General features: G+C 47.7%; 3 protein-coding genes across 4 annotated transcripts; 1 reads left to right on the top strand and 2 right to left on the bottom strand.

Annotated features, from left to right (window-relative positions):
* Positions 1-85,802: 85,802 nt before the first annotated feature.
* KRTCAP3 (keratinocyte associated protein 3) lies at positions 85,803-96,640 on the bottom strand. Its single transcript, XM_068142924.1, is given in 8 exon segments — positions 85,803-85,896; positions 86,074-86,165; positions 86,497-86,563; positions 86,565-86,617; positions 86,840-87,040; positions 96,069-96,128; positions 96,214-96,511; positions 96,600-96,640. Coding segments are annotated over 7 exon segments (804 nt in total). The 3' UTR covers positions 85,803-85,896; positions 86,074-86,081.
* On the bottom strand, positions 96,513-187,652 carry NRBP1 (nuclear receptor binding protein 1). Of its 2 annotated transcripts, XM_068143098.1 has the most exons (19): positions 187,582-187,652; positions 187,119-187,335; positions 155,070-155,192; positions 154,017-154,118; positions 153,834-153,923; positions 151,997-152,037; positions 151,204-151,298; positions 134,314-134,337; positions 103,360-103,443; positions 103,039-103,097; positions 101,569-101,667; positions 101,354-101,486; positions 100,974-101,076; positions 98,692-98,742; positions 98,475-98,610; positions 98,342-98,395; positions 97,876-97,939; positions 97,735-97,790; positions 96,513-97,434 (listed from the first exon to the last, which is right to left on the bottom strand). In XM_068143098.1, exons 2-19 carry the CDS (start codon positions 187,317-187,319, stop codon positions 97,336-97,338), a joined length of 1,614 nt encoding a protein of 537 aa, XP_067999199.1. In that variant the 5' UTR covers positions 187,320-187,335; positions 187,582-187,652; the 3' UTR covers positions 96,513-97,335. The 2 variants fall into 2 exon arrangements, with proteins under 2 accessions (XP_067999199.1, XP_067999201.1); XM_068143100.1 differs by lacking the exon at positions 134,314-134,337.
* Positions 187,653-188,401: 749 nt separating this feature from the next.
* PPM1G (protein phosphatase, Mg2+/Mn2+ dependent 1G) lies at positions 188,402-246,119 on the top strand. The gene is made up of 10 exons (XM_068143097.1): positions 188,402-188,703; positions 204,147-204,216; positions 237,740-237,825; positions 238,863-238,992; positions 240,213-240,682; positions 241,101-241,229; positions 241,989-242,223; positions 243,768-243,897; positions 244,049-244,151; positions 245,407-246,119. The coding sequence occupies exons 1-10, from the start codon at positions 188,584-188,586 to the stop codon at positions 245,608-245,610; spliced, it is 1,677 nt and encodes a 558-aa protein (XP_067999198.1). The 5' UTR covers positions 188,402-188,583; the 3' UTR covers positions 245,611-246,119.
* Positions 246,120-246,385: the final 266 nt, after the last annotated feature.

The following is a 246,385-nucleotide window of genomic DNA, read 5'->3' as shown; positions in this document are numbered from 1 at the left end:
TCAGGATTCAGAGTTTCATGTTCACCATAGAGTATCTCTCTAACAGCAAATTCTCTCAAGCGCTTAATTCCCTCATCTATGGTAGTCCAGGGTTTAGGATTCCATGGAAGATCATCTCGGGAAGGGTATCTCAGGGCAACCGCCATTAAAAGGCGTATCCACAGATTAACCTTACCGAGAACCCTGCCTAGATGTCTATCTATTCCATTATCCCTTGAGAGAGTTCCTAACTGAGCTGCTGACTTGTCTCCAACTATTAGAGCTGGAGCACCTGTATCATAACACCTACTAAGCCAAGCTAGAACTGGCTCCTTATCTGCCCTGGTGTAATCTTTACGGGCATTTCGTAACTCTTCCCTTGGTGAGGAACAGACGGAAATGTCATCTGACTCCTCCTTTGCCTCCTCTTCCTCAACTTGTTGTCCCCATAATCCTGCTGCCACTCTCTTAAGGATCTCTTTAAGCTGGGAACCACCACTGCTGCCTCCTGTCCTAGCTGCATCTCTATCCTGTTTCGATCTCACTAACTCAGCTATATCTTTAAAACAAACCTTCTCTTCCTCCTCAGCAGGATTTTTCTAGTAGAGGGTCCCTCACCAGGATCAGTCTCCTGCTCTTCTCCATTAGCTCCTGGATCATCTTTGGTCTTTCCACTTCTAGTCTTTAAAACAGGCACTTTAATTGGAGCTGTGTTTGAATTTACATCCACCTTAACAGAAGCTGACAGGTTCTGAGACAAATCAGCTGCTGGGGCAGTGGCTTCCAGTCCCGCCGAGAGAGTGGGCGGAAATGACCTTGCTCCGTTAATGGCCGAAGAAGATGCAGGGGGAGGAGAAGGAGGAGACGCCATATTGGCAGTTGCTGCCACCCCTGGCAGCTTGCCAGAATCAGCGGCAAAACCGTTCAAAGCAGCTTTTCCAATAGACTTTTTAGCCTTCTTTTTAACTGACACAGATTCTTCACACTCCTCATTACTAGATGTCTCTGGGACTGACCCAGAGGTACGCCACCTTCTCTTTGATCTAGGCTTAATAACAAAACACACTCTGGATACCTTCCTCTCCTGACACCAAAAATACAGCGAATATACATTAGTTATCACCAGCAGCAGGATTACACACATCAAATAAATCACCTTCGCATCGCAGCCATCACTTAATGTTACTCTTTCTCCTACTGGGATCTTAAACTCTTTTATCTCAATCGGGAGAGTGCTAGAGGTCACATTCCTGTATCTCACTGGCCAGAAAAAATTTACGCAGCGTGCATACAGAAGTCTGACTCGATACATACCCCACAAATAAATTGTCTGCATCAAATATTTACCCAGGTAATCCAGAATCAAACCCAAGCAATATCTGTAGACCAGAGCCCCAAAAATTGAAAAAAAAACCCACGCTCCAAAATCCACAGCACCTTCATGTTTTGCTAATCCAGCTATAAAGCAATAAATCAATAAAGGAATAAAGAAATAAATCAAGCTAATTATCGAGCCCCATGTTGGGCGCCACGAAAAATTTGAGTGGAAGGCCTCAGCCTTCTCCCCCCCACAAAGTGAAGGAAAAACAAAATTGAAAGAAAACCACAGCCGGATAAGCAAAGGAATGTGCTATATTTACAAGCGGTTTTTAGGGGCTGCAGAATATATATATATATATACACAATTTACAGTATTTACAATATATACACAGAAATATACAACAAAGTAACACAGAAATGAGATTCCCCTCCCCCACCAGGAGGAGGGTTCCCCCTGTACCCCCTTCTCTCTCCTTTTTCCCCACAGAGGGTTAGAAAGAGAGAAAAGGAACAATTGTTGATTAAAAGCAGTTATAATTAGAGCAAAAATGTTAGTAGGTGGGTTTTTTTTGCAGGCCTCACGCTTATCAGTTCCAAGGTCAGTCTGGCAGAAAGCCCAGAAGCCACAAGCGCGAAAGGAGGAAAAAGTGCAAACTGAGAGAAGTCTCTGCTGGATGCAGAGTTCAAAGCTGTAATCTACCAATCCACCAATGAAATTAGTTTAGACCTGTCTTTTGTTTATAAAACATTCAGTCACAGTGTCCCTTTCTTAAAGGCGCAGCTTCAAACGGTCACATCTGGCCATCAGTGAAGCAAAACATTGGTCAGGCTGGGTTGCTGTGCACAGCACACAGATAGCTTCTTGTGTTTTTACTGCAGTGCTGAATTTCTCTGTTCTCTCCTTCCCTGTGCCTTTTCTGCCATTTCTGTCATAATAAATCCTTCTTTTTTTCTAAGGCTGTATGTGTGGTTTCTTACTGCTGTGCCTGGTTTTCTCCTATAACTATATACTGGTATATACACATTTTTGGTGTGTTCAGTTGATATGAGAGATCATTTATTGAGCCCTTACCATGTCTGGCCGTTGGCAAAACCTCTTAGACCTCTTGTGAACACAGTGGCACTGTTCAGCTCTTATGAAGCAAGGTGTCCTGCCTGGGTTCACAATGAATGTGTGCACTTTTGGCTTCTGTGCACCAGTAGCCAAGCACACCACCCTGTTGTGAGGCTGTGAGGCTTGTTTCTTTTAAAATACCTATGGTTTTGTACATTCAACAGCAGCATATGTGGAAAACCACATATCTGATCAAAAAGTAATCCTCTCAGAAGAGCATCCACGCTGAACACAACTAGTATAGCACTGATGCTTTGCTTCAGCCCTTCCGAGCCTGTGCTCTACCCCAGCTCACTCTGACCTAGTTTAAGCTTTAGCCTCAATCCTACTTTAAAGTCTGTCCAAATGCCCCCATCTCTTCTTCTTCTTGCTTTGAGTGGTCTTACTGTTCATGAGCTGTCTTATGTAGCAATGGGGCAAGAGCTAAGCAGGGTGGAGCTCTTACCTCTTTTTTTTTACCTCCTTCTCGGCAGAGTGCTGTGACCTGCTTGTCGTGGCCAGCAGAGAATGTCATTGTCTTTGGTCTTGCTGAAGGAAAGGTAGAGAAGTTTGTTATATGCCTGGTTTTGTTTTCTATGTAGGGGCTTTTTCAAGCACCTGGGCTGCAGGGTAGAATAGAATAGAATAAACCAGGTTGGAAGAGACCTTCAAGATCATCGCATCCAACCTATCATCCAACACCACCTAATCAACTAACCCATGCAACCAAGCACCCTGTCAAGTCTCCTCCTGAACACCTCCAGTGATGGCGATTCCACCACCTCCCCAGGAAGCCAATTCCAATGGGCAATCACTCTCTCTGTGTAAAACTTCCTCCTGACCTCCAGCCTGAACCTCTCCTGGCGCAGCCTGAGACTGTGTCCTCTTGTTCTGGTGCTGGCTGCCTGGGAGAAGAGACCAACCTCTGCCTGTCTACAACCCCCCTTCAGGTAGTTGTAGACAGCAATAAGGTCACCCCTGAGTCTCCTCCTCTCCAGGCTAAGCAGCCCCAGCTCCCTCAGTCTCTCCTCATAGGGCTTGTGTTCCAAGCCCCTCACCAACTTCGTTGCCCTTCTCTGGACTTGTTCCAGCAAGTCAACGTCCTTCCTAAACTGAGGGGCCCAGAACTGGACACAGTACTCGAGGTGTGGCCTAACCAGTGCAGTGTACAGGGGCAGAATGACCTCCCTGCTCCTGCTGGCCACACTGTTCTTAATGCAGGCCAGGATGCCATTGGCCCTTTTGGATGTCTGGGCACACTGCAGGCTCATGTTCATCCTACCATCAACCAGCACCCCCAGGTCCCTCTCTGCCTGGCTGCTCTCCAGCCACTCTGACCCTAGCCTGTAGCACTGCATGGGGTTGTTGTGGCCGATGTGCAGAACCCGGCACTTGGATGTGTTAAATCTCATGCCGTTGGACTCTGCCCATCTGTCCAGCCTGTCGAGGTCTCTGCAGAGCCTCTCTACCCTCTAGCAGATCAACTCCTGCCCCCAGCTTGGTTTCATCAGCAAATTTACTGATGATGGACTCAATGCCCTCATCCAGATCATCAATAAAGATGTTAAAGAGGATGGGGCCCAGCACTGATCCCTGGGGGACTCCACTACTGACTGGCCGCCAGCTGGATGTGGCACCATTCACCACCACTCTCTGGGCTCGGCCATCCAGCCAGTTCCTAACCCAGCTGTAGGAGCTGTTACTGTGTGTAGCAACGAAGGGATAACACCACTGACTTGAATTTCCTGGGTTTGGTTCCCTGTTAGTGCTTGGGGGTTCTACTGGACCATTTGGTCCTTTTCCTGAGCCTTTCTAGAAATGGGGAAATGGTATGACTCCAACTTTTCCACTTCTTCTCCAACCCATCAGAAAGCAATGAGCTTCCTGTGGCCATGGACTGGGAAACCTCTGGGGATGTGACATGGGGGTAAACCCACATTTTGCAGGCAGAAGCACCATTGATCAGATTCTCTTTATCAGGTTCGTTTAACTAACACAAAGAACAACAAGTCTTCCACCATTTATGGGACAGATTCATATGTGGTCTCACTAACTTCCAAGTGAGTATGGCATTGCTGTGGCTTACACTGGCTTACACTGTGGCTTAGTCTCAGGAGACTAAGTGGGCAGGCCACTGTGGGCCTTGACATACCTGGTGCTGCTGTGGGAGGGTGCCACAGTGTCCTTCTGCTGTTGAGATAATAAAATTCCTTGCTTCCTTGAAGGATTCCTTTCTAAAATCTGATACCTCTCTGTGCCACACTGGCCCATGGAGTGTGATGGTTCCTCAAACACATTTCAGGCTGTGTTGATTTGTTTGAGTCCATGACTTCATAAAGATTAATTTTGTTAGCTTCATCTGGCTAATTGCTAACACTAGTCAAGTTTAAGGGCTACCAAAAAGAAGTTAAAAAATTCTGCCAGGTAAAACCATGAGAAAAATAAAGTGTGATTTAAAATTATTTTAATTAAGATTTCATTTTAACTACTTTAGTATCCTTCACCTAAAAAAATGTAAGCTATGTCCTGGTCCTGGCAGTGGGATTTTCACTGTATGATATCATTATGGTTTTTGAGTGATAAAAAAATTAATCCTCCCTGAAATTAGCCTAGGAGTCTGACTTCCTGCTGCTGTGAAGTCCTTTCAACGTCTGCCTGCCTTTGCCTCTGTTGCAGAAGGTTTCTATTCCCTTGCTCTCCTCCTCTCTTCCCCATTTTCTTTCCTCTCCCTCTCCCCTAATCCTCCTCCCAACTTGCTTTCCCTCTTCTTCTGTTTTTAAACACAGATCACACTGTTACTGTCATGGTATCCATGACAAGGCTGGGGTTGCAGTCATCAGTGGACAGGTATATGATCCCTGGGTTGTTTTGGAGTTTAGATTCTGTAATTGAGTCATCACTATATATGGTTGGTTTTTTTCTGGGTATGCTACATTAGGTCTGTTTCTTCTTACCTGCTCTCTTCTCCCTGCTTGTGTCAAGAGGTGCACAAGACATTTATGCTACAAATAATGGACTTAGGCCTGACACATTTGTCCAGGTGTTTCTTCTCTAAACTGTATTACATTCAAGGATTCCTGAAGTCACACTACCCAGTGTCAGTTCTGGAAGAATTCCAGTGCAAGGGTTGTTTGATTTGCCTTCCTATAAGAAATTGTGCCCATAGTAATTGTTTTATTTAAGGTTACTTAGCCCCCCCCGGTTTAATAATACAGGAAGTTTGGTATAGTGATTTTACATGGTGAAGACATTGAACTGGCCACTCTCCTCTCTGCTCCCCAAGCTTGTGTCTGCTTTGTTTTTACAGACACTGATGAAGATACTAGATACTCTTATGTTCATCACCCAGGTCATATTTGGTGAAGGTTTCCTTGATGAGAAACATCAACAATGACCCTGGGAGCAGCTCCTTTGGGCCAGGATATGATAATAAAGCTGCAAATAGTACTGCAATATTGCATCATCCTGTCTGTGTTTCTTTGCAGTGTGTCAGGGAAGGGAATCCTGTCTGGCCATGCAGATGGAACCATAGTACACTTCTTCTTTGATGATGAGGGCTCAGGTGAATCACAGATATCAAAGATCCTTCTTCAAGGGGCAAAACTCCTCTTTGCACAGTCTCCTCCACAGCTCAAGAGTTCTGGAAAGGGATCAGGCCATCGAGGGAGGTCTGGAGAGAAGCTGCAGTCAGCATTCAGCAGAATAAGGTTTTTTTGAGTATTGATGAAGAGACTAGATGCTTTGAAATGCACTGAGTGCAGTGATAAGAGGGGGAAATGAGGGTTTTGTATATGAAACATGAGGTTTTTCAAGTGTCTGGAAAGACCTGATGTTAGAGTGTCCAGAAGAATGATGCTCAACAGGACAGAGTTCCAGGGAACAGCTCTTGTCACCTTCTCCTAAGGCAATATATAATTATCCCAGTTAACCCTCATCTCAAGCTCACACTCTGTCTTTGGACAGGGTACTCAAGACACTCAACATTTCTCCTGAGCCTCCTGCTCCTCCACAAAAGGATTCTCTGTGCCTCAAGCTCTTTTCTCTCCAGCTTGTCTGTCCTCTACCAGGATACACTGAAAGCCCATAGACAAACTGCTGTTAAGAGTGCAGCCTAGGCTGGTTAATGATGCTGGCCTTCCTACTGCCATCAGGAATCTTCTCTCCCAGTTAAATAAATGGAGTAGTGGCACAGTCCTGGTTTCTGCCTACCTTCCTATGGCCTGTGGCAGGCAGACAAAGCAATCTACATGAACTGGACTCTATAGAAGGCCTCATACTGGTCTCACTGTGATAACTGAATGCAGAAGCCGGTTTGGGGCTAGAGCCATTCACATTTTCAGGATGTCCTTTCTTGTCTGTTGAAGGGTAAATTTGTGGTGCACCCATCCTCCTTATGCCCTTGCATGGGCTTCCAACAGCATTGTGGCTGCAGGCTGTGATAAGAAGATTGTAACTTATGGGAAGGAGGGCAATATGATCCAAACCTTTGACTACAGCCGGGACTCGTCAGAGAAGGAGTTCACCACAGCAGCTGCCAGTCCTGGTGGCCAGTCTGCCATCATTGGCAGCTATGACAGGTATGGTGCCTGATGGTAAGGTCTCTCCATTGCAAAGCAGCATTCTTCAGCTGTACACAGTTCTTCATGTCCTGCACTTGGGTCACAACAATCCCATGCAACACTCTGGAATGGGGGAATTGTTGATGGGGTTGTTGGTTGATAGGCACTGAATACGGGTCAGCAGTATACCTGGGTGGCCAAGAAGGCTCCCTACAACTTCCTGAAATGAGGTTGGAGCAAGGTGAGGATCGGTCTCTTCTGCCAAGGAGCAAGAGACATGACAGGAGGAGACAGTCTCCTGTAGTGCCAGAGGAAGTTTAGGTTGGACATGAGGAACAACTTTTTCTCTGAAAGGGTTGTCAGTCCCTGATGGAGTTCTCATCCCTGGAGGGGTTTAAAAGTTGTGTAGTTGTGGTGCTGAGGAACATGGTTTAAAGGTGACCTGGTGTGGTGGGTTTGAGAGAAAGGCTTAGCCTGCTCTCCCGCACAAACAGGAAGGAAACAAAAACCACAGCTAGCCCAACCGGAGAAGCAAAGGGAAAAATGCTATATTTACAAGCAATTTCGGGGAATGCAGGATATATACACAATTTACAGTATTTACAACATATATACAGAAATATACAGCAAAGTAAAATAAAACAATAATACAGGAACGAAATTCCCTCCTCTGGAGGAGGGTTCCCCCCCTGTACTCCCTTCTCTCCCCTTTTTCCTCAAAGAGGGTTAGAAAGAGATAAAAAGAGCAGTTATTAATAAAGCAGAATATTAGTAGGCCTTAGTTGCTTATCTGTTCAAGGTCACTCTGGCAGGGAGCCCAGAAGCAGACGAGCTGGACTCACCACTCATGGGTACCATCCTGTCCCAGCCAACTTACATTCTCATTGTCAAAGAAGAACTTCTCATTTCCTCCAGATCCTTGCCAGGCCACCTGCAAAGAAATGGCATGCAATGAGCAAATGCCAGGCTGGAGTTCCTGCAGGGACCATCCTGCAGGCTTTGTGTGCAGATCCCTACTCCCACAATAGGCAGAAGGAATTAAAACACTGCAGAAGAGACCATGTTTCAGCTCCTAAGCTGTCAGTGCTGGTGTTCAGTTGTTCCCAGCCTTCAACTTCTTCACTTCCCTTTCTCTTTTTTTAACTTCTGCTTCAGACTCCTTCTCTCTTTGTGTCACCTCTTATTGTCTTCTGGACAAGAGGCCTTGGTGTGACCAATGTACTCCCTCCAGCCTATGCTTTCACAGACATTTCTCCACATTCCTCAGACTAATTTTATTACAAACAGCATCCCAATAGACCCTTTGCCTCCAGTTATCGCCACAGGATCAGTGCTACCATTTGTGGGATAGGAATCTCCACACTACATGTAGTTGAAACACTTCTTTTTTGGGGTCGTGTTGGCAATGACTGATAAGCATAGTGCCAGTGAGGAACCAACTGATATGTAATTTGAGAAGAGTACTGGGTAACACAACAGTTACTGTGATGACGACAGGCAAGTGGTCGGGGGGGTGTTGAGGGTTGAGGGGAAGGCCCCAGCCTTCTCCCCCCCGTAAGTGAAGGGAAAAAAAAACCACAGGTAATCACAGCCGGATGAGCAAAGGAATGTGCTATATTTACAAGCGGTTTTTAGGGGCTGCAGGATATATATACACACACACAATTTACAGTATTTACAACATATACACAGAAATATACAACAAAGTAACACAGGAATGAGATTCCCCTCCCCCACCAGGAGGAGGGCTCCCCCCCTGTACCCCCTTCTCTCCCCTTTTTCCCCAGAGAGGGTTAGAAAGAGAGAAAAGGAGCAGTTGTTAAAAGCAGTTGTATGGTTAGAGCAAAATGTTAGTAGATTTTTGCAGGCCTCACGCTTATCAGTCCAAGGTCAGTCTGGCAGAAAGCCTAGAAGCCGCAAGCTGCGAAAGGAGGAGGGAAAAGTTCAAGACTGTGAAAAGTCTCTGCGGGAATCAAAACTTAAGGCAGTACTCTACCAATCCACCAATGAAATTAGTTTAGACCTGTCCTTTGTTTATAAAACATTCAGTCACAGTGTCCCTTTCTTAAAGGCATAGCCTCAAACGGTCACAGGGGGAGAAAACACCTGTGTTCAGTATGATGTAGAGAAACCCAAGAGATTTAGTCTGGCCAGATTTTCAGATGGATTGCCAAATACAGTAACTTCCAACTCAGATCTGTAGCCAGGAACTCCTGCTCCTAGCTAGATTGAATAGCACACCACTGGACTCATTAGAAGTATATGATACCCCTGTGAACAAAGTAAATGCATCATGAAGCCTGTTTAGTGTTTTCGTCAGACACTAACCTACCACCTAGGCTTAGCATATGGCTCAGCACTCAGCACTGGAAGGCTGAGGGCATGAGCTGTTTGACACCAGAGATGACATAAGCTGTGGCACTTCAGTCATGAATGGGGCTTGAAAACACACTAATATTCATACCTTCGCATCTGGAATGCACAGATGTATAACATCTAGTTTTGGACCCCCTAGTAAAGGAATGACATGGATAGACTGAAGCAAGTTCAGCAGAGGGCCATCAAGATGATTGGGGATGAAGCCCTTGCACTGTGAAGTGAAGCTGAAGGAACTAGGCTTCTTCAGCCTTGAGAAGGGGAGATTTAAGAGACCTTTAGTAAGGAGATGCCAGGGGTTTTTTTTGGCAGATGCACAGCAAAAGGGTGAGAAACAGCCATAAATTAAAACAGTGATTCCAACAAGGCTTAGGAATAAAGCTTTCCCCTAAGAGGACAGTAAAGACTGGGGACCAGAGAAACTGGGGGATCAGAGCAACAACTGAATTTAATATCTTCCTTTGAGTAGGAAGCTTGATAAGAGACCTCCCAAGGTCCCTTCCATCCTGAATTATTCTAGGACCCTTTGAAAATAGATGCATTGTTCCCACACAGAAAACACATTCTTAGTTACAAAGTTAAGCATCTGACATGCAGGGAATGTCACAGATTTTGCAGTACCTCACTGAGCTTGTTGGAGCTGATGTCACCCAGCAATAAGGTGTCTGAGGTATGAGCCACCAGATATCTGTCTTTCCCCAAGATCTTCACCTCATCAATCTCATAACCACACTGGGATTTCAACACGACTCCAGTTCCTGTTGAGAGGTTCTTCACAATGACCTGCAGAAAGTGGGGGGGAAACAATGAGGCCTTGCACAGAGGAAGAACAGACTCCTTGCCTCATGGAAGACTGTGCAACAGATGATACTAGGGGTATTTAGATTTTCCTCACATCACTTCACTCTGCTTTTTTAAAGTAATCTCATTATTCCTGTTGTATGGGATGACAGCTGCAGTAGAAGTGCAGGATTCTCACTTTTGCCATTTAGAAACTACTAGTTTAATTGGAGGACTTCTCAGGCTACTGAGGACAAGAGTCCTGCCCTCTCTGCAGGGTGCCTCCACTGCTAGCTCATCTTATCACCTGATTTTGAATGAGGTAGAGCTGGGCTGAAATTAAACCACTTAAGGAACCTGCACTTGGCATGGAGGTACCCACACAGATAACTCCACTCTCTTTGCTTCCAGTCAAGTTCCACCCAGCTGTGACCCTGTACCTGGAATATCCCCTATGCCTGTCCTGACAAGGTGCTATGAAGAAACCATAGGTGCAGAACTCCAAAATCACCTACTTTCAGTAAGCATCTCTTTTTCATCATGAAACTCTTAACCTGGTTTGGTCCCACATAGGTCATTTCAAATTTATTTTTGTAAATGCTCCTGCGAAGGCAGCAGTCAAATTGTTCAACTGCCCCACACAGAGTGCGGTGGGGAAACAAACATTGCACACAGTCAGAGAATTCTGCTGAGGAGAGACATTCCAGACCACACGTAAATGGAGAAGATCAGAGGTGAGAGCGAAATCCATGAGTCCTGGCTGTCTAGGGAACAAAGCTCAAGCCCCCTGATGCATGAAGGGCAGTCCATCTTGAGGACAGCAAGACTGAGAAATTCTCAGAGAAACAGCTTACCCAATATTGGCATGTACATGGCAGAGGAAGAGGAGAGGTTACAAAATCATCTTTATCCTCATATTCCCCATGATCCTTCTGTTTCCCACTTCTCCTCAAAGTTTCCCAATCTCCTCCCTTCCAGCAGAATCACAGAATCATGAAATGGTTCTGTGGAAGAGATCATAGGATCATAGTATCAGTCAGGGTTGGAAGGGACCACAAGGATCATCTAGTTCCAACCCCCCTTGCCATGGGCAGGGACACCCCACACTAGATCAGGCGGGCCAGAGCCTCATCCAGCCTGGTCTTAAACACCTCCAGGGACGGGGCCTCAACCACCTCCCTGGACAACCCATTCCAGGGCTTCACCACTCTCTTGGCGAAGAACTTCCTCCTCACCTGAACCAGCCTGAATCTCCCCACCTCCAGCTTCATTCCATTCCCCCTAGTCCTATCACTACCTGATATCCTGAGAAGTCCCTCCCCAGCTGTGGTGGTTTGGAGAGAACGGCCTAGCCTCCTCTCCCCCATAAAGAGGAAAAATAACCACGGCTAACTCAACTGGAGAAGCAAAAGGGAAATGCTATATTTTACAAGCAATGTGGAAAATGCAGGATATGTACACAATTTACGGTATTTACAACATATATACAGAAATATACAGCAAAGTAAAAAAAACAATAATACAGGAATGAAAATTCCCTCCTCCGTGGCAGAGGAGGGTTCTCCCGTGTACCCCCTTCTCTCCCCCTACCTCCCTTTTTTCCCAAAGAGGGTTAGAAAGAGAGAAAAGGTAATTATTAATAAAGCAGAATATTAGTAGGCCTTAGTTGCTTATCTGTTCAGGGTCGCTCTGGCAGGGAGCCCAGAAGCAGATGAGCTGGAAAGGGAGAAGGAAAGGAGAGAACTGAGAAAAGTTTCAACTGAACTCAAAACTTAAAGTTGCATTCTACCAATCTACCAATGAAATGAGTTTAGAATATCTGATTGTTTTCATTAATATTCCAAAACATTCAGCCATAGTGGCCCAGCACTGTCCCTTTTCTTAAAGGCACAGCCTCAAGTGGTCACACCAGCCTTCTTGTAGGCCCCCTTCAGATACAGGAAGGCCACAATTAGGTCACCTCAGAGCCTTCTCTTTTCCAGACTGAACAGCCCCAACTCTTTCAGTCTGTCCTCATAGGAGAGGTGCTCCAGCCCTCTGATCATCCTCGTGGCCCTTCTCTGGACACCTTCCAGCACCTCCATATCCCTCTTGCAATAGGGGCTCCAGAACTGGACACAGTACTCCAGGTGTGGTCTCACCAGAGCTGAGTAGAGGGGGAGAATCACCTCCCTTGACCTGCTGGTCACACTTCTCTTGATGCAGCATCTACAAAGGTCATCTAATCCAACCTCCTCTGCAGTAAGCAGGGACATCCTCAAGTAGATCAGGTTGCCCAGAGCCCTGTCAAGCCTCACCTTGAATATGTCCAGATATGGGTCCTCAACACATCCCTGTTCCAGTGCTCTACCACCCTCATAGCAAAGAACTTGCTCCTAACATGTAATCTAAATCTACTCTCGTCTAGTTAGAAACCACTGCCCCTCGTCCTATCACTACAGACCTCTATAAATAGTTTCTTTCCATCCTTCTTGTAGAATCATAGAATCAATAAGGTTGGAAAAGACCTCAAAGATCATCAAGTCCAACCTGTCAGGAAGACCTCATGACTACTAAACCATGGCACCAAGTGCCACGTCCAATCCCCTCTTAAACAGCTGTTGCAGTTTGAGCTGGGTGCCCCCTGCAATGTTTACTTCCTGTGTCCAGAAGTCCAGCCCAGAGGGGTGGACACAGGAAATTATGTAGTATTTCCTACCACAATTCTTTGCAACACTATAAGATCCAGTGCGGAGTCTAGCAATTCCTCTTTCTCTTCCTCCTCCGTCAGCCGGTAACTGGGGGAGATGCCTCCTGGCTTTGGGCCTGGCTAGGCCCAAGGCCACGGGGGGATGGGCAGTCTCAGACCTGGCCAGCTGAGACTAGCCTATCAGTGGGGGGGGAAGAAGGAGCCCTGAGGGTTTTGGGTGTACCCTCAGGTGGGGATGGGATCTCTCTGGGTTTGTTTTGGGATCTTTCTTTGTCACTGTGCTTTTGGCTTTCTGTAAATGTTCACTGCTTTCTATTTAAACTTTCCATCACTTTTGCAATCCGTTTGTCTGAGTGTTTATTGTTGCCAGGGGTGGGGAAGGGGGCTGCCTCAACCCAGCACAACAGCTCCAGGGATGGTGACTCCACCACTTTGTGCCCTTCAGGTGCTGGAAGGTCATTATTAGGTCTCCCCAGAGCATTTTCCTCTCCAGGCTGAACAACCCCAGCTCCCTCATCCTGTCTTTGTAGCAGAGGTGCTCCAACCCCTTGATAATTTTTGTGGCCTTCCTCTGGACCTGCTCCATCAGCTCCATGTCCTTCCTGTATTGTGGGCTCCAGAGCTGGATGCAGTACTACAGGTGAAGTCTTACCAGAGCAAAGTGGCAGAATTACCTCTCTCAATCTGCTGGCCACACTTCTTTTGATGCAGCCCAAGATGCAATTTGCCTTCTGGGCCTTTTTATCTTTCGTTATAACACCCCCAATCCTTTCATCAGTCTCCTATCCCTTAGCCCCTTCCCCTTTTCTGCAAGATTTTTTCCACATGTTCTATTAATTCTCTGAAAATATTTCAGGGATTTTTGATTGCTGAACAGAGAGAGATGCAAAAAAATCTTAGAGTTTATAAAAAGCAACCTTCCTAAATAATTTAAAGTGCTTTAGGAGTTATCAACAGAATACTGGAGGATTTGCAGAAAGACTAAAATACTTTCAAGAATTATTTAACTGAACAGAGAAAGACCCAGATCAAGTCCCAACGGCTGAAAGTAGAAGAGAACTCTGAAATAAACAGAGTATAAGATAAACAGAGCATAAGAAACAGATTAATTTCCATTCTGCTTCCCACAAGTGCTCAGAGGAAAGAATGATCATCCAAGTGCCGGGTTCTGCACATCGGCCAAAACAACCCTATGCAGTGCTACAGGCTGGGGTCAGAGTGGCTGGAGAGCAGCTAGGTGGAGAGGGACCTGGGGGTACTGGTTGATGGTAGGCTGAACATGAGCCTGCAGTGTGCCCAGGTGGCCAAGAGGGCAAATGGCATCCTGGCCTGTATCAGGAACAGTGTGGCCAGCAGGAGCAGGGAAGTCATTCTGCCCCTGGACTCAGCACTGGTTAGGCCACACCTTGAGTCCTGTGTCCAGTTCTGGGCCTTCAGTTTAGGAAAGATGTTGACTTGCTGGAAGGTGTCCAGAGAAGGGCAACAAAGCTGGGGAGGGGTTTGGAGCACAAGCCCTATGAGGAGAGGCTGAGGGAGCTGGGGTTGCTTAGCCTGGAGAAGAGAAGGCTCAGGGGAGACCTTATTGCTGTCTACAACTACCTGAAGGGAGGTTGTAGCCAGGTGGGGGTTGGTCTCTTCTCCCAGGCAACCAGCACCAGAACAAGAGGACACAGTCTCAAGCTGCACCAGGGGAGGTTTAGGCTGGATGTTAGGAAGAAGTTCTTCACAGAAAGAGAGACTGGCCATTGGAATGGGATGCCCAGGGAGTTGGTGGAGTTACCATCACTGGAGGTGTTTAGGAAGAGACTGGATGGGGTGCTTGGTGCCATGGTTTAGTTGATTAGATGGTGTTGGATGATGGGTTGGACGCAATGATCTTGAAGGTCTCTTCCAACCTGGTTAATTCTATTCTATTCCATTCCATTCCATTCCATTCCATTCCATTCCATTCCATTCTATCACGGGAGTGCTCTACAGAAGCTGTGCTGGCTTAATTATGCTTCTGTGATAAAAAGAGGACTGCTGCCACCCAAGAGACATCACATGTCACCCAAGATACTTTACAGCTTTACACTCTGCACACCTGACTGCAGCAGTGTCCCTCACAAAAGGTCTCAACCTGGGCACTGTGCACCGCACACCCAGGCCATGGCGTGACCAATCTCAAAAGCTCTCCCTGGTAAGCTATGTGTAAGTGTCAGGAGCCTGTGTAAGTGTCCCGGGTGAGGCTACTGGGCTCAGGGCTGCTGATACAAACCGCACAGATGCGTGAACCATCCCTCTTCCAGGCTAAAGCAGTGATGGTGTAAAGATGAGGTATTTCTTTGGGTTTGCCTTCTTCCCATGCACTGCGGCATGGGCTCCAGTTCAAAGCCCTCAACCTGTGAGAAAAGGTAAGAAAGTAAAGACAGAATCATGGGAAAAGACCTTCAAGATCATCGAGTCCACCCATTACCCAGTGCTGCCAGGTGTGACCGTTTGAGGCTGTGCCTTTAAGAAAAGAGACAGTGCTGGGACACTATGGCTGAATGTTTTGGAATATTAACGAAAACAATCAGATATTCTAAACTAATTTCATTGGTGGATTGCTGGAATGCAGTTTTAAGTTTAGGTGCAGCTGGAACTTTCCTCAGTTCACTCCTTTCCTTCTACCTTTCCAGCTCATCTGCTTCTGGGCTCCTTGCCAGAGTGACCTTGAACAGATAAGCAACTAAGGCCTACTAATATTCTGCTTTATTAATAACTGCTCTTTTTATCTCTTTCTAACCCTCTTTGGGGAAAAATGGGAGAGAAGGGGGTACAGAGGGGGAACCCTCCTCCAGAGGAGGGAATTTCGTTCCTGTATTATTGTTTTATTTTACTTTGCTGTATATTTCTGTATATATGTTGTAAATACTGTAAATTGTGTACACATCCTGCAATCCCTAAAATTGCTTGTCAATATACCATTTTTCCCTTTGCTTCTCCAGTTGGGCTAGCTGTGGTTTTTTTTTCCTTCCTCTTTGTGGGGGAGAGAAGGCTAAGCCCTTCTCTCAAACCCACGACATTTCTTTATTTTGGCGCCCAACATGGGGCAGATAATTAGCTTGATTTATTGCTTGCTTGACTCGGAGAAGCAAACATGAAGGTGCTTCGAATTTTTAAGCAATTGATATTCTCAATATGCTCGGTTCTGATCTACAAGTATTGTCTGGGCCTCCTTATCAATCACCTGGGTAAATATTTGATGCAGAAGTTATATTTGTGGTTTATGTATAAAATCCAGCTTTTATATGATCGCTGTCTGGAATTCTTCTGGCCTACCAGATACAGGAATGTGACCTCTAGCACTCTCCCGATTGAGATAACGGAGTTTAAGATGCCAGTAGGTGAAAGAGTAGTTTTAAGTTATGGCTGGGAACCAAAGGTGATTTATTTGATGTATGTAATCCTGCTGCTGGTGATAACTAATGTGTATCTGCTGTTTTCCTTGCGCCAGGAGAAAAAGGTGTCCAGAGCATGGTTCATTATTAAGCCTAGATAAAAGAGAAGGAGGCGTACCTCTGAAATTCGTCAGCAAAACTCATTCACCTTTCAACAGTCCAGTGTGGCCTGTGCGGAAGCAGACTGGAGACGGGCGTCTGACAGTGGACTACCGAGCCCTGAATGAAGTAACTCCGCCTATGAGTGCAGCAGTACCGGACATGATGGAACTCCAGTATGAGCTGGAATCCAAAGAGGCCAAATGGTATGCTACCATAGACATTGCTAATGCGTTTTTCTCTATTCCCATAGCAGAGGAATGCAAGCCTCAGTTTGCTTTCACCTGGAGAGGAATCCAGTACACTTTCAACAGACTGCCAATGGGCCGGATCCACAGCTCAAGCATCTGTCATGCAGTAATCCACGATGCTCTGGAGAAAGGCACTGCTCCAGAACACATCCAGTTCATCGATGATATCATTGTCTGGGGTAAAACTGCTGAAGAAGTCTTTGAGAAAGGTAACAAAATCATTGACATTCTTCTGAATGCAGGTTTTGCCATCAAGCGAGACAAGGTGAAAGGACCTACCACAGAAATTCAGTTTCTGGGAGTGTGGTGGCAGGATGGACGCCGACACATTCCAGTGGATGTGGTAAATAGAGTCTCTACTATGGCAAATCCCACAAACAAGCAAGAGACCCTACGTTTCTTGGAGATAGTGGGATTTTGGAGACTGCACATTCCTGGATACAGTCAGATTGTGAAACCTCTGTATGATGTGACTCGAAAGAGAAACAATTTCCACTGGGGACCTGAACAACAAGCAGCCTTTGACCAGATAAAGCAAGAGGTAGTTCAAGCAGTGGGTCTGGGATCTGTCCAAGATGGTCCAGACATTAAGAACATTTTGTACACGGCTGCAAGTGACAATGGTCCAACCTGGTGCTTGTGGCAAAAAGCTCCAGGTGAGACACGTGGACGACCTCTTGGTTTCTGGAGTCGAGGTTACAGAGGTTCAGAGGCAAATTATACTCCAACAGAGAAAGAGATTCTATCTGCCTATGAAGGAGTAAAACCAGCTTCTGAAGTAATTGGAACTGAATCACAACTTCTCTTAGCTCCCAGATTACCAGTTTTGAATTGGATGTTCAAAGGCAAAGGCTCCGCACCACATCATGCCACAGACTCAACCTGGTCCAGTGGAAGGCTCTGATAACACAGAGAGCTCGAATGGGAAATCTTGAAAGACCTGGTCTAGTGGAGGTGATCTCAAGTTGGCCTGAAGGTACCAACTGTGCTAAAACTCCAGAGGAGAAAGTAACTCGTGCTGAGAAGGCTCCTCCTTACAATGACCTTTCGGATGATGAGAAGAAGTATGCTTTGTTCACAGACAGTTCCTGTCGTCTTATCGGAAACAAGTGAAGGTGGAAGTCTGCAGTGTGGAGTCCAACACGCCGAGTTGCAGAAGCGAAAGATGGAGAAGGAGAATCCAGTCAGTTCGCAGAGGTAAAAGCTGTCCAGCTAGCTCTCGACATAGCTGAACATGAGAGATGGCCAAAGCTTCATCTCTACACCGACACATGGATGGTAGCCAATGCTCTATGGGGTTGGCTAAAGAACTGGAAAAAGAATGGTTGGAAGAGGAAAGGAAAACCCATTTGAGCAGCTGACCTGTGGCAGGACATTGCTGTTTGAGTCCAGAGAATTCCAGTGAAGGTGAGACACATCGATGCTCACATTCCTAAGAGCAAAGCTACTGAGGAACATCAACACAACCATCAGGCAGATCTAGCTGCAAGAGTTTCTCAAGTAGACATGGACTCTGATCTTGATCTCGACTGGAAACACCGAGGTGAGATATTCTTAACTCGGTGGGCTCATGATTCGTCAGGACATAAAGGCAGTGATGCAACATACCAGTGGGCTCGTGACAGATCCATAGACACAAGTCATCCAGGACTGTGACATTTGTGCTGCTATTAAGCAGGCAAAATTAATTAAGCCCTTGTGGTATGGTGACAGATGGTCCAAGTACAAGTATGGTGAAGCTTGGCAGATTGACTACATCACTCTACCACGTTCTCGTTCTGGTAAGCAATACGTGCTTACTATGGTAGAGGCAAACACTGGATGGTTGGAAACTTATCCAGTTCCACATGCAACTGTACGCAATACCATTCTCGGTCTGGAGAGACAAATCCTGCGGAGACACAGAACTCCAGAGAGGATTGAGTCAGACAACGGAACTCATTTCAAGAACAACCTTGTAAAGAACTGTGCAAAAGAGCATGGCATTGAGTGGATTTTCCATTCCATATTCCCTACTATGCACCAGCTTCAGGGAAGATTGAATGTTACAACGATTTGTTGAAGACCACTCTTATAAGCCATGGGGGGTGGATCTTTGAAAAACTGGGAAAAACATTTAGCACAAGCAACCTGGCAGGCAAAGAGTAGAGGTTCAGCGAACTGAGCTGGACCTGCGCATTCAGATTTGCTACAGAAAGTAGAAGGTGATAGAGTTCCTGTTGTTAGAGAAAAGAATCTGTTAGGTAAAGCTGTTTGGGTATTTTCTCCCTCAGGAGAGGCTAAACCTGTCCGAGGGGTGGTTTCAGCTGAAGGTCCGGGTCACACTTATTGGGTATCACAGTATCACAGTATCACAGTATCACTTAGGTTGGAAAGGACCTCGAGGATCATCGAGTCCAACCTGACACCACAGACCCCATGACTAGACCATGGCACCAAGTGCCACGTCCAATCTCCCCTTGAACGCCTCCAGGGTCGATGACTCAACCACCTCCCTGGGCAACCCATTCCAATGCCGAATGACTCGCTCGGTGAAGAACTTCCTCCTCACCTCGAGTCTGAACCTCCCCTGGCGCAGCTTGAGACTGTGTCCCCTTGTTCTGGTGCTGGTTGCCTGGGAGAAGAGGCCAACTCCCTCCTGGCTACAACCACCCTTCAGGTAGTTGTAGAGGGCAATAAGGTCACCCCTGAGCCTCCTCTTCTCCAGGCTAAACAATCCCAGCTCCCTCAGCCTCTCCTCATAGGGCTTGTGTTCAAGGCCTCTCACCAGCCTTGTTGCCCTTCTCTGGACACGCTCAAGTGTCTCAATGTCCTTCTTAAACTGAGGAGCCCAGAACTGGACACAGTACTCAAGGTGCGGCCTAACCAGAGCAGAGTACAGGGGCACTATGACCTCCCTGCTCCTGCTGGCCACACTATTCCTAATGCAGGCCAGAATGCTATTGGCCCTCCTGGCCACCTGAGCACACTGCTGGCTCATATTCAGGTGGCTGTCGATCAGTACCCCCAGGTCCCTCTCTGTCTGGGAGCTCTCCAGCCACTCCGACCCCAGCCTATAGCTCTGCATGGGATTGCCGTAGCCAAAGTGCAGCACTCGGCACTTGGACTTGTTGAAAGCCATCCCATTGGACTCTGCCCATCTTTCCAGTCGGTCGAGGTCCCTCTGCAGAGCCTTTCTACCCTCTAATTGACTAACATCTGCCCCTAACTTTGTGTCATCTGCAAACTTGCTGATGACTGACTCTACCCCTTCATCCAGATCATCAACGAATATGTTGAAGAGGACAGGGCCCAGCACTGATCCCTGGGGGACACCACTGGTGACTGGCCTCCAGCTGGATGTGGCACCGTTCACGACCACTCTCTGGGCCCGGCCCTCCAGCCAGTTCCTAACCCAGCACAGAGTGTAGTGGTCCAAGCCACGGGCTGACAGCTTAGTCAGCAGTTTGCTGTGGGGGACGGTGTCAAAGGCCTTGCTGAAGTCTAGGTAGACCACATCCACAGGCCTCCCCACATCCACCAGGCGGGTCACCTGATCATAGAAAGAGATCAGGTTGGAGAGGCAGGATCTGCCCTTCCTGAATCCATGTTGGCTGGACCTGAGCCCTTGGCCATCCTTCAGGGTAATTCAGTGTATTCCACAAAGAAATTTAACTTGAGCTGAAAGAGTTTAATTTCAAACTGTTGTACAGCTACATCGCATCCAAAGGAAGAATCTACGAGGAATCTATGGTGCATGAACCCTGAGAGCCCTGAGTCAACTAAGACACCCTGAGAATCCCTGTTTCCTTTTCTTCGCTTCGTCAGCAAAGAGACAAACTGTTTTCCATTTTTCTTCATTTCCTGATTTTCTTGGACTTTTGAATCATCTATGTCTGAGTATAGCCAAAATGAACTATGAACTTTACTTACAAGCTGTAAATATTGTTTTGGATTTGATGGACAGTATGAACAGTCAATGAAATTGTTTAGAAGGGGTGGACTGTGATCGTTTGAGGGGAAGGGGGAGGGGAATCTCATTCCTGTGTTACTTTGTTGTATATTTCTGTGTATATGTTGTAAATACTGTAAATTGTGTGTGTATATATATATCCTGCAGCCCCTAAAAACCGCTTGTAAATATAGCACATTCCTTTGCTCATCCGGCTGTGATTACCTGTGGTTTTTTTTTCCCTTCACTTACGGGGGGGAGAAGGCTGGGGCCTTCCCCTCAACACCCCCCCTGACCACTTGCCTGTCGTCATCACAGTAACTGTTGTGTTACCCAGTGCTCTTCTCAAATTACATATCAGTTGGTTCCTCACTGGCACTATGCTTATCAGTCATTGCCAACATGACCCCAAAAAAGAAGTGTTTCAACTACATGTAGTGTGGAGATTCCTATCCCACAAATGGTAGCACTGATCCTGTGGTGATAACTGGAGGCAAAGGGTCTATTGGGATGCTGTTTGTAATAAAATTAGTCTGAGGAATGTGGAGAAATGTCTGTGAAAGCATAGGCTGGAGGGAGTACATTGGTCACACCAAGGCCTCTTGTCCAGAAGACAATAAGAGGTGACACAAAGAGAGAAGGAGTCTGAAGCAGAAGTTAAAAAAAGAGAAAGGGAAGTGAAGAAGTTGAAGGCTGGGAACAACTGAACACCAGCACTGACAGCTTAGGAGCTGAAACATGGTCTCTTCTGCAGTGTTTTAATTCCTTCTGCCTATTGTGGGAGTAGGGATCTGCACACAAAGCCTGCAGGATGGTCCCTGCAGGAACTCCAGCCTGGCATTTGCTCATTGCATGCCATTTCTTTGCAGGTGGCCTGGCAAGGATCTGGAGGAAATGAGAAGTTCTTCTTTGACAATGAGAATGTAAGTTGGCTGGGACAGGATGGTACCCATGAGTGGTGAGTCCAGCTGCATGTGCACCAGCAGAAAAAGTGCCAAATGTACATTTGGAAAACCCTGTTTCTCAGCAGTTTCCTGGACTTACCCTCTCAATTCAAATCCTGATCTACTTTCTCCCTATACTTGCCTTTTCCATGTGCCAGAGACAGAACAAACTCAGTGTGTGGACCACCATAACCCTAAAGGAGAGAGGAGCAATAAAAAGCAAAAGCCAGAGAGGGCGTTAGAGGTGCACAATACAGCTGTCAGAGTGACAGGTTGGCTCCTCAGAACCAATAAGCTCAGAACTGTAACCCTCAGCCCTAAGGAAAAGCTGGCAGTCACGATGGAAAGCCAAGGAGAATTCCTTACTCATCCCAGAGGATTTAATTTAGACCTGTGTGCAGCAGAGTTCTTTTCTGCACACCTTGCTGTGGGTATGTGTGCTCACCTGACTCCTCTGTAAAAGTGTATTCCCTTCTGCCCTTCAGGTCTGCATGATCTTTAAGGCAGGAGAGCTGACACTGGTGGAATATGGAAGCAATGTGTGGTGGGTGGAAGGGTAAGGCCAAGAAGCCTCCTCCCTTCCCCCTTGTAAGGTAAAAGGGAAAAAAAAATTGAAGGGAAAGGGAAAAAAAACTCACAAGCTGAATTAGCAAGGCAGTGGAGCTATATTTACAAAGCAATGTAGGGTATGCAGGGGAATATTTACAAATTTACAATATCTACAATATATACAAAGATATACAACAGAGTAACACAGAAATGAGAGTAACCCCCCTCAGCAGAGAGGGGGGTTCCCAACCTCCGCTCTTCCCTCTCTCCCCCCCCTTTCCCCAGAGTGGGATAGAAAGAGAAAGAAAAGAGAGGAAAAAAAAATGTTAGAAGCAGTTCGTGTTAATTGGAAGGGAGTTAATACCGGCCCTTATCTGGTCTTCAAGGCCGAGGCCTTGGCAGAAAGCCCAGCACAAAACAGAGCTGCTGCACGAAGAAGAGGCGGAAGCAAGACTGAAAATAAAGTGCTGGAAAAACCCAGTATACCCTCCTGCTGTCCCAGTTCAGAAGGTGCTTCCTCCCACTCTTCCAATGAAATTAGTTTAGATTATTCCTTCCGTTTACCAACTTCCGTCCACCATATTCCCTTTCTTAAGGGGGCAACGTCAACCTGTCACAGTCCACCCCTTCTAAACAATTTCATTGGCTGTTCATACTGTCCATCCAATCCAAAATGATATTTACAGTTCGTGAGCAAAGTTCATAGTCCATTCCGGCTATGCTCAGATGTAGATGATTCAAAAGTCCAAGAAAATCAGAAAATGAGAAAAATGGAAAACAGTTCATTTCTTCACTGATGAAGCGAAGAAAAGGGAAACAGGGAATCTCAGGGTCTCTTAGTTCACTCAGGGCTCTCAGGGATCTCAGGGTTCGTGCACTGTAGATTCCTCGTTGATTCTTCCTTTGGACGCGATGTAGCTGTACAACAGTTCAAAGTTAACCTCTTTCAGCTAAAGTTAAGTTTCTTTGTGGAATACACTGAATTTCACCATTCTCTTGCATTACCCAATAAGTGTGACCCGGACCTACAGCTGAAACCACCCCTCGGATAGGCTTAGCCTCTCCTGAGGGCGAAAATACCCAAACAATTTTACCTAACAGATTCTTTTCTCTAACAACAGGAACTCTATCACCTTCTACTTTCCGTATCAAATCTGAATGTGCAGGTCCAGCTCGGTTCACTGAACCTCTACTATTTACCAGCCAGGTTGCTTGTGCTAAATGTTTTTCCCAGTTTTCAAAGATCCACCTCCCATGGCTTTGAGAGTGGTCTTCAACAAACCGTTGTAGCGTTCAATCTTCCCTGAAGCTGGTGCATAGTAGGGAATGTGGAATATCCACTCAATACCGTGCTCTTTTGCCCAGCTCTTTACAAGGTTGTTCTTGAAATGAGTTCCATTGTCTGACTCAATCCTCTCTGGAGTTCCGTGTCTCCACAGGATTTGTCTCTCCAGACCGAGAATGGTGTTGCGTGCAGTTGCATGTGGAACTGGATAAGTTTCCAACCATCCACTGTTTGCCTCTACCATAGTAAGCACGTATTGCTTACCAGAACGAGAATGTGGTAGAGTGATGTAGTCAATCTGCCAAGCTTCACCATACTTGTACTTGGACCATCTGTCACCATACCACAAGGGCTTAAGTCGTTTTGCCTGCTTAATAGCAGCACAAATGTCACAGTCCTGGATGACTTGTGTGATAGCATCCATGGAAATGTCTATGGATCTGTCACGAGCCCATTGGTATGTTGCATCTCTGCCTTGATGTCCTGACGAATCATGAGCCCACCGAGCTAAGAATATCTCACCTCGGTGTTTCCAGTCGAGATCAAGATTCGAGTCCATGTCTACTTGAGAAACTCTTGCAGCTAGATCTGCCTGATGGTTGTGTTGTTGTTCCTCAGTAGCTTTGCTCTTAGGAATGTGAGCATCGATGTATCTCACTTTCACTGGAATTCTCTCGACTCGATCAGCAATGTCCTGCCACAGGTTGGCTGCCCAAATGGGTTTTCCTTTCCTCTGCCAACCACTCTTCTTCCAGTTCTTTAGCCAACCCCATAGAGCATTGGCTACCATCCATGAGTCGGTGTAGAGATAAAGCTTTGGCCATCTCTCACGTTCAGCTACGTCGAGAGCTAGCTGGACAGCTTTTACCTCTGCGAACTGACTGGATTCTCCTTCTCCATCTTTCGCTTCTGCAACTCGGCGTGTTGGACTCCACACTGCAGACTTCCACCTTCGCTTGTTTCCAACAAGACGACAGGAACCGTCTGTGAACAAAGCATATTTCTTTTCATCATCAGAAAGGTCATTGTAAGGAGGAGCTTCCTCAGCACGAGTTACTTTCTCCTCTGGAGGTTTAGCACAGTTGATGCCTTCAGGCCAACTTGAGATCACCTCCACTAGACCAGGTCTTTCAAGATTTCCCATTCGAGCTCTCTGTGTTATCTGAGCCGTCCACTTAGACCAGGTTGAGTCTGTGGCATGATGTGGTGTGGATCCTTTGCCTTTGAACATCCAATTCAAAACTGGTAATCTGGGAGCTAAGAGAAGTTGTGATTCAGTTCCAATCACTTCAGAAGATGCTTTTACTCCTTCATAGGCAGCTAAAATTTCTTTCTCTGTTGGAGTATAGTTAGCCTCTGAACCTCTGTAACCTCGACTCCAGAAACCAAGAGGTCGTCCACGTGTCTCACCTGGAGCTTTTTGCCACAAGCACCAGGTTGGACCATTGTCACTTGCAGCTGTGTACAAAATGTTCTTAATGTCTGGACCATCTCGGACAGGTCCCAGACCCATTGCTTGAATCACCTCTTGCTTTATCTGGTCAAAGGCTGCTTGTTTTTCGGACCCACAGTGGAAATGGTTTCTCTTTCGAGTCACATCATACAGAGGTTTCACAATCTGACTGTATCCAGGAATGTGCAGTCTCCAAAATCCCACTATCCCCAAGAAACATAGGGTCTCTTGCTTGTTTGTGGGACTTGCCATGGTAGAGACTCTATTTACCACATCCACTGGAATGTGTCGGCGTCCATCCTGCACCGCACTCCCAGAAACTGAATCTCTGTGGTAGGTCCTTTCACCTTGTCTCGCTTGATGGCAAAACCTGCATTCAGAAGAATGTCAATGATTTTGTTACCTTTCTCGAAGACTTCCTCAGCAGTTTTACCCCAGACGATGATATCATTGATGAACTGGATGTGTTCTGGAGCGCCGCCTTTCTCCAGAGCATCATGGATCACTGCATGACAGATGCTTGAGCTATGGATCCAGCCCATTGGCAGCCTGTTGAAAGTGTACTGGATTCCTCTCCAGGTGAAAGCAAACTGAGGCCTGCATTCCTCTGCTATGGGAATAGAGAAAAATGCATTAGCAATGTCTATGGTAGCATACCATTTGGCCTCTTTGGATTCCAGCTCATACTGAAGCTCCATCATGTCTGGTACTGCTGCACTCATAGGTGGTGTTACTTCATTCAGGGCTCGGTAGTCTACTGTCAGACGCCAGTCTCCATTCTGCTTCCGCACAGGCCACACTGGACTGTTGAAAGGTGAATGAGTTTTGCTGACGACTTTCTGACTTTCCAACTGACGAATCAGATTCTGAATGGGCAACAAAGAGTCACGGTTGGTTCTGTATTGTCTGTGGTGCACAGTCTGAGAAACAACCGGCAATTTAATGTCCTGTATCTTATGTTGTCCCACAACTGCAGATTCATCAGAAAGCTCAGGTCTGGCAGATAGCTTCAATTTTTGTCCATCAATTTCTACAGAAGCTACTCCAAAAGCCCATTTGTAACCTCTAGGGTCTTTGAAACACGCTTCTCTCTCAGAAAATCAATTCCCAAAATACAAGGTGCGTCAGGTCCGGTCACAACTGTATGCTTCCTCCATTGTTTACCAGTCAGACTTATATTAAACTCTACCTTACTTAACTCTTGAGATCCACCAGTGACTCCCAGAATAGTTATAGACTCTGATCCCTGATAATTTGATGGTATTATGGTGCACTGAGCTCCTGTGTCAACCAAGGCCCTGTACTTCCGAAATTGTGAAGTGCCAGGCCACTGGATGTACACATCCCAATAGATTCTATTATCTCTGTTATCCCTCTCCTCCCCCTGGCGGGAGGCAGGGCACCCCTAGTTATGGGGAACATGCCCACATGTGCATTGCACATAGTTTGCAGGGTTATAACTTTGCATGTTATAACTGGAGCCACTGTTGGAGCCATAAGAGTCGTTCTGGGGAACTGTGGAAGTAACAGCTACCCTTCTGGTATTGCTACCTCGGGTTCTGCCACTTTGCAATTCCCTCAGTCTCCTGAAAAGATTAGAAGTTGGTTGGCCATCCCAGCGGTTCATGTTCTCACCAAACTGATCACGCAGAGTTATCCAAATAGTCCTACGTGATTGCCTTGGTGGTCTGTTTTGGAATGACCTGTTTTGGAATGACCTGTTTTGGAATGACCTCCTTGGAGGATGTGTATTCCTCACAGATGAGACTTGTACCCACCTGGAGGAAGAATTGAAATTATCCTTCTGTGCCAATTGGTATATGGAATCATTTAACTCTCTTATGCAATTCTGAATATCACCAGACATAGTTTTGATGGCCAAAACCAAAGAACCACGTGTCATGCTATCCTCCAATTGTCTCATTTGATCACTGAATTGGCCAACCGTAGGAGAAGCTCCACCATAACTTCTTGACACAATTCTGCTTGCCAGAATGTTTGCATAATTAGAGGGAGCAAGTTTGATGATCTTTTTAGCAAGACCAATACCCACAGGAATGTCATCAGGATTCAGAGTTTCATGTTCACCATAGAGTAGCTCTCTAACAGCAAATTCTCTCAAGTGCTTAATTCCCTCATCTATGGTAGTCCAGGGTTTAGGATTCCAGGGAAGATCATCTCGGGAAGGGTATCTCAGGGCAACCGCCATTAAAACGCGCATCCACAGATTAACCTTACCGGGAGCTTCGCCTAGATGTCTATCTATTCCATTGTCCCTTGAGAGAGTTCCTAACTGAGCTGCTGACTTGTCTCCAACTGTTAGAGCTGAAGCACCTGTATCATAACACCTACTAAGCCAAGCTAGAACTGGCTCCTTATCTGCCCTGGTGGAGTCCCTCAGGGATCAGTCCTGGGACCTGTCTTATTCAACATCTTTGTGGGGGACATGGACAGTGGCATTGAGTGCACCCTCAGCAAGTTTGCTGATGACACCAAGCTGTGTGGTGCAGCAGACACGCTGGAGGGAAGGGAGGCCATCCAGAGGGACCTTGACAGGCTGGAGAGGTGGGCACAGGCCAACCTCATGAAGTTCAATAAGAGCAAGTGCAGGGTCCTGCATCTGGGTCGAGGCAATCCCAGGCACAAATACAGGCTGGGCAGTGACTGGCTGGAGGATAGCCCTGAGGAGAGAGACTTGGGGGTGCTGGTGGACAAAAAGCTCAACATGAGCTCTCAGTGTGCACTTGCAGCCCGCAAAGCCAATCAGATCCTGGGCTGCATCAGGAGAAGTGTGGCTAGCAGGTCGAGGGAGGTGATCCTCCCCCTCTACTCAGCCCTGGTGAGACCCCACCTGGAGTACTGTGTCCAGTTCTGGAGCCCCTATTACAAGAGGGATGTGGAGGTGCTGGAACGTGTCCAGAGAAGGGCCACGAGGATGATCAGAGGGCTGGAGCACCTCTCCTATGAGGACAGACTGAAGGAGTTGGGGCTGTTCAGTCTGCAGAAGAGAAGGCTCCGAGGTGACCTAATTGTCGCCTTCCAGTATCTGAAGGGGGCCTACAGGAAGGCTGGGGAAGGACTTCTCAGGATATCAGGTAGTGATAGGACTAGGGGGAATGGAATGAAGCTGGAGGTGGGGAGATTCAGGCTGGATGTGAGGAGGAGGTTCTTCACCATGAGAGTGGTGAAACCCTGGAATGGGTTGTCCAGGGAGGTGGTCGAGGCCCCGTCCCTGGGGGTGTTTAAGAGCAGGCTGGATGAGGCTCTGTCCAGCCTGATCTAGTGTGGGGTGTCCCTGCCCATGGCAGGGGGGTTGGAACTAGATGATCCTTGTGGTCCCTTCCAACCCTGAATGAAACTATGAAACTATGAAACTATGAAATCTTTACGGACATTTCGCAATTCCTCCCGTGGAGAAGAACACTCCAAAATATCATCTTCATCTTCATCTCCCTGAATTCTTTGCCCATATAATCCTGCTGTCATTCTCCTAAGGATCTCTTTAAGCTGAGAACCACCTTTGCCAGCTGCTTTCCTAACTTCATCTCTATCCTGCTTTGATCTCACTAGGTTAGCTAGATCTTTAAAACAAACCTTCTCTTCCTCCTGAGCAGGATCTTTTAGAGCAGAGGGCCCCTCACCAGGATCAGTCTCCACCTCTTCTTCTCCATCTTGGGCCTTTCCACTTCTAGTCTTTAAAGGAGCCATCTTGACTGGAGCTGTGTTTGAATTTACAGCCACCTTAATGGAAGCTGACAGGTCCTGAGATAAATCAGCTGCTGGGGCAGTGACTTCCGGTCCCACCGAGGGAGTGGGTGGAAGTGACGTTGCTCCGTTAATGGCCGATGGAGAAGAAGAAGAAGGAGAAGGAGTAGGAGAAGGAGTAGGCGCCATGTTGATACCAGCCGATGCCCTTGGCTGCTTGCTAGAATCAGCAAAGTCATTTAGAGCTGCTTTACCAATTAACTTTTTAGCCTTCTTTTTAATTGACACGGATTCTGCACAGTCCTCGTCACTAGATGACTCTGGGACTGATCGAGAGCCACGGCGTTTTCTTTTTGATCTAGTTTTAATAACAAAACAAGCTCTGGATATCTTTCTCTCTCGCCGCAGAGAGAACAGTAAATATGCAATTACCATCGCCAGCAACAGATTTATACACATCACATAAATCACCTTTGGATCCCAGGCATCACTTAAAGTTACTCTCTCCTCCGGTGGAATCTTAAAACCCTTTATCTCAATTGGGAGAGTGGTGGAGGTAACATTCCTGTATCTCACTGGCCATAATAAATTAATACATTTTCCATACCATAATTTAACTCTATACATAACCCACATATAAATTGTCCGCACCAAATATTTACCCAGGTAATCCAAAATCAAACCCAAACAATACCTGTAAACCAGAGCCCCAAAAATTGAAAAGAATAATCGCTCCACAAACCACAATACCTTCATGTTTGCTAATTCAGATGGAAAACACTAAATCAATCAAGTGATAAATTAAACTAATTATCTGCCGCACGTTGGGTACGCCAATAAAAAAAATGTGGTGGGTGGAAGGGTAAGGCCAAGAAGCCTCCTCCCTTCCCCCTTGTAAGGTAAAAGGGAAAAAAAAATTGAAGGGAAAGGGAAAAAAAACTCACAAGCTGAATTAGCAAAGCAGTGGAGCTATATTTACAAAGCAATGTAGGGTATGCAGGGGAATATTTACAAATTTACAATATCTACAATATATACAAAGATATACAACAGAGTAACACAGAAATGAGAGTAACCCCCCTCGGCAGAGAGGGGGGTTCCCCACCTCCGCTCTTCCCTCTCTCCCCCCCCTTTCCCCAGAGTGGGATAGAAAGAGAAAGAAAAGAGAGGAAAAAAAAATGTTAGAAGCAGTTCGTGTTAATTGGAAGGGAGTTAATACCGGCCCTTATCTGGTCTTCAAGGCCAAGGCCTTGGCAGAAAGCCCAGCACAAAACAGAGCTGCTGCACGAAGAAGAGGCGGAAGCAAGACTGAAAATAAAGTGCTGGAAAAACCCAGTATACCCTCCTGCTGTCCCAGTTCAGAAGGTGCTTCCTCCCACTCTTCCAATGAAATTAGTTTAGATTATTCCTTCCGTTTACCAACTTCCATCCACCATATTCCCTTTCTTAAGGGGGCAACGTCAACCGGTCACACAATGACATCCTGGGGTCTGTCCGCACAGAGTTCATGAACCCTCATCTTGTCAGGTAAGTGCCACACAGGCCTGTTGGCCACAGTAGCTGTTTTGTGGAAGTAACCTTTGTGGTGGGTTAACGCCTTTTTCTGAAAACAAAAGAAGAAAGCAGGGTGGAGGGCTTGCGGGTACTTTACACTCCCTGAGGGGCGTTTCCCCCCCTGGGAAAGCTGAGTCTGTTCCACTCCCCCCTCCCTGCCCAGCTAGGGTATAAAAAGCAGGATATCATAGCTGTTGGAGCTCCTTTTTGGCTCCTGCCTCTGCTGGATGAGAGCTACTGCAGCTGCCCTCCTGATCCTCAGCCACGTTGCCGGACCTGATCCTTTTGCTTGTTGCCTCTGCACCTCCTCAGAGAAAGACTGGTTTTGTATTATTCTTTTCTGTCCCCTTCCCATCCATTCTTGATCCTTGCCCTTGTGAACCTTTTTTTTTTTTTTTCCCCTGTTATTGTTATATATATAATTTGAAGAAAAAAAATATTTGCCTCTCTACTTCCAAGCTGACTCCAGATTGTTGCTTAGTGGATTTGCTCCTTACCCTTTTTTTTTTCCTTGTCTCCCTGTTTGGAGGGAGGAGGTGGGGGGGAGTGGGGAAGAGATTCTCAGCCTTTTCCCCATTTGAGCTTTTAACTCCCAGTTAAGGCTCAACCCACTACAATTTTTTGCACCTCCAACATGGGGCTTGGAAATTAATCTTGTATTGGGAAAGCAATACTTTTTTCTGAAAAAGGAGCTAGAAGTAGAAATGGCAATTTTAAAGAACCTGATGGTCCAAGCCTTTGCATGGGCTTTTGGCTGGATCTTTTGGACCCACATCTACAAATTAATAACTTACCATGTGGTGTGGTTAATGATAGAGATGCTGATCAACTGGATAAAAACTTTACCAATTAAGTTAGGCATGTATCTCTTGAATTCATTGAATTTCACTGTCAGTGGTAACTTTTATAACATAGGAAACTTTCCTGAAGCAAGTTATGAAACCAATGGTGTAGATAAAAGTGCCTGTGATGGAAAATTGCTCTACGTTGCGATATGCTCCATCTGCCTAAATGTAATCCTTATAGTGGCATTTCCTGGGACCGTGTTGGGTGGAGGACTAGCTAACCCATTAAGAGCTGTTTGGAGGGTGATAACACACTCCTTTGTGCTCTTTAATGACTGGGGGCGTGTCTGCTGTGGGCATTGTAAGCACTCTGTAGACACAAAGAGGGAGGGGTCGGGTTGTAATGACTGTGCCAGCTCTCAGCCTGAGCCCCAGGCACAAGGGTTTGCCCCACCACCAGCAGTTCCACAGTTGACCCCTGATGCTCCTGCCAATGCAATCTCTCTAGCACCAGTCACCACACGCAGGAAAAGAAATCAAAAATCATCGCCAAGCACGGATGGTGAGGAAGAAACCTCAGCAGGCCCCAGCACCTCACAGAACCCAGCGGTGGATGAAGATGATTCAGACCAGGAAATAACTGTTACATCGCTGCCCAGAAAGGAACTAAGGCAAACTTGTCTGGACTACGCAAGGAAAGAGGGTGAGACAATAATAAGTTGGGCCCTGAGATGCTGGGACGAGGGGGTGGACACAGTGGACCTGGATAAGAGGGAGGCGAAGCTTTTAGGCTCCCTGACCAGTAATGTTGGTCTGGGCCCGGATTCTGAACGCCATCAAGAGCCGGTACCACTCAAGAGATGACCTGCCCTGGGCCCCAGTTAGATGGACAACTATGGAACAGGGCATTCGGTATCTGAGGCAGATGGCCATGATTGAAATAATTTATGGGGATGGCCAGCTCCCTTTGGACCCAAATGAGGTGCCCATGAGACGGCCCTTTGTAAAGAAACTCACCCAGGGTGCTCCTCAGAAATATGCTCACACATTAGGAGGGATACTCTTGACTGGACAGGATGGAAGTCCTAAAACTGTCTGTAAGTTTGCCAGTGATTTAAGGGAATATGAGGACAGCGTAAATCAGAAACCCCTGATCTCAGCCATAGAAACTATGGCTAAAGACATTGTCAAAGATATCAAGACCTCCATGTCTGAACTGAAAAAGGGGAGCGATGCCTCCTTTTCCCCTTCTCCTTCAGAATGGGTCCAGGTTTCGGCAATCAGGAACAGGCGACCTTCCCCTAGGAGATCACCCCAAGCCAATCGGGGAATGTCAAGGGGGTCTCTGTGGAGGTTCCTCTGTGACCATGGAGAGGACATGGACACCTGGCATGGCCAACCCACCTCTGCCCTCTGGAACAGGGTGCGGGAACTGCAAGGTGGGCACCACGGGGATAACTCATCCAGGAGAAGGGCTGCCCCAGTTTCCCGGAGTGGTCCCTCTCGCTCAAGAGACCTTTCCCCTAGTAACACAGGACCATGTGACAAGTGTGGACATTGCCGCCAGCATTAGAGGTGCCCTACCTCCAGCCAGGTGGAGGCCAGGGACAACAGAGTATACTGGGATGTGTACGTGAAATGGCCTGGCACTTCAGAAGCCCTGAAGTACTGAGCTCTGGTGGACACAGGGGCCCAATGCACCCTGATACCATCGGGGTTCTACAAGCAACTGGAGGCTGTCTCAAGATCATCTGATCTTGTCCTTGTTGGTGACTTCAACCTCCCAGATATCTGCTGGGAACTTAATTCAGCAGGGAGGAGGCAGTCCAGAAGATTCCTGGAGCGAATGGAGGACTGCTTCCTGACACAGCTGTTAAGCGAGCCTACCAGGGGACAGGCTCTGCTTGACCTGCTGTTCTGCAATAGGGAAGGGCTGGTGGGAGATGTGATCGTGGGAGGCTGCCTAGGGTGCAGTGACCACGAGATAGTGAAGTTTTCAATATGCAGGGAGATTGGGAGGAGCACCAACAGAACCTCCACCTTGGACTTCCGAAGGGCGAACTTCAGCCTATTTAAAAAACTTGTCTGCAAAGTCCCCTGGGTACCAGCCCTCATGAACCAAGGGGTTCAGGAGGGTTGGACCTACTTCAAACAGGAGCTCTTGAAGGCACAGGAATTGGCGGTTCCCATGTGCCGGAAGGCAAGCCGGCGGGGAAGGCGACCAGCCTGGATGAGCAAGCAGCTCCTGGAGGATTTAAGGGGGAAGAGGAGGCTGTATCACCTTTGGAAGGAGGGGAAGGCTTCTCGAGGTATGTTCAAGGAAGCTGTTAGATTATGTAGGAATAAAATTAGGGAGGCTAAGGCCCAGCTGGAACTGAAGCTGGCCACCTCAGTCAAAGATAATAAAAAGCATTTTTATAAATATATTAACAATAAGAAGAAGGGCAGGAAGAACCTGAACTCCCTAGTGGACCTGGAGGGGAACACAGTTACTGAGGATGAGGATAAAGCTGAGGTCCTGAACACCTTCTTTACCTCAATGTTTAACAGCAAGGCAGGAGTTCAGGACGAGTGGTCTCCGGAGCTGGGCGTTGGGGTCGGGGAGCAGAGTAATACCCTGGAAATCCATGAGGAGTTAGTTCGGGACCTGCTGAGCCACTTGGATATCCACAAGTCCATGGGACCAGATGGGATCCATCCTAGGGTGCTGAGAGAGCTGGCGGATGTGCTAGCTAGGCCACTCTCCATCATTTTCCTCCAGTCCTGGCTCACTGGTGAGGTCCCAGATGACTGGAAACTGGCCAACGTGGTCCCCATCCACAAGAAGGGTCGGATGGAGGAACCTGGAAACTACAGGCCAGTCAGCCTGACCTCAGTGCCAGGGAAAGTGATGGAGCAGATTATCCTGGCAGCAATAACTGCGCACCTGAAGGATGGCCAAGGGCTCAGGTCCAGCCAACATGGATTCAGGAAGGGCAGATCCTGCCTCTCCAACCTGATCTCTTTCTATGATCAGGTGACCCGTCTGGTGGATGTGGGGAGGCCTGTGGATGTGGTCTACCTAGACTTCAGCAAGGCCTTTGACACCGTCCCCCACAGCAAACTGCTGACTAAGCTGTCAGCCTGTGGATTGGACCACTACACTCTGTGCTGGGTTAGGAACTGGCTGGAGGGCCGGGCCCAGAGAGTGGTCGTGAACGGTGCCGCATCCAGCTGGAGGCCAGTCACCAGTGGTGTCCCCCAGGGATCAGTGCTGGGCCCTGTCCTCTTCAACATATTCGTTGATGATCTGGATGAAGGGGTAGAGTCAGTCATCAGCAAGTTTGCAGATGACACAAAGTTAGGGGCAGATGTTAGTCAATTAGAGGGTAGAAAGGCTCTGCAGAGGGACCTCGACCGACTGGAAAGATGGGCAGAGTCCAATGGGATGGCTTTCAACAAGTCCAAGTGCCGAGTGCTGCACTTTGGCTATGGCAATCCCATGCAGAGCTATAGGCTGGGGTCGGAGTGGCTGGAGAGCTCCCAGACAGAGAGGGACCTGGGTGTGCTGATCGACAGCCACCTGAATATGAGCCAGCAGTGTGCTCAGGTGGCCAGGAGGGCCAATAGCATTCTGGCCTGCATTAGGAATAGTGTGGCCAGCAGGAGCAGGGAGGTCATAGTGCCCCTGTACTCTGCTCTGGTTAGGCCGCACCTTGAGTACTGTGTCCAGTTCTGGGCTCCTCAGTTTAAGAAAGACATTGAGACACTTGAGCGTGTCCAGAGAAGGGCAACAAGGCTGGTGAGAGGCCTTGAACACAAGTCCTATGAGGAGAGGCTGAGGGAGCTGGGATTGTTTAGCCTGGAGAAGAGGAGGCTCAGGGGTGACCTTATTGCCCTCTACAACTACCTGAAGGGTGGTTGTAGCCAGGAGGGAGTTGGCCTCTTCTCCCAGGCAACCAGCACCAGAACGAGGGGACACAGTCTCAAGCTGCGCCAGGGGAGGTTCAGACTCGAGGTGAGGAGGAAGTTCTTCACCGAGCGAGTCATTCGGCATTGGAATGGGTTGCCCGGGGAGGTGGTTGAGTCATCGACCCTGGAGGCGTTCAAGGGGAGATTGGACGTGGCCCTTGGTGCCATGGTCTAGTCATGGGGTCTGCGGTGTCAGGTTGGACTCGATGATCCTCGAGGTCCTTTCCAACCTAAGTGATACTGTGATACTGTGATACTGTGGGGTACAAAGGGGCTGAGTCCATAAGCATTCAAGGAGTCACAGGAGGCTCACAAGACTTGACTGTACTGCAAGCTGAGATAAGCTTGACCGGGAATGAATGGGGAAAGCATGACATAGTGACTGGTCCAGATGCACCTTGCATTCTTCTTTTTTTTTTCCCTGTTATTGTTATATATATAATTTGAAGAAAAAAAATATTTGCCTCTCTACTTCCAAGCTGACTCCAGATTGTTGCTTAGTGGATTTGCTCCTTACCCTTTTTTTTTTCTTGTCTCCCTGTTTGGAGGGAGGAGGTGGGGGGGAGTGGGGAAGAGATTCTCAGCCTTTTCCCCATTTGAGCTTTTAACTCTCAGTTAAGGCTCAAACCACTACACCTTACACTTGAAAGTGTCCCACTCCACAGCCTCAGACATGGGATCTGCATCATCTGCTTCTGACAGAGACCAATGATAGGGTTCAACTGCTCAGTTACACTTCATGGTTTTAAAGCTGAGAAGCACAAGAGCCCATTTTCCTCTGATTACTGAAACCTGGCTCAGCCATTACTGAGGAGGAACCTCCTGTGCCTGTTCTCAGGCATCTCTACATCCAGCTGGTCCTCATACAGCATTACCAGGGACTCTAGCTGCCAGCAGGACCTCTTCTGTTCCTCTGAAATACCATAATGGAGAGAAGGGAGGATCATGGGCTGCTTGGAGGTGTAAGCAGCATATCTAATTTGCTGTCAGGGACCCCAGTTCTGGATGGGCAGCTTCAAGAATGAAGCCATGAACCAGGAAGGTTTGTTCTCTCTTGAGGCAGTTTTATGTACTGTACAAGAGTCACAGGTCAGAACTGCAGGAAGTTCCATGTGGAGTTTGAAGAAAGTGCAGGGACTGTGTGATTGAGTGCTGTGAATGCAGAGTATGAAGCTAACAGTCACCATTCCCTTCAAACAACAGTGTGTGCATCAACGAGAGGCAGCAGAGGGGCATGGGGGAGAACAAGAGACTGGCCTACCTGGTAGACATCAAGACTTTAGCAACAGGTGAATGTAAACCTCCTCCCCAGCCTTCCTCATTCATTTGCCTTTTCTGTGCAAGGCACCAGGCTCCTGAGGGTCCTCTTGGACTCTGTCTGGCAGCAGACCACTGCAGAGCAGACTGTCCTGCCTGATGTGGACACAGCTGTGGCATGGCTGTGACTATGGTCTGGACCTGAGGTTCTATGCAGTTCAGTGTGATGATACTGCTGCCTGCACTGCCTGTGATCTGTTTGTGCCCACAGAAGGGTGGAGGGACTTACTGCTGTTGATAAGGCATTGAGATAAAATGTGACTGAAGTCAAACGGATTGCAAAAGTGATAGAAAGTTTCAATAGAAAGCAGTGAACATTTACAGAAAACCAGAAAACTATCGCCACGATACAGAATCAAAATCGCCTCCACCCCTCAGGCATTCAAACGGCTCCTCCAGCGAAAGCCATAAGCGCGTCCTCAGGGCCCTTGAGAACGGTTTTCCAGCTGGAGTCCCCGTTCGCCCTTCTTGGGTTTCAGGAGCCGAGCTCGCCCGCTCGCCGTGGCTGGCCCTACCCCGCAGCGAGAACGGACCTGACTTTGATCTGCTCGCTGCTGCCCCTCCCCCACTTCACTCCCCACCGCTTCTGCCGCTCCATAAAGAATAAAGGTGGAGGAAGGGCAGGTCCCGCATTCTCAAGCGGTGCCCCAATTCCGATGGTTAAGAACCACCCCTGCTTGAAACAGCGGGAGGGGCTTCTTGCCACCGGCCATGCACCAGGTGTCCCCCTGCAATCCACAAGAACTCACACAATCGCCCCAACAACAACACTTGAGCCCCAACTGCCAAAAAAACAGAACAATGCCCAGAACTAAATTTAAACTCTCTTATATTTTGCAATCTGATCTGCAGAGTAACCACAATAACAATCAATTCCAACTCCTGCCTGGCTAGGCCAGGAATGTAAGGGGTTGGGGGCAGACCCCCTCCTCACAATAACCATCCTCTGCTACCAAGAATGTGCTGGGTTGAGGCAGCCCCCTTCCCCACCCCTGGCAACAATAAACACTCAGACAAATGGATTGCAAAAGTGATGGAAAGTTTAAATAGAAAGCAGTGAACATTTACAGAAAACCAAAAGCGCAGTGACAAAGAAAAATCCCAAAACAGACCCAGAGAGATCCCATCCCCACCTGAGGGTACACCCAAAACCCTCAGGGCTCCTTCTTCCCCCCCCACTGATAGGCTAGTCTCAGCTGGCCAGGTCTGAGACTGCCCATCCCCCCATGGCCTTGGGCCTAGCCAGGCCCAAAGCCAGGAGGCATCTCCCCCAGTTACCGGCTGACGGAGGAGGAAGAGAAGAGGAAGTGCTGGACTCCGCACTGGATCTTATAGTGTTGCAAAGAATTGTGGTAAGAAATAGAATAGAATAGAATAGAATAGAATAGAATAGAATAGAATAGAATAGAATAGAATAGAATAGAATAGACCAGGTTGGAAGAGACCTTCAAGATCATCGCGTCCAACCTATCATCCAACACCACCTAATCAACTAACCCATGTAACCAAGCACCCTGTCAAGTCTCCTCCTGAACACCTCCAATGATGGCGATTCCACCACCTCCCCAGGCAGTCAAACACTACATAATTTCTTGTGTCCACCCCTCTGGGCTGGACTTCTGGACACAGGAAGTAAACATTGCAGGGGGCACCCAGCTCAAACTGCAACAAAGTGGGTTAATCTCAGGCTGAGGACACTAATGGTGCACTTAATGTAAATCTAAAAATGTGTTCTCTTGCAACAGCTTGGCTTATGTCTGCAAGATCATAGACTCACAGAATGGTTTGGGTGGGAAGGGACTTTTAAAGCTCATCTAGTCCAAGCCCCAGTGAGCAGGGACATCTGCTGCACTGGTTAGGCCATACCTCGAGTCCTGTGTCCAGTTCTGGGCCCCTCAGTTTAGGAAGGATGTTGACTTGCTGGAGCGTTTCTAGAGAAGGGCAACAAAGTTGGTGAGGGGCTTGGAACACAAGCCCTATGAGGAGAGGCTGAGGGAGCTGGGGTTGCTTAGCCTGGAGAAGAGGAGACTCAGGGGTGACCTTATTGCTGTCTACAACTACCTGAAGGGGGGTTGTAGACAGGCAGAGGTTGGTCTCTTCTCCCAGGCAGCCAGTACCAGAACAAGAGGACACAGTCTCAGGCTGTGCCAGGGGAAGTTCAGGCTGGAGGTCAGGAGGAAGTTTTACACAGAGTGAGTGATTGCCCATTGGAATGGGCTGCCCAGGGAGGTGGTGGAGTCACCATCATTGGAGGTGTTCAGGAGGAGACTTGACAGGGTGCTTGGTTGCATGGTTTAGTTGGTTGGGTGGTGTTGGATGATAGGTTGGACGCGATGATCTTGAAGGTCTCTTCCAACCTGGTCTATTCTATTCTATTCTATTCTATTCTATTCTATTCTATTCTATTCTATTCTATTCTATTCTATTCTATTCTATTCTATTCTATCTGCATCTACAGCAGGTTGCTCAGAGTCTTGTCCAACCTGGACTGAAATGTCTCCAGGGATGCAGCATCTGCCACCTCTCTGGACAACCTGTGCCAGGGTCTCACCACCCTCAGTGTAAACAATTTCTTCCTTCTCTCTTGTCTGAATCTCCTCTCTTTTGGTTTAAAACTGTCACCCTTTGTCCTGTCACAACAGGCCCTGCTAAAAGTTTGTCCTCATCTTTCTTCTCAACCCCTTTAAGTACTGAAAGGCCACAAGAAGGTCTCCCCCACAGCCTTCCCTTCTCCCAGCTGAACAACTCCAGCTCTCTCAGCCTGGCCTCATAGCAGTGATACTTGCTTTTCCACAGAGCTATGTGTGTCCTGTCATGTGAGAGGAGAGAACTTTCCTAGCCATGTAGCTTTTTGTATTTAGTTCTGCAGTGTTGTTCAGTTTATATTTGGGTCCTCCAATTTACTGTCTCAACCAGACACAGGCATTATCAAGACTGCTGTTACCTCTTCTGGATCCTCCTTTTGAGGACTTTCAAGATTCTACATAGACAGCTTCTTCATTATATCAGCTACCAGCCTAAATCAGACAGTACCATGATTCTTCTGAGTTATTTCTCATACTTCAGAACAACATGGGAGTCTTGCTAGCTGGCGTTCTTTCCAGAGGGATACTGTAGACTTGGATAGGAAGTCTGAAGTGATGGTATCAGAAGGCATGAACACTGTGTCTTGCACCCTGGATGTAGGCTCCATGAAGTTTGGAAATAGAGTTCTCTTACCTATTTCTCTAACCAGTTTGGTACAGACCAAAACAGGGACTTTCTTGTTCTCTTTTGGCTGGTATGTCATGAGACTAGCACAATTCTCTCTTCTTTTTCTCATCTTTGCTAGGTGAGGACAGTTACAACAAGGAGCAGAGACAGCCTAGGACTTTGAAGTTACAGGGCATCATACATCCTTGTTATGCCAGGTGTCAAACACTCTCTCTCACTTTGTTGGCAACAGGTCTTGTAGTAGGACTCTACATGGGATGGACGGCTTGGGCTAGAACTGCAGAAGAAGGCCTTTTGTGGTCCCCCAGTTTGGTTGCATGAGGGACTTAAGAGACCGTACTCCTGTTCCAGCTCAGCAACTGGGAGGGAGCTGAAGTATCACAAGGCGTGTTCTGGTTTATATGCATGTGTGTCTGGCAGTAGGGAAGGCAGGACATGATCATGCTGCTTAACACACTGCAAAGGTTATAGAAGGTCTCCAGTCTTGGATAGGAACATGGGAGCTTGGGCTACATAACTTGTACAGGTCTGATTCCTGGTTGGTAATACCTTTCACAAAGTGCTTGCTCAGATGCTCCTGCCATGTTCCTGTGAGCTAGCAGCCCGGCCAGGAGCCCAGCTGAGCCTTTTTCTCCTCTTCCCCACTCTAGTTGCAGCTCTATGACATCGAAAGCATCACCAAGACTACCATTTTGAATTACTGCTCCTATGTGCAGTGGGTCCCAGGCAGTGATGTGGTGGTGGCTCAGAACAGAAACAGCCTCTGCATTTGGTATAACATTGATGCCCCAGAGCAAGTCACCATGTTTCCTCTCAAGGTAAAGCTCAAGACCTGGGTTGCTTCCAGCAGCTGCTGCTACTTTGTTGGCCATGTATATGGAAATAGGCAGGGTGGTGTTGCAGAAGACAGAAAGGAACTGTTCATCTGTCAGCTCTGTGGCAGGCATTTCTGGCAGATGATGGAGATAGTTAACATAACAAGGAACTGCTCAGTGGCTTTTTCCTTCCCTCTGGTGAGATAAGAGCAGTGCCTGCTCAATGTGAGCTCATTCCACAGAATTTTGATGACCAGAGCTGTTGGAGTGCTGTCCTCACACCCCTGCTACCCCTCATACTTCAGAAGAACCTGGGAGTGTTGATAACTGGTGCTCTTTCCAGGGGGATATTGTAGACCTGGAATGGAATGATGGGAAGACTGAAGTGATAGTCTCTGAGGGGGTGAACACTGTGTCCTACACCCTGGATGAAGGCCTCATAGAGTTTGGAACTGCCATTGATGATGGGGATTATCACAGGTAAGAATTGGATACACCAGATGATGATGACAGGTGGCCCACTTCACTTATAGATATCTGGGAGTCAGTAACCCCTGAGCTTTCCATACAGAGTTGAGTTCAGGCTCTGAGCATGATGTTGATGCCAGGTCTGGCTATAATGTGCAGTAGAGCCCTTTAGAAGTGAATATTCAGCTTTTTAATCCTCACAGTTCTGTGGTTTCACACTTAGGGGCACAAGAAAGTGGCCAGCTTGGTCACAGTGACACTGACAGGTATTCACTGAACACTATTTTAGCCAAACTGCTGTGTGTCCTCTGTAGAAGCCAGATGTGAAATGGCACTCAGGTGATTTTGCTGCTGCCCCACCAGGGATGGTGACAGTGTCATGGAGACACTGAGGATCTGTGCAGAGCAAAAACTGACTGCCTGAAGCAGCTGCAGTAGCCCCTTGGGCACTGCTGACATTGTTACAGGGCTTTAAAATTGACCAGGAAAGAAAATTTCACATGCTCATAGCACTGTTGCCACTTGAAAGAGATTTCTTTGCACTGGGGACTTGCTTCAGTGTGACCGTTTGAGGCTGTGCCTTTAAGAAAGAGACAGTGCTGGGACACTATGGCTGAATGTTTTGGAATATTAACAAAAACAATCAGATATTCTAAACTAATTTCATTAGTGGATTGGTAAAAATGTAGTTTTAAGCTTAGGGGCAGCTGGGACTTTTCTCAGTTCGCTCCTTTCCTTTCCCCTTTCCAGCTCGTCTGCTTCTGGGCTCCCTGCCAGACTGACCTGGGACAGATAAGCAACTAAGGCCTACTAATATATTTTGCTTTAATTAATAACTGCTCTTTTTCTCTCTTTCTAACCCTCTTTGGGGAAAAAGGGGAGAGAAGGGGGTACAGGGAGGGAACCCTCCTCCAGAGGAGGGAATTTCGTTCCTGTATGTCAAGGGTCGAGGGGAAGGCTGCAAAGCCTTCTTCCCCCCCCCGTAAGTAAAGGGAAGAAAAAATTGAAAGGAAAAAAAAACACAGCCGGATTAGCAAAGGGATTGTGTGCTGTATTTACAAAGCAGTTTAGGGAATGCAGGTTTATATACAGAATTTACAATATTTACAATATATACACAGAAATATACAACAAAGTCACACAGGAACGAGATTCCCTCCTCCGCTGAGGAGGGTTCCCCACCCCTGTACCCCCTTCTCTCCCCTTTTTCCCCAAAGAGGGTTAGAAAGAGAGAAAAAAGAGCAAATGTTAATTAAAAGCAGTTATGTGTTAGAAGAGGCCTTATCTGCTCCAAGGTCAGTCTGGCCGAAAGCCCAAAAGCTGTGAGCTGCGAAAGGAGAAAGTGCAAGACTGAGACTAGTCTCACAGGGAATCAAAGTTGCTTTCTACCAATCCACCAATGAAATTAGTTTATACCTGTCTTGTTTATTGTGGTGGGTTTGGAAGGGTAAGGCTGAGAAGCCTCCTCCCTTCCCCCTTGTAAGGTAAAAGGGAAAAAAAAATTGAAGGGAAAGGAAAAAAAAACCTCACAAGCTGAATTAGCAAAGCAGTGGAGCTATATTTACAAAGCAATGTAGGGAATGCAGGGGAATATTTACAAATTTACAATATCTACAATATATACAAAGATATACAACAGAGCAACACAGAAATGAGAGTAAGCCCCCTCGGCAGAGGGGTCCCCCACCTCCGCTCTCCCCTCTCTTCCCCCCCTTTCCCCAGAATGGGATAGAAAGAGAAAGAAAAGAGAGGAAAAAAAAAAAAAAATGTTAGAAGCAGTTTGTGTTAATTGGAAAGGAGTCAATACAGGCCTGGTATCTTATCGGCCTCAAGGCCGAAGCCTTGGCAGAAAGCCCAGCACAGAAAGCTGTTGCCTGAAGAAGAGGCGGAAGCAAGACTGAAGATAAAGAGCTGGAAAAACCCAGTATAGTCCCAGCTCAGAAGGTGCTTCCTCCCACTTTACCAATGAAATTAGTTTAGACTATTCCTTCCGTTTACCAACTTCCGTCCACCATATTCCCTTTCTTAAGGGGGCAACGTCAACCGGCCACATTTATAAAACATTCTGCCATGGTGTCCCTTTGTTAAAGGCACCGCCTCAAACGGTCACACTGTATTATTGTTTCTTTTTTACCTTGTTGTATATTTCTGTGTATATATTGTAAATACTGTAAATTGTGTATATATATCCTGCATTCCCCAAAATTGCTTGTAAATATAGCATTTTTTTCCCTTTTGCTTCTCCGGCTGGCTAGCTGTGCTTTCTTTCTTCCTCTTTGTGGGGGGGGAGAAGGCCGAGCCCTTCTCTCAAACCCACCACATTTCTTTTTGGTGCCCAACGTGGGGCTTGAGGATAATTAGCTTGATTTATTGCTTGCTCGAGCCAGACTAGCAAACATGAAGGTGCTTTGGATTTTGGAGCATCTGTTTTTCTCAATTTTTGGAGTTCTGATCCACAGATATTGTTTGGGTATGATTCTGGATTACCTAGGTAAATATTTGATGCAGAAAATTTATTTGTGGTTTCGGTATAAAATACGGGTTCTGTATGAGCGCTGTCTGGGATTCTTCTGGCCTGCCAGATACAGGAATGTGACCTCTAGCACTCTCCCGATTGAGATAAAGGAGTTTAAGATCCCAATACGTGAAAGGGTAATTTTAAGTGATGGCTGGAATTCAAAGGTGATTTATTTGATGTGTGTAATCCTGCTCTCGTGATAATTAATGTGTATCTGCTGTTTTCCTTGCGCCAAGAGAGAAAGATGTCCAGAGCATGTTTTATTATTAAGCATAGATCAAAGAGAAGGTGGCCTACCTCTGGGTCAGCCCCAGAGAGGTCCAGTGATTAAGAGAGTGGAGAATCTGTATCAGTTAAAGATAAAGTTAAAAAGTCTATTGGAAAAGCTGCTTTGAACGGTTCTGTTGCTGATTCTGGCAAGCAGCCAGGGGCGGCGGCAGCTCCCAACATGGCAGCTCCCTCGACTCCGGCTGTAGCCACCATTAACGAGGCACAGTCACTTCCGCCCACCCTCTCAGCAGGACCGGAAGCCACTACCACAGCAGCTGATCTGTCTCAAAACCTGTCAGCTTCTGTCAAGCTGGCTGTAAATTCAAACACAGCTCCAATTAAGCAAGTAGCAGTTTTAAAGACTAGAAGTGGAAAGACCAAAGTTGATCCAGGAGCTAATGAAGGAGAAGAGCAGGAGACTGATCCTGGTGAAGGACCCTCTACTAGAAAAGATCCTGCTGAGGAGGAAGAGAAGGTTTGTTTTAAAGATCTAGTTGAATTAGTGAGACCAACACAGGATGGAGATGCAGCTAGGACAGCAGCTAAGGGTTCTTCTAAGCTTAAAGAGATCCTTATGAGAGTGATAGCAGGATTATGGGGACAACATGTTCAGGAAGATGTGGTAGATGGAGAGGAAGATGACCTTTCTGGGTGTTCTTCTCCTTGCGAATAGATTAGAAACGTCCGTAAAGATTACACCAGAGCAGATAAGGAGCCAGTTCTAGCTTGGCTTAGTAGGTGTTATGATACAGGTGCACCAACTCTAATAGTTGGAGACAAGTCAGCAGCTCAGCTAGGAACTCTCTCGAAGGATAATGGAATAGATAGATATCTAGCCAAGATTCTCGGTAAGGTTAATCTGTGGATACGCCTTTTAATGGCAGTTTTCCTGAGATACCCTTCCCGAGATGATCTTCCATGGAATCCTAAACCCTGGACTACCATAGATGAGGGAATTAAGTGCTTGAGAGAATTTGCTGTTAGAGAGATACTCTATGGTGAACATGAAACTCTGAATCCTGATGACATTCCGGTGGGTAATGGTCTTGCTAAAAAGCTCATCAAGTTTGCTCCTTCTAATTATGCAAACATTCTGGAAGGCAGGATTGTGTCAAGAAATTATGGTGGAGCTCCTCCTACGGTTGGCCAATTCAGTGATCAAATGAGACAACTGGAGGATAGCATGACACGTGTTTCCTTGGTTTCAGCCATTGAAACTCTGTCTGGAAAAATTGAGAATTGCATGAGAGAGTTGAAGGATGAATTTAAAAATTCCATATCCCAATTGGTGCACAGAGATAATTCCAATTCTTCCTCCTGGTGGATACAAGTTTCATCTGTGAGGAATAGATGTCCTCCAAGGAGGTCAATCCAAAACAGATCAAATCAAAACAGACCACCAAGGCAGTCACGTAGGACCATTTGGATAACTCTGCGTGACCACATTGATGAGAACATGAACAGGTGGGATGGTCAACCAACTTCTAATCTTTTCAGGAGCCTGAAGGAACTGCAAAGTGGCAGAATCCGAGGTAGCAATACCAGAAGGGTAGCTGTTATTTCCACAGTTCCCCAGAACAACTCTAGTAGCTCCAACAGTGGCTCCAGCTATATCAATGCACACAGTGCTCAATGCACATGTGGACATATTCCCCATACCTAGGGGTGCCCTGCCTTCCGCCAGGGGGAGGAGGGATAATAGAGATAACAGAATCTATTGGGATGTGTACATCCAGTGGCTTGGCACTTCACAATTTCGGAAGTACAGGGCCTTGGTTGACACAGGAGCTCAGTGCACCATAATACCATCAAATTATCAGGGATCAGAGTCTATAACTATTCTGGGAGACACTGGTGGATCTCAAGAGTTAAGTAAGGTGGAGGTTAATATAAATTTAACTGGTAAACAGTGGAGGAAGCATACAGTTGTGACCGGACCTGACGCACCTTGTATTTTGGGAATTGATTTTCTGAGAGAAGGGCGTTTCACGGACCCTAGAGGTTACAAATGGGCTTTTGGAGTAGCTTCAGTAGAAATTGATGGACAAAAACTGAAGCTGTCTGTTAGACTTGAGTTTTCTGATGATTCTGCAATTGTGGGACAACACAAGATACAGGACATTAAATTGCCAGTTGCTTCTCAGACTGTGCATCACAGGCAATACAGAACCAACCGTGACTCTTTGTTGCCCATTCAGAATCTGATTCGTCAGTTGGAGAGTCAGAAAGTTGTCAGCAAAACTCATTCACCTTTCAACAGTCCAGTGTGGCCTGTGTGAAAGCAGAATGGTGACTGGCGTCTGATGGTAGACTACCAAGCCCTGAATGAAGTAACACCACCTATGCGTGCAGCAGTACCAGCCATGATGGAACTCCAGTATGAGCTGGAATCCAAAGAGGCCAAATGGTATGCTACCATAGATATTGCTAATGCATTTTTCTCTATTCCCATAGCAGAGGAATGCAGGCCTCAGTTTGCTTTCACCTGGAGAGGAATCCAGTACACTTTCAACAGATTGCCGATGGTCTGGATCCACAGCTCAAGCATCTGTCATGCAGTAATCCACGATGCTCTGGAGAAAGGCAGTGCTCCTGAACACATCCAGTTCATCGATGATATCATCGTCTGGGGTAAAACTGCTGAAGAAGTCTTCAAGAAAGGTAACAAAATCATTGACATTCTTCTGGATGCAGGTTTTGCCATCAAGCGAGACAAGGTGAAAGGACCTACCACAGAAATTCAGTTTCTGGGGGTGCGGTGGCAGGATGGACGCCGACACATTCCAGTGGATGTGGTAAATAGAGTCTCTACCTTTGCAAATCCCACAAACAAGCAAGAAACAAGAAACTCTACGCGTCTTGGGGATAGTGGGATTTTGGAGACTGCACATTCCTGGATACAGTCAGATTGTGAAACCTCTGTATGATGAGACTTGAAAGAGAAACAGTTTCCACTGGGGACCTGAACAACAAGCAGCCTTTGACCAGATAAAGCAAGAGGTAGTTCAAGCAATGGGTCTGGGACCTGTCCGAGATGGTCCAGACATTAAGAACATTTTGTACACGGCTGCAAGTGACAATGGTCCAATCTGGTGCTTGTGGCATAAAGCTCCAGGTGAGACACGTGGACGACCTCTTGGTTTCTGGAGTAGAGGTTACAGAGGTTCAGAGGCTAACTATACTCCAACAGAGAAAGAAATTTTAGCTGCCTATGAAGGAGTAAAACCAGCTTCCGAAGTAATTGGAACTGAATCACAATTTCTCTTAGCTCCCAGATTGTCAGTTTTGAATAGGATGTTCAAAGGCAAAGGCTCCACACCACATCATGCCACAGACTCAACCTGGTCTAAGTGGATGGCTCTGATAACACAGAGAGCTCGAATGGGAAATCTTGAAAGACCTGGTCTAGTGGAGGTGATCTCAAGTTGGCCTGTGCTAAAACTCCAGAGGAGAAAGTAAGTTGAGCTGACGAGGCTCCTCCTTACAATGACCTTTCTGATGATGAAAAGAAATATGCTTTGTTCACAGACGGTTCCTGTCGTCTTGCCGGAAACAAGCGAAGGTGGAAGTCTGCAGTGTGGAGTCCAACACGCCAAGTTGCAGAAGCGAAGGATGGAGAAGGAGAATCCAGTCAGTTCACAGAGGTAAAAGCTGTCCAGCTAGCTCTCGATGTAGCTGAACGTGAGAGATGGCCAAAACTTTATCTCTACACCGACTCATGGATGGTAGCCAATGCTCTATGGGGTTGGCTAAAGATCTGGAAAGAGAATGGTTGGCAGAGGAAAGGAAAACCCATTTGGGCAGCCGACCTATGGCAGGACATTGCTGATCGAATCGAGAGAATTCCAGTGAAAGTGAGACACATCGATGCTCACATTCCTAAGAGGAAAGCTACTGAGGAACAGCAACACAACCATCAGGCAGATCTAGCTGCAAGAGTTTCTCAAGTAGACATGGACTCTGATCTTGATCTCGACTGGAAACACCGAGGTGAGATATTCTTAGCTCGGTGGGCTCGTGATTCATCAGGACATCAAGGCAGTGATGCAACATACCAATGGGCTCGTGACAGATCCATAGACATTTCCATGGATGCTATCACACAAGTCATCCATGACTGTGACATTTGTGCTGCTATTAAGCAGGCAAAGTGAATTAAGCCCTTGTGGTATGGTGACAGATGGTCCAAGTACAAGTATGGTGAAGCTTGGCAGATTGACTGCATTACCACATTCTCGTTCTGGTAAGCAATACGTGTTTACTATGGTAGAGGCAAACGCTGGATGGTTGGAAACTTATCCAGTTCCACATGCAACTGCACGCAACAGCATCCTCGGTCTGGAGCGGCAAATCCTGTGGAGACACAGAACTCCAGACAGGATTGAGTCAGACAACGGAACTCATTTCAAGAACAACCTTGTAAAGAACTGGGCAAAAGAGAACAGTATTGAGTGGATATTCTCTATTCCCTAATATGCACCAGCTGCAGGGAAGATTGAATGCTACAATGGTTTGCTGATGACCACTCTTAAAGCCATGGGGGGTGGATCTTTGAAAAACTGGGAAAAACATTTAGCACAAGCAACCTGGCTGGTAAATAGCAGAGGTTCAGCGAACCGAGCTGGACCTGCACATTCAGGTCTGCTACAGAAAGTAGAAGGTGATAGAGTTCCTGTTGTTAGAGAAAAGAATCTGTTAGGCAAAACTGTTTGGGTGTTTTCTCCCTCAGGAGAGGCTAAACCTGTGTGAGGGGTGGTTTCAGCTGAAGGTCCGGGTCACACTTATTGGGTAATGCAAGAGAATTCTCCTGAGCATGATGGATTACTGCATGACAGATGCTTGAGCTGTGGATCCAGACCATTGGCAGTCTGTTGAAAGTGTACTGGATTCCTCTCCAGGTGAAAGCAAACTGAGGCCTGCATTCCTCTGCTATGGGAATAGAGAAAAATGCATTAGCAATGTCTATGGTAGCATACCATTTGGCCTCTTTGGATTCCAGCTCATACTGGAGTTCCATCATGGCTGATACTGCTGCACTCATAGGTGGTGTTACTTCATTCAGGGCTCGGTAGTCTACCGTCAGACGCCTGTCTCCATTCTGCTTTCGCCCAGGCCACACTGGACTGTTGAAAGGTGAATGAGTTTTGCTGACAACTTTCTGACTCTCCAACTGACGAATCAGATTCTGAATGGGCAACAAAGAGTCACGGTTGGTTCTGTATTGCCTGTGATGCACAGTCTGAGAAGCAACTGGCAATTTAATGTCCTGTATCTTGTGTTGTCCCACAATTGCAGAATCATCAGAAAACTCAAGTCTAACAGACAGCTTCAGTTTTTGTCCATCAATTTCTACAGAAGCTACTCCAAAAGCCCATTTGTAACCTCTAGGGTCCGTGAAACGCCCTTCTCTCAGAAAATCAATTCCCAAAATACAAGGTGCGTCAGGTCCGGTCACAACTGTATGCTTCCTCCACTGTTTACCAGTTAAATTTATATTAACCTCCACCTTACTTAACTCTTGAGATCCACCAGTGTCTCCCAGAATAGTTATAGACTCTGATCCCTGATAATTTGATGGTATTATGGTGCACTGAGCTCCTGTGTCAACCAAGGCCCTGTACTTCCGAAATTGTGAAGTGCCAAGCCACTGGATGTACACATCCCAATAGATTCTGTTATCTCTGTTATCCCTCTTCCCCCTGGCGGAAGGCAGGGCTCCCCTAGGTATGGGGAACATGCCCACATGTGCATTGAGCACAGTGTGCAGTGTTAGAACTGGAGCCACTGTTGGAGGTACTAGAGTTGTTCTGGGGAACTGTGGAAGTAACAGCTACCCTTCTGGTATTGCTACCTCGGGTTCTGCCACTTTGCAGTTCCCTCAGTCTCCTGAAAAGATTAGAAGTTGGTTGACCATCCAACCTGTTCATGTTCACACCAATGTGATCATGCAGAGTTATCCAAATAGTCCTACGTGATTGCCTTGGTGGTCTGCTTTGGTTTGATCTGTTTTGGAATGTCCTCCTTGGAGGACATCTATTCCTCACAGATGAAACTTGTATCCACCCGGAGGAAGAATTGGAATTATCTCTTTGTGCCATTTGTGATATGGAATCTTTCAGCTCTTTCATGCAATTCTCAATTTTTCCAGACAGAGTTTCAATGGCTGAAACCAAAGAAACACGTGTCATGCTATCCTCCAATTGTCTCATTTGATCACTGAATTGGCCAACCGTAGGAGGAGCTCCACCATAATTTCTTGACACAATCCTGCCTTCCAGAATGTTTGCATAATTAGAAGGAGCAAACTTGATGAGCTTTTTAGCAAGACCACCGGAATGTCATCAGGATTCAGAGTTTCATGTTCACCATAGAGTATCTCTCTAACAGCAAATTCTCTCAAGCGCTTAATTCCCTCATCTATGGTAGTCCAGGGTTTAGGATTCCATGGAAGATCATCTCGGGAAGGGTATCTCAGGAAAACTGCCATTAAAAGGCGTATCCACAGATTAACCTTACCGAGAATCTTGGCTAGATATCTATCTATTCCATTATCCTTCGAGAGAGTTCCTAACTGAGCTGCTGACTTGTCTCCAATTATTAGAGCTGGAGCACCTGTATCATAACATCTACTAAGCCAAGCTAGAACTGGCTCCTTATCTGCCCTGGTGTAATCTTTACGGACGTTTCTAAGTTCTTCGCGAGGTGAAGAACATTCGGAAATATCATCTCCTTCCTTCTTTGCCCCTTCCATCACATCTTCCGGAACTTGTTGTCCCAATAATCCTGCTATCACTCTCCTAAGGATCTCTTTTAGCTGAAAAGCACCACTGCTAGCTGCTGTCCTAGCTGCGTCTCCATTCTGTGTTGATCTCACTAATTCAGCTAGATCTTTAAAACAAACCTTCTCTTCCTCCTTGTTATGAATATACTGGTGATTTGTGTTAAAATTATAAGACTTAGAGTGCACTGGCATTAAGGGTCAGGATCTTGTGAGGCCTGTTTAGAGGGTAAAGGGAAAGAAACCTATCTTGCAGACTTGCAAGGATACTGTCTGGTTAATTGGAGACATCACGGCTGAGAAGGAGCTGTCTTAAAGATAAACATTCAGAACTAGGAATTTGTTTTCTTCAGATAAGAAGCCTGCACAATTGGGCATGCGTGAAAGTGGATGCTTTGACCCTTACCACACTGAATGTAGGGAGAAGGGATTTGACCACCTATTCTAAGACTAATTATCATATGCCTGCCTTCTATTTAGCATAAGTTTGCTTATGTAGATGATGGAACTATATAAGATGAAGAAAACTATTGTAAGGTTGCTTTTTGGGTGAAGTTTTGTACCCTCACATGCCCAACCAGTTGCTTTGCTTGCTTTTGTTGCTTTTATTGCCTTTTTACAATCTTTTAGTGCCAATAAATCTGTTACCAAAACTTTTACCTGGAGTCATCTATAACAAATGGTGTGTTGGCCGGGAATCATCTGAACCTTCACATCTTTTCAACTGCAAATGAAGGGGTGCCCCACAGCATTTTCTGTGGCTTCATTGTAGTTAAAAGATGGAATGGTCAGCACGATCAGAACTCAATAAAGGCAAGCAAAGAAATTTTTAATTTTTTTTTATTTTAATTTTTTTTCTTTTCTTTTGTTTTCCTTTTTTTCTTTTTTTTGGTGTTGTTTTGTTGTTTGACGTCCAGTTGGAGGACGTGGACCCCGTAAAACTTCGTATATGAGATCCAAGTGACGACGACCACGGTGGTGAGAATACCGCTTGGGGGTGGAAGGATTCGGCTACATTTGTATTCGGCTACCGTAGTTTGAGTGTTTGAGTCCGCTGTTTCAGGTTCTGCAAGGGGGGAGGTACAGTGGATCTGGCGCGGTGGCTCTGGCTGGTAAAGAAGAGGGGTATTTGTGAGTAGGAATTATTTTGATTATTCCGCTCCCATGATTATTTGTGGTATTGTTCCACTTGAATGAGTATTTGTGGTTTATTCCACTTGCCTAAGTATTTGTGGTAGCCAGGAATTGTATTCGTGAGTAAGAATAGTTTAGGCTGTTCCACTCGCATGAGTTTTTGTAGTAGCCAGGAATTGTATTCGTGAGTAGGAATTGTATAGACTGTTCCACTCGCATGAGTTTTTGGAATTCTTTAAATTTTTTTAGTTTTTTATTTTAGTTTTATTTTATTTTAGTTTTATTTTATTTGTTTATTATTTGTAATATTTGTGGTAGTCAGGAGAAAATGGGACAAAAGAAGAGTAAGTCATCAAGGCAGGATGGAAAGAAGGCTTTACCTTCTATTCCTCCAGAGAGTCCGTTAGGAATGCTCATTCAATACTGGGAGGATAATGGACAGAGAAAAGGTGTGGCCGGTTGACGTTGCCCCCTTAAGAAAGGGGATATGGTGGACGGAAGTTGGTAAACGGAAGGAATAGTCTAAACTAATTTCATTGGAGGAGTGGGAGGAAGCACCTTCGGAACTGGGAGTGAACTGAGCATTTTCAGGACTTTTCTATCAGTCTTGCTTCTGCCTTTCTACGGTGCAGCAGCTCTGCAGCTCTGTCTCTGTGCTGGGCTTTCTGCCAAGGCCTCGGCCTTGAAAACAAGATACCAGGCCTGTATATTAACTCCTTTCCAATTAACACAAACTGCTTCTAACATTTTTTTTTTTTTCCCTCTCTTTTCTTTCTCTTTCTATCCCATTCTGGGGAAAGGGGGGAGAGAGGGGAGAGCGGAGGTGGGGAACCCCTCTCTGCCGAGGGGGTCACTCTCATTTCTGTGTTACTCTGTTGTATATCTTTGTATATATTGTAGATATTGTAAATTTGTAAATATTCCCCTGCAAACCCTACATTGCTTTGTAAATATAGCTCCACTGCTTTGCTAATTCAGCTTGCGAGTTTTTTTTTCCTTTCCCTTCAATTTTTTTTCCCTTTTACTTTACAAGGGGGAAGGGAGGAGGCTTCTTGGCCTTACCCCTTCCAAACCCACCACAAAAGGGAAATCAAAAGAAAGAATGATTCACTACTGTATGGAGGTATGGCCAAAAGAATCATTAAGACCACATGTGTTTTGGCCTATTTTTGGATCTTTTGAGGATTGGATTTGCCAAGCTTTGAACCATCATGTGAATTCTAAAAAGTGTTTTAGTAAGGAAGAAGCTGAATATGTTGCTATTTGGATTAGGGTCTCACATCCCTCTCCTGTTCCAATATTAAGAACTGAGGATAAGGACAAAGACAAGGAGAAGGAGAAATGGGAACCCCTGGATAACCTACCACCACCTTTTCACCAGAACAGGGGTCAAGGTCCCCTAAATCAAATAGCCCTGCAACCAACTTCTCCTTCACCCACCCAAACAAGAAGCAGAGTGAGGAATGACAGGAATGAACAAGAGGGAGACAGTGTAGGATTACATCCACTAAGAGAAGTGCCTATGGGGGGGCAGCAAGGAGGAACAGGGTTTGTGACTGTACCTCTCGGTACATCAGATGTCCACAGTTTTAAGAAAGAGATGGGTACCTTGCTGGATGATCCCTTAGGTGTAGCTGAGAGACTGGACCAATTTTTGGGTCCCAATACATATACTTGGAAAGAGATGCAGTCTATTTTGAGTATTCTATTCACTGCAGAGGAAAGAAACAGGATTAGACAGGCTGGTATGAGAATATGGGAGAGGCAGAACCAGGGGGGGCCACCAGGAGATCAAAAGTGGCCTAACCAAGACCCTGGGTGGGACCATCAGCAGCCCCAAGGGAGACAGACTATGAGAGACCTGAGAACTATAATAATACAAGGAATTAGGGAAGCTGTTCCTAGAGGACAGAATTTTGATAAAGCTTTCAGAGAGCAACAGAGGAAGGATGAATTTCCCACGGAGTGGATGGGAAAATTAAAGAAAGATTTGCACATGTACTCTGGAATAGACCCCAATCCTGCAGTTGGACTGATACTTCTCAGGACACAGTTTGTGGTGAAATCATGGGGAGATATTAGAAAGAAACTGGAAAAGATCGAGGATTGGCAAGACAGGGGATTAGAGGAGTTACTATGGGAAGCTCAGAAAGTATATGTAAGGAGGGATGAAGAGAAACAAAAAGCAGAGGCTAAACTGTTTGTAACTGCTGTAAGGGAAAGTCAGAAATCAGGCAGCTGCTCGGACCTTTGGGGTACTATCGATCATGGATAAAGGTGTCAGGGGCTGTATATTCTGGGGACAAGAATATCAAATGAGTCCCCAGAAGGAGGAGGTAATTTTTTTTGGTAGATATGGGAGCAGAAAATCCATTATACAAAAGACTCCTAAGACTCCTAAGAGGTTTGAGAAGGAAAAACCCCAGCAACAGTAATTGAAGCTAAAGGGGAACCTTTTAAGGTGCCCCTGCTTGAAAATATAGAAATAGAATCTGGAAAAGGATTTGTTTAAATGATTTGTTAGTTGTTTCAGAGACTGAATACACTCTCTTGGGAGAGATCTTTTTTTGTTTTATCAACAACAGATTACAGCTGTCCGGACTGCAGAAAAAGGGTGGACGCATGTGTCGCGAGTAAAAGGACAGTAACCTCTGAGCCTGGAGAGATTAGAGTGACTCTACAGAGAAAGCAAAACTGACATCAGCATGAATTCCACGCCACTTATATAGATGATTGGAAGCATCTCTGAGACTGCAGTTAGTGCTGACAGATAAGTACTCAATGCAATACTGTAACATCTCAGTCTGAAAGCTCCAGAACTTACAAGGCAGACCCACCTCCTGAAATATATGCAATAGCGTGTGATATTGAATCTGCGTTGCAAGAGAACATTGAGGAATATCCCCATTTCATTCTGTGTATAAAACATCATAGAACTCATGGGGGATGGGTAACTTGTAAATGTTTTAAATGTTGTAAGAAATGGTCTTGTATCTCTTATAATTGAGGAGTATTTTGTCCTGAATGCTGTAAATGTAAAACTGTAAAAGTAGGCCCAAAAATAGGCAGTTTGGATTGACAAATATAGAGATCTTATTTTGTGTTAACGAAAAAGGGTTTAAATCCCCATGGAAAATTCTTGAAAGGGATTGGCATAAGTGGAAAATAAAGGCTAGAGAAATTTTTACTTAGGGATACCAAGAACAATTAGAATAGAATAGAATGGAATGGAGTAGGCCAGGTTGGAGGAGACCTTCGGGATCGTCGCGTCCGGCCTATCGCCCAATCCAGCCCACCTGATCAACTGGACCATGGCACCAAGCAGCCTATTGGGTCTCCTCCTGGGCACTTCCAGTGATGGTGACTCCACCACCTCCCCAGGCGGCCCATTCCAGTGGGCAATCACTCTCTCTGTGTAGAACTTCTTCCTGGCATCCAGCCTGAACCTCCCCTGGTGCAGCCTGGGACTGTGTCCTCTTGTTCTGGTGCTGGCTGCCTGGGAGAAGAGACCGACCTCTGCCTGTCTACAACCTTCGTTTAGGTAGTTGTAGAGATGTTGCAGTTTGAGCTGGGTGCCCCCCTGCAATGTTTACTTCCTGTGTCCAGAAGTCCAGCCCAGAGGGGTGGACACAGGAAATTATGTAGTATTTCCTACCACAATCCTTTGCACCACTATAAGATCCAGTGCGGAGTCTAGCACGCTCTCTTTTCTTCCTCCTCGGTCAGCCGGTAACTGGGGGAGATGTCTCCTGGCTTTGGGCCTGGCTAGGCCCAAGGCCATGGGGGGATGGGCAGTCTCAGATCTGGCCAGCTGAGACTAGCCTAGCAGTGCAAGGGGGAAGAAGGAGCCCTGGGGGTCTTGGGTGTACCCTCAGGTGGGGATGGGATCTCTCTGGGTCTGCTGTGGGATTTTTTCTTTATCACTGTGCTTTTGGTTTTCTGTAAAAGTTCACTGCTTTCTATTTAAACTTTCCATCACTTTTGCAATCCGTTTGTCTGAGTGTTTATTGTTGCCAGGGGTGGGGAAGGGGGCTGCCTCAACCCAGCACATTCTTGGTAGCAGAGGATGGTTGAGGTGGGCAGAGGATCTGCCCCCAACCCCCTTACATTCTTGGCAAGCCAGGCAGGAGTAGGAGTTGGTTATTATGGCTACTCTGCAGATCGGATTGCAAAAGATAAGAGAGTTTAAATTTAGTTCTGGGCGTCATTTTGTTTTTTTTGGCAGTTGGGGGCTTATATGTTGTGTTGGGGCGACTGTGTCAGTTCTTGTGGATTGCAGGGGGACTCCTGGTGCGTGACCGGTGGCAGGGAGTCCCTCCTGCTATTCAAGCAGGGGTGGTTCTTAACCATCGGAATGGGGGCACCGCTTGAGAATGCGGGACCTGCCCTTCCTCCACCTTTATTCTCTGCGGAGCGGTAAAAGCGGCAGGGAGTGAAGTGGGGGAGGAGCAGTGGCTAGCAGATCAAAGTCAGGTCCGCTCTCGCTGCGGGGTAGGGCCAGCCGCGGCGAGCGGGCGAGCTCGACTCCCTATGGGCGAACGGGGACTCCAGCTGAAAGCTGTTCTCAAGGGCCCTGAGGATGTGCTTATGGCTTTTGCTGGATGAGGCGTTTGAATGCCCGAGGGGTGGAGGCGATTTTGATTCTGTACCGCGGCGGCAGAGGTGGGCGGAGCCCTGCTGTGTGCTCGGGCGGCGGCAGGACCGGCCGTACGCTCGGAGCGGCGGCGGCGGTCCCTGGCCGTCCACTTGAGCTGCGGTGGCGACGGGACCGGCCGTGCGCTCGGAGCGGCGACGGCGGTCCTGGCCGTGCACTCGGGCTGCGGCGGCGGTGAGCACAGCCGTGCGCTGGGGCTGCGGCGGGGCCGGCCCTAGTCTCTTCCCCAACTTTTTCGGACGAGTTCCGAAAATGGCGCCGAGCACCTGGCTCCACCTCCCTTCTTCTCACTAGGTTGTGGTGCAGCCCCTCCCTCCGCCAGGGGAGGGTTAAGTTTTTGGATGCTGTCACATCTCGGTACGCGAACGCCTAGCGGGAAGGCGGTGTACCGTGACATGCATCTGTAGAGCCTCGGGCCGCGGCTGGAAGCGGTCAGCACTGGGCTTGGGATAGGTCCGTGCAGGGTTGTGAAAGGCTCAGCGTGCTGTTTTCCTGGAGGGGTGGAGAAGCAGTTAGAGCCTGATTGTTCTAACTGGCTTGCCCCAGGGGTGGAAATATGCCGCTGAGTAAATAGAGATGGGAATAAAGGTTTGGTTGAGAAGTTGTGAGGTTTCTTCCAGGTGACCAGGATGTCCAACGGATCCATGAAGAGCTTGCACCGCAGAAGACTGAACTCTGCATCGCTGAGAGGTTCCATTAGATGGGGGAAGAAGAACTGGAATGGACTGACACTAGAGCCTGAATGAGAGACTGTTTGGGTGGACGCCCAGATGAAGATATGGACTTCGCCGAACATGTCATTGGAAGATTTCTGATTTAATGATGTGTTTGGGTGCAAAGATTGTGGTATGAAATAAGGGGTGGCGTGTTGCAGTTTGAGCTGGGTGTCCCCCTGCAATGTTTACTTCCTGTGTCCAGAAGTCCAGCCCAGAGGGGTGGACACAGGAAATTATGTAGTATTTCTTACCACAATCCTTTGCACCACTATAAGATCCAGTGCGGAGTCTAGCACTGTCTCTTTTCTTCCTCCTCGGTCAGCCGGTAACTGGGGGAGATGTCTCCTGGCTTTGGGCCTGGCTAGGCCCAAGGCCACGGGGGGATGGGCAGTCTCAGATCTGGCCAGCTGAGACTAGCCTAGCAGTGCGAGGGGGAAGAAGGAGCCCTGGGGGTCTTGGGTGTACCCTCAGGTGGGGATGGGATCTCTCTGGGTCTGTTTTGGGATCTATCTTTGTCACTGTGCTTTTGGTTTTCTGTAAAAGTTCACTGCTTTCTATTTAAACTTTCTATCACTTTTGCAATCCGTTTGTCTGAGTGTTTATTGTTGCCAGGGGTGGGGAAGGGGGCTGCCTCAACCCAGCACAGAGAGCAAGGAGGTCTTCCCTGAGTCTCCCCTTCTCCAGCTAGGCAACCCCAGCTCCCTCACCCTCTCCTCATAGGGCTTGTGTTCCAAGCCCCTCATCAACTTCATTGCCCTTCTCTGGACCCGCTCCAGCAAGTCAACATCCTTCCTAAACTGAGGGGCCCAGAACTGGACACAGTACTTGAGGTGTGGCCCAACCAGTGCAGCGTACAGGGGCAGAATGACCTTCCTGTTCCTGCTGGCCACACTATTCCTGATGCAGGCCAGGATGCCATTGGCCCTCTTGGCTGCCTGGGCACACTGCAGGCTCATGTTCAGCCTACCATCAACCAGCACCCCCAGGTCCCTCTCTGCCTGGCTGCTCTCCAGCCACTCTGACCCCAGCCTGTAGCACTGCATGGGGTTACTGTGACCAATGTGCAGAACCTAGCATTTGGATGTGTTAAATCTCATGCCGTTGGATTCTGCCCATCTGTCCAGGTCCCTCTGCAAAGCTTCTCTACCCTCCAGCAGATCAGCTCCTGCCCTAGCTTGGTGTTGTTCGCAAATTTACTGATGATGGACTCAATGCCCTCATCCAGATCATCAATAAAGATGTTAAAGAGCATGGGGCCCAGCACTGATCCTTGGGGCACACCACTAGTGACTGGCCACCAGCTGGATGTGACACCATTCACCACCACTCTCTGGGCTCTGCCTCCAGCCAGTTCCTAACCCAGCTCAGCGTGCTGCTGTCCAAGCCATGGGCTGACAGCTTGGCCAGGATTTTGCTGTGGGGGACAGTGTCAAGAGCCTTGCTGAGGTCCAGGTAGACTACATCCACAGGCTTCCCCACATCCACCAGGCAGTCACCTGATCATAGAAGGAGATCAGGTTTCTGAAACTGAAAGGGCTAGTAGAAGGAAAAAAAGTAAGGAAGACATAAGAAAAATTATTGTAGAGGATTTTGAGGGAAGAGGAATTGAAATAACAAAAGCACAATGGGAAATGGTAAACAAGCCAACTGAGGAAATAGAGAAGAGACTCCAAATGAAATCTTAAAGTGGGTTAAGGAATCTGTGGGGCTCCTGAAGAATGTAACTGCTGCCAAGACATGACACCTGGCTGCTGGTTGCACCCAGTAGGCTAAGGAGGCAGAGTTAACATATACTGGTGGAGCCTAATCTTGATCCTAACCCTATTTTTGTATAAGGAGTCCAATCAAAATCAAAGACCATGTTCCCACGTGTGAATAAATTCTCTTCTAATATTAGTAATGACAGGTAGGTTGAAAGGCCATTATGGAGCTAAGATCATAACATCATCTGAAGTAAAGGTATGAGAACAGAACACTTATCTGCAGTTGTTGAAAGGGAGCACAGTCAGCGGAGCATGAGACTCTTAATCTCAGGGTCGTGGGTTCAAGCCTGCAGCAGACAGGCAGTAGTGTCCTTTTACTGTTGGATATGTTCCCAGCTACCTGAGAATTCAGCACACAGGTTTCCTTTGATAGGGACAGTCTTTCCTGATGTAACAGAAATACAAAAAGCATTCAAAAAGCCCAGCAACTTGAGGATTGTACCAAGATTCCACAATCTCAGTTAAGGGGGAGATTACAATTTGAAGAACCCTTGGATGTAGATATGCCTGTACCTTGTATCCAGCGATGTTGGGAGACAACTATAGGCCGGAATAAAGGGGAAATAGGACTAACCCTGGATGTGGGAATGTAATTTTTATAGGACAGTAATCAAAGTGTTCACAATTTATTAGTTAGGAAGAAGGAAATATGGGGAGCCATGATCAGACCAGAAAGACAGACACATACCTAAAGGATGGCTGATACCTATTGGGTCAGGATGGTATTGGATATGTGGTAAAAATGCTTATAAGGTATTACCCTTAGGCGGGTAAGGAAGATGTGCTATAGGACTGGCCTATCCTCATATCTTTATAGTAAATCAGCCACAGGAATTACTCAGGAGCTTTGCAAGAAGAACCAAGAGGGGAGCAAATCCACTACCAACCAGGCATAACAAGTTTCATAGTTTTGCTAGGAGGTTTCTACCTTGGCTTGGGGTTAGTGAACTTGAAAAAGCGATAGTAAATTTTTCTGCTACAGCTGAAATTATGATGAATGCAAGCATAGATGCAATAAAAGCTCAATTGCTTGAAGTCAGTAGTCTCTCAAAACAGGTTAGCTTTGGATTTCTTACATGTTGTATGGGTAGTCATAAATGTAAACTGTTGTAGTTATGTGAATAGAATAGAATAGAATAGAATAGAATAGAATAGAATAGAATAGAATAGACCAGGTTGGAAGAGACCTTCAAGATCATAACATCCAACCTATCACCCAACACCGCCTAATCAACTAACCCATGTAACCAAGCACCCTGTCAAGTCTCCTCCTGAACACCTCCAGTGACAGCGACTCCACCACCTCCCCGGGCAGTCCATTCCAATGGGCAATCACTCTCTCTGTGTAAAACTTCCTTCTGACCTCCAGCCTGAACTTCCCCTGGCGCAGCCTGAGACTGTGTCCTCTTGTTCTGGTGCTGGCTGCCTGGGAGAAGAGACCAACCTCTGCCTGTTTACAACCCCCCTTCAGGTAGTTGTAGAGAGCAATAAGGTCACCCCTGAGTCTCCTCCTCTCCAGGCTAAGCAGCCCCAGCTCCCTCAGTCTCTCCTCATAGGGCTTGTGTTCCAAGCCCTTCACTAACTTCGTTGCCCTTCTCTGGACTCGTTCCAGCAAGTCAACATCCTTCCTGTAGTTTTGTTAAGTGATTGTAGATCACAATCAAATATTACATCAGATTTCTTTGGATGATACTTCTTCTGGATTTAAAGAAATATGGGATAAGTTAACTTCTTAGTTATCGAATATAAGTTGCTTTAAAAAATTGTTTGTAATACCTGTTGGAATAATTGTAATACTGATCTGTGTAATTCATTGTAATTGTTGTTTTAAAATGGTAAGACCTTTAGGTAAAATTGTTTATGCCAATAAGTTACAAGCAGATGGTTATGATCTGAAGGTGATCAAAATAGAGGAACTTAATTAAGATCCAATTAAGAAGGTTCTGAAATATCTGGAAATTGTAACACAAATCAACGGTGACAAAAAGAAAATGGGAGATTGTGATGAATATACTGGTGATTTGTGTTAAAATTATAAGACTTAGAGTGCACTGGCATTAAGGGTCAGGATCTTGTGAGGCCTGTTTAGAGGGTAAAGGGAAAGAAACCTATCTTGCAGACTTGCAAGGATACTGTCTGGTTAATTGGAGACATCACGGCTGAGAAGGAGCTGTCTTAAAGATAAACATTCAGAACTAGGAATTTGTTTTCTTCAGATAAGAAGCCTGCACAATTGGGCATGCGTGAAAGTGGGTGCTTTGACCCTTACCACACTGAATGTAGGGAGAAGGGATTTGACCACCTATTCTAAGACTAATTATCATATGCCTGCCTTCTATTTAGCATAAGTTTGCTTATGTAGATGATGGAACTATATAAGATGAAGAAAACTATTGTAAGGTTGCTTTTTGGGTGAAGTTTTGTACCCTCACATGCCCAACCGGTTGCTTTGCTTGCTTTTGTTGCTTTTATTGCCTTTTTACAATCTTTTAGTGCCAATAAATCTGTTACCAAAAACTTTTACCTGGAGTCATCTATAACACTCCTCAGCAGGATCTTTTCTAGTAGAAGGTCCCTCACCAGGATCAGTCTCCTGCTCTTCTCCTCCATTAGCTCCTGGATCATCTTTGGCCTTTCCACTTCTAGTCTTTAAAACTGCTACTTGCTTAATTTGAGCTGTGTTTGAATTTACCGCCGCCTTAACAGAAGCTGACAGGTTTTGAGACTTATCAGCTGCTTTGGAGGGGGCTTCCGGTCCTGCCGAGAATGAGAATGGAAATGACTTTGCCTCGTTAATGGCGGCTGAAGATGGGGGAGCCACCATGTTGGAAGCTGCCGTCGCCCCTGGCTGCTTGCCAGAATCAGCAACAGAACCGTTTGAAGCAGCCTTTCCAATAGACTTTTTAGCTTTATCGTTAACTGATACAGATTGTCCACTCTCTTAATCACTGGACGTCTCTGGGGCTGAGCCAGAAGTGTGCCTCCTTTTCTTTGATCTATGCTTAATAATGAAGCAGGCATTAGATACTTTTCTCTCCCGGCGCAAAGAATATAACAAATACGCAATCACTATCAGCAGCAGCAGATTCACACACATCAAATAAATCACCTTTGGATCCCAGCCATCACTTAAAATTACTCTTTCACCTACTGGAATCTTAAACTCCCTTATCTCAATCGGGAGAGTGTTAGAGGTGACATTTCTGTATCTTGTAAGCCAAAAGAATCCCTGACAGCCGTCATACAAAACCTGAATCTTATACTTGAACCATAAATATAATTGTTGCATTAAACATTTACCTAGGTGATCGATAAGGAGGCCCAGACAATATTTGTAAATCAGAACCGAACATATTGAAAAGAGCAATTGCTTAAAAATCCAAAACACCTTCATGTTTGCTAGTCCGACTCGAGCAAGCAATAAATCAAGCTATTTCTGCCCCACGTTGGGACGGTTGAGAGAGAAGGCCTATCTTTCTCTCCCCCACAAAGAGGAAAAAAAAACACAGCTAACTCAGTCGGAGAAGTGGAAGGGATGCTATATTTTACAAGCAATGTGGAAAGGCAGGTTAGATATACACAATATCTACAGTATTTACAATATATATGCAGAAATATACAGCAAGGGAAAAAAAAAGAATACAGGAATGAAATTCCCTCCTCCAGACAGAGGAGGGTTTCCCCCTTGTACCCTGCTCTCCCCCCTACCTCCCTTTTTGCCCAAAGAGGGTTAGAGAGAGATAAAGGCAGTTATTAAGGAAAGATGAATTTTAGTAGGCCTCATGCGAATTAATTGCAGGATTAGTGCTTATCTGGTATCCAAGGTCAAACTCCGACTGCTCAGAAGCAGACAGGCTGGAAAAGCAGGACAGAGAGAAACTGAGAAAAATTCCAACTGAACTCAAAACTTAAAGTTGCATTCTACCAATCTACAAATGAAATTCGTTTAGAATATCTGATTGTTTTTGTTATTATTCCAAAACATTCAGCCAGAGTGTCCCAGCACTGTCCCTTTCTTAAAGGCACAGCCTCAAACGGTCACAGGAATGAAGTGTTCTGTGTTCCTGGCAATGACTTTGCCCTTTCGTTCTAGACAGTAGTGCTAGAACTGGGGACAGGAAGACATCACTCTGTAGCTGATGGCAACCCAAAGCCGTGTTGTGGTGGTGAGAGAAGGTTCAGTTCTCCCTCCCCCACAAAGAAAGAAACCACAGCTAGCTCAGTCGGAGAAGCAAAGCTATATTTATGAGCAAAATGAAATGCAGTATTTACAGTATTTACAATATATACAGAAATACACAGCAAAGAAAGTAGTACAGACCAAAACCCCCTCCTCCAGACAGAGGAGGGTTCCCCCCCTGTACCCCCTCTCTCCCCCTACCTCCTTTTTTTCCCAAAAAGGGGTTAGAGAAAGAGAAAAGGTAATTAATAAGGATGGAATTTTGTTAGGCCTCAAAGTGCATGCAGGGATTAGCCTATCTGTTATTCAAGGCCAGCTCTGGCTAGTTGCTCAGAAGCAGGCAGGCTGGAAAGGCAGAACAGACTGGAACAGAGTGAGACTCAAACTGAACTAAAACTTAAAGTTGCATTCTACCAATCTACCAATTTACCAATTAAATTCGTTTAGAATATCTGAATGTTTTCAAAATATTCAGCCAGAGTGTTCCAGCAAATATCCCTTTCTTAAAGGCACAGCCTAAAACGGTCACAAGTGTATATCAAGGCTCTGGGGAGCTGACAGGCATGGGCAAGCTCAGAGTATCTCTGAGGCCTGGGGATGCAAAGGATAAGCACTGATTGTGTCCATGGCTTCTCCCATGGAGCAGGGCTAAAGGGCACATCTGAATATGGGTCTTGGCAAATCCTTCTCTTGAAGCAGGGCCAGCCCACCCCTCCAGCTTGCAGAGCTGTGTCTGCTGCCCAGGTGCAGGTTTTCTTTTCTCAGATCAAATGTGGGCAACAAAAGCCAGTTACAGACTAACTGCCTTGATCTTTCCAGGTGCTTTGCAGCTCTGGGCAACGTGGCAAAGGCTTGATTTCTACAGGAAACCAACACCATTGCTGACCAGGCAGCTCAAGAGCATGTAAGTCAAACTGTTTCTGTTTTCTGCTCTGCAGGGCAGCTGCTTTCTTGTAAACACTTGTACACATATTGTCTTCTGTGTCCATGCTCACTAGTGTCCTGCTACAGACCGGTCCCAGGTGGTGTAGAAACTGCTGACATAGTCCTTTGTCCACACCTGCCAGGTCCCCCTGCTGGTTTGCCATTTCATAGTGCTCCTGTCTTGTCAGCTCTGTGATTCTCACCGCCTTCTCCAGGTTCTATAATGACACAGACCCCACCTGCAGACACCTCCCTTGTATCGCCCAGAGCCTTGTTCTCTCACTGGCCAAACTGACTGTGCTAACTTATGTTGCCTGCAGGGTGGAGATGGCACAGACCATTACCTGGTGTGTGCCCACTTGGCCATGCTAGACAAGAACTACAAGCTGGCAGAAATTATATTCCTGGAACAAATGAGTAAAGAAGCAAGGAGCAGAAGAGGTCTCATTTATTTCTGAGCAGGGAGGTCAGTGCCCTGTTGTGAAAGAGAAAAGGAAGAGGTTGCTTATTCCTGGTAGAAGAGTTTTTGCCCTGAAATAGAAGGAAATATTTCTTGTTCCAAGTGTGGGGTTGCCCTGAAGTGCATGCAGAGAGTGAGGGAGGATGTATAGCCATGTAAGGGGGACAGTACACTTTTTCAAGGAAAAGGGAGGAAAATCTTTCCTGTTAGGGGACCAGAGCCCTGAAACAGGCTGCCCAGAAAGGTTGTGGAGTCTCCACTGGAGAGGTTCCAAACCCACCTGGACACAATCCTGGGCAACCTGCTGTGAGTGTCCCTGTGGGTCACTAGATGATCTCCAGAGATTCCTTCCGTACTCACTGTGATAGGATTCTGCACATCTAGCCCTGTCCACTGTGAGGGGCAATGGCAATGTATCTGCTAAATGGAGCCCTCAGGTTGACACTTTGCTCTCTGACACAGAATGCCACAGAGGAGGCCATGGACATGTACCAGGAGCTGCACATGTGGGATGAATGCATTGTGGTTGCTGAGGCCAAGGTACAGAACGTAGCTGCACTGGACTTTTGGGCTGGGAGTCCGTTCAGGGTCTAGGTTCTCTTCACCTGCCCTATCAGGACCTAATTTCATCTTGAAGGGGCTCCAAGCAGAAAGGGAGGTTTCACTGATGTAAGTATAGTGCTGAGTGGAAAGCAAGGGAGAAAAGATGATGAAATTGTTTTAGGATTATCTAGGGCTTCAAAAAAGAATGAATGATGTAGGGATACACAGGGCTGGCACTGTGGGTCCTGCTAGCTGGGCAACAAGGGAAATGCCACATGGCATGAACTGCCTGTTCAAAGGCTGTGGGATGAGCAGGACAATATCTTGCCTTGCCCAGGCCAACCAGTGCTGCTTTTCTCAATAAGGACACCCAATGCTGGATAAGCTACGTTGGGGTTACTACCAGTGGCTGCTGGATACCCAGCAGGAAGAGAAGGCTGGGGAGGTCCAAGAGGGGCAGGGTGACTACATGGCAGCTATCAGCTTATACCTGCGGGCAGGGCTGCCAGCCAAAGCAGCACAGCTGGCCATGAGCAGGGATGAGCTCCTGACCAACAGGGATGTCATCAACAGGGTCTCCATGGCACTGATCAGAGGAGAACTGTATGAGCAGGTGAGTGGCCCACTGGGTGTTCTTCTTAGTGCCATCAAAGCTCTCACTTGTCTTCTGCATCAATGAGGTACAGGAGGACTGAGCTGGGAAGCAGGAGCTGTAACTGTGTAGAGGAAATCCTAGTGGCATCCATCATATACCAGTGGGGTCTAGAATGACTGTTGTTAGTCAGGAAAAAGGCCACAACTCATTGCTGACATGTCTCTGAAACACCAGCTGAGTGTTCAGTAATAGTCAAGGAGGCCCTTGGGAAGATGGGAATCAGCAGGAAAGGAGTTGTGAAGCAAACAGAAAACTTGATATCACTGTGAAAATGGATGGTGCATCCTCACAGTGGAATGAAATTATTCTCTGTGTCTAATAACACAAAAAAATAATTACTTATTACTAGGTGGTGTTTCCCACACAGCACATAATGTATGTGAGTGTGAGGAAGCAGTGCTGAGTGTGAGCAGTGCATGTTTGGGATCCTGGCTATCTGTGGCTTCTTGCAGACGTTTAAGAGAAGAGTATGAAGAACAGGGCAGACAAACACAGGGTAGTGCTTCCCCTTGTGTACTTTCATGGTTTCCAGCAGTCTGCAGACAATAGCAGGTTTATGTTTAAGATTTCTTGATAGATTTTTCTTCCTTGAGCTTGTCAAATTATTGCTTGGTTTTGGCCCAAAAGTGATTAGACAAATCATGGATGCAGAGTCTGTCAAAAGCCATTAAATACAATGATGTGAGGGCAACATGGCACAAACTCAGAAGGCTTCTGCAATGCAGGTTGTCAGAGATGAATAGATGTCATGGAGGAATGTACTGGTATGTACTTGCTGTGTTCTCACAATCCTTCTCCAGGCATGTGATTTCACCACCATTGAGATACTGAAGGGAATGAATCTTTGGTCTACCAGGGTGGCCTTTCTTATATTATGTTTTAATCACAGAATCAACCAGGCTGGAAAAGACCTCAGAGATCATCAAGTCCAACCTATTACCTAATACCTAACACCTCCTGACAGCTAAACCATGGCTCCAAGTGCCACATCCAATCCCTTTTTGAACACCTCCAGGGATGGTGACTCCACCACCTCCCTGGGCAGCACATTCCAATGGCCAATTACTCTTTCTGTGAAGAACTTTCTTCCCACCTTGAGCCTAAACTTCTCCTGGTACAGCTTGAGACTGTGTCCTCTTGTTCTGGTGCTGGTTGCCTGGGAGAAGAGACCAATTCCCACCTGGCTACAACCTCCTTCCAGGTAGCTGTAGAGAGCAATAAGGTCTCCCCTGAGCCTCCTCTTCTCCAGGCTAAAGTTGCATTAGCTTTGAGCCTCATCCCATCCCATTGGTTGCCAGCCTTTCCTACAGGGTGAAAAACTGCTGTGTGAGGCTGAACTTAGCCCTTCACTGCTCATGCCCACAGCTCCCATGTGCTCATCTGCACAGTGGAGCTTCTCAAGACTGTGGTCATAAAAAGGCTGTTGTTGCACCAGCCGCTCTGTAGAGAAGGGAGGTTGTCTCAAAAACTCATACCTTGTTAGAAGATGGTACCCCAAAAAACCACCTGATGTATGTTGATCAGCAGAGAGGACAATGGTCTCAATTCATGCAGTCTTCCCTCAAAGTTCCCTTTACCCCCAATCTTGTGGTCAGTGGGGGAGGCCTAGCTGATGCATGGCAGAACTAACCAGTTCTGTATGTGGGACTGATAGCATGTATGATGGTGTGGGGTTATAATGGCACTAGAAAATGGCAGCTTGTATTTCTCATTAGGCTGGAGACCTGTTTGAGAAGGTTGTACCAGGGGAGGTTTAGATAGGACATCAGAAACAATTTCTTCCCTGAAAGGTGTGTCAAAGCCTGGAACAGGCTGCTCAGGGCAGTGGTGGAGTCCCCATCCCTGGAGGGATTTAAATGCTATGTAGTTGTGGTACTGAGGGATATGGTTTAGTGGTGACCTGGCAGTGCTGGGTTAACAGCTGTATTTGATAATCTTAAAGGTCTCTTCCAACCAAAATAGTTTGATGATTCCATGATTCTGTGTGAGAGGGGAGTCCTTACTCAGCCTGCTGAAGATGAAATGGATGCATTGGGCTCTTCCTCTTTCTTTGCTTTGGACAGGTGGCCAAGACACATGGGGGAGCCAACTCCTATAAGCCTATATGTGGGCAAAGAGTCTGGGTGGGGAGGCAGCTGTGAAACTCCTCAGGAAATTTGGATTTCTGGAGATGGCCATTGACCATGCAGCAGACAGTGGGTAAGCAGGTCCATCAGCCCAGCACTGCTCTCCTATCTGCCTGACCTGAGAGAGAAGGGTCCCCCAAGATAACTGTCTGCATGTGACAACTGCAAGTCTAGGATGTGGCATGTCTTCCCACTCCACCCCTACATCTTCACAGAAGTATTCTGCTTCCTTGACACCTCCTGTTCCTGTCCACTTGTTAGTCTCAGATGGCAAGACAGAAATGGACAGGCAGAAGCAGTCTGCTCTGTAACCTCAGCAGGGATCCTTGTGAGAGTCTCTGAGCATGGGAGGAGGTATTCCTCATGTCACCATAAGCAACTGCCTGCCTGGAGAGTGTTTGCCCCAGTCTGCACCTGGCCAGCCATCTAACTGCTCTGCCATTCACTGCTGCTCTTACCTGACTCTCCTACTTCACTCAGCTCAGGGCAATCTTGTGACCTCCCCTAAGGGTAGAGCCAAAGGCCTCTGGGGATAACAAAAGGTGTGAAGAGGTGAATTTCCTTCATGGGAGCTCTAAAAGCTCCTGCTCTCTGGTCAGGAGCAAGAGGGATGGGCAGTGCCCATTCACTGGAGACCTGTATTCTCCTCTCTCAACATCTTGTGCTGTTCTTGATGTTTTACTCTTGATGATGTTTTACTCTTGATGGGCAGTGACTGACTGGAAAGCAGCCCTGAGGAGAGAGACTTGGGGGTGCTGGTGGACAAGAAGCTCAACATGAGCTCTCAGTGTGCACTTGCAGCCCGCAAAGCCAATCAGATCCTGGGCTGTATCAGGAGAAGTGTGGCTAGCAGGTCAAGGGAGGTGATCCTCCCCCTCTACTCAGCCCTGGTGAGACCCCACCTGGAGTACTGTGTCCAGTTCTGGAGCCCCTATTACAAGAGGGATGTGGAGGTGCTGGAACATGTCCAGAGAAGGGCCACAAGGATGATCAGAGGGCTGGAGCACCTCTCCTATGAGGACAGACTGAAGGAGTTGGGGCTGTTCAGTCTGCAGAAGAGAAGGCTCCGAGGTGACCTAATTGTGGCCTTCCAGTATCTGAAGGGGGCCTACAGGAAGGCTGGGGAAGGACTTCTCAGGATCTCAGGTAGTGATAGGACTAGGGGGAATGGAATGAAGCTGGAGGTGGGGAGATTCAGGCTAGATGTGAGGAGGAGGTTCTTCACCATGAGAGTGGTGAAACCCTGGAATGGGTTGTCCAGGGAGGTGGTCGAGGCCCCGTCCCTGGAGGTTTTTAAGACCAGGCTGGACGAGGCTCTGTCCAGCCTGATCTAGTGTGGGGTGTCCCTGCCCATGGCAGGGAGGTTGGAACTAGATGATCCTTGTGGTCCCTTCCAACCCTGAATGATACTATGATACTATGAAGGTATGTCCTTACAGCATATACTCCTGCTCTCACCCCATTTTCTCTCTTGGTGCAGGGTCTTTGATTTTGCTTTTGAACTGGCCCACCTCTCTATGAAGCAGAAGATGCCAGAGATCCACTTAAAGTATGCCATGTTCCTAGAGGATGAGGTAATTGGCAGGAGTTCTCTGGTCACTCCAGCAGTTGAACAGTTGTCCCTAAGGGCTGCTGTAGCAGGCACTTTCTTGGCTGCAGACACTGCTCCCTCAGAAGGCTCTGCAATCACAGCCCCAGGCTCCCACACACATCTTTGTTCATAAGTCCTCTGCCTCGTGGTGACAGATGAGGTCACGCAATGGTGTTAGGTCATGCAAGCAGTTCCTTCCTCTCTCCTAGGGCAAGTTTGAAGAGGCAGAAGCAGAGTTTATTAAAGCTGGGAAACCCAAAGAGGCAGTGCTGATGTATGTATGCTTCCCCAGCCTGGGCTGCTGCGTCTCCTCTCCCCTGCCTGGGTGCTTCTCCAGCATTCTTCTGCTCCTTTCTCTCCCTCTTCTTCCATCTCCTGTTGATTCCCCTAGGTTTGTGCATAACCAGAACTGGGATGCTGCACAGCATGTGACTGAGGCTCATGACCCAGACAGTGTGGCTGATGTGCTTGTGGGACAGGCACGCTTCGCCTTTGAGCAGAAAGAATTCCAGAGAGCAGAGGCCTTCCTCTTGCAAGGACAGAGACCTGAGCTGGCCATAAAGTACTACAAGGTGAGCACAGTCTGCCTTGCTTGATGGACAAGAGCTCAGTTTGGGTGGAGGAAGAGTGAAACCTATCTCCCAGCTCTCCCTGTCAGCTTAGTTGTCAAAGAGAAACCACTTATTTTTGGGGCACAGGAAGTTCGGCCTCAACATGAGCTAAAACTTAGAGTGAGGGTGACAGAGCACTGGAACAGGCTGCCCAGAGAGGTTGTGGAGTGTCCTTCTCTGGAGACTTTCAGAACCTGTCTGAGCACGTTCCTGTGTGGCCTGCCCTAGGTGAAACTGCTTTGGCAGAGTGGTTGGACTAGATAATTTCCAGAGGTCCCTTCCAACCCCTACCATTCTGTGATACTTGAGTGGTTCCTAATATAACCCGGCTGGATTCCAGTAGAAACCAGTAGAATTCTGGCCTGCTCTTAGAAGTCTGAACTGGTGGGGATTTCACAGCATGGTTTAGCTCTCTGACAAGAATACAGATGGTCCTCAGGGGTAGCATGAGTGGGTGTGTTTGGATACTGTAGGTGTCCATTCCACAGAGGTTGCTGGGATGGATGAGCCTGTTCCTCTGAGGTAACTTGGGTGCATGAATAGATGTAGGTATCATTTTCAAGGAGGAAACAGTTGGTGCTGCTGTGGTTGTTTTCTCCAGTGGGTGCCCTCTCAAGATGGCATGAGAGGCTAGATGTGTTAGGTAGCACCAGGAGTGTAGGGAAACCTGGTGAAGGGTGAACATTTCTTCTCCCCACTGTGCTTGTGCAGAAGGCTGGCCTGTGGAGCGAAGCCCTGTGGATCTGCAAGGAGTATGTGCCTGGTCAGCTGGAGGAGTTACAGGAGGAGTGTGGCCATGAGGCTGCCAAGAAGGCCTCCAGGTGAGGGATGCTATGGTCAGGCTACAGGGAACAGATGGGCAGCTCTTCCACTTGGCCAATGTGCTAATACCTTACAGAGAGAGCCTGACAGAACCCCGGGAATCCAGTGAGTTCCTTCTGAGGACCCTGAACTTCTTACTGCACAGGTTTCCTAACATCCTTCCTCCCTGCTCTGGGAGACTCCAGGCTTATTCCTGCCATCCAAGGTCTCCCAAATGACTTCTTGCCATTTACAGATCTCCAGGGTCTCCAGTACCACCAGTGTGTCAACCCAGAGTCCTCAATCATGGAATGATTTTGATTAGAAAAGACCTTTAAGATCAACAAGTCCAACCATTAACCCAGCACTGCCAGGTCACCACTACACTGTGTCCCTCGGTACCACATCTACATGGCTCTTATAGCCCTCCAGGGATGGGGACTCCACCACAGACCCACACAGCCTATTCCAGACCTTGGCACACCTTTCCAGGAAGAAATTGTTCCTTATGTCCAACCTAAACCTCCCCTGGTTGAGGCCGTTTCCTCTTGCCCCATTGCTTGTTACTTGAGAGAAGAGCTCTCTCCTCCTGGCTTTTTGCATTCCTTGGCAAAGGACCACTGAGGTCCCTGACTTCACTCTGCTGTGCCCCTCCCTGTGCATGCCTTACACCCAGGATCTCTGGCAGCACCCCAGCCTTGCTTACAGCCTGCCTTCCTCCCACAGAGGAATGGAAGGGCTGCTGGAGCAGGCCCGGGAGTGGGAGCAGGCCGGGGAGTACGCCCAGGCAGTGGACTGCTACCTGAAAGTGCGTGATCCCAGCAACAGTGTCCTGGTGGAGAAGTGCTTGCTGAAGGTACAGTGGGGAATTAGGATTCCCTTCCTTTGCTCTGCTCTCTGGGCAGTCTCCTGCACCCTGCAGTGTATCCCAGGGACACCTTGGCCACGGTGGGGCACCAGAGGAGGTATGCAGGCTCCAGTGACTGCAGGGTCTGGAAGCCCTCATGGCCATTCTGTGAAGTCAGTTGGCTGTGTGCTTACCCTGTGCTGCACTGACATCCCTCCTCTGGCACCACTTCCAGCAGGGTGCTTGTGTCTTTGTGGCCATATCTCCCTTGGCTAGATGAGTGCCCTTTCTTCTTCTTGTGGTCTGTGCCCACCAGTCTTTGGATTGTGTTCTTGTTCATACTTTCCAGTCATACCTGTGCCCTTAGGCCAACTTGAGCAATTGTCCTCTTGCCTGATCTTCTGCCATGCCTGAAAGTAGCTGGACTTTACTCCTCTGAATTGCTGCAGTGGGCTGACATGCTTCTCCCCTTCTGCATAGTTCAAGTGCTCCTGACTCTCAGTCTTTTAGTTGGGACTGAGCTATTCCCAGCATCATCCCTCTCTCAATCTGCTTTTATCACTTATGCTGCTGACAATTTCTCTTCACAGGCTGCTGAGTTGGCCATTAAATTCCTGGGTCAGTCACAGAGTGTGGAGGTGACACGAATAGTGGCTCCTCAGCTGGTGGCCATGAAGAAATACAGTGTGGTAGGTGCTGGTTCCTGCCACTGTAGAAGCAGTGACATAGAAAGGGAATGCTCCATCCAATGGAAGGAGGCCAAGTCACATCCTGGGGTGGTGGGAGGATGGCCCTATCCAGAGTCAGGCAGTGAAGGGGCTTCAAAGAGGAGGAAGGAGGGGAAGAGATCAAGTTCTAGAATAGTGTGAGAGACCCAGGCCATGAGAGAAAGCAGGAAGTAGAGAAGGAGGCTTGCCTTTTGGGAAGGGCCTTGCTGTTGTTGCTGTGTGCTGATCACTCCCAACAGCACCAGCTCCAGCCTGTGCTGCAGGGTGCTGGTGGGGTTTCATCTCCTATGGGACTGTCTCTGGCCCTGTAGGCAGCTGAACTCTACCTCAGCTTGGACCTCATCCGAGAAGCTATCGATGCCTTCATTGAAGGGGAGGAATGGAGCAAAGCCAAGCGTGTGGCCAAGGAGTTGGACCCCAGGTATGCCCTGATCTTCTCAAATTATGCTCTTCTGCTCCCTCTCCCATCACTAAGTAATCCATTGTCCTGTCCTGCTGCTCCCCATAGCAGTCTTTGCACGATCGACAGGGCACATTCTCCACAGCTGCCCTTCCCAAGCCATTTACCATCCTGACACTGTCTTCGTCTGCATGCATTTCCTTCTGAAAGTCCTGTCATACCCTTCTTTCCTCACACATACATTGCCAAGAGCTGCTTAGACTCTTTCTTTCCCCTTCCACCCTAGAGAGACATGGCAGAGCCATGAGTCCTCTTTTTCCCAAAGGAGATAGAGTCAAATCCAGCCTTTGCACCAATGCAAGACATTGTTACTCTTGCTGCTTATTCTTTCTTATTCTTTCTACCTGGCAGGTCAGAGGAATATGTGGATCATCTTTACAAGGAATATCTAAAGAACCAAGGCAAGGTCGAGTTGGTACGTATCGGGGAAGTCTCACCGGCTAGGGAATGGTATCAGGATCTGTGCAGGTCCTTGGGGCATTTCTCATGGGGCTTTTGCCTGAAGGTGCCCACAGGTGAGGAGTCTGTGTGCCTATGACCCATGGGTTCTGCATGCCAGATGAGTAACCCTAGGTCTGAGCTTCCATACTGCAGAAGGGCAGGGGCTCTGTGTGTGTTGTGTGAAGAAAAGACCTGGGTGGGCTGATGCTGGCCTTGATTCTGGCAGGAAACCATGCCTGCACAGTGAGTTCATGGTTGTTTCCATCCCCAGCTGGTGGGAATAGATGTCATGGCTGCTTTGGATATGTATGCAGAGCAGGAGCAGTGGGAGAAGTGCCTGGAGGTGGCAGCAAAGCAGGTGAGTGCTTGTGTGACCCCTCAGGAGGCAGACAGACAGAGGGCTGGGGTTGCTCAGCCTGGAGAAGAGGAGACTCAGGGGTGACCTTATCACTCTCTACAACTACCTGAAGGGAGGTTGTAGACAGGCTGATGATGGTCTCTTCTCCCAGGCAGCCAGTACCAGAACAAGAGGACACAGTCTCAGGCTGCGCCAGGGGAGGTTCAGGTTGGATGTTAGGAAGAAGTTCTATACAGAAAGAGTGATTGCGCTATGGAATGGGTTGCCCGGGGAGGTGGTGGAGTCGCCGTCATTGAAGGTGTTCAGAAGGAGACTTGATGGGGTGCTTGGTGCCATGGGTTAGCTGTTTGGGTGGGTTGGATTGGTTGATGGGTTGGACACGATGATCTTGAAGGTCTCTTCCAACCTGGTTTGGTTTATTCTAATAAAGGTTTATGGTTTATTCTAAAAACCTTCTTTCTACATGTGCTTTAGAGGCTTAGTGTAGGTAGAAATGAGGCATCCTCATCATGAAACCAAATTTGACATTTATTTCTCTTTACTGATGATTGTTACTGATTAAGGCTTTCTCCAGTGAAAGAAGTCATCTGTGCTGTAGTAGTTGTTGGGGTTGTACACACATCTGAAACCATCTCTACCAAGTGACAAGTGTTCACCTCATGAATCTCATGCTCCTGCTTTCTCTGTGCCTTATCCAGAACTACAAAGTCTTGCACAAGTATGTAGCTCTGTACGCAACCCACCTCATCCAAAAGGGTAGCTGGGACAAAGCCCTGAGTCTCTATGTCCACCATGGAGCACCTGCCAACCCATGGGTAATAACAACACTGCTGTTCCAGGAGCCTTTGTATAGAGCTGCTTTTCCCTCAGCCTGTGCTTGGCAGCAGGAGCCCTCCAGATGTTTCCTGACAAGATTATGGAACAGGTCATCTTGAGTGCAATCACACAGCACTTACAGGATGGCCAAGAGATCAGGCCCAGCCAGCATGGATTTAGGAAGGGTAGGTCCTGCCTGACCAACCTAATCTCCTTCTATGATCAGGTGACCCGCCTGGTGGATGTGGGGAAGGCGGTGGATGTAGTCTGCTTGGACTTCAGCAAGGCCTTTGATACCATTCCTCACAGCAAACTCCTGACCAAACTGTGACCGTTTGAGGCTGTCCCCTTAAGAAAGGGAATATTGTAGTCGGATGTTGGTAAACGAAAAGACGGATCTAAACTAATTTCATTGGTAGATTGGGAGGAAGCACCTTCTGAACTGGGAGTGCAGCAGGGTATCTTGGGCTTTCCTGCACTTTTCCAGTCAGTTTTTGTCTTCCGCTCCTTCGGTGGCAGCAGCTCACTGTTTCTGGGCTTTCGGCCAAGGCTTCACCTTGAAACTGATAAGCTGCAAGGCCTGTATTAACTGCTTTCCAATTAACACATAACTGCTTCTAACTTTTTCCTCTTTTCTCTCTTTTCTAACCCTCTCTGGGGAAAGGGGGAGAGAGAAGGGGGAGCAGAGGTGGGGAACCCCCTCAGCAGAGGGGGGAACTCTCATTTCTGTGCTACTTTGTTGTATATTTCTGTATATACTGTAAATAGTGTAAATTTTGTATATATTTCCCTGTGTTTCCCTGCTTTGTAAATATACAGCACCCATTGCTTTGCTAATTCAGCTGTGAGGTTTTTTTTTCCTTTCCCTTCAATTTTCTTTCCCTTTACTTTACAGGGGGGAGGGAGGAGGCTTTTTGGCCTTACCCTTCCAACCCTACGACACCAAACTGTCAGCTCATGGCTTGGACAGCAGCACTCTGTGCTGGGTTAGGAACTGGCTGGAGGGCTGAACCCAGAGAGTGATGGCGAATGGTGCCACATCCAGCTGGCAGCCAGTCACCAGTGGTGTCCCCCAGGGATCAGTGCTGGGCCCTGTGCTCTTTAACATCTTTATTGATGATCTGGATGAGGGGATTGAGTCCACCATCAGTAAATTTGCAGATGACACCAAGCTGGGGGCAGGTGTTGATCTGTAAGAGGGTAGGAGAGCTCTGCAGAGAGACCTCGACAGGCTGGACAGATGGGCAGAGTCCAAGGGCATGAGATTTAACACATCCAAGTGCCAGGTTCTATGCATTGGCCACAACAACCCCATGCAGTGCTACAGGCTGGGGTCAGAGTGGCTGGAGAGCAGCCAGGCAGAAAGGGACCTAAGGGAACATGAGCCAGCAGTGTGCCCAGGTGGCCAAGAAGGCAAATAGCATCCTGGCCTGTATCAGGAACAGTGTGGCCAGCAGGAGCAGGGAGGTCATTCTGCCCCTGGACTCAGCACTGGTTAGGCCACACCTTGAGTCCTGTGTCCAGTTCTGGGCCCCTCAGTTTAGGAAAGATGTCGAGTTGCTGGAAGGTGTACAGAGAAGGGCAACAAAGCTGGGGAGAGGTTTGGAGCACAAGCCCTATGAGGAGAGGCTGAGGGAGCTGGGGTTGCTTAGCCTGGAGAAGAGGAGGCTCAGGGGAGACCTTATTGCTGTCTACAACTACCTGAAGGGAGGTTGTAGACAGGTGGGGGTTGGTCTCTTCTCCCAGGCAGCCAGCACCAGAACAAGAGGACACAGTCTCAAGCTGCACCAGGGGAGGTTTAGGCTGGATGTTAAGAAGAAGTTTTACACAGAGTGAGTGATTGCCCATTGGAATGGGCTGCCCAAGGAGGTGGTGGAGTCACCATCACTGGAGGTGTTTAGGAAGAGACTGGATGGGGTGCTTGGTGCCATGGTTTAGTTGATTAGATGGTGTTGGGTGATAGGTTGGACTCGATGATCTCAAAGGTCTTTTCCAACCTGGTTAATTCTATTCTACTCTATTCTATTCTATTCTATTCTATTCTGACTCCCCATCTGGCTCCCTCAAGATTTCTCTCCTCTTGGTTGCAGAATTTCAACATTTACAAGCGTCTCTTTGTGGAGATGGTGAACGCTTCTGGCATGAATTGTGCTGAGGCCTACTCCAGCTGGGCTGACCTGCGTGATGTTCTCTTCCATCTGGTGAGTGTAGACTGTGGCCACGACTGATGGTTAAACTCCAGCACCCTGGGAGCTCCCAGCAAGGGAGGAAGAAGAACCTAGTCTCTAGCCAGGTGACTCATGCAGTGTTTGTAGAACACCAAGTGAGAGGAGGTGGGGAAATGTCCACTATGTGGACAGAAGAACAGCAGAATACTATGAAGGGGGCATAGCTGGGCAAGAAAAGTCAAAGAAGATTACCCTGCACTCAAGGCCAAATCCTAGAAGTAGGCCTGGGCACTGACCCTTGCAGAGCTCATTGTGTCTCTGCTACATGGGGGACTATCACACCACGCCACTTTTCGCCCTACACCCACATTTGGCAGCCTGGATGGATCGAGGACCTGTGGAAAGTACACAACTACTGAACCTGGAAAATGAGAGTCTTCCCTATCTCCCCAGAGATGCTTACAGCCTTGTGCTCATTCTTCCCTGTCCCAAAATACCGCAGAGCCCACAATTGCCTCTTCTCTGCTTCTGTCCACCTCTAGCACAACCAAAATCCACAAGTCCCTCTTTGTCCATCCAGACTCACCCCTGCCTCCAGTGCTCCCTGCTGTTGCAGTTCTGCTTGCTCTCTCCCTTCTCCCACAGCCTCTCCTTTCAGCACTCTGTAGAACCCAGAGCTCCCAAGGCCCTGCCCTTTTCCAGTCCCCAGAAGCGTCTGGATATTCCAGATCCTCCTCTCACCCAACTTTTCCCTGGGCTCAAGTGAATGAAGATCACCCTTGCGTTCTCATGTTCTCAGTTACTCTCTCTTTCTCTTCCTCAGTGTGAAAACTTAGTAAAGTCAAGTGAGGCAAACGCTGCAGCCCATGAAGAGTTTAAAACAATGCTGCTGCTTGCTCACTACTATGCCACTCGCTCTGCTGCTCAGGGCATGAAGCAACTGGTAAGGCTTCTGAAGTTCCTTTGCCAGGTTACCACCCTGAGTGCAGAACCCTGTGGGGACATGCAGGTCTAGGGCTATCCAAAGTTCACTGTTCTACTCCACAGGTCACTTACACAACATACGTGCATGAGAATGGGACTGCAGTGACCTGGGAGCCCTCCACTAGCAGGTGGAACTGGAGCTAGTCTTCTCTGAGTCCTTACAATGGGACAAGGGGCAAGGGACATGAACTCAATCACAGGACCTGAGGCTGGGATGTAAAGCGGTGGGAAGCTGATTCCTGTGCTTGGCATGACTTTGAGAGATGAGGCACCAGCAGGAATTTAGGGAACAGAAAAATCTGGTCTTCCCAGGAGAGGCATTGCTGCCTTTACAACTGGGCTGTGAGAGCTGCCTGGGCTGTGAGAGCTGCTGGACTTCACACAAGGTCTTGAGAGCAGACTGGCTTTGCACAGTGTTTTGGGAGCTCATGATTTTGTGTGCTGGGTCTCTCAGGCATTTTAAGAGATCGTGGGCTTGAGTGCTTGGCATCACATGGGGCTTTGGCAGATCCTGGACCATTGTGCTAGGCCTTCTGTGGGGCTCTGGTGGTTCATAGCCCTGGGTGCTGGCCCTCACAATTCTTGTGTCTTGTAGTCTTGAGTCTTGAGTCTTATATTCATGGGGATTTGTTCTAGGCTACAATCTATAGCAAAGTCCCTGCTTGACTTGTGATAAGAGCTCTGTATGGGCTTGGGACTGGAGCTGTGATGGAGGCTGTGAAAAAGGTTGCCACATCTAGGACCCCAGTAAAAGTTGTAGGGGAGATTGGGGCTTCCCTGTGGCTGTATGTGTAGATGTTGGGGGTCCAGAGACCTGTCAGGCAGAAAGGTCTGATGTCTTGGAAACCTGTACAGAAATATACAGTTGTGGAATGTTGAGGTGTTGAGTGGTCTGTTTGGAACCATGAAGGAGAGGTGGCCTTCTCAGTCATGGTATGATGAGAACCTGTCTGACAAGCATAAAAGGGAAATCTTCTTTGAATTCCTTGCCCCAACTTAAGAATTCTTGTATGATCAAACACAAGAAAGAACTTGAGTGCGAGTGTGGCTGAGTATGAGAGCAGGTAGCTTAGAAAGGCTGCAGAGTCTCCACCCCTTCAGACACTGTAACTAGACATGTTCCTGAAACAACCTTCTGTAGTTGACTGCTTTGAACATGGCAGGGGGTGGACTAGGTGATCACCACAGCTCCCTTCCAACCTTGGCTATTCTGTGACTCAAAGAGTGTGAGTTTGGGTGTGGAAGGTTTATAAGGCAGAAGAACTTTATCTTCAGGGGACAGTTCTCCTGTGTGTTCACTCAGTGAGGGTACTTATGGTCAGGACTGAAGTGCTTAACCTTTGCTACCCATCTAGAATATGGACTTAGAAGATCTCCAGAGGTCCCTTCTAACCCCTACCATTCTGTGATTCTGTAATATGTGGGTACAGAGTCACTACAGTGTGACCTCATGAGATCCCTCATGAGATCATGTGCTGATGGCTGTGGCTTTACTGTCCCCTCTATCTGCAGGACACAGTGGCTGCCAAGCTGTCCATTTCCCTGCTGCGTCACACTGACCTCCTCCCTGCAGACAAGGCTTTCTATGAAGCTGGGATAGCTGCCAAGGTAAGAGCTCTGCCACCAGAGCAGCTAAGGAGGTGGAGAACCCTGGGATCAGGGATTCTCAGCTTGATCCTTCCCCAGCTGCAGTCACAGCAGTAGCTGGACACTGGCATTGGAAGCTCCTCCTCAAACAGCCACTGTGTTTTGCCATGACATGGCAGTAGGCAGTGGGAGGGCAGAGCTGAGCTAGTGAGCAGACTCAAACTGCAGGCCCAGGGGTGAACCAGAGGCTACCTTAGATTCCATGGCTCTGTCAGTGTAGATCAAGGCTCCTGATTGCTCTGAGTCACCCAAGGTTGCCCTCACTCCTGAGGCTGCAAGTTCTGATCACCTGCCCAGATAGTGACACATGGCAAGCAAAGTGTCTTGTTCTCACTGATGCCAGCTGTGCAGTCATGCCTGACTCCATCTTGTGGGACAGCCTGGGCCTGGTTGTCCTCGTGGCTGCCTGTGAAGTAGTCCCCAAGGGCAGCAAGCTGGGATGTACACTCTCCTTCCCTGTTACCTGTGCTGCCAGCAGGGTGTCGTGGCACAAACAGGACCATGTCCTTTCTAGACATTGCTTGGGCAGGAGAATCATGGCTGTGAAGGTAAGCTGCCCACACTCACTTGTGGTTCCTCTCTGTACTAGGCAGTCAGCTGGGAGAACATGGCCTTCATCTTCCTGAACCACTTCCTGGACCTCTCAGATGTGGGTATAGTCTGCTAGAGGGAGTGCTCCATACCAAAAACAGACTGCAGGGCTAAAACAGACCCTCAGCTGGCCAGGGCTCTCCTGGGGTCAGATGTGGCAGTACGCATTCCAGCTGGTGCTGCTGAGGAACCCTGAATGTTGCCTGGTGTGGGTGCATGCACAGCACCAAGTACCCTAACTCTAGCTGTGGAAGGACCTGCCACAGCCCTGGCTGTGTCACTCTCTATGTGCATGGGTACATGGTGCAACAAAGAGCTGGCTGGCCTGACAATTTGGGCCTGTGGTCTTCATGGCTGCCAGGGTTGTTACAGCTCATCTGAGTTGTCCCAAGGGAAGGCAAATCACCTGAGGGGTGGATGTCATGGCCCAGTGCTTTACTGACTGTGGTAAGACTCAAGCATCCCCCATGCCAGTCACCTCCTTCCTTGACCAGCAGGTTGAACCCAGAAAACACCAGACCTTAGGAAGCTGACAGACTTTACTGTTAACAGTCTTCCCAGTGCTGTCAGCAGCTGCTGGTGAAAAAGCAAAGCTCCTCCTTCTATCTTCCCCTTCTTTGAAGCCACCACTGCAGAGAATGGCCACAAATGCCACCTCCCAGGGGGCCCAGCCACCACAGCACCGATAAACAGGGTCATCAGTAATGCCATCCCCACAGTGTAGACTGTGCTGTCCTAGTGCTCCACCACTTCTCCTTTCTCCTGTCTCAGGCCATTGAAGAAGGGAACCTGGATTCTCTGGACAACTCTGATTTCCAGGGTACGGACATTCCCTTCGAAGTGCCGCTCCCAGCCCAACAGCACATGCCGGTGAGTGTCATCTGCCTTCTGGGGATCTGCTCAATATCTAAAAGGTGGGGGTCAAGAGGATAGGGCCACACTGGTGACCAGTGACAGGACAAGGGACAATGAGCACAAACTGGAACCCTGGAGGTACCATCTGAAGATGAGGAGAAAATGAGGAGGGGTTTAAAAGATTCATAGATGTGGTGCTAAGGGACATGGTTCAGCACCACACTTTAGGTAGAGTTAAATAGTGGTTGGACTCAATGACCCTAAAGAATTTTTCCAACTGAAAGGATTCTGATTCTCTTCCTTCCTGTGAGAGTTCCAGAGCACTCAGAGTGAAGTCTTCTTCTCTGGAAAGGGCCTGGAATTCAGACAAGGAGATGGGTTTTGCTGGATCACAAAGGGTGACAGCCCTGGACCAGGCTGCACAGAGAGGTTATGGAGTCTCCTTCTCTGGAGACTTCTAAACCCACCTGGATGTTATGATCCTGGGCAACCTGCTCTGGGTGAACCTGCTTTAGAATAGAATAGAATAGAATAAACCAGGTTGGAAGAGACCTTCAAGATCATCGCATCCAACCTATCACCCAACACCGCCTAATCAACTAACCCATGTAACCAAGCACCCTGTCAAGTCTCCTCCTGAACACCTCCAGTGACGGCGACTCCACCACCTCCCCAGGCAGTCCATTCCAATGGGCAATCACTCTCTCTGTGTAAAACTTCCTCCTGACCTCCAGCCTGAACTTCCCCTGGTGCAGCCTGAGACTGTGTCCTCTTGTTCTGGTGCTGGCTGCCTGGGAGAAGAGACCAACCTCTGCCTGTTTACAACCCCCCTTCAGGTAGTTGTAGAGAGCAATAAGGTCACCCCTGAGTCTCCTCCTCTCCAGGCTAAGCAGCCCCAGCTCCCTCAGTCTCTCCTCATAGGGCTTGTGTTCCAAGCCCCTCACTAACTTCGTTGCCCTTCTCTGGACTCGTTCCAGCAAGTCAACATCCTTCCTAAACTGAGGGGCCCAGAACTGGACACAGTACTCGAGGTGTGGCCTAACCAGTGCAGTGTACAGGGGCAGAATGACCTCCCTGCTCCTGCTGGCCACACTGTTCTTAATGCAGGCCAGGATGCCATTGGCCCTCCTGGCCACCTGGGCACACTGCAGGCTCATGTTCATCCTACCATCAACCAGCACCCCCAGGTCCCTCTCTGCCTGGCTGCTCTCCAGCCACTCTGACCCCAGCCTGTAGCACTGCATGGGGTTGTTGTGGCCAATGTGCAGAACCCGGCACTTGGATGTGTTAAATCTCATGCCGTTGGACTCTGCCCATCAGTCCAGCCTGTCGAGGTCTCTCTGCAAAGCCTCTCTACCCTCTAGCAGATCAACTCCTGTCCCCAGCTTGGTGTCATCAGCAAATTTACTGATGATAGACTCAATGCCCTCATCCAGATCATCAATAAAGATGTTAAAGAGGATGGGGCCCAGCACTGATCCCTGGGGGACTCCACTACTGACTGGCTGCCAGCTGGATGTGACACCATTCACCACCACTCTCTGGGCTCGGCCATCCAGCCAGTTCCTAACCCAGCTCAGAGTGCTGCTGTCCAAGCCATGGGCTGACAGCTTGGCCAGGAGTTTGCTATGGGGGACGGTGTCAAAGGCCTTGCTGAAGTCCAGGTAAACTACATCCACAGGCCTCCCCACATCCACCAGGCGGGTCACCTGCTCGTAGAAGGAGATCAGGTTGGTCAGGCAGGACCTGCCCTTCCTAAATCCATGTTGGCTGAGCCTGATCCCTTGGCCATCCTCTAAGTGCTGTGTTAATGCACTCAGGATGACCTGTTCCATGATCTTGCCTGGCATTGAGGTCAGGCTGACAGGCCTATAATTCCCTGGCTCATCCAACCGGCCCTGCTTGTGGATGGGCACCACGTTGGCCAGCTTCCAGTCCTCTGGGACATCTCCAGTGAGCCAGGACTGCTGAAAAATGATGGAGAGCGTCTTGGCCAGCTCCTCTGACAGCTCCCTCAGCACCCTAGGATGGATCCCATCTGGTCCCATGGACTTGTGGGGATCCAGGCGGCTGAGCAGATCACCAACTACCCCATTTTGGAACAGTGGAAAACTATGCTGCTCCCTGGCTCCTTCTGCCAGCTCTGCAGGCCAGCTGTCTGGAAGACATTCTGTCCTGCTAGTAAAAATTGAGGCAAAGAAGGTGTTAAGTATCTCTGCCTTTTCCTCATCCCTTATCACAACGTTCCCCTCCGTGTCCACCAAGGAGTGGAGGTTGTCTCTGCCCTTCCTCTTGCTATTAATGTATTTATAGAAGGACTTTTTGTTGTCCTTCACAGCAGAGGCCAGACTAAGCTCCAAGTGCGCTTTTGCCTCCCTAATTTTCTTCCTGCAAGACCTAGCAACATCCTTAAATTTTTCACGGGTTGCCTCCCCTCGCTTCCAAAGGTGATACACCCTCTTTTTTTCCCTTAGCTCTATTAAAAGTTCTTTAACCATCCAGGCTGGCCGTCTGCCCCGGTGGCTCATCTTCCGGCACATTGGCACAGCCTGTCCCTGAGCCTTCAACAATTCTTCCTTGAAGTAGGACCAGCACTCCTGGACCCCTTTGTTTTTAAGGGCTTTAGCAAGGGAGTTGGATGAGATGATCCCTAGAGGTCCCTTCCAACCCCTACCACGCTGGGATTCTTCAGCTCCCATGAAGAGAGATGCTGTCCCCTATGGTGTGCTGCCTCCTGCTGTAGCTGGGTGCCGGCACAGTACGTGGTACCAGGAGGTGTCCTGGGTTCTGCCCTGTAGAAGAAGAAGCGGGAGGAGGTCCAGGACTGGGTGCTGACCATGTCCATGGACCAGCGGCTGGAGCAGGTGCTGCCGCAGGACGAGTGTGACACCTACGAAGCCTCGCTGGTGGCAGCGGGCACTGGGGTGCACTCCCTGCCCTGCGTGCTGACAGGTACATGCCAGGCCAGCTCACACATGTGGTTCCATGCCCAGAGTGGGCAGGTGGTGTAGGGTGGGTCTGGAGCAGAGGAGCTGGACCATATGGACCCCAGAGGTCTGTTCCAGTGTCTCCCGTTCCATGTTTCTCCAAGTCCCTGCTTAGTCTCACACAGCACTGGCCAGGAGCCTGCCCAGGCTGCCAGCACAGGCAGCACCTGTCCCTGCTTTGCCCCAACCCCAAAAGCTGTCTGTCATGGCATGCAGTGTCCCCCAACTCACACACATCATACATTGGAGGATTGAGCAGCAGGACCTGGAGTGGGTTGGAAAAGCTGAGGGCAGGGGTGGGCCACCAAGAACAGTGCTCTGGCTCCAAAGATGGGGAGTGGAGTGCCATTATTTGACAGGCTGGTGTGTCCTTGCCAGAGGGACAGTCTCCTACCTTCCTTTGATCCCACCACTGTGGGCACCCCCTTCCTCATTCTGCTCTCCAGAAGACAAGAGGTGGCATTGCCTCATGGGAGCTGCCCCTGGCCAGCTGGCTGCAGCAGGCAGGGAAGGGGTCTGCTGTGGGTCTCATTTCTGAGGGAATTGCTATGTGACCAGGGTACCCTGTGCTAAGGAACAAGATTGAGTTCAAGCAGCCAGGCTGAGAAACCAACAAGGACACGTGGAACAAATTCCTGATGGCTGTCAAGGTAAGCCAGGCACCCTGTGGAGCAAGGAGACAGGGTGCAGGGTCTTCAGCCCCTCCTGGTGACAATATGAGAGTCCTGCTGGGTGGAGACCCACCAAACTAGGGCAGTTTTATTGCACCGGCCCTGTGTGCTGCTGGGCTGGGATTAACCTCGCCCAAGGAGCTGGAGCAGCCTCAGCCCTGCCTGTGCAGCTCTGTCAGTCCTGGGGTGCCCCTGGGCATAGGGGGACAGTGCTGCCCCCTTGTCCCTGCCAAGCCACTTTCATTCTGCAGATATCCCACAGCCCTGCATGTCAAGATGTGCTCAAGTTCCTCAGCCAGTGGTGTGGGGGTCTCCCAAGCATCAGCTTCTCTTTCCAGTGAGTTGGACCATGGCATCTTTCAGTCCTGTTCCTCAGCACCCTCCATTTCCACCCCAATAAACTAATTTCTCAACCGTGATGTGCTCCTGTTTGTTCAGGGATGCCAAGTCCATGAATATGTGTACAAGCACAGGACCACAACTCTGTACATGTGTGTGTTTTGGCCTCAACCCAGCTGTGCTAAATGTGCACCCCAGAGCACAAGTCTTCTGAGGAGCAGCTGAGGGAACTGTAGAAATGGAGACTCAGGAGAGACCTTCTCACTTTCTACAACTTCCTGAAAGGAGGCTGGAGTGAGGCAGCAGTCAGTCTCTTCTCCCAAGAAACAAGGAACAGGACAAGAGGAAATGGCCTCAACTTGTGCTGGGGCAGTTTAGATTGGACATGAGGAACAATTTCTTCCCCAAAAGGGTTGTCAAGGCCTGGAACAGCCTGCCCAGGGCAGTGGTGGAGTCCCCTTCCCTAGAGGGCTTTAAAAGCCATGCTAATGTGGTACTAAGGGACATAGTTTAGGGGTGACCTGGGAGTGCTGGGTTAATAGTTGGACTCAATGATCTTAAAGGTCTTCTCTAACCACAACAATTCTGTGATTCTCTGATCTGTCTACATCCCTAAGCCTGGTGAGGAGCAGGTGTGGATCTGGGCTTACCCAGCAGCAGTCCCATCCTTCCATCCTCCCTGCAGAACCACTGATAGTAGACAGTGTGGAAATGAAATGTTTATTTAAGAAAACAAGGGAGATTCACACCAAAAGAGGTTCTTCACTTCCCACTGCCTGGCCTGCCTGAGTGCAGGCACAGCCAGCCTGATCTTGCCTGCTCTGCAGCAGGGACACCATCACCCACATCAGGGCCAAATACCTCTGCCCACCCCCACCATGGCACATAAGAGACAGAGCCTTCAGTGTGCCAGGAAGGGCCCTGCAGCCTGGGGAGAGCAGGGTGAAGTGTCCAAGGCCCAGAGCACCTGCTGGGCTAAGGATGCCTGGTGACCCTGGGCAGTGTGTCTGGAACCTGCAGGGTTTGTCCCAGGTTGGGGGGAAGGCACATCCCTCTGTGGTGGGTCGAGAGAGAAGGCCTAGCTTTCTCTCCCCCACAAAGAGGAAAAAAACCACAGCTAACTCAGCCGGAGAAGCGGAAGGAATGCTATATTTTACAAGCAATGTGGAAAATGCAAGATATGTACATAATATATACAGTATTTACAATATATATACAGAAATATACAGCAAAGTAAAAACCCAAGAATACAGGAATGAAATTCCCTCCTCCAGACAGAGGAGGGTTCCCCCCCCATACCCCCTTCTCTCCCCCTACCTCCCTTTTTGCCCAAAGAGGGTTAGAAAGAGAGAAAAAGGTAGTTATTAAGAAAGCAGAATTTTAGTAGGCCTCATGCGAATTAGTTGCTTATCTGTTCAAGGTCACTCTGGCAAGGAGCCCAGAAGCAGCCAAGCTGGAAGGGAGAAGGAAAGGAGCAAACTGAGAAAAAACTCCAGCTGCACTAGAATTTAAAACTGCATTCTACCAATCTACCAATGAAATTCGTTTAGAATATCGATGTTTTCATTGTCTTCACCAAAACATTCAGCTAGAGTGTCCCAGCACTGTCCCTTTCTTAAAGGCACAGCCTCAAACGGTCACACCCTCCCCACTGTAGCCCACCCTACCCTTGCCTGCACCCAGGACAGGAGCATGGGGCAGGGGAAGTACCACCACGCTGGGTCAGACTCCTGCAGCAGTGCCTGGAAGGAAAGAGTAGGCATGAGAGCAGGGCTGTGCTCTGGGGCTGGGCTCATGCCAGCACCTCTGGATAGCACTTGTCCACTGTGCTTGTACAGAGACATTGCAGGGGGCTGGTGTGGGCAGGGGCCCCACTGACAGCAGCTTGTCCCCTCCTGTCCCTCAAGCATAGCCCACACCTCTCCAGCTAGGTACGAGACTCAGCCAGCCCCTCCAGGAGCTGCTGCATCTCACGTGGTGGCCTCTCCTTCACAGTACTTGGCCTGGGCAGCTGGAGAGAGGTAAAAAACAGAGGTGGAGAGCAGCAGGAATGTGTGGAAGGGCTGGACCACAGTGGGGAGGCTGTTTGCTCAGGATAGAACAGGCTCGGCTATCAGACAGATAAAGAGGAGCGTCTCCCTGCAACTACCCAAGATGAAGGGGTGCCAGTCTGCCACCAATGCTTAGAAGAAGGTCAAAATTGACATCCTCCCCTCCCACTGCTGCTCAGCCTGCTTGTATGGGAACAGGGGCCCATCAGAACCCAGCACCTTCAAAATGCAGCAAAAAGGCAGCAGGGGTGGGCAGAGGCAGGGAGCCTGAGCCAGACTGATGGGACCTACCTGGTCTTTGCCATAGATGCATGCACAGGGCCCAATACCTCGGAGGATCAGGGCCACCAAACAGCACAGCTTCTGTGACCACCAGGACCATGGAGGGGATCCAGAGTGCCAGGGCTGTGTCCTGCAGAGCAGAGGGTCAGAGGCTCCTCAGGAGCATGGTTCCTTCACCCAAGCAACATGTATGGGACTGAGTGGAGGCTGAGCAGACATGGCAGGAGAGAGAAAGGGAGAGGGAGGCAGAGTGAGGGGAAGAGAGGCAGGGAGAAGGAAAGAAGACAAAAGTGGAAGCAGAGAAAAGAAGAGCAGGAAGGAGCAGGGCACTGTGATGGCCCTGCAGACTTGCATAGATGCATGTGGTGTTGAAGGGACAGTCGTTGGTGACGATGGCAGCGTGGGCATCAGCAGGCAGCGCAGAGCTGTTGCAGCCTATGACAAGGTGCCTGCCCCAGCCGTGGATGGTGAGGGCAATGGCCAGCACCAGGCCCACGCTGCACGCTGTGGACAGGAGGAGGTTCAACAGGGACACACTTAGTAGAGTCCAGTGCTGCAGGCAGCAAGGAGAACACATGAGAGCAGGCATGGCAAAGCCAGGGGAGATTCTAGGGCTGGGTACACCATGCCTCAGCACTTCACTCTCCAGGGTCACAGGGGTGATGGGACCCACCAGATGTTTGCAACGAGCGAGCCCATGCAACCTCTTACCCCTTCTAGCATGGCTCAGCCCTATGCTCAGATGAAGCTTTTCATAGTTTCATAGTTTCATTCAGGGTTGGAAGGGACCACAAGGATCATCTAGTTCCAACCCTGCCATGGGCAGGGACACCCCACACTAGATCAGGCTGGACAGAGCCTCATCCAGCCTGCTCTTAAACACCCCCAGGGACGGAGCCTCGACCACCTCCCTGGACAACCCATTCCAGGGTTTCACCACTCTCATGGTGAAGAACCTCCTCCTCACATCCAGCCTGAATCTCCCCACCTCCAGCTTCATTCCATTCCCCCTAGTCCTATCACTACCTGAGATCCTGAGAAGTCCTTCCCCAGCCCTCCTGTAGGCCCCCTTCAGATACTGGAAGGCCACAATTAGGTCACCTCGGAGCCTTCTCTTCTGCAGACTGAACAGCCCCAACTCCCTCAGTCTGTCCTCATAGGAGAGGTGCTCCAGCCCTCTGATCGTCCTTGTGGCCCTTCTCTGGACATGCTCCAGCACCTCCACATCCCTCTTGTAATAGGGGCTCCAGAACTGGACGCAGTACTCCAGGTGGGGTCCCACCAGGGCTGAGTAGAGGGGGAGGATCACCTCCCTCGACCTGCTAGCCACACTTCTCCTGGTGCATCCTTCATCCCATCTGTGAGCTCCAAGATCCCAGACGACTCCTTTCCACTGGCTCCTGCATCATGGGAGCTCCAGCTCACTGAGAGCTGAGGCTCCCCCCTCCCCCCAGCAGTCTGCCCCCTGCTGGCCCATCCTCTGAGACCCCACCCCCTGCTGCAATTCCATCCACCATGAAAATCAGAATGGTTGAGGTAGAAAAATACCTCTAAGATAAGTCCAGCTGTTAACCCAGCACTGCCAGGTCACCACATGTCCCTCAGCACTGCACCCACAGGGATTGGGATTCTACCAGTACGCTGGACAGCCTGTTCCAGGGCTTGATAACCATTCTGAGGAAGAAATTGCTCCTCACACCCAACCTAAACCTCCTCTGGTGCAACCTGAAGCCATTTCGTCTTGTTCTATTCTTTGTTCCTTGAGAGAAGAGACTGATCCCCGCTCAGGTCTCCCCTGCACCTCCAGGCTTTTCTGACCCAGACCGGTGTCCTGTGTCCAGCCTTGTCGAGGGTTGGAAGGGTAAGGCCAAGAAACCTCTTCCCTCCCCCCTGTAAAGTAAAGGGAAGGAAAATTGAAGGGAAAGGAAAAAAAACAACTCACAGCTGAATTAGCAAAGCAGTGGAGCTGTATATTTACAAAGCAATGTAGGATATGCAGGGGAATATATACAAATTTACAATATTTACAATATATACAAAGATATAAAATAAAGTAACACAGAAATGAGAGTTCCCCCCTCAGCAGAGGGGGTTCCCCACCTCTGCTCTCCCCTCTCTCCCCCCCTTTCCCCAGAGTAGGTCAGAAAAGAGAGAGAAAGAGAAAGAAAGAAGTTAAAAGCAGTTTTGTGTTAATTGGAAAGCAGTTAATACAGGCCGCCTATCTTATCGGTTTCAAGGCCGAAGTCTTGGCAGAAAGCCCAGCACAGAAAGCTGCTGCCCAAAGAAGAGGCAGAAGCAAGACTGATAGAAAAGTGCTGGAATGCCCAGTTGTGGTGGGTTTGGAAGGGGTAAGGCCAAGAAGCCTCCTCTTTTCCCCCTTGTAAAGTAAAAGGGAAAAAAAAATTGAAGGGAAAGAAAAAAAAACTCACAAGCTGAATTAGCAAAGCAGTGGAGCTATATTTACAAAGCAATGTAGGGTTTGCAGGGGAATATTTACAAATTTACAATATATACAATATATACAAAGATATACAACACAGTAACACAGAAATGAGAGTGACCCCCTCGGCAGAGAGGGGTTCCCCACCTCCGCTCTCCCCTCTCTACCCCCCCTTTCCCCAGAATGGGATAGAAAGAGAAAGAAAAGAGAGGAAAAAAAAATGTTAGAAGCAGTTTGTGTTAATTGGAAAGGAGTCAATATACAGGCCTGGTATCTTGTTTTCAAGGCCGAGGCCTTGGCAGAAAGCCCAGCACAGAGACAGAGCTGCAGAGCTGCTGCACCGTGGAAAGGAAGAAGCAAGACTGACAGAAAAGTCGTGGAAATGTCCAGTTCACTCTCAGTTCAGAAGGTGCTTCCTCCCACTTCACCAATGAAATTAGTTTAGACTATTCCTTCCGTTTACCAATTTCCGTCCACCATATTCCCTTTCTTAAGGGGGCAACGTCAACCGGCCACAGTCCACCCCTTCTAAACAATTTCATTGGTTATTCATACTGTCCATCCAATCCAAAACGATATTTACAGTTCGTGAGTAAAGTTCATAGTCCATTCCGGCTATGCTCAGATGTAGATGATTCAAAAGTCCAAGAAAATCAGAAAATGAGAAAAATGGAAAACAGTTCATTTCTTCACCGACGAAGCGAAGAAAAGGGAAACAGGGATTCTCAGGGTCTCTTAGTTGACTCAGGGCTCTCAGGGATCTCAGGGTTCGTGCACTGTAGATTCCTCGTTGATTCTTCCTTTAGACGCGATGTAGCTGTACAACAGTTCGAAATTAACCTCTTTCAGCTAAAGTTAAATTTCTTTGTGGAATACAATGAATTTCACCATTCTCTTGCATTACCCAATAAGTGTGACCCGGACCTTCAGCTGAAACCACCCCTCGGACAGGCTTAGCCTCTCCTGAGGGTGAAAATACCCAAACAGTTTTACCTAACAGATTCTTTTCTCTAACAACAGGAACTCTATCACCTTCTACTTTCCGTAGCAAATCTGATTGTGCAGGTCCAGCTCGGTTCACTGAACCTCTACTATTTACCAGCCAGGTTGCTTGTGCTAAATGTTTTTCCCAGTTTTTCAAAGATCCACCCCCCATGGCTTTGAGAGTGGTCTTCAACAAACCGTTGTAGCGTTCAATCTTCCCTGAAGCTGGTGCATAGTAGGGAATGTGGAATATCCACTCAATACCGTGCTCTTTTGCCCAGTTCTTTACAAGGTTGTTCTTGAAATGAGTTCCGTTGTCTGACTCAATCCTCTCTGGAGTTCCGTGTCTCCACAGGATTTGTCTCTCCAGACCAAGAATGGTGTTGCGTGCAGTTGCATGTGGAACTGGATAAGTTTCCAACCATCCAGTGTTTGCCTCTACCATAGTAAGCACGTATTACTTACCAGAACGAGAACGTGGTAGAGTGATGTAGTCAATCTGCCAAGCTTCACCATACTTGTACTTGGACCATCTGTCACCATACCACAAGGGCTTAAGTCGTTTTGCCTGCTTAATAGCAGCACAAATATCACAGTCATGGATGACTTGTGTGATAGCATCCATGGAAATGTCTATGGATCTGTCACGAGCCCATTGGTATGTTGCATCTCTGCCTTGATGTCCTGACGAATCGTGAGCCCACCGAGCTAAGAATATCTCACCTCGGTGTTTCCAGTCGAGATCAAGATTAGAGTCCATGTCTACTTGAGAAACTCTTGCAGCTAGATCTGCCTGATGGTTGTGTTGTTGTTCCTCAGTAGCTTTGCTCTCAGGAATGTGAGCATCGATGTGTCTCACTTTCACTGGAATTCTCTCGATTCGATCAGCAATGTCCTGCCACAGGTTGGCTGCCCAAATGGGTTTTCCTTTTCTCTGCCAACCACTCTTCTTCCAGTTCTTTAGCCAACCCCATAGAGCATTGGCTACCATCCATGAGTCGGTGTAGAGATAAAGCTTTGGCCATCTCTCACGTTCAGCTACATCGAGAGCTAGCTGGACAGCTTTTACCTCTGCGAACTGACTGGATTCTCCTTCTCCATCTTTCGCCTCTGCAACTCGGCGTGTTGGACTCCACACTGCAGACTTCCACCTTCGCTTATTCCCAACATAACGACAGGAACCGTCTGTGAACAAAGCATATTTCTTTTCATCATCAGAAAGGTCATTGTAAGGAGGAGCTTCCTCAGCACGAGTTACTTTCTCCTCTGGAGGCTTAGCACAGTTGATACCTTCAGGCCAACTTGAGATCACCTCCACTAGACCAGGTCTTTCAAGATTTCCCATTCGAGCTCTCTGTGTTATCAGAGCCATCCACTTAGACCAGGTTGAGTCTGTGGCATGATGTGGTGTGGATCCTTTGCCTTTGAACATCCAATTCAAAACTGGTAATCTGGGAGCTAGAAGAAGTTGTGATTCAGTTCCAATCACTTCAGAAGATGCTTTTACTCCTTCACAGGCAGCTAAGATTTCTTTCTCTGTTGGAGTATAATTAGCCTCTGAACCTCTGTAACCTCGACTCCAGAAACCAAGAGGTCGTCCACGTGTCTCACCTGGAGCTTTTTGCCACAAGCACCAGGTTGGACCATTGTCACTTGCAGCCGTGTACAAAATGTTCTTAATGTCTGGACCATCTCAGACAGGTCCCAGACCCATTGCTTGAACTACCTCTTGCTTTATCTGGTCAAAGGCTGCTTGTTGTTCAGGTCCCCAGTGGAAATGGTTTCTCTTTCGAGTCACATCATACAGAGGTTTCACAATTTGACTGTATCCAGGAATGTGTAGTCTCCAAAATCCCACTATCCCCAAGAAACGTAGGGTCTCTTGCTTGTTGGTGGGATTTGCCATGGTAGAGACTCTATTCACCACATCCACTGGAATGTGTCGGCGTCCATCTTGCCATCGCACTCCCAGAAATTGAATCTCTGTGGTAGGTCCTTTCACCTTGTCTCGCTTGATGGCAAAACCTGCATTCAGAAGAATGTCAATGATTTTGTTACCTTTCTCGAAGACTTCCTCAGCAGTTTTACCCCAGACGATGATATCATCGATGAACTGGATGTGTTCTGGAGCGCCGCCTTTCTCCAGAGCATCGTGGATCACTGCATGACAGATGCTTGAGCTGTGGATCCAGCCCATTGGCAGTCTGTTGAAAGTGTACTGGATTCCTCTCCAGGTGAAAGCAAACTGAGGCCTGCATTCCTCTGCTATGGGAATAGAGAAAAATGCATTAGCAATGTCTATGGTAGCATACCATTTGGCCTCTTTGGATTCCAGCTCATACTGTAGCTCCATCATGTCTGGTACTGCTGCACTCATAGGTGGTGTCACTTCATTTAGGGCTCGGTAGTCTACCGTCAGACGCCAGTCTCCATTCTGCTTCCGCACAGGCCACACTGGACTGTTGAAAGGTGAATGAGTTTTGCTGACGACTTTCTGACTTTCCAACTGACGAATCAGATTCTGAATGGGCAACAAAAAGTCACGGTTGGTTCTGTATTGTCTGTGATGCACAATCTGAGAAGCAACCGGCAATTTAATGTCCTGTATCTTATGTTGTCCCACAACTGCAGATTCATCAGAAAGTTCAGGTCTGGCAGATAGCTTCAATTTTTGTCCATCAATTTCTATAGAAGCTACTCCAAAAGCCCATTTGTAACCTCTAGGGTCTTTGAAACGTCCTTCTCTCAGAAAATCAATTCCCAAAATACAAGGCGCATCAGGTCCGGTCACAACTGAATGCTTCCTCCATTGTTTACCAGTTAAACTTATATTAACCTCTACCTTACTTAATTCTTGAGATCCACCAGTGACTCCCAGAATAGTTATAGACTCTGATCCCTGATAATTTGATGGTATTATGGTGCACTGAGCTCCTGTGTCAACCAAGGCCCTGTACTTCCGAAATTGTGAAGTGCCAGGCCACTGGATGTACACATCCCAATAGATTCTGTTATCTCTGTTATCCCTCTCCTCCCCCTGGCGGGAGGCAGGGCACCCCTAGTTATGGGGAACATGCGCACATGTGCATTGCACATAGTTTGCAGGGTGATAACTTTGCATGTTATAACTGGAGCCACTGTTGGAGCTACTATGGTTGTTCTGGGGAACTGTGGAAGTAACAGCTACCCTTCTGGTATTGCTACCTCGGGTTCTGCCACTTTGCAATTCCCTCAGTCTCCTGAAAAGATTAGAAATTGGTTGGCCATCCCAGCGGTTCATGTTCTCACCAAACTGATCACGCAGAGTTATCCAAATAGTTCTACGTGATTGCCTTGGTGGTCTGTTTTGGAATGACCTGTTTTGGAATGTCCTGTTTTGGAATGACCTCCTTGGAGGACGTGTATTCCTCACAGATGAAACTTGTACCCACCTGGAGGAGGAATTGAAACTATCCCTTTGTGCCAATTGGGATATGGAATTTCTAAATTCATCTTTTAACTCTCTTATGAAATTCTGAATATCACCAGACATCGTTTTAATGGCCGAAACCAAAGAACCACGTGTCATGCTTTCCTCCAATTGTCTCATTTGATCACTGAATTGGCCAACCGTAGGAGAAACTCCACCATAACTTCTTGACACAATTCTGCTTGCCAGAATGTTTGCATAATTAGAAGGAGCAAGTTTGATGATCTTTTTAGCAAGACCAATACCCACAGGAATGTCATCAGGATTCAGAGTTTCATGTTCACCATAGAGTAGCTCTCTAACAGCAAATTCTCTCAAGCGCTTAATTCCCTCATCTATGGTAGTCTAGGGTTTAGGATTCCAGGGAAGATCATCTCGGGAAGGGTATCTCAGGGCAACCGCCATTAAAAGGCGTATCCACAGATTAACCTTACCGAGAGCTTCGCCTAGATGTCTATCTATTCCATTGTCCCTTGAGAGAGTTCCTAACTGAGCTGCTGACTTGTCTCCAACTGTTAGAGCTGAAGCACCTGTATCATAACACCTACTAAGCCAAGCTAGAACTGGCTCCTTATCTGCCCTGGTGAAATCTTTACGGACATTTCGCAATTCCTCCCGTGGTGACGAACAGTCTGTAATATCATCTTCCTCCTCGTCTCCCTGAATTCTTTGCCCATATAATCCTGCTGTCATTCTCCTAAGGATCTCTTTAAGCTGAGAACCACCTTTGCCAGCTGCTTTCCTAGCTTCATCTCTATCCTGCTTTGATCTCACTAGGTTAGCTAGATCTTTAAAACAAACCTTCTCTTCCTCCTGAGCAGGATCTTTTAGAGTAGAGGGCCCCTCACCAGGATCAGTCTCCTCCTCTTCTTCTCCATCTTTGCCCTTTCCAGCTCTAGTCTTTAAAGGAGCCACCTTAACTGGAGCTGTGTTTGAATTTACAGCCACCTTAATGGAAGCTGACAGGTCCTGAGATAAATCAGCTGCTGGGGCAGTGACTTCTGGTCCCACCGAGGGAGTGGGTGGAAGTGACGTTGCTCCGTTAATGGCCGATGGAGAAGAAGAAGAAGGAGAAGGAGTGGGAGAAGGAGTAGGTGCCATGTTGATACCAGCCAATGCCCTTGGCTGCTTGCTAGAATCAGCAAAGTCATTTAGGGCTGCTTTACCAATTAACTTTTTAGCCTTCTTTTTGACTGACACGGGTTCTGCACAGTCCTCGTCACTAGATGACTCTGGGACTGATCGAGAGCCACGGCGTTTTCTTTTTGATCTAGTTTTAATAACAAAACACGCCCTGGACACCTTTTTCTCTCGCCACAAGGAATACAGAGAAAACACATTAATTATCACCAGCAGCAGAATTATACACATCACATAAATCACCTTTGGATCCCAGGCATCACCTAAAGTTACTTTCTCCTCAGGCGGAATCTTAAAACCCTTTATCTCAATTGGGAGAGTGGTGGAGGTAACATTCCTGTATCTCACTGGCCATAGGAAATTAATACATTTTCCATACCATAATTTAACTCTATACATAACCCACATATAAATTGTCCGCACCAAATATTTGCCCAGGTAATCCAAAATCAAACCCAAACAATACCTGTAAACCAGAGCCCCAAAAATTGAAAAGAATAATCGCTCCACAAACCACAATACCTTCATGTTTGCTAATTCAGCTAGAAAACACTAAATCAATCAAATAATAAATTAAACTAATTATCTGCCCCACGTTGGGTACGCCAATAAAAAAAATGTGGTGGGTTTGGAAGGGGTAAGGCCAAGAAGCCTCCTCCCTTCCCCCTTGTAAAGTAAAAGGGAAAAAAAAATTGAAGGGAAAGAAAAAAAAACTCACAAGCTGAATTAGCAAAGCAGTGGAGCTATATTTACAAAGCAATGTAGGGTTTGCAGGGGAATATTTACAAATTTACAATATCTACAATATATACAAAGATATACAACAGAGTAACACAGAAATGAGAGTGACCCCCCTCGGCAGAGAGGGGTTCCCCACCTCCGCTCTCCCCTCTCTCCCCCCCCTTTCCCCAGAATGGGATAGAAAGAGAAAGAAAAGAGAGGAAAAAAAAATGTTAGAAGCAGTTTGTGTTAATTGGAAAGGAGTTAATATACAGGCCTGGTATCTTGTTTTCAAGGCCGAGGCCTTGGCAGAAAGCCCAGCACAGAGACAGAGCTGCAGAGCTGCTGCACCGTGGAAAGGCAGAAGCAAGACTGACAGAAAAGTCGTGGAAATGTCCAGTTCACTCCCAGTTCAGAAGGTGCTTCCTCCCACTTCACCAATGAAATTAGTTTAGACTATTCCTTCCGTTTACCAATTTCCATCCACCATATTCCCTTTCTTAAGGGGGCAACGTCAACCGGCCACACCAGTTCACTCCCAGTTCAGAAGGTGCTTCCTCCCACTTCACCAATGAAATTAGTTTAGATTCTTCTTTTGTTTACCAACATCCATCCACCATATTCCCTTTCTTAAAGGCACAGCCTCAAACGGTCACAAGCCTGCTGCCCGCCCACCCTTCCTGGTGCGGCCAGGCCAGCGCTTCCCGCGACAGTCACACTCCCCGCCGGCGCCGAGAAGGAAGGAAGCAGGGAGCGGCTGCCGAGGGGGCTGGGCCGGGCTGTGCCGCACCATGCCCGGCCTCTGCCCCTCGACGGCGCCGCACTCACCATGGCTGCCCGGGACGGGTTGTGCGACACTAGGATGGCGACGATGCCCACGGCGATGCTCTGCGGGAAGAGACCCAAGATCGACCTGCGGCTAGAGCAGGGCCAGCCCGGCCCCCTGGCCCCCGCCCGGCCCCACCACGCTCACCAGTAGCCCCGAGCCCACCGACACCACGTTGGCCACCGTGTACTCGGGAGTGACGGTGCGGCGGGCGCCGACCACATGCCGAAGGACCGAGCCGTGGACGATGGCACCGAGCACCAGACTCCCGTGGCCCGGTACGATCAGTGCCAGCCCGGCCCGCATCAGCCGCCGAGGCTCAGCCGGGCTCCGCCATGGCCATGGCCGCCGCCCGAAGAGAACCGTGCCGGGGAGAAAGAAAGAACCGCCCCAGGGAGGAGAGAACAGTCCCGGGGAGAGGAGAAGGGCACGGAAAGAGACAGGACTCAGGTATTTACAAAACAGTTTATTAAAAATAGGAAATTATATAAATGAGATGCAGGGGGGGAGCCGCGGGCCCAGCACCCTGGGACGAGAACGGGGGTGGAGTAGGGACAGGTCCCAGCGCTGCCATCGGGATCCGGGACAGGCCCCACCGCCCTGGGTGAGCCCGCAGCTGTACAGGTCCAGCGGGAGTCGGAGCTCCGGGAGGCTGCAGGAGCCGCAGCCCCGCACAGCGCAAGGCCAAGCGGCCGCGCAAAACCAGTAAACAAAGTGCAGCCAACTGGGAGCGAAGAGGAGAAGCGCCAGGCAGGGGGAACCTGGCCCCCGACCCAGCTGTCCCTGCCCAATAAGTGGGGGGACTGGTGCCAGAGTCGGGTGGAGGGCAGAGTGGGCAGCAGGGTTTGGGGCTCCCCCCTTTACCGTTAAATTAAAAAAAAAAAAGAAAACCAAGCCCCCTACAAAACAAAACAAAGAAATTAATAAAACCAAAGGAAAAAAAATCCCAAAACATTTCTGTGCTGTGCAAAAGACACTGTACAATTCAAACAGAACAAACTCCATGCACATGAAGGGGGCCGTGGAACCCCCCAGGCCAGGACCTGGCTCTGCAGGTACCACCCAACGGAAGGAGGGCTGGAGATAATACTGATGCGCAAAGTCCCCTGGAGCGGGCAGCAGGGAGGACTGTTGCTGGGCCCAGCCACGGCACATGCAGGGTGAGCTTCTGAGCACTGCAGCTGGGGTCTCGCCGATGCCCTACGCTGATGGACAGACACAGAGGGGGTCACAGGCCACAGGGCTGCCGTGCCGGCTGCCTGGGGGCTGCTAAGATGACACAGTCACTGCCGTCAGTGCTCCGTTCCGGGTGTAGTAGAACTTGCTGAATGCCTCTTCAAGTAAACAGGTAAGTCTGCTCTGGTCAGCCTGCGAAGGACAAGAGCTTGGCTGCAGCCGGCAGCTGCTGGCCCTGAGCGGGGGCATGTCTTACTCCTCCTGCTTCCCCAGCTAGAAAAGAGCTAATCACAGAATCCCAGCATGGTGGTGATGAGAAGGGTCCTCTGAGGATCATCTTGCCCAACCCCACTCTGCTAAAGCAGGGTCACCCACAGCAGGTTGCCCAGGATCACAATATCCAGAGAAGGAGACTCCACAACCTCTCTGGGCAGCTTAGTCCAAGGCTGTGATCCAGCATAAACCATCTCCCTGAGCCTGAAGCCTGCTTACCTCGCTGATGAACCCAAGCTGGACCAGTTCAGCTGCCAGCTCCTGGATGTTATCATCTGCAACACAAGGAAGGGTCAAAGTTACAGTTCTGAGCATGCTGCTGGCCCCAGTGCACCAGAGCATGGGAGGAAAGGTACTTACTGGGCTGCAGGTCACAGCTCAAGTGTCGATTCAACTTGTCTTCCAGTTTCAGCAGCAATGTTAACTACAGGGTAAAGAAGTTCTCATGAGGGGCTGCAGTCCTGTGGGCTGACACAGGCTGTGGCACCATAGCCAGCCAGCAGCACCCCAAAATCCCATCAGGAAAGGAATGACACCCTCCAGAGCCCCACAGAACAGCCACATCCAGTTCCACTCCAACTCATAGTCATCAGTATCATCCTCCCATGGAGGAAGCCTGATTCTGGGGGTGGGCCAAAATCATTCACTGTATGCCAAGTCAGATTCAGAGGCCTGGACCAGGCTTTGGGTTCCAAAAATGGCAGTTGTGACAGCAGAGGTCCCTCTGAGACCAGCCTGGATCCCAGCAGTGGAGCCACCAGCTCTGCACCCTGCCCCAGGACACCCCCACACAGCACACTCAGCCAGAATATGGGAAGGAACATACATGGTGCTTCACACCCTCCTCCACGGACTCAATGTTGCATTGCATCAGCACCACCTGAAACCAAAGCAGAGACCCCATGACATGACTGCCACACAGCCCAGGGAGGGGAGGGACAAAGCTCCTTGCCTCTCACCTTGCGGGTCTCCACCTCAGCAGGCTCTGGAGTTGGGGTTTTCACAGAGGGAGGAGCGATCGGGGACTTCACCACAACCTGCTGGGGCTGCTGGGGACGAGGCATCCCAAAAGCTGTGAGCGGGTAGATACCGTTCCTGTGAGCGAGGAGCCTCAGGTTATGCCTCTCTCAAGGGTTTCCAGTTTCAGTTAAAGGTGCCCTTTAGAACCCCTCTTACCTTACATCCTCCAGGAACTTGTCTAGCTCCAGTGCTGGAGATTGTGAGAAGCTGGGAAAAGAGAAATAAAGCACTGAGGTGAGATGCCATCTAACAGAACCATCCACTGTAGTCTCTTTGGATGCAGTTTCAAATCCCCAGGTCCCAGACTACAGACATGTCAGTGGTAGGATGAGTATGGAGAGAAGTGAGACAGACTTCAGTCTCCCTGTAGAGGTAGGAACTGTTCAGAAGCTGAGGATGAGGTGACACCTTAGTTACAGCAGAAAGCAGAGCAATCATCACTGCTCTCTAAGACAATTGTCCAAAGCAAACAATTGTTTGGCAGCCAGTCCAGCAAGACTGTGCTCCTAGCAGGGTTCTTCAGAGACATCTCATACCAGACCCCTGAAACCTGTGTCCCATCTCCAGAAGAGCTCTGCAAAGGCAAGAACCTCTGCTGGCACAGCATGACCAGCCACATAAGTCCAAACCAGGAACTAGAAACTACACCTCAGGGTGTAGTGCCCTGTCCAAACAGCCTCTTACTGCAGTCTGGGGCACTTGTGCTCTCTGTAATTGCTTTCCCAGATTGTCTGTTCAGATTGGTGGCTTCTGAATGCTATGTCCCAGCAGAAGTCTTCTTGCCATTTCATTCAATTCCTCACTCTCTAACTCCACTGAACATCTTCCTTGCTGGTGGAGGACAGTAAGCACTGATAGCCCCTACCCTCTTGTTGCATCTTGTACATTTACTGCTCTTCCTCACCCCCAAGCACACACAGTTCCTCCATGTGGCGAGAGCAATCTCCAGCCCCTTGGACTCAGCTCTCTGATCTCCTCCAGGACTGCTGCTGCTTTGTATGTGTGCCTTGTACAGGTAACATCTGTCAGCATTTCACCCAACTAACCCCCTCTCCCAGTATCTGACACCCCTTCCTGTACTTGCTCTTGCTTACAGCTGCACAGCAGCATGTTTTCAACAAGCTGCACATTGTCCTTTCCCATGGTGGCACTCAGCCCTCAGGGAGAGCAGCATCACATCTTTCTCTAAAGCAAGCCACTGCTGTCTCTTGCATGGCACAGAGTCAGCACCAGCACAGTCCACAGCAAGTAGCTTGTTTCTTTCTGGTTTTGACTAATGAGGACACACATGTTCTCCTACTTTACCAATTCCCCAGCAAAACGCTTTCCTCATCACCTTATTAAAGGCAGATTTCTAGTGTCCACTTGACCACAGCTTCTTTGTAACAGCCAGATCCCTCCAAGTACTCTGGCCTGCCAGTTTTGGTCTTAGCTGTGTATCTGCCTCCACTCCCCAGCCACCCTGCAGACCTTCAGCATACATCTCCTCTTTTTTGTCTTCTCCAGCACTCCTGAGACACTGCACTCCTGAAAAGCAAGTCCCAGGCTGGCTTACGCCAATGCTCTACAGATGGAAGTCCCATGTATGTGAAGAATCTCTCCTGCACAGCTTTGGCTGCTTGTTCCTCATCCTCCATTTTGAACCTTTACCATTCCCAAGGACTCCCCTAGAAGCACTCTAGTCCTCTCTGGAAATACAGCATCCACACCTTAGCCTCTCCAGCTAAGCCTCTGACTCACTGAGGTTTCATTATCCAACATCTCACATCACTCTTTCACCCTCCATGTGCTTTGTAGCTATTATGGTCACTTACTTTGGAAGCCACTTCCACATTTGAAGTGGCTGCTGTGTGTCACTGACAGCTGCCCAAAGCAGCCTTTCCCTCTGTACATTGCAGAACAAGCTGCTCCATTAAGGAAGCACTGAGGAGTTTCACAAGCCTGTGACTGGCCCAAGTCCTTTCCCCAAACCATTTATAGCATCACAGACTCTTTTAGGCTAGAAAAGACCTTTAAGCTCATGGAGTCCAGCCCTTAACCCAGCACTGCCAGGTTACCACTAAACCATGTCCCTCAGCACTACATCTACATGGCTTTCAAATACCTCCAGGAATGATGATTCAACCAGATTTTACTAAGGACTGTTCCAACTACAGTGTGTTCACTTTTCACCTGTCCTTCAAGGGACAATTCTCATTGTCCCCTCCATTGAATCTGCTCAGAGATCATGGGTGCAAGGTGTTCTTCTACCCAAGAGTTATTCTCCTTCACTGGTCCCTTCACCACCAGCAGTGTCCACTCCCTCATTCCCTGGTTAGTTGTAAAACACCAGCATGAGTATCAAGGAGCACAGATCCTCCTGTGCTCTCACCAGGGCTCTGGCATCCCTTCCTCATGCAGCTGAGAAGCTTCATCCAAGCACACAACAGGGTACTCACATCATCTTGACTCCTTCCCGGTCCACATGACTTATCTCTGCCAACACTGCACTCATGTCCAGGTTTTTGGTCATTTCTTCTAAAGCATTTTCAGGAATCATGTCTATTTAAAAAAGCCAACCAAATCAAACCAAGTCAGAAGAGCTGCAGTTCCTTTCCAACTTAAGAACAGCAGAAAACCCCAGAGGCTGCCAAACTCATGCCCCTCAGAGCTGTCTGGGCACCACAGTCCCCCAGCTCTGCAGCGACCTCAGCTCTGTTCCCAAGGCCCTGCCAGCTAGGAGCAGCATTAAGGTCATGATTTCCAGTAACACCAACTGTACTGGCAGCTGAGTGGAGCTCTGCAGGACAGCTGTGGAACCCTGGAACTCCATACTCACGCTGATGTCCAACGATACAGTGAGCAGCCAGCAGCTTTAGTGATGGCACCTCAAACAACGCCTGGTGAAACAGGAGCTCCCGGGCAGTGGGACGCTTGCCAGGATCCTGTTCTAGACACTTCTGGATGAACTCCTGAAAGGCAGAGTTGCATGAGATGATGTGCAATGTCACAGCAGCTGCAGGGGCACAGAGCCCTCCTCCCTCCCTCACTCACCCTCTGCAAGGGGTCCTCCAGCAGCTGGATGGCACTGTTGATGGCTTCCTGGGGCACATAGGAGGACTCGCCATTACCCTGGATCTCCAGCACCGCCATCTGCAAGCACAGAGTATGGCCTGAGGACTGCTCATTGTGTTGAGCAGAGCTCAGGGGGACCACTGCCAAGAGTGAAATCACAACAGCAGTGTTGCTTGGGGCTATCTGAGGTCAGGGTTTGTGGAGGCAGAAAGAGAATGTCTGCCTCGTTATGGTGGCTTGTCTCTAGCACCCTAATAGCTTGCCAGAGACCTGGGCACTGTGCCAGCATCACCCTGGACAGCATCTCCTTTTTGAATCTCTTGATCCATTTGCCTGTGCTTTGCTTGACACTTCCCATCCTCTAATGAAGCTGGGACTGGACCAGTGCCAGAAGCTGATCATGTCCCCCCTGGCTGCATGACTAGCTCTTTATTACAGGCAGGAAAGCAAGTGCACCACACCATCCAGCACGGGTTTCAGCAAACACATCCCTTGCTAGGAAAGGCTGGCACAAGATTCCAGACAAGGTCTTAAGATTTGATGTTGGACTACATGACTTTTAAAGGTCCCTTCCAACCCAAACCATTCTATGATTCAACTCAAGTTTTGCTTCCCAGGAGTGGTGTGCTTCCAACAGCTCTCTTCCTCCTTTCTTTACAGGATGTACAGCACTCTCAGATTTCTTTGTGATGGTTCTGACAGTTCTTCCCAGAAAATACCAACAGCTCCTGTTTGCTAGACTTAGGCCTACTGATTGCAAGGACAGAGGAACCACTAAGCTCCTAAGGTCAGGTACATCAGATTTGTACATGGCTGCAACCAGTTCCTGTCTCAGGTAGGGACTGTTCTGGACCAGAATGTTTATGGACTACATCTGTCCTCTCCTCTGGATACCAGAGGAACAGGTAACCCCCAAGAAGGGGAGTTCTGGTTGCCAAGTACATCATGTACAGTTTGTTGTAGTGACTGCTCCCACCAGCTAATGGATCAGACTTCAGAACCACAAAACCAGATCACCAATAAACCACATCCCTCAGCACCACATCTACATGACTTATAAATCTCTCCAGGGATGGGGACTCCATGACTGCCCTGAGCAGCCTGTTCCAGGGCTTGACAACTCTTTTAGGGGAAAAATTGCTCCTCATGTCCAACCTAAACCTCCTCTGGCACAACCTGAAGCTGTTTCCTCTCATCCTATCAAGCCCTGCAGAATAATGAACTGCACATGAAGAATTGCAGAAAGAACCATACATTGATGAGCTAATAATTGCTCAATAAGGCACTGGGGAAGCCCCAGCAGGGATCTCACCAAGGCAAAGTGCATTTGACTTGGAGAACAAAGAGTACATTTCAAAGCCAACCCACCCATAACCACAGCATCTCTACAGAGCCATCTCCTTCCCTCAGATTCCTTCTCTGTCCCAGAGCCAGTGGTTCCACACTCACCTCCAGTGCACACATCCCAAAGGAGTAAATGTCCACAGCAGTAGTGACATTGGCAACTTCTGTAACATAGAAAATAGGGCTCTGTTATCAGTCCATCCCTGCACTCAGCAGGACCTGCAGGACCATCTCTATGGTAGCCTGCTGTGATAATCCTGCAGGCTTCTCTCCCTTTTCTGTTCTCAAAGAACAGGGGAGTTGAAGCATTTAAGCAGGCAAATAACCCAGAACTGTTAATGTGACATCTGCCACAAGCCTGTAGCTGCAAACAAGATGCTTGGAACAGCTCAGAAGCATTAGCAAGGTCAACAAAACCAGGCTCACCTCCATATTCTGGGGCAAAGAAGTGCAGGTTCTTCTGCTCCTCACGACAGGTCTTCACATGGTTGTTAATTGTGTCCGGTGCCACTAGAAGAGAGCCATGAGCCTTTAGGATACAAGAAAACATAGCCTGTCCCTATCTAGACCCTAGGCAACACATGCAGCTCCAGGCCCCTCTGGGTCCCAGAGGGACAGCACAGCAGAGTCACATTGGCCCTTCATCAGTCCCACATCTCCAAGAGCAAACCTGGAGACCACAGCTTCTGCCAAACAGGAAGACAGGCTGGGAAGGACTCCCTGATGAAGTGCAAGTTCTGAAAGCACTTGAGATCAGATCTGTAGCATTCATCACAGGCAACTCAATGATAACCTAGGAACAGCCAGAAATCATTGCAACCAGCAACTAACTCAGGCCTTGAAGAGAGGGACAGACCTACAAGGCAACTCTTCTGCATATCAGCAGGGCACTGCTACCAAAGTGCCTCAAGACAGAAGTCATGCAAAAAGCTGCTGAGAAGATATGACCACCCTGACCAGAGAGGCCTCCTGGAAGCCAGCACCTCCACAGCAATGACCACAAAACACTCAGAGCTACAGGGAAGGAGAAACTCCCAGACAGAACAACCAGCAGAGCACAAGTATGGACCCAAATGACAGCCACCTCCAAAAAGACTGCAAATGGCTCTCCAAAACCAAGCAGCTGGCTCCACCAGGTAGAAACACTAAGTCCAACAGGGAACACAGATTCACCACCCCATCTGAAGATCTGCTTCCACCCTTGAACTTGCCCAGTCCCACAATCTTCCCCTTTGTCACCTCTTGAACAATCACCATTGCTCCTGGTCTATACTGCCACAGTGTGTACTCATATGGCTCATACCAAACCACTTGTGATTTTCCAGGTGTTCCTGGAAGAGGTCAGGACACACCAAAGAGAATTCCCAGTTGAATGAGAACTAGTTCCCAGCCTCAAAGGAAAGATGTTCTTTGGCCTCTAGTTAAGACATGGACATTCCTTGGTAACTCAGCCCAGCTTTGCTGAGAGGTACATACCAAATCACATTATCCTATTCAAGCACTGGAAATGGAGCTTGCTCCAGTGTCCAGTGTCTACTGTCCCAACCAACCATCCATGAGTAGTTGACTGCTTTTGTTCTTGTGCTGGATCCTCTTTGGAAGTCCAGTCGGATTTCTTCATCTCTAGAGCTTTCCTGCTTACAGACTCCACCAAGTCCTCTCAGTTCCACAGATACAAGCAAAGTTAAGATGAATCTTTCATCCTCCTCTTCAGCCCTGCTCTGTGTTTTACCAGTGACAGACTGCTCAAGATCAGCTCTGGCCAGGGCCATGCACAATCATGTCTCTGCTGAGGATTCAGCTCCAATGGACCTTAATAATGTGTGGCAGTTTGAGGCTGTGCCTTTAAGAAAGGGACAGTGCTGGGACACTCTGGCTGAGTGTTTTGGTGAAGACAATGAAAACACTGATATTCTAAATGAATTTCATTGGTAGTTTGGTAGAATGCAGTTTTAAGTTTTAGAGCAGCTGGAATTTTTTCTCAGTTCGCTCCTTTCCTTCTCCCTTCCAGCTTGCCTGCTTCTGGGCTCCTTGCCAGAGCGACCTTGAACAGATAAGCAACTAATCCTACTAATAGGCCTACTAAGATTCTGCTTTCTTAATAATTGCATTTTCTCTCTTTCTAACCCTTTTTTGGGAAAAAGGGAGGTAGGGGGAGTGAGTGGGGGAACCCTCCTCTGTCCGGAGAATGGAATTTTGTTCCTGTATTCTTTTTTTTTCCTTGATGTATATCTCTGTACATATATTGTAAATACTGTATATATTGTATATCTAATCTGCCTTTCCACATAGCTTGTAAATTATAGCATTCCTTCTGCTTCTCCGACTGAGTTAGCTGTGTTTTTTTTTCCTCTTTGTGGGGGAGAGAAAGCTAGGCCTTCTCTCTCAACCCACCACATTTTTTTTTATTGGCTGTCCCAACGTGCGGCACAAAAATAGCTTGATTTATTGCTTGCTCAAGTCACACTGGCAAATATGAAGGCGCTTTGGATTTTTAAGCAATTGCACTTTTCAATATGTTCGGTCCTGATTTACAAATATTGTCTGGGCCTCCTTATCGATCACCTAGGTAAATATTTAATGCAACAATTATATTTATGGTTCAAGTATAAGATTCAGGTTCTGTATGACCACTGTCTGGGATTCTTTTGGCTAACGAAATACAGAAATGTCACCTCTAGCACTCTCCCAACTGAGATAAGGGAGTTTAAGATTCCAGTAGGTGAAAGAGTAATTTTAAGTGATGACTGGGATCCAAAGCTGATTCTTTCGATGTGTGTAATCCTGCTATCGGTGATGATTAATGTGTATTTGTTATATTCTTTGTGCCGGGAGAGAAAAGTATCTAAGGCCTGCTTCATTATTAAGCATAGATCAAAGGAAAGGAGGCACACTTCTGGCTCAGCCCCAGAGACGTCCAGAGCCCCGATTGAGATAAAGGAGTTTAAGATCCCAATACGTGAAAGGGTAATTTTAAGTGATGGCTGGGATCCAAAGGTGATTTATTTGATGTGTGCAATCCTGCTCTCGTGATAATTAATGTGTATCTGCTGTTTTCCTTGTGCCAGGAGAGAAAGGTGTCCAGAGCATGTTTTATTATTAAGCATAGATCAAAGAGAAGGTGGCGTACCTCTGGGTCAGCCCCAGAGACATCCAGTGATGAGGAGAATGGAAAATCTGTGTCAGTTAAAGATAAAATTAAAAAGTCTATTGGAAAAGCTGCTTTGAACGGTTCTGTTGCTGATTCTGGCAAGCAGCCAGGGGCGGCGGCAGCTCCCAACATGGCAGCTCCCTCGACTCCGGCTGTAGCCACCATTAACGAGGCACAGTCACTTCCGCCCACCCTCTCAGCAGGACCGGAAGCCACTACCACAGCAGCTGATCTGTCTCAAAACCTGTCAGCTTCTGTCAAGGTGGCTGCAAATTCAAACACAGCTCCAATTTCTGGGGACGACGGAGATTGGAACTAATACGGCTGATCAATATGATCTAGTATTGTTCCTTTATTGCTTCATCATTGTTCCGTTATAAAGCAAGTATAGTGCAAAGCAGACAGTAGAGCTGACAGGCTAGTAAGAAGTGCGCAGAAGAAGTGCGTATTAAGAAAAACTTTACAACTTATATAAGCTCGGGGGGCATTGCTGGCATGGCTTCATTGGCCCCTCACGAGTGACCACACACTGTACTACTGTGGATTATTGGTTAACACGCGGGATTGTTGATATACGTGTGTGTCCTATCATTCCAAGATAAATCTCTATGTTTATGGCTACCAGTGCCCTGCTTTGGTTACACAGAGCGGGCACAGCACTGTTCTGTTGTACTGCTAGCCACTTCCGCACTCATGCTGGGCACGGCCTACCACCATGTCAGGCTCTAGGCCTACACTGCCAGATTGCTCACACTGCCTGTCACAACCATTACCACACCAATTAAGCAAGTAGCAGTTTTAAAGACTAGAAGTGGAAAGGCCAAAGATGATCCAGGAGATGATGGGGGAGGGGACCAAGATGCTGATGCAGAGGAGGGACCTTCCACTAGAAAAGATGCTGCTGAGGAGGAAGAGAAGATTTGTTTTAAAGATCTAGCTGAATTAGTGAGATCAACACAGGATGGAGATGCAGCTAGGACAGCAGCTAGCAGTGATGCTTCTCAGCTTAAAGAGGTCCTTAGGAGAGTGACAGCAGGATTATTGAGACAACAAGTTCCAGAAGATGTGATGGAAGGGGCAAAGGAGGAAGGAGATGATATTTCCCACTGTCCTTCACCTCACGAAGAACTTAGAAACGTCTGTAAAGATTACACCAGAGCAGATAAGGAGCCAGTTCTAGCTTGGCTTAGTAGATGTTATGATACAGGTGCCCCAGCTCTAATAGTTGGAGACAAGTCAGCAACTCGGCTAGGAACTCTCTCGAAGGATAATGGAATAGATAGACATATAGGCAAGGCTCTCGGTAAGGTTAATCTGTGGATATGCCTTTTAATGGCAGTTTTCCTGAGATACCCTTCCCGAGATGATCTTCCCTGGAATCCTAAACCCTGGACTACCATAGATGAGAGAATTAAGCGCTTAAGAGAATTTGCTGTTAGAGAGATACTCTATGGTGAACATGAAACTCTGAATCCTGATGACAATACCATAGGAACTGGTCTTGCTAAAAAGCTCATCAAACTTGCTCCTTCTAATTATGAAAACATTCTGGCAAGCAGAATTGTGACAAGAAATTATGGTGGAGCTCCTCCTACGGTTGGCCAATTCAGTGATCAAATGAGACAATTGGAGGACAGCATGACACGTGTTCCTTTGGTTTCAGCCATTGAAACTCTGTCTGGAAAAATTGAGAATTGCATGAAAGAACTGAAAGATTCCATATACCAATTAGCACAAAAAGATAATTCCAATTCTTCCTCCAGGCGGATACAAGTTTCATCTGTGAGGAATATACATCCTCCAAGGAGGTCATTCCAAAACACATTAAACCAAAACGGACCACCAAGGCAATCACGTAGGACTATTTGCATAACTCTGCATGATCAATTTGGTGAGAACATGAACAGGTGGGATGGCCAACCAACTTCTAATCTTTTCAGGAGACTGAGGGAACTGCAAAGTGGCAGAACCCGAGGTAGCAATACCAGAAGGGTAGCTGTTACTTCCACAGCTCCCCAGAACAACTCTAGTAGCTCCAACAGTGGCTCCAGTTATAACACTGCACACTGTGCTCAATGCACATGTGGGCATGTTCCCCATAACTAGGGGTGCCCTGCCTCCCACCAGGGGGAGGAGAGGGATAACAGAGATAACAGAATCTATTGGGATGTGTACATCCAGTGGCCTGGCACTTCACAATTTCGGAAGTACAGGGCCTTGGTTGACACAGGAGCTCAGTGCACCATAATGCCATCAAATTACCAGGGATCAGAGTCTATAACTATTTGGGAGTCACTGGTGGATCTCAAGAGTTAAGTAAGGTGGAGGTTAATATAAGTTTAACTGGCAAACAGTGGAGGAAGCATACAGTTGTGACCGGACCTGACGCACCTTGTATTTTGGGAATTGATTTTCTGAGAGAAGGGCGTTTCAAAGACCCTAGAGGTTACAAATGGGCTTTTGGAGCAGCTTCTGTAGAAATTGATGGACAAAAACTGAAGCTGTCTGCTAGGCCTGAGCTTTCTGATGAATCTGCAGTTGTGGGACAACACAAGATACAGGACATTAAATTGCCAGTTGCTTCTCAGACTGTGCATCACAGACAATACAGAACCAAACGTGTCTCTTTGTTGCCCATTCAGAATCTGATTCGTCAGTTGGAGAGTCAGAAAGTCATCAGCAAAACTCATTCACCTTTCAACAGTCCAGTGTGGCCTGTGTGAAAGCAGAATGGAGACTGGTGTCTGACAGTTGAATACCGAGCCCTGAATGAAGTAACTCCACCTATGAGTGTTGGGGCCAGCCCTTGGGCAATAGAACATGTTTATACCAGAATATGAAATACACCCTGTTTTGACCTGAAACTGAACTGAGATAACAAGGAGGTGAGATAATGAACTTGGACACAGAGAGGTATAAATCAGGATGATGTTAACCACAGAACTGGAGTTCAAAGCAAGAACACGCAAGTAACTGTGAGCCAATAGAAGAAAAGCCTTGATGCGTGCTCGTCGCGTGGACAAAGCGAGCCGTCCAATCCTATGATGCATGAACAGTGCCTGATTGCATGTAAGAAAGAAGAAAACTGTATAAAAGTAGTCACTGTGTGTGCAATAAACGCAGTCTTTTGATAGTATATCGTGTCGGTATATTTGCTCCCCTCTACCTGGCCGCGGCATTCTGGTGACCCCCGACGTGAGATTGGAGATCCTCCAGGACGGAGAAGAGGACGAGAGAAGGTAGAGATCCCGGCTGCTCGAGAGAGGCAGGAAAAGAAAAAGAAATAAGAAGAAACGTGGCCACGGCTGACCGGTGAGTCAGGCAGACTGCGGTCTGGTTCGGGATGGGTTCCGCTGTATCAGCGATAGAAACGGCAACTATAGATGGGCTACTTAGTATAGCCAAAAAGACAGGACATTCTGTCTCCCGGCAAGAACTGACAGACTTTCTATTTTGGTGCCAGCGCCGTGGACTTTTATCGTCCACAGGACAGCTCTTTTCAAAAGAACAGTGGCAAAAAATAGGCCAAGAATTATGGGAAAGTGTGCAATCAGGACAAAAAGGGAGCAAACAAAAGGCACGAACGTACCGCGAAGTACGACTAATGATCGATCAAGTACACGCAGACGCTGAGATTGCCGCTGCGTTACAAGATGCCATAAGCAAAGGCAAAAAGACAAAAGACGGGGAAGACGAGGACTTAATAGAGTGGGGTCTTTTTTCTGAATCAGTGACACCCTGTGTTTCTGAAACAAAGATTGCTGTGCCTATAACAAAGGGTGAGTTTGATGATATTATTCCACCATGGATTCCGGAGGAAGAATCGACAAAGCCGTCGGCCCCCCCAGTTGAGCCCTCGGCTGAGGAGTCAGAACTCATGGACTCGGATCCACCACTCCCTCCGTCTCTACCAAATTGCTTAGACTCTGTTGTTCCTGATGGTCCCAACAAGGACCTCATTCAAGAGCTAAAGGAACAGAGAAGACAAATGGAAGAACTTATGAAGCAAATGCAGGCTTTGAATAAGGATGGGGAGAAAAAGAAAAGGAGGGAAATGTATGAAAAAGCAGCAGAGGCTGTAAAAAATGGAATTAAGAATATAGAAGAACAACTGAATAAAAAGGAGCAAAAAGATTGGGGAGGGCTATAGTAGAGAAAAAGATGTCTATGAGTGAAGGTCATAAGGAATTAAAACGTGTATTTGGTCCAGGAGGTGGGTTAACAAATCAAGAAATTTCAGAATTAAAAGATGAAATGCAAAAAGATGAGCAGAACAAGGGATACATTTTAGGTAATAACTCAGTTGATATTCCAAGCAATAATAATTTTGATATGGGGAAACGATGGCATGGAATCATATCTCGAGCTAATTTGGCAGGGGAAGTAATTTTAGAACCTCTTCTTTCTGCTCCAGTACATGTGACTGGGAATGGAGCAGAGTGGAAACCTTTAGATTGGCAATTGGTGTCCAAATTGCAACAAAGTGTCATGGCATATGGCTTAAATAATTCAGCAGTACGCAGACAAATGACTGCCTTTATGAAATATCAGGAATTGGTTCCTGCTGACATTCACGTCTTAATGGAAACTCTTTTAGGTCCTACTGCTTTTACGATGTTTTTGGTAAAATGGAGAGATAGATTAGAAGAGAAACAATTAGAAAATGTTAATTTACCTGATGGAGATCCTTTGAGGTTTGCAACTCTTGATATGTTAATGGGAGCGGGCCCTTTTAGGGATCCTCAACGACAGGCAGCGGTACCCCCCAGAGTGCTCGCTCAAAGCAAAGCAGCCGCCTTAGAAGCATTTAATGCTCTACCACAGATAGGAAAACCTAATCCTCCTTATCTGCATATTAGACAGGGACCAGATGAATCATTTTTGTCATTTGTGGATAAAGTTAGAGAAGCTTTGGATAATGTACCAGATTTAGGTCAGGATGTTAAAACAATGATGTTGAAAGAGGTAGCCACACAAAATGCCAATTTTACCTGTAAAAAATTGATAGCAACTTTGCCACAGGGAGCATCCATTGTACAAATGGTAGAAATATGTTCCCGAGCACCTTTGGAGGAAGAAAAGCAAAAGGCAAATATACATGCCGCTGCACTGGCCGCTGCTCTTAAACAAGGGGGGCTGGGAAGGGGGGATAGAGGCTCTGGAGTGTGTTATCTATGTGGAAAGGCAGGTCATTTGAAAAAGACATGCCCTTCCCGGGTGCAAGGAGCACAGGCACCGAAACCTGTTGCTTTTTCGGGTACATGTAACCGTTGTGATAAGTTTGGTCATAGGGCTGCTGAATGCCGCTCGCGCTTTAAGAAGGATGGAACACCGATCCCGGGAAACCAACAGAGCCGCGGGTTGGGCGCGGCTCAGAAATACCCAACGATTCAGCGACGAACCATGGCTGCCTCAACAAACTCGCCGCAGCCACCGCAGGAAGTGCAGGAGTCGATTTGGCCGTGGCAAGAACAGTAACTATAACTAATGGGGATGTTTGTATAATTGATTCTACTGTGACTGGACCCCTAGGGGGTGGATTAAGTGCTTTGTTAATTGGCCGATCATCAGCCAGTAAACAAGGCATTTTTGTGTTACCTGGGTTAATTGATGAAGATTATTGTGGTATTATCAAAATCATGGTAAAGGTTTTTGCTCCGCCTGTAACAATTACTCAAGGGAGCAGAATTGCACAGTTAATTCCTTTTAAATCTCAAGTGCCTGTATCTAAGCAAATCAAACGAGGTGAAGGGGCATTTGGCAGCACCGGACAAACTGCAGGACCTTTGGTAATGTTTACTACAACAATTCAGACCGCACGACCCATGCGAATGGTTCAGATTTTATACAATAATGAACCTTTAACAAATCAAGGGGTAGAAATGATGCTGGATACAGGTTCAGATGTCACAATAATCCCTGTGTCGGCATGGCCTAAACATTGGCCAATTCACAACACTCATACAATAGTCAGTGGCATTGGTGGTGACTCTCGAACAAAACAAAGCACTCAATTTGTGTGTGTTGAAGATGTTAAGGAAAAAAGGCAAGCTTGGGTAAAGCCCTACATTATGTGTACACCGCTATGGATTATAGGACGCAATGTTATGTCCCAGTGGGGTCTTATGTTACAAACTCAAAGTTTTTAATGGCGGCTGCTGAGGGCCAGGGGTTACCCACTTTAAAACTTCAATGGATCTCAAATGATCCAGTTTGGGTACCTCAGTGGCTGCTCTCAGATGAAAAGTTACAACCCCTGGAAGAACTAGTTAAAGAACAATTAAGACTTGGCCATATTAAACCCTCTGTGAGTGAATGGAACACACCTATTTTTGTAATTAAGAAAAAATCAGGGAAATGGAGACTTTTGCATGACTTAAGGGCAGTTAATGATGAAACCAATGGGGGCTTTACAACCAGGCTTACCCTTTCCTGTAGCATTACCCAAGGAATGGAAACTGTTGATAATAGATTTGAAGGATTGTTTCTTTTCTATACCTTTACACCCATCGGATACGGAACGCTTTGCGTTTAGTGTGCCGCGCAAAAATACTTCTCAACCCGCACTCAGGTATGAGTGGACGGTACTGCCTCAGGGCATGCGTAATTCACCAACAATTTGTCAATGGTATGTAGATCTAGCTCTTTCACAATGGAAACAACAGTATTCAAATGTTATTTTATATCATTATATGGATGACATCTTGTTAGCCAGTGAAAATGAGATTGATTCACAGATGGAAACTTCTTTGATTGATACCCTTCGATGCTATGGTCTTTCCATAGCACCCGAAAAAATACAGAGGACTAGCCCTTGGCTCTATCTTGGAATGTCAGTAACAGAAACAAGGGTTCGTCCAGGAAAACTTAAATTATACAAAGACATCAAAACTGTTAATGATGTGCAGAAATTGGTAGGAGACATACAATGGATTCGCACATGGTGTGGTATTACTAATGAAGATTTAGCCCCTTTGTTTGAATTGCTTAGGGATTCTGTTCACCCCTCTGAACCTCGTAGCTTGTCTCGAGATGCTCAAATGGCCCTAGAAATTATTGAATACAAGATTGCTTGTCAACAGGTTTTCCGGTATGATCCTGAATACCCTATACAGATTGTTATTTATGGCCCAGAAAAGAATCGATCAGCAGTTATTGTACAGCTTTTGCCAACATGCTTGGCTATTTTAGAATGGGTTTTTCCCTCTTTTCAAACGACTTCATCTGTTGTATCACTACCAGGCTACATTGGACTCTTGTTGTTAAAAGCTAAAGAAAGAGTTCGCTTGGTGTTTGGAATTGAACCATCTCTTTTTATTCTGCCATGGAAAACTGTGAATTTGGTTCATGAATGGTCTGAGGCATCAGTTTCTTTTGCACTGGAAACTTTTGGTGTTGAACTGTCTGTCCATTATCCCTCACATCCTCTTTTTAAAACAACCTCAATAATATCAAGAGGTCCAGTTATTGTACAAAAACCATTGGTGGATGCTCTAACTGTATTTACCGATGCTAGTGGGAAAACAGGAAAGTATGGATTTGTGTGGAAAGATAGTGATAAATGGAACCAACGGATTTGGTCCGAACCTGGCTGCTCTGTACAAATTCTAGAATTGCAAGCAGTTGTACAAGCTTTGACTGTCTTTAGTACTTTGCCTCTGAATTTGATTTCTGATTCTCAATATGTAATCAGCGTTTTATGTCGAGTTGATTGTGCTGTTATAGGCAAAATAGGTACTCCTCGCATTGCAAGCCTAACAGTACAACTTAAAGGTCTTTTGGAAGAACGTACTTGCAAACTTTGGTGCACCCACATACGCAGTCACACTAACCTTCCGGGGATATTTACTGAGGGCAATGCTGTCATTGATCGACTTGTCTCTGGAGCTTTGTCTTTACAAAATTTTGACGCTGCCCGTCGGTCTCATGAATTTTTTCACCAATCGTCGCGAGGACTGCAGAAGGAGTTTAACCTTACCAAGGGACAGGCACAGGACATTGTTGCTGCCTGCCCTGATTGTGCACGTCTTCCTTCTTTGCAAAACCATGGAGTTAATCCTCGTGGGCTTGAGCCTCGTTCTATCTGGCAGACAGACATTACTGAATATCCATCTTTTGGCCATTTGAAATATATTCATGTGTCGGTAGACACCCATAGTCATGCTGTGTGGGCAACCGCCCTTACATCTACCGCTTTTCGAGCTGTAAAACAACATTGGTTGCAAGCTTTTGCAGTATTGGGAGTCCCCCACACTGTGAAAACGGACAATGGCCCTGGTTACGTTTGTAAGCAAAGTGAGCAATTTCTGACTCAGTGGAACATTCACCATATCACTGGAGTTCCTTATAATAGCACTGGCCAGGGCATAGTGGAATGTCGTCATCAGGACATTAAACGTTTACTTAGTGCTCTGAAAAAAGAGGGGGAGTTGGTTCTCTCTCCTCATGATTTATTAAGCAAGGCATGTTATGTATTGAATTGGAAGAATCCTGTGGCCATAAGTGATCGACAAACAGAAATCCCTATAAAGCTACATTTTGCAAATGAAAATTTTGTGATTCATGCTCCAGTTCAAGTTTGGAATCCAAAAATGGGGACATGGGAACAGTCTTATGATTTATTAACTTGGGGTCGTGGGTATGCTTGTGTTTCAACAGGTGACGAGAAGCCTCGTTGGGTCCCAGCAAAGTGGGTTTGCCCGTCATTAACAACGTCAACACGAGATGGGTTGGACAACAAGAATAACCCTGACAAAAATGATTAAAATGGGTTTTTGGTTTTGGCAAATACAAATGGGGCTTGGTATATATACATTTGACACCAATGTATGGATTACTTTAGCCAACGCATCAGGCTTACAATCAATTTGTTTGGCTACTGCCACTGTACAGAACCCTTTTTCTACTTGTTTGGTAGGAGTACCCTTAGATCAATGGCCAATTCCGGCAACTTTTCCTCAAGAGCTCGTAAAAGACACGGGTTGTGTTGACAACTGGGATGGATGGGCACCGCAGTTGCCCCAAACAGCTTTGAATCCACAAGAAATAGATCTTTTGGGATCTGTACAAGCAGATTATTGTTTAATGTTTAATTATACTGGAAAAAATCAGACTAAGGCCTGGGATGTTTCACCAATCCACGCTGTTTTTCGTAATAGCTCCCTGTGGTGTAATTATACTTCGAAAAATGTGTCAAAACCTGCTAACATACCTTTGCAGTTACCGCCTGGTGTGTTTCTGGTGTGTGGGGATAGAGCTTGGCCTGCTGTCCCTGCCTACATAAAAAGAGGACCATGTACACTCTCTAAGCTCACAATGCTTACACCCAATAATACCACCTTGTTGCAATGGCAAAAGCAATATCGTAACCATTGGCGATATAAACGTGCTCTTCATGCCTTTGAGCAAAGCTGTGATGATAACCTTGACTTTTGGAATAAAGGAGAAGTGTTTGCTGCATCTATTCTTGTGCCAGGGATCGCTTCTAGCAAAGCATTAAGTACCTTAAGGAAGTTAGGATGCTGGCTTGCTAAACAGAATAATGCTACTAGCTTGGCTTTGACAGGTTTGTTATTAGATGTTGATAGTGTTAGACATGCTACTTTACAGAACCGTGCTGCAATTGATTTTTTGCTGTTAGCTCAAGGACATGGTTGTGAAGACTTTGAAGGAATGTGTTGCATGAATTTGTCTGAACATTCTGAATCTGTCCATGCTAGTATACAAATGCTTAAAGATGGAGTTAATAAATTAAAGGTAGATGATAGGTTTGATTGGTTAGACCAACTCTTTTCCGGATGGGGTCTAACTGGTTGGTTTCGCAGCCTTGTAAAAATTTTGTGTTATGTGGGTGTGTTTTTAATTCTTTTGTTTTTAATTATTCCTTGTCTTTTGCAATGTTTGATGTACCGCTTGCACAGCATTTCTCCCTCCTTATTTGAAAAAAGAGGGGGAGATGTTGGGGCCAGCCCTTGGGCAATAGAACATGTTTATACCAGAATATGAAATACACCCTGTTTTGACCTGAAACTGAACTGAGATAACAAGGAGGTGAGATAATGAACTTGGACACAGAGAGGTATAAATCAGGATGATGTTAACCACAGAACTGGAGTTCAAAGCAAGAACACGCAAGTAACTGTGAGCCAATAGAAGAAAAGCCTTGATGCGTGCTCGTCGCGTGGACAAAGCGAGCCGTCCAATCCTATGATGCATGAACAGTGCCTGATTGCATGTAAGAAAGAAGAAAACTGTATAAAAGTAGACACTGTGTGTGCAATAAACGCAGTCTATTGATAGTATATCATGCCGGTATATTTGCTCCCCTCTACCTGGCCACGGCATATGAGTGCAGCAGTACCAGACATGATGGAACTCCAGTATGAGCTGGAATCCAGAGGCCAAATGGTATGCTACCATAGACATTGCTAATGCATTTTTCTCTATTCCCACAGCAGAGGAATGCAGGCCTCAGTTTGCTTTCACCTGGAGAGGAATCCAGTGCACTTTCAACAGACTGCCAATGGGCTGGATCCACAGCTCAAGCATCTGTCATGCAGTAATCCACGATGCTCTGGAGAAAGGTGGTGTTCCAGAACACATCCAGTTCATCGATGATATCATCGTCTGGGGTAAAACTGCTGAGGAAGTCTTTGAGAAAGGTAACAAAATCATTGACATTCTTCTGAATGCAGGTTTTGCCATCAAGCGAGACAAGGTGAAAGGACCTACCACAGAAATTCAGTTTCTGGGAGTGTGGTGGCAGGATGGACGCCGACACATTCCAGTGGATGTGGCAAATAGAGTCTCTACCATGGCAAATCCCACCAACAAGCAAGAAACCCTACGTTTCTTGGGGATAGTGGGATTTTGGAGACTGCACATTCCTGAATACAGTCAGATTGTGAAACCTCTGTATGATGTGACTCGAAAGTGAAACAGTTTCTACTGGGGACCTGAACAACAAGCAGCCTTTGACCAGATAAAGCAAGAGGTCGTTCAAGCAGTGGGTCTGGGACCTGTCCGAGAGGGCCCAGACATTAAGAACATTTTGTACACGGCTGCAAGTGACAATGGTCCAACCTGGTGCTTGTGGCAAAAAGCTCCAGGTGAGACATGTGGACGACCTCTTGGTTTCTGGAGTCGAGGTTACAGAGGTTCAGAGGCTAACTATATTCCAACAAAAAAAAGATATTCTAGCTGCCTATGAATGAGTGAAAGCAGCTTCAGAAGTAATTGGAACTGAATCACAATTTCTCTTAGCTCCCAGATTACCAGTTTTGAATTGGATGCTCAAAGGCAAAGGCCCCACACCACATCATGCCACAGACTCAACATGGTCTAAGTGGATGGCTCTGATAACACAGACAGCTCGAATGGGAAATCTCGAAAGACCTGGTCTGGTGGAGGTGATCTCAAGTTGGCCTGAAGGTACCAACTGTGCCAAACGCCCAGAGGAGAAAGTAACTCATGCTGAGGAAGCTCCTCCTTACAATGACCTTTCTGATGATGAAAAGAAATATGCTTTGTTCACAGACGGTTCCTGTCGTCTCGTTGGAAACAAGCGAAGGTGGAAGTCTGCAGTGTGGAGTCCAACACGCCGAGTTGCAGAGGTGAAGGATGGAGAAGGAGAATCCAGTCAGTTCGCAGAGGTAAAAGCTGTCCAGCTAGCTCTCGAAATAGCTGAATGTTAGAGAGGGCCAAAGCTTTATCTCTACACCGACTCATGGATGGTAGCCAATACTCTATGGGGTTGGCTAAAGAACTGGAAAAAGAATGGTTGGCAGAGGAAAGGAAAACCCATTTGGGCAGCCGACCTGTGGCAGGACATTGCTGATCGAGTCGAGAGAATTCCAGTGAAAGTGAGACACATCGATGCTCACATTCCTAAGAGCAAAGCTACTGAGGAACAGCAACACAACCATCAGGCAGATCTAGCTGCAAGAGTTTCTCAAGTAGACATGGACTCTGATCTTGATCTCGACTGGAAACACCAAGGTGAGATATTCTTAGCTCGGTGGGCTCACGATTCGTCAGGACATCAAGGCAGAGATGCAACATACCAGTGGGCTCGTGACAGATCCATAGACATTTCCATGGATGCTATCACACAAGTCATCCATGACTGTGACATTTGTGCTGCTATTAAGCAGGCAAAATTAATTAAGCCCTTGTGGTATGGTGACAGATGGTCCAAGTACAAGTATGGTGAAGCTTGGCAGATTGACTACATCACTCTACCACATTCTCGTTCTGGTAAGCAATACGTGCTTACTATGGTAGAGGCAAACACTGGATGGTTGGAAACTTTCAGGAGGAGACTTGACAGGGTGCTTGGTTACATGGGTTAGTTGATTGGGTGGTGTTGGGTGATAGGTTGGACGCGATGATCTTGAAGGTCTCTTCCAACCTGGTTTATTCTATTCTATTCTATTATCCAGTTCCACATGCAACTGCACGCAACACCATTCTCGGTCTGGAGAGACAGATCCTGCGGAGACACGGAACTCCAGAGAGGATTGAGTCAGACAACGGAACTCATTTCAAGAACAACCTTGTAAAGAACTGGGCAAAAGAGCACGGTATTGAGTGGATATTCCACATTCCCTACTATGCACCAGCTTCAGGGAAGATTGAACGCTACAACGGTTTGTTGAAGACCACTCTCAAAGCCATGGGAGGTGGATCTTTGAAAAACTGGGAAAAACATTTAGCACAAGCAACCTGGCTGGTAAATAGTAGAGGTTCAGTGAACCGAGCTGGACCTGCACATTCAGATTTGCTACGGAAAGTAGAAGGTGATAGAGTTCCTGTTGTTAGAGAAAAGAATCTGTTAGGTAAAACTGTTTGGGTATTTTCACCCTCAGGAGAGGCTAAACCTGTCCGAGGGGTGGTTTCAGCTGAAGGTCCGGGTCACACTTATTGGGTAATGCAAGAGAATGGTGAAATTCAGTGTATTCCACAAAGAAATTTAACTTTAGCTGAAAGAGGTTAATTTCAAACTGTTGTACAGCTACATCGCGTCCAAAGGAAGAATCAATGAGGAATCTACGGTGCACAAACCCTGAGATCCCTGAGAGCCCTGAGTCAACTAAGAGACCCTGAGAATCCCTGTTTCCCTTTTCTTCGCTTCGTCGGTGAAGAAATGAACTGTTTTCTATTTTTCTCATTTTCTGATTTTCTTGGACTTTTGAATCATCTACATCTGAGCATAGCCGGAATGGACTATGAACTTTACTCACGAACTATAAATATCGTTTTGGATTAGATGGACAGTATGAACAGCCAATGAAATTGTTTAGAAGGGGTGGACTGTGGCCGGTTGACGTTGCCCCCTTAAGAAAGGGAATATGGTGGACGGAAGTTGGTAAACAGAAGCGCACACAGGAAGATGTGAATACTTGCTAACCTTGTAGAAGTTGTCTTCATTCCAGTTCATGAAAGAACACTTGAATACAACACCCACATTCTATGAGCAGGTGACAAAATTAATAGATGAGGGGCGAGCAACTGATGTCATTTACCTGGACCTGAGCAAAGCCTTTGACACTGTCCCGCACCACATCCTGGTCTCCAAACTGGTGACACATGGGTTTGATGGGTGGACCACTAGATGGATAAGGAACTGGCTTGATGGCCGCACCCAAAGAGTGGCTGTCAGTGGCTCCATGTCCCAGTGGAGGCCAGTGACAAGCGGAGTCCCTCAGGGATCAGTCCTGGGACCTGTCTTGTTCAACATCTTTGTGGGTGACATGGACAGAGGCATTGAGTGCACCCTCAGCAAGTTTGCTGATGACACCAAGCTGTGTGGTGCAGCAGACACGCTGGAGGGAAGGGAGGCCATCCAGAGGGACCTTGACAGGCTGGAGAGGTGGGCACAAGCCAACCTCATGAAGTTCAATAAGAGCAAGTGCAGGGTCCTGCATCTGGGTCGAGGCAATCCCAGGCACAAATACAGGCTGGGCAGTGACTGGCTGGAAAGTAGCCCTGAGGAGAGAGACTTGGGGGTGCTGGTGGACAAAAAGCTCAACATGAGCTCTCAGTGTGCACTTGCAGCCCGCAAAGCCAATCAGATCCTGGGCTGCATCAGGAGAAGTGTGGCTAGCAGGTCGAGGGAGGTGATCCTCCCCCTCTACTCAGCCCTGGTGAGACTCCACCTGGAGTACTGTGTCCAGTTCTGGAGCCCCTATTACAAGAGGGATGTGGAGGTACTGGAACATGTCCAGAGAAGGGCCACAAGGATGATTAGAGGGCTGGAGCACCTCTCCTATGAGGACAGACTGAAGGAGTTGGGACTGTTCAGTCTGCAGAAGAGAAGGCTCCGAGGTGACCTAATTGTCGCCTTCCAGTATCTGAAGGGGGCCTACAGGAAGGCTGGGGAAGGACTTCTCAAGATCTCAGGTAGTGATAGGACTAGGGGGAATGGAATGAAGCTGGAGGTGGGGAGATTCAGGCTAGATGTGAGGAGGAGGTTCTTCACCATGAGAGTGGTGAAACCCTGGAATGTGTTGTCCAGGGAGGTGGTCGAGGCCCCGTCCCTGGGGGTGTTTAAGACCAGGCTGGATGAGGCTCTGTCCAGCCTGATCTAGTGTGGGGTGTCCCTGCCCGTGGCAGGGGGGTTGGAACTAGATGATCCTTGTGGTCCCTTCCAACCCTGAATGAAACTATGAAACTATGAAACTATTCCAAGGACCACAACAGGAGTGGATGTACATAAGTGCTGTACTAATACTAAAAAAGGTACATGAAGACCAGGATGACTACAAGATCTCTTACACATCCTGGAAATCCACCTGAAGGCAGAATAAAGCACCACACAGCAAAGCTGAAGCAGCAGGTGCCTTCCATGTAACACAGAAATAATTAATCTGACCACAGAAAAGGAAGGTTCTCATCACTTGGAGCACTTAAACGTTTTCAGGAGATCTTCTGTAACTGAAAATGACAACCAGACTAGAAGACCACAGTTTTCTGGTGTTCTCATGAACCAGAAGACTTGCAGCAGCCTAAAGAAGGTACACTGAATGAGGAAGGCAAGCACATGAAGCAAGAGCCAGCTTTTGAACCTTCTGCAAAATAAAGTTTGTTACCATCATGACATAACAGGAGGTACATCTGGTAAGTACTCCTGCAGCAGGACCAAAGACACCAATTCTTACAACCAAATCTGACTTTACAAACCCCAACACCCTCCCCCAGAAGCACACACTAAATCATAAAACAAGGATGTTTGGTCAGGCATTAGCTGCCATTTCAAAAGCTGACCACAGAGATCAGAAGCCCCCTGACTGTCACTTAGCGATGACTCTCCTCCTGCCTTAGGATGTGTGCTTAGGTATGAAATCCAGGCAGGTCTCTGGAAACCATTTTGGCCACTTTAATAATCACAACAGCAGCTGGGTTGTGAGTTTATCACAAATAGACATCAACCTCATGCTACTCCACCCAGGTTTGTCAACAAGAGTTTCACAAGAACAACCCAAATGTGACGAATCTTCACTTCAGGACAGGCTTTTACACTACTGAGAGTCTCAAAGACAGCACAGGCCAAGGGGAGACAAAGCCTTTAAGAAAATGTAATCTAAATACAACCACTTTTCTGAAGCATTCTGGGCAAAACCAGTTCCACTCAAAGCTACTGACCTCATTCCCATCAACACCTACAGGCAGTGACAGACACATTCTTCTGCTTGTGGAAGTCTGCCTTAGTTCTGCCAAGGGGTAGGGTAGGGTAGGATAGGATAGGATAGGCTAGGCTAGGCTAGGCTAGGATAGGATAGGCTAGGCCAAGTTGGAAAAGACCTTTGAGACCATCAAGTCCAACTTATCATCCAACACTAATCAACTAAACCATGGCACCAAGCACCCCATCCAGTCTCTTCCTAAACACCTCCAGTGATGGTGACTCCACCACCTCCCTGGGCAGCCCATTCCAATGGCCAATCTCTCTCTCTGGGAAGAACTGCTTCCTAACATCCAGCCTAAACCTCCCCTGGTGCAGCTTGAGACTGTGTCCTCTTGTTCTGGTGCTGGTTGCCTGGGAGAAGAGACCAGCCCCCACCTGGCTACAGCCTCCCTTCAGGTAGTTTTAGAGAGCAATAAGGTCTCCTCTGAGCCTCCTCTTCTCCAAGCTAAGCAACCCCAGCTCCCTCAGCCTCTCCTCATAGAGCTTGTGCTCCAAACCCCTCCCCAGCCTTGTTGCCCTTCTCTGGACACCTTCCAGCAACTCAACATCTTTCCTAAACTGAGGGACCCAGAACTGGACACAGGACTCAAGGTGTGGCCTAACCAGTGCTGAGTCCAGGGGCAGAATGACCTCCCTGCTCCTGCTGGCCACACTGTTCCTGATACAGGCCAGGATGCCTGAAGCAATTGAAAATGTCAGGCTCACAGAGGACATGCTTGACTCCACACAAACTGTGTGGCTAGGAGCAGCTAAACTACACAAACCCATGTTAAAGCCTCTTGTATGAATGCTGACATGGGCAATGTGGTGGGTTAATGACCTCTTCTGAAAACAAAAAAACAAAGCAGGGTGGAGGGCTTGCGGGTACTTTACCCTCCCTGCAGGGCGTTTTCCCCTGGGAAGCTGAGTCTGTTCCACTCCCCCCTCCCTGCCCAGCTAGGGTATAAAAAGCAGGACATCATAGCTCTTGGATCTCCTTATGCCTCCTGCCTCTGCTGGATGAGAGCTACTGCAGCTGCACTCCTGCTCCTCAGCCACGTGGCCGGACCTGATCCTTTTCCCTGCTGCCCCCGCGCCTCCTCAGAGAAAGACTGGTTTTGTATTATTCTTTTCTGTCCCACTCCCATCCATTCTTGTTCCTTGCCCTTGTGAACCTTTCCTGTTATTGCTATATATATATATATAGTTTAAAGAAAATTCTTTGCCTCTCTACTTCTAAGCCGACTCCAGATTGTTGTTTAGTGGATTTGCTCCTTACCCATTTTTTCCCCCCTCTCTGTTTGGAGGGAGGAGGGGGGGGAGCAGGGAAGAGATTCTCAGCTTTTCCCCCATCTGGGCTTTTAACTCCCAGTTAAGGCTCAACCCACTACAATTTTTGGCACCTCCAACGTGGGGCTTGGAAATTAATCTTGTATTGGGAAAACAATACTTTTTCTGAAAAAGGAACTGGAAGTAGAAATGGCAATTTTAAAGAACCTGATGGTCCAAGCCTTTGCATGGGCTTTTGGCTGGATCTTTTGGACCCACATCTACAAATTAATAACTTACCATGTGGTGTGGTTAATGATAGAGATGCTGATCAACTGGATAAAAACTTTACCAATTAAGTTAGGCATGTATCTCTTGAATTCATTGAATTTCACTGTCAGTGGTAACTTCTCTAACATAGGAAATTTTCCTGAAGCAGGCTATGAAACCAATGGTGTAGATAAAACTGCCTGTGATGGAAAATTGCTTTACATTGCAATATGCTCCATATGCTTAAATGTAATCCTTATAGGGGCATTTGCTGTGACCGTGTTGGGTGAAGGATGAGCTAACCCATTAAGAGCTGTTTGGAGGGTGATAACACACTCCTTTGCACTCTTTAATGACTGGGGGCGTGTTTGCTGTGGGCATTGTAAGCCCTCTGTAGACACAAAGAGGGAGGGGTCAGGTTGTAATGAGTGTGCCAGATCTCAGCCTGAGCCCCAGGCACAAGGGTTTGCCCCACCACCAGCAGTTCCACAGTTGACCCCTGATGCTCCTGCCAATGCAGTCTCTCTAGCACCGGTCACCACACGCAGGAAAAGAAATCAAAAATCATTGCCAAGCACGGATGGTGAGGAAGGAACCTCAGCAGGCCCCAGCACCTCACAGAACCCATCGGTGGATGAAGATGATTCAGACCAGGAAATAACTGTTACATCGCTGCCCAGAAAGGAACTAAGGCAAACTTGTCTGGATTACACAAGGAAAGAGGGTGAGCCAATACTAAGCTGGGCCCTGAGATGCTGGGAGGAGGGGGTGGACACAGTGGACCTGGATAAGAGGGAGGCGAAGCTTTTAGGCTCCCTGACTCGTGATGCTGGTCTGGACAAAGAGTTAGTCAAACTTGATGGAATACACACTCTCTGGGCCCGGATTCTCAATGCCATCAAGAGCCGGTACCGCTCAAGAGATGACCTGTCCTGGGCCCCAGTTAGATGGACAACTATGGAACAGGGCATTCGGTATCTGAGGCAGATGGCTGTGGTGGAAATAATTTATGGGGATGGCCAGCTCCCTTCGGACCAGATGAGGTGCCCATGAGACGGCCCTTTGTAAAGAAACTCACCCAGGGTGCTCCTCAGAAATATGCTCACACATTAGGAGGGATACTCTTGACTGGACAGGATGGAAGTCCTAAAACTGTCTGTGAGTTTGCCAATGATTTAAGGGAATATGAGGACAGCATAAATCAGAAACCCCTGATCTCAGCCATAGAAACTATGGCTAGAGACATTGTTAAAGAGATCAAGACCTCCATGTCTGAACTGAAAAAGGGGAGCGATGCCTCCTTTTCCCCTTCTCCTTCAGAATGGGTCCAGGTTTCAGCAATCAGGAACAGGAGACCTTCCCCTAGGAGATCACCCCAAGCCAATCGGGGGATGTCAAAGGGGTCTCTGTGGAGGTTCCTCTGTGACCATGGAGAGGACATGGACACCTGGCATGGCCAACCCACCTCTGCCCTCTGGAACAGGGTGTGGGAACGGCAAGGTGGGCACCACGGGGATAACTCATCCAGGAGAAGGGCTGCCCCAATTTCCCAGAGTGGTCCCTCTCGCTCAAGAGACCCTTCCCCTAGTGTGACTGTTTGAGGCTGTGCCTTTAAGGAAGGGACAGTGCTGGGACACTCTGGCTGAATGTTTTGGTGAAGACAATGAAAACATCGATATTCTAAATGAATTTCATTGGTAGATTGGTAGAATGCAGTTTTAAGTTTTAGAGCAGCTGGAATTTTTCCTCAGTTCGCCCCTTTCCTTCTCCTTTCCAGCTTGCCTGCTTCTGGGCTCCTTGCCAGAGTGACCTTGAACAGATAAGCAACTAATCCTACTAACACAGGACCGTGTGACAAGTGTGGACATTGCCACCAGCATTAGAGGTGCCCTACCTCCAGCCAGGTGGAGGCCAGGGACAACAGAGTATACTGGGATGTGTACGTGAAATGGCCTGGCACTTCAGAAGCCCTGAAGTACCGAGCTCTGGTGGACACAGGGGCCCAATGCACCCTGATACCATTGGGGTACAAAGGGGCTGAGTCCATAAGCATTCAAGGAGTCACAGGAGGCTCACAAGACTTGACTGTACTGCAAGCTGAGATAAGCCTGACTGGGAATGAATGGGGAAAACATGACATAGTGACTGGTCCAGATGCACCTTGCATTCTTGGCATTGACTTTCTGCGGGAGGGATGCTTCAAGGACCCTAGGGAGCACAAGTGGGCGTTTGGGGTGGCAGCTGTGGAGACTGCAGGCAAAGAACAGCTGTCCACCGTGCCCAAGCTGTCGGATGACCCCTTCGTAGTGGGCAGCCATAAGGTGCAGGATTTGAAGTTACCTATTGCCTCTCGCATAGTACATCGCAGGCAATACAGGACCAACAGAGACTCTCTGCACCCCATACACCAACTGATTCGACGACTGGAGAGCCAGAGGGTGATCAGCAAGGCTCACTCCTCCTTCAACAGCCCGATATGGCCAGTGCGGAAGGCAAATGGGGAATGGAGACTGACCGTGGACTACCGTGGCCTGAATGAAGTGACTCCTCCGATCAATGCCGCCGTGCCAGACATGCTGGAGCTCCAGTACGAGCTGGAATCGAAGGCGGCCAAGTGGTATACCACAACTGACATTGCTAATGCTTTTTTTTCCATTCCCATTGCAGAAGAATGCAAGCCACAGTTTGCTTTCACCTGGAGGGGAGTACAGTATCAATGGAATAGGTTGCCTCAAAGCTGGATCCATAGCTCAACCATCTGCCATGAGGTGATCCAGACTGCCTTGGAGAAAGGTGGAGCTCCTGAGCATCTGCAGTTCATCGATGACATCATTGTATGGGGTGAGACAGCAGAGGAAGTTTATCAGAAGGGTAAAAGGTTAATTGACATCCTGCTGGAGGCTGGCTTTGCCATCAAGAGAAGCAAGGTGAAAGGGCCTGCCAGGGAGATCCAGTTCCTGGGTGTTCAATGGCAGGATGGCCGTCGCCACATTCCTCAGGAGGTGGTGAACAGGGTAGCCACTATGGTGCAGCACACAAACAAGAAAGAGACACAGTCGTTTTTGGGGCTTGTGGGCTTCTGGAAAATGCACATTCCTGGGTACAGTCAAATTGTGAAGCCTCTCTTCCATGTAACAAGGAAGAAAAATGATTTTGTGTGGGGACCTGAGCAGCAGGTGGCGTTTGACCAGATCAAACGAGAGGTGGTCCATGCTATGGCTCTGGGACCTGTTCGAACTGGGCCAGAGATCAAGAATGTGCTGTACACTGCGGCCGGTGAGAATGGTCGTACATAGAGCTTGTGGCAGAAGGCTCCTGGTGAAACCAGGGGCAGGCCCCTAGGTTTCTGGAGTAAGAGGTACAAAGGCTCCGAGGCCAACTACACCGCGACAGAGAAGGAAATCCTAGCTGCCTATGAGGGCGTCCGGGCTGCCTCTGAGGTAATTGGGACTGAGTCACCTCTATTTCTAGCTCCGAGGCTTCCAGTCCTGACCTGGATGTTCAAAGGGAGAGGCTCAACCCCACATCATGCCACAGATGCTACCTGGAGTAAGTGGATGGCCCTGTTAACTCAGCAAGCTCGGATGGGGAGCTTCGAACGCCCTGGCATAGTGGAAGTGATCACCAACTGGCCAGAGTGTGCTGACTTTGGAATGCCACCAGAGCAGATAGTGATCTGTGCTGAGAAGGCTCCCCCATATAACGATCTCCCTGACAATGAGAAGGGCTATGCTCTATTTACAGATGGGTCCTGCCATCTTGTAGGAAGCAAGCAGAGATGGAAGGCAGCTGTCTGGAGCCCAACAAGGCAAGTGGCAGAAGCAAGTGATACAGAAGGTGAATCCAGTCAGTACGCAGAGGTAAAAGCTGTCAGCTGGCCCTGGATATAGCAGAACGAGAGAACTGGCCAGTGCCGTACCTCTACACTGATTCCTGGATGGTAGCCAATGCCTTGTGGAGGTGGCTGAAGGAATGGAGGAGGAACAGGTGGCAGAGAAAAGGGAAGCCTGTTTGGGGTGCTGACCTGTGGCAAGACATTGATGCCCGCCTGGACAGGCTGCCAACCAAGGTACGGCACATCGATGCACACATCCCCAAGAGCAGAGCCACAGAGGAGCACAAGCACAACCACCAAGCAGACCTGGCTGCTAAGATCTCCCAAATAGACTTGGACTGGGAACACAAAAGCGAGCTGTTCTTAGCTCGCTGGGCCCATGACACTTCTGGCCACCAAGGGAGAGATGCCACATACCGGTGGGCTCGGGACAGATCCGTGGACATCTCTATGGAGGCCATCTCACAGGTCATCCATGAATGTGACATCTGCTGCCATCAAGCAGGCCAAGCGCATGAAGCCTCTGTGGTATGGGGGGAGATGGTCAAAATATAAATATGGAGAGGCCTGGCAGATTGACTACATCACCCTTCCTCGGTCTCACAGTGGCAAGCAGTACGTACTGACCATGGTGGAGGCAAGTACAGGGTGGCTGGAGACCTATCCAGTTCCTCATGCCACTGCTCGCAACACCATCCTGGGCCTAGAGAGACATATCCTGTGGAGACACGGCACCCCTAGGAGGATTGAATTGGACAATGGAACCCACTTCAAGAACCATCTCGTAAGGGACTGGGCAAAGGAACATGGGATTGAGTAGATTTACCACATCCCATACCATGCACCAGCTGCAGGGAAGGTCAAGTGCTACAATGGCTTGCTAAAGACCACCCTAAAAGCCATGGGGGGAGGAACCTTCAGGAGCTGGGAAAAGCACCTAGCTCAAGCCACTTGGTTAGTGAACAGCAGAGGATCTGTGAACCGAGCTGGTCCTGCCCAGTCCGACCTGCTGCAAACAGTGGACGGAGATGGAGTTCCTGTGATTGCTGAGAAGAACCTGCTGGGGAAGTCAGTGTGGGTTTTCCCTGCTGCTGGTGGGGGCAAACCAACCCGAGGGGTGGTCTCGGCTGAGGGTCCTGGTCACACGTACTGGGTCATGTTAGAAACTGGGGACATTCAGTGTATCCCACAGCGGAATGTGACTCTGGCTGAGAGGGGATGAACTCAGAGGAGGCAACACTCATCAATGTAATTGTGTGAATAGTTATAAGTTGTTCTAAGTTTCTCCCCCCTAGCTTAATACCAGCCCAGCATCCAGGACTCAACGTACCCACTGCACACCAACCCAGAGAGCTCCTGCATCATCTCACCTGTACCTGTTCCTGATGTCCCTACAGCAACGGACTGTTCCTGATTTTTTTCTTTCCCTTTCAAAGACAGACTGATTCCTGATTCTTCTCCACATGCCTGCCCAGTTCAAGCACCACCTACATTGACCATCACCGGAGAGAGAGAGAGAGAGACTGTCCTGGGAGAGAGCGAGACGGAATAACAAGGGACTTGCACCAAGGATTCAAATACCACGTGTCAAAATTGCATGAAGGGGCTGTGGCAGGAGAGAGGAAGTGGAACAGAGGGGTGGATTGTGGTGGGTTAACGCCCTTTTCTGAAAACAAAACAAACCAAAGCAGGGTGGAGGGCTTGCGGGTACTTTACCCTCCCTGCAGGGCGTTTTCCCCTAGGAAGCTGAGTCTGTTCCACTCCCCCCTCCCTGCCCAGCTAGGGTATAAAAAGCAGGACATCGTAGCTCTTGGATCTCCTTTTGCCTCCTGCCTCTGCTGGATGAGAGCTACTGCAGCTGCCCTCCTGCTCCTCAGCCACGTGGCCAGACCTGATCCTTTTCCCTGCTGCCTTCGCACCTCCTCAGAGAAAGACTGGTTTTGTATTATTCTTTTCTGTCCCACTCCCATCCATTCTTGTTCCTTGCCCTTGTGAACCTTTCCTGTTATTGCTATATATATATATATAGTTTAAAGAAAATTCTTTGCCTCTCTACTTCTAAGCCGACTCCAGTTTGTTGTTTAGTGGATTTGCTCCTTACCCTTTTTTTTCCCCTCTCTGTTTGGAGGGAGGAGGGAGGGGAGTGGGGAAGAGATTCTCAGCTTTTCCCCCATCTGGGCTTTTAACTCCCAGTTAAGGCTCAAACCACTACAGGCAACAATATTTTCCATTTTTATGACAGATGTTTCTGTACCCACTGATTTCAACTCCCCATTGTTTTTTCTCTAAGCCACACTTGCCTTCATTAAACAAAAGAAAAAATTAAACATAAGAAGCAGCCAGATCCAAGATCTCCCAATGACCCTTATTTTATTTCTACATCACCACCTCAGATTTCTGTTATGGCTACAAAACCCAGCACAAGTCTTTAAATACCAGGTAACAAAATGCAAGAGTGAAGTAAAGACTAAACTAAGATCAAATATGAAAGTGTGTCACTCACAGCCTTATTAGCTCAATGCTGAAGCCAGTCAGGAGGTTTATAACCTATATTTAGTGTTTTCAAACCCAAGTCACTACTCAGGATCCAAGGATAAAGCAATTTCTAGCTTTCACATGAACAGTACATAGTAATACCACATACTGGTGAATTAGCAAGAAAGCAGCCAAGGAAGCTCAGTACCTCAAGGCCATCTGATTTTGCTTTAGCACACATGAAACACCACATCATCTTCTCAAGCCTGGAGACCACTGGCTGAGGCCCTTATTGCCATGCTAGAATAAGGGCCAAAGATTCTGCTCACAGAGGTGATTTGACTCTACTCCTAAGTCTTATTGCCTCCAGCATGGTTGAACGCATGTTGAAGCCTAGGCTCAGCCACATTCCCACACTGTGGGCTGTTCCCAGACCAGTCTGTCTGCTGTTAGTGTGCCTCCTTGCCTCTCCCACTCCACAAAGGCAGCCTGGCTTGCCCAGCTCTCAGTGCTCTGTAAGCATGCCCAAGGAAGCATGTCTTCCTAATGCCATGAGCCCTAACTGCAGCAACTTCCTCCTAAGCTACAGAAGCTAAAGAGTCTTTACTCTGCTGGTGATGCAGAGCAGTACCTACCCTCCTACTGCAAATGCTAAGGCAGCACAGAGCCCTTCCCACCACTTCCATTTGACAGCTGGTAGGTTCCCAACTCAGTAGGAAAAAACCTCCAACCATCAAGAACAACCCTGATGGCACACAATGAAATAATTATGTTAAATGTAAATGCAATGCTCTGTTTAACAGAGTTACAAACTGCAGCACTCTAAGCGTTCCCCAGCACTGTTAAGGTTCAGCTGCACAGAGTGCTGGGCCATCTTATCCAGATTGGGCTTTACTCAAGAGAAGTTGGACCAGATGATCCTTGAGGTGACTTCCAAGCTGGGATTGTGTGATTCTATGGTTCTCTAGAACCCATCAGCCCAACTCCCTCATATGCACAGCTCTCCCCAGAATCAGAGTTTTGCCTGGGGAAACTGGTCTGCTGGGAACTTAATTCAGCAGGGAGGAGGCAGTCCAGAAGATTCCTGGAGCGAATGGAGGACTGCTTCCTGACACAGCTGTTAAGCGAGCCTACCAGGGGACAGGCTCTACTTGACGTGTTATTCTCCAATAGGGAAGGGCTGGTGGGAGACGTGATCGTGGGAGGCTGCCTAGGGTGCAGTGACCACAAGATAGTGAAGTTTTCAATATGCAGGGAAATAGGGAGGAGCACCAACAGAACCTTCACCTTGGACTTCCGAAGGGCAAACTTCAGCCTATTTAAGAAACTTGTTTGTAAAGTCCCCTGGGTACCAGCCCTCATGAACCAAGGGGTTCAGGAGGGTTGGACCTACTTCAAACAGGAGCTCTTGAAGGCACAGGAACTGGCGGTTCCCACGTGCCGAAAGGCAAGCCGGCGGGGAAGGCGACTGGCCTGGATGAGCAAGCAGCTCCTGGAGGATTTAAGGGGGAAGAGGAGGCTGTATCACCTTTGGAAGGAGGGGAAGGCTTCTCGAGGTATGTTCAAGGAAGTTGTTAGATTATGTAGGAATAAAATTAGGGAGGCAAAGGCCCAGATGGAACTGAAGCTGGCCACCTCAGTCAAAGATAATAAAAAGCATTTTTATAAATATATTAACAATAAGAAGAAGGGCAGGAGGAACCTGCACTCCCTAGTGGACCTGGAGGGGAACATGGTGAACGAAGATGAGGAAAAGGCTGAGGTCCTGAACACCTTCTTTGCCTCAATTTTTAACAGCAAGGCAGGAGGAGTCCAGGACGAGTGGCCTCCTGAGCTGGGCGATGGGGTCGGGGAGCAGTGTAATGCCCCGGAAATCCATGAGGAATTAGTTCGGGACCTGCTGAGCCACTTGGACACTCACAAGTCCATGGGACCGGATGGGATCCATCCTAGGGTGCTGAGAGAGCTGGCAGATGTGCTAGCTAGGCCACTCTCCATCATTTTCCTCCAGTCCTGGTTCACAGGTGAGGTCCCAGATGACTGGAAACTGGCCAATGTGGTCCCCATCCACAAGAAGGGTCGGATGGAGGAACCTGGAAACTACAGGCCGGTCAGCCTGACCTCAGTGCCAGGGAAAGTGATGGAGCAGATTATCCTGGCGGCAATAACTGCACACCTGAAGGATGGCCAAGGGCTCAGGTCCAGCCAACATGGATTTAGGAGGGGCAGGTCCTGCCTCTCCAACCTGATCTCCTTCTATGATCAGGTGACCCGTCTGGTGGATATGGGGAGGCCTGTGGATGTGGTCTACCTGGACTTCAGCAAGGCCTTTGACACTGTCCCCCACAGCAAACTGCTTGCTAAGCTGTCAGCCCGTGGATTGGACCATTACACTATGTGCTGGGTTAGGAACTGTGACCGTTTGAGGCTGTCCCCTTAAGAAAGGGAATATGGTGGACGGAAGTTGGTAAACGGAAAGAATAATCTAAACTATTTCATTGGTGAAGTGGGAGGAAGCACCTTCTGAACTGGGAGTGAACTGAGCATTTCCAGGACTTTTCTGTCAGTCTTGCTTCCGCCTCTCCACGGTGCAGCAGCTCTCTTTCTCTGCTCGGCTTTCTGCCAAGGCCTCGGCCTTGAAGACCAGATAAAAGCCGGTATTAACTCCCTTCCAATTAACACGAACTGCTTCTAACATTTTTTTTTCCTCTCTTTTCTTTCTCTTTCTATCCCATTCTGGGGAAAGGGGGGGAGAGAGGGGAGAGCGGAGGTGGGGAACCCCCTCTTCTGAGGGGGGTTACTCTCATTTCTGTGTTACTCTGTTGTATATCTTTGTATATATTGTAAATTTGTAAATATTCCCCTGCATACCCTACATTGCTTTGTAAATATAGCTCCACTGCTTTGCTAATTCAGCTTGTGAGTTTTTTTTTCCTTTCCCTTCAAGTTTCTTTCCCTTTGCCTTACAAGGGGGAAGGGAGGAGGCTTCTTGGCCTTACCCTTCCACCCCACCACAGGAACTGGCTGGAGGGCTGGGCCCAGAGAATAGTAGTGAACGGTGCCACATCCAGCTGGCGGCCAGTCACCAGTGGTGTCCCCCAGGGATCAGTGCTGGGCCCCATCCTCTTCAACATCTTCATCAATGATCTGGATGAGGGAGTCGAGTCAGTCATCAGCAAGTTTGCAGATGACACTAAGTTAGGGGCAGATGTTAGTCAGTTAGAGGGTAGAAAGGCTCTGCAGAGGGACCTCGACCAACTGGACAGATGGGCAGAGTCCAATGGGATGGCATTCAACAAGTCCAAGTGCCAAGTGCTGCACTTTGGCTACGGCAATCCCATGCAGAGCTACAGGCTGGGGTAGGAGTGGCTGAAGAGCTCCCAAACAGAGAGGGACCTGGGGGTGCTGATCGACAGCCACCTGAATATGAGCCAGCAGTGTGCCCAGGTGGCCAGGAGGGCCAATGGCATCCTGGTCTGCATTAGGAATAGTGTGGCCAGCAGGAGCAGGGAGGTCATTGTGCCCCTGTACTCTGCTTTGGTTAGGCCGCACCTTGAGTACTGTGTCCAGTTCTGGGCCCCTCAGTTTAAGAAGGACATTGAAACACTTGAACATGTCCAGAGAAGGGCAACAAGGCTGGTGAGAGGCCTTGGACACAAGCCCTATGAGGAGAGGCTGAGGGAGCTGGGATTGTTTAGCCTGGAGAAGAGGAGGCTCAGGGGTGACCTCATTGCCCTCTACAACTACCTGAAAGGTGGTTGTAGCAAGGAAGGGGTTGGCCTCTTCTCCCAGGCAACCAGCACCAGAACAAGGGGACACGGTCTCAAGCTGCGCCAGGGGAGGTTTAGACTCGAGGTGAGGAGGAAGTTCTTCACCGAGCGAGTCATTCGTCATTGGAACGGGTTGCCCAGGGAGGTGGTTGAGTCATCGACCCTGGAGGCGTTCAAGAGGAGATTGGACGTGGCACTTGGTGCCATGGTCTAGTCATGGGGTCTGTGTTGATAGGTTGGACTCGATGATCCTCAAGGTCCTTTCCAACCTAAGTGATACTGTGATACTGTGAAACACAACCAGGGACTCATTTGGGCAGGACATCTCTCTGGCCATCAGCAGCCAGACACATTCACAGAAACGTTCATCTTAAAAACAAAACATCTATGGAGTTAGAACTACAGCAAGCAAGTGGATAGCCAAGCAGAAAGCAAAGGCTAGTCCAGGCCTGGTGCCCAGCCCAGGCTAGCAGAGCATTAGCAGGGAAGAGCCTAATGTACGTGGAACGTTCAGCTGGGAAGAGCTCGGAACAACGCATCCGCTTGGCTCAACATGCAGGAGCCGGCATGCACGAGGGTCCAGGGACTAGCACACACTGAGAACAGGGAGAGGAAGAGAACTAAGGACCAGGAGACTTCACAAAGGGCAGCGCTCCCTCTCTCTAAGGCTTTGGCTGGGAGCACAGGGAAAAGCATCCCAGCACAGAAACACCAGGTCTCGAAGCAGGATGCGCCTGAACCCAACAGTTTTATGGAGCAGCCTTATAGCAAGGGAATGCCACAGAGATAACCAGACTGTGTAGGGCTGTGTGTGCTACCAGTACAGACACGCACAGGCATATATATCTATAAATATACATATAAATATATATATACACACACAGGGAGGCAGGTACGTTACATAGAGAGTGGCAGTCACGTCACAGGAGCGGAGAAGTTTGCTCACCATTAGCAAATATCCTATGAAAGACTGTTGGTAACAGAGCAGCCCGTAAGTGGGAAGTAAAACGAGATAGAAGTCAATGAGTTGATGAAACAGCAAGCACTTCACATCCATAGAGACAGCTAGGTCATAATCATGGCACAACATGGACAAGGCTGAGCACCTGGCCCTGCCTCCAGCCACCTTCATAAAACACATTTACATGAGGAACATCAGTGTTTCTAATTGAGAACCAGAATGGGCAAGGGAGACAAGACACCTCAGACCAAGGAGAAGATTATGGTCGACTGAGGCTAAGCACCTAGAAATTCTGCTCCTTCTGAGAGTGTTCTACAGCCCCTTAGTACCCCCTTCAGCAAACAACCATCTCTCTCTACACATCCCAGCAGCTTCTCCTGGGCACAGATCTCGGCAGCAGAACTCATACTTCAACCTGGCCACATTGATTTAATAGCAGAGTTAATACCAATGAGACCCAGTCCTGACACCTTGGCTTGGAACTGGACAGATAGCAATTAAACACTTACAAATCCTGGAGGTAGATATGTCCAAGACAGGCAAGCATATGCACCAGAGTGCCTGGAAGCACCATTTGGAAATACACCAGCACAACACTGAGCTTCCTCACCATGCTCTACTGGAGGCCTCATTCAGCACATGCCAGCACACTGCTATGTCTCAGGGGCACCAGAAGCAGTTATAAAATGCTCCAGTTTGAGGCCTCCGCTCTGCTGGGGCACTCCACAACTTAAAATCCCCAAAGGATTTTTAATTCAAGCCAAGCATCTCTTTCCACCTGTGCCTGGTTCTGCAAATCACAAGAAACATCTCCCAGCACTGCTGAACACAAGTGAGCAGCAAACACACTCAGAGGACCTTCAACAGTAAAACATTTTGCAACACACTCCCTTCACAGCTCCACCTACCGGACAACACAGATATGCACAGATGCAACCTAGTGCTGCACATGGATCCTGTGGCAGTGTGCATCAGTGTGACCATTTGAGGCTGTGCCTTTAAGAAAGGGACAGTGCTGGGACACTGGACCTCTCACAAGGAATGTTTTCATCTAACCATAACTCCAGAAAGCAGCTGCAATGTTCCAGTCTCTGGTAACACCAGTTTCAGAACTGGTCTTTCCTATCTTCATCACATGCTCTTCAAAGCTTGACATTTTTCTTCCTGAAATCTACTCACCCTGCACTTTATGGCACTGAAAAATAAAAAGGTTAGTAAATGAATGGATCATGGGTGGCTTTTGCACTTCACCACTACAAGAAATCCTCCCTCTTTCCCACTGACTTTTTTCCTCCACAGATACTTCTACTGTGTGAAGACTTCATCCCTCTTCCCAAAACTCAATGCAGTAAGTCACAGCAAGGCACTACTACAAAGCCAATCTCATTTCTACCTGCACAGGTGGATCTAGACAGACAACCAGAATTGCATGCAGAATAAAAGAAACAGTGGTGAGCCCTGCCAGTATGTATGGTTCTGCAATTTGAAGTGGCAGCAAGCAGTGACAAGCAGAAGGGTCACTCCTGCACCTAACCAGGCATTACAGCAACAAGCACCAGCCATCTGTGTGACACAAGCCACAGGCACTTCTCTTCTAGTAATTCCTCTTCTATCAGGCAGAAGTGTGTTCTGCAAAACACACCAGAGGCTTCCCTTCACCAGATTTTTGCCCCACATTCAGCAAGCAGTCCCTTTTCCTTAAAGCAGAGGGAAAAGAGGTTTCCAGGATCGTGGTCCAGAATGGTGCTAGAGAGAGACAGCATCAAAAAGCAGACTGATGCGCACTTTTGGGGTGAAGTTTTGTACCCTCACATGCCCAACCGGTTGCTTTGCTTGCTTTTATTGCCTTTTTACGATCTTTTAGTGCCAATAAATCTGTTACCAAAAACTTTTTACCTGGAGTCATCTATAACAAATGGTGTGTTGGCCGGGAATCATCTGAACCTTCACATCTTTTGAACTGCAAATGAAGGGGCGCCCCACAGCATTTTCTGTGGCTTCATTGTAGTCAAAAGACAGAATGGTCAGCATGATCAGAACTCAATAAAGGCAAGCAAAGAAATTTTTAATTTTTTTTCTTTAAATTTTAAAAAAAATTATTTTATTTTCCTTTTTTTCTTTTTTTTGGTGTTGTTTTGTTTTTTGACGTCCAATTGGAGGACGTGGACCCCGTAAAACTTCGTATATGAGATCCAAGCGATGACGACCATGGTGGTGAGAATACCGCTTGGGGGGGGAAGGATTCGGCTACATTTGGATTCGGCTACCATAGTTTGAGTGTTTGAGTCCGCTGTTTCAGGTTCTGCAAGGGGGGAGGAACGGTGGATCTGGTGCAGTGGCTCTGGCTGGTAAAGAAGAGGGGTATTTGTGAGTAGGAATTATTTTGATTATTCCGCTTGCATGATTATTTGTGGCATTGTTCCACTTGCCTAAGTATTTGTGGTAACCAGGAATTGTATTCGTGAGCAGGAATTGTTTAGACTGTTCCACTCGCATGAGTTTTTGTAGTAGCCAGGAATTGTATTTGTGAGTAGGAATTGTTTAGACTGTTCCACTCGCATGAGTATTTGTGGTAGCCAGGAATGGTATTCCTGAGCAGGAATTATTTGGATTTTTTTTTTTTAGTTTTTTATTTTAGTTTTATTTTAGTTTAGTTTTATTTTATTTATTTATTATTTGCAATATTTGTGGTAGTCAGGAGAAAATGGGACAAAAGAAGAGTAAGTCATCAAAGCAGGATGGAAAGAAGGCTTTACCTTCTATTCCTCCAGAGAGTCCGTTAGGAATGCTCATTCAATACTGGGAGGATAATGGACAGAGAAAAGGGAAATCAAAAGAAAGAATGATTCACTACTGTATGGAGGTATGGCCAAAAGAATCATTAAGACCACATGTGTTTTGGCCTATTTTTGGATCTTTTGAGGATTGGATTTGCCAAGCTTTGAACCATCATGTGAATTCTAAAAAGTGTTTTAGTAAGGAAGAAGCTGAATATGTTGCTATTTGGATTAGGGTCTCACATCCCTCTCCTGTTCCAATATTAAGAACTGAGGATAAGGACAAAGACAAGGAGAAGGAGAAATGGGAACCCCTGGATAACCTACCACCACCTTTTCACCAGAACAGGGGTCAAGGTCCCCTAAATCAAATAGCCCTGCAACCAACTTCTCCTTCACCCACCCAAACAAGAAGCAGAGTGAGGAATGACAGGAATGAACAAGAGGGAGACAGTGTAGGATTACATCCACTCAGGGAAGTGCCTATGGGGGGGCAGCAAGGAGGAACAGGGTTTGTGACTGTACCTCTCAGTACCTCAGATGTCCACAGTTTTAAGAAAGAGATGGGTACCTTGCTGGATGATCCCTTAGGTGTAGCTGAGAGACTGGACCAATTTTTGGGTCCCAATACATATACTTGGAAAGAGATGCAGTCTATTTTGAGTATTCTATTCACTGCAGAGGAAAGAAACAGGATTAGACAGGCTGGTATGAGAATATGGGAGAGGCAGAACCAGGGGGGGCCACCAGGAGATCAAAAGTGGCCTAATCAAGACCCTGGGTGGGACCATCAGCAGCCCCAAGGGAGACAGAATATGAGTGACCTGAGAACTATAATAATACAAGGAATTAGGGAAGCTGTTCCTAGAGGACAGAATTTTGATAAAGCTTTTAGTGACCAACAGAGGAAGGATGAATCTCCCACGGAGTGGATGGGAAAATTAAAGAAAGATTTGCACATGTACTCTGGAATAGACCCCAATCCTGCAGTTGGACTGATACTTCTCAGGACACAGTTTGTGGTGAAATCATGGGGAGATATTAGAAAGAAACTGGAAAAGATCGAGGATTGGCAAGACAGGGGATTAGAGGAGTTACTATGGGAAGCTCAGAAAGTATATGTAAGGAGGGATGAAGAGAAACAAAAAGCAGAGGCTAAACTGTTTGTAACTGCTGTAAGGGAAAGTCAGAAATCAGGCAGCTGCTCGGACCTTTGGGGTACTATCGATCATGGATAAAGGTGTCAGGGGCTGTATATTCTGGGGACAAGAATATTAAATGAGTCCCCAGAAGGAGGAGGTAATTTTTTTTGGTAGATATGGGAGCAGAAAATCGATTATACAAAAGACTCCTAAGACTCCTAAGAGGGTTGAGAAGGAAAAACCCCAGCAACAGTAATTGAAGCTAAAGGGGAACCTTTTAAGGTGCCCCTGCTTGAAAATATAGAAATAGAATCTGGAAAAGGATTTGTTTAAATGATTTGCTAGTTGTTTCAGAGACTGAATACACTCTCTTGGGAGAGATCTTTTTTTGTTTTATCAACAACAGATTACAGCTGTCCGGACTGCAGAAAAAGGGTGGACGCATGTGTCGCGAGTAAAAGGACAGTAACCTCTGAGCCTGGAGAGATTAGAGTGACTCTACAGAGAAAGCAAAACTGACATCAGCATGAATTCCACGCCACTTATATAGATGATTGGAAGCATCTCTGAGACTGCAGTTAGTGCTGACAGATAAGTACTCGATGCAATACTGTAACAACTCAGACTGAAAGCTCCAGAACTTACAAGACAGACCCACCTCCTGAAATATATGCAATAGCGTGTGATATTGAATGTGTTGCAAGAGAACATTGAGGAATATCCCCATTTCATTCTGTGTATAAAGCATCATAGAACTCATGGGGGATGGGTAACTTGTAAATGTTTTAAATGTTGAAAGAAATGGTCTTGTATCTCTTATAATTGAGGAGTATTTTGTCCTGAATGCTGTAACTGTAAAACTAGGCCTGAAAATAGGCAGTTTGGATTGATAAATATAGAGATCTTATTTTGTGGTAACGAAAAAGGGTTTAAATCCCCATGGAAAATTCTTGAAAGGGATTGGCATAAGTGAGAAATAAAGGCTGGAAAAATTTTTAGTTAGGGATACCAAGAACAATTAGAATAGAATAGAATGGAATGGAGTAGGCCAGGTTGGAGGAGACCTTCGGGATCGTCGCGTCCGGCCTATCAACCAGTCCAACCCACCTGATCAACTGGGCCATGGCACCAAGCAGCCTATTGGGTCTCCTCCTGGGCACCTCCAGTGGTGGTGACTCCACCACCTCCCCGGGCGGCCCATTCCAGTGGGCAGTCACTCTCTCTGTGTAAAACTTCTTCCTGGCATCCAGCCTGAACCTCCCCTGGTGCACCCTGAGACTGTGCCCTCTTGTTCTGGTGCTGGCTGCCTGGGAGAAGAGACCAACCTCCGCCTGTCTACAACCTTCGTTCAGGTAGTTGTAGAGAGGAAGGAGGTCTTCCCTGAGTCTCCTCCTCTCCAGGCTAAGCAGTCCCAGCTCCCTCAGCCTCTCCTCATAGGGCTTGTGTTCCAAACCCCTCATCAACTTCATTGCCCTTCTCTGGACACGCTCCAGCAAGTCAACATCCTTCCTAAACTAAGGGGCCCCAGAACTGGACACAGTACTCAAGGTGTGGCCCAACCAGTGCAGTGTACAGGGGCAGAATGACCTTCCTGCTCCTGCTGGCCACACTGTTCCTGATGCAGGCCAGGATGCCATTGGCCCTCTTGGCTCCCTGGGCACACTACAGGCTCATGTTCAGCCTACCATCAACCAGCACCCCCAGGTCCCTCTCTGCCTGGCCACTCTTCATCCACTCTGACCCCAGCCTGTAGCACTGCATGGGGTTACTGTGACCAATGTGCAGAACCCAGCACCTGGATGTGTTAAATCTCATGACGTTGGATTCTGCCCATCTGTCCACGTCCCTCTGCAAAGCCTCTCTACCCTCCAGCAGATCAACTCCTGCCCCAGCTTGGTGTTGTTCGCAAATTTACTGATGATGGACTCAATGCCCTCATCCAGATCATCAATAAAGATGTTAAAGAGCATGGGGCCCAGCACTGATCCTTGGGGCACACCACTAGTGACTGGCCACCAGCTGGATGTGGCACCATTCACCACCACTCTCTGGGCTCTGCCTCCAGCCAGTTCCTAACCCAGCTCAGCGTGCTGCTGTCCAAGCCAGGGGCTGACAGCTTGGCCAGGAGTTTGCTGTGGGGGACAGTGTCAAAAGCCTTGCTGAGGTCCAGGTAGACTACATCCACAGGCTTCCCCACATCCACCAGGCAGTCACCTGATCATAGAAGGAGATCAGGTTTTTGAAACTGAAAGGGTTAGTAGAAGGAAAAAAGTAAGGAAGACATAAGAAAAAATATTGTAGAGGATTTTGAGGGAAGAGGAATTGAAATAACAAAAGCACAATGGGAAATGGTAAACAAGCCAACTGAGGAAATAGAGAAGAGACTCCGAATGAAATGTTAAAGTGGGTTAAGGAATCTGTGGGGCTCCTGAAGAATGTAACTGCTGCCAAGAAGACATGACACCTGGCTGCTGTTTGCACCCAGTAGGCTAAGGAGGCAGAGTTAACATATACTGGTGGAGCCTAATCTTGATCCTAACCCTATTTTTGTATAAGGAGTCCAATCAAAATCAAAGACCATGTTCCCATGTGTGGATAAATTCTCTTCCAATATTAGTAATGACAGGTAGGTTGAAAGGCCATTATGGAGCTAAGATCATAACATCATCTGAAGTAAAGGTATGAGAACAGAACACTTATCTGCAGTTGTTGAAAGGGAGCACAGTCAGCGGAGCATGAGACTCTCAATCTCAGGGTCATGGGTTCAAGCCTACAGCAGACAGGCAGTAGTGTCCTTTTACTGTTGGATATGTTCCCAGCTACCTGAGAATTCAGCACACAGGTTTCCTTTGATAGGGACAGTCTTTCCTGATGTAACAGAAATACAAAAAGCATTCCAAAAGCCCAGCAACTTGAGGATTGTACCGAGATTCCACAATCTCAGTTAAGGGGGAGATTACAATTTGAAGAACCCTTGGATGTAGATATGCCTGTACCTTGTATCCAGCGATGTTGGGAGACAACTATAGGCAGGAATAAAGGGGAAATAGGACTGACCCTGGATGTGGTAATGTAATTTTTATAGGGCAGTAATCAAAGTGTTCACAATTTATTAGTTAGAAAGAAGGAAATATGGGGAGCCATGATCAGACCAGAAAGAAAGACACATACCTAAAGGATGGCTGATACCTATTGGGCCAGGATGGAATTGGATATGTGGTAAAAAAGCTTATAAGGTATTACCCTTAGGCGGGTAAGGAAGATGTGCTATAGGACTGGCCTATCCTCATATCTTTATAGTAAATCAGCCACAGGAATTACTCAGGAGCTTTGCAAGAAGAAACAAGAGGGGAGCAAATCCACTACCAACCAGGCATAGCAAGTTTCATAGTTTTGCTAGGAGGTTTCTACCTTGGCTTGGGGTTAGTGAACTTGAAAAAGCGATGGTATATTTTTCTGCTACAGCTGAAATTATGACGAATGCAAGCATAGACACAACAAAAGCTCAACAGCTTGAAGTCAATAGTCTCTCAAAAGTATCTACTGAAAATAGGTTGGTTTTGGATTTCTTACATGTTGTATGTGTAGTCATAAATGTAAGCTGTTGTAGTTATGTTAATCTGTAGTTATGTTAAGTGATTGTAGATCACAATCAAGTATTACATCAAATTTCTTTGGATGATACTTCTTGTGGATTTAAAGAAATATGGGATAAGTTAACTTCTTAGTTATCGAATATAAGTTGGTTTAAACATTTGTTTGTAATACCTGTTGGAATAATTGTAATACTGATCTGTGTAATTCATTGTAATTGTTGTTTTAAAATGGTAAGACCTTTAGGTAAAATTGTTTATGCCAATAAGTTACAAGCAGATGGTTATGATCTGAAGGTGATCAAAATAGAGGAACTTAATTAAGATCCAATTAAGAAGGTTCTGAAATATCTGGAAATTGTAACACAAATCAACGGTGACAAAAAGAAAATGGGAGATTGTGATGAATATACTGGTGATTTGTGTTAAAATTATAAGACTTAGAGTGCACTGGCATTAAGGGTCAGGATCTTGTGAGGCCTGTTTAGAGGGTAAAGGGAAAGAAACCTATCTTGCAGACTTGCAAGGATACTGTCTGGTTAATTGGAGACATCACGGCTGAGAAGGAGCTGTCTTAAAGATAAACATTCAGAACTAGGAATTTGTTTTCTTCAGATAAGAAGCCTGCACAATTGGGCATGCGTGAAAGTGGGTGCTTTGACCCTTACCACACTGAATGTAGGGAGAAGAGATTTGACCACCTATTCTAAGACTAATTATCATATGCCTGCCTTCTATTTAGCATAAGTTTGCTTATGTAGATGATGGAACTATATAAGATGAAGAAAACTATTGTAAGGTTGCATTTCAGCGGTAAGCTCCACCGGAAACACACGTCGAGACCAGAAGCCTCAGAAAAGCACGGACTGCTGCCTTTTTTGACCTGAAGGACCTGCACGGAGTCTCTGCGCTCGGCAGGAATCGGCTTTCACCGATTCTCCATGTGCTCGGGATGATTCGGGCTCCCCTGCGTGCCGCGGCAGTTTAAAAGCCCGCGGCAGCTTCCATTTCAGCCCGGCTTCTCGCTCGGACGCGCTTGCCGCCACACTTTTTTAAAAAAAAAACTTTCTCCAGTAGGTCCCGTGGGCAGGGCTAGCCATGGTGGTAACTCGCCGCAATAACTCCTTTAAAAAGTCAGTCTCGACTCAGACTGAGGGGGAATATAAGCAGATAGGTAGGTGTCATAAGCAAGAGGTAGGTGTCCAGGTATCTAGCTGCACACGGTGCTGGAACCTGGCACTTGAGATGCAGGGTAGAGGGGACGGCTCCTGCATTAGGTGTGAGCAGATCGACTGTCTGCTTAGCCTGGTGGCCAGACTGAAGGACAAGGTTGCTAGATTTAGAGATGTATGCAATTGCAGAAGGGTGACGAACCTGAGTAACCAGGCTCTGCAGGCCCCCCCAGCAGAGGCCAGTTATCCAAAAAGAAGAGGGGAATGGATGCAGGTTCCTCTCAAAAGACGCAAGGTTAAACCTCCTTGCCCCCCCTCACCCCCCCCACTGCCCTTGGAAAACAAGTACGGGGCATTGGAGGTTGAGGGTGAGGTGATTCTGATATCGGAGGACACACCATCTGGGGTTTTCCCTGTGGCAAAACAGCCTAAGGTTAAACAGCCTAAGGTTAAACAGCCTTCCCCCGGCATCAGGACTTGCTCCCTTAAAAAAAAGAGCAGGGTAATTGTTATTTGTGATTCCCTCCTGAGGGGAACAGAGGGCCCCATATGTCGGTCAGACCCTACTCACAGGGAGGTTTGTTGCCTTCCACAAGCCATGGTTGGAGATGTTACCAGAAGACTGCCTGGTATGGTGCAGCCCTCTGACTATTATCCCTTGATAGTTATGCAGTTAGGGAATGATGATGTTGCAACCAGAACTCCCAGGGCTATCAAAGATGACTTCAGGGCCCTGGGAGATCTGGTTGAGGGATCAGGTGCACAAATAATTTTTTCGTCTATACCCTTAGTTGCAGGAGGGAATACCATAAGGAACAGGTCAGCAGCTGAAGTCAACAAGTGGCTTAGAGGCTGGTGCAGGCAAAAGAATTTTGGGTTTTTTGATCTTGAAAAACTTTCTGCTGCACCAGGCCAGCTGGCAACAGATGGAGCGCATCTGTCCCAGAGGAGGGGTAAGATCAGAGTGTACGAGAATGGCCTATCCCTCAAAGGGAAAAAGATTCTAGGGAGGGAATTGGCAGGTCTCATAGATAGGGCTTTAAACTAGTTTTGAAGGGGGAAGGGGTTGAAACCAGTCCCCCCAGGCTGGGGTCTGGGGGTGATAAGCCAGAGCCAGAGGTGAAACCAGCAGCCCGGATGAAGTGCATGTACACTAATGCACAAAGCATGGGCAACAAACAAGAGGAGCTGGAAGCCTTGCTGCAGCAGGAAAGTTATGATGTAGTTGCCATCACAGAGACGTGGTGGGATGACTCACATGACTGGAGCGCTGCAATTGATGGCTACAGGCTCTTCAGGAGAGACAGGCAAGGAAGAAGGGGTGGAGGAGTGGCCCTGTACGTCAGGGAGGCACTAGATGCCATTGAGCTGGAGATCAGGGACGATCGGGTTGAGTGCCTGTGGGTGAGAATTAGAGGGAAGGCCAACAGGGCTGACATCCTGGTTGGAGTCTGTTATAGACCACCCAACCAGGAGGAGGATGAGTCATTCTATAGGTAGCTTATGGCTGTCTCAAGATCGCCTGACCTTGTTCTCATGGGCGACTTCAACTTGCCTGATATCTGCTGGGATCTTAACATAGCAGAGAAGTGGCAATCTAGGAGGTTCTTAGAATGCATGGAGGACAGCTTCTTATCCCAGGTGCTGCGAGAGCCTACCAGGGGTAAGGCTATGCTTGACCTCCTCTTCACCAATAGGGAAGGGTTGGTGGGTGATGTGGTGGTCGGAGGGTGCTTAGGGGCCAGTGACCACGAGATAATTGAATTCTCATTATTTGGTCAAGCTAAGAGGGGTAGCAAGAAGACCTCCACTCTGGATTTCCGGAGGGCGGACTTCAGGCTACTCAAGGAACTAATTCAGAGGGTTCCCTGGGATAAAGCCTTTAAAAACAAAGGGGTCCAGGAGAGCTGGTCCTACTTCAAGGAAGAATTGTTGAAGGCTCAGGGACAGGCTGTGCCAATGTGCCGGAAGATGAGACGCCGGGGCAGACGGCCAGCCTGGATGGTTAAAGAACTTTTAATGGAACTAAGGGAAAAAAAGAGGGTGTATCATCTTTGGAAGAGAGGGGAGGCAACCCGTGAAAAATTTAAGGATGTTGCTAGGTCTTGCAGGGAGAAAATTAGGGAGGCAAAAGCGCATTTGGAGCTTAGTCTGGCCTCTGCTGTGAAGGACAACAAAAAGTCCTTCTATAAATACATTAATAGTAAGAGGAAGGGCAGAGACAACCTCCACTCCTTGGTGGACATGGAGGGGAATGTTGTGACAAGGGATGAGGAAAAGGCAGAGATACTTAACACCTTCTTTGCCTCAATTTTTACTAGCAGGACAGAATGTCTTCCAGACAGCTGGCCTACAGAGCTGGCAGAAGGAGCCAGGGAGCAGCATAGTTTTCCACTGTTCCAAAATGGGGTAGTTGGTGATCTGCTCAGCCGCCTGGATCCCCACAAGTCCATGGGACCAGATGGGATCCATCCTAGGGTGCTGAGAGAGCTGCCAGAGGAGCTGGCTGGGGAGGTCTGTGGATGTAGTTTACCTGGACTTCAGCGAGGCCTCTGACACCATCCCCCATAGCAAACTCCTGGCCAAGCTGTCAGCCCATGGCTTGGACAGCAGCACTCTGAGCTGGGTTAGGAACTGGCTGGATGGCCGAGCCCAGAGAGTGGTGGTGAATGGTGTCACATCCAGCTGGCGGCCAGTCAGTAGTGGAGTCCCCCAGGGATCAGTGCTGGGCCCCATCCTCTTTAACATCTTTATTGATGATCTGGATGAGGGCATTGAGTCTATCATCAGTAAATTTGCTGATGACACCAAGCTGGGGACAGGAGTTGATCTGCTAGAGGGTAGAGAGGCTTTGCAGAGAGACCTTGACAGGCTGGACTGATGGGCAGAGTCCAACGGCATGAGATTTAACACATCCAAGTGCCGGGTTCTGCACATTGGCCACAACAACCCCATGCAGTGCTACAGGCTGGGGCCAGAGTGGCTGGAGAGCAGCCAGGCAGAGAGGGACCTGGGGGTGCTGGTTGATGGTAGGATGAACATGAGCCTGCAGTGTGCCCAGGCAGCCAGGAGGGCCAATGGCATCCTGGCCTGCATCAGGAACAGTGTGGCCAGCAGGAGCAGGGAGGTCATTCTGCTCCTGTACACTGCACTGGTTAGGCCACACCTCGAGTACTGTGTCCAGTTCTGGGCCCCTCAGTTTAGGAAGGATGTTGACTTGCTGGAGCGTGTCCAGAGAAGGGCAACGAAGTTAGTGAGGGGCTTGGAACACAAGCCCTATGAAGAGAGGCTGAGGGAGCTGGGACTGCTTAGCCTGGAGAGGAGGAGACTCAGGGGTGACCTTATTGCTCTCTACAACTACCTGAAGGGGAGTTGTAGACAGGCAGAGGTTGGTCTCTTCTCCCAGGCAACCAGCACCAGAACAAGAGGACACAGTCTCAGGCTGCATCAGGGGAGGTTCAGGCTGGAGGTCAGGAGGAAGTTTTACACAGAGAGAGTGATTGCCCATTGGAATGGGCTGCCCAGGGAGGTGGTGGAATCGCTGTCACTGGAGGTGTTCAGGAAAAGACTTGACAGGGTGCTTGGTTGCATGGGTTAGTTGATTAGGTGGTGTTGGATGATAGGTTGGACACGATGATCTTGAAGGTCTCTTCCAACCTGGTCTATTCTGTTCTATTCAAAGGAAGAATCTATGAGGAATCTACGGTGCACGAACCCTGAGAGCCTATTCTATTCTTTTGGGGTGAAGTTTTGTACCCTCACATGCCCAACCAGTTGCTTTGCTTGCTTTTATTGCCTTTTTACGATCTTTTAGTGCCAATAAATCTGTTACCAAAAACTTTTACCTGGAGTCATCTATAACACCAGTTGGCTGTAAGAAATAGCTGCATGAAGCAATAAACACAGGCCTAACATTGTCAGTGACCCCAAAGCAAGTACCATTCTGAGGCCTCAACATGAAGACAGCCTTGCTGGCTGCTGCACAGTCAGCAGCACCAGAGAAGTTTGAGCTCCAACACAGCCAGCAGCTCTGATGATGTAGCTTTGACCACCCTGGCTGTGTGAGCACTGCAGGAATGGGAATATGCTCTGCAACATGGGCAACTTTCCAGCTTTCATTGGAGCCACAGCTTTCACATATGGAGGACTCTTCTGCTGACTACACATCCACTCACTCCCTTTTTGTAAAAGAATAACCAGAATCTCCCAGATAAGTCACTTCACTTCTGAACAGAGGCTCTACAGCCATGGAGCAGAATCGAGTTTGCTTAGGAACAACTGCAGTTAAGCACTGCTCCTGCACAGCCACACTCCCAGCGTTAGAATACAGCTGTTGGAGCACAGACACTGCTACCCTTAGACCACAGCTCCACTTCAGTTAACCATCCCCATCCTTCCCACCACATCTAACAGAAGCAAAGCTCCACAGAACTGGAGGGAACAGGCAAAGATGTAACTCTGTGGAAGAAACTTTATGACGCACAGAGAGATGCCTTCCTTCTGACAGCCTCTGAAGGGCACTGCTGGGAGTCTGAATGCTCTTGAGAATATCACATTGGTTGATCTGCAGAATCATGGCTCCAGATACCAGCTTCAAGTGGTTTGTTTTACAAAGTGCTGGCTACTGACCAGAAAGGCTATAGCTGTGTAAGACTTTAAACTGAACTAGAAAGAGCACTGTTATGTACTCCAGTCCACACAAGGGGCCTGAACTGAAATCCAGGGAGCAGTTGTGTTTGCCAGCACACAGATATCAGATGTACACAACTTGTGGAAACTTCTCCCACCTGGACAAAGCCAGGGAAAGAAAGCAAACCCCATGATGTCATTAGCCTGTGTGAAAAGCCAGTCACTGAGCTTACAGGCAGACAAGATAACTGAGTGTTCTCTGCTCTGACCTGGCCTCCCTGGGTACACAAATTTATCAGAGGTTTGTTACAGAGAACAGAGACCAGTTCTGGAACAAAGAAACAGCGCAGAAGTCCTCTGATGGGAAGAAAAGCCACAGAGTGTGCAGTTTATGAAGAGAGACCCTTTTCAGATGAAAAAGCAGAGCACCATTTCCTGCCTACTGTCAGCATCCAACCCAGAATTCACACAGACTTTGAAACCTACAAGAGAGTAAGTGCTCACTCCTCAGGTTGGATAACACTGGCAAAAACTGAATGACTGAACAAAGCTGTCACAAACATTGTCAAGGCACAGCATGATGCATCCTGACTGCAGAGAGACCTTTAGAGCAAAGGTGAAAGAGAGTATGTGAGGAGGCACTGCACTGTCAGAACAATCACTTCTTACCCATGAAATACAACATTTCCACTGAGAGTGGCTGCCTGTACAGGGCATGTCTTTGGCAAACAGATCCAAGGCAAACCAACATCCTGAAGTCCAGGCCAAAACAAGAGATGATAGAAGAGGACACCAAGACAAGCAGGTTGCTGCATCAGGGTCTATCAACTTGACTGCAAATGTTGGTTGATACAAGAAGCACTCATGTGGGCTCAGTGGACAAAGCACTCAAAGCCTCACCAGAGTGTGAAAAGAACTCTGTGTGTGTTAACATGAAGAAGAAGCAGAGTAGGTGAACTCAAGGGTAACATGCACACAAAACTTGGAAGTTTCGGCACCATTTCTCAGTCAGTCCCTTGAGATAAACGGAGGTAGAGGCTAACAAAGGAAAAACATCCAGTATCAGTCCTCCCTGCACCTGAAGGTGATCCAACCAACAGTGAATTCTGCTACCAATCTCTGGCACAATGTGGTGGGTTAACTCCCTTTTCTGAAAACAAAAAAACAAAGCAGGGTGGAGGGCTTGCGGGTACTTTACCCTCCCTGCAGGGCGTTTTCCCCTGGGAAGCTGAGTCTGTTCCACTCCCCCCTCCCTGCCCAGCTAGGGTATAAAAAGCAGGACATCGTAGCTGTTGGATCTCCTTTTGCCTCCTGCCTCTGCTGGATGAGAGCTACTGCAGCTGCCCTCCTGCTCCTCAGCCACGTGGCCAGACCTGATCCTTTTCCCTGCTGCCTCCGCACCTCCTCAGAGAAAGACTGGTTTTGTATTATTCTTTTCTGTCCCACTCCCATCCATCCTTGTTCCTTGCCCTTGTGAACCTTTCCTGTTATTGTTTTTTATATATATATATTGTTTAAAGAAAATTCTTCACCTCTCTACTTCCAAGCCAACTCCAGATTGTTGTTTAGTGGATTTGCTCCTTACCCTTTTCTTTCCCCTCTCTGTTTGGAGGGAGGAGGGGGGAGTGGGGGAGAAATTCTCAGCCTTTCCCTCATCTGGGCTTTTAACTTCCAGTTAAGGCTCAAACCACTACAATTTTTGGCGCCAAATGCGGGGCTAGCTGTTGTGCCCACTCTGCAGATCGATTGCAAAAGATGGAGAGTTTAAATTTAGTTCTGGGCATCGGTTTGGGTTTGGCAGTTGGGGCTCAAGTTTTGTTGCCGGGACGATCGTGTGAGTTCTTGTGGATTGCGGGGGGACACCTGGCGCGCGGCCGGTGGCACGGAGCCCCTCCTCCTGTTTCAAGCAGGGGTGGTTCTCGACCATCAGCACTGGGGTACCGCTTGAAAACGCAGAACCTGCCCTTCCTCCACGGCAGGGAGTGAAGTGGGGGAGGGGCAGCGGCAAACAGATCAGAGTCAGGTCCGTTCTCGCTGCGGGGATAGAGCCAGCCGCTGCGAGCGGGCGAGCCAGCTCCCGAAACCCTGGAGGGCCGACGGGGACCCCAGCTGGAAAGCCGTTTTCAAGGGCTCTGAGAACGCATTTATGGCTTTCACTGGAGAAGCCGTTTGAGTGTCCGAGGGGTGGAGGTGATTTTGATTCTGTGCTGCGGCGGTAGAGGTGAGCGGAGCCCTGCTGTATGCCAAGTGGCAGCAGGCCTGGCCGTGCGCTCGGAGGAGTGGTGGCGGTGGCCCCGGCCGTGCGCTCAGGCTGCAGTAAAGCCGGCTCTAATCTCTTTCCCCGATTTTCGGATGAGTTCCGAAAATGGCGCCGAGCACCTGGTTCCACCTCCCTTCTTCTCAGTGGGCTGTGGTGCAGCCCCTCCCTCTTCCCAGGGGGGGTTGTGCAGCTGGATGCTGTCCTGCCTCGGTACACGAACGCCCAGTGGGGGGGCGGAGTGCCTCTGACATGCATCTGTGTAGTTTTGGGCCATGGATGGAAGTGGTTGGTTGCAGCACCCTGGATGGATCGAAAAAAGGCAGTCATGGAGCCGGATTGTTCCGACTGGCCTGCCACAGGGGTGGAGAATATGCCGCCGAGTAAACATAGATGAGAATAAAGGCTTGGCTGAGAAGTTGTGAGGCTTTTCCAGGTGACCAGGATGTCCAAGGAATCCATAGAGAACTTGCACCGCAGAAGAGTGAACTCTGCATCGCTGGGAGGTTCCATTGGATGAAGGAAGAAGAACTGGAATGGACAGACACTTGAGCCTGAATGAGAGACTATTTGGGTGGACGCCCAGATGAAGACACGGACTTCACGCAACATGTCATCGGAAGTTTTCTGATTTGATGATGTGTTTGGGTGCAGGGATTATGGTATGAAATAAGGGATGGCTCCTGTCGTAGTTTGGGCTGGGTGCCCTCTGCTACAGGGGTGTTTCCTGTGTCCAGAAGTCCAGCCCAGTGGGTGGACACAGGAAATTAGGTATTTCTACCATAATCCCTTGCACCACTATAAATTTTATGGCAGGGTCTGGCACTTCCTCTTTCCTTCCTCTCCGACACCCGGTAACTGGGGGAGAGATCCCCCGGCCATGGGCCTGGCTAGGCCCAAGGCCACGGGGGGATGGGCAGTCTCAGATCTGGCCAGCTGAGACTAGCCTAGCAGTGGAGGGGGAAGGAGGAGCCCTGGGGGTTTTGGGTGCACCCTCAGGTGGGGATGGGATCTTTCTGGGACTGTTTTGGGGTCTCTCTTGTCACTGTGTTTCTAGCTTTCTGCACGCAGTCACTGTTCTCTATTTAAACTTTCCATCACTTTTGCAATCTGTTTGTTTGATTTGTTATTTTCTGCGTGTGGTGGGGAGGGGGTTTGTCCTAACCCATTACACACAACTGATGTGGAGGTGGAGGAACATGCGTACACACATGCCTATGAAGCCAGATAACTGAAAGGATGAGATGCTTTTTTCTGTCTGAGCAGTTTGTCTGCTAGGGAAGGGTCACCTCTCCCAAGCCTTACCTGACCCAATCTTGATCAGTCCGTTGTGCTGAATGAAGATGGTGTCACAGGTCAGGTTACCATGAATGATCGGGGGATCACAGGAGTGGAGGTAGCTGCAGATTCAGAACAGAGTGCTGGTCAGGAGGCTGCAGAGGTAGCAATCCCTCCCTTCATCCCTTCACTCTCTCATCAGAAGAGAGAAGGAGGGCAGAGGGCACATCCCAGGGATTTGCAATAGCAGGGAGGTCCAGCTAAGGCTGTATATCAGCCTCTAAGCAAGGAGAAAATTATGGAAATTAAGCAATCTCCAGAACATGAAGGAGAAAAGAAAGCCTTCTCTGAGCAGTTCCCAAGAAACTCAGGGCAACAGGGGCAAAGAAACTACTTCACTGAGGTAGATGGGTGCTAAAAGGGTTCCAACGTAATACCAAAACTACCAGAGCCTTATTCTGGTCTTATTCACAGAGCATCAGAAAGGCACTTGGTGACTGGTCATGTTTTCCAGCAAGAAAGCTTTCCAGTCCTTGGGTCCCAGCTACATTGGAGGTAGGTTTTGTACCTCAGTCTGCTTGGGTTTATGTTAAAATAAGGACTGTCAGCTCCCAAAAGCTCATCAGAACGTCATCAACAGCTATATCAAGACAAACAGCCACAGAATTTTCTCTGCAGAGCGGAAGTTGTGCCCTGACACTTGGGTTGCTGCTCTTACAATTAACATTTGGCAGCATAATGCTTACAGCTTATAATATTCTGGCACAAGACAGGCGACACTTCAGCAGAAGCTAGACTGCTAGATCAGCAACTCACATACCTGAGAGCAGAGAGGATCTGAGTGCACCACCGCTTCCAAGCCTACAGAGGCAAAAAGAACAAAAAAGTCTTTCAAGAAAGAGAAGCTAATGCACAGTTCTGTGATTTACAGTCTGCAGCATCTGAGCTTTTACCCAGTAGAGGTGTGAAGTGAGAACTTAGAGGATCAGCATCCTCATGTTCAGCTCAGTTTCTGTGAATTTAGAATAGAATAGAATAGACCAGGTTGGAAGAGACCTTCAAGATCATCACGTCCAACCTATCACCCAACACCACCTAATCAACTAACCCATCTAACCAAGCACCCTGTCAAGTCTCCTCCTGAACACCTCCAGTGATGGTGACTCCACCACCTCCCCGGGCAGTCCATTCCAATGGGCAATCACTCTCTCTGTGTAAAACTTCCTCCTGACCTCCAGCCTGAACTTCCCCTGGCGCAACCTGAGACTGTGTCCTCTTGTTCTGGTACTGGCTGCCTGGGAGAAGAGACCAACCTCTGCCTGTTTACAACCCCCCTTCAGGTAGTTGTAGAGAGCAATAAGGTCACCCCTGAGTCTCCTCCTCTCCAGGCTAAGCAGCCCCAGCTCCCTCAGTCTCTCCTCATAGGGCTTGTGTTCCAAGCCCCTCACTAACTTCGTTGCCCTTCTCTGGACTCGTTCCAGCAAGTCAACATCCTTCCTAAACTGAGGGGCCCAGAACTGGACACAGTACTCGAGGTGTGGCCTAACCAGTGCAGTGTACAGGGGCAGAATGACCTCCCTGCTCCTGCTGGCCACACTGTTCTTAATGCAGGCCAGGATGCCATTGGCCCTCCTGGCCACCTGGGCACACTGCAGGCTCATGTTCAGCCTACCATCAACCAGCACCCCCAGGTCCCTCTCTGCCTGGCTGCTCTCCAGCCACTCTGACCCCAGCCTGTAGCACTGCATGGGGTTGTTGTGGCCAATGTGCAGAACCCAGCACTTGGATGTGTTAAATCTCATGCCGTTGGACTCTGCCCATCAGTCCAGCCTGTCGAGGTCTCTCTGCAAAGCCTCTCTACCCTCTAGCAGATCAACTCCTGTCCCCAGCTTGGTGTCATCAGCAAATTTACTGATGATAGACTCAATGCCCTCATCCAGATCATCAATAAAGATGTTAAAGAGGATGGGGCCCAGCACTGATCCCTGGGGGACTCCACTACTGACTGGCCGCCAGCTGGATGTGACACCATTCACCACCACTCTCTGGGCTTGGCCATCCAGCCAGTTCCTAACCCAGCTCAGAGTGCTGCTGTCCAAGCCATGGGCTGACAGCTTGGCCAGCAGTTTGCTATGGGGGACGGTGTCAAAGGCCTTGCTGAAGTCCAGGTAAACTACATCCACAGTCCTCCCCACATCCACCAGGCGGGTCACCTGCTCGTAGAAGGAGATCAGGTTGGTCAGGCAGGACCTGCCCTTCCTAAATCCATGTTGGCTGAGCCTGATCCCTTGGCCATCCTCTAAGTGCTGTGTTAATGCACTCAGGATGACCTGTTCCATGATCTTGCCTGGCACTGAGGTCAGGCTGACAGGCCTATAATTCCCATTTGCACAGGTCAAGAACACACCTCCCCTCCCAAGCCATCATGCTCCTTCCTGTACATACACAGGGGAAGGGACCTGCCTGTCACACCACACATGAAGCTGCATAACTGGTGGAAACAAAGCAAAAAGCAGAGAACCTGCAACTAAATGAGTTTACATTAATAAAAAGGAGTTTCAGCCACGTTATCACCAAGCTGCTTTCTAATCAGGATTCTCTGCTGAAAGAGCTTTCCAGTAAACAAGTAAATCCAGGCATACAGGAAAAAGAGTTACCTTTTCATTCATGGTTTTGTGGTTTTTCTTTGTCTTCTTGAGGAACTGTTTCAAGCTCCCTGAAGACATGTACTCAGTGATGAAGATGACCTGGAGGGGCAGGAGCAGGCATTACCCTCTGCTTCACTAATTATTAGCAGCACATACAGTGAGAAAGCCCCACAGATTGTTGGCTTTACTTACCCTGGCCTTGTTTTCCTTCACATCAGCCCAGTACTTGTGAAACTTCACAATGTTCAGATGTTCCAGCTGAATCAAGTTGTCAAACACCGCTTTAACTTTTTCCTTAACATCAGAAAGACAATGACATGTTACATCAGGGAGCACATCCACCCATACCTTACTTTCTTCTGGTATCTTGGTCCTCTTAACACATATGCCTCAAGCTCCTATGCTAAGGACAAACAACATCTGATTTTTGTCTTACATTGCACCTTGACTGAGCATGCCTTGATCACTGTGGTGGGCTACGCCCATCCTGGAAAAAAATGGGGGGTAGGGCTTGTGAGAGTTTTTTTGCCCTCCCCGGAGGATGTTTTCTCCCTGGGAAACTGACTTGGTCTGTTCCATTCCCCACACCCCTTGTCCAGCAGGGGTATAAAAGGGAGGACATTGCAGGCATTGCTCCATTGTTTTCTCTCTTCCTTCTGCTTCATGGGGATGAAAGAGTTGCTGCTGGCTTGCTGCTCCCCTGCCACGTGGTCCTCCCTGCTACTTCCACACTTTGCAAAGGACTGGTTCTGTATCTCATATTTTTGATTTTCCTTTTCCCATCCATCATTGTTCCTTACCCTTGTGAACCCTGCCTGTCATTGTTACATAAATATATATACATATATACTGTCTAAAAAAAATTCTTTGCCTCTCTACTTCTAAGCCAAACCCAAATTATTTCTTGGTGGATTTGCTCTCTTTTTTTTTTTTCTCTCTCTATTGGGGAAGAGGAGGAAGGGAAACAGGGGAGGGATTCTCAGCCTTGCCCCCATCTGAGCTCTTAAACCCCAGTTAAGGCTCAAACCACCACAATCACCAAGACCAATCCAACCCAAGAGCCCATGGAAAGAGCACACCAGCAGTTTTCTGTCACATTTTCCGCACAAGCCCAGCTGAAGCTGCTACACTTGAGCAGCACTCCATATCCAGTCAATAATCCATATGAAAGCTCACCAATATTTGTAATCCCACCCTAATTCAAATCATTATCCCCACACCTTCTTGAGAAATGCATTGACTTACTTCCTGAAGCTTGAAGTTCTTCCGTTCAGAAAACTGAACCTCATTCCAAACCACCTCCACGCCCTCCTCCGTGTCCATGGCCAGGTAGGCACTGTCGATCCCTGGAACATTGCGCTGATTCACCTGCACGGGAAGCATAGACACAGACCCCAGCTCAGAGCCATCAAGACCAGATCCTTACCATGCAACCTTCATGTGAAACTGGCTTATTAACTTTTAATTAAGTGAGCATTCCAGGACAGGGCTGTGCACATACATTTCAGGAACTGGACAAACCCAAATATGAGCACATCACAGGATGTGTAAGCAGCAAGCCCTGGGCGTATTTGAGGAGAGCTTCTGCACAAAGCCTGTTCTGTAGTAAAAGCTCCCTTTTGGCAAGAATAGAATCATAGAATTGTTAGGGTTGGAGAGGACCTCAAGGATCATCTAGCTCCAACCCCACTTCCATGGACAGGGACACCTCACGCTAGATCAGGTTGCTCACAGCCACATCCAGCCTGGTCTTAAAAGCTCCAGGAATGAGGCTTCTACCACCTCCCTGAGCAACCTGTGCCAGTGTCTCACCACCCTCATGGGGAAGAACTTCTTCCTAACATCCAATCTAAATTTACTCATTTCTATATTTTTTTCCATTCCCCCTAGTCCTATCACTACCTGACACCCTAAAAAGTCCCTCCCCAGCTTTCTTGTAGGCCCCCTTCAGATACTGGAAGGCCACAATAAGGTCTCCTCGGAGCCTTCTCTTCTCCAGACTGAACAGCCCCAACTCTTTCAGTCTGTCCTCATAGGAGAGGAGCTCCAGCCCTCCACTCACCCTTGTGGCCCTTCTCTGGACATGCTCCAGCATGTCCAGATCCTTCCTGTAATAGGGGCTCCAGAACTGGATGCAGTACTCCAAGATTTTTATGCTTTATGATAACCCACTGTTCATTTAGCCACCAAAAAAATTCCAAACATATGAAAGGGATATAAAAAAGGTCTCCAGAAAGTTGTCTTTGACTTCTTGGGGAGTTTTGTGAAAGGTGATGAGACATGAAACTCCCAAGAGAGGAAACTGATCCAATGTGGTGGGTTTGGAAAGGGTAAGGCCAAGAAGCCTCTTCCCTCCCCCCTGTGAAGTAAAAGGGAAAAAAACTTGAAGGGAAAGAAAAAAAACTCACAAGCTGAATTAGCAAAGCAGTGGAGCTATATTTACAAAGCAATGTAGGGAATGCAGGGGAATATTTACAAATTTACAACATCTACAATATATACAAAGATATACAACAGAGCAACACAGAAATGAGAGTGACCCCCCTCGGCAGAGGGGTCCCCCACCTCCGCTCTCCCCTCTCTTCCCCCCCTTTCACCAGAATGGGATAGAAAGAGAAAGAGAGGAAAAAAAATTAGAAGCAGTTTGTGTTAATTGGAAAGGAGTTAATACAGGCCTTATCAAGTTTGTCAGTTTGAAGGCCGGAGCCTTGGCAGAAAGCCCAGCACAGAAAGCTGCTGCACGAAGAAGAGGCGGAAGCAAGACTGAAGATAGGGTGCCGGAGTGCCCAGGGTAGTCCCAGCTCACTCCCAGTTCAGAAGGTGCTTCCTCCCACTTTACCAATGAAATAGTTTAGACTATTCCTTCCGTTTACCAACTTCCGTCCACCATATTCCCTTTCTTAAGGGGGCAACGTCAACCGGCCACATCCAAGCAGAGAGAAACTATGGGAAAGCTGTAAGCTGGGAATAGACACAAGAATGGAACACAGAGCTTAGTGTTGCAAGAATCTCTTTAGTTAATAAATGCAGAAGTTAACCCAGCACAAGTACCTCCACACCTAATAAGACATCAATGACCACAAAGAAAGCACCAAGGGGATATGACAGGAAAGAGTTTAAAGCCTTGCATGAGAATGGCTGGGCCTGTGGAAGGACTCCATGCTGTAAGACCTGCATAGATCTAAGGTGAGCAACACTTCTGGCAGCAAAGTTTACTGTAACATTATTTTTCCTCAGACAAGCAGCATTCAAACATGTATATGGGTTTCTTGACCCAGCATCTTGAGTTCCCTGTTGTTCTGCAATGCCTTTTTCAGGCTGTTTCAAAGACTTGCCAAAGCTACAATCATAGCCAAAGTCCTACTGCCATCATGCAATGTGCAGTGACAACACTGGATTCCTACCTCAAAGTACTTTGAGAAGACAAAGGGCAGAATCTACCTTTTAACTGTTAGCCACCAACCACTGCTATTCACCATCAACTGGCCACATACTACAAATACTACTTCACTTTCAGGTGATCCAATTCTCCCCTTGAAGTAAAAGTCAACACTGAGATTTGGCCAGCAAATCCAGAACTCTCCTCCACTTGTATCATCTTGAAGCCCTGGCCGTTCCACAGCTTTTCCTACTCATACTGCCTCACCTTTTCTTCCCTCACAAGGGATCCCATCAGTATCCCATTTGCTGGAAGCTTCTCACTGATATACAGGCTTCCTCAGAAATCCCTTTTCCCTTGGCTGCCACTTTTAGCAGTCAAATCTATTCAATTTCAGCTACAGAGTTATGCTAATGAGCACTGATGGAATCATTCTGCCACCCCCAACACAGAGGAACTAAACATTATCTTGTAGGAACTAAGTACCAGTAACATATTGTGGCCGGTTGACGTTGCCCCCTTAAGAAAGGGAACATGGTGGACGGAAGTTGGTAAACGGAAGGAATAGTCTAAACTAATTTCATTGGACGAGTGGGAGGAAGCACCTTCTGAAGTGGGAGTGAAGTGGACATTTCCAGCACTTCTCAGTCAGTCTTGCTTCCGTCTTTGCTTCGTGCAGCAGCTTTGCCTGTGCTGGGCTTTCTGCCAAGGCCTCGGCCTTGAAAACCAGATAACAGGCCTGTATACTAACTCCCTTCCAATTAACACGAACTGCTTTTAACTTTTTTTTCCTCTCTTTCCTTTCTCTTTCTATCCCATTCTGGGGAAAGAGGGGGAGAGAGGGGAGAGCGGAGGTGGGGGACCCCTCTCTGCCGAGAGGGGTTACTCTCATTTCTGTGTTACTCTGTTGTATATCTTTGTATATATTGTAGATATTGTAAATTTGTAAATAATCCCCTGCATTCTCTACATTGCTTTGTAAATATAGCTCCACTGCTTTGCTAATTCAGCTTGTGAGGTTTTTTTTCCTTTTCCCTTCAATTTTTTTTTCCCTTTTACTTTACAAGGGGGAAGGGAGGAGGCTTCTTGGCCTTACCCCTTCCATCCCACCACATTTTTTTTTTTATTGGCGTACCCAACGTGCGGCAGATAATTAGTTTAATTTATTACTTGATTGATTTAGTGTTTTCTAGCTGAATTAGCAAACATGAAGGTATTGTGGTTTGTGGAGCGATTATTCTTTTCAATTTTTGGGGCTCTGGTTTACAGGTATTGTTTGGGTTTGATTTTGGATTACCTGGGTAAATATTTGGTGCGGACAATTTATATGTGGGTTATGTATAAAGTTAAATTATGGTATGGAAAATGTATTAATTTATTATGGCCAGTGAGATACAGGAATGTTACCTCCACCACTCTCCCAATTGAGATAAAGGGTTTTAAGATTCCGCCTGAGGAGACAGTAACTTTAGGTGATGCCTGGGATCCAAAGATGATTTATGTGATGTGTATAATTCTGCTGCTGGTGATAACTAATGTGTTTTCTCTGTATTCCTTGTGGCGAGAGAAAAAGGTGTCCAGGGCGTGTTTTGTTATTAAAACTAGATCAAAAAGAAAACGCCGTGGCTCTCGATCAGTCCCAGAGTCATCTAGTGACGAGGACTGTGGAGAACCCGTGTCAGTCAAAAAGAAGGCTAAAAAGTTAATTGGTAAAGCAGCTCTAAATGACTTTGCTGATTCTAGCAAGCAGCCAAGGGCATCGGCTGGTATCAACATGGCACCTACTCCTTCTCCTTCTTCTTCTTCTCCGTCGGCCATTAACGGAGCAACGTCACTTCCACCCAATCTCTCGGTGGGACCGGAAGTCACTGCCCCAGCAGCTGATTTATCTCAGGACCTGTCAGCTTCCATTAAGGTGGCTGTGAATGCAAACACAGCTCCAGTCAAGATGGCTCCTTTAAAGACTAGAGCTGGAAAGGGCAAAGATGGAGAAGAAGAGGAGGAGACTGATCCTGGTGAGGGGCCCTCTACTCTAAAAGATCATGCTCAGGAGGAAGAGAAGGTTTGTTTTAAAGATCTAGCTAACCTAGTGAGATCAAAGCAGGATAGAGATGAAGCTAGGAAAGCAGCTGGCAAAGGTGGTTCTCAGCTTAAAGAGATCCTTAGGAGAATGACAGCAGGATTATATGGGCAAAGAATTCAGGGAGACGAGGAGGAAGATGATATTACAGACTGTTCGTCACCACGGGAGGAATTGAGAAATGTCCGTAAAGATTTCACCAGGGCAGATAAGGAGCCAGTTCTAGCTTGGCTCAGTAGGTGTTATGATACAGGTGCTTCAGCTCTAACAGTTGGAGACAAGTCAGCAGCTCAGTTAGGAACTCTCTCAAGGGACAATGGAATAGATAGACATCTAGGCGAAGCTCTCGGTAAGGTTAACCTGTGGATACGCCTTTTAATAGCGGTTGCCCTGAGATACCCTTCCCGAGATGATCTTCCCTGGAATCCTAAACCCTGCACTACCATAGATGAGGGAATTAAGCGCTTGAGAGAATTTGCTGTTAGAGAGCTACTCTATGGTGAACATGAAACTCTGAATCCTGATGACATTCCTGTGGGTATTGGTCTTGCTAAAAAGATCATCAAACTTGCTCCTTCTAATTATGCAAACATTCTGGCAAGCAGAATTGTGTCAAGAAGTTATGGTGGAACTTCTCCTACGGTTGGCCAATTCAGTGATCAAATGAGACAATTGGAGGATAGCATGACACGTGGTTCTTTGGTTTCGGCCATTAAAACGATGTCTGGTGATATTCAGAATTGCATAAGAGAGTTAAAAGATTCCATATACCAATTGGCACAGAAGGATAATTTCAATTCTTCCTCCAGGTGGGTACAAGTTTCATCTGTGAGGAATACACGTCCTCCAAGGAGGTAATTCCAAAACAGGACATTCCAAAACAGGTCATTCCAAAACAGACCACCAAGGCAATCACGTAGAACTATTTGGATAACTCTGCGTGATCAGTTTGGTGAGAACATGAACCGCTGGGATGGCCAACCAACTTCTAATCTTTTCAGGAGACTGAGGGAATTGCAAAGTGGCAGAACCCAAGGTAGCAATACCAGAAGGGTAGCTGTTACTTCCACAGTTCCCCAGAACAACTCTTATGGCTCCAACAGTGGCTCCAGTTATAACATGCAAAGTTATAACCCTGCACAATATGTGCAATGCACATGTGCGCATGTTCCCCATAACTAGGGGTGCCCTGCCTCCCGCCAGGGGGAGGAGAGGGATAACAGAGATAACAGAATCTATTGGGATGTGTACATCCAGTGGCCTGGCACTTCACAATTTCGGAAGTACAGGGCCTTGGTTGACACAGGAGCTCAGTGCACCATAATACCATCAAATTATCAGGGATCAGAGTCTATAACTATTCTGGGAGTCACTGGTGGATCTCAAGAGTTAAGTAAGGTAGAGGTTAATATAAGTTTAACTGGTAAACAATGGAGGAAGCATACAGTTGTGACCGGACCTGACGCACCTTGTATTTTGGGAATTGATTTTCTGAGAGAAGGGCGTTTCAAAGACCCTAGAGGTTACAAATGGGCTTTTGGAGTAGCTTCAATAGAAATTGATGGACAAAAATTGAAGCTATCTGCCAGACCTGAACTTTCTGATGAATCTGCAGTTGTGGGACAACATAAGATACAGGACATTAAATTGCCGGTTGCTTCTCAGACTGTGCATCACAGACAATACAGAACTAACCGTGACTCTTTGTTGCCCATTCAGAATCTGATTCGTCAGTTGGAAAGTCAGAAAGTCATCAGCAAAACTCATTCACCTTTCAACAGTCCAGTGTGGCCTGTGCGGAAGCAGAATGGAGACTGGCGTCTGACAGTAGACTACCGAGCCCTAAATGAAGTGACACCACCCATGAGTGCAGCAGTGCCAGACATGATGGAGCTGCAGTATGAGCTGGAATCCAAAGAGGCCAAATGGTATGCTACCATAGACATTGCTAATGCATTTTTCTCTATTCCCATAGCAGAGGAATGCAGGCCTCAGTTTGCTTTCACCTGGAGAGGAATCCAGTACACTTTCAACAGGCTGCCAATGGGCTGGATCCACAGCTCAAGCATCTGTCATGCAGTGATCCACGATGCTCTGGAGAAAGGAGGTGCTCCAGAACACATCCAGTTCATCGATGATATCATCGTCTGGGGTAAAACTGCTGAGGAAGTCTTCAAGAAAGGTAACAAAATCATTGACATTCTTCTGAATGCAGGTTTTGCCATCAAACGAGACAAGGTGAAAGGACCTACCACAGAGATTCAATTTCTGGGAGTGCGGTGGCAGGATGGACGTCGACACATTCCAGTGGATGTGGTAAATAGAGTCTCTACCATGGCAAGTCCCACAAACAAGCAGGAGACCCTACGTTTCTTGGGGATAGTGGGATTTTGGAGACTACACATTCCTGGATACAGTCAGATTGTGAAACCTCTGTATGATGTGACTCGAAAGAGAAACCATTTCCACTGGGGACCTGAACAACAAGCAGCCTTTGACCAGATAAAGCAAGAGGTAGTTCAAGCAATGGGTCTGGGACCTGTCCGAGATGGTCCAGACATTAAGAACATTTTGTACACGGCTGCAAGTGACAATGGTCCAACCTGGTGCTTGTGGCAAAAAGCTCCAGGTGAGACACGTGGACGACCTCTTGGTTTCTGGAGTCGAGGTTACAGAGGTTCAGAGGCTAACTATACTCCAACAGAGAAAGAAATCTTAGCTGCCTATGAAGGAGTGAAAGCATCTTCTGAAGTGATTGGAACTGAATCACAACTTCTCTTAGCTCCCAGATTACCAGTTTTGAATTGGATGTTCAAAGGCAAAGGATCCACACCACATCATGCCACAGACTCAACCTGGTCCAAGTGGATGGCTCTGATAACACAGAGAGCTCGAATAGGAAATCTTGAAAGACCTGGTCTAGTGGAGGTGATCTCAAGTTGGCCTGAAGGTATCAACTGTGCTAAACCTCCAGAGGAGTAAGTAACTCGTGCTGAGGAAGCTCCTCCTTACAATGACCTTTCTGATGATGAAAAGAAATATGCTTTGTTCACAGACGGTTCCTGTCGTCTTGTTGGAAACAAGCGAAGGTGGAAGTCTGCAGTGTGGAGTCCAACACGCCGAGTTGCAGAGGCGAAAGATGGAGAAGGAGAATCCAGTCAGTTCGCAGAGGTTAAAGCTGTCCAGCTAGCTCTCGACGTAGCTGAACGTGAGAGATGGCCAAAGCTTTATCTCTACACCGACTCATGGATGGTAGCCAATGCTCTATGGGGTTGGCTAAAGAACTGGAAGAAGAGTGGCTGGCAGAGGAAAGGAAAACCCATTTGGGCAGCCAACCTGTGGCAGGACATTGCTGATCGAATCGAGAGAATTCCAGTGAAAGTGAGACACATCGATGCTCACATTCCTAAGAGCAAAGCTACTGAGGAACAGCAACACAACCATCAGGCAGATCTAGCTGCAAGAGTTTCTCAAGTAGACATGGACTCGAATCTTGATCTCGACTGGAAACACCGAGGTGAGATATTCTTAGCTCGGTGGGCTCACGATTCGTCAGGACATCAAGGCAGAGATGCAACATACCAATGGGCTCGTGACAGATCCATAGACATTTCCATGGATGCTATCACACAAGTCATCCATGACTGTGACATTTGTGCTGCTATTAAGCAGGCAAAACGACTTAAGCCCTTGTGGTATGGTGACATAGAGTTGCCCTCTACAACTACTTTATTGCCCTCTACAACTACCTGAAGGGTGGTTGTAGCCAGGAGGGAGTTGGCCTCTTCTCCCAGGCAACCAGCACCAGAACAAGGGGACACGGTCTCAAGCTGCGCCAGGGGAGGTTCAGACTCGAGGTGAGGAGGAAGTTCTTCACCGAGCGAGTCATTCGGCATTGGAATGGGTTGCCCAGGGAGGTGGTTGAGTCATCGACCCTGGAGGCGTTCAAGGGGAGATTGGACGTGGCACTTGGTGCCATGGTCTAGTCATGGGGTCTGCGGTGTCAGGTTGGACTCGATGATCCTCGAGGTCCTTTCCAACCTAAGTGATACTGTGATACTGTGATACTGTGACAGATGGTCCAAGTACAAGTATGGTGAAGCTTGGCAGATTGACTACATCACTCTACCACGTTCTTGTTCTGGTAAGCAATACGTGCTTACTATGGTAGAGGCAAACACTGGATGGTTGGAAACTTATCCAGTTCCACATGCAACTGCACGCAACACCATTCTCGGTCTGGAGAGACAGATCCTGTGGAGACACGGAACTCCAGAGAGGATCGAGTCAGACAACGGAAGTCATTTCAAGAACAACCTTGAAAAGAACTGGGCAAAAGAGCACGGTATTGAGTGGATATTCCACATTCCCTACTATGCACCAGCTTCAGGGAAGATTGAACGCTACAACGGTTTGTTGAAGACCACTCTCAAAGCCATGGGGGGTGGATCTTTGAAAAACTGGGAAAAACATTTAGCACAAGCAACCTGGCTGGTAAATAGTAGAGGTTCAGTGAACCGAGCTGGACCTGCACATTCAGATTTGCTACGGAAAGTGGAAGGTGATAGAGTTCCTGTTGTTAGAGAAAAGAATCTGTTAGGTAAAACTGTTTGGGTATTTTCACCCTCAGGAGAGGCTAAACCTATCCGAGGGGTGGTTTCAGCTGAAGGTCCGGGTCACACTTATTGGGTAATGCAAGAGAATGGTGAAATTCAGTGTATTCCACAAAGAAATTTAACTTTAGCTGAAAGAGGTTAACTTTGAACTGTTGTACAGCTACATCGCGTCCAAAGGAAGAATCAACAAGGAATCTACGGTGCACGAACCCTGAGATCCCTGAGAGCCCTGAGTCAACTAAGAGACCCTGAGAATCCCTGTTTCCCTTTTCTTCGCTTCGTCGGCGAAGAAATGAACTGTTTTCCATTTTTCTCATTTTCTGATTTTTTTTTGGACTTTTGAATCATCTACATCTGAGCATAGCCGGAATGGACTATGAACTTTACTCACGAACTGTAAATATCGGTTTGGATTGGATGGACAGTATGAACAGCCAATGAAATTGTTTAGAAGGGGTGGACTGTGGCCAGTTGACGTTGCCCCCTTAAGAAAGGGAACATGGTGGACGGAAGTTGGTAAACGGAAGGAATAGTCTAAACTAATTTCATTGGACAAGTGGGAGGAAGCACCTTCTGAAGTGGGAGTGAAGTGGACATTTCCAGCACTTCTCAGTCAGTCTTGCTTCCGTCTTTGCTTCGTGCAGCAGCTTTGCCTGTGCTGGGCTTTCTGCCAAGGCCTCGGCCTTGAAAACCAGATAACAGGCCTGTATACTAACTCCCTTCCAATTAACACGAACTGCTTTTAACTTTTTTTTCCTCTCTTTCCTTTCTCTTTCTATCCCATTCTGGGGAAAGGGGGGGAGAGAGGGGAGAGCGGAGGTGGGGGACCCCTCTCTGCCGAGAGGGGTTACTCTCATTTCTGTGTTACTCTGTTGTATATCTTTGTATATATTGTAGATATTGTAAATTTGTAAATAATCCCCTGCATTCTCTACATTGCTTTGTAAATATAGCTCCACTGCTTTGCTAATTCAGCTTGTGAGGTTTTTTTTCCTTTTCCCTTCAATTTTTTTTTCCCTTTTACTTTACAAGGGGGAAGGGAGGAGGCTTCTTGGCCTTACCCCTTCCATCCCACCACACATATTACTAACTAATGAAGATAAGAGAAATAAACCAATTTGCAATGGACTCTGGTGATTTTAACCCTGCTACACCAAGTATGGACTCAGAGTGTCCAGCTGACCACACTGAAACAAAAACCCCAGAGCTTCTATCAATAAGCTGTGTTCCAAGAGGAACTTGGTTAAACGGTCACATCAACTAAGCAAGAGCTCCTAACACAACACACAGTGACAAAGACTTTCCAGCTCACATAAACACTGTGAGAGTTAAAGGAGTCCCCTGAGATAAGACCTCTACTGCTGCACAACACAATGCCATGTACTGATACCAATATCTAAATGTCAGGCCTGTGTGACTGTTTGAGGCTGTGCCTTTAAGAAAGGGACAGTGCTGGAACACTCTGGCTGAATGTTTTGGAATAACAAAAACAATCAGATATTCTAAACGAATTTCATTGGTAGAATGCAACTTTAAGTTTTAGTTCAGTTGGAATTTTTCTCAGTTTCTCTCTGTCCTGCTTTTCCAGCCTGTCTGCTTCTGAGCAGCCGGAGTTTGACCTTGGATACCAGATAAGCACTAATCCTGCATGCGTTCTTGAGGCCTAACAAAATTTCATCCTTATTAATTACCTTTTCTCTCTCTAGCCCTCTTTGGGAAAAAAGGGTGGTAGGGGAAGAGAGGGGGGTACAGAGGGGGGAACCCTCCTCTGTCCAGAGGAGGGAGTTTTGTTCCTGTATTTTTCTTTGCTGTATATTTTTTTTTGCTGTATACATCTGTGACTGAAGATGAGGAAAAGGCTGAGGTCCTGAACACCTTCTTTGCCTCAATTTTTAACAGCAAGGCAGGAGGAGTTCAGGACGAGGGGCCTCCTGAGCTGGGTGACGAGGTCAGGGAGCAGTGTAGTGCCCTGGTAATCCATGAGGAATTAGTTCGGGACCTGCTGAGCCACTTGGACACTCACAAGTCCATGGGACCGGATGGGATCCATCCTAGGGTGCTGAGAGAGCTGGCAGATGAGCTGGCCAAGCCGCTCTCTATCATTTTCCTCCAGTCCTGGCTCACAGGTGAGGTCCCAGATGACTGGAAACTGGCCAACGTGGTCCCCATCCACAAGAAGGGTCGGATGGAGGAACCTGGAAACTACAGGCCGGTCAGCCTGACCTCAGTGCCAGGGAAAGTGATGGAGCAGATTATCCTGGCGTCAATAACTGCGCACCTGAGGGATGGCCAAGGGTCCAGCCAACATGGATTCAGGAGGGGCAGGTCCTGCCTCTCCAACCTGATCTCTTTCTATGATCAGGTGACCCGTCTGGTGGATGTGGGGAGGCCTGTGGATATGGTCTACTTGGAATTCAGCAAGGCCTTTGACACCATCCCCCACAGCAAACTGCTGGCTAAGCTGTCAGCTCAAGGCTTGGACCGCAACACTCTGTGCTGGGTTAGGAACTGGCTGCAGGGCTGAGCCCAGAAAGTGGTGGTGAATGGTGCCACATCCAGCTGGCGGCCAGTCACCAGTGGCGTCCCCCAGGGATCAGTGCTGGGCCCCATCCTCTTTAACATTTTCATCAATGATCTGGAGGAGGGGGTTGAGTCAGTCATCAGCAAATTTGCAGATGACACCAAGTTAGGAGCAGATGTTAGTCAATTAGAGGGTAGAAGGGCTCTGCAGAGGGACCTCGACCAACTAAACAGATGGACTTGTTAAATGACATCCCATTGGAGTCCACCCAAGTGCCAGGTAATGCACTTTGGCCACGGCAACCCCATGCAGAGCTACAGGCTGGGGTCAGAGTGGCTGGAGAGCTCCCAAACAGAGAGGGACCTGGGGGTACTGATCGACAGCCGCCTAAACATGAGCCAGCAGTGTGCCCAGGTGGCCAAGAGGGCCAATGGCATCCTGGCCTGCATTAGGAATAGTGTGGCCAGCAGGAGCAGGGAGGTCATTGTGCCCCTGTACTCTGCATTGTTGAGGCCGCACCTTGAGTACTGTGTCCAGTTCTGGGGCCCTCAGTTTAAGAAGGACATCGAGACACTTGAATGTGTCCAGAGAAGGGCAACAAGGCTGGCGAGAGGCCTTGAACACAAACCCTATGAGGAGAGGCTGAGGGAGCTGGGATTGTTTAGCCTGGAGAAGAGGAGGCTCAGGGGTGACCTCATTGCCCTCTACAACTACCTGAAAGGTGGTTGTAGCCAGGAAGGGCTTGGTCTCTTCTTCCAGGCAATGAGCACCAGAACAAGGGGACACAGTCTCAAGCTGCACCAGGGGAAGTTTAGGCTCAAGGTGAGGAGGAAGTTCTTCACCGAGAGAGACATTAGTCATTGGAATGGGCTGCCCAGGGAGGTGGTGGAGTCACCATCCCTCGAGGTGTTCAAGAGGAGATTGGACGAGGCACTTGGTGCCATGGTCTAGTCATGGCTCTGTGGTGACAGGTTGGACTCGATGATCCTCAAGGTCTCTTCCAACCTTGGCTATACTTTGATATTTCTGTATATATATTGTAAATACTGTATATTGTGTATATATATAACCTGCATTTCATGTTTGCTTGTAAATATAGCATTCCTTTTGCTTTTCCGACTGAGTTAGCTGTGGGCTTTTTTTCCTCTTTGTGGGGGAGGGAGAGCTAGGCCTTCTCTCAACCCACCACAATAATTTGGCGCCCAACTCAGGGCTTGGGGATAATTAGCTTGATTTATTGCCTACTCGAGTCAGACTAGCAAACATGAAGGTGTTTTGGATTTTAGAGCATCTGTTCTTTTCAGTTTTTGGGGTCCTGATCTACAAATATTGTTTGGGTTTACTTCTCAATTAAATAGGTAAATATATAATGCATAAGTTTTAGTTATGGTTTAGGTATAAAATTCAGCTTCTGTATGACCGCTGTCTGGGATTCTTTTGGCTTACAAGATACAGAAATGTGACATCTAGCACTCTCCCAATTGAGATAAGGGAGTTTAAGATTCCAGTAGGTGAAAGATTAATTTTAAGTGAGGGCTGGGATCCAAAGCTGATTTTTTCAATGTGTGTAATCCTGCTATTGGTGATAATTAAGGTGTATTTGTTATATGCTTTGAGCCGGGAGAAGAAGGTATCTAGGGCCTGTTTCATTATAAAGCGTAGATCAAAAAGGAAGAACAACAAGTCTGACCCTGCTCCAGAGACTTCTAGTGATGAGGAAAGTGCTGAATCTGTATCAATTAAGGATAAAGCTAAAAAGTCTATCGGAAAGGCTACTTTCAACGGTGCTGTTGCTGATTCTGGCAAGCAGCCAGGGGCGGTGGCAGCTCCCAACATGGTGGCTCCCCCGTCTTCACCAGCCGCCATTAACGAGGCAAAGCCATTTCCTCCTCCTCCTACGGCAGGACCGGAAGCGTCCTCCAACGCAGCTGGTCCGCCTCAAAACCTGACAGCTTCTGTTAAGGCGGCTGTAAATTCAAACACGGCTCCAATTAAACAAGTAGCAGTTTTAACAACAAGGAGTATCAGTCAGGGTTGGAAGGGACCACAAGGATCATCTAGTTCCAACCCCCCTGCCATGGGCAGGGACACCCCACACTAGATCAGGCTGGACAGAGCCTCATCCAGCCTGGTCTTAAACACCTCCAGGGACGGGGCCTTGACCACCTCCCTGGACAACCCATTCCAGGGTTTCACCACTCTCATGGTGAAGAACCTCCTCCTCACATCCAGCCTGAATCTCCCCACCTCCAGCTTCATTCCATTCCCCCTAGTCCTATCACTACCTGACATTCTGAGAAGTCCCTTCCCAGCCTTCCTGTAGGCCCCCTTCAGATAATGGAAGGCCACAATTAGGTCATCTCAGAGCCTTCTCTTCTGCAGACTGAACAGCCCCAACTCCTTCAGTCTGTCCTCATAGGAGAGGTGCTCCAGCCCTCTGATCATCCTTGTGGCCCTTCTCTGGACACGTTCCAGCACCTCCACATCCCTCTTGTAATAGGGGCTCCAGAACTGGACACAGTACTCCAGGTGGGGTCTCACCAGGGCTCAGCAGAGGGGAAGGATCACCTCCCTTGACCTGCTGGCCACACTTCTCCTGATGCAGCCCAGGATCTGATTGGCTTTGCGGGCTGCAAGTGCACACTGAGAGCTCATGTTGAGCTTCTTGTCCACCAGCACCCCCAAGTCTCTCTCTTCAGGGTTGCTTTCCAGCCAGTCACTGCCCAGCCTGTATTTGTGCCTGGGATTGCCTCGACCCAGATGCAGGACCCTGCACTTGCTCTTATTGAACCTCATGAGGTTGGCTTGTGCCCACCTCTCCAGCCTGTCAAGGTCCCTCTGGATGGCCTCCCTTCCCTCCAGCGTGTCTGCTGCACCACACAGCTTGGTGTCATCAGCAAACTTGCTGAGGGTGCACTCAATGCCACTGTCCATGTCACCCACAAAGATGTTGAACAAGACAGGTCCCAGGACTGATCCCTGAGGGACTCCGCTTGTCACTGGCCTCCACTGGGACATGGAGCCATTGACAGCCACTCTTTGGGTGCGGCCATCAAGCCAGTTCCTTATCCATCTAGTGGTCCACCCATCAAACCCATGTGTCACCAGTTTGGAGACCAGGATGTGGTGCGGGACAGTGTTGAAGGCTTTGCTCAGGTCCAGGTAAACGACATCAGTTGCTCGCCCCTCATCTATTAATTTCATCACCTGCTCATAGAAGGCAACCAGGTTGGTCAGGCAGCATTTGCCCTTGGCAAAGCCATGCTGACTGTTCCAAATCACCTCTTCACTATTCTTCTGAGTGAGTAGTGCCTCCAGGAGGATCTGTGCCATGATCTTTCCAGGCACAGAGGTGAGACTGACTGGCCTGTAGTTCCCTGGTTCCTCCTTCTTACCCTGTTGGAAAATGGGGGTGATGTTTCCCCTTTTCCAGTCTGTGGGGACTTCCCCAGACTGCCATGACTTTTGAAATACAATAGAGAGGGGTTTAGCAACCTCATCTGCCAGTTCTCTCAGTACCCGTGGGTGTAACCTGTCGGGTCCCATGGACTTGAACACTTTCAGGTTCTTCAGGAGACCACGAACCTGATCTGCACTTACAATGGGCAGTTCTTCCGCCCCGTCCCTGGCTTTGACTTCCATAACATCAGGAGTGTGGCTAGAGGCCCGTGCAGTGAAGACTGAGGTAAAGAAGTTATTAAGTACCTCAGCCTTTTCCTCATCACTTGTGACCATGTCACCATTTTCCTTTCTGAGGGGGCCCACACCTTTCCTAGCCTTCTTCTTCCCATTAATGGGAAAGGCCAAAGCTAATTCAGGAGCTGATGGGGGAGGACAGCAAGGTACTTCTGCTGGGGAGGAAGAGAAAATTTCACTTAAAAATATAGCTGAGTTTTTCAGATCATCAGAGGATCGAGATGCAGCTTTTAGTAGGACAGCAGATCAAACCAAAACAGACCACCAAGGCAGTCACGTAGGACTATTTGGATAACTCTGCGTGATCAGTTTGGTGAGAACATGAACAGGTGGGATGGCCAACCAACTTCTAATCTTTTCAGGAGACTGAGGGAACTGCAAAGCGGCAGAACCCGAGGTAGCAATACCAGAAGGGTAGCTGTTACTTCCACAGCTCCCCAGAACAACTCTAGTAGCTCCAACAGTGGCTCCAGTTATAACACTGCACACTGTGCTCAATGCACATGTGGGCATGTTCCCCATAACTAGGGGTGCCCTTCCACCCGCCAGGGGGAGGAAAGGGAGAATAGAGATAACAGAATCTATTGGGATGTGCACATCCAGTGGCCTGGCACTTCACAATTTTGGCAGTAGAGGGCCTTGGTTGACACAGGAGCTCAGTGCACCATAATGCCATCAAATTATCAGGGATCAGAGTCTATAACTATTTTGGGAGTCACTGGTGGATCTCAAGAGTTAAGTAAGGTAGAGGTTAATATAAGTTTAACTGGTAAACAATGGAGGAAGCACACAGTTGTGACCGGACCTGACGCACCTTATCTTTTGGGAATCGATTTTCTGAGAGAAGGGCGTTTCAAAGACCCTAGAGGCTATAAATGGGCTTTTGGAGTAGCTTCTGTAGAAATTGATGGACAAAAATTGAAGCTATCTGCTAGACCTGAGCTTTCTGATGAATCTGCAGTTGTGGGACAACACAAAATTCAGGACATTAAATTGCCGGTTGCTTCTCAGACTGTGCATCACAGACAATACAGAACCAACCGTGACTCTTTGTTGCCCATTCAGAATCTGATTCGTCAAGTTGGAGAGTCAGAAAGTCGTCAGCAAAACTCATTCACCTTTCAACAGTCCAGTGTGGCCTGTGCGAAAGCAGAATGGAGACTGGCGTCTGACAGTCGAATACCGAGCCCTGAATGAAGTAACGCCACCTATGAGTGCAGCAGTACCAGACATGATGGAGCTACAGTATGAGCTGGAATCCAAAGAGGCCAAATGGTATGCTACCATAGACATTGCTAATGCATTTTTCTCTATTCCCATAGCACAGGAATGCAGGCCTCAGTTTGCTTTCACCTGGAGAGGAATCCAGTACACTTTCAACAGGCTGCCAATGGGCTGGATCCACAGCTCAAGCATCTGTCATGCAGTGATCCACGATGCTCTGGAGAAAGGCGGTGCTCCAGGACACATCCAGTTCATCGATGATATCATCGTCTGGGGTAAAACTGCTGAGGAAGTCTTCGAGAAAGGTAACAAAATCATTGAAATTCTTCTGAATGCAGGTTTTGCCATCAAGCGAGACAAGGTGAAAGGACCTACCACAGAGATTCAGTTTCTGGGAGTGCGGTGGCACGATGGACACCGACACATTCCAGTGGATGTGGTAAATAGAGTCTCTACCATGGCAAATCCCACAAACAAGCAAGAGACCTTACGTTTCTTGGGGATAGTGGGATTTTGGAGACTGCACATTCCTGGATACAGTCAGATTGTGAAACCTCTGTATGATGTGACTCGAAAGTGAAACAGTTTCCACTGGGGACCTGAACAACAAGCAGCCTTTGACCAGATAAAGCAAGAGGTAGTTCAAGCAATGGGTCTGGGACCTGTCCGAGATGGTCCAGACATTAAAAACATTTTGTACACGGCTGCAAGTGACAATGGTCCAACCTGGTGCTTGTGGCAAAAAGCTCCAGTTGAGACACGTGGACGACCTCTTGGTTTCTGGAGTCGAGGTTACAGAGGTTCAGAGGCTAATTATACTCCAACAGAGAAAGAGATTCTAGCTGCCTATGAAGGAGTAAAAGCAGCTTCAGAAGTAATTGGAACTGAATCACAACTTCTCTTAGCTCCCAGATTACCAGTTTTGAATTGGATGTTCAAAGGCAAAGGCTCCACACCACATCATGCCACAGACTCAACCTGGTCTAAGTGGATGGCAATGATAACACAGAGAGCTCGAATGGGAAATCTTGAAAGACCTGGTCTAGTGGAGGTGATCTCAAGATGGCCTGAAGGTACCAACTGTGCTAAACCTCCAGAGGAGAAAGTAACTCGTGCTGAGGAAGCTCCTCCTTACAATGACCACAATGACCTTTCTGATGATGAAAAGGAATATGCTTTGTTCACAGACGGTTCCTGTCGTCTTGTTGGAAACAAGCGAAGGTGGAAGTCTGCAGTGTGGAGTCCAACACGCCGAGTTGCAGAGGCAAAGGATGGAGAAGGAGAATCCAGTCAGTTCGCAGAGGTAAAAGCTGTCCAGCTAGCTCTCGACGTAGCTGAACGTGAGAGATGGCCAAAACTTTATCTCTACACCGACTCATGGATGGTAGCCAATGCTCTATGGGGTTGGCTGAAGAACTGAAAGAAGAGTGGTTGGCAGAGGAAAGGAAAACCCATTTGGGCAGCCAACCTGTGGCAGGACATTGCTGATCGAGTCGAGAGAATTCCAGTGAAAGTGAGACACATCGATGCTCACATTCCTAAGAGCAAAGCTACTGAGGAATAGCAACACAACCATCAGGCAGATCTAGCTGCAAGAGTTTCTCAAGTAGACATGGACTCTGATCTTGATCTCGACTGGAAACACCAAGGTGAGATATTCTTAGCTCAGGGGGCTCATGATTCATCAGGACATCAAGGCAGAGATGCAACATAGCAATGGGCTCGTGACAGATCCATAGACATTTCCATGGATGCTATCACACAAGTCATCCATGACTGTGACATTTGTGCTGCTATTAAGCAGGCAAAACGACTTAAGCCCTTGTGGTATGGTGACAGATGGTCCAAGTACAAGTATGGTGAAGCTTGGCAGATTGACTACATCACTCTACCACATTCTCGTTCTGGTAAGCAATATGTGCTTACTATGGTAGAGGCAAACACTGGATGGTTGGAAACTTATCCAGTTCCACATGCAACTGCATGCAACACCATTCTCGGTCTGGAGAGACAAATCCTGTGGAGACACGGAACTCCAGAGAGGATTGAGTCAGACAACGGAACTCATTTCAAGAACAACCTTGTAAAAAACTGGGCAAAAGAGCATGGTATTGAGTGGTGTGCTGGGTTGAGGCAGCCCCCTTCCCCACCCCTGGCAACAATAAACACTCAGACAAATGGATTGCAAAAGTGATGGAAAGTTTAAATAGAAAGCAGTGAACTTTTACAGAAAACCAAAAGCACAGTGACAAAGAAAGATCCCAAAACAGACCCAGAGAGATCCCATCCCTACCTGAGGGTACACCCGAGACCCCCAGGGCTCCTTCTTCCCCCTCCCACTGCTAGGCTAGTCTCAGCTGGCCAGATCTGAGACTGCCCATCCCCCCCCATGGCCTTGGGCCTAGCCAGGCCCAAAGCCAGGAGACATCTCCCACAGTTACCGGCTGACCGAGGAGGAAGAGAAAAAGGAAGTGCTAGACTCCGCACTGGATCTTATAGTGGTGCAAAGGATTGTGGTAGGAAATACTACATAATTTCCTGTGTCCACCCCTCTGGGTTGGACTTCTGGACACAGGAAGTAAACATTGCAGGGGGGCACCCAGCTCAAACTGCAACAAGTGGATATTCCACATTCCCTACTATGCACCAGCTTCAGGGAAGAATGAACGCTACAATGGTTTGTTGAAGACCACTCTTAAAGCCATGGGGGTGGATCTTTGAAAAACTGGGAAAAACATTTAGCACAAGCAACCTGGCTGGTAAATAGTAGAGGTTCAGTGAACCGAGCTGGACCTGCACATTCAGATCTGATACAGAAAGTGGAAGGAGATAGAGTTCCTGTTGTTAGAGAAAAGTATCTGTTAGGTAAAACTGTTTGGGTATTTTCTCCCTCAGGAGGGGCTAAACCTGTCCGAGGGGTGGTTTCAGCTGAAGGTCCGGGTCACACTTATTGGGTAATGCAAGAGAATGGTGAAATTCAGTGTATTCCACAAAGGAATTTAACTTTAGCTGAGAGAGTTTAATTTCAAACTGTTGTACAACTACACTGCGTCCAAGGGAAGAATCAACGAGGAATCTACGCTGCACGAACCCAGAGAACCCTGAGTCAACTGAGAGCCCCTGAGAATCCCTGTTTCCCTTTTCTTTGCTTCGTCTGCGAGGAGACAAACTGTTTTCCATTTTCTTGTTTCCTGATTTTCTTGGACTTTTGAATCATCTACATCTGAGGATAGCCGGAATGGACTATGAACTTTTAATACAAACGGTAAATATTGTTTTGGATTAGATGGACAGTATGAACAGCCAATTAAATTGTTTAGAAGGGGTGGATTGTGACCGTTTTAGGCTGTGCCTTTAAGAAAGGGACAGTGCTGGAACACTCTGGCTGAATGTGTTGGAATAATAACAAAAACAATCAGATATTCTAAACTAATTTCATTAGTGGATTGGTAGAATGCAACTTTAAGTTTTAGTTCAGTTGGAATTTTTCTCAGTTTCTCTTTGTCCTGCTTTTCCAGCCTGTCTGCTTCTGAGCGGTCAGAGTTTGACCTTGGATACCAGATAAGCACTAATCCTGCATGTGCTCTTGAGGCCTAACAAAATTTCATCCTTATTAATTACCTTTTCTCTCTCTCTAGCCCTCTTTGGGAAAAAAGGGTGGTAGGGGGAGAGAGGGGGGTACAGAGGGTGGAACCCTCCTCTGTCCAGAGGAGGGAGCTTTGTTCCTGTATTTTTCTTTGCTGTATATTTCTGTATATATATTGTAACTACTGTATATTGTGTATATATATAACCTGCATTTCATTTTTGCTTGGAAATATAGCATTCCTTTTGCTTTTTCGACTGAGTTTGCTGTGGGTTTTTTTTTCCTCTTTGTGGGGGAGGGAGAGCTAGGCCTTCTCTCAACCCACCACAGGCCTCTTAAGTCCCATCAAAGAAAGCTGACCAAATAAAGACAACTAAGGACAGAACATTTATTTCTTAGATTAAAATGTGAAGGAATATCTTAAGGATGACAGTATTTTCAGATAAAGCTGAAGGTCAAAAGGCTTTATCTTCAGAAGAGTTAAACAAGCCTCAGCCAACAGAAGGTCAGGCCTGTGTTGGTACTGCAGGGACAAGACAGAATCCATGACTCTCAATGCCTGGTGTCCATGCACCCCTCTCTAGTCTCTTGCTTCCTCAGACCTACTGCCTGTCCAATGACCTTCCAGCTTTATTGGATTAATTAGGTCCTCAAGCACTGACATCTACACAAAAATTGCCCTGATACAGCAGTGGATATGGATTTACCATCTTTTCTCCCATTTCTGGGCAAGTTTACCACATGTAAATGAAGTCCATGACTCACAGGCAATATTCCAGGGCATCAGATATGACTCAAGACACCAAATCCATCTGACATCACTAATGTAATTCTCAGTTCATGAGGAGATCTGGCAGATTGGGCATGAGAGTAAAAGGGCAAAAATTCAGACAGATGACTGAGGAGACAACAGCAGACTCCTCCTTGTTCAGGATGCCAAATCAGTGCTCCACATCCCTCTCCATGATCAGCAAGATGAATTCTAACCCCTCACAAAAGCACATCCTGCATGAGGGTCATAGCCAGCCACTGCCTCCAAGCAACTGCTGGTGACTGACAAGTGCCCATGAATTCTGCTGATGAAAGTTTTGGGTGTGAAGAAACCTTTGAAGTTCATCTAGTCCAAGCCCCTGCAGTGAGCAGGGACATCTGCAACTAGAGCAGGTTGCTCAGAGCCCCATCCAACCTGACCTGGAATGTCTCCAAGGATGGGGCATCCACCATCTCTCTGGGCAACCTGGGACAGCATCTCACCACTCTCAGCACAAAAAATGTGATTGTTATATCTAAATCTCCCCTCTTTAAAACCATCATTCTGTGTCCTGTCACAACAGACCCTGCTGAAATGTCTGTCCCAAACTTTCTCAAAGGCCCCATTAAGTACTGAAAGGCCTCAAGATCTTCCCAGAGCCTTCTCTTTTCCAGGCTGAACAACTCCAACTCTCTCAGCCTGTTCTCACAGCAGAGGGGTTACAGCCCCTGGATCATTGTTGTGACCTCCTCTGGACCCACTCCAACAGGTCTATGTGCTGGGAACTCTGACTTTTTACAAGGGCTTGTAGTGACAGGATGAGGGACTGTAGTGGTTTGAGCCTTAACTGAGAGTTAAAAGCTCAAATGGGGAAAAGGCTGAGAATCTCTTCCCCACTTCCCCCCCACCTCCTCCCTCCAAACAGGGAGAGGAGGGGAAAAAAAAAAAAGGTAAGGAGCAAATCCACTAAGCAACAATCTGGAGTCAGCTTGGAAGTAGAGAGGCAAATAATTTTTTTTTCTTCAAAATATATATATATAGCAATAACAGGGAAAAAGGTTCACAAGGGCAAGGAACAAGAATGGATGGGAGGGGGATAGAAAAAGAATAATACAAAACCAGTCTGTCTCTGAGGAGGTGCAGAGGTGGCAGGGAGAAGGATCAGGTCCGGCCACGTGGCTGAGGATCAGGGGAGCAGCTGCAGTAGCTCTCATCCAGCAGAGGCAGGAGCCAAAAAAGGAGCTCCAACAGCTATGAGGTCCTGCTTTTTATACCCTTGCTGGGCAGGGAGGGGGGAGTGGAACAGACTCATCTTTCCCAGGGGGGAGACGCCCTTCAGGGAGTGTAAAGTACCCGCAAGCCCTCCACCCTGCTTTCTTCTTTTGTTTTCAGAAAAAGGTGTTAACCCACCACAGGGACAATGAATTGAAGCTTGAGGAGAAGACTATTTAGACTGGATATTAGAAATTCTTTACATTAAGCATGGTGAGACACTGGAACAGGTTGCCCAGGAAGGTTATGGATGCCCCCTCCCTGCAAGTATTCAAGGTCAGGTTGGATGAGGCCTTGAGCAACCAGATCTAGTGGGAGGTTTCCCTGCCCATGGCAGGGAGTTGGAACTAGATGATCTTTAATGCCCCTTCCAAACCAAACCATTCTATGAATCTATGAACTCCAGAGCTCGATACAGTACTGCTAGTGAGGTCTGACCACAACAGAGCAGAGGGGCAGAATCCCCTCCCTTGATCTGGCCACACTGCTTTGGATGTAGCCCAGGAGACTGCTTCTGGGCTGTGAGTGCACATTGCTGGCTCCTGCCCTTCAGCATCCAGACCTCCTTCTCTGCAGGGCTGCTCTCCATCACTTCATCCCTCAGCCTGGACTGATACCAGGCATTTTGTCCCAAGCCCTGTTGAACCTCATGAGGTTCACACATGACACTTCCATTTTGCACTGGTCCGTCCTGAAATTCTGTGCTATCTTCACTTGGCAGAGAGACCTTCAAACCCCTGCAGGCAACTAATAGACATCACTTTCTCTAAGGTGACATGAGAAGATAAGTATCACAAACAACAAGAAAAGGCATAGAAAATGCCAACAGCATTGGTATAATGATGCAAGTAGAATGACGTTGGTACACTTGGGCTGTAAAAATCACCCATTGGCACATAGAATAGGAAGTGAATCACCCACGGCACTCAGAACAGGAATAGAAAGTGAATAGGAAGTGAATCACATTTCTGATAGTATGAAAGTGAGACAGCAGCCAATGAAGTGATCAAACATCATGTTTTGAAACAAAATGATGAGGAAGCACTTGATCCTGACATACACACACATAAAAATTACACTGTAAAGCTGACCACCATGGGATATATGTCAGAAGTAAATCTGGCTGCAAGTTGAGCTTAAACCAGCTGTCTGACTTGTAAACAGTAAACACCACAGTCCAAACACACCGCCTGGCTCAGCCTCCCTCCGCTCCTGATTACTGTGAGAACACGTCATAGCAAAACATCAGTCTTTGTCTATTCTTCTCCTCTTCACCCTCTTATCTGTTGGTTTCACATCAGAAGCTCTGGCTGTGCCACCTGCACATGAAAAAGCTAGAGCAGAACTCCACATGTTAATGAGATGCTCATTTTCTGACCAGAGTGGAGTATTTTAATGATGTCATTTCTCTTTATTCTTGCTATTGCTGAAATTAACATTTTCTAAGCCCTATTTTTCCACCTCCTGTATTGCAACAGTTGTTCACTCAAGTCCAGGCAGAGCTGCAGGAGTCTCCCTGCGTTAGCAGGCTGAAAAAGTTTTATCAAACTGCTGTGGAAAGATACCTGGGTACAGGCTGCTCAGAGTAGAGACAAGAACCATGTCCATGATCAGAAAACACCCAATAGAGCAGGGAACCCGGCTGGCCTGATCCATGAGGGACTGAACACTAAGCCAAGGGCTCCCAAGGCCACTGAGGTGAGCAATTAAGTCACCATCCCCATTAGGAATCCCCACCTAGGTGATTCAAGAGGAGAAGCCTATTCAGCAGTGTTGTGTGAGGCAAGTGGAGATGCAGTGTAAAGAAACACAGGACTTAAAATACAATGTCAGGGATGGGCAATTTTGGGATTAAAGAACAACATTTGGATACAATATTGATGGGATGCTCAGGAAAGGGGCAAAAAATTTGGATAAAGAAAGACTGGAATGAGTTGCTAGCCAAGTCCTGTGTCTGCTCACCATCACCTGTACTGGCTTTTGGTTAAACTGTTTTCCAAACTCTTCTGTGCAGGTGAGCTCCTCAGTGTGCACACACACAAGCACACAAATCTGCCAGTGAGCTTCAAGCCAGAGTAGCCACAGAGTAAGGACAAGAGGTCTTGGGGGCAGATTTTGCAGAGACAGAGAAGCTGGGAAGTAGGAGGACCCATGAAATGGGACTGTGCCTGAGCAGTGATCCTTATGAATGTGATACAGCTACTCATACCACACTTGATACCATGGGACTCTTGGAAAAGCACCATGGTTCCACCTGTGTGAACCCAGTTCTGCTGGTTGTGCTTTCCCAGTGCCTGTGTCTCTCAAGAGTTTGCTCTACAGACCAGAGTCAGACAGCAAGCAGCCTCTCTCCACAACTTGCCCAGCAATTCTTCACCCAGCATAAGCCCGGCTGTAAAATCTCACACCCACCAAACAAGCAGCAGCCACAGACTGTGATCACTGCCCCTGGGCCTCCCAAGGCAGGTCTAGAGGCAGAGCTCTGACAAGAGGAAGCCTCTGGGGCTGATAGTAAGGTACACACCATGGTATTTATAGATCAGCTATGTAAAGAGCACAGAGCTAACTCAGTCCTCAGCTGCAGGCAGCTGGAGGATAAGTGGCATCTCCAAGTGCCCCAGACAGCGAGGGGAAGAGCAGGCAGCTGCCCCAGCTCCCTGCCGAGGCACACAAAGGCCAGGGAACGATGCTGGCCAGGTGGCACAGTGCAGGCTGCCAGCTGCCGGTTACAGTTGGTAAGCAAGAACAGAACTGGTCTGTGGAGAACAGGGCCCAGATAAAAGCTCAGCTCCCTTGACAGCCCGCAGTGCCCCTCATCTCATTCACACACATCTCAAGGGTTTGTTCTTCCAGGAAGCCCCCAGATGAGCTAAGAAAAGTGTTAAAAGACCGCACATACGCCACCCTTAAAGATCTTTCCCTGTGATCAATAAAAATCATAAAAGCTACAGCAGGGCATCAGCTTTCTCCACCAGCTGAAAAAAAAAGACAAAACCAGGTCCACTGCCAAAGCCTGTCAAAAACCTGGCAGCTCTCCAAGTGCTTGTTTGCTCTGAGAAGCTCTGCAATTCATGCCCTCTCCGGCCACAGAATCCAAGCTCAGAGCATCTCAAATGACTCCTTCCCAAGGAACAATGTCTCACCTCCCCACATAGAGAAACTCAGATGTGTGATAGGAAAAGAAAGACCAGTGCCTATCTCTTACTACCTCAGCAAGTTTCTTTCCAGGCACAACAGTGGCCAAGAAAACAGCCTCAAGCATCCCAGACTCCAAGCTCAGAGAACCTTGCACCCTGTCTCCCAGAAGAAAGGTAAATCCAGAGGTACAAAAGTCATCAACTAGCTTCAGAGAAGTAAAATAAAGTAGACCCAGCATTTCACTTCTTATCTTTCTGGCTTCAGCTCCTCCTGAGCCACAGTTCCTTCTTCAATATTTGGTAGCACTAACATGGATCAAGAGCATGTTAGCACGAGCACTGAAATTCAGCCATAACATCCACAACTGCCATCAGGGAACCTGAAAGGCTGCAAACCATGCAGTGACAGAGAAGTGCCAGTGGCGCTGCTTGTATCAATTTTCTGACCTCCCAGCAGTGGCAGACAGTGAAGACCAGCAACTCTGAACTCAGGTGTGCTCACAGGCACATTGCATGCTGCCTCAAATGCTGCTCCTGATACCCAGGTCCACGTGAACGTCACCATCCTGTCTTAGCCTGCACGGCATAGCAAAGAACAAAGGACTGCACCTTCCATCTAATTTACTTGACAGTGGAAACATCACAGAAAGGAAAACAAGAATGAATCAATACAGCAACCACTGTCTGTGCAGACATGCTTCTATATGAGAGATTTGTCTCCAGGGACAAAGCAAAAACCTCTGGATCTCTGCAGAGATCACTATGGGGGCATAGCATGGAAAGTGCTCCAACAGCTGAGCTTGCAGAAAAGTTGGTAATGTGTCAGACACAGAACAGACAACCACAAGGTCATTTTTTCTTACAGGAGGTCGTTGATGACTAGCAAGAACTCAGCCATCACTCTTAAGCCACCCCAGAAACCACTCCTAAGAGTCTCAGAGTCTGCAGGGAAGAAGTACAAGCCCTACATCTGCCATCCATCTGCTCAGGATAGAGACAGCAATTGGGAGAGTTTCCACTCAAGCAGGACTGCAAGAACAGCCCAAGGGTCTTCTGCTACCCTTGAGCAGCCTGACATCCACAGGGAAAGGGCAAAGGTATTGACGCGGAGATCAGCACTCCTCCTCCCAGTATCTGTCTTTTCTCCTTTCAGCACAAAGCTCCACATGCTGGCAAAATCTGTGCCAGGGAACAAAGCTGCATTTGGCAAGAGCTTGTACCACTGCTGACTCTGCTTCCCAAGGAGCCTGCAGAAGAGGACACCTGACATAACCAAGCCTGCTCAATCTTCCTCTCTTAACCATGATAAGACATGCTCATATGAATCCCTAAAAGGGAGTCTGATTGTCCCCACAACCACAGTATGACACAGACTCACTCAACAGCACTAAATGGGTTATTTACTCAGCAAGTTACAAAGATGTCAACAGAGTACCTATGATAAAGTCTTGGCTTACACACAAAAAAAAAAAAAAAAAAAAAAAAAAAAATCAATCACAAACTGTTTTCCTACCCATAAAATGTACAGAAAGAAACCTGGTCAATAGACAGCTGTTAAACACATGACAAACCACAGGTCCATCTAACTCTGGAAGTAGTTCAGTCTCTCTTCCTAACATGAGCTTCCCTAACCCAACACTGGGTTGAAAATCAAAATGATCTGCTACACCAGAGCACAAGTTTTCCCACAATTATTTTTTGGGCCAGTTTTGTTTAGTGTGTAGCTCTCAGACACAGAATCACAGTTCTGAGTTTCAGGTTTAATACCAAGCAGTGGCTGTAAGTCTTAAAGTGCACAACAAGCGTGTACTGCAATCCATCTCTGTTAATGTGACCGTTTGAGGCTGTGCCTTTAAGAAAAGGACAGTACTGGGACACTCTGGCTGAATGGTTTGTAAACAAAAGACAGGTCTAAACGAATTTCATTGGTAGATTGGTAGAATACAACTTTAAGTTTTGAGTGCAGCTGAGACTTTCCTCAGTTCACTCTTCCCTCCTCCCTTTCCAACTCGTCGGCTTCTAGGCTCTCTGCCAGACTGACCTTGGACAGATAAGTGTGTGGCCTTGTGGTGGGATGGAAGGGGTAAGGCCAAGAAGCCTCCTCCCTTCCCCCTTTGTAAAGTAAAAGGGAAAAAAAAATTGAAGGGAAAGGAAAAAAAACTCGCAAGCTGAATTAGCAAAGCAGTGGAGCTATATTTACAAAGCGATGTAGGGTTTGCAGGGAGATATTTACAAATTTACAATATCTACGATATATACAAAGATATACAACAGAGTAACACAGAAATGAGAGTAACCCCTCTCGGCAGAGAGGGGTCCCCCACCTCCGCTCTCCCCTCTCTTCCCCCCTTTCCCCAGAATGGGATAGAAAGAGAAAGGAAAAAAAAGGGAAAAAAAAAAGTTAGAAGCAGTTCGTGTTAATTGGAAGGGAGTTAGTATACCGGCCTTTATCTATCTTCAAGGCCGAGGCCTTGGCAGAAAGCCCAGCACAGGGACAGAGAGCAGCTGCACCGTAGAAAGGCGGAAGCAAGACTGACTGAGAAGTGCTGGAAATGTCCACTTCACTCCCACTTCAGAAGTTGCTTCCTCCCACTCGTCCAATGAAATTAGTTTAGACTATTCCTTCCGTTTACCAACTTCCGTCCACCATGTTCCCTTTCTTAAGGGGGCAACGTCAACCGGCCACAGGCCTACTAACACTTTTCTTTAATTTATAACTGCTTTTATTAACAATTGCTCTTTTTCTCTCTTTCTAACCCTCTTTGAGGAAAAAGGGGAGAGAAGGGGGTACAGGGGGGGAACCCTCCTCAACAGAGGAGGAAATTTCGTTCCTGTATTATCGTTTTTCTTTTTACTTTGCTGTATATTTCTGTGTATATATTGTAAATACTGTAAATTGTGTACATATCCTGCATTCCCTAAAAATTGCTTGTAAATATAGCATTTCCCTTTTGCTCCTCCAGCTGGCTAGCTGTGGTTATTTTCTTTTTCTTCTCTTTGTGGGGGGAGAAGGCTGGGCCTTTCTCTCTAACCCTTGATAGTTAAGAAGTTTCTATTCCTAGGAGGCACAGCAGATAGTTCTGGAGATACTTGGAGAACCTAAGAAACATAAATTACACATGCATGCTGACTGAGAGAGAACCACACATCACATGGGGACAGCAGGAAAAGAGGCTTTGTCAGGGAGAGAAGCTAAAAGGGACAAAGGCAAGCATGAGCTTGGAGAGGCTGTCAGTCTGTTCCTCACTCCTGTGACTCCCCTAAGCCCTTCCTGCAGGTCCTGTCTCTGTGTTTCTCTGCAACAAGATGAGTTAAACTCAATGATCTTAAAGGTCTTTTTTCAATCTAAATGATTCTATGATTCTAAGATTCCCCAGCTGAAGTTTATTTTCAGCTCCTCACAGAGGCCAAAGCCTCACTTTTGTGTATGTCAGGAGGGCCATCAGGGGCATGGCTACAGCTGCAGAGCAAGATTTAGCTCAGCTACTGACCAGACATTACAGTATGTTGTTAAGGGCACTGCCCAAAGGCCTCTTAAATCCTGTCAGGCCTGGGGCATCAACCACCTCTCCAGGAACCACCCTCTCAGTAAAAAAAAAAAAAAAAAAAAAAAAAAAAGTTTCCAAGCTGAACCTCCCCTGATGGAAGCAGCTTCAAACCATAACCATGCCTGTCCCTACCTGTCCCTAGATCCCAGGAAGAAGAGCTCAGCACCTCCCTCTCCATAGCTTTTTCACAGGAAACCACAGACAACAATGAGATTATCCCTCAGACTCCTATCCAAACTAGACAAACCCCAAACCCCCGGCTGCTTCTCACAGGACATTCCTTCCATCCCCTTCATCTTCTTTGGTAACCTCCTCTGGACATATTTGAGGACCTTCACACCCTTCTCCAATGGTGAGGCCCAACACTGCTCACAGTGCTTGAGGGGAGGCTGCACCAGTGCCAGATCCACCCTTTCCTGCCCGGCTGGTGATGCCATGCTTGATGTCCCCAGGATCGGGTTTGCCCTCTCCGTGCCAGGGCACAGTGCTGTCTCCTCTTTTGCCCACCAGCACTGCCATGTTCCTTCCTGCAGGGCTGCTCTGTAACTACTCCTCTCTCAGTTCAAACTGTCATCCATCTGAAACTTCCCCTGCACCCCAGACAGCCTCTGCTCACTTTCTTACTTATTCTGCATACCAAATCGAGCCCGATGAATTCCCCACGTACTGGAGAACCGGGGCACGGGTTGGGTTAGGTCGGCTGAGCTCCCATGGAACCCATGTCGCTCCAGCCGAGCCAAGGCAGAACGAGCAACAGTGTGGGGACGGGAGTCCCGCAGAGAGGAAGCTCCATTAGCTCCTGCCCATCCATCGGGGCCCCTGATCCGCTCCCTATCTCCAGTCCCCGAGCCCAACACCGGCGGAGCCGCCGGCGGTAGGAGGGCGGGTCCAGTGCGGCGATCAGCCTATGGGCGCTGGCGATGTAACGCTTCCCGCACGCCGCCATTGGCCGCAGCATCCGTCCGTCGGGCCGCGGGGCCGGGAAAACGGCTACCAAGCGCCCCGGAGGTGGCAGTGGGGAGGCAGCGGGGCTGGGGCGGACGCCGCCCCACGACCATTTTGTTACCGGCAGAGGCGGCGGGGTCACGCTGTGACTCGTTCAGTCACCTGGGGGTGTTTAAGAGCAGGCTGGATGAGGCTCTGGCCAGCCTGATCTAGTGTGGGGTGTCCCTGCCCGTGGCAGGGGGGTTGGAACTAGATGATCCTTGTGGTCCCTTCCAACCCTGAATGAAACTATGAAACGGGCGCTTGCAGCCTCCCTGCTGACCAGGACAGCCCGGTCTCTCGCAGAGCTGGTGGCACGACCCCTCCGGTCTGGGGAGCTGAACATAATCTCCTGCTATTAAAAGTAATAAAATTATATTAAAAAGTGAGGTTATGACATTTCCAAACTTACAGCCTGGTGAACGACTCGACACAAGCAGAAAAGAACACCAGGGAACACCCAGCATCACCTAACACCACCCTGCTCCACCTGCACTCCCACCAGCCGCTCTCTCTCCAGACGATCACATTCTCCTGCCTCCTAATCCCACACCCAAAGAAGTTATTGATGAGATAAAGAACCAAGATTGTGGGAAGGTACCGTGTTCCCCTTGGTGATGCATAGTAACACATCCTCCTTTCTGCTAACACATCCCCAATGTCCAGTTACAGGGACACAGGAAACACCCTTGCTCTGGTATATGGGGTGCTCAGAAGCTATCATTGCCATTCCAAAATAACCATCATGATGAAACATCCACAGTGGGAGAGGTCACTCCAGGAACAGTCCCAAAGCTGCAGACAGCAAGAGGAGTATGATGTCATACAGTTAAAGTAGGTGAATTCCCACCACAAGCATGGGTCTAATCGGGCCACAGATGAATATGTAAAATCAAGGAACAACACAGAATTTAAGTACATGTGTGTATGAAAATTCTTCTAGTGATCACGTAAGAGACATGATCCAAAAATGGGAAACTGCAGTCGGTACCAGTGAGACACCAATCAACAGATCTGTGGGGAGCTGGTACAGCCCTGACAGACGAAAACTCAAGAAGCAGAGACCAAAAGTCTGCTCGACATTAGTCAACAATTAGTTCTATGGCCTTCCACAGCCCTTCCTCTGTCTGCAAGGTGGAACTGAGCTCAGAGGCAGCTTCCCTTCAATCCAACCAGTCCATCACGCTCTAAATCTGAGGCAGTCACATAGCCACACCAAGATTCTAAAGAACTTGTGTTTGGGCCTTAATTTGTCTGCATATGGGGAAAACAAAATGCAAAGAAAATACTGGAGCCTACCAAATCTTACTCTGTACATGGGAGAGTACAGAAAACCCTGGAAGGAAGTTTACCTCTGTGCCAAAGTGATCAATAAAGATATTGAAAAAGCTCCACAAACTGAACTTCAGTTTTGTTCCCCAGTGCATGCCAATTCAGCACCAAGCACAGGAAAAGGCACTTCAGATTACTGTAATCCTACAGCTTTACCAGAAACAGCACCCTCTTAACACACCATGCCAGGATCTGGCTGATCTAACCAAATCAAGAGAGCTTTCAAGATAAGGAACTGCAGGGAATCCTTGACCTTACTTTGACCTCCAAATTTACATCAGAACAAGTGCCTCTTTCATCAGCAACAGAGTTTGAACCACCGGGTGCCTGCCTACAATAAGGGATGAAGCAGCCGAACCTCTGTGCGCAGCCCTGGCTTGGCTGGGAAAAGCTACATCAGCACTTGTGCCGCAGGACTGGAGCAAACATTTTCTATATTTCAGCAGCTCCACAGCTTGCCCAGCCAGAGCAGGTTCCTCCAAGCCAACACAGAGCAGAAACCAGCTTAGGGAGACAGCCCCCAGCAAGATAAACACAGCACAGCTAAATGTGGAAAAAGGGTGAGGTCCAAAACAATAAGACCTAATCTGCTCATGTCTCCAGACAGGACAGGTCTGATACACATACCAAGAGGTGGATGGGGATACGATAAGCCCAGCTATACTTTATCCTAGCTGAAAACTTCAAAGCAAATCCAAACCAAAGCATAATTCAAAAGCTGATGGCACTGGGTAACTGCCTCTGCAGTGGGTGTTGTTCACATCACACCCCCTGAAGAACACCAAGGACTATCAGTCATTACCCTTTGCTGTTCCCAGAGCAAAAGATCTGTGAGAGAAGATGCACCCAGGAGCACTGCAGAAACTCCCTGCTCAACACAACGGCAGCTGGCCCTGACGCAGCCCGTGCAGACAAGCCTGCACCAGAGAGAAGGTGCGGGAAGGAGAGCAGGGAGAACAGGCCCTACCCCGGCCCTGCTGGCCCCGAGCCCGAGGAGAGGCCCCGCAGCTCACCAAGAGCTATCCACCTCATGCTACCCCTCGCACCAGGACCCAGGCTGACCAAGGAGAAAAACGGCAGCCAGCGAAGTGTGACAAGCGGCCACCGGGCCCCGCCCAGCCCGGTCGGAGCTCTCCGCACACCCCGAGGGTCCGGCCCTGGCACTGACCTCCTCACGCCGCTTCTGCCAGCGTCCACACGGCGACTCCTCGAGAATCTCGGACTCGTCCTCGCTCTCCTCCTCCTCCTCCGGGGGCGCCGCGGAAGTCACCGGCGCAGACACTGAGGTCATTCCCGGGCCGGACGACGCGGGCTCCGGCTTAGAGTCGGAGCCACTGCTCGGCACCTGCTTGGACTCGCCCTCCGACATGCTGCGGTAGCACAACCTGAGGGCGAGAAGCGTGGGCCGTGAAGCGAAGCAGTGAAACCAAGTAAAAGCCAGACCAGGCCCGCCAGACCGGGCCGGGCCGCGCCCCCCGGGCTTGTCAGTCGGGGCCGCGCCCCGGGCCTGCTGGCAGCGCCCGACCAAGCCGGCTCTGACACAAGGCAGAGGGGAACGGAAGGCAGTACAGAGACCGAGAAAAGAGAGAAACCAGCAAAAGTGATGCGGATTAGAGAAGCCGCAGACTCACCGGACTCGCCCGGCACCTCCCGGTCCCCAGGCGCGTCGCTGCTCCGCCGACAGACCACAGCCGCCAACCGCCGCTCTAGCGTAGCGCGCCGTCCGGGGCGGAGCCTCCCACACGACGACCAATCAAAGGCCGCAAGCGTGCCGTCAGCCTCCGTGAACTGGCTGGTGGGCGGAGCTCCAGCGGACACCACAGAACAGAGAGCGCCCGAGTGCTAGCTGGCGGAGCGGCTTAGCCAATGAGAGTCGGAGAGAGGATCCATCAGCCTCCGCTGATTGGCTGGTGGGCGGGGCTGAATTTTTATAAGGTAGTGGAGGCAGGCTGGGCCCCTTATACTGAGGGCATGGATTACTTTGAGGTGAATTGTTCTCCCTAGAGCACCCACCACGAGGGGCTGCCGCCTCGGCTAAGCTTTGGGCCATCCAACGCCACAGGCGGCCAGTGGTACCGCTGGTCTCGAATTCCCTGTTTCCCCTCCCCACTATAGCATAAGCGTGCTAGGAGCATAGCTGCCCCAGGCAGCATGGCAAGCTGGCCCTCGGCGTGCGTCTGTCGCGGCGCGGGGGAACCCGCGGCGATGGGATGAGAGAGCTGTCGGGCAGCTAAAAGCTACGGTGGGCAGCCCCGGGCGGGACTCGCGAGCTGGCTGGGCGGGAGGAGTGGCCATCGAGCGGGACGCACTCCTGACCCGGTACTGCTCTAGCCGTCACTATTCTCTATGGTAGGCGCTTCCGGTCCCTGTGCTGCTGTTGTGCGGTCTGAGCGCAGTTCCCCCGCAGCGACTCTCTAGCCCGCGCTTCCGGCCGCGCGACTTCCGCTCGGTGGGTGGTTCCGCCGCCCGCACTACCTTGCCGCCTGCGCCGGGCCGCCCGTGCCCTCCCGTGCCGCCCGGTACGGTCCGGCCGAGCGCGGCCCGGCTACTGCTGCCGCTCCCGCCACCACTCTTCCCCACAGGGTCCGCCGCCCCGGGGACCGGGTCCGCCGGCGGAGGCCACTGTAGGCGCCATGGGCGCCTACCTGTCGCAGCCGAACACGGTGAAGAGCTCCGGGGACGGGGCTGGACTCGGGCCGTGCCCGCTCCACTTCGGCTTTAGCGCCATGCAGGGCTGGCGTGTCTCCATGGAGGTGAGCGGGGCACCAGCCGCGGGTCCTGGCTCCAGCTGCGAGCCTGGCGGGGAGATTTCCTCGTTTCTGGGTGCTCTGCGCCCGCTGGAGGGACACGGGCGGGAGGCAGTCGCTCCTTTTCTCCCGCGGGCACGGGGCGCTAAGGTCGCGTAGTGGGGAGGGGCCGCCGCTCTTGGTGCTACCGTGGCCATGCTGGAATGTCCGTAGGCTGTTGTTTGTCATGATGAGCTGCGGGTGAGTTTCCTTCTCCCGACATACACAACCTGGAGAAACCGTATAAGGAGAGAGATTTGGGCTAAACGGCGTAGGGAAAGACAGTGAAGCACTTGGGATGGAGTGTAATGTGACAGCAGATGGAGAATCCTCGGACAGAATTCGTCCTTTACCTTTGAGGCAGAAAGGAAGCATCAGCTTTTATCTCTTTCCCTGTTCTTATTTGGTTTCCAGGCAAATTTATTGGAGGAACTTTCATTGCTACTCTCAGTCTCTTATAGCCAGGCCTGGCTTTACTTTCCTTTTAGGCTCATTACAAGGCACATGAACCATCATAAGTTAGGTATCAGGCTGCAGGAGCTGGGTGCTTGCCCGTGCTCGTCCCTAGGGATGGGGAAATCTGTTGGAACCATGTTGTCAAGCTGCTGGGACTTCTCTGCCTTGCCAGTGGTTGCTGGTTCCTTGAATTTGAATTTTGGTGCCCTCTGTACCATACATGTGCTGGTTTATTTCCCTTGCAGGCAGCTAGCAAATGGGCTAAATCAGATAAGGGTACCTGCAGTCCCCCCTGGGGTACATCAGCTCTGAATGCAGTAAAGCAGCCCCTTTGTTGTAGCGCTTTGGCTAGAGCATCCCTCTCATTTGCATCCCTTTGGCTAGTCTGGAGAGAATATCTCCTCCTGACTGTCAGGGATGGATTTTCTGCAAGCATGGGTCAGTGAGCCATGCTGTCAGATGCTTCACTGCTACTATAATGTCACAGCAGCTGTACTACTGACAGCATGGTGATTCCAGGTGTTTCCTCCTTTCTGTGTGCATCCAGGCTCTGTGAAACCCTGGGCTCTGAGTTCCAGAGCACAAGAGGCAGGAGGACTGGTGTGCTCAGGGCATGTCTGTGCTGAGCTGTGTCTGGTATTGTCTCAATTGGTCCATCCTGGTGACCTCTGGAGGGGTGAAGTGGTGGCACACACATTGCTGGAACATGGAGGCAATGTGCAGTGTAATCTCTGCAAGGCGATTAGCTCCTCTGTAAGAAGCTGGATGCAGACAGTGCTCTGGCACCCTGGCTGCACAGAGGCTGAAGGGGTTTAAGGGGATGGGCATGGGTGATGGTGAGCAGAGAGTTGCCCCAATTTATAATGCTGGTGGAATAAAGTAGCCCCCTCCATGGTGGGACACTGGTTCATGAAATCAGTTATAGTTGTAAATACACTGGATGGATGAGGCTCTGGCCAGCCTGATCTAGTGGGGGGTGTCCCTGCCCATGGCAGGGGGGTTGGAACTAGATGATCCTTACTATGATACTATGATTTCACCTATGTGAGGTCTGTTCTTGCTGCTGTTGACCTTCACAGAACTTGGACAGGACCCCGAGCTTGCAGCTGTGTTTTCTGCGCTAGCCAAGGCCGATCTTTGGCTTATTTCCCTGTTGGCAGGACTGATGCTGAGGCTGTTGGTGTGGACATGTGTTAAGGTCCGGAGACATTAGATGTCTCGGTCCAGAGACACAGTTCTTTTAAATATTCCCGTGTTGTGAAATTAAAGGCACAAACGAGGCCAAAGTATCAACAGCTAGACTATTTATTAGATAAATAAAGTGGACATAAGAAGGGAGAGGGAGAAAAGAGAGAGGGAGAGAGAGAGGAGAGATAGAAGAGAGAGAGAAGAGGAAAGGAATTATATTACCACACCCCTCATCCCCCCCAAGACAGTTCGAGTCTGTGGAGGAAAGGTGCTGCAGGAGATGTTGGGTTTGTAGAGAAACTGTGGTGAGGCTTTTGCTGGAGAACAGCTGTGGTACTCTGGGGAGATGTTGGGTTGATACAGGAACGGTGCTGAGGCTCCTCTGGGCAGCCTGGGTCTGTAGAGAAGGGGTGCTGAGGATTTGGCTGGAGCTGTGGTCCTCCGGGCAGCTTCTTTTCTCCGGAGCAGCATCGTCCCGGCTTTCTCTTCTCAGCGGCCTGGCCCGTCTCCTGTGTTTTCCTTCATCTCCGTTTTTCTCCCCGTTTTTCTCCTCTGTTTCTCTCTCCTGTTTCTCTCTACAAACCAGTAGTTTCTCCAGTCTTTTATACAGTTTTTAGTCCTTAGGTATGTATTCAAATATTGTCCCTCAGGAATTCCAGTGGCAGGAAATCTGTGTGTTTGGGCAAGATCCTGGCTGGAGGGGAGGGAATCTTCGTCTACCCCATCTCCATCCAGACAAGGCTCAGGAAACAGGTGGAGATTATCTTGCCCTAAAGGTGTGATGGCTGGGTCCTTGGGTCCTATTGTTGTAGTCCCGTGTTATCACGATGCAATCACAAGCTGATTTGCATCCAGGATTGGTGGACAGGATTCTTTCCACCTTCTTTCCAGTGGCTCTGCTATCACTTTATCTTTGTTGACTCACACAGAGAGAGGCAAACTTATTAGACTCTCACAACATGGTTTAGCTGTGTTATTCAAGAAATGTGGGTTATCACAAGAAGGGAGAAGATGGCAGGAGCACCTATGTCTCACCAGAAGTTCTAGTGCATTGTCTCTTGTTCCAGTGCTGGGTGGTCTTGTCTTGGTTTGAGTGTTTTTCATTTCTTCATGTTTAATTGTATTTTCACTCTTCTGCAAGGCTTGGAGAAAGTTTTAGTTTTGTGTTTAGTGAAGCCAGTCAGAGTACGTACAAGTGGTAGTACACGGGATTTTGGGTAGTGGGATTCATGTGTGGGAGTTCTCTATTGCCTTTAACTTGTGTTATAAGAGCCCCTAGGTGAGGGAGGAATGCAAGATGCTGAAGAAATGCTATAATAAACTCCCATTCATAGCCCAGAGAGGTTGCTTTGTGAGTGAGGAAATGTTTAGGTCATATGCAGGACTCAAGGTAAAAGGTACCCAAAAAAAGTATTTGGTACTGTGAGCAAATAGGGGGAAGAAGCTGAAGACAGGATTATGGTGCAGAGAAGAGTGCTCTGGAATAGTGAGATGTGCAAGAGGCACTTTGGAGGTGGTTGGATGAGACCTCTATGTGCTCTTTTGTGTTCTTCTGATGGTATCTCCATGATGAGACACCACCAGCTCCCATGTACAGCTTAAGTTCACTGCTGGTCTCAGGAAAAAAAGTCCTTGCCTCAAAAAAAAATCCAAGAACTGGGTTTGCAGATATGGAGACTTCTCATTTTTAACCTTCAGCTTCAACTGATTTGCTAATTTAATTTGAGTTTGATGTTTCAAACCTGCTGGTTTTCAGTGCTGCTGTAGTAACCACTGTGGAGACCTAGAAACCCACCCCTGATAGCTAAAAGATGGTGTTTGTGCTTTGTGAGCTCTTGGTTTGGTCTGAAGTGCCTGAGATTGTGATTACCTGGATGTCAGTCACTGCAGGTAGCTCACTGGGACTGGAGATGTGTAGCTAGGAGCACAGGGTGGTCTTTTGGGTGTTGTCTGACTTGTTTGTAGTGTTGAAAACACCAGGACTGGTGCACATCCCAGCTTACACTGGTGCAGAGCAAGTCTTGAGTGCAGCATGGGAGCTGAACCCATCTCTTCCCAACATATGCTGGCCTTGCTTGTCCACACTCCTTGACTTAGCACCCTTCTCCAGGGTCAAGATGAGGTTTGGTGAGAGCTCTACAAAGTAGAGACTGTTCCTATTGCCACTGCTAGGTTTCCTCCCCAGCAGCATCTGCATTACTTGCTCTAATTAAACTGCTCTTTAGTCACCTGGGATTTATCCCTGTTAATTCCTGGTGGTTTTGCTGTCTCACTGGCTTCTGAAAAGTGAGCAGAAGAATGATGGTTCTCTGTTAATTCCTATTTTCATTCACTGCCTCCAGTGAACATGCTGGTTACATTTCTTACAGAGTAATCCAGAGTTATTTTTTCATTTTGAGCTGTGATTGTAGCTTGCGTGGTCAGACCTTGGTTTCATCAAGAGTTTCACTGCACAAAGTTCTGCATAAACCAGAACCTCTCTTTTTCTGTTCTCCTTAGCACTTGATACACATTGCATGGAAACAGAATTCTCTTCTTAAAGGATTGTGGGACCCCAAAGTGTAAAGAGCTTTTATCCATGGAGTCCTGCAATGTTGTGGTGAAGGCACATTATGCCCAGATGTTGAATCTTGTCCCAGCATGTGGACAAGTTCCCCCTCCTCCAGGAGGAAGACAAAAGCCAAGGCATTAGCCAGGCCAGCATGCACCCAGCGCATGCAGTGCTCGTGCTGACACCAAGTATGGGCATAATTCTAGCTTCAGGCTTTCTATAGGCTGAAGTCAGTTGTTTATGAGAGTGCCCATTGGTCAAGCCCAGCCTCGAGGAATCTATAAGTATCACCCCAGTTGGTAAACATGTTGCCCCCTCATTCACTTTGTCTCTGTGCTTGCTCGAGAGAGCAACTCTCGAGCTGTAGCCTTTGCCATTGAGCTTATTGTTGTTAGCTTCTGTTATACATGCACGCATACTGAAAGCCTCTGCATAGTGAGAAGCAGAGAGGGAGGACCTTAGCGACCGACGTTGAAGAGCCCAGCATCGCCACAGCCAGTCGTACCGACCAGGAGAGCCCACTGTGCCACCGGAGGACTGGACCAACCCCCAAGGGTAAGATCTGCCCAGTTGCTGGGGAGAAAGGACTTGATCGATACTGAGTCCACGTATGCCTAGCCCCGCCGTAGCGGGAGAGGAGCCTCCGTGTGCCGCTCTGAGCCCTGTGAATCTCAGGGAAGACTAAAGCATTGTTCGTGCCTATACTGCACCGAACCCGGGACCACTCCGAGAGTCCCGCTGCTCCTTTAAGCTCAGTAAGTGAGAATCCGCCGCCTAACGCAGCCGCATTCTCTCCCCGAGGCTGTTTGCATCAGCCCCGAGAATCGCCGTGGTTGGGCCGACCCCCGTAGCTTTGCCTGCTGCCGCATCGTCTGAGCCCACCTACCGGCCACCGTCGTCCCACCCTGCCGTGCGAGCCGACTTTAAGGGCCGACCCCACGGGCCGACCCCGACCAGGACAGATCCCTGTTGTCTGGAGGGAATCGAATATCTTTCACGTGTTTTCCATCCACTAGCACTCTGTGGTGGTTTGGCTCTGGCCTGGAGGCCAGATACCCACCAAGCCGCTCTATCACTCCCCCTCTTAAGTGAACAGGGGAAGAAGGGGAAGAAAATATAACAGAAGCCGGGGAATAAGATAGGAGCAATTTAATAACACTAATAAGCAAACAGCAAATAGACCGCGCGGAAGCAAAGAAAGCAGAGAGAGAGAGATGTTAATCTCTACTTCCCATCAGCAGGACGGTGGTCGGTCTCGGGAAGCAGGGCTCTCTAAGCTTGGTGGTTCCTTGGGAGGATAAACACCATGGACGAATCCCCACCACTTCCTTCTTTCACGTCCTTCTTATACCTGAGCTGACGTCAGATGGTATGGAATACCTCTTTGGCCAGTCTGAGTCAGCTGGCTCAGTTGTGTCCCCTCCCAAGATCCTGCCCACCCCTCCATGTACTCCTGGGGCAGGGAAATGTTGAAAGGACACAGCTCGGATACTGAATTCAGCCGTAGCCAAAACACTGCTGTGTTATCAACTGCTGCTGCAAAAAAAACCCACAGCACTAAAATGATGCTGTGAGGAGAATTAACTCCACCTCAGTTCAACCCAATACAATCTCCACCCCTTATTCCATACCATTTGCATCAAGCTCAGGTTTTACACATTTCAATACATTTAACCATCTCATTTGATTCTTACACCAAAATAACAAAAGAACACAAAAATGACTTCTTGCTTACATTCACAACCTGATCTACATACTTAAACTATCTCAATATTTCAACATATAGAGACTTATATCAATGTCTCAGTCCTCTCTTAAAGTTTTCTTTCTGCTCCTGTAGATGTCATTTGGGAATATTCAAGACAGAAGCAGGATATTCTGTTCTTGGGCACCAACTCCAGATGGTCTCAACCACTGTGTCATTCTTGATCCTTGGAAAACTTCATCAGTCCGTGTTCTTCTTGCTTCATTACTTTCTGCAACATGCAACTCACATTATTCACATTCTAAATTACCTTTCCCCCAATGTTAGGTCCCTTTGTGGCACACACTGAGTCTCCCCATTTCTTTTCATTACCCACCATGTACATCCAGGCCCCTGAGCAAAGACAATCCCACGAATGGGTTTGCCTTTCCCCATGGGAGGAGCAACCCACACTGCCTTTCCTAGCCACTTTCCCATGTGTACTACAGGGACTTTATCTCCTCCCACAGTGTGCAAGGGTTCTGTTTGGGCAGGACCAGGACGGTTAGCAGATCCTCGAGAATTAACCAGCCAAGTGGCTTCTGCTAAATTTGCATCCCAGTGCCTCCATGCTCCATTACCCAATGCTTTCAGCATAGTCTTTAACAGTCCATTATATCTTTCAACCTTCCCAGAGGCTTGTGGGTGATAGGGAATGTGATACACCCATTCGATGCCATGTTTCTTGGCCCAGGAGCTGATGGCATTGTTCCTGAAGTGAGTCCCGTTGTCAGACTCGATCCGTTCAGGGGTACCGTGCCGCCACAGGATTTGCCTTTCAAGGCCTAAGATGGTGTTCCGGGCAGTAGCATGATTTACAGGGTATGTTTCTAACCAGCCTGTAGTTGCTTCCACCATGGTGAGGATGTAGCGCTTGCCTTGGCGTGTTCGTGGCAGTGGTCCAATATAGTCAATCTGCCAGGCCTCGCCATAGCGAAAACCCAGCCACCGCCCTCTGTTCCAGGGAGACTTGGATCTGGTGGCCCTCTTGATGGCAGCACAGGTTTCACAGTCATGTGTGACCTGTGTGATGGCTTCCATAGTCAAGTCCACCCCTCGGTCACGAGCCCACCTGTACGTAGCATCTCTCCCTAGATGTCCTGATGTTTCATGGGCCCATCGAGCTACAAACAGTTCACCTTTTCGCTCCCAGTCTAGATCCACTTGAGCTATATCAATCCTGGCAGCCTTGTCTGCATGCTCATTGTTTTGATGTTCTTCATTAGCATAACTCTTAGGTACATGAGCATCAACATGACGTACCCTCAGAGGCATGTTCTCCACCCGAGCAGCAATGTCCTGCCACAGCGAGGCAGCCCAAATAGGCTTGCCCCTGCGTTGCCAATTGGTCTTCTTCCACTGCTGTAGCCATCCCCACAAGGCATTAGCCACCATCCAAGAATCTGTGTAAAGATAAAGTACTGGCCACTTTTCTCTTTCAGCAATTTCTAGAGCAAGTTGGATGGCTTTCACCTCTGCATATTGACTTGATTCACCTTCTCCTTCAGTAGTCTCAACAACTTGTCGTGTAGGACTCCATACAGCAGCTTTCCACTTCCGATGGCTTCCTACTACACGACATGATCCATCAGTAAATAGAGCATAAGGCCTTTCATCTTCAGGTAGCTCGTTTTATGGTGGTGCCTCTTGGGCACGAACCACTTCCTCAGGCGATGCTCCAAAATCCCTACCTTCTGGCCAGTCCATAATCTCTTCCAGAATTCCTGGGTGGTTTGGTTTTCCCAGTTGAGCTCGCTGTGTAATCAGTGCTACCCACTTACTCCATGTAGCACTGGTGGCATGGTGTGTACAAGGGATGTTTCTTCTGAACATCCAATGCATCACAGGCAGCCTTGGTGCTAAGAGGAGAGTTGCTTCTGTACCCACTACTTCTGATGCAGCTCGAACTCCCTCATAGGCTGCTAAGATCTCCTTCTCAGTTGGTGTATAGTGGGCTTCTGATCCTCAATATCCTCTACTCCAAAATCCTAACGGCCTGTGGCCGGTTGACGTTGCCCCCTTAAGAAAGGGAATATGGTGGACGGAAGTTGGTAAACGGAAGGAATAGTCTAAACTATTTCATTGGTAAAGTGGGAGGAAGCACCTTCTGAACTGGGAGTGAAGTGGACATTTGCACGACTTCTCAGTCAGTCTTGCTTCCGCCTTTGCATGGTGCAGCAGCTCTGCAGCTAACTCTGTGCTGGGCTTTCTGCCAAGGCCCCGGCCTTGAAAACAAGATACCAGGCCTGTATATTAACTCCTTTCCAATTAACACAAACTGCTTCTAACATTTTTTTTTTTTTTTTTCTTCCTCTCTTTTCTTTCTCTTCCTATCCCACTCTGGGGAAAGGGGGGAGAGAGGGGAGAGCGGAGGTGGGGAACCCCCTCTGTCCAGAGGGGGGTCACTCTCATTTCTGTGTTACTCTGTTGTATATCTTTGTATATATTGTAGATATTGTAAATTTGTAAATATTTCCCTGCAAACCCTACACTGCTTTGTAAATATAGCTCCACTGCTTTGCTAATTCAGCTTGCGAGTTTTTTTTTTCCTTTCCCTTCAATTTTTTTTCCCTTTTACTTTACAAGGGGGAAGGGAGGAGGCTTCTTGGCCTTACCCCTTCCATCCCACGACACGGCCGACCTCGGGTTTCACCTGGTGTCTTTTGCCAGAGGCTCCAAGTAAGACCATGCTCCCCAGCTGCGGTGTAAAGGATATTCTGCACCAATGGTCCTGTGCGAATGGGCCCAAGTGCCACTGCACGAGCTATCTCTTGTTTGATCTGTTCGAAAGCTTGTTGCTGCTCACTACCCCATTCAAATTGATTCTTCTTTCGAGTTACTCGATAGAGAGGGCTGACAAGCTGACTGTAGCCTGGAACATGCATCTTCCAGGACCCTACAAGGCCTAGAAAGGATTGTGTCTCTTTCTTGTTGGACGGTGGAGACATGGCTGTTATCTTGTTGACCACGTCCATAGGTACATGACGGCGTCCATCCTGCCACTTTATTCCCAAGAACTGAATTTCTTGCGCAGGTCCTTTGACTTTGCTTTTCTTTATAGCAAACCCAGCCTTTAAGAGTATTTGAATGATTTTTTTCTCCCTTCTCGAACACTTCCTTTGCTTTATCGCCCCACACAATGATGTCATCAATGTACTGGAGATGTGCAGGGGCCTCACCCTTTTCCAGTTCACTCTGAATTAGTCCATGACAAATGGTGGAGCTATGCTTCCACCCCTGGTTCAATCGATTCCACGTGTATTGAACACCCCTCCAGGTGAAAGCAAATTGTGGCCTGCACTCTGCTGCCAATGGGATTGAGAAGAACACATTGGCGATGTCAATAGTAGCGTACCATTTAGCTGCCTTTGACTCCAGCTCATACTGGAGCTCTAGCATGTCTGGTACAGCAGCACTCAGTGGTGGTGTCACTTCATTCAGGCCACGATAGTCCACAGTTAATCTCCATCCTCCATCAGATTTTGGCACTGGCCATATGGGGCTGTTAAAAGGTGAGTGTGTTTTGCTGATCACTCCCTGGATCTCCAGCTGGTGAATCAGTTCATGAATGGGACCCAGGGAGTCTCGGTTTGTACGATACTGCCGTCGATGCACTGTTCTAGTAGCAATTGGCACCTGTTGTTCTTCAACCTGTAGCAATCCCACAACGAAAGGACTTTCTGAAAGGCCAGGCAGGGTAGACAGCTGTCTGATCTTCTCTGTATTCACCGTGGCCACACCAAAAACCCATCTATAACCCTTTGAATCCTTGAAGTACCCCCTCTTGAGATAATCAATACCAAGAATGCAAGGGGCTTCTGGTCCAGTCACAATGGGATGTCTTTCCCACTTGTCCCCTGTTAGGCTCACATCAGCTTCTAATACAGACAGCTCTTGGCAGCCTCCTGTCACTCCAGAAATCCAAAGAGATTCAGCACCTCTATGCCCTGATGGCATCAATGTACACTGCGCCCCTGTGTCTACCAGCGCCTTGTATTTCTGTGGCTTTGATGTGCCAGGCCATCGAATCCACACAGTCCAATATACTCTGTCATCCCTCTCCTCCTCCTGGCCGAAGGCAGGGACCCTCTACTCCTGGTCCTCATCAGAGCATTCACTGTCTGATCTGGGTAGTACCTGGCCAGAGGTCCCCTCATCGGGATCAAGGGGTGTAACCTCAATTCTTCTCCTGAGAGATCGTTGATTACTTTCCTGGCTCTTTACAGCAGATACCTTTGCTGTTTTCTTAAATGATCCCTTTTTAGTTGTTGTTTTTCCTTTCAGTTCACGTACCCGAGCTTCCAGTTTATAAGTGGGTTCACCATCCCACTTCCTCATGTCCTCCCCCTGGTCACGAAGGAAAAACCAGAGTATTCCACGTGGTGTGCGTCTAGGGCTCCCTCTCTCTCCGATTGAGGCAGGAGGGGACAGATTTCTTGGAGTAGACCTGGTCAATGAGGCACTGGCGCGTGGAGATGAGTTAGTACAAAGGTTATCTTCAAAATTCTGGAGCCAGGCTGACACAATCTCCACAGACCGTGCGTCCTCATCCAAATAGTACATCATTGCTAGGCTGTTAGAATACGATGCTGGAGCGCCTTGGATCACTTTCCTCCACATGGCCCATGTGCATGGGACATCTTCTGGATCTGTGGAGACACTTTGATCATCTAAATCACTATAGATAACTTCCAACACCGCTAATTCTCTTAAGTATTGGATTCCTTCATCTGCTGTATTCCACTTCCCTGGAGAACTCATAAGGTCCTCCTTGCATGGGTACCTGGCCCTCACACTTAGCAGGAGTCGTCTCCAGAGGCTGCATATGCCTGTCTCCTTTGCAATGCCTTTCTCAATACCTCTGTTTCTAGCAATGGGTCCCAATTGTTGGGCCTCTTTGCCTTCCAGCAGTTGGCTGTCAGCCCCATTATCCCAGCACCGGAGAAGCCAAGCAGCAATTCGCTCTCCTGGCTGGCGACTATAATCCTTGCGTATGTCTCTCAGTTCTGCTGAGGTCAAGGACCGAGTGGTCTCTGCTTCTTGTCTAATCTCACTCACATCCTCTGATCTCCCACTTGATGGACCAGCCTCTTGATCATAATCCTCCTCATCCCTTATCAATCGATGAGAGGGACCTGTTGACCTTCTTGTCCACTGCTTCTTTTTTACAACTGGGGCAATCTCTCTGGTTGCTGTCTGGGTCCCCATCTCCACCACGGTGTCTTCAGGTAGTGTTTGGGTGCCTGCCTCAGCCATAGTCCTCATAGAGTATTGAACTGTGGCTCGGTAAGCACAGGCCAGGCCCCAGTAAAGTGCAAGAAGTTGTTTGTTCTCATTGGGATAAGCGAGGCACCCTTCTATCAGATGGCGAGTTAGTTTAGTAGGATCGCTTGCCTCTTCTGGGGTAAAGTCCCAGGCTATGGGAGGTGATAACCGTCCTAGGAATCTGCCCAAATCCTTCCACACACCCTGCCACCCAGGGACTGACCGCTTCAAGTCACACTTCAATATATCCCCACCCAAAGACTGTCTCTTCTCATGCCATGATGGAATCAAACTCCACAAAACCCGCAACATGCCAGTAATGTTGATTAGCAGCACTAGGGAGCTCACATATGGATGGATCAAAATTTTGGGGGCCTGCATAATAAAATTCTCTACACTCATTTCAGGTGGGGAGACAGAAATGATGATCTCTCTAGCATAGCTCCCACAGAACAGCAGCCCTACAAACAGGAGAAAGAGACACATAGCCATTATTTGCTTCGGCATGTTCCTAAACAAATGAAGTATTTCCAAAACAAAGCAGAAATTATCAGCAAGCCACGTGACCAGCACAGGAGCCTGTATCGTAAGCAAGCTTATATAAAAAAAAACCTGCAGAAACTACAGCTATGTTATATTTTCGTTTCCCGGCCAATGCACCAAAAAGGACTGTGGTGGTTTGGCTCTGGCCTGGAGGCCAGATACCCACCAAGCCGCTCTATCACTCCCCCTCTTAAGTGAACAGGGGAAGAAGGGGAAGAAAATATAACAGAAGCCGGGGAATAAGATAGGAGCAATTTAATAACACTAATAAGCAAACAGCAAATAGACCGCGCGGAAGCAAAGAAAGCAGAGAGAGAGATGTTAGTCTCTACTTCCCATCAGCAGGACGGTGGTCGGTCTCGGGAAGCAGGGCTCTCTAAGCTTGGTGGTTCCTTGGGAGGATAAACACCATGGACGAATCCCCACCACTTCCTTCTTTCACGTCCTTCTTATACCTGAGCTGACGTCAGATGGTATGGAATACCTCTTTGGCCAGTCTGAGTCAGCTGGCTCAGTTGTGTCCCCTCCCAAGATCCTGCCCACCCCTCCATGTACTCCTGGGGCAGGGAAATGTTGAAAGGACACAGCTCGGATACTGAATTCAGCCGTAGCCAAAACACTGCTGTGTTATCAACTGCTGCTGCAAAAAAAACCCACAGCACTAAAATGATGCTGTGAGGAGAATTAACTCCACCTCAGTTCAACCCAATACACACTCAGTTCAAAGTATCCACGTCTAGCAGAGTAAGCGCTGATACATAGAAAGATTGTAATATTGCTGTGTATAGCCAGAAACCACCTGTGTCCCGCCGAGTTGCCATCTAGTGGCCAAGTGGTGGAACCGCACCCTTCGTTATATAAATATACAAATAGTCTGTAACTAGTTCAATTAAGTTCTAATCATAACAATAAGCCACTTGTGGAATATATTTCACAAACGTGCACTAGAACATGTATATAAGTTGGTGATTCATCGGTTATTAATAGTTTGGTATTAATAAAAGTATTTTCATAGTTCTTATTTCATATTCATAAATTTAATAGCCTCTTCCCCACATTAATGGCACAGCGAGCAGGGTGCACAGCTGTGAAATATTTCCATAACTTGGGATACAAAATTACAGCCTCAGACTTGGAATGGGCAAAATTAAATTGTAAAAATATAGATGGCATTTTTGCAAAGCTAAGCGAACCCAGCAGCGAACACGCTGTCCTGATGGCATCTTGTATTATACAGATGCAGGAGGAAATTAAAATCTTTGACAAAAAGGTTTCCCAATTGGAAAGGGAACTGGCAAAGTCCGAGGCACAAAGCCAGAGACTTCATGATTTATTTGAGCTGCACATAAAAGAGACCATGTCTGTCTTGAAGTCTCAATGGCAATCGCATGGTACCTATGAAGTAGCCAGGGCACATGACACACGAGAGCCAGGCTCTCCTATTCTGTCTGTTCCAGCTGACAAGCAGAAGCTAGCTGATTTTGGTTCAGCAGCTGCCCAGCATCAGCACATGAGCAATGTTAGCTCACCTACACCAGACAGGTCAGCAGCTACAGCACTGGTGCAGCAAGCCAAGCCAGGCTCCACATCACCGGATGATGACTATGAAGCCACCAGCTTCAATCAGCAACGAATCCCCAAGAAGAAGGTGAGATTCAACTTAGCATCGCTAGATGACTCCAAAGCCAGCAGAGGACCGAGTTCCCCACAGCATGGCAGACCAAGAGGTAACGAGGGAAATAGAAGCTCCTGCAATAAGGTAGCCAAGTGGACTCAACAACAGCTTGCACAGCATCCCAGCAGGAGAGCTTACTATGATCCTAGAGACACACGAAGCACCACATCAGACACAGATTCTGGATGTGAGTCTAGTCCACAGCATCACCGCAAACTCTGCGGAAGAGCCAAGCTGCCACAGAAGCCAATAAGGCTAAACCCTGCAGCATCCTGAAAGCTAAGCTCCGGGAAGAGACCTCCGAAAGGGAGAGTTCCAGAAGGGACCACAGACCCAGCAAGGAGGGACACCGGCAAAAGGTATATACTGCCAGCCGTAAAGCGATACTGCATGGCCAGAGAAGGGAGGAGCAACGCTCTCAAGCATCCCCTTCCACCAACCCAGGCAGACATGAATACTGCACTGGAAGACAACACTCACGAGGTTCCTGCAACCCCAGTAGAGGGAAAGAAAACATGCAGATTGACAGGGAATAGTTTGGTATTAATAAAAATATTTTCATAATTCATACTTCATATTCATAAATTTAATAACCTCTTCACCACAAATGTAAAGTAGAAGGGTTCCACAGCTGCTTGACCACGCAGCAGAGGTAGCTGTGTTGGTATCAAACTTTGGGTTATGGCTGACAGTGTGGTTGAGGCAACTGCCTCAAAGTCAGCACAGGATTTGTGGCACCTGTAGCACATTTAACTTCAAGGGGATGAACTTGAACCACAGCTGAGAGACAAGATCATGTTTTTTCAAGCATTGTGTGATTGATCCTGAACAAAAGCATGTGGGGTGTGACCAGGCTGTAAGATGGTGTGTCAGGACTTGAGCTTAAAGGAGTATCAGGAGATGAGTTGGGCAGAGGAAGGGTTGGAGAGGAAGATTCAGTCAATCCATTGATTCTTTGTACTGGAATAGCCAAATTGGGTGACAAAGGTCAAATATCTGGCTGTCAATCTGGGTGGAGCTGTTTTCAGAGTCTGCTGCTCTTGAGAGATCTTGGAGAGAGAAAGGTTGCTTAGTGTATGTAGTGTATATGTTGTTGATTGTTGTTGTTTGGGAGCATGCTCAGGGAAAGGCTGGGTGCAGTTTCATACTTGCATCCAAAATGCCCTGGGACACGTTTGGCCCTGGACATATGTCTCACCTTAGCACGTGGCACCTGGGTTTGCACTTTGGGTTTTGTGTGGTTAGTTGACTAGTTCTTGTCCATTGATTCACTTCTGAAGAGACACTTGAGCAAGGCCAGACTCTTCACCTCACTGTCAGGTAGCTGTGCTTGAGGCCAGCAGCACCTTCCTGGAGCATCCCATGTGGCAAGAGCAGCAAGAAGGAGTCTTTGTCCCAGGAGGTGGTTTTCCAGCCCAGTTGTTTGTCTTCATTGGCTGTGGTATGTCCAGGCTGCTTGGACAGAAAACTGCTGCCATCCATGGCCATGTTCACCAAGACAGGCAAAGGCAGAGCTACAGCTGGTTGCAGGCAAGAGGTCAGGAGGTTCCCTATTGACCTTCTGGCTTTGTCAATGTGCTAGGGTGGCTTTTCGGTTTACGTGGTTCTTGTTGGCAAGAACAGGGAAGAGAGTGTCTGAAGGAAGGGTCAGACTCCAGAGGTGACCATGGGTCAGTTCCATTTGAGAGAGCAGAGGAATTTGACCTTGCTCTGAGCAACTCTAGAGTTGTACTGATGGGTGACAAGAGTTGTACTGAGTGACAAGGATGGGTTCCTGCTTCAGCACTGAGAGCACCATAACAGCAAAGATCTGTGCCTCCTCTTTGACAACAGTGCTCTCCAAGTTAACTTTGGAGACTGACAGGTGGCTTGCTTTCTGTGCATGCTATCCATCCATCTTTGAGAATCCTCAGCTTCCCTGCTCCTTTCTCCACTTCTCTGTGAGGTTTAGTGCAGCCCATCTCACTGCAAACTTCTCTCTCTTTCAGGATGCTCACAACTGCATTCCCGAGCTGGACAGCGAAACGGCCATGTTCTCCGTCTACGATGGACACGGAGGTAACAGCATCTGCTCTCTGCTCCCCAGGGCCCTTCAGCCTGGCTCTTCTGGGGAAGCAGCTACCAATCATTAGAAATTCTGGTCCTTCCAGAGAAGCATTTCCTTTGATAGGTGTCACCACTAAGGTTCTGAAAGTTTCTTGGGGTTTCTAGAAGGTCATGGGCTGATACCAAATGGAAATGAGAATAGAATAAAATAAACTAGGTTGGAAAAGACCTTTGAGATCGAGTCCAACCTATCACCCAACACGACCTGATCAACTAAACCATGGCACCAAGCACCCCATCCAGTCTCTTCCTAAACACCTCCAGTGATGGTGACTCCACCACCTCCCTGGGCAGCCCATTCCAATGGCAAATCACTCTTTCTATGAAGAACTTCTTCCTAACATCCAGCCTAAACCTCCCTTAGCACAGCTTCAGACTGTGTCCTCTTGTTCTGGTGCTGGTTGCTTGGGAGAAGAGACCAACCCCCACCTGGTAGTTGTAGACAGCAGTAAGGTCTCCCCTGAGCCTCCTCCAGGATAAGCAACCCCAGCTCCCTCAGCCTTTTCTCATAGAGCTTGTGCTCCAAACCCCTCCCCAGCTTTGTTGCCCTTCTCTGGACATGTTCCAGCAAGTCAACATCCTTCCTAAACTGAGGGGCCCAGAACTGGACACAGGACTCAAGGTGTGGCCTAACCAGTGCTGAGTCCAGGGGCAGAATGACCTCCCTGCTCCTGCTGGCCACACATTTGCATTGCATCACCTAAGTGTTTTAAGAATGACTCTTCTTGGTGGAAAAGCTATGCAGAATACTCACAGAAGAGAGGTGGTAAGAAAAACTACATGAGGTTGGGCCAGCCAGTGTGTTCTGGTGATTGCCAGGACTGGGTTTCTGAGGAAAGACTGAAGAAACACTGCTTGGGCTGTGGAATTCAGGTAGCTGTTGTTAGTGGATGTAGCCACAGATTCTGAACATCAGTGTCCCACAGCTGTGACAAATATAATTATTTGTCCTCTTTCATCATAGTGTAACTCTGCAACATGCTTTCAGTGAAGCTGACTGGAGCTATCTGTGACTTTCAGGCTACAGATAGACCCTGAATTTACCATGACATTGTTTTCTGCTTCTTTCTCAGTTCCTTTCCTTACAATTCCTATCAGCTCATGAGCTGCTTTGATACAATAAACTATAAGGTGACATTTCTAGAGCTCTGGCCCTGGTTTCTTCCAGATCTTTCCTTAGGTGGGAATAGATGGTTTGAGCCCACACAATGTGCATATGGAGGTTGGTTGTTTTCCCTTTCTCCACATGCCTATTTTTGTCAGTGAGGAGTTTCATCTGACAGTATCACGTGAAAGCACAAGATCCTCCTGATTTCAGTGTTGATCATCCTGAAGGATCCATCACTGCTTGATGACCTCTTTTCCAGATTGTTTCTGTAGACATTGGACAACATCAGTCCTCAGGGAGTTCTCTCAGCAATCACCCTCCATTTTCTATCACACCTTGCTGCTTTTCCCATGCCAGCTCAGTATGTAAAAAACATCTGGTGATTTATTGGAAAGCTTTCTGAAAATCTATATGAAGTAGATCAGCTAAAGTGCCTGTTTCCTCTTGCTCTTTGAAAAAAAAAACATTGACTCTCTGCTGTGCATTTAACCCCTGCCCACCCTACCATATTGTGGCAATGCCAGCGATGAACAGTGTGAGCAGTCTGGCAGTGCAGGCCTAGAGCCTGACATGGTGGTAGGCCATGCTCAGCATAAATGCAGAGCCAGCTAGCAGTGTACCAAAACAGTGCTGTGCCTGCAGCATGTAACTAAAACAAGACACTGGTAGCTATAAACATGGACAGTTATCTTGGGACAACAGGACATGCACCTGCATCAACAAACCTCGTTGTGTCATTAGTAGTTGGACCAATAATCTATAATAGTGCGATGTGTGGTCATCATAGGGAACCAATGAAGCCATGCCAACAGGGCACTCCGAGTTTATATAAGTTGTAGCAGTTGCCTTGCTATGCACTTCTGCCTTTCCTGTCTCTTCTTCTACACTTTACTGTGCTATACTTGCACTACAGGCCTGCTCCATAGGCCTGCACCTCAGGCCTGCACCATCGGCCTGCAACACTGGAACAATAAAGGAACAATACTCGATCATATTGGTCAGCCGTATTGATTCCTATCTCCATCGCCTCCGATATCTGGCGCCCAAATTCACCTGAACTTGTGGACAAGGGATCCTCGGACTACAATACTGATCGACTCAGCATAAAGAGGTACGTCCGAGCGATATGGAAAGCCGGTCGAAGTAGCACTGCCCCGGTGCTGGAAAAATTAGCAGCGCGCACTCAAAAGGGAAGTGAATCTCACCCTGGCCCGGTGAGCAACCGAGGACAGGCAAGGGGAAGCACGCCACAAAACAGAAGAGGCTGTGCTAAACGCCCTCCACCTATCCTCTCCGTGAGAGGTATTACTGGCAATTCTGGGATCTTAAAATGGCTATTAGCCTGTGCCCGGAGTCATCCCCACGGCAATAAGCTTTTACTTCCGAAGCACGGGACGAAATTGCAGCCCAGCTTGGTTCTAACCAAGACGAAAAAGGGAGACTCAGGAGGCAACCCCCCACCCTCCGCCCCCCTCCTCTCTCCCTGCACATTGTCTGCTGTTCCGTCAGCATCCTCCTCAATTTCAATTGCCCGCTACTCCTTCTACATGAATCGCGACTCTATTACTGTCCTTTTGTGTGGAAAAATCTGCTCCTGCCACGTCAATAGCGGCAGAAGCGAATCTCGATCGAACTGATAAGGCGCACAAAATCAAAATGGAGGTCGCTACACATTAAGAACTGCAAAGAAGATGCCACGTCCGCCATCTTGGCGAGCATACCGTGTTTATTGGGACACCACAACAGCCGTCCGCACCCAGCAGAGAAACCCATTAAAAAAAAAAAAAAGGCGAAACCTGTGGGTTGACATTTTCAATCCGCTTCATCAACATCTTCCTCTGATACCGCCAGCAATGGCTTGGACTTGGAAGACGAGAGGACCGATGCTGGGAGGCCGTACAGTGCCGACTCTACTCTACAACTCCTCTTGGAAAAGATGGAGCGCCTGCACGCTCGCGATCACGGCATTTTTGCACCCCCGCCCCGCCCGTGAGCCCCGGCTGCCCTGATGGTGGTCCCCACCACCCCAGCAGCACTCAGCCCAGCAGCCCTCAGCCTGGTGGCGTCCACCCCAGCAGCGCCCCACACCCCGGCAGCTCTCCTGGCGACGCCTCCCATGACCCCCCATGGCCCCCGCAAGTACCAGCGGCTCTGATCAAGGCGGCATTGACCGACGCACCACCGATAACAGCACTGACACCGGCAGCGGCTACCCCCACTAGGCGGCAGAAATGGCCCCTTCCCCCCAGCGGTTTCAGCTTCGCTACACCCCCCCCGCCTCCTACATTCCAGATGTTATCAGCAGAGTATAGCACTCCGATGGAGAATTCAATTGAATTCCGATGGGATGATCGGGAGGTGGGACGGACAGGGAAACTGTCCCGGTGCGCTGGTGGAAAGGTATTGTGGGAAATGTAGTCACAGATGAGGAAGGTTAACAATGTCTAATCTCTGAACTGACTAATGTTAAAGGAAGCTAGACAAGCCATAGCTACCAATGGGCTACAGTCAGGATACACAACTGCTGTAATCAATCAGTTGTTTCCAACACATTTGTTAATCCCTTTTGACACACCTATGTCAGCAAATGGTGTCTATTACGTGGTCTGAGAGTGATCATAGAGGAGATGGGTGCCTTACAACCTGGCCTCCCAACTCCCAGTCCCCACAAATTGGGACCTGATTATTATTCATTTGAAGGATTGTTTCCTTTACAATTTGCTCACACCCGGAGGATTCAACAATGTCTGCATCTACTGAGTCATCGATTAAGGCAGACTCCACCCATCGATATCAATGGGTAGCCTCAAGGCACTCTCTTCCCACTTAGATAGACCCATTGTGACTTTCTAATCTATAAATCTATGGATGATATTCTGATTGCAACAGAAAAGTTACATCATAAAACAGTCTATCTGAGTTTCAGCCCCTGTCAGCAAGCAGAGACTTTGAAAGTCACACTGTCTTAGACCTTGCAACTTCTCAATTAAGTGGCAATTCACTTGCAAATGCCTGGGAAGCCACACCCCGGCAGCCAGCAGACTCTACAAGGTGTCACTGCTAACCATCTCCTTGGGGCGAGATCTTTGCCAGATCTTATCAGCAATTACAGCTTCCTGATAAGGCTTTGCAATTAAGTCAGGATTTAGTGATCAAAGAGTGGTCCAGAATCCAGGACAATAATTCTGATCCTGTGCTTTTCACTACTCAGCAGGGTCTAACAGGGACACTTGGTTCCTTTGTCCATACCATCCCTTACATAGGACATTCAAACCTGACTCATGATATGAAGGTAAAAATGCTGGATATTTTGGCATTTGACAATGCTAATGAAGAAACTAAACAGGTTCTCAGCATTTTATCAACAGGTGCCACTGCCTCATGATTGCAGGACCACAACGAATGAAGGCATCTACAAACAGCAATATATCTAGCCACGGCCATAGAAGCAGTCCCCACGAGTACGACCACCGCACAAAGGAAACAACCTGGGTGGAAATCATCGTGCTTCTGAGAAACCTAGGTACCTTAAATCAAAGTGCCTGACTGTTGGACAGACTCGAAAGTGTCACAGACCTAATCATTTTACTCGAGATCGTTGCAGAAGCTGCTTCTGCAGTGTGAATATACCCCCCGCGATGACACCAAACCAGGGTGCTTGGACCGTGCCCCCTTCTCCCCCCCCCACGTCCCCTCTGACAGCGCATAGTGGACCTGACAACAGCCGCATATCACTTTTAATCCACAAAGCGTTGTTGAGTTTAATTGGCATGGTCCTTTGGGTCACAGACCCTGTGCTCTGTTAATTGGCAGATTGTCTACCTCTAGACAGGGTATCCTTATAATTCCTGGTTCAATATATTCTGATTATGACTGGGCTATGAAAATTATGCTCTATACCATTACCCCTCTTGTTAGCACTCTTGTTGGGACAGAAATTGCTCAGCTAATACCATCTGAGTCCCGAGTGCCTAAAACTTCTAACAGGATCCAAGGGCAAGAAGGTTCGGGTTCCACCGATATGCTTAATACCTTATTAGCCCTAGAAATCCAAAAGGGAAAACTGGAACAGATTGTAACTGTCAGGCACCCTTGTGAACAAATTATACAATTTTCAATTATTGTGGATATTGGAGAGGATGTCATCATTATACCTAGTCATAAATGGAATGGTCACTAGCCATTGCTCATGGCAAATGTTGAAGTCGTGTTTAAAAGGTATCCAAACAACCTGGGTTAGCAAAGAGCCAGTGCAATTAGCTTTTAACTACAGCAAATCAATCACTGTAAGACTGTACATGTTAACCCTTCCAGTTGCTCTTTGGGTTGAGATTAGCTGGGAGCAAAACTCCTTACTGCTCCTTCTCTGTAGTGGCTACTAGTCAGCAACCAACACTCAAATTAAAAAGGAAAACGCATAATCCAGTATGGGTGGTACAATGGTCGTTCAGACACGATGGCCTGCAAGTCATTAAGACCCTAATACAGAAACAATAGCAACTAGAGTACACCTTGCTAGCCACACCCTCACCCACCCCCAGGAAAGGGAGGATTTTCTGGTAGGACTCTTGCCAATCAAAGCTCTGCTCTGATTTAAAGCTACAGTGCTAATTTCTTCATTTCTGATTGTAATGTCCTTAAGAGATTTGTTATTTAGAGTTTTGCTAAGTTTTCCTGGTAAGCATAATGAATGGTAAGCATTTGGTATTTACAGATACCTAGTACATAGTAATTGTAGTAAGGTGTAAGAACTTAGTAATGAGTTCACATTGTAAGATTTCCTTTGGTTCGAACCTTCTTAGTTGTGTGCCATGGCATTTCAAAGGAGCTCAATGTAATATAGTTAAGGTTTGTAGTAAATAGGTATTAATTTTAAAAAGTCTTCCTTAGCTAAGGTAATGTCTTTATATTTCCTTCTTAGACATAGACTAGAAAAAATACAAAAAATGCAAAAAAAAAAATGGTAAGCAAAAAGGCAACAAGTGCAAAGAAAAAATGTAAACATAGAAATATATAACAAAAGCACAAGAACTCTGGATATAGAAGATGGAGTACTAAATAACAGAATAATAATAAAAAAGAAGAGAAACAAAATATTAAAAACAAAATATGACACACTGAAAAATCATAAGGATTACTAACACAGAATAGCTATTAACAAAAAAAAATAACAATTGTTAGCAAAAAATAAAAATGAGGGTTATCAAGACTGCTAGATTAAAACAAACAAAAAATTATACAAAGAAAAAAATCAAGACAATTAAAATGAAAAATGATAATAAAAATTAATAGAAAAGAAGGTTAAAAAGTATAATACAAAAGCAAAATGAAAATTAAAATGGAAAATAGATTAAATAAAATAAACATGCAAAAATAATTTAAAAGACAATAAAGACTATAAGATAAAAATAAATTATTAAACACTAGACAAAAAGAAAAAATAGAAATTACAACAAATAAAATAAACTGAAAATAAAAAATTGATTAGAAAAACAAATTAAAATACAGATTAAAAAATTGCAATAGCAAATTAAAAATTATAATAAAGATGGTAAAAAATAAATAAATTTTTTAAATTACAAAAAGTAAGTTAAAAATAATCATAAAAATTTAATGAATAAAGAAAAATTTAAATACAAAATAACAAAAAATAATTAATAAATTTTATAAAAATTAGCAAAACAAAAAAGTTAACAAAAATAATTAAAAAGTGCAGATAAAAAAAATGCAATGAAGAAAAAACCCCACATTAAAACAGTATAAAAATAATTTAAAAACAAAAATTAAAATTAAAGATTAAACAAAAGAACTAGATTAAAAGTCAAAATATTAAACATTTAAAAATAATAAATTCAGAATAGAAAATAATAATTAAAAATTAAATAAAAGAACTAAAATAAACAAAAATAAATAATAAAATTAATACATTAAACATAAAATATGAAACAGCTCAAATTAGAATTAAAAAAGAAAGAATATAAAAATAATTTACAAAAAAAAACTGAACTGAGGAAATTACAGAATTAAACAAAAACAATTGCAAATATGTAAAAATAATAATAAAAGGCAAAAAAATTAGAAAAAAATTTAAAATATACACATATGATGTAATCAAACAAAAATGAAACACATTTATTGAAAGTAGATTTCAAAATATTAAACGAATGAAGCAAAAAATTAATTACAAAGTTAAAAATAGCTCACATTAAAAACAAACAAAAAACAGTCAAAACTAGTTACAAAATATGTGGAATCATAGACTCGTGGAATGAGTCAGGGTTGGAAAGGACCACAAGGATCATTTAGCCCCAACCACTGCCACGGGCAGGGACACCTCACACTGGATCAGGCAGGCTAGAGCCTCGTCCAGCCTGGTCTTAAACACTTCCAGGCATGGGGCCTCGGCCACCTCCTTGGACAACCCATTCCAGGGCTTCACCACTTTCACAGTGAAGAATTTCTTCCTCACATCCAGCCTGAATCTTCCCATCCCCAGCCTTGTTCCATTCTCCCTAGTCCTGTAATTTCCTGACATGCTAGGATGTCCCTCCCCAGCATTCTTGTAGGCTCTCTTCAGATACTGGATGGCCACGATCAGGTCACCTCGAGCCTTCTTTTCTGCTAACTGCAATCATCGCAATAAACAATGGCAGAAGAATCAAGACCATGAGGACACAGCATTTCCCATGCTGTCGAACATCGATCACAATAATTGTTATGATAATCTGGGATCAAACAGCATCAATCAGAAGGATGTACCCCAGCATCATGTGAATTAGGACTGAATATTGTGGTTGCTTGATAACTTTGTATTCTCTCTTGTTAACTAAATGTGCTTCTGAATGTAGACATCCTAGAGGATACAGTTTCATCTTTACATTTTGCTTAGTAGAGATTATAAACAAAAAAAAAAAGGGGGGGGGGGAGGGGGAAGAGAGAATACCCCATAGCAAAAATTAGCTCATGGCAACCCTAGAAATGCTGTAACCCTAGAAACATCAACTTTGCAATGTGCTGTAACCCTCTCACCATAAGACAGCACGAACACGGCACAACTGTCATGAAAATGACAATCAGCAAACCTGCTTAGCACTGACCTCAACGACTGTCACGATAAAGCAAGATGTCAACAGAAAGCATCTAACTTATAACTGAGTGTCGTGACTGCTTAACTGTTATGTGAACATTAAGAGATCAGAATTACTAGGATGAGCAAAAACACATTATCATGTGTAATTTTATATTGGGCAAAGCAATGAAGCTCTTTTTGCTCTTGCTGTTTGCCTGCAAGTTTTCTGTCTGTGAAGCTAGAGCCTGGCCAGATCTACCTTTACAGATTAAAGAAATCTTGCTACGATTAAACAATTCATGATTTTTGACCATCCTAGAGAAAATAAAGATGCAACATAATCCTAAAGCAGATCGTAAAAGACAGTGCAAAGGATTGCATTTGTGCCTCAATCTCTGTGTGCAATGCGTTCAGGCATAATCAAGTCTTCTCTGTCAATAAGAGGAGTGAAATGTAAAGATCGGAACTGTTAAGATCTAAGTTCTTCTTTACAATGTCTGTTATCTTTGACCATGTATTATGCCAACTCTGTAGAGCATTGTAACTAGTTCAACTTAAGCTTTGTGCCTTGTATGGGTTACATCAGTCTGTTAGACGTGCTGCACTACAGAACTCTTGCTTTTGCTACACAGCTTAGCTTTACCTTGCTTGCTTCTGTTTTTGCAGTAGCATCTTGTATGGGATGAGAAGAACTCCCATGACCAGATTGCTCACAAAAACAAAAAGGGGGATTTGTGGCAATGCCAGCGACGAGCAGTGTGAGCAATCTGGCAGTGCAGGCCTAGAGCCTGACATGGTGGTAGGCCATGCTCAGCATAAATGCAGAGCCGGCTAGCAGTGTACCAAAACAGTGCTGTGCCTGCAGCATGTAACTAAAACAAGGCACTGGTAGCTATAAACATGGACAGTTATCTTGGGACAACAGGACATGCACCTGCATCAACAAACCTCGTTGTGTCATTTGTAGTTGGACCAATAATCTATAATAGTGCGATGTGTGGTCATCATAGGGAACCAATGAAGCCATGCCAACAAGGCACTCCAAGTTTACATAAGTTGTAGCAGTTGCCTTGCTACGCACTTCTGCCTTTCCTGTCTCTTCTTCTTCTACACTTTACTGTGCTATACTTGCACCATAGGCCTGCACCTCAGGCCTGCAGCATCGGCCTGCAACACTGGAACAATAAAGGAACACTACTCGATCATATTGGTCAGCCGTATTGATTCCAATCTCCGTCGCCTCCGATACCATATGTATCTATGTATTTGCTAATGGTATTTGTTACCATCTCTAGTGTTGGCTCTGATGTTGTGAACCCAGTTTCCACCACTGAGGCTTTTTAGTTTACTTTTTGGTAGGTGTGTACCTTTGATTTCTCTAGTAATGGAGCAGATTCAAGTGCAAGGTTACATCTCACAGTTGCACTTTCTCTCTTGTCTTCAGAACTGAGTTGGCTCATTCTGCCAGTAAGTAAAAATGTGTTTAAGACCTTTTCATCCAATAGTTCTTATTAAAAAGCTCGGCATGAGTAGATAAGCTGACTAGGGGCTTTTCAAAAGATTAGTCTCACTCCAAAGCATTTAGATTTTGAAATTATTTTCCTCTTGAATTTCATCTTAGGGCATGCAAAAACCTGGGTGGAGAAACTGCTGATATCCTGAAGATTATCTTTGAGAGCATCTGTTTGATGGTTGGTTCTGAAAGGCAGAGAAGGACAAAGGAAAAAAGACAGAAGGCTTTAGCAGCTATTCAACGTTATGTTATTTCTTGCAGGAACTCAGAAACTTATTTTCACATCTCCGAGATGCTTACAAAGTAGCACTGAGCAAAATCTGGGCAAGAACGAAGAATACCAAACACATCCATTCTTCTTCAAGATCAGTGTAGTTTCTCAGCTCACATGAAGGTCTATTTAATCTATTGGGTTTTAAAAAGAGATTGGAAACTCTGACATTCCTGTTAGTGTAGGACGTGAAGTAATGTGTTTGGGTTTTTTAAATACAATGGATTCAAGATAGACATTGGAGGAAGCCATTAATCAACATGGCAAAGCACTGCCATGGGTTTCCAGCTTGTGTTCTGGGTTTACTAACTCCTGTTTTAGATTTCCAGTGATTGAACCTCTACAGATTTCCCGAAACAAACCTTATCTCTAAGGCATGGATGTAGTTGACCCTGACTCTGAAGAACAACTGTTGCTTATCCCTACTTTTGTATGATTTTACTGATGCCTTAGTTCTTCAGTTTGAAACAATTTCTCAGATCTGTGCCATGTAAAAGAAGGTTTTAGGGTGGGAACTCCTCCAAGCTTTATTAGCTGGCAGTGCAAAGAATTAATTTTATTTTTATACCTTACTCTCCAGTAAACTTCCTACTCTAGATGAGCTGGGAGAGGGTTTATTACTCTGTTATATGAAAAAATAGGGGATTTGGAGGGGGGTTGTCCATACTTAGCTTACTATTTGGCTCAACAGTTTTTGTTTTCCCCCTATGGACAAGACTTCCAGTTTTTGAAGGATGATGCTGGGTTTTGGCTTTCCCCAGTTTTCTTTTTTACTTTCTCTGGCCTCCTTGCCCCCAAATCTCTTAAGAATGGTATCTGGGTGCTCTGCACCTCCAGTACGGCGTTTGTGATCTGTCTCTGTTGATTTTTCCTTCCAGCTGTTTCCTTTATTTTCCCTTCAATAAAAGTCCAAGAAAATCAGGAAATGAGAAAAATGGAAAACAGTTTGTTTCTTCGCCGACAAAGCAAAGAAAAGGGAAACAGGGATTCTCAGGGTGTCTTAGTTGACTCAGAGCTCTCAGGGTTCGTGCACCGTAGATTCCTCGTTGATCCTTCCTTTAGACGCCATGTAGCTTTACAACAGTTTGAAATTAACCTCTTTCACCTAAAGTTAAATTGCTTTGTGGAATACACTGAATTTCACCATTCTCTTGCATTACCCAATAAGTGTGACCCGGACCTTCAGCTGAAACCACCCCTCGGACAGGTTTAGCCTCTCCTGAGGGTGAAAATACCCAAACAGTTTAACCTAACTGATTCTTTTCTCTAACAACAGGAACTCTATCACCTTCCACTTTCTGTATCAGATCTGACTGTGCAGGTCCAGCTCGGTTCACTGAACCTCTACTATTTACCAGCCAGGTTGCTTGTGCTAAATGTTTTTCCCAGTTTTTCAAAGATCCACCCCCGTGGCTTTAAGAGTGGTCTTCAACAAACTGTTGTAGCGTTCAATCTTCCCTGCAGCTGGTGCATATTAGGGAATATGGAATACCTACTCAATACCGTGCTCTTTTCACAGTATCACAGTATAACTTAGGTTGGAAAGGACCTCGAGGATCATCGAGTCCAACCTATCAACACAGACCCCATGACTAGACCATGGCAACAAGTGACTCGTCCAATCTCCTCTTGAATGCCTCACCTTTCCTCCTCTTTCCTCCTCTTTCCTCCTCACCTCGAGTCTAAACCTCCCCTGGCGCAGCTTGAGACTGTGTCCCCTTGTTCTGGTGCTGGTTGCCTGGGAGAAGAGACCAAGCCCTTCCCGGCTACAACCACCTTTCAGGTAGTTGTAGAGGGCAATGAGGTCACCCCTGAGCCTCCTCTTCTCCAGGCTAAACAATCCCAGCTCCCTCAGCCTCTCCTCATAGGGCTTGTGTTCAAGGCCTCTCACCAGCCTTGTTGCCCTTCTCTGGACATGTTCAAGTGTTTCAATGTCCTTCTTAAACTGAGGGGCCCAGAACTGGACACAGTACTCAAGGTGCGGCCTAACCAAAGCAGAGTACAGGGGCACAATGACTTCCCTGCTCCTGCTGGCCACACTATTCCTGATGCAGGCCAGGATGCCATTGGCCTTCTTGGCCACCTGGGCACACTGCTGGCTCATATTCAGGTGGCTGTCGATCAGCACCCCCAGGTCCCTTTGCGTTTGGGAGCTCTCCAGCTACTCTTAACCCCAGCTTGTAGCTCTGCATGGGATTGCCGTAGCCAAAGTGCAGCACTCGGCACTTGGACTTGTTGAAAGCCATCCCATTGGACTCTGCCCATCTGTCCAGTCGGTCGAGGTCCCTCTGCAGAGCCTTTCTACCCTCTAACTGACTAACATCTGCTCCTAACTTCGTGTCATCTGCAAACTTGCTGATGACTGACTCTACCTCCTCATCCAGATCATCAATGATGTTAGAGAGGACAGGGCCCAGCATTGATCTCTGGGGGATGCCACTGGTGACTGGCCGCCAGCTGGATGTGGCACCATTCACCACCACTCTCTGGGCCCGGCCCTCCAGCCAGTTCCTAACCCAGCACAAAGTGTAGTGGTCCAAGCCACGAGCTAACAGCTTAGACAGTAGTTTGCTGTGGGGGATGGTGTCAAAGGCCTTGCTGAAGTCCAGGTAGACCACATCCACCGGCCTCCCCACATCCACCAGACGGGTCACCTGATCATAGAAGGAGATCAGGTTGGAGAGGCAGGACCTGCCCCTCCTAAATCCATGTTGGCTGGACCTGAGCCCTTGGCCATCTTTCAGGTGCACAGTTATTGCCGCCAGGATAATATGCTCCATCACTTTCCCCTGGCTTTTGCCCAGTTCTTTATAAGGTTGTTCGTGAAATGAGTTCCGTTGTCTGACTCAATCCTCTCTGGAGTTCCGTGTCTCCACAGCATTTATCTCTCCAGACTGAGAATGGTGTTGCATGCAGTTGCATGTGGAACTGGATAAGTTTCCAACCATCCAGTGTTTGCCTCTACCATAGTAAGCACGTATTGCTTACCAGAACGAGAACGTGGTAGAGTGATGTAGTCAATCTGCCAAGCTTCACCATACTTGTACTTGGACCATCTGTCACCATACCACAAGGGCTTAAGTCGTTTTGCCTGCTTAATAGCAGCACAAATGTCACAGTCATGGATGACTTGTGTGATCGCATCCATGGAAATGTCTATGGATCTGTCACGAGCCCATTGGTATGTTGCATCTCTGCCTTGATGTCCTGATGAATCATGAGCCCACCAAGCTAAGAATATCTCACCTTGGTGTTTCCAGTCAAGATCAAGATTAGAGTCCATGTCTACTTGAGAAACTCTTGCAGCTAGATCTGCCTGATGGTTGTGTTGCTGTTCCTCAGTAGCTTTTCTCTTAGGAATGGGAGCATCGATGTGTCTCACTTTCACTGGAATTCTCTCGACTCGATCAGCAATGTCCTGCCACGGGTCAGCTGCCCAAATGGGTTTTCCTTTCCTCTGCCAACCACTCTTCTTCCAGTTCTTTAGCCAACCCCATAGAGCATTGGCTACCATCCATGAGTCGGTGTAGAGATAAAGCTTTGGCCATCTCTCACGTTCAGCTACGTCGAGAGCTAGCTGGACAGCTTTTACCTCTGCGAAATGACTGGATTCTCCTTCTCCATCCTTTGCCTCTGCAATTCAGCATGTTGGACTCCACACTGCAGACTTCCACCTTCGCTTGTTTCCAGCAAGATGACAGGAACCGTCTGTGAACAAAGCATATTTCTTTTCATCATCAGAAAGGTCATTGTAAGGAGGAGCTTCCTCAGCACGAGTTACTTTCTCCTCTGGAGGTTTAGCACAGTTGATGCCTTCAGGCCAACTTGAGATCATCTCCACTAGACCAGGTCTTTCAAGATTTCCCATTCGAGCTCTCTGTGTTATCAGAGCCATCCACTTGGACCAGGTTGAGTCTGTGGCATGATGTGGTGTGGATCCTTTGCCTTTGAACATCCAATTCAAACCTGGTAATCTGGGAGCTAAGAGAAGTTGTGATTCATTTCCAATTACTTCAGAAGATGCTTTTACTCCTTCATAGGCAGCTAAAATTTCTTTTTCTCTTGGAGTATAATTTGCCCCTGAACCTCTGTAACCTCGACTCCAGAAACCAAGAGGTCGTCCACGTGTCTCACCTGGAGCTTTTTGCCACAAGCACCAGGTTGGACCATTGTCACTTGCAGCTGTATATAAAATGTTCTTTGACGACAACGGAGACAGGGACGACAGCACTCAATATGAGTGATAGTAATCATCCAACTTTATTGTTCCACACTTCATTTATAGTCTTATCTTATGCATAGTTAATTCTATTCTAATTTAACACATACTGTTGTTTTCTCTCTAAAATGTTACATCATTGTTTTCACTACTCTGTGGAATTTTTCTACTCAGTCTAATCTCTCTTTTTCCCGGATCTTGTCTCCTCCTTATCTTGCTTGCCTCCCTTCTCAGGGGCAGCTGGACTTCAGTATGCCAAGGAATCAGCACTTTCCCACATCTCCTACTCCATTGCTATATTATCAACAGAGAATCCTTCAAGTCCTGAATTGCACAGGTGTTCCTGGGACCCATGTCCCGTTTTGCTCAAAACAATCCCAAACAGTTCTTAGTGTCTGGACCATCTCGGACAGATCCCAGACCCACTGCTTGAACTACCTCTTGCTTTATCTGGTCATAGGCTGCTTGTTGTTCAGGTCCCCAGTGGAAATTGCTTCTCTTTCAAGTCACATCATACAGAGTTTACACATTCTGACTGTATCAAGGAATGTGTAGTCTCCAAAATCCCACTATCCCCAAGAAATGTAGGGTTTCTTGCTTGTTTGTGGGATTTGCCATGGTAGAGACTCTATTTACCACATCCACTGGAATGTGTCGGCGTCCATCCTGCCACCGCACTCCCAGAAACTGAATCTCTGTGGTAGGTCCTTTCACCTTGTCTCGCTTGATGGCAAAACCTGCATCCAGAAGAATGTCAATGATTTTGTTACCTTTCTCGAAGACTTCCTCAGCAGTTTTACCCCAGACGATGATATCATCGATGAACTGGATGTGTTCTGGAGCACCGCCTTTCTCCAGAGCATCGTGGATCACTGCATGACAGATGCTTGAGCTGTGGATCCAGCCCATTGGCAGTCTGTTGAAAGTGTACTGGATTCCTCTCCAGGTGAAAGCAAACTGAGGCCTGCATTCCTCTGCTATGGGAATAGAGAAAAATGCATTAGCAATGTCTATGGTAGCATACCATTTGGCCTCTTTGGATTCCAGCTCATACTGTAGTTCCATCATGTCTGGTACTGCTGCACTCATAGGTGGTGTTACTTCATTTAGGGCTCGGTAGTCTACCGTCAGATGCCAGTCTCCATTCTGCTTCCGCACAGGCCACACTGGACTGTTCAAAGGTGAATGAGTTTTGCTGATGACTTTTTGACTCTCCAACTGACGAATCAGATTCTGAATGGGCAACAAAGAGTCACGGTTGGTTCTGTATAGTCTGTGATGCACAGTCTGAGAAGCAACCGGCAATTTAATGTCCTGTATTTTGTGTTGACCCACAACTGCAGATTCATCAGAAAGCTCAGGTCTGGCAGACAGCTTCATTTTTTGTCCATCACTTTCTACAGAAGCTGCTCCAAAAGCCCATTTGTAACCTCTAGGGTCTTTGAAACGCCCTTCTCTCAGAAAATCAATTCCTAAAATACAAGGTGCATCAGGTCCGGTCACAATTGTATGCTTCCTCCATTGTTTACCAGTCAAACTTATATTAACCTCCACCTTACTTAGCTCTTGAGATCCACCAGTGTCTCCCAGAATAGTTAGACTCTGATCCCTGATAATTTGATGGCATTATGGTGCACTGAGCTCCTGTGTCAACCAAGGCCCTGTACTTCCGAAATTGTGAAGTGCCAGGCCACTGGATGTACACATCCCAATAGATTCTGTTATCTCTGTCATCCCTCTCCTCCCCCTGGCGGGAGGCAGGGCATCCCTAGTTATGTGGAACATGCCCACATGTGCATTGAGCACAGTGTGCGGTGTTATAGCTGGAGCCACTGTTGGAGGTACTAGAGTTGTTCTGGGGAACTGTGGAAGTAACAGCTACCCTTCTGGTATTGCTACCTCGGGTTCTGCCACTTTGCAGTTCCCTCAGTCTCCTGAAAAGATTAGAAGTTGGTTGGCCATCCCAGCGGTTCATGTTCTCACCAAACTGATCACGCAGAGTTATTCAAATAATCCTACGTGACTGCCTTGGTGGTCTGTTTTGATTTGATCTGTTTTGGAATGACCTCCTTGGAGGACGTGTATTCCTCACAGATGAAACTTGTACCCACCTGGGGGAAGAATTGAAATTATCCTTCTGTGCCAATTGGTATATGGAATCTTTCAGATCCTTCATGCAATTCTCAATTTTTCCGGACTGAGTTTCAATGGCTGAAACCGAAGAAACACGTGCCATGCTATCCTCCAGTTGTCTCATTTGATCACTGAATTGGCCAACCGTAGGAGAAGCTCCACCATAATTTCTTGACACAATTCTGCTTGCCAGAATGTTTGCATAATTAGAAGGAGCAAGTTTGATGATCTTTTTAGCAAGACCAATACCCACAGGAATGTCATCAGGATTCAGAGTTTCATGTTCACCATAGAGTATCTCTCTAACAGCAAATTCTCTCAAGCGCTTAATTCCCTCATCTATGGTAGTCCAGGGTTTAGGATTCCATGGAAGATCATCTCGGGAAGGGTATCTGTAATGGGTTGGGGAAACCCCCTCCCCACCACGCACAGAAATAACGACTTAGACAAACAGATTGCAAAAGTGATGGAAAGTTTAAATAGAGAACAGTGAGTGCATGCAAAGAACAAAAAACACAGTGACAAGAAGAACCCCAAAACAGACCCAGAAAGATCCCATCCCCACCTGAGGGTGCACCGAAAACCCCCAGGGCTCCTCCTTCCCACCCCCACTACTAGGCTAGTCTCAGCCGGCCAGATCTGAGACTGCCCATCCCCCCGTTGCCTTGGGCCTAATCAGGCCCATGGCCGGGAGATCTCTCCCCCAGTTACCGGGTGTCGGAGCGGAAGGAAAGAAGAAGTGCCAGACCCCACCATAAAACTTATAGTGGTGCAAGGAATATGGTAGGAAATAACCTAATTTCCTGTGTCCACCCACTGGGCTGGACTTCTGGACACAGGAAACACCCCTGTAGCAGAGGGCACCCAGCCCAAACTACGACAGTATCTCAGGGCAACCGCCATTAAAAGGCGTATCCACAGATTAACCTTACCGAGAACCTTGCCTAGATGTCTATCTATTCCATTATCCCTCAAGAGAGTTCATAACTGAGCTGCTGACTTGTCTCCTACCATTAGAGCTGGAGCACCTGTATCATAACATCTACTAAGCCAAGCTAGAACTGGCTCCTTATCTGCTCTGGTGTAATCTTTACAAACATTTTGTAACTCTTCCCTTGGTGAAGAACAGTCAGAAATGTCAGATTATGTAGGAATAAAATTAGGGAGGCTAAGGCCCAGCTGGAACTGAAGCTGGCCACCTCAGTCAAAGACAATAAAAAGCATTTTTATAAATATATTAACAATAAGAAGAGGGGCAGGAAGAACCTGAACTCCCTAGTGGACCTGGAGGGGAACACAGTTACTGAGGATGAGGATAAAGCTGAGGTCCTGAACACCTTCTTTGCCTCAATTTTTAACAGCAAGGCAGGAGTTCAGGACGAGTGGTCTCCGGAGCTGGGCGTTGGGGTCGGGGAGCAGAGTAATACCCTGGAAATCCATGAGGAGTTAGTTCGGGACCTGCTGAGCCACTTGGATATCCACAAGTCCATGGGACCGGATGGGATCCATCCTAGGGTGCTGAGAGAGCTGGCGGATGTGCTAGCTAGGCCACTCTCCATCATTTTCCTCCAGTCCTGGCTCACTGGTGAGGTCCCAGATGACTGGAAACTGGCCAACGTGGTCCCCATCCACAAGAAGGGTCGGATGGAGGAACCTGGAAACTACAGGCCAGTCAGCCTGACCTCAGTGCCAGGGAAAGTGATGGAGCAGATTATCCTGGCGGCAATAACTGCGCACCTGAAGGATGGCCAAGGGCTCAGGTCCAGCCAACATGGATTCAGGAAGGGCAGATCCTGCCTCTCCAACCTGATCTCTTTCTATGATCAGGTGACCCGCCTGGTGGATGTGGGGAGGCCTGTGGATGTGGTCTACCTAGACTTCAGCAAGGCCTTTGACACTGTCCCCCACAGCAAACTGCTGACTAAGCTGTCAGCCCATGGATTGGACCATTACACTCTGTGCTGGGTTAGGAACTGGCTGGAGGGCCGGGCCCAGAGAGTGGTAGTGAACGGTGCCACATCCAGCTGGAGGCCAGTCACCAGTGGTGTCCCCCAGGGATCAGTGCTGGGCCCTGTCCTCTTCAACATATTCGTTGATGATCTGGATGAAGGGGTAGAGTCAGTCATCAGCAAGTTTGCAGATGACACAAAGTTAGGGGCAGATGTTAGTCAGTTAGAGGGTAGAAAGGCTCTGCAGAGGGACCTCGACCGACTGGACAGATGGGCAGAGTCCAATGGGATGGCTTTCAACAAGTCCAAGTGCCGAGTGCTGCACTTTGGCTACGGCAATCCCATGCAGAGCTATAGGCTGGGGTCGGAGTGGCTGGAGAGCTCCCAAACAGAGAGGGACCTGGGTGTGCTGATCGACAGCCACCTGAATATGAGCCAGCAGTGTGCCCAGGTGGCCAGGAGGGCCAATAGCATTCTGGCCTGCATTAGGAATAGTGTGGCCAGTAGGAGCAGGGAGGTCATAGTGCCCCTGTACTCTGCTCTGGTTAGGCCGCACCTTGAGTACTGTGTCCAGTTCTGGGCCCCTCAGTTTAAGAAGGACATTGAAACACTTGAGCGTGTCCAGAGAAGGGCAACAAGGCTGGTGAGAGGCCTTGAGCACAAGCCCTATGAGGAGAGGCTGAGGGAGCTGGGATTGTTTAGCCTGGAGAAGAGGAGGCTCAGGGGTGACCTCATTGCCCTCTACAACTACCTGAAAGGTGGTTGTAGCCAGGAGGGGGTTGGCCTCTTCTCCCAGGCAACCAGCACCAGAACAAGGGGACACAGTCTCAAGCTGCGCCAGGGGAGGTTCAGACTCGAGGTGAGGAGGAAATTCTTCACCGAGTGAGTCATTTGTCATTGGAACGGGTTGCCCAGGGAGGTGGTTGAGTCATCGACCCTGGAGGCGTTCAAGGGGAGATTGGACGTGGCACTTGGTGCCATGGTCTAGTCATGGGGTCTGTGTTGATAGGTTGGACTCGATGATCCTCGAGGTCCTTTCCAACCTAAGTGATACTGTGATACTGAGATACTGTGATCTACTACATCTTCCTCAATTTGTTGTCCAAATAATCCTGCTGCCACTCTCTTAAGGATCTCTTTAAGCTGAGAACCACCACTGCTGCCTCCTGTCCTAGCTGCATCTCTATCCTGTTTTGATCTCACTAACTCAGCTAGATCTTTAAAACAAACCTTCTCTTCCTCCTCAGCAGGATCTTTTCTAGTAGAGGGTCCCTCACCAGGATCAGTCTCCTGCTCTTCTCCTCCATTAGCTCCTGGATCATCTTTGGTCTTTCCACTTCTAGTCTTTAAAACAGCCACTTTAACAGAAGCTGACGAGTTCTGAGACAAATCAGCTACTGTAGGAATGGCTTCCAGTCCCACCGAGAGAGTGGGCGGAAATGAATCTACCCCGTTAATGGCCGAAGAAGAAGAAGGAGGAGGAGAAGGAGGAGACGCCATGTTGGCAGTTGCCGCCGCCCCTGGCAGCTTGCCAGAATCAGCAGCAAAACTGTTCAAAGCAGCTTTTCCAATAGATTTTCTAGCTTTCTTTTTAACTGACAAAGATTCTCCACACTCCTCATCACTAGGCGCCTCTGGGACTGACCCAGAGCCACGCCGCCTTCTCTTTGATCTAGGCTGTGACCGTTTGAGACTGTCCCCTTAAGAAAGGGAATATGGTGGACGGAAGTTGGTAAATTAAAAGAACGATCTAAACTAATTTCATTGGTAAAGTGGGAGGAAGCACCTTCTGAACTGGGAGTGCAGGAGGGTATCCTGGGCACTCCGGCACTTTTATCTTCAGTCTTCCTTCCGCTCCTCCGCAGGGCAGCAGCTCTCTGTGCTGGGCTTTCGGCCAAGGCTTTGGCCTTGAAACTGATAAGGCCTGTATTAACTGCTTTCCAATTAACACAACTGCTTCTAACCTTTTTTTTCTCTTTTCTCTCTCTTTCTAACCCGCTCTGGGGAAAAGGGGGAGAGAGGGGGAGAGCGGAGATGGGGAACCCCCTCAGCAGAGGGGGGAACTCTCATTTCTGTGTTACTTTATTGTATACCTTTGTATATATTGTAAATATTGTAAATTTGTATATATTTCCCTGCATAACCTACATTGCTTTGTAAATATACAGCTCCACTGCTTTGCTAATTCAGCTGTGAGTTTTTTTTCCTTTCCCTTCAACTTTTTCCTTCCCTTTACTCTACAGGGGGGAGGGAGGAGGCTTTTTGGCCTTACCCTTCCAACCCTACGACATTTTTTTTCTTGGCTTACCCAACGTGCGGCAGATAATTAGTTTAATTTATTACTTGATTGATTTAGTGTTTTCTAGCTGAATTAGCAAACATGAAGGTGTTGTGGTTTGTGGAGCAATTATTCTTTTCAATTTTTGGGGCTCTGGTTTACAGATATTGTTTGGGTTTGATTTTGGATTACCTGGGTAAATATTTGGTGCGGACAATTTATCTGTGGGTTATGTATAGAGTTAGACTGTGGTATGGAAAATGTGTGGATTTCTTATGGCCAGCGAGATACAGAAACGTTACCTCCACCACTCTCCCAATTGAGATAAAGGGTTTTAAGATTCTGCTGGAGGAGAGAGTAACTTTAGGTGATGCCTGGGATCCAAAGGTTATTTATGTGATGTGTATAATTCTGCTGCTGGTGATAACTAATGTGTATTCTCTGTATTCCTTGTGGTGAGAGAGAAAGGTGTCCAGGGCATGTTTTGTTATTAAAACTAGATCAAAAAGAAAACGATGTGGCTCTGGATCAGTCCCAGAGTCATCTAGTGACGAGGAGTGTGGAGAATCTCTGTCAGTTAAAAAGAGGGCTAAAAAGTTAATTGGTAAAGCAGCTCTAAATGACTTTGCTGATTCCGGCAAGCTGCCAAGGGCGGCGGCTGGTATCAACATGGCGCCTACTCCTTCTCCTCCTCCTTCTTCTCCATCGGCCATTAACAGAGCAACGTCATTTCCGTCCACTCCCTCAGTGGGACCGGAAGTCAGTGCCCCAGCAGCTGATTTCTCTCATGACCTGTCAGCTTCTATTAAGGTGGCTGTAAATTCAAACACAGCTCCAGTTAAGGTGGCTGTTTTAAAGACTAGAAGTGCAAAGACCAAAGATGATGGAGAAGAAGAGCTGGAGACTGATCCTGGTGAGGGGCCCTCTACTCTAAGAAATCCTGCTGAGGAGGAAGAGAAGGTTTGTTTTAAAGATCGAGCTAACCTAGTGAGATCAAAGCAGGATAGAGATGAAGCTAGGAAAGGAGCTGGCAAAGGTGGTTCTCAGCTTAAAGAAATCCTTGAGAAAATGACAGCAGGATTATTTGGACAAAAAGTTCAGGGAGAAGAGGAGGAAGATGATATTTTAGAGTGTTCGTCACCACGTGAGGAATTGCGAAATGTCCGTAAAGATTTCACCAGGGCAGATAAGGAGCCAGTTCTAGCTTGGCTCAGTAGGTGTTATGATACAGGTGCTTCAGCTCTAACAGTTGGAGACAAGTCAGCAGCTCAGTTAGGAACTCTCTCGAGGGATAATGGAATAGATAGACATCTAGGCAGAGCTCTCGGTAAGGTTAATCTGTGGATACGCCTTTTAATGGCGGTTGCCCTGAGATACCCTTCCCGGGATGATCTTCCATGGAATCCTAAACCCTGGACTACCATAGATGAGGGAATTAAGCGCTTGAGAGAATTTGCTGTTAGAGAGATACTCTATGGTGAACATGAGACTCTGAATCCTGATGACATTCCTGTGGGTATTGGTCTTGCTAAAAAGATCATCAAACTTGCTCCTTCTAATTATGAAAGCATTCTGGCAAGCAGAATTGTGTCAAGAAATTATGGTGGAGCTTCTCCTACGGTTGGCCAATTCAGTGATCAAATGAGACAATTGGAGGATAGCATGACACGTGTTTCTTTGGTTTCAGCCATTGAAACTCTGTCTGGAAAAATTGAGAATTGCATGAGAGAGTTAAATGATGAATTTAGAAATTCCATATCCCAATTGGCACAAAGGGATAATTTCAATTCTCCCTCTAGGTGGATACAAGTTTCATCTGTGAGGAATAGACATCCTCCAAGGAGGTCATTCCAAAACAGGTCATTCCAAAACAGACCACCAAGGCAATCACGTAGAACTATTTGGATAACTCTGCGTGATCAGTTTGGTGAGAACATGAACCGCTGGGATGGCCAACCAACTTCTAATCTTTTCAGGAGGCTGAGGGAATTGCAAAGTGGCAGAACCCGAGGTAGCAATACCAGAAGGGTAGCTGTTACTTCCACAGTTCCCCAGAACAACACTAGTAGCTCCAGAAGTGGCTCCAGTTATAACATGCAAAGTTATAACCCTGCAAACTATGTGCAATGCACATGTGGGCATGTTCCCCATAACTAGGGGTGCCCTGCCTCCCGCCAGGGGGAGGAGAGGGATAACAGAGATAACAGAATCTATTGGGATGTGTACATCCAGTGGCCTGGCACTTCACAATTTCGGAAGTACAGGGCCTTGGTTGACACAGGAGCTCAGTGCACCATAATGCCATCAAATTATCAGGGATCAGAGTCTATAACTATTCTGGGAGTCACTGGTGGATCTCAAGAGCTAAGTAAGGTGGTAGTTAATATAAGTTTAACTGGTAAACAATGGAGGAAGCATACAGTTGTGACCGGACCTGATGCACCTTGTATTTTAGGAATTGATTTTCTGAGAGAAGGGCGTTTCAAAGACCCTAGAGGTTACAAATGGGCTTTTGGAGTAGCTTCTATAGAAATTGATGGACAAAAATTGAAGCTATCTGCTAGACCTGAGCTTTCTGATGAATCTGCAGTTGTGGGACAACATAAGATACAGGACATTAAATTGCTGGTTGCTTCTCAGACTGTGCATCACAGACAATACAGAACCATCCGTGACTCTTTGTTGCCCATTCAGAATCTGATTCGTCAGTTGGAGAGTCAGAAAGTCGTCAGCAAAACTCATTCACCTTTCAGCAGTCCAGTGTGGCCTGTGCGAAAGCAGAATGGAGACTGGCGTCTGACAGTAGACTACCGAGCCCTGAATGAAGTGACACCACCTATGAGTGCAGCAGTGCCAGACATGATGGAGCTACAGTATGAGCTGGAATCCAAAGAGGCCAAATGGTATGCTACCATAGACATTGCTAATGCATTTTTCTCTATTCCTATAGCAGAGGAATGCAGGCCTCAGTTTGCTTTCACCTGGAGAGGAATCCAGTACACCTTCAACAGATTGCCAATGGGCTGGATCCACAGCTCAAGCATCTGTCATGCAGTAATCCACGATGCTCTGGAGAAAGGCGGTGCTCCAGAACACATCCAGTTCATCGATGATATCATCGTCTGGGGTAAAACTGCTGAGGAAGGCTTTGAGAAAGGTAACAAAATCATTGACATTCTTCTGAATGCAGGTTTTGCCATCAAGCGAGACAAGGTGAAAGGACCTACCACAGAGATTCAGTTTCTGGGAGTGCGGTGGCAGGATGGACGCCGACACATTCCAGTGGATGTGGTAAATAGAGTCTCTACCATGGCAAATCCCACAAACAAGCAAGAAACCCTACATTTCTTGGGGATAGTGGGATTTTGGAGACTACACATTCCTTGATACAGTCAGAATGTGTAAACTCTGTATGATGTGACTCGAAAGAGAAACAATTTCCACTGGGGACCTGAACAACAAGCAGCCTTTGACCAGATAAAACAAGAGGTAGTTCAAGCAGTGGGTCTGGGACCTGTCCGAGATGGTCCAGACATTAAGAATATTTTGTACACAGCTGCAAGTGACAATGGTCCAACCTGGTGCTTGTGGAAAAAAGCTCCAGGTGAGACACGTGGACGACCTCTTGGTTTCTGGAGTCGAGGTTACAGAGGTTCAGAGGCTAATTATACCCCAACAGAGAAAGAAATTTTAGCTGCCTATGAAGGAGTAAAAGCATCTTCTGAAGTAATTGGAACTGAATCACAACTTCTTCTAGCTCCCAGATTACCAGTTTTGAATTGGATGTTCAAAGGCAAAGGCTCCACACCACATCATGCCACAGACTCAACATGGTCTAAGTGGATGGCTCTGATAACACAGAGAGCTCGAATGGGAAATCTTGAAAGACCTGGTCTAGTGGAGGTGATCTCAAGTTGGCCTGAAGGTATCAACTGTGCTAAACCTCCAGAGGAGAAAGTAACTCGTGCTGAGGAAGCTCCTCCTTACAATGACCTTTCTGATGATGAAAAGAAATATGCTTTGTTCACAGACGGTTCCTGTCGTCTTGTTGGAAACAAGCGAAGGTGGAAGTCTGCAGTGTGGAGTCCAACACGCCGAGTTGCAGAGGCGAAGGATGGAGAAGGAGAATCCAGTCAGTTCGCAGAGGTAAAAGCTGTCCAGCTAGCTCTCGATGTAGCTGAACATGAGAGATGGCCAAAGCTTTATCTCTACACCGACTCATGGATGGTAGCCAATGCTCTATGGGGTTGGCTAAAGAACTGGAAGAAGAGTGGTTGGCAGAGGAAAGGAAAACCCATTTGGGCAGCCAACCTGTGGCAGGACATTGCTGATCGAATCGAGGGAATTCCAGTGAAAGTGAGACACATCGATGCTCACATTCCTAAGAGCAAAGCTACTGAGGAACAACAACACAACCATCAGGCAGATCTAGCTGCAAGAGTTTCTCAAGTAGACATGGACTCTAATCTTGATCTCGACTGGAAACACCGAGGTGAGATATTCTTAGCTCGGTGGGCTCATGATTCGTCAGGACATCAAGGCAGAGATGCAACATACCAATGGGCTCGTGACAGATCCATAGACATTTCCATGGATGCGATCACACAAGTCATCCATGACTGTGACATTTGTGCTGCTATTAAGCAGGCAAAACGAATTAAGCCCTTGAGGTATGGTGACAGATGGTCCAAATATAAGTATGGTGAAGCTTGAGCTTGGCAGATTGACTACATCACTCTACCACGTTCTCGTTCTGGTAAGCAATACGTGCTTACTATGGTAGAGGCAAACACTGGATGGTTGGAAACTTATCCAGTTCCACATGCAACTGCACGCAACACCATTCTCAGTCTGGAGAGACAAATCCTGTGGAGGCACAGAACTCCAGAGAGGATTGAGTCAGACAACGGAACTCATTTCAAGAACCACCTTATAAAGAACTGGGCAAAAGAGCACGGTATTGAGTGGATATTCCATATTCCCTACTATGCACCAGCTTCAGGGAAGATTGAACGCTACAACGGTTTGTTGAAGACCACTCTTAAAGCCATTGGTGGTGGATCTTTGAAAAACTGGGAAAAACATTTAGCACAAGCAACCTGGCTGGTAAATTGTAGAGTTTCAGTGAATCGAGCTGGACCTGCACATTCAGATTTGCTACGGAAAGTAGAAGGTGATAGAGTTCCTGTTGTTAGAGAAAAGAATCTGTTAGGTAAAACTGTTTGGGTATTTTCACCCTCAGGAGAGGCTAAACCTGTCCGAGGGGTGGTTTCAGCTGAAGGTCCGGGTCACACTTATTGGGTAATGCAAGAGAATGGTGAAATTCAGTGTATACCACAAAGAAATTTAACTTTAGCTGAAAGAAGTTAATTTCGAACTGTTGTACAGCTACATCGCGTCCAAAGGAAGAATCAACGAGGAAAATCTACGGTGCACGAACCCTGAGATCCCTGAGAGCCCTGAGTCAACTAAGAGACCCTGAGAATCTCTGTTTCCCTTTTCTTCGCTTCGTCGGCGAAGAAATGAACTGTTTTCCATTTTTCTCACTTTCTGATTTTCTTGGACTTTTGAGTCATCTACATCTGAGCATAGCCGGAATGGACTATGAACTTTACTCACGAACTGTAAATATCATTTTGGATTGGATGGACAGTATGAACAGCCAATGAAATTGTTTAGAAGGGGTGGACTGTGACCGTTTGAGACTGTCCCCCAAAGAAAGGGAATATGGTGGACGGAAGTTGGTAAATTAAAAGAACGATCTAAACTAATTTCATTGGTAGAGTGGGAGGAAGCACCTTCTGAACTGGGAGTGCAGGAGGGTATCCTGGGCACTCCGGCATTTTTATCTTCGGTCTTCCTTCCGCTCCTCCGCCGGGCAGCAGCTCTCTGTGCTGGGCTTTCGGCCGAGGCTTTGGCCTTGAAACTGATAAGGCCTGTATTAACTGCTTTCCAATTAACACAACTGCTTCTAACCTTTTTTTTCTCTTTTCTCTCTCTTTCTAACCCGCTCTGGGGAAAAGGGGGAGAGAGGGGGAGAGCGGAGATGGGGAACCCCCTCAGCAGAGGGGGGAACTCTCATTTCTGTGTTTCTTTATTGTATACCTTTGTATATATTGTAAATATTGTAAATTTGTATATATTTCCCTGCATAACCTACATTGCTTTGTAAATATACAGCTCCACTGCTTTGCTAATTCAGCTGTGAGTTTTTTTTCCTTTCCCTTCAACTTTTTCCTTCCCTTTACTCTACAGGGGGGAGGGAGGAGGCTTTTTGGCCTTACCCTTCCAACCCTACGACATAGGCTTAATAACAAAACATGCTCTGGACACCTTCCTCTCCCGACGCAAAGAATACAGTGAATATACATTAGTTATCACCAGCAGAAGGATTACACACACCAAATAAATCACCTTTGGATCCCAGCTATCACTTAAAGTTACTCTTTCCCCTACTGGGATCTTAAACTCTTTTATCTCAATCGGGAGAGTACTAGAAGTCACATTCCTGTATCTCGCTGGCCAGAAAAAATTGACACTGCGTGCATACAGAAGCCTGACCCAATACATAAACCACAAATAAATTGTCTGCATCAAATATTTACCCAGGTAATCCAGGATCAAACCCAAACAATATCTGTAGACCAGAGCCCCAAAAATTGAAAAAAACTCACGCTCCAAAATTCACAGCACCTTCATGTTTTGCTAATCCAGCTATAAAGCAATAAAGCAATAAAGCAATAAAGAAATAAATCAAGCTAATTATCTGCCCCACGTTGGGAAGCCAAGAAAATGTCGAGGGTTGAGGGGAAGGCCTCAGCCTTCTCCCCCCTGTAAGTGAAGGGGAAAAAAAAACCACAGCTAACCACAGCCAGATCAGCAAAGGAATGTGCTATATTTACAAGCTGTTTAGGAAATGCAGGTGGATATATACACAATTTACAGTATTTACAATATATACACAGAAATATACAGCAAAGTAACACAGGAATGAGATTCCCCTCCCCTGGAGGAGGGTTCCCCCCCCCTTGTACCCCCTTTTCTCCCCTTTTTCCCCAGAGAGGGTTAGAAAGAGAGAAAAGGAGCAGTTGTTAATTGAAAGCAGTTATAATTAGAGTAAAATGTTAGTAAGTTTTGCAGGCCTCACGCTTATCAGTCCACGGTCAGTCTGGCAGAAAGCCTAGAAGCCGCAAGCTGTGAAAGGAGGAGGGAAAAGTGCAAGACTGAGAAAAGTCTCTGCTGGAATCAAAACTTAAGGCAGTACTCTACCAATCCACCAATGAAATTAGCTTAGACCTGTCCTTTGTTTATAAAACATTCAGTCACAGTGTCCCTTTCTTAAAGGCGTAGCCTCAAACAATCACAGGTATTGACAGGTAGCTCTCCCTTTTCGGTGTTGTCATTGTGAGAATCATAGAATCACAGAATGGTCTGGGTTGGAAGGGACCTCTGAAGGTCATCTAGTCCAACCTCCTCTGCAGTCAGCAGGGGCATACTCAACTAGACCAGGCTGCCCAGAGCCATGTCAAGCCTCAATTTGAGTATCTCCAGGGATGGGCCCCAACCATCTCCCAGGGCAAACCTGGTGAGGTTTTCTTTCTGCTCCTACCAGAGTGTTTAGTTTGAGTACAGTGAGCCTTGCTGTCACTTCTTTCCATTTGGTTTGCAGATCAGTGATCTCTTGTTGTCTTCGTCATCTTGCCTTCAGTGATCTGCCTTAGCATTCTGTCTCCCTCATTGTCTTCAGGATGGGAGCTAGGTTTAAGTTGTAGAATCATTAAGGTTGGAAAAGGTCTCCAAGATCATCAAGTCCAACCATTAACCTAGCACTGCCAAGTCCATAATGTTTTTTCCTCCTGGTTTGACGTAGCATTTCAATCTGTAGGAATTAGATGAGACAATAGGAAGAAATTCTTCTCTGTGAAGGTGGTGAGACACTGGAACAGGTTGTCCAGAGAAGTTTGTGGAGACTGCAACCCTGGAAGTGTTCAAAGCCACATTGTATGAGGCCTTGAGCAACCTGGTGTAGCAGGAGGTGTTCCTGCCCATGTCAGGAGGTTGGAACTAGATGATCTTTAAGGTCCTTTCCAACCTAAAACCATTCTATAGTTCTGTCATATTTGTTAATTGACTCTAAGATTTCTTTACTTTATATATAAATTGTGTGTGTCTAAACACAGATCAAATCTTGGAGTAGAGTCTACTTTCAGCCTTGTGGAGGGTGAGTTTGTGCATCTTCTCCTCCCTAGTTCCATGTCACAGGGCAGGACTACCATGGGGCTGAAGCCTTTGATCCTTCATGGAATGGGCCGGGAGGGACCTTGATGAAGAGCACCAGGAAGGACTGGGATGTCTGAATCAGCTTTTGGAATGACCTGGGTCTTCAGCTGTGCTGCTGATGTCCTCAGAGGAAGGATGCTTGATATTTAATGGAGATGAGACCTTGAGAAAATGTGGAGGAGGGGTGTATTTTGGCATAAATGCAGCCAAATCCAGGAGCATGTTACACAGTGAGCTGAAAGCAGAAATTAGTGTCCAGCAGGTAATTAGGCTGATGGAACCTGAGCTGCAGGAATGCTCCCTGGGCCCAGCCGGCTCTGGGATACAGAATGCACTCTGTGCAGGTCAGGACCCTGTCTCGGTCCAGAGAGGGAAAGAGACAGTTCTTTTAGAATATTCCCGTGATGTGAAATTAGAGGCACAAACGAGGCCAAAATATCAACAGCTAGGCTATTTATTACATAAATAAAGTGGATATAAGAAGAGGAGAGGGAGAAAATAGAGAGGGAGAGAGAGAGAAGAGAGAGAGAAGAGGAAAGGAATTATATTACCACACCCCTCACCCCCCCAAGACAATTTGAGTCTGTGGAGGAAAGGTGCTGCAGGAGATGTTGGGTTGGTACAGGAACGGTGCTGAGGCTCTGGCTGGGGAAGAGCTGTGGTCCTCTGGGCAGCCTGGGTCTGTAGGGAAAGGGTGCTGAGGCTTTGGCTGGAGAAGAGATGTGGTCCTCTGGGCAGCTCCACGGCCTCTTTTCTCCGGAGCAGCATTGTCCCAGGCTTTTCCTTCTCAGCGGCGTGGTCCGTCTCCTGTGTTTTCCTTCATCTCCTGCGCTTTTCTGCTCTTAATCATCCAGTCCAGGGGACACAGTCCCCCACATTTTTTTTCTGCGTTTTTCTTCTAACAAGCCAGTAGTTGCTCAAGTCTTTTATACAGTTTTTAGTCCTTAGGTATGTATCCAAGTATTGTCCCTCAGGAATTCCAGGGGCCAGGAAATCTCATCCTTAGGTAAATGTCCAGGTATCGTTTCCCCGGAAATCTTTCTGTGCATTTCTGTGAGTTTGGGCAAGGATGGGGGGGGGGCTCCGCCTCCTCCATCCTCATCTACATGCCCCCATACTCATTACACATCAGGAAACAGGTGGTGAACCCATTGTCTACCCTTTCCAGGGTACTTGATGGGTGGAGATTATCTTGTCCTGAAGGCGTGATGGCTGGGTCATTGTTGTAGGCCAGCTGCAGTCCAGTGTTATCACGATGCAATCACAAGGTGATTTGCATCCAGGATTGGTAGACAGGATTCCTACATGATCTTTGCACCTTCCTTCCAGTGGCTCTGCCCAACACATATCAGCTATTGTCTGGGCAAGCAGCAAGTGGTTTTATCTTTGTTGAGTCACACCAAGAGAGACAAACTTTTAGTCTCTCACAGACCCAAAGTAGATCTTCTCTTTTGCAGTCTTAAATGGCTTTGTCAGTGACAAAAACCTGGTGGGTCTCTTGCTGCAAAAGGTCCAGAAGGTCGAGTTTCCATGTAGGAGGTGAACTGCTTGAGCCAGTGCAGTTTCTCTGCCCACTGTAGCAGCAATGTGCTTTCAGTTCCTGACTCAGCTGTTAGAACAGTTAGGGCTTGCAGGGGTTGCTGTGCAAGCAGCTGGACCTGAGGTCTGTATTCTGGACTGTGCTGTGGTCTGTGAGCTGCCTTTTGTGAGAGCCTGTTTTGATGGATCATCTTTCTCAGTCAGAGGACTCCAAAGGAAAATCTTGTTTTCCTAGATGTTTTGGTTAAAACCCTGTAAATGAGCACATTGTGTCCTCTGAGCAGGGAAACAGGGTACCACCATGGCCAGCTCCCAGTGGGTGGCTTGGTTTGAAGATGAGCTGAAGTTGATGGAGGGACTGGGAAAAGGGTCCCATGTGAAGCTTCATCAGCCTGCAGCAGCAGTGTCTGTTGTGACATCTGTGCTGGAGCTGCTCAGGAAGCAGCAAGGGTTTCTCTTCTTGCAGTAGCTTGTTTCTGGGCGTGTTGAACATTCACAGGTCACTGTTTAGCCTCAGTGGCCCTCTTGTTTCACTGCTAGAGCCTTTCATACCAGGGCTGGCTTCCTGCTTCTCTGGTGACAGAGCAGGACCTTTCTTTGCTGCTTTGCTTTGCACAGTGCTGCCAGGCTCATAGCATAGGAAGCCTCTTCCCACAGGCTGTGCTCCAGTCCTTTGCCCCACCAGCTTACAGGGCTGTACTGGGACTTAGGCTGCAAATCTGTGGTGGCTTGCTCAGATCAAGCTTCTTGTTGCTGTGAAGAAAATCCCTTGTCTATAGCTGTGGCAGGAAGATTGCAATGTTGGGTCATCTTTTCCATCTGGTGGGTGATCAGGTGTCTGTGCTGGTATTATTAGATCTGTCAGCTGCTTCCAGTAGTCCAGATCACACAGAGCTGCTGCCTCTTCTACAGACCCTGCTGGGCAGGGACAAGGGTGCTCTTTGGTCACTCTTTCCTTGGCTCCTCACTACAAGGAGGACACTGGGTTGATGAAACATGTCTAAAGAAGAGCAATGAAGCTGATGAAGGGTTTAGAGAACAAGTCTTCTGAGGGGTGGCTGAGGAATCTGGAGTCATTTAGCCTGGAGAAAAGCAGGCTCAGGGGAGACCTTCTTGCTCTCTACAACTTCGAGAAAGCAGGTTGGAGCAAGGTGGGGTTCAGTCTCTTCTCCCAAGAAACAAGTGATACAACAAGATGAAACTGCCTCAAGTTGTGCCAGGAGAGGTTTAGGTTGGACAACCCCAAAAGGATTGTCAAGGCCTGGAACAGGCTGCCCAGAGCAGTGGTGGAGTCCCCATCCCTGGAGGGGTTTAAAAGCCATGTAAATGTGGTGCTGAGGGACATGGTTTAGTGGTGACCTGGCAGTGTTGGGTTAACAGTTGGACTCAATGATCTTAAAAATCATTTCCAACCAAAAGGACTCTTATTCCATGCATGGATGTTTTATACCTCACCTACATCAGTTACATCAGCATGCTTAGTTTTATTAGCCACAATCACAGTATATTAAAGGGCAGATACTGAGGTGGACTGGCAAGGTCTGCTTCCATATGCCCATGTCAATGGGCATGAGTTGTCTGTCCTTCTCATCTGAGCTCCTGTAAGGTCCAGCCGGTCTCTTAATGCTCTGGCAGATCTGCGGTTGTCAGGTCATGTTGATGTTCCTTTTAAAGCTCTCATTAAAACGCTCGGGTCACTCCTCTTGCTCCCTTATATCACTTGTTTTCCTGTGATCTTCCTTTTTTGCTTTCCCTCCCCTCTTTCTCCTGCACTGTGATTTTTTGACAGCTTGGTCAGACCAAAGCTCAGGCTCTTTGTTGTCTAGATCTGGAGCACTGAACTTTTGTAGGGCTATTTAACAGCGAGGGTTTCTCTGTTCATAGTCAATGGCCACTTGATCTCTGTTCTGCAAGCACATTTGCAAAGTCCCATCTGCTCTTTCTTTCTCTCTTTGCTTCCTGCTGTGTTGCCTCTGCCTCTCACAGCTTCCCATCTTCTACGACATTCTCTGCCTCTCACATAAAAACCTCAACTACTAGCCTGATCTTACAAGTTGCATTATTCTTTCTGGTGCCCCTTACTGAGCTGAACTACAGAAATTCATGATCCCTTAATTCTGTTTAAGCTTCTTCCTCTCTTAATGGCACCAAAGCACATTTCCTGTGCTCTGTACTTGACAGTGTTCATAACTGAGCTCTGGAGTGTTCCCAGCTCTTGAAAAAGTCTTCCAGCTGCTATAGGAGCGGTGCTTGGTTCGAGTTAAACCAAGCTCAGCAGTCTGGTGTTCCGACCACCATTCACTCATGCCATGCCACACACACCTCCCTTTCCTGTACCAGGATGGCTGCTTTGCTAATCAGGACCCCATCTTCCTGGAAGGTTTCTCTCAAGGTTGTGGCATCATATTTTCCTTGGTCTAGAACACACACCAGATCACACAGTGCTTTTTGTGTTGCTTGTCACGTGTTGCTGATGCTCTGAGAATGTTTACATTGACCAAAAGCCTCCCTTTTCACAGAATCCCAGCATGATGGGGATTGTCTAGTCCAACTCCTCTGCTAAAGTAGAGTCACCCAGAGCAGGTTGCCCAGGATCATGTCCAGGAGGATTTGGAATCTCTGCAGAGAAGGAGACTCCATAGCCTCTCTGAGCAGTCTGTTCCAGGGCTCCAGCACCCTCACAGGAAAGCTTTTCCTCGCATTCAGACAGAACCTCCTGTGTCCTGTCATTGTGCACCAGTGAACAGACTCTTGCCCCCCACCCTTCAGATATTGATGAGCATTTCCTTGTTCTTTTTCCCTGCACTTAAATGTGAAAATGAAGCTTTCTAGGTAAAATGAGCCTGAGGATAGCTTTATAGCATTGACCAAACCTGATGAGCAGGAGCTCATTGCGGTCGATATGGGGAAATCAGCAAATTCTGCTGTCCTGGAGCTGCAGCCTGATGGGAGGTGAGGTGTGAGCAAGAGCCCTGGAACTTCCCAGCTGCAGAACTTCCCTATGTTGGAGTTAGTTCTGGTGTGTGTTGCAAGGTTTGCCTCAGGGGTTCAGCTGCTCAAGAACACATTTTGCTTCTGAGGAGCAGCCTCTTTAAAAGATTTCTGCTCTCTTGCAGGAGAAGAAGTTGCCCTGTACTGTGCCAAGTATCTTCCTGAGATAATCAAAGACCAGAAAGCCTACAAAGAAGGCAAATTGCAAAAGGTGAGAAAAGTGAGCACCAATGCAGAGAAGAGCCCTTATTTAGGTACCTAAGCCTGTCCCTCCAAGGTCTGCCTTCTGTATCTTCATTTCCTTCTCTTGTTTCTAGGAGTGTACATCAGATATTTGTACTGTATTTTCAAATATAAACCTTCTTCTCTTTGCCAGCTTTTTAAGGTTTGCTTTTTTTTTTTTTTTTTTTTTTTTTTTTTTTTTTTTTTTTAAATTTTCCTACCACAATCCTTTGCACCACTATAAGATCCAGTGCGGAGTCTAGCACTTTCTCTTTTCTTCCTCCTCCATCAGCCGGTAACTGGGGGAGATGTCTCCTGGCTTTGGGCCTGGCTAGGCCCAAGGCCACGGGGGGATGGGCAGTCTCAGACCTGGCCAGCTGAGACTAGCCTAGCAGTGGGAGGGGGAAGAAGGAGCCCTGGGGGTCTTGGGTGTACCCTCAGGTGGGGATGGGATCTCTCTGGGTCTGTTTTGGGATCTTTCTTTGTCACTGCGCTTTTGGTTTTCTGTAAAAGTTCACTGCTTTCTATTTAAACTTTCCATCACTTTTGCAATCCGTTTGTCTGAGTGTTTATTGTTGCCAGTGGTGGGGAAGGGGGCTGCCTCAACCCAGCACAAGGGGTTAAATTTGTGTCTGTAAATACCTGGAGGGTGCTGTGAGGATGGAGCCAGGCTCTTACAGTGTGCCCAGTGCCAGGACTAGAGGCCACGGGCACAAATAGGACCACAGGAAGTTCCATCTGAATGTCAGGGAACACATTTCAGTGTAAGGGTGACACAGGCACAGGCTGACCAGCGACATGACGGAGTCTCATCCTTGGAGCTAGTCAGAAACCATCTGGATGTGGTCCTGGGCCACTGGTTCTGGGTGTCCCTGCTGGGGTGGTTGCATGAATTGGACCCCAGAGATTCCTGCCAGCTTCAGCCATTCTGTGGTTTTGTGTCGGATGTGTCCTGGAGGAGACTTGACTGCACAGCATGACACACAGGTATCCTGTGCATGTTCTCATGTCCATGTCCATCCCTAGGCCCTGGAGGATGCTTTCTTAGCCATAGATGCCAAGCTCACCACTGAAGAGGTGATTAAAGAGCTCTCCCAGATGGCTGGGCGACCCCAGGATGATGAAGAGAAGGAGAAAGTTGCTGATGAAGACGATGGTAAGTTGGATGCCACCAGATAGACAAGACTACAGCTCCAGGATGGGGGCTGAGAGCATCTGGGGCAGGTTTCCCTCAACAGAAGGTTTTTATCCAAACTTCTCCACTAAATTTCAGCTGGAGTTGAAATGCCACTCCTCACCAGTTCTGAGTGCTTCAGGCTGGTGCTAGGGGAATTTGGCATCGTTTGGTCTGTCAGTTTTTGTAGGGCTTCATTCATGAGGTGCAGAGTTCTGGGATGTGTCTGAAACCTCCAAGCTAGGAAGTGGGCTGAGTTGTGGAACCAAGGCAGTGTGATGTTCAGGACTAAGCTCTCTGAAGAAGACTGGTCTCTTCAGCAGTTCTTTTTCTCACTAAGGAGTGTGCTTTTCCAGCAGCAAGTGGTTGCCAGACCATGAAGCCAGCTGGGAGGTGAGCCCTGCAGTAGGACTCCATGCTGCTCTCAGTTGAATACCTCAGATCAGGTGTGAAGTGATACCATCACCTTGAACACTGTGGTGGGCTGAAAGTGCTGAATTTGTTGGCCCTCAGCTGACAGGGACAAAGTGGTTTTTAGGTTGGCTGGAGATTTTTTGTTTTGTCCTGTATTTTCACGAGTATTTGAGATACAGGTGTTTCTTTTGGGGATTAGCACAGAAAATTACAACCAAGGGTATGTCAGTAAGGAAGCAGAGGTCATAGTTTAGGGAAGGTCATCCTGTTTTCTGCCTTCTGTTCCATTAAGGGAATTCTGCAATGACTCCCTGAAGCTGTTCTGTGGATCCCTGTAGCTGGTTGGGATCCCTGTGCTGCCTAAGGCCCAAACTCCAAAAACTTCTTGTTCCCAGTTGTGGTTTAAATGAACAGATCTACACGTGGACATGATCTGTCTGCTTCCCCTGCGGGCCCAGATGAGCATGTGCTCCCCAAGTACTGGGCTCTTTGCCCTCCAGCTGTATACCTAATGCGCTGCCTCACAGCCAGCTCATGTCCCAGGCCATAGGCATTGAGCAAATGTGGCTGGGGCAGCTTGCAGCTCCTGGAAGTGGTGGGATGTAATGGGCCTGGCCACCTTTGCCTCTGCCCACTGGCCACCAGCCTACTGAGCACTGCTGGAGCCTGTCTGCAGTCAGGGCAACCTGGCTCTGGGCCCAGCATGTGCTGTCCAGCTGCTGCCGTGGTGATGTGTCCAGCTTTCTGACCCTCTTTGTACTCACACCTCTCCCCCTTTCCATTTGTAGTGGATAATGAGGAAGCTGCTCTTCTGCACGAAGAAGCCACAATGACCATCGAGGAGCTTCTCACACGTTATGGACAAAACTGCACCAAGAACCTCAAAAACAAGTCCTTAGCTCCGGCCACGGAGAACACTGTGGAGGGGACAGGCAAGCAACATGATGGGGAGTCAAATATGAATGGAGAGGCTGACCCAGGGGAACTTACCGACCACAAGGAGAGGAAGAATGGGAAGCCAGATGAAGAAATCATGGGTATTTCCTCCACCTCAGACAAAGCCAGCACTGGAGGCAACAGCCCTGCTCCGCAGAAGCCTGAACTAGGCAAAGGTGACGAGGCCGTCACCTCTTCCACTGGGGAGGCCGGGCCCTCCTGCTCCTCCACGGGAAAGCCCCAGCGCACAGCCAAATCCAAATTTTTTGAGGACAGTGAGGATGAGTCAGATGAGGTTGAGGAAGAGGAGGAAGACAGTGAGGTAGGAACCAGCACTGGGACAGAGTGGCCTTCTGGCTGGGCAGAATGCGTTGCTTGCTGTGGTACTTGAGCTACGAGCCTTAGGCTCATCCTGGGTGTGTCCTAGGAGTAGGTTTTTCAGGCTGGGACTCCTGAGTCCATCTCATGGGAATGTTTGGGATTGTTCAGAACACCCTCACCTGTGCAGCAGCCATCATGGGTAGCCCTTGGTCTTGCTGCATGCGCCATCCCTTCATTCACTGTAGTAGTTGGAACCAGCTGCTCTGATGGTAGACAGCAGGTGTGGGGGAAAATACCAGGTCATCTCACACCTCTGGGGTGAATTTCTCATCTGTCCCTGGGATTGAGGGACCAGCTGTCTGGGGAGGGCACCCAGAGTGTCCTGTGTGACTCCTGTGGTTATCTCTCATTTCTTGTAGGAATGCAGTGAAGATGAGGACAGTTACAGCAGTGAAGAGGCAGAGAATGAAGATGATGAAGATGACACTGAAGAAGCAGAGGAGGATGAGGAGGAAATGTTGTTACCAGGCATGGAGGGGAAAGAGGAGGTGCACACCCTGTTCTTGTGTTCTGCAGCATAACATGGAGCCAAGGGGGCACTTAGGGGGGATTCAGCAAGAAGCTATTTCCATTGGGATGGGGATGAACCATCCTTTTTGCTCTCCTGAGGCTGTTACAGCTGCTGACATCCTGACAATGTAAAAAGCTGAGGGACAGGGCATGGATCTGGGCAGCAGATTAAGATCAGAAGAGGCTAACCCCACTGCTGGGGGTTAGTGTGACAGGAGGGTACAGGACAGCAGCAAGACTCTGCTGTGGCACTGCATCTCCAGACAGAGCCAAGGCTGAGACTCCACAGCCTGTGGCAGTACTGGCAGATTGGGCAGGGATATGGGATATCTGGAAAAGGGACTGCAACTGCCAAGGTGCCAACCTTCTGTCTTTGAAAAGATGTCCTGGCTGGCAGTGAGGCTGCTTGAGCTGGGCTAGGGCTGGAACCAACACGTCAGAGGTGAGGGTATGGCAGGATATGTTGAACAGTGGAGAATCCTGAATCCCACTGGTGCTTTGTGAGGGAGTAATGGAAGCACTGCTTGACCCTGCCCCTCATGAACACACCCCTGCAGTGCTTCACACCTCCCTCAGGCTTTTCTCCACTGTTCTGTGCATGCTTGTGAGGAGGAGGGGCAAGATGCAGCACCTTAGGGTTTAGGATGTTGTGGGGCCTGTAGTGCTGGTGCTTGTCTCTCTACTGACCTGACATGGAGTAGGAGAAAGGAGTCTCAGCAAAGTCCTGTCTCTTGCAGCCTGGCTCTGACAGCGGGACAACTGCTGTGGTGGCTCTTATCCGGGGCAAGCAGCTGATTGTGGCCAATGCTGGAGACTCACGCTGCGTGGTGTCAGAAGGCGGCAAAGCTGTTGACATGTCCTATGACCACAAGCCCGAGGATGAAGTGGAGCTGGCCAGGATAAAGAATGCTGGTGGCAAGGTCACCATGGATGGGAGAGTGAACGGTGGCCTCAACCTCTCCCGGGCAATCGGTGAGCCAGATGGGGTGGCTGCTGGCACTGCTGGCCTCAGTGTACTTGGGGTGTCCTTGCTTCCAGCATCTGCCAGCTGCTAAGTTTAAGGAGCAGTCTTTAACTGGATGATGAACAGAACCTCATCAGTATTTGATGTGGTGTGATTCAGTCTAAACAAAAGAAAATGGCCACAAAACTCAGTGGAAGGCCACATCTAGCACCCACCAGGCTGAGACCTGAGGCTGTTGTGCCAACAGCTGGGTTGTCAGAAACCACATCACACAAAATGTCTCAAAACCAGGACTGCCATTTGACCAGGACTTTTACCCGTTAGGCCATTGCAGGAGCTGTTCTTCCTAACTTGATACCAGTCTGAGCTCATTTATTCTGAGCCAGTCCTGCGTGTTGATTTCCATTCCCCTTGCTGCAGGGCTTCAGGCAGCACACAGCTGCTCTTTCTACTCATCTTTTGGTCTCTTATGAGCAGTGTTGGAGTAATTGATGGCTCAGGACACTGGGCATGTCTACTAGCAACTGAACAAGTTCGTGGGTGCAGTCTGAGGAGATGCTGGGAGGCATCAAGGAAAAGGCAGTGATTGACACTGAGGAAGCTGAGGGAAGGGAAGGGCAGCATCTGAGAGTGTGAGTGGAAAGTACTCGTGCAGAAGGACCAAAGCATTTAAATGATTATTCAAAGGTAATGAGATTAAAACACATTTTGAAGAAAAACTAGGAGTTTGTTAGTCCAAGTAGACACTGACATTTCTATCTACTATTTTGTGGTGCACCTAGAAGTCCCTTCCTAGGGTGTAATTTCAGATAAGCTGCTCATCAGAGCTGAGGATCAGCTTTGGCTTTTGAGGGTTTGGGAAGACCTGAACCTAGCAGCGTGATGTGAACATGGCACTTGAAATACCTGGCCCTGGACAGCCTGAACTCCTGGAGCATGAGCATTGAGTGTTACTGTGCCAAAGCTGAGCAGTGCTGGAGTGAGCTGCAAATCCTGCTCCAAACTACAGGAGAGCTCATCTCACAGGCACTGCTGCCAGGTGTCAGCTGGTGCTGTCAGATGCTGTGTGCTGCTGGCCTGCTGTTGCTTCAGGAAGAGGCACTTGGTTTAGGATGAGAATACGCTGAGCTGGAAAAGCTCTTTCCCCTTGTGTGGTCCAGAGGAGGCCACAGAAATCATCCAAGGGCTCAAACCCTTCTGCTGTGAGGACAGGCTGAGAGAGCTGGGGTTGTTCAGCCTTGAGAAGACTCCAGGGAGACCTTGTTGCAGCCTCCTGGTACTTAAAGATGGGAACAGACTTCTTAGCAGGGCCTGTTGTGACGGGACAAGGGGAGATTTGGACTAGATAGAAGAAAAGGTCTTTTCCCACCCAAACCATTCTATAAATGTGGCAGGTTTCTTTGATGTACCCACAGCCCAACCTCCTTTGATCATGGGAGCTCCTGCTCTGATGGGGCTGCCCTTTTGCAGGATAGGGACAGGGTTCCTCACTGTTTGGGGACAGGCAGCATTTCCAGGGTCAGAGGAAAAGTGACCCATTTCTCAACCACAGGGGATCACTTCTACAAGCGCAACAAGAATCTGCCTCCAGAGGAACAGATGATCTCTGCCTTGCCTGACATTAAAGTGCTGACAATAAATGACGACCACGACTTCATGGTTATTGCCTGTGATGGAATCTGGTGAGTGGTGAGGGTTATACCTCCTGGACATCAATGCCCTGGTCTTTCTCTGCAGCTGGGTCTCAGGAATGTCCAAGGGCTCTGGGTGATAATCACACACTGTGGCATGACTGCTCCACTCACTTGCCCTTCTAACCTTTCCACTCTGCAGGAATGTGATGAGCAGCCAGGAAGTGGTGGATTTTATCCAGTCCAAGATCACCCAAAAGGATGAGAATGGAGTCCTGAGGCCGCTGTCCTCCATTGTAGAAGAGGTAAGGTTCAGAGCTTCACCATCCCTTCAGCACATGGTTTCTGCATCCCAGTTTGGTGCCTTGGCTCACCCTCTCCATCAGCCTCGTGTGTTCAGCAGTTGTATCCCAGAAAGGTGCTAGATGCCCCTCCTCTGTAATCATTCCAGGTCAGGTTGGATGGGGCTCCCCTGGAACCTAATCTATTTGAAGATGTCCATGCCCATTGCAGGGGAGTTGAACTAGATGACCTTTAAAGGGTTCTTCCAGCCCAAACCATTCTGTGAGTCTATGATATGGTAGCACTTGGGCTGCAGCACTGCCTGGAACAGGAGCAGAGATATCTCTGAAGTGGGACCTGGTTTCTCTTGCACCCTGACCAGTGTTTCTGGCTTCTAGGTTGCTATCAAGGTGAAGGAGTTTCTGTCCCTTGTGTGGCTGTGAACAGCATTTGAGCCAAGCCTGTACCATTCTGTCCTGGCAGCCTCTAAACCAGGGGCTTGGATCTCTTCTCCCAAGAAACAAGTGATGGGACAAGAGAAAATGGCCTCAAGTGGAAGTTTAGGTTTGACATGAGGAACAGTTTGTTCCCCAAAAGGGTTGTCAAGCCCTGAAACAGGCTGCCCAGATCAGTGGTGGAGTCCCCATCCCTGGAGGGATTGAAAGCTGTGTAGATGTGGTGCTAAGGGATCTAGTTTCACAGAATCACAGAAACATTGAGGTTGGAAAAGACCCTCAGGATCACTGAGTCCAACCAATAACCCTACTCTACAAGGTTCACCCCTAAACCATGTCCCCAAGCACCACATCCAAACCACCTTTGAACACATCCAGGGTTGGTGACTCAAGCATCTCCCTGGACAGCACATTCCAATGCCTGACCACTCTTGCTGGGCAAATTTTTTTCCTAATGTCAAGTCTAAAGCTACTCAGTTGTAGCTTGAGGCCATTCCCTCTTGTTCCATCACTAATCACCTGTGAGAAGAGACCAGCACCAGCCTCTCTCTATAATGTCCTTTCAGGTAGTTGTAGAGAGCAATGAGGTCTCCCCTCAGCCTCCTCTTTGCAAACTAACCATCCCCAGCTCCCTCAGTCACTCCTCATAAGATTGATGAGGATTTGGTGACCTGGCAGTGCTGGGTGAATGGTTGGGCATTGATGGTCTTACACAACTTCATGATTGTAACCCCCTGGTGGTTTGTGGGATGGGTCTGGTGTCTCAGGTGTTTCACATGCTGTGCCTGTGCTCTCTGATCTGTGCTGTCCTGTTCCCCCTCAGCTGCTGGATCAGTGTTTGGCTCCAGACACCTCAGGAGACGGCACGGGCTGCGATAACATGACTTGCATCATCATCAGTTTCAAACCCCGTAACACACACCCGCCTCCCGAGAGCGGGAAGCGGAAACTGGAGGCCACGGCCACACCAGCAGCGCCAGCAGAGGAAAACGGCAGTGAGAACACCAAGAAGGCCAAGCTGGAGTAGCTGGCCTCGTGCAGGGACTTGGCTGCGCACTCAACAGACTCTCGTTTCTTAAACACGCTGAACTCAAGACTCCCGAAGTCTTGTCCTGTTTTTTAGCCTTAGCAAAGGCCTTGTCTGTCTGTGTCCTGGGGGGGGGGGTGGGGGGTAGGTCTGGTTAGCCAAGGGCATGTCGCACACTTCACCCCTAACCATTCCAAAGAGAGAGCTGAGGGCAGAGCTGCGCCGGAGCAGCGGGAGCCGGCTGCAGCAGGCAGCACCCTGCAGTTAGAGGAACGATGTCCCCCCATTGTCTCCATGTGGTAGTTGCCATTTCTGTGCCTGTGAGTTTCTGTTTGGAGGGAAGAACTTTTTTCATCGTTGAGGTTTTGGGTTTTTTTTAATCTGCACCTGATTATTTAAGGCCCTTTTTGGTTTTGTGAAACAATCTGGCTGTGGCGCTGCTGCCACACCTCATTCTGTTGTACACTTTCAATCAATACTTTTTTTGAACTAAAAGCCCAGAAAACATAGCTGTCCTGCTGGTCCATGGTTCTTTCCTGGAGGTGGGAGGTGAGGAAGGTGGGGTTGTGTAGACGACGGAGATAGGAACCAATACGGCTGACCAATGTGATCGAGTATTGTTCCTTTATTGTTCCAGTGGTGCAGGCCGATGGTGCAGGCCTGAGGTGCAGGCCTATGGAGCAGGCCTGTAGTGCAAGTATAGCACGGTAAAGTGTAGAAGAACAGGAGACAGGAAAGGCAGAAGAAGAAGTGCGTAGCAAGGCAACTGCTACAA

The sequence above is a fragment of the Melanerpes formicivorus genome, unplaced genomic scaffold (assembly GCF_026170545.1).
Source record: "Melanerpes formicivorus ecotype bairdi unplaced genomic scaffold, bMelFor1.0.p_v2 SCAF_9, whole genome shotgun sequence".
NCBI classification, from domain to species: Eukaryota; Metazoa; Chordata; class Aves; order Piciformes; family Picidae; genus Melanerpes; species Melanerpes formicivorus.
The sequence above is the reverse complement of the archived record's forward strand: the minus strand, read 5'-3'. Positions and strand labels throughout refer to the sequence as shown.

Bases quoted from the DNA above. Each gene is read 5' to 3' on its own strand.
- NRBP1 (XM_068143098.1), bottom strand. From the start codon at position 187,319: ATGTCGGAGGGCGAGTCCAAGCAGGTGCCGAGCAGTGGCTCCGACTCT. The intron at 98,396-98,474 runs GTGAGAGGCAAG...CTTTGGTTTCAG, and splicing joins CTGAGGTGGAGACCCGCAAG to GTGGTGCTGATGCAATGCAA. The intron at 97,435-97,734 runs GTAAGCAGGCTT...TGTCCTTCGCAG, and splicing joins AGCTTGGGTTCATCAGCGAG to GCTGACCAGAGCAGACTTAC.
- PPM1G (XM_068143097.1), top strand. From the start codon at position 188,584: ATGGGCGCCTACCTGTCGCAGCCGAACACGGTGAAGAGCTCCGGGGAC. The intron at 188,704-204,146 runs GTGAGCGGGGCA...TCTCTCTTTCAG, and splicing joins GCTGGCGTGTCTCCATGGAG to GATGCTCACAACTGCATTCC. The intron at 240,683-241,100 runs GTAGGAACCAGC...CATTTCTTGTAG, and splicing joins AAGAGGAGGAAGACAGTGAG to GAATGCAGTGAAGATGAGGA.